General features: G+C 41.9%; 2 protein-coding genes and 2 long non-coding RNA genes across 11 annotated transcripts; 2 read left to right on the top strand and 2 right to left on the bottom strand.

Annotated features, from left to right (window-relative positions):
• The first annotated feature begins 55,171 nt into the window (after nucleotides 1–55,171).
• CD2AP (CD2 associated protein) lies at nucleotides 55,172–210,764 on the top strand. 4 transcript variants are annotated; one of them, XM_073004553.2, is made up of 18 exons: nucleotides 55,172–60,511; nucleotides 82,296–82,460; nucleotides 119,136–119,285; nucleotides 123,744–123,844; nucleotides 127,340–127,460; nucleotides 135,906–136,099; nucleotides 136,502–136,577; nucleotides 138,011–138,105; nucleotides 139,509–139,613; nucleotides 144,831–144,867; nucleotides 147,001–147,060; nucleotides 153,323–153,479; nucleotides 157,318–157,460; nucleotides 180,396–180,511; nucleotides 187,353–187,442; nucleotides 192,213–192,400; nucleotides 192,860–192,923; nucleotides 207,235–210,764. In XM_073004553.2, exons 1-18 carry the CDS (start codon nucleotides 60,508–60,510, stop codon nucleotides 207,274–207,276), a joined length of 1,908 nt encoding a protein of 635 aa, XP_072860654.2. In that variant the 5' UTR covers nucleotides 55,172–60,507; the 3' UTR covers nucleotides 207,277–210,764. The 4 variants fall into 4 exon arrangements, with proteins under 4 accessions (XP_072860654.2, XP_072860652.2, XP_072860648.2 ...); XM_073004551.2 differs by lacking the exon at nucleotides 55,172–60,511 and adding an exon at nucleotides 64,945–65,088; XM_073004547.2 differs by lacking the exon at nucleotides 55,172–60,511 and having other exon boundaries at nucleotides 75,864–82,460.
• LOC140708496 (uncharacterized) lies at nucleotides 60,933–65,791 on the bottom strand. Of its 3 annotated transcripts, none has more exons than XR_012080236.2 (2): nucleotides 65,440–65,791; nucleotides 60,933–63,879 (listed from the first exon to the last, which is right to left on the bottom strand). It is a non-coding gene; the product is annotated as an uncharacterized LOC140708496 (long non-coding RNA). The 3 variants fall into 3 exon arrangements; XR_012088712.2 differs by lacking the exon at nucleotides 65,440–65,791 and adding an exon at nucleotides 64,394–64,515; XR_012080235.2 differs by lacking the exon at nucleotides 65,440–65,791 and adding an exon at nucleotides 64,358–64,490.
• On the bottom strand, nucleotides 193,657–206,104 carry LOC144583716 (uncharacterized). The gene is made up of 2 exons (XR_013537636.1): nucleotides 202,324–206,104; nucleotides 193,657–199,985 (listed from the first exon to the last, which is right to left on the bottom strand). It is a non-coding gene; the product is annotated as an uncharacterized LOC144583716 (long non-coding RNA).
• Nucleotides 210,765–244,040: 33,276 nt separating the features above from the next.
• OPN5 (opsin 5) lies at nucleotides 244,041–282,873 on the top strand. Of its 3 annotated transcripts, XM_020796739.3 has the most exons (8): nucleotides 244,041–244,311; nucleotides 253,363–253,515; nucleotides 254,419–254,607; nucleotides 271,406–271,525; nucleotides 272,500–272,670; nucleotides 276,837–277,171; nucleotides 281,262–281,497; nucleotides 282,545–282,873. In XM_020796739.3, the coding sequence occupies exons 2-8, from the start codon at nucleotides 253,377–253,379 to the stop codon at nucleotides 282,609–282,611; spliced, it is 1,257 nt and encodes a 418-aa protein (XP_020652398.2). In that variant the 5' UTR covers nucleotides 244,041–244,311; nucleotides 253,363–253,376; the 3' UTR covers nucleotides 282,612–282,873. The 3 variants fall into 3 exon arrangements, with proteins under 3 accessions (XP_020652398.2, XP_020652399.1, XP_072832791.1); XM_020796740.3 differs by lacking the exon at nucleotides 254,419–254,607 and having other exon boundaries at nucleotides 244,049–244,311; XM_072976690.2 differs by lacking the exons at nucleotides 253,363–253,515; nucleotides 254,419–254,607 and having other exon boundaries at nucleotides 244,050–244,311.
• Nucleotides 282,874–288,358: the final 5,485 nt, after the last annotated feature.

The following is a 288,358-nucleotide window of genomic DNA, read 5'->3' on the forward strand; positions in this document are numbered from 1 at the left end:
GTCTGCACTTATGACCATAATCTGTTCCAGAAGATGGACGTAACTCGAAATGGTGGTAAATCGAAGCATCATTTCCCATAGGAATGCATTGAAATGCAATTAATCCGTTCCGGCCAAAGGAAAAAAAAATCACCAAAAAAACAAATCACTGCAAGACTCATTGGAAACGCAATTAATCCATTCCGGCTGAAGGGTGAGAAAGAAAAGCAATCAAGCGTGCAAGACCCATTGGAAATGCACAGAAAACAAACAGAGCAGATCGGAAATGCACAGAGAACAAAGGAGGCAGGTCGGAAATGCAAAGAAAACAAAGGAAAAAGCAAGGGAAGCATGCAGGACCCATCGGAAATGGGGGAAACCCCCAAAAAGCAACCACCCCCAAGACCCATCGGAAATGAGGGGGGAACCAAAAAACAAATCCCCAAGACCCATTGGAAATGGGGAAAAACACTCCAAAAAGCAACAAAAACCCCCAAGACCCATCAGAAATTGGGGGGGACAAAGAAAAAAAACAAACAAACCCCACAAGACCCATCACAGCACAGAAACATAACCCCCCAGCCCAAAACCATGCTGCAAAAATACCCAGAACAGTTTTTAAAAAGCAGGAAACAGCACCTTACCTTATAAGGCAGCCTGAAGCCTCCCTGCAAATGCACACACATGCTCTCAGAAGCAGAAAGAGGCAGTCCCAAGCGTCCAAGGACAAAGCACACTCTAACTGCTGGGGTGAAAGATTTACAAAGAAGCAGCCTCGTTGCCACCTACAGTTAATAATTTGAATTCCCCGCCTTTCCCCCCTGCCTTTTCCTGTTTGTAAGTGGAAGCTCCAGTGGCAGCAGAAGCAAAATTTTGCGGCCAGAGCTGTTTGTAACTTGAAATGTTTGTAAATAGGGATGTTTGTAAGTCGAGGCACCACTGTATGCCCGTTTTTACAACAACAAAAAATAATTTTTGAATTCAAGGATGGGAAATACTTTTACTGAGTTTTTTAAATGTTATGAAGAAGATTATAATTTTCAAGTCTTCTGGGCCTCTTCATCAATCTGGGCATAACAAAGCTGTTTAGGGGAGAAACAAAGTCCAAAAATCATGTTGGGCACCTGGCAATGGAGCCAGAGGTTGGGAGTTTGATTCCCCACTGAACCTCCTTGTAGAACAGCCAGGCTGTGTAGCCATGGGCAATCTGCACATTTCCAGAGTGCCCCCCAAAAGGAGGGTCTGCTGTGACTACCGTATTTTTCCATGTATAAAATGACATTTTTTCCTTTAAAAATTTGAGGAAAAAATGAGGGTCATTTAATACACGGAAGGCAGCTCTTTACTGCTGCCTTTTGCAAAGGCATGGGGCTTAGCAAAAAGGAAGGGGAGGCATTGCTCCCTTCCTTTTTGCTAAGCTTGGTGCCTTCTCAAAAGGCAAGGAAAAAGGGCAGTCACTTTGACAGCTGCTTTCCTTGCTTTTTGCCAAGGCACAGGGCTTAGCAAAAAGGGAGCCCTTTGATCCCTGTTTTTTTTAATTTGGGGTTAGAAAAGGGGGGTTGTCTTATACATTGGGCCGTCTTATAAATGGAAAAATACGGTACATTGTGTCTAGAAAACCCTGGGAAGGGTTGCCATAAGTCAAAATCAGCTTGATGGCATAAAACTTTTATTGCTGTTTCTGAAGCTCACCTTCGGATATTCACAAACTTAGTCTGATCTATCTCACAGTATAGTTGCAAAGATAAAGTGGGGAGGATAAAAACCAGATAAGTTTGCTCTGAGCTCATGGGAGGAACCGTGGCACAAAAATCTAATAAATAAATAAATGTTCGAAAAGGGAGACTCCAAACTTGAGAAATCAGTTTTAGGTGTGATACATTATCAGGTTTTACATCAAGAGATGTAGAATGAATTGTCCTCCTCCATCTCTGTAGTCAAAGGGTAGCTAACTACAAATGCTCCACTACTTTCAGTTGAAGTACATGGTGCTTTTACTGCCTGGAAGAAGCAGCACCCAGAAATATGTCAATCGCTGTATAAGAAAGGCTGGATATTAAATTTAGGTGAACCACTAGGCAGAAACAGCCAGTTAAAAGTCAAATTGTGAGTATTACCTAGCAACTGAAGGAAGATGGAATTATTTAGGTGTGTAGTACAGTACACTTTATCTTGAATACAGATCTCCTTGCTGCCCTCTTATAAATCTTAATAGTAAATGACAGCAGTTTAAAGAAACTTGGGCAAAACTCATTTCTGTATAACACCTTGAACTTCCATTTGCTTCTCCAACCTTCCTACCTCATTGGATAACTCAAAACCGGCTCAAATATTCCTGATTTAAGAAATGACTCACTATGGGAACTCTGCTGGCAAGGAATAGAAGAAGAAAAAACTGGCTTGGGGGAGGGTTAGGAGTTTAGATCAGAATTGTGCTGAATATCAAGGGCCTGAGATTCCCTTGACTTTACTAGCCCATGTGTTTTTGTGTTTTTACTTGTTAAAAGTCTTGTTGGTATGTCAACCACTCAAAGTCTATTGTTCATTGTTCAGAGTTTATTGTTTAATCAGAGCTGAGGAATTGTTTGCCCAGACAAGATGTTCTTGTTTACTAAGGAGAGGCCATTCTAGGTGGCATTTCTGAGTTGCCACTGATTAGATTGGTTGCTTATTTAAACTGTAGAATTGTGAGTTAATTTAAAGAACGGTAGATGTCAACACTGTGTATATAACTTGCTAAAAATATTGTAAAAACAAAGTACATATAGGATATCTTTTTTAGTTTTCTGTTAAACATTCGTGAAAGTAAATTAAATTACATAAGCAACCTCCCCCTCCTCCTCTCCCTCTTCTTCTTCTTCTTCTTCTTCTTCTTCTTCTTCTTCTTCTTCTTCTTCTTCTTCTTCTTCTTCTTCTTCTTCTTCTTCTATAAAAGGTACTTCTATAAAAGTAGTACCTTCATATCTGGTTTTCTGTCCACCTTCCTGGAATATTGCTTTCTGCTTAACAATATATATTCCATGTCTGGGTACTCTGCAAAGGTTCTTCAGATATCATATAGGAAGTTTCCAGCAGCTAGGGGCCAGGTAACACCACATTATTTATTTTACTTTATTTTGCCTCTGCAGGTAGGATATATATTATTGTATATACCACCAAGTCATAACTGACTTATGACAACATTAAAAGGATTTTCATAGTAGTGTATGTGAGATATTCACTGGTGCCATCCCACCAGTGAGTGTGGAACAGAGGCTAAGTGGTGGACTTTACATCAGTATATCCCACCTTTGAGAGCAAGTGTGGTGTAACGGATAGAGCATTGGACTAGAACCCAAACACACTTTGAATCTCTGCTTGGCCAATATATATTGATGGTAAATTTACCACTTTACCCCCAGTACCACATTCAGTGTCATTAAGGACTTAGCATGCTTAGCCACGATTATCTGCAGATTATTTTCAACAGCAGCTGAAGGTCTGCTCTGTGTGACAGAACATGTTAAAGTCAAATAATTTATTGCAAAGCATGGATGTCCTATTGTTTCGGGGGTGGGTAACCATAATGCCTGAGTTGCTTATATGCCTAAATGTAAGTTATTTTTATTGATTGATTGATTGATTGATTGATTGATTGATTGATTGATTGATTGATTGATTGATTGATTGATTGTATTTATACCCCGCCTAGCTAGTCATTTCGACCACTCTAGGCGGCTTACAACATAAGGATAACAAGTTCTAAAAAAAATTATAACAATTAATTAATTAAATGATTCTATAAGATGGGAAAAATAAAAGTAAATCAAATAAAGAGAAAAAAAAGGAAAGAGGACAGGAATTAACTGGAAGGGAAGGCCTGCCTATACATCCATGTTTTTAGTTGGTTCTTAAAAGTACCCAGCGAGGGTGCAGTTGGAATCTCTGGAGGTAGGTTATTCCAGAGACGAGGAGCCACCGCCGAGAAAGCCCGGTTTCTAGTTCTTTCTTTCCAGGCCTCCCTAAGCGTCAGGCTCCTCAGCCTCACCTCCTGGCTTGCGCGGGTGACACGGGTAGAACTAATTAGCATGTGAGACAGATAGGGGTGTGGACAGAAAAATTGCAGACTCGTAATGTTAGTTTCTTTCTTATCACATAACAGCCAATTTAATGATCTGGATGTAATGGGATAAAGAATTAGCTACAGTAATAATACAGACAATATACTGTACTGACTATTCTCCCTTCCCCGAGAAACTGTATTATTTTTATCAAAACATCTTGAAATCCTGTGAGGCTGAGAGTAACCTCAAGGATACTCTACAGCAGCGGTCCCCAACCGTTTTGGAGCTGTGGACCGGCTGGGGGGAGTGAGCTGCATGCGTGGGGAGGAGTGAACTCCAGGCGGGGGGGTCACACTCGTGCGATGGGCATGTTGCACTCGCAGGGGTGTTGCGCATGAGTGTGACACGCCCCCACGCATGCGTGTCATGCCCACCACAGTGCGACACTCTCACCGTCTGTGCGGGGGCAGAGATCCGTATCCGCAGCCCAGTTCTGACAAGCCTACAGACTGGCACCAGATCGTAGACCAGGGGTTGATGACCCCTGCTGTACAGAGTGCACCATCCGTCTCCCATCAGAAAGACAGAGGATGAGAGGGAAGCTATTGAAAAAGGGGTTAAAGCAACTGAAGATACAGATACACCAGAGGGCGCCAATTGGGTGGGAAAAGAGGAGGATATAAAAGGGAGTGAGAAAAAGGAAAAAGGGGGTTCGGAGAAGAAAGAAGCTTGTTTGGCACAGGAGGAGACATTGATACCTGAAGAGGAGTTAGTGGAGATAGTTCAAGAAGATCCTTGGACAGGAGAATGGGTAGAGTTTAGAGTCCCTAAAGAGTATACAGAGAGAGAGTGGAGGAGACAAGTATATAGAAAGCTGCCCTATTGGATGGGGGGGGGGGAGAGACAGTAGAAAGGAGACAACGGAAAGAATAAAAAGCTTGGCAGCAAAGAGAGGAACAGAGGAGGGAACAGAGGAGATGTACAGAGAATCCTTGGAGATCCCATGGGACCAGCCCTTTCTAAGCCCAAGTGAGGCAGAACAAGGGCAAGAAGTTTTGGGAGCCACAGATGGACTGGGTTTACCACTCTCAGCCATGATGTTAATGGACAATACACCCGATGGATCGGGCATCATACCAAAGTGGACCCACTGAGTTGCAAGTTCTTCCCCTTCATCATTCCAAGGAGATTTGCCATGTTTTACTAAGGTTAAGACTTATGACTTGTTGTTGAAACCAGAAACCGAAAGTATGAACATAAATGAAGCAGCTGACTTGTTATTAGAATACTTTGTTGTACCGCCTTCTTTGAAGAAAAACACAGTAAAGGAGGTAAGAGACACAAGACGGGATCACAAATCCTCTCAGAATTCACCAACAAATTCTCCAAGTTAAGAGTTTTCAGATAAAGCAAATTTTTTATGGAAACACGGAATGATTGCTTTGGTTTCCTTCTCGCAGCATGGGTGCAAATGGATGTTGTTCTAATGATGCCCCACTTTGGCATGCTCCTCTGTCAGGGCTAAATCATCAAGAAATCTGCCATTACATATCCAGCATATCCATTACGGCGAAGAGATTTATTGTCTGAGGAGGTGAGTTTGGCATTCACAAAAGCTTACACTAAAACCAATCTGTTAGTTTAACATGGAAGAATACTTTGGCTTGTGGTATTATCTTCAGCGGTTTTAATGTGCTGAAAGAAACTAACATGACTACCTCTTTTTAAAAACTTACATTTCCAAAATTTCTGGCTCCAAAACTCTCAGCATTATCAGAAGGTCCCAGCCATAAAAATATATTTGTGGTGGGAAAGACTGACTGCTGTGACACAGTGATTCAGCTCATCTGTTTCCCCAGAAACTATGTGTAAATTGTGCTAATCCTTTAAGCAGTTAGAATCACAAAATTGAGGGGAATGCCAGAGGAGCGGATCTGCTGGAGAAAATGATACAAAAGTCTTCCCATACAAAACACACTACATGAAGAGCTGGAAGAGGAGATTTATTTATTTATTTATTTATTTATTTATTTATTTATTTACTTATTTACTTATTTACTTATTTACTTACTTACTTAGTTACTTACTTAGTTACTTACCTGTTGTTTGTTTGTTTGTTTGTTTATATCCCACCTATCTAGTCGAATGACCACTCTAGGCGGCTTCCAACATACATAACATAGCATATAAAATATAACAAAAAGATGGTTTCAGGTCCTTCTGGCATGGCTCTGTAGCATTCACCCTAAGTTATGCAATAAGTTATGTATTATTCATGAGTTATATGTTAATGTGGTTAAGAGGTGGGGTCACAAGAGATGTTAAAAGGCGGAGCCTGAGAGAGGAGGGGGGAGACTGAGTGGACTCTGTGTTAGGAATCAGAGAGAGAAGGATAGTTTGGGGTCTGAGGAGTGCTTAGTCTGAGTATAAACTGTGATAATTGCTATAGAAGGTTAATATTGAGGCTTGATGAAACTTGAAGAATGTGCTTATGGATTGTTCCAGAAACCAACTGTAATCAATAAACCTGTTTGTGACAACCCCAGACCTACTGGAGTATGCCACCCTATAGTTATGCTGCCACCAACCATTCCCTATAAGGAGTCACACAGACCAGGAATGGATTTTAATAAACAAAAGAACAAGGTTTATTGAAATAACAAACAGGGTACATAAAAGAATCAGGTAAATAGGATAATGTAACGTGGCATAACCCCAATCACACACATACAACAGCTTGGTTCCCACTGAACCCTTTAAGGTAACGCACAGACCCTGAACCTATCAGTTCTGGCTACCTAGAAAGAAACCTGAACCTATCAGGTATGTACTAACTGACCAACAGTTGTACCCAGTCTGACACACAGACTCCAACTCCCTCTCTCCACATCAGCTCCAAATATATATACAGTACAGCTCCTCCCCCCTGATGTCCCGCCTTCCACTCCCCATAGGATGGAACTTTCCCTCCAAACCCATGACAGACAGGTACCATCAGTGCTGTATGTGACACTGTTCAATTAAAAAGTCAGCACTGAATGGACCTTTGTCTTTTCTAAGTAAAGTACAGTGGTGCCTCGCATAGCGAGGTTAATCTGTTCCGGATTAACCTTCGCTATAGCGAAACATCGCTAAACGGAATTTAAAAAGCCATAGAAATGCATTGAACTTCATTCAATGCGTTCCTATGGCTTTAAAACTCACCGTTAAGCAATGTTCCTCCATAGCGCCGCCATTTTCGCGCCCTCGGTAAGCGAGGGCAGGGCGCGAAAATGCGGCGCGGACCTTCCGGCGGCCATTTTGGAACCGCCGATCAGCTGTTCTCCCCCGCTTCGTTATGCGATATTCGCTAAGCGAATCACTTAGCAAATATCGCAAAGTGAAAAACCGCCATAGGGGCCATCGCTGAGCCAATGCTCCAGCGATGGCCCAGAGCCCTTCGTTAAGCTATTTCATCGCTCAGCGAGGCGCTCGTTAAGCGAGGCACCACTGTAAATTGATAAGGAGATCAACTGGTGGCAGCATGTCAAGAGGTGTTTTGGTTTGCCTTTGTGAGCTCTGTGTTTAGTGAGACAAACAGGGGCCATGAGGGCAAACACCACAGGCTCTATAGCAAGTAAGAGGCACCATTAACACCCTGACCCAATCTGCCCAGATATGAAGAGGTGCAGTGCTTGGTTTCCATTGCACACGCAGGGAGACAACTTGCATTTTGTTATGACAAGGAGAAAGTGACAAGGACAAGTCCTGCGGCTCCTTTCTTGGACAAAGTGGGTTGGAAGGTGTGCTTCTTTCCTGTCATGAGTTCAGCCAAAGAAGATCTGGAATCTGAGGGGTTAATTACAGTTGAGGAAAATGCTGGGCAATCAGAATCGCAGACAGCTGAATCACCACCAGATTCTCCTCCCCCAGTAGCCAGAGTGAGGGATAAGCTTCGGCAAGGACTCATGACATGAAGATCAGAGGCTCGCATGAATGCTTCCCACAAGAACATCAGGTCAACGAGCCCTGAGTTTTAGCAGGATGAAGTGTTTAGATCAGTGGTCCCCAACCTTGGGCCTCCAGATGTTCTTGGACTTCAAATTCCAGAAATCCTGGCCAGCAGAGATGGTGGTGAAGGCTTCTGGGAGTTGTAGTCCAAGAACATCTGGAGGCCCAAGGTTGGGGACCACTGGTTTAGATAACTACTGCTGCTATAAAATCTGCACCCAGAGGCTTGGAAGTTTGTGGAAGCAACAAGTCAACACTCTGATTTGCATCCACGCTCCTGCTTGTCTTGGACCTTGTTCTCTGGACCCTTGGCCTTAGACTCTGACTTCTGACTATGGTTTGTGTTTTGGCTTTGGCATTTTGGTATCTGCTTTGCATTTTCTGGACTTCTCATATTGGACTGGCTTATTGGACTTTTTGCCCATTGAAACCCCCTGGGAATGTGACACTTCCATGTCAAATACTTTTTACATCATTGTTTCACTTTTAAAAAAATTTTCAGTCTCTCTCAACCTATTGGAAGGGCCAGCAAGTGTGTATCTCCAAGTGTTGTGTCCTATAATTCACCTCAACACTAATATCACTAATTGTGAAAACATCTGGAGGAGCACAGCTGCCGACTGATTGATTTTGAATCCACAGCCCTAGACTTGGCACACCAGAAAGTACAAAGCATCATTGTGCTATACGGTACAGAAGACATCTACTGATTTGTACATTACTAATTTAATCTAGGCACCTAACCCCTGGTATCAGATACCTTAAAACTGATAATTTCTCTTCCCTCCTAACACTGGCTAGGTATAGAAGGAGCCTCCTGAAATGATGGAAAAGCATTGTGAGTACACTTGAGCATTCCCTGGGCAATGGTGTGCAGCTGGCTAATCTTTCACTTCCAGAAATATTGTATAATTGCTGATGAGCAAAATGATCCAACAGTCCCTTTTAGGACCACAACTAACAATAATTTCTAACATTTTAATTTGTTTTTAATCTTATATTTCATATACATCCATAATTTTAAATTGTGCAAAGCTCTGATACGAATAAAAGAAGAAAGAACAGAAGAGCAAGAAATGTTAATATGTGCCCTAGAAAGCAGACCAAAAGGACTGAACCAGAGACCTTGGAAACTGGATCTTCCATTGCTATATATTCATATAAAAACAAAGAAACAAAATATAGGACTTTCGTCCATACACAACCACAGTGCCAGAGGAAGGAAGGTTTAATACATCCTCCCTCTCCTGAAGTAAATTGCTGCAAATGCCTTTCTTTTACTCAAGTGTAAATTGCTTCCCACAATTTGAAAGTCATAGACTTCAGACATAAGTATATAACATGGACCAGAGCATGCATACATGGCAGTAGATCTCCTGAGCTCAGTAGAATATTTTCCACATGTATGACTCCAGTTATAGACTTTGTTTACAAAAAGAGGAAATAAGGTGCATAAACTGTTTTGAATTATTTTTAAAACTAAAAGGTTGATATCTGGTTCAGTGCTTTTTTCTTTTCATATTGAAAAGCACAGTCCTTCTGTACACCAAGTTAAGGTAGTGGGATTGTGTTGAACAAAGCCAGCTTCAGTGCTTAGATTAGCATGGCTATGCCCATCAGCTCTGAAGCTGCTTGCCATAGCATCTTTGAAAAATTTGTAAATTAGCAGCATTGCTAACAGTAATACATGGGCCTTAGAAAGCACAGCTAACAACAAGGCCAGTGGAGGTGATGGCATTCCAGTTGAACTACCGTATTTGCTGGCATATAAGACAACTTTTTGCCCTGAAAAACACGCCTCCAAGTGGGGGGGTCATCTTATACGCTGGGTGCACTTCAACCCCAACAGCCCAGAGCGGGTATATTCGCGTTCCCCCGACAGGCAGCCCGCACAGGCATGGAACTCCCCCCCCCCCGCTCTCAGCCAAGGACTCCCCAGCGCAGATGGGAAAGGCAAGGCTGCCAGGGCCTCCGGCTACTGTCTTCGGGATTCCCCCTGCACACACTGAGAGAAGACGGCTGGAGGTGCGTAGGCTGGCCTGCTAACGCAGGCCATGTCGTCCGGGAAGGGTGTCCCTGATGCTACTACCCACCACTGGGCCTACCGCTGGAACCAACAGAAGCTTCCTTGGGTTGCTCAGGTGCAGCCACCCCGGCAGGTGTGCCCCGCCACCGCGGCGTCCACCCCTCCCAGCTTCCAAGCCCTCATCAGGTGAATCTCCAGCTGCTGTGACTGAGGGTGGAGGATCTTATGAAAAGCGGGCTCGCCCTGTCGGTCTGCCCTTCCGCCACCTATCTGCATCCTTTAAGACCTTCCCCCCACCTCAGGTAAGCCCTACCATCGCTTGGGCCCCAATCCGCGGCACGCCTCACTATGGGGGGAGGGGGGTAAAAGGCAGAGGGAGGGGTAGTCTTATATGGCGAGTGTATAACAAACTCTAGATTTTGAGTTGAAATGCTGGGGTCATCTTATATGCCGAGTCGTCTTATATGCTGGCAAATACAGTATTTAAAAATCTTAAAAGATGCTGCTGCTAAGGTGCTACACTCAATATGCCAGCAAGTTTGAAAAACTCAGCAGTGGACAGCGGATTGGAAAAGATTAGTCTACATCCCAATCCCAAAGAAGGGCAGTGCCAAAGAATGCTCCAGCTACCGTACAATTGCACTCATTTCACACACTAGCAAAGTTATGCTCACATTCTTACAAGGCAGGCTTCAGCAGTATGTGAACTGAGAACTCCCAGAAGTACAAGCTGGATTTCGAAGGGGCAGAGGAACTAGAGACCAAATTGCTAGCATGCACTGGATTATGGAGAAAGCCAGAGAATTCCAGAAAAACATCAATTTCTGCTTCATTGACTACTCAAAAGCCTTTGTGTGGACCACAGCAAACTATGGCAAGTCTTTATATATCTTCTGAGAAATATTTATTTATTTATTTATTTATTTATTTATTTATTTAGTATCCCACTCCTGTTAGTATCACAGCTCTACTCTGGGCGGATAACATCTCATAAAACAGAAAACAGAAATAAAAACAGAAACATTAAAAAACAATTGCAATAACTCTTTTAAAAAACCAATAACAATCAGGCAGGACACCCGAAGCAGAAACAGTCCACGCTCCTGCTTCAGGTGTTTTGTTTCCCCTGGGTTGCTCCATTGAACAGCATCCGCAAACATAGGTGACCCTGAGAGAACTTCTCATTCCTCCGGTGAAGTCCGTTCCGATGCTTGTAGGCCCGTGGTCATCTCGGCTCCTGCAGATGATCACAGCAAGTGCAGAGGTCGGGAAACAGGGGTAAATTACCCCAAATGGGATAAAAATGAAAATTCTGGAGTTAATGAGCAGAGCGCTACCCCCCTCACTCCCACCCCCGGCAGCTGAACATCAAACTGGAAGCCACCTCGCCCTCCTTCCTTGTAAATCCTCCGTTCTTTTAGAGATTGGAGATAAGGTGGCTTGATTGGTTACATCTGTAGAACAGCCCCGGGCAGTCAATCCAGCTTGTGAATGACTGCTGCTGCATGAGGTGACTGCAAGCAGCAGGAGGGAAAGCTCCAGTTCAGGAGGGAAGGAAGGTGCGAGAGAGTGACGGGTGGCTTCATCAGCTTGTTTAAATGCATGTAGAAAATTGAGGGAGGGAGGGAGGATGGATGTGTGTGTGTGTATGAGAAAAAGAGAGACTGACTCAAAACTATGAAAAAGGAACAGGCAAGGAGGACGGAAGGCTTGAATTAAGGGAGGAAAAGGGTGGCCTCATCAAGCTTGTTTAAATGTAATGAGAGAAAAAGGACATACTGAACTGAAGCAACTAATTGTTGAAAATTGAGGGAGGGAGGGTTTGTATGTGTGCACGTGTGTGTGTGTGAGAGAGGGAGAGAGACTTTTTCATAAAACCATGAAAAAAGAACCTTCTAAAATTTAATCTCCACTGCATTTAGCTCTGCAGTTTCTGCTGAGAACAACAGAAGTCTGAAGTGTGTAGCAATCATGTTTCTCTATTTCTCATCTCCAAAGCAGACAAGAGTATCATAGTTTATTCCCAAAATCTGAATCCCAGTCTTTTTGCTCCTGGTCCTACTTTGACTGCAGCACCGAACAAGACTGGATTTCTTTATTGTCAATCCATCTCATGTGCAGTCTTCCTCTTTTCCTACTGCATTGCACTTTTCCTGCATTGCTGCCTTTTCCAGTGAGCTTGTCTTCTTATGATGCCACTGTAGTACAGTACCCTTTGTTTGGTTATTTTAGCTTCTGGTGAAAGCTCACATTTAATTTGCTTTACTTATCTTTCTGACAAGTCATAATAGGCTTGTCATCACTTTCCTCCCAAGAAGCAGGAATCTTTTAATTTTGTGGCTGCTGTCCCCATCTGCAGTGATCAAGGAGCCCAAGAAAATAAAATCTGTCACTGCCTCCATAACTTCCCCTTCTATTTGCCAGGAGGTGATGGGACCAGTGGCCATGATCTTAGGTTTTTTTTTTATGCTGAGCTTCAAACCATTTTTGCACTCTCCTCTTTCACCCTTATTAAGAAGTTCTTTAATTGTTCCTCACTTTCTGCTATCAGAGTAGTATCATCTGCATATCTGAGGTCATTGATATTTCTTCCGGCAATCTTAATTCCGGTTTGGGATTCCTCCAGTCCAGCCTTTTGCATGATGTATTCTGCATTGTCGTGCTCCTCTCCCAATTTTGAACCAATCAGTTGTTCCATAATCAGTTCTAAATGTTGCTTCCTCTCCCACGTATAGATTTCTCAGGAGATATATAAGGTGGTCAGGCATTCCCATTTCTTTAAAGACTTGCCGTGGTTTGCTGTGGTCCACACAGTTCAAAGGCTTCTGCATAGTCAATGAAGCAAAAGTAGATGTTTTTCTGGAACTCTCTGGCTTTCTCTATAATCCAGCGCATGTTAGCAATTTGGTCTCTAGTTCCTCTGCCCCTTCGGAATCCAGCTTGTACTTCTGGGAGTTCTTGGTCCACATATTGCTGAAGCCTACCTTTTACAATTTTGAGCATAACCTTGCTAGCATATGAAATGAGTGCAATTGTATGGTAGTTGGAGAATTCTTTGGCACTGCCCTTCTTTGGGATTGGGATGTAGACAAATCTTTACCAGTCCTCTGGCCACTGCTGAGTTTTCCATTGATGATAATTTAAAAAAAGCACACTGGTCCTTTGATGTTGGGCTGCGGCACCAGGGTGGGTGACATGACCTTTATCCTGGTTTGTTCCTTCTTGCACACCACACACAGAATGATTAAAATGGTAGGAAAAGCCCCGCCCCCAACTCTGCGTTGGCTGTTTCTAGCAAGCATATCATTGCTAGCACCACTCTGGCAGCCATCAATGATGATTAAATCCTCTGAGAGCTAGCAAAATTTTAATGCAACTTGCTAGGCACGTTGGACACCTTACTGCTCCGTATACCACCCCATGGCTGGAGTGCAATGTGTTCCAACAAAAATAGTGCACATCTGTAGCGGAATCCAAAAAGGTGATGTCATTCCTGCCTGTCCATCACAGCAGAAAAGGGGGAAGAGCCAAGGATAGAGCAGGTGGGGCGGAGTTAGAGTGACAGTTAGGGGGAGTTGAGGAGACAGTTAGAGGGAGTTGGAGAGAGGTAGCGGTAGAAAGAGTCAAGGACCAGAAGATGTACAGAGAGTGTTAGGGTTAGGAATAGATTAAAGGGGTTTAGGAGAGAAAATTGAAAGCAAAACACATATAACAAGCAGGAATGAACATATAAGCATAACAAGAGATATATAAAATTGATAGTAAAGTGATTGAGTGCATGATCTTAAAAGTATTAATACCTGAGTGAACTCATATATGATTTTCCTGTTGTTTTGGTTAATAATAAAAGAATACTTGATCATAAACCCTGCTTCCTAAAGTATATGACCTTTTTGGGTGGCAGCTCCTGTGTGGGACTTGAAGTGGTATCAGAGAATACCTGGTGGCAGTGAAAAGCGCATGTGTTCCTTTGTGAGGCCCAAAGAAATAGGGGCAATAAAGGGTTGATCGCCACAACATCTTTATTAAATTTGGTGCAACCTGCTAGTTCAGTGCACAGCCTGTGTAGATTCAATAATATTTTGAATTCAAATGATGTATGATTTCCTTCATTTCAAATTAAGGGGGTAATGTCGGTGTATATAATTTTTTTGGGGGGGGGGTAAATGGTAAAAAATTTCCCTGACCCCTGCTCTAAGCATAAGGGCAAAAGAAGGGCTACCCCGCCTCCTGGCTGCCGGCGCATCCTGTCAGGAGTATATGCACTTCACTGAAACAGAATCACAGCTACAACCTTTAGGCATCTCCCCTTTTTATTTATTAAGCAAAGGCACATATTCTTTCATGTATTTGCAAACTACATATAAGTCTTTTAGGCGAAGAGTTTTTTACACACAGGAATTAAGGAAGTTCCTAGTAATCCATGGATAGCATATGCCTCCTGCAGACAGATGTGAGAGACATTCACAATTTCTGCCAACCTTTCCCATAAGTTTAATTGCAAACGGGCATGCAAATTCTCTCTAACCTCTGCAACACCTACTGGAACAGTTCTAAGAATGAGAACACAACACAACAGTGTTACCGAGTTGGCATTCAGCTATGAGATAATGGCTGCTAGAAAGGTTTCAGGAGTTTCCAGGATCTGTTGAGGATTTAGAGTTCTTTTTGGATCAGCACTCAGCGTCTTTATCATCCCCCAGGTAACTGCGCTGAGTGCCTTTAGGTCAGGCTGGGTGCTTCTGGTGATGCGCAGTCATCTGGTCCCGCTCCAGGGCCATCGCTGGATTGAATTCTAGAATCAGGTTTTGCAGGTTGTGATGCCAATTCATTTTTCCCATGATGTGGCCTCACACACCAAGCCGGGATCCACAAGGGACCTTTGGGAATAAGCACAGCAGCATAGCCACATCCCCATGTTAGTAAAGGGGCTGGACCCTCCCACTGAGGGTGGGGAGGTTGCTTATAAGTCACCAGCAGCTGTTCCATGAGGATTTCTTTACAAATGTGTTTCTCTACTGGTGACAATTTATGCTGACCTGCAGATACAGTTAAATGATTTAATGTGAATAATGCAATTCATACTACATATGGAACATCTTGGGGCTTAATCCCTCTGTTTTTAATTTGTTTTGAAAGGAGAAATCTTGTCATACTCCTTTCCCAATTTTGAACCAATCAGTTGTTCCATATCTAATTCTAACTGTTGCTTCCTGTCCCATGTATAGATTTCTCAGAAGAAGGCCCGCTAGACCGGTTCAAACAAAATTGGGAGGATTATAAGGAAATTGACCCTCTGTAATTGAGTATTTGGATGAATTAATGAATACTTTACAGAAATCTTTAGAACTAACAGGGGAGAACTTGAAGTAGGACAAACACAAACAAAAAAGCTGGTATAATCGTAAAGCCAGAGAGAGAGACTGTTTAATACTGGAGAGGAAGTGTTAATGCTGAGACCCATCAAAGGGTACAAGCTTCAGTTAGCTTGGGAAGGTCCCTACATGGTAGTATCCAAGATGAGTTCAGTTAATTATGTACTCCAGAGGGAGGATGAACCTCGAAAAGTGGTCCATGTTAATATGATCAAGCCCTATATCCGAAAACCTGGTTTTATTTTCTATCACCGAAAACCAAGAAGAAAGACAAAAACTACTATGCTGGGAAGGCAGAGGGGAGACTAAAAACAACCCCCAGGATGTAGTCCTTAGCTCTGCGCTTTCCCCAGAACAGAAAGAAGAGGCGCCCGCCCTTCTTCTGAATTATATATCTGTATTTTCATCAAAACCAGGTGTAGCAAAGCGCGTTGAGCACAGCATAGACACCGGAGATGCTAGACCCATAGCTGTTATTCCCTAACTGGACCCTACATAGACAAAATATGCACAGAATTAAATGAAATGCTGAAAGCTAATGTCATCACCCCATCTATGAGCCCTTCGGCGGCACCTATAGTCCTGGTGGATAAGTCTGATGGGAGTGTCAGATACTGGTAGATTATAGGAAATTGAACCATGTCACCAAGGTGGATGCCTATCCTATGCCATGATTAGATGACATAAGAGACTATAGGCAAATGTCCCTTTATTTCAAGTTTAGATTTAACCAAGGGTTTTTGGCAAATGCCAATGAACCCCAAAAAATCAAGAGAAAACTGCATTCTGTAGTCCCCTAGGATTATATGAATTTAGAATCATGGGGTTTGGGTTGAAGAATGCCCCGGCTACGGTGGACAGAACTTTGCACGGCTTAAGGGGATTTACAATGGCCTATATGGATGACATAGCAATTTTCCATCAGACCTGAGTAGAACATGTGTCACACCTAGAGATAGTGCTGCAAAGAATACTGCAGGCAGGATTAACTATAAAAGCTGCCAAATGCCAGATTGTTAGTTGGGAAATAAAGTACCTGGAGCATTTAGTTGGAGGAAAGATGAAGCCTCTAGAGGATAAAATAGAGGCAATTGACAAATGGCCTATCCCTAAGTCCAAAAAGAAAATCTGTTCCTTCCTTGGACTAGCTGGCGGACACCCTGCCTTCCCACGTATGTAATGGCATTAGTCTGCACCAATGGGAGTTGTTGGAAGGCAGAGCCAGCTATATAGAAGGGGGGCTGTATCAGAGTGTGAGGAGATAAGGAAGAAATAGAGAAGAGAGAGGTTGGAAGAGAAGGTTTGGGGTTTGAGGAAGAGCGAAAGTTTAAAGATTGAATAGGGAGGGGGTTATCGGTATTAGTTAAGATAGAAATAGTTAAAGAAAAATACTGAATGCTTTATGGATCTTTAAGAATGTGCTTAAGAATTATTCGTGAAACAACTTGTAATCAATAAACCTGTTTTATTTCAAAGTTAAGTACTGAATGGACCTCTGTCTTTCATGGAAATATTGTTGGTAAAGAGATCAAATGGTGGCAGAGTGGTAAAGGGCATGCTGAGATATTCAGTGAGCTCATTGTTTGGTGAAACAAGCAGGGGCCACATGGGTAAATGCCACAGTGACCTATCCAGAATTGGCCACGATTGGCCTCCATCTAGCATTTCTTGTGACTAATTTGCAGCATTTTAAAAATCAAATGTGGAGGCCATCTGCTGTGATCTTGCACCCTATTTGAAAACAGTGGATCAAGCTGAGACATCCAGTGCAGCACCTTGTCCATTGAGAATTAGTTTCAACCTGTGACGTCCGCAGAGGTGGACAAGGTCCTTGATCACTGCTGAGCCACCACCTCCTCCCTTGACCCTTGCCCGGCCTGGGTAATCAAAGCTGCCAGGCCGGTCATAACTGAATGGGCCACTGAAATAATAAATAGGTCTGTTCTTTAAGGAAATGCTCATCTGGGCCATTAGAAAGAAACCAAGCATGGCGGTGGACAACATTGGCAATTATAGGCCCATCACCAATCTCTTTTCTCAGCAAGGTAGTTGAGAGGGTGGTGGCTGACCAGCTTCAGGCTCTCTTGGATGAAACCGATGCCCTGGATCCATTTCAGTCAGGCTTCAGGCCACGCCACGGCTAGGAAATGGCATTGGATGCCCTGCTGGATGACCTACTTAGGGAGGCCAACATGGGCAAAATGTTCTTGCTTGTCCTCCTTGATATCTCACTTGCCTATGACACTGTTGACCATGGTCTCCTCCTGGGGAGGCTCTCTGAGTTGGGGATTGGTGGCCTTGCTCTCGCATGGCCACCAATCCCCAACTCGTCCTTCTTGGAGGACCGTCCCCAGAGAGTTCTGCTTGGGGAGAATGTATCAGCCCTGTAGTCCCTCAGTTGTGGGGTCCCGCAGGGTTCAATCATCTCCCCAGTGCTGTTTAACATCTATATGAGGCCGTGGGGGGTCATCTGGGGATGTGGAGCTTCATGTCACCAATATGCTGATGACACCCAACTCTACATCTCCTTTTTCCATCTGCAGTGGGTGCCGTTCCATCCTTTGGGCGCTGCCTGGAGGCCGTTCTGCAATGGACTAAGTCGAATGGACTAAGGTTGAACCCGGACAAGACGGAGGTCCTGTGGATGGGTGGCCACGATGTCAGTTGTTTGGGGAACTCCCACTCTTTTGGGAGGGGGAGTGACCCTCACCACAAAGAATTCGGTACGCGGTCTGGGGATCCATCTTGACCTGGCGTTTACCATGGAGACCCAGGTAGCATCTGTGGTTTGGTCTGCCCACTTACATCTTTGGTGGATCGCCCAGCAGCGTCTCTATCTAGACACGGGGACACTCACCACTCTGGTCCATGCACTCGTAGTCTCAAGGATAGACTACTGTAATGCTCTCTACGTGGGGCATCCTTTGAGACTGATACAGAAGCTTCATTGGTGGATCGCCCACAGCGTCTCTATCTAGACACGGGGACACTCACCACTCTGGTCCATGCACTCATAGTCTCAAGGATAGACTACTGTAATGCTCTCTACGTGGGGCATCTTTTGAGACTGATACAGAAGCTTCAGATGGTCCAGAACACAGTGGCCAGGCTATTAACATGGGTGAAAAGGTTTCACCATATTGCCCCCACCTTGGCTGCCTTACATTGACTACCTATCAGCTTCTACATTTTCAAAGTGCTAACCATTACATATACATATCTTAATGATTTAGGACCTTGATACAGTGGTGCCCCGCAAGACAGGTGCTCCGTTTAATGACGAAACCTCTTGACATCGATGTTTTTGCGATCTCAAAACCGGTTGCAAAACGATGTTCCCTATGGGGGAATTTCACTTTGCAATGATCAGTTCCCTGCTTCGGGAACCGATTCTCGCAAAGCGATGATTTTAAACAGCTGATTGGCGGTTTCAAAATGGCCGCCGGGTAAACAAAATGGCCACCCGCTATTTTCTGGGATGGATTCCTTGCTGCACAGGCAGCGAAAATGGCTGCGCTATGGAGGATCTTCGCTGGACTGTGAGTTTCCAGCCCATAGAAACGCATTAACCGGGTTTTAATGCATTTCTATGGGCTTTTAAAAATCGCTTTACGTTTTTGTTCTACAGCGATTTCGCTGGAACGAATTAACGTCGTAATGTGAGGCACCACTGTACTTGGCAGAGCGCCTTCTTCTGCCCAGTTCTACCCGTATCACCCACTCCTGTCAGACTGGGCAGCTGTGAGGCCTAATGCCAAGAGAGGCCCAGTGGGGGGGAGGAAACAGAAATCAGGCCTTCTTGGCAGTGGCCTCTCGTCTTTGGAACAACTTACCTGTAGAGATCTGCCTGACTCTGTCATTGAGGGCATTCAAGGCTAACCTGAAGACATGGCTATACAGGCAGGCCTTCCCTACAGCCATACCTAGCCTATCTCCCCTTTTCTTTTCCTCTCCTTCTTTTTTTCCTTTTTTCTTTCCAATCTTGGACTAATCTGGATGTTAATTTATTTTTATATTATATGTAAACTGCCCAGAGTAGACACGTTCTAGATGGGCGGCATATAAATCAAATAAATAAATAAATGAACGAATGAATAAGTAAGTAAGTATTGGGAACTTCAGATCAGAAATGGGCATCATTCTTCACATTTAGAAATGCTTTATCTGCCTTTCTTTGGGAAAATCCTTGCCTTCTCACTGTTGATGTTCAAAACAACTTAACCTTTCAATTGTTCTTGTACCATTGTGAACCAAAAGTATGGCTTAATTCATTTTAGAACACTAAAGCTCCTCTCATTAGAGGCCACAGTTGCTGGTGTGAGGAATTAGAAAGCATATGGGACTTGTAGTCATCTAAAGATGGAGTTTGTTAAGTTTTCTGTATAGTTTGGATTTAAGCCACTGAATGTTCTCATGGGATTGTTGTTCCGAGTTTACTCTGGATTTGTGCCAAGATAGGTAACAAAGTTTGAGAAGGTCAAGAGAAGAACAGAGGAAGAACAATCACCACATTCCTCCTAATGGGGAACGAGATAAACACCTGCAGGTCTCACGTGAAACTGGGGCAGTGAACTTTGTTACACCCTCATAATCCTAATTGGTTAACAACTTGAACATGTAAGAAAGAAAGCGGTCTGGAGACGAATAGAAAATTTTTTGTTTTCATGTATGTAAAAAGAAGAGAGCGGTTTGTCTTTTGAGAGAAAAGTGGGGAGGAAGCTTCGCCCAGTTGCCCTAGTGAGCTGTTGTGTAGAATGCTTGTCATGATGATAACTTAGCATAGTTTTAGCTGTTGTTATCTTAACCAAAGAATAATAAGCTTATTTGAATTGTAGTACCTGTTTGGTTATGTTTATGCTTTTAAAGTTACAACTGCATTCGAATGGAACTATCTTATTTACTTAATAAAACAATTATAATTGTAACACAGGACTTACATATCTCTTGAATGGCAGGGTTGCACCTAAATCCAATGTGGATAAGAAAGGTCATTAATTGCTACTATAACAGAGATCCTACCTAGTGTGTCTGTAGTGTTGTCTAAGGAAGCACATAGTCAATGCTTTATTGGTTTGTAAGTAAGCAAGAAGTCTATTTTAGGTTGAGCTTGTTCATAGGGCAAGGACTACACACTTCTGAGGCTAAAGGACCTGTCTCAGTTAAAAAAGTGGTGGTCGCTTGCGCCTACAGAGACTCCTTGCCCAAGACACTATCTCCTTAGGGAGAAGTGGTTCTGACAGCTGGTAATGACAGAAAAATGCACAGTGCAATTACAATATTTGGAAAAACATTGCCTAATGTCAAGTTCAATATCTAACCAAAAATTTTTTTTCAATGACATAACACTGATTTGCAATTCACATCAAAAAATTTTTTAAGAAGAAGACCATGTAAACAGAAAACATGCTGGAGATATAATTGAGCGGTTTCACGAGCTGTGGGAGGTTTGGAACATGGGACAAAATGAGCCATCTTGGTAAACAGATCTACAATCACTAGGATACAGGTATACCCTTGTGACTGCGGGAGATCTGTGATGAAGTCCAAGGAGACTGTGTCCCAAGGGCCGGCTGGTACGGGTAAAGGTTGCAACAGACCTGCAGGTTTAGCTGGTACGTCCTTGGCTCGACGGCAAACCTCACAGGATCCAACATACCGGGCGACGTCAGCTCGAACCTGGGGCCACCAGAACTCTTGTGTGAGCAAGTGCAGGGTTTTATGTTGACCAAAATGTCCTGCAGGAGGGGAATCATGGGTCAGATAGAGGACCTGAGCTCAGAGGGGTCCCGGAGGGATATATACGCGACCACGATGTAGTAGGAGGCCCTGGCGGTTGGTAAAGTCACTATCCGAGCCCTCTTGAAGTTCCTGCAGGCGTTGCTTGGCCCAGGAATCTTGAGCTTGGCTAGCTCGAATCTCGTCAGCCAGGGAGCGAGTGGTTATGGCGGCAAAGACCGGGGGAGGCAGGATCGGTGAAATCGGGGTTTCTTCAGAAGCCGAAACAGCGTATTCTGGTTTGCGGAACAAGGCGTCAGCTTTCCGATTCTGGGTATGCGGGGCATAAGTGATACGGAAGTCGAACTGGGAGAAAAAGAGACTCCATCGGATTTGGCGTTGGTTGAGGCGTTGGGCTGTCTGTAAGTGTTCCAGGTTTCGATGATCCGTCAAAACCTGGACTGGGTGACGGGCCCCTTCGAGGTAATGCCTCCAAACCTCGAACGCCGTTTTGATGGCCAAAAGTTTTCGCTCCCAAATGGTGTAGTTATGCTCCGGGGGCGTGAACTGCCGGGAGTAGAATGCACAGGGTCGTAGTGGCTGTGAAGGGTCCTCCCGCTGGGACAGTATTGCCCCCAGGGCAACACTAGAGGCATCAGTTTCCACTGTAAATGGAAGCCGGGGATCCGGATAACGTAGGATGGGCTCAGTAGTAAAGCGGGTCTTTAGGGTGGCAAACGCATGATCTGCCTCCGGAGTCCACAGGAACGGCTCCTTGGGCCGGAGGAGACGGGACAATGGCGTGGTTACATCCGCATAACCTGGTATAAACTGACAATAGTAATTTGCAAAGCCAAGAAACCGTTGCACATCTTTACGGTTCCGAGGTCGCTGCCAGTTTAATACCGTCTCGATCTTCTTTGGGTCCATCTGGACTCCTTGGGGAGACACAATGTGACCCAGGAACTCGACTTCATGCAGGTTAAACTCACATTTCTCCAACTTAGCACAGAGCCGATGTTCACGTAATCGCTGTAAAACCTGGCGAACATGTCCCTTATGCCGAGCGGGGTCTCTGGAATAAATCAAAATGTCGTCCAGGTAAACAATTACAAAGCGATCAAGCAAGTCCCGAAAGGTGACATTCATAAATCGTTGGAACACCGCTGGCGCATTAGTTAATCTGAAAGGCATGACTAGATATTCATATTGACCATAACATGTTCCAAAAGCCGTCTTCCACTCGTCACCATCACAAATTCGTACCAAATTATAGGCGCCACGAAGATCCAACTTTGTATAGACTTGGGCCCCTTTAAGACGATCCAGAAGCTCACCGATCAAGGGTAGAGGGTAGCGATCTCTGACAGTTATCTTATTCAAAGCCCTGTAGTCATTGCAGGGGCGAAGCTCCCCACCTTTCTTTTTGACAAAGATGACAGGAGCAGACAGAGGTGACGTGGATGGCCAGATGAACCCCCTTTTCAGGTTTTTATCCAGAAAGGCCCTCAAAGCTACGAGTTCAGGTTCTGACATGGGATAGATCCATGCCACAGGAAGGGGTGCCCCTGACACCAAATTAATAGCACAGTCAAAGGGTCGGTGCGGAGATAGCTGGTCAGCCGCCTTCTCTTCAAAGACATCAGCAAAGTCCTCATACTCCGGGGGTATTGCGGACTTATCTGCTGATCCTGCTGCGGCCAAGGTAGCTGGTAGATCCAGATGCGGACACGGATTCCTGAAACTTAACTCCCCTTGTGTCCAGTCCATTAGGGGATTATGGGTTCTGAGCCAAGAAAGTCCCAAAATAAGTGGAAAACGGGGCATACGGGCAATGTTAAATTGTAGCTGTTCCTGATGTTGCTGAACCCGGAGGGTGACCGGTTGGGTTTCTTGGGTCACAGGACCAGAACGGAGGAGACGTCCATCTGTGGATTCGACTAGGGTCGGAGTTTTTTTATCCTGTACAGAGATCCGGTGCTGTTTTACAAAAGCAATGTCGATAAAACAGCGATCCGCTCCAGAGTCGACCATGGCGTGAACGAACAACCAACGTCCATCCGGCAGGCAAAGTTTAACGGGTACAAGGAATGGTCCTGGGATGTTAGGATAGGGTTCAGGGGACCCAGCTAAGTGCCCCACATCTGAGGGTCCATTCAGACGTGCGGCAATTCTTTTAACGGCCTCACAGAGTCGAGGTTACGCCGCTTAGCCATGTAGCCTGAAGCATAGTGTCCTGCTTCCCCACAATACAGACAAAGATTCTGGGAGCGGCGTCGTGTCTTTTCCTCAGGGCTGAGGCGGGGCCGAGCTGCTCCCAATTGCATAGGTTCAGAGTCCTCTGGTTTATTATTGGGAGCTGGCAAGGGTGGCTGCAGGAAACAGGGACCACTTTGTGCTAAGCGTTGGCTCTCCAGGCGGCCATCAATGCATAAGCAGAGGGTGATGAGCTCTTGCAACGTGTTGGGTCGATCTACATGTGCTAGTGGGCTCAGCCAGGCAAGACGCTCATGGCTACACAGCGGTGATTTTATCTTTATTTTATGTAATTTTATACGGTTTTTATAGCTTTTGTTTAGTTGAAGTTCCTATTCTACTTCTTGGCTGAAGGCATGATTTTAACCTTGGTAAAAGTAAACACAGAGATAATGACCACTGGAGCTGCCGAGAGATATTAGAAATACCTCTGTTCGACAAAATTACACAACTGCAGCCTTGGGAAGAAAACAGAAGAAAATAACACCGCTATTGCGGACAGTAAGCACCTGCTTGAATCAAGTCTGCAAGAAAAACATTTACTTTGTTTAAGAAAAGCCATCTGCCTTTGGGGGTTGTTTGGCATACAGCAGGGGCTGATCCGCTGACTCCGTCAATCTACAATTGACTCACAGTGAGTAAAAGTCCTCCAAGGAACGGGTGGAACAACCTGCCCTTTAATGGTTTATGTTTGAGTGTTTACCGGAGCTAAGAAGTGTTTTTATACAGCTACTACTGACCGTAACTGTGAAACCCACATTCTTCTCCCTTTGAGTGGTAGATTGCACCTGCAGAAGTAGAAGGGGACACTAAATAAGCTTAATTTGTGGAGTATAACTATGGTCACCACTAGGACCAAAAAAACCTATGGCAAGTTAAAAAAGGCTCCCAAAAAGCAAAATCAGAAATCTATAGCAGACTTCTGTGTGGTCTCAGATCAACGTGAACATGTACCCTCCTATAATCAAAGGCCGCTAAGGGAATTTACATCAAGTACCCCACTTACTACGGACAATGTAGGCATAAGAAATGGAGAGACATACCAGGGGGCTGCAGTCGTAACTCCGCACTCCGGAGGAGAAATCGGCAATTGGTCTCTGGACCCAGAACTCCTAGAGAAGGCTCTCTCTGCCTCTATGGAATCATTCTATAAATACTTAAATTTATCAACACCTGGGCCTAAGGAGAACCATATGGAAGGAACAGTAGGCCCCCAAGATGCTCAAGGGCCCGAGTGTGAACAAACTAGGATTATTTACACCCAACTACGTGATCAGTGTCTCCTCTCAGCTAAATCCAACCAGACAATTTTCAATAATCTGCATGATCTAAAGAAAGAAATCGCTGATACTAAAGCAATACTACAATGCATTGCTGACATGATAAAGTTGGGGATTTTAAAAGCAGCACCCCCCTCAAACCCTCAGAATACTGAACAGAGAGGACTTCAGGCAAAAAAGGAGCTGGGTACAAAAGATCAAACACACAAAGATAACTCCCTAGCCTTTAAAGGTCAGAGTTACCCACAGTTATCAGAAAAAGCAACTCAGGACCGAATGCCCATCTCTGGGAAGACCCCAAAGGCCCGGGCTGATCCATATGAGCGAAATGAGGACACAGAGGACACAGAGGGACCTGACCTAACATCCTCTAATCTAGAGCTAATAACCATAGACGAATGGTGGGGAAACACCCCAGAAGAACCCTATCCCCAGCATCCACTTGCTGTGACAACATGCAAGGAAAATATACAGATTAAAAAACCCCAATGGTCAGCAACCTCAGACAGTGAAGGGTCCACCCCTGCTGAAAGCCCATCACTCAAGCCTGTGAACCACATCACCATCTACAACTGGCCACTAAGAAAACCAAATGGCACCTGGGCCTCCAACTCAGAAGTATTGTGGACAATAACAGAAATTCTGGGCAAGGATTGGGATGCTCAAATGAACACAAAATGTTACTGCATCTATCCCAGCAAGCCCGGGCAACTAAGAGGCAGGGTGCACTTGATCTTCGCCAATAGTGAACAGGCCCATCATTTTTGGAGCCTGTTGTACAAGTTTGAAAAAATAGCAGTATCTTTCAAATGGGGAATACATACAACTTACTCAAATATCAACCTAAGACCGATCACAAAATTGGACACCTACAAACTAACAAATACATCCAGAGAAATTCAGGTTCCAGAACAAAGAGATGGCCCCACAGCCGCTTCCATAAGGAGGATAACAGCCGAAAACCCTAGCTATGACCTGTACAGAGATAGGGCTGAAGCTTCCACCATTTACAACAGATCACCTTCCAAAACCAAATCAGATGGCAGAGGAAAGGAAACGCAGAGCAATGTTGCAACCTTCCCAAACAATATCCCAATTAACAAGCCTCGTGATCTTACAAGCAAAATCAAAAACCAGAGTAATCAGGTGAAAATGCTCTCAAGGCCAAGGCATCTTTCAAAAGGTATTACATCCTCCAGAAAAAATAGAATATACCATCCATACAAAGAGAAGTTACATCCAGCCTGCTCGATGGGAACTATTTCCGACTCCACCTCTGAGTGGCATATGGGCAATAGATATGCCCCTTTAGTAGCTTATCCCCAGAACTGACTATTGGAAGGCAAAAAATATAAACATCTTAAGAAGCCTTTGTCCAGGAATATTGCATGGGGGGAAAACAAACAAAAAGTCCAACTCCACAAAGATACCACAGTTCCAAACACAACAACGACTACCTACCTGGGTAGAGCTGAAAGATATCCCTTTAGCAGAGAGACACAAAGAAATCAAAACAACAAAGACTGGGCCTGTAAAGATTATCCTTTTCCCACACCAGTTGCTCCCCTCACCTACAGAGGATGTCAGTTATCAGATGTATCCCTGCCTGCTCTGGAGAAGCTAACGTTATACAAGGAAGGGAACCCCATTAAAATGCTCTCTGCCACAAGAGGGGAAATGACCCCAAAGGCAGAACAACTGAACATTCAGGAGCGAAATGAGGCACCAGACACTCAAGAATCACGGTGTGCTCCAGAAAGCAACCAAACATCTGCATCTAAAATTGAACTTTTATCATGGAATGTGGCAGGTTGGACCAGATGTATCTCCCAAACCCATGATACTCCTTTCTTTCGTAGCAAATATGACATCATTCTTTTGCAAGAAACTTGGTCTGACAAAGATATAATTCTAGATGGTTTCAACTCTTTCATGGTAAAGGCAATCCCAGGGCGCGGACCGGGGAGACTGAAGGGGGGACTCAGCATCCTGGTATCAACGGCTCTGAAAGTGAAATCTACGATGAAACCCCCCCTGAGACAGCTGGCCATGGCAGTAGTACTTACAGGAAGTATGAAAACCCTATTGATTATTAACATATACTTACCTCCCACATCCAGAAAAGCTGAAACAGAAGGAAACTGGACAGACCTTGAAAACTATGTAAGAGAGCTTATCATGGAACATCCGGATGCTCTGGTCCTGACTGGTGGGGATCTAAACGCCCGTATGGGACCAGATGATGACTATCTGGGAACCAAATTTAAGATGATAGCCAACATAAGAAATGATAATGTGGGGACCCTGAATCAGGAGAGGGCATCTAAGGACCAACATGCAAATTATGCCGGGGCCTGTCTGTACAAATTTGCCTACAGACTGGGCCTCTCAGTTTTAAATGGCACAATCACAGGTGATACTCCAGGAAAATATACATTTATGGCAGCAACTAAAGCTAGTACAATTGACTACATCCTGGTGTGCAGGGGGCTCCTTTCCATGGTCAAAACTCTCCAAGTACTTCCTTACATGGAGGGGGATCATTTCCCCCTACATCTAAGTTTCCACCTAAACGTCAGAAATTTAGACACAGAACCAAGATATTATACTGAAATTACAGCACTAGAAAGAGTGGGTTGCCGAGTAAGATGGTCACCTAAACTGGCACAAAATTTAAAACAACTTTTAACTTCGAAAAATCTGATTGATGCCCTTAATCCAGTAGGAAGCCAGACAGTCCACTGGAATCCCATAGATAAATATGAAATTCTCCTACAACAATTACAGCCGCATCTCGTCCATTCATATAGCAGAAACCTTCAGAATTCATATAACCGATCCAAACCTTGGTTCAACCAAAGCTGTAAGGCAGCAAAACAATTAGTTAATCAGACATATCAGGAATACCTGAGAGCAGAAGACCATGTCAAAAAAGAGGCCCTCCTAAAACTACTGGTACATAAGAAAGAATACAAACAGCAGATACATCACAGTAAAAGAGAACACACGAGAGAACTATGGAGGAAGGTGATTGAAGCAGCAAAAGCCAAAAATCCATCCCTTTTCTGGAAACTAATCTCAGGCAGACTATCAGAGCCCAAACACCCATTATCCTCTTGTATTCCACCAGATAAATGGGTATCCCACTTTACAAGTATGTATGAGGATGTCATTGTACCCCCTTCTCCAGTAATGCTTGGAAGCACTCCCAAATGGCCCCCGGTGACCCCAGGTGAAATAATAGCTCATATAGATCAGTTAAAAAATGGAAAAGCCCCAGGCCTTGATGGCATCCCACCAGAACTCCTAAAAGAAAACAAGACATGGTGGGGCTCCTTTCTAGCACCCCTCTTCACCCATATTAATGACACAGGCCAAATCCCAATATCATGGAAAACGGCCACAGTGGTCCCATTTTATAAGAAAGGGAAAAGGGAAGATCCAGCCAACTACAGGCCAATAAGTTTGCTGAATATTATAAGCAAACTATATGCAAGGCACCTCCTAGACAAACTCCTGGAGTGGCTTGAAGTAGAAAATATCATTGGGGCAGAACAAGCAGGCTTTCAGCCAGGGAGATCCACAATAGAACAATGCCTAATTATACAGCATCTTATAGAGAAATACTCAGGCAAAGGAGTAACATCACTCTATGCCGCCTTTGTGGACTTTAAATCAGCATTCGATTCTATATCGAGAACACACCTCTGGGACAATCTATCAAACTCATCTATAGACAAAAGACTTCTATATCTAATCAGGGCCCTACATGAAGAAACATACCTGAGAGTCAGGTGCAGCAGACAGGGACACCTCACGGAATCTGTGCAAACGCACAGAGGTGTTAGGCAAGGCTGCCTACTGGCACCAGCATTATTCATATTTTACATAAACGACTTATCAAGCTGGCTTAACACGGCCGATCTCCATTCACCTAAACTTACAGATAGAACAGTGCCAGCCTTACTCTATGCTGATGATACAGTAATTCTATCCAGAACCCCCATAGAGCTGAGGAGGGCACTTAAGAAGCTTGCCTCATACTGTGAATATAAATCATTAACGATTAACTATCAGAAGACCAAGATAGTCGCCTTTGGACAGAGACCCAAGAGTAGGTCATGGCAAATAAATGGACACAGTATCGAGCAGGTGAACAGCTTCAAATATCTGGGGGTAGTATTACAGGCCTCAGGATCTAGGCTTCAGCATAGTAAATTTGTGGCTGATCAGGGAGAAAGATCGGCAAATAGTATAGTAAAATTCCATCTCTCCCAAGGAGGGTCCTTCATACCAGCAGCCCTCAAATTGTATAGAGCAAAGGCATTAGCCCAGCTGCTGTACGGCTCATTCATGGGGCCACCCAGTTCTCACTTCGCACCACAAGAAATAGTCCAATCCAAATTCTTAAGAACTATACTCCAGGTCCCAAGATGCGTGTCAAATGCAAGGATAAGGCTAGAAACAGGATGCCTTAAAGTAGAAGCCTGGATTAGAATTCAATCTATATATATGTGGCTAAAGGGACAGTCAAATCCAAAAGGCCTATTTTCCTTACTATTTAAAGATAACTATCAATCTAAGTGGGTTAAATCGGTCCAGGGCTACTTGGGGAAAATTGGCCTCTCACCTCAGGCGCTTATATCCTCTGAAATAGAGCAGGCAAAACAAATAGTTAAACAAGGAATAGAGGACAATGAATACCAAACAGACCTTTCTAGCATCCAAAATATGGCAGCAAGGACTTACATCAAAAATTGTATGGTACCGGCCAAATACTTAACATCTTTGGAAATTAAAGGAATTAGAAGAGCCTTTACTCTGGCAAGGTGTTTGGCCCTCCCCTCTGCTGTACTAGAAGGGAAGTATAAAAATACCCCTTTTGCTGAAAGGTTATGCTCCTGCCACCTGAGGGAGATCGAGACCATACAGCACATGTTCTTCACCTGCCCATTGTATGAAGCAGTGCGAAAAGAGACTATAACCCCCTTAATAGATAGATTGCCAGGACGTTCGGAGGGAAATAGGCTAGAGTTCCTTCTCTCAGATGTTGATGTCCAGATCACCTGTCGGGTTGCGAGGTTCTGTGTAGCAATTCTTCGATTGCGGAAGTTAAATACCAATTAGATTGCCGTTCCCAGTTGTATGTATGCCAACATGTTCTAATGGAATATTGAAAGTTAGAAATTTTATGGTTTTATAAGGTTTTATACTTATGTGACTGGTCTAAGGACTGTAAATAAACTATTGATACATGTGCTAGTTCATCCAGGATTCTATCAGCTAACCCCTCCATATATTGGTTTATAAGGGCTGCCTCATTCCAGAGTAAGTCTTGAGCCAGGAGTCTGAACTCAGTAGAATACTGAGAAACTGAAGCCTTTCCCTGTTTCAGAGCCCGAATCTTTCTATTAGCTGTGGCAGCTTGCAAGGGGTTAGCAAACACGGCTGAGATATATCCCAGAAAACCCTGGTAATTAGTTAACAGGGGTGAAGGGGCAAGAAGCAGGGGAGTCGCCCATTTAGCAGCCTGACCCTTGAGTAAGCTGATTATAAAGCATACCTTGGTTTTGTCTGTGGGAAAGTCTCTGGCGCGCAGCTCAATGTACAGCTTGCTTTGTGCCAAGAATGCTGGAAACTCCTCCACATTGCCTTCAAATTTTTCAGGAGGGAGGACAGGGCAGTTCGCTTGAGCAGCGGCAACAGTTTGTTGTTGTTGGAGCTGGCTGACTGCCTGAGTTAGGAACTGCACCTGAGCAAGCACAGCATTCAACGGACCTGAGTCTTCGTTTGCTTTTCCCTCCGTGTTGGGAAAAGTATGGGGGTGGAAGCAATCTGTCACGTTCCCGGGGGTTACAATAGCCGAAGTCCAATAAACCAGTCCAAGGTCAGGGATACCAAGAATGCAAACCAGAGTTCCGAAACAAACTTACAGAGTGCAGTCCAAAGTCAAAGTCCAGGGTCAGATACGCAGTCAGAGTCCAGAGTTCAGAGTTCGTAGTCCAGGGCCAAGGTCCAAAGTTCAATACCAGCACAGGTCCAGGGTCAAGGTCCAGAGTTCAGGAACAAGAGACGTGGATGCCAGCCAAGATGTTGACTCCTTGCTTCCACGAAGTTTCTGGCTTCGCTGAAGCTTGTTTTATCCTAAAGCAGCTCCTTGAGCTGTTGGAAAGCTCTCTATTCTGCTAGTACTCAGGGCTAGGTGAACGCAGGTCCCTGTGGAAAGCCTTAGAGTGATCCTCTGCTCTTCTTGCCCTGAGTCTTTTCTGAAGCCTGCCCCGAAGCCTGTCTGCTGTGGAGGGAGAACCTGGAGGCTGCTCAGCTGTTTCCGATCTCTCCACATTCTCCTCAGCCACAGTTAACCCTTCTGGGTCTCCGGAAGCACTCATGACAGTGATTCTGAGAGCCTGAGAAAGAACTCGGAGTGATTAGATAGATGGGAATTGTTGTGACTCTTTGCTAAACCACAGTAACCCAAATAACATCTGGTGTGTATGGGAACGAAGTCATGTGGTGCAACAGGACTGTTTGCCTAGTAACAGACTCTGATTGGATGACATTGTGGGAAGGTACGATAAGCCCTTGCTGGTTACTCTTGAAAAAGGAACTTTTTGCCTATGGACATTGTCATTCGTGACTCTTCAGTCTTTCATGACCAACCCTGAAGTCTATCGTGACCAATCTTTACATGGACTGATCCTTATACTATACTGGATTACCCTTGGACCTATGGGCTTTTTCCTAAGGACTATTTCCTATGAATTATTTCTCTATGGGCTCTTACTTTTGGAATACTTCATATGGACTATGCTCTTGTAATTTTCTAAGGACAATGGAACATTTACTGGATTTTTCTTTTCTAAGGACAATGGGACATTTACTGGATTTTTCGTTTTGGTACAGGATTTTTATTCTACAGGATCACTGAGGACTATAGCCTTTTTATAACATGTTTGGATTATTTTGTTTTTCCTGATGAATTACTTGACTGGAACTGTTGTTATTCTTTTTAATGGCTTTTTGTATTCTTGTAAGGTTTTTGAACACTTTTCTATTTTTCATGTTTTCTTTGCCTCACTACAGAGTTGTAAATAACTAACACAATGCTTATTTACTTGCCTTGGCTTAGTTTGGATTTAATACCTAGAAACATGCTTATTTTTTAATAAAATAATGATTATAAAAATCAATTGGTTTCCTGAACAGTATACTTGTCTTAGGGTCATCTGAGAGTGCTGCCTCGACCTAGGAGTCCTGCCTGTGGTGCTAGTTAAGTCTAAGGACTACAAAGCCCACATGTTTTTCTTTCAGTAATATTTGAGAGTACAAGGGTGTTCTTATGTGGGCAGACTTGTAAGAAGGAGGCTTGTAGCTCGGCTCGCTGAGTTCCCGGACTCACTCAGCTATTTTAGCGTGTGCAAACTCCTGATTACTCTCTGTCCAGGCATTCACGTGTGCTTTCGAGCCCCGTGTTTGCTCGCACACGGCTCCTCAGAGAAGCCATTCCACAAGGGGAAGGAGCCAAACTGTAGTTCCCAACTTTTACCACCTTTTAATCCTAGATTGGGTGAGACCTAGGAGGTGCATGAGTGGGCAACTAAGGGCAATTTTCTGTTCCTAGATTTTTAATTAGTCCCTTGTATGAGCTTAAAACTCTTCAACTGTGTACTTTGAACCCTGCACACCAGTCTGACCAAGTAGGACACAAAATACTGTAACAAAATAGCAAATGTAGCCCTTGTGGCTAAAGGCACTTTATTTAGGCACTCTCACCCTTGGCTCCAAGAATCACACTTGAGTAGAATATAAAAGATTTATTTTAAAAAGAGTAAACAGTTATAGAACAAAAGAGATACAAGTTGTACTGGCTTAATGCCAAGCATTTGAGTACTGTATTATGTAAGCTTCTGTAAGACTTTCCCATCAAACAATAAAATGATTAACTAGCTATTGTTTTTACTACTTAATGAGTAAGCTGTTCTAAGTCATCATGGCTAAGTCTCCCAATCAATCAACAAAGACTGTAAACCTGTCATCCATCTTCTCTCCTCCTTCTCCAGCTTACACACTGTGAGCCAGCTACAGCTAGCTGGTAGGAAGGAGCTAAGTGCCAGCGTGGGCAGCCCCCCCCCCTTCATCAACAGCAGAAGGACTGTTATTGTTCAGGAAAACACCTGAGGCAAGGGAGAGTGGAGGCCCAACCCCAGGGAAACAGCTGTAGCCTTGGCAGAAGTAGAAATAGAGGGTAGTGAACAGGGAGGGAGGGAGGCTTTGGAATTGGACATCTGGGAAGATGTTTGGGAATTCCTACCGCCTTTGTCTGAAAGTGGGAGACACCAAAACAAGCTTCCAGGAGGCTAATTTCCTCAGAAAACCATCCGATTGGGTGAAGACCAGTATCTGCACAGGGGAAGGCAGGTTAGAGGCTAAGGGAAGGAAAACTCCCAAGGACAGCTGGGACTGCCTGGCCTCCCCCCCCCCCCCCCATTGCAGGCTTCAATTTTAATGGCTTAAGATCCTAAGCCAGGGACTGGAAGGGTGAGGACTGTTTGCTAGCCGGGACTTTTCCTATCAGTTATTTATTTATTTATTCATTTTATTTATTTGATTTATATCCTGCCCATCTGGTATATTTATGCTGGGCTTCCTCAGGAGTGCTGTAACTCCTGAGGAACTGAGGGGCAGAGACTGGATGTTCCCTCGGCCCTAAAAAAAGACTGAATTTGCCAAGGACTACCATTCCCAACTTTGCTAGGTGAGTCCTCATCCTGCAAAGGACTATAGAAGCCTGTATTTCCTTCTTCTTTTTTCTTTGTATGCTGAGTCCAATAAAGTTAAGTAGCCACCTGAACTGGCTGTTTCACTACAGAGACAGTGGCTGGGCCCACTAACACACGCACGCACACACACACTTTAACCCCCCCTTTCTATAACTTAAATCCAAGTCTCTGTTTTGTGATGGTATCCAATCAGCATACAGTCCTTTGTCCAAAAGTCCACACCCATCCTGTAACTTTCCATAGCTCCTTCTCTCATTCCCAGGCTGGTAGGCTGTTAGCAAAGAATATTATGTTTATCAGTCTTGTGATGTGGCCTTGATGCCCTTCCACAACAACAGCTAGGTTTCTCGCCGAGACGAACTACCTGCAAGTCCTGAGAAACAAGCACTACAAAACCCATATCTCCACGTTCTTTCAGTATCTCCCACTGTTGGGGACTTGAACTGAAGGTACTGAACATTTTCCGCATGATTCCAAAGAATGTTACATCTTCACTGCAGGCTTCAGCACAATCCATATGAATGAGATTCAGAGTATGATTGGGGGAAATGTCGTTGTCACTTTTCTTCTTTAAGATATCCTGCACACCATTGTACTTTCCTGCCCTATTGTAGCCATTGCCATATGCTTGACTCACAGTTTTGAAAGTTCAGATTGAGACTTGTAAAAAAATTACTATTGTAAAAAGACTAGTAAAAACATTAGTATTTTCTTGGCAGTTTTTTCACCCATCTCTTTTGAAAACTCATGGAGTGCAAGAAAGTGTTCTTCAGTTGTAAAACTGGTTTCTTTTCTCTTCACACACCTGATAATAAGTGATAGCTGTTCTTTATGAGAACAGTCAACACCAACCGCAAAATACTTTACAGCTTTTTAAAAAAAACTCTTCAACAATGCTCTTTTTCATATTTCAGTGAACTCATTTTGTATTGTATTTGAAAGATAGTGTAGTTGGAGCAGTGTGTTGTTTTCCTGTACATTCTATACATGTGCAATATGATCGGCCGGTACTGAATCACATTTGATCAGAAGCTCAGCAAGACCCCCAAATTTTCCATTATGGCTATCACCAATTTGTTCATAAGAATCACACAAAGTGAGCCCCCTCTCTAACAAAAATATGATGACATCAAGAATGCGAAGAAGAGTTTTATTCCATTTATCACTTTCAATCTTGAGCTGGTCAACAACAGAAAAGAACCACTCATTGCTACTTTACTTGTTTCTTTCCATGCAATATAATTTTCCTTATGGAGGATGGAATGTTCATAGCTTAGAATGTGATCCTTTAATTTTCTCTACTCTTTCTGAATATTCCATCCTCGATGACTGGTCAAAACATTCACATTAAAAGAGACATCTCCCTTAGTAAACAAAAAAAAGTGCACAATACAATGATTGCTTCAACTAACTGCAGTATGGCCAGTATCATTTATTTCTTCCTCATGGTTTCCGTGAATGCACACAAAATGGGTTAATCTTCTGCACCTGCACCATCTTTGGAACCTTCTAGAGCTGAAAAACCATTCAAGCCCCTGCCCTCCCACATTGTCTGTTCATGCCTCTAATGGTCCTCCCTCAGTTCCTTTTTGCTGACACTTCGGACACATATAAGAACTTTATACAGTACACATAAAGACACATATAAGAACTTCGGACACATAAAGACCCACTCTTGGGTCATTTCTTCACCTTTTCTCATGTTTCCACTTACCTTCTCAAGATCTTTGAACTGTGAGTCTTTCTCCCTGTAAAATAATCCAGACTGATACCTTTTCAGCCAGCTTCTCCCATTCTGTCAGGTAGGACTTCTCACCCCACTCCCCATCCCACCACTTTAATGGCCTCAAGGGGCCCCTTTAAAAAGTGCCACCATTGCAGCAACAAGTTGCCCCTGACAGATGGACGCTGCCTTTTCTGTCTTGGAGAATGGCAGGAGCCTCAGTCTTGCCAGCACGGCCATGAGTTCACTAAAGCTGCCCTTCGGCACCGATTGGATTGTCTGAAAGTTCATCTCTGGGAAGCTTCCCTTCAAGCGCCCAGTCCTATGGATTCATCTTGGGACTACGGGCTACGACCCCTCAACCCACTCCATCCCTGTTCATTTCCAAACCTTCTAGTTCAAAGCCTCTGAAATCAAAGGATTCAGCTCTGAAGTCTTTGATACCGAAAACCACGACCCAATCATCAAAGTTGTAAAAAAATAAAATAAAATAAAAAGTACAAGTGTGTGATTGACTCCGAACTGTTGCCACTGAAGCCTACGCCTCCTGGGATAGAGTCCAGTCATATACTACTCAATCTCAGGCTGTTATAGAGACTATTTCTCTGCCATTCAAGGACGACATTCCTCCACCTGGAGTCCACCCTTCTTCCTCTGCATTCAGTGGATCCCCATATTGGACACAAGACCCCTCGCTGACCCAGGTTCAGCTACCTCCTTCCCTGTCCTCTCATCACTTGGTTGCCCATCAACTCACACCAACCATTTCATACCCTGAGGCCCCACCGGCATAGGCTTCAGTGTTGGCTCTGTATCTGACCCATTGGTACTGAGGTTACTTGCTGGGAGAGACCATTTGAGACCTGGACTGGTCTGAGCCTGAGGTGTCTACAGTGTACTATTATCTTCATAAATTGCTGAGCCCTGTGGGGTGTGTCAGGGAACACTGTGGAGCTCCCCCAGGAAGTACCATACTTCCATTCCTGAGTCAGTTGACTGATCTCAGACTACCTCGTGAGGCTGTTATACTATGACCACCCTGTTTTTTTCAGATGCTCTACCTCAGCACCGGGAAGAACAGCTATCATGACCGTCCTACAAGCTACCACCATGTCTCAGTACCCTGTCGCTCACCATCAATCTCTGACATGGCTGTTGCATGTACCTAGATTATGTACCCAATTTCAGGCACCCACCATGTCCTTTACTACACTGCCACCAGTTGATCTCTTTACTATCTATGTTTACAGTGAAAGACTGAGGTCCATTCAGTACTTAACTTTGAAGTAATGTTACCTGACACTTTTGGGTCTCAGTTATTCTGACGAGGGATTCAGGCTAAGATGCACGGCAGCTGATCCATAAGACAATTTTATTAGAATAAAAGCAAAAAGGAACAGCCGGCGCCTCTCTTAAAAGCAGAGAAGATCCCGAGGAGGTGCATGTACATATCGTACATTTTATAATGATACAAGCAAAGAGTAATAAAGTACTACATTTCTATTGGTCATCTGTACCCCAACTTTGGATCTGATGTCTGATTGGACAAGAAATGCCAACTAGGCCAATCTATTGGTCAAAGGAAATATACATTTCTATGCCCCCTGCTCCCTTGACTTCGTACCCAGGATGCACCTGAAAGTCTGGAAACAAGGTTTCAATTCTCTTTATTTTATTGATATGTTTATGTGTTTTTCTATGTTTTCTTCCTGGGCTTCAATGGATGTCCTTCAGTCTGGATGATCCACAAGTAGTTGTGATTATAGCTGTCTTCCTCCCATCGACATTCCTTATGGGCCATCTGGGTCATTAGTTACCTTTTGGATGGCAACTTGGGTAGAATGAAAAGCCCCTTTTGTTATTCTAGATGGGCCATAAATGCTATCCACTAGTGCTGTCAGGTGGGAATAAATGTGAGTGTTTATCAAGTATCCAAAGTTGAGGCCTGAGACGAGATGTCTGGTTTTTGTAAAATACATTGACATTAGAAAAAATATGAGAGAAATACCAGAGATATATGTGAAAGTATAGTAAAGGCAACATTTAAAATATAGTTTCATCCTCCTCCTGTATCAATAAGAACAGGTTTCTTGGTTACACATTGTTCCGTGAATAGTTCTTAAGCACATTCTTAAAGTGACACGAAACGTCCAGTATCTTCCTTTAACCTTTTCTATACTTAACTAATCCAGATAACACTCTGACTGTTCACCCAAGGGGGAGGTCCCTAACAATTTTTTCCGTTCCTTTGGATATACGTACGACTACATTTAAACCAACAAAACAAGAGGAACAAGTATCCTAAACAAACAGTTGAAAGTAAAGAAGCTAGAAGGGATTATGGAGGGTGGAGAGAATTCAGTTGTGGCTACCTACAAAGTTTGTGCTATGTTTGTCTTTGTTCCTGAGTGCAAAATGCTGTATACATGTAACAAGTATAAACTTGTGGCAGTGTTAGAAGAGAAAGTCACAGACCTGGAGTAGCGAGTAGCCACACTCAAGGCTATAAGGGAAGATGAACCCTACATTGATAGAACTCTTGAGCAGCAGCAGCTGTCAGAGGGGGCACTGCTGATGGAAGAAAACCGAAATATTACAGTGGAGGAAAATGCTGTAGATGGAGAAGATGGAGAAGACACTCTTTCCTGGTGGAACTACAAAACCGCTTTCAGTTACTTGAAAAAGAGTCTGTTGGATAGCATGCGGACGAGACCCCACAGGAGGACATGATTAGGGCTGAAGCACAGCAGAATACAGTTGCTGAACCCACACCCTACAAAAAGAAAAGGAGAGTAGTTGTACTAGGGGACTTCCTACTACGTAGAATTGAGACCGAATTATGCTGGGAGGATCCATGGACTCGCCAGGTATGCTGTCTCCCTGAAGGACAGATAAGGGATGTGATGGAAGGATTGCCATCACTCATAAAACCTACAGATACAGTGGTGCCTTGCTTGACGACGTTAATTCGTTCCAGCGAAATCGCTGTAGAGCGAAAACATCATCAAACGAAATTTTAAAAAACCACTGAAACCCATTAAAAACCGGTCAATGCGTTCCAATGGGCGAAATACCTGCTCGTCCAGCGAAGATCATACGGCAGCCATTTTCGGGTGCCTGTCTTGCGAAAAATGCCTCCTAAAAACAGCGGGGAGCCATTTTGAGCAGCCATCAGCCATTTTGAAAACTGTTTTGATTGTCGTAATGCAAAGAATCGGTTCCCGAAGCAGGGAACTGATCATCGCAAAGCGAAAAACCCCATTAAAAAATTGTCGTGAAGCAGATTTGTCATTATACGGGGTAATTGTTACGCGGGGCACGACTGTACATATCCCTTTCTCTTGTCCACATGGGAAGAAATGACACAGCCAAGAGGAGCTACTGAGAAATCACGTTTGACTCTGAAGCTCTGGGAAGGAAACTCAAGGACTTTGGGGCCCAGATAGTTTTTTATCCATCCTACTGGTGCTCAGAAAATAAATTGAAAGAGAAAGGAAGATTCTCTGGGTGAATGACTGGCTAGAAAGAATTGAAAAAAGAATTTAAAGGAAGAATAGAGAGTGCAATGAAATACTTAGGAGTTTTTATTACATGGAATTTACATTTAAATGGCTGCGCATTCAGGTGCTTCAGCTCAGTGCTCTTCGACTTGGCGTTCTTTATGGATGTTTTTGTGTGTATTATCTGGTGTTGTGAATACCTCCGGCGGAGTGAATATACTCTACAGCAATTGTGAACTTATGAGGATTGGATTGCAATGTAAACAGGAGATAACAGCTAAGTTTATTTGGAAACATGGCATACCATCAGAGATTGCAAGGTCCCCCGGCTCTCTGTGGACTGTAATTCCAGCAAAAGCGAGAGTGAGAAGGAAAAGGAAACGTAAGGAGAGGAAGAAGAAAAGGGGCTGCAGGGCTGGTGTTTTGTATAGGCTGCAAAAACAGACAAAGCGACTACCACTCCCAAGTCTCTTTCTGACTAATGCCAGATCAGTGGCAAACAAGATGGATGACTTAAGGTTACAGGTCTCCTCAAGTAAGTTTGTGAAAAACTGTTGCGTGCTGTTAATCACTGAAACCTGGCTGAACCCCACTATTCCAAACACTGTTATTGATATGGAAGGTTTTTTATTACATCGTTTGGACAGAGACAGGAATGTGGGGAAGTGCAGAGGAGGAGGATTGTGCATGTTTGTCAGAGAGAGCTGGTGCACAAACTCAGAGATTATAACACGTCATAGCTCTTTGGAGCTGGAATATCTGTCTGTTAAATGCAGACCTTTTTACCTTCCACGGGAATTCAGCGTTGTTATTATTCTTGTTGTTTATATTCCGCCGGATGCAAATGCGGATTTGGCGCTGGGTCATCTGGGCGATGAAATTGGCAACTTGCAAAGGAAATTTCCGGATGCTGTATACATTATTGCAGGAGACTTCAATCATGTAGATCTACGTGCAGTCCTCCCCAAATTCCATCAACATGTAAGGTGTGCTACTAGGGGGCTGAACACCTTAGATAAGGTCTACACGAATATTGCAAATGGATACAGGATATTACAATTGCCACACTTGGGCCAGTCTGACCATATGTCCCTGTTTTTAGCTCCGGAGTATATTCCTCTGAGAAAACAGTCAGGGCCAGTAGTCAAGACAGTGAAAAGCTGGCCGGAGGGAGCAATGGAGCAGTTAAAGGACTGTTTTGAACAAACAAATTGGGAAGTTTTTGACCATCCTGATCTGGAAGAACATACAGCTGCAGCGTTAGGGTATATGGCACACTGTATTGACACGGTCACAGTGGATAAACGTATCCGGGTTTATCCCAATCAAAAACCTTGGATGACCGGGAAGGTTAGACGCCTGTTGTATGCTAGAAATAAGGCTTTTAAGTCTGGGGATGATCTAGACTACAGTGCAGCAAGAACGAATTTGAGGAGAGGCATTAAGCAAGCTAAGGCCGAATACCAGAAGAGAATTGAAGACTGCTTTCTCAGCAATAACACGAGGCAAGTTTGGCAGGGGGTTCAACAACTAACAAACTACAAAGCAAAAAAGGTTTCCTCGGGCGGAGGCGTGGAGGTGGCTGAGGAGTTGAACAACTTTTTTGCTCGATTCGAGATCGATCAAACTGAAACTGTTCGTTTGCTATCATTTACTCAGCAGAGTCCCCCCTTCATTGTGAATGAGCAGGATGTGAGACAGACTATGAAAGTGGTTAACTCCAGAAAAGCAGCTGGACCCGACTTAATTCCTGGTCGGGTGGTAAAAGACTGTGCTGATCAGCTAGCCGGGATATGGACCATAATTTTTAATCGATCCCTGACACTATGCGCAGTTCCCGTCTGTCTCAAGGCTTCCGTCATCGTTCCACTGCCTAAAAAGTTGCCTACAAACAGTCCGAATGACTACAGGCCGGTGGCACTAACTTCAATCTTAATGAAGTGCTTTGAGCAGTTAGTTCGGAAATATATTATCTCCTGCCTTCCTGATCCCTTTGATGGGCTTCAGTTTGCTTATAAAGAAAATAGATCAACCGAGGATGCGATCAATACTGTGCTTTATATGGCTTTATCCCACTTGGAAACACAAGGGAATTATGTAAGAATGCTGTTCGCGGACTTTAGCTCTGCTTTTAACACCATTATACCCCACAGATTAATAGACAAACTTAAAGATCTTGATTTTCCAGATTCTATCTGTCTGTGGATTTTGGATTTTTTAACAAATCGTCCACAAAGGGTTAAACTGAATGACTACATCTCTACTGACAAGATACTCAGCACTGGCACTCCACAAGGCTGTGTCCTTAGTCCACTACTCTTCACCATTTATTCATCGGATTGCACCAATAACCATCCCAGTAATAGGATTATCAAATTTGCAGACGATACTACACTAGTAGGACTTATCTCTGGGGATGATGAGTCTGCGTATCGGGACGAGGTATTACAGCTATCCCGCTGGTGCAAAAAAACCAATCTTTTATTTAACATCCAAAAAACCAAGGAATTCATAGTGGACTATAGGAAAAAAAGAGCAGACATTCAGCCACTGTATATAGATGGAGCTTGTGTGGAACAGGTGGTTGAATGTAAGTTTCTTGGGACTATCATAACAAATGACCTGACTTGGAGTGCAAACACCGCTGCGTTAATCAGGAAGGCACAACAACGGTTGTATTTCCTAAGGACTCTTAGAAAGCAAAAATTGACTGAGAGTTTGTTAACCACCTTCTATCGGAGTTCGATTGAGAGCATATTATCCTACTGTCTCTGTGTATGGTTCACGAGCTGCACAGTGGCAGAGAAAAAGGCAATTCAAAGGGTGATTAAGACGGCCCAAAACATCATTGGCTGTTCACTCCCCTCTTTGGAAGAATTGTATAAGAACAGATGTAAGAGGAAGATATCTAACATACTGAAAGACTCCTCTCATCCGGGATATCAGCTCTTTAAACTATTACCATCAGGAAGGAGATTCAGGGTATTGAAAGCAAGGACAAGCAGATTCAAGAACAGTTTTTACCCAAGTGCAGTATTGAGTTTAAATGCGGGGCCATAGGTTTTTGGTGGATTTTAATTGCTGAGAGAAAACGGGGTATCTATATTTGGATGGTGAAAGTTGTGTATATTTTAACTTTTTTTTGTAGTGTTGTCCAGTTTTACCTTGGGGAAGAGCACCTCATTTCGTTGCACCCACTTGTGAGCGCAATGACAAATAAATTTCTTATGTCTTATGTCTTATGTCTTATAATTAAATTAAATATGGATAATTTGAAGAAAGAAATTAATGAACAGATAAACCAATATAAAATATTAAATTTGTCTTGGTTTGGTGTAATAATGTTATATAAAATTAAGATTATCATGGAAATAAGCGAACAAGGATTAATAAGAGGTTATGGTATATTCCACAAAAAAAGGAGGGCTTGGATAATACCTAACATTGCAAATCAATTTAGGAATATACCAGATATAGTACACAATAGAAACTTAGTATGGAAGTAACTGGAAGTGGTAGAATATCGTGAGAGAATGGAGGGCTCCTTTTTTAAAGAAAAAATTGTATAAGAGATCAAGTGAATAACCAACCCCTTTCTGATGAATATGGCAGAGTGCTGGAAAAATTACAGACATATATCGAGTACACCTATTTCACCATTATCACAAGTAGCGGAGGACCAGAGTTTCCCCAAAACTCTTAAAAATAAACTTAAAGAAGTATTAATAAATAAAAGTTTAAACACAATAAAGAGTTGGATGAAAAAGATAAAAGATAAAAAAATATAAAGGAAATTTTGGGGGAAGAAGAGAGAATATCGTAGTTAAACATACCCCAAATGGAAAGGGACCACAACTAGAGAGTGAATAAAAAAAGGAGAGACTAGAAAATTGACAAAATTTGAGGAGATTATTGAACAAAGATAAGATCAAGAAGTAAAAGAAAGGAAATAGTATAATTTATAAAATTTTAGTACATTTAGAATTCAATGAAACAATGATGAAAAACTAGTGGCAGGAGGATTTTGAGGAAGAGATTAAAGGAGAGGATTGGAATAAGATATGGTCACAAAGAATAATGAAGATTATGTCTATAAGGGTAAAAGAAAATTGTTATAAGCTAGAATTGAGATGGTATTTAACTCCATTAAAATTGAATATAATAAATAAAAATATTCCATCTCAATGGTGAAAAGGAAAAAGGAGCCTGTATGCATATGTGGTGGACGTGTGAAATAAGAAAAATGGGAACTGGGTTTTAAAGAAATTAGAAAAATTATTAGATGTGATATTCAGATACCACTGGGGGGCCCCCTCCCCAAGATTGTTAAGCTGTTATCTATTGTAGTGAAGAGCACACTTTCCTAGTGGATACAGCTGCTTCTGAGGGAAAAACGGCTACCCATTCTTCCTCTTTCTCATAGAGATAGAGAGCTAACTTCAAAGCCTTTCTTTGACCAATCTAATTGGCATTATGTAACCACTGTGAGCTTGTTAAAGTAGTAAAAGGGAGTCCTCCTGGGGGCATTGCCCAGAGTAGTAGGCATGGAGGACTCTGCTGGCAGACATCTATGTGTGTGACTGACTTCTTTAACTCCTCTCTCTAAGACTAATGATCATTTGAAAAAAGATCAGAAAGAGTTACTGGTTGTAATGTTTACAATAGCAAGATTAATATTTGCAAAGAATTGGAAAAGTGACAAATTAATCTTGAAGATGAGTATAAAAATGTGGAGTTTAACAATTTATAAGTTAACATGTGAAATGAAAATAAGAATGGTAAAGTCTAATGATTTAGGATATGTACGGAATTTATACTTGGAATATGTCTTTTTGAAGGGGAAAGGCTATATGTCAACAGAAGAAGCAATGCACAATTGTAATTTTTTATCAGTTAAAAAAATGAGTTACAATTCTACAAAACTGTAGAATTTTATCTGCAAAATCATGGCAGCTGCTCAGGCAACTCACCACTGTCCCTAACCTCTGGTGTAACAACACGAAACATCCCATTGCAATTTTTCTATACAGTACTCCCTTTGTTTTCCATGAATTGTCACTTAAATTTTGCACAGTTGGTTTCTGTTATCTGTATTTATTTGTTTATATTTTATCTGTATTAATTTTGTTCAATTTATAATATTTAGTGCTAAAGGATGCCCTTTAGCTCTCTTGGAGTAGGCCCCATCAAAATCATAGATCCATGCCAACCAGCCCCACTGCCAACTGGCCCCACTGTGTACATATCAAGAACTAGATTCCCCCAACTGGAAATCTGGTAGCAAGTTGAGGAAAGAACTTGAACATAGTCTTGATAAAGAAGAATGCTTCAGAAAGAAGAGGGGTGGGGGAAATGACATTCTATGTATATATAATATCCTGGTTAAATTTTTTATTAATAATGGTTAATAAAAGCAAAATAATTGTATGGTAAACATATTAAGTGATTATTTTGAAGTGGCAGAGGAACTAGAGACCAAATTGCTAACATGTGCTGGATTATGGAGAAAGCCAGAGAGTTCCAGAGAAACATCTACTTCTGCTTCCTTGACTAAGCAAAAGCCTTTGACTGTGTGGACCACAGCAAACTATGGCAAGTCCTTAAAGAAAGGGGAGTGCCCGACCACCTTATCTATCTCCTGAGACACCTATACGTGGGACAGGAAGCAAGAGTTAGAACTGAATATGGAACAACTCCTTGGTTCAAAATTGGGAAAGGAGTACGACAAGGCTGTATATTGTCCCCCGGCTTATATAATTTATATGCAGAATACATCAAAGGCTGGACTGGAAGAATCCCAAACCGGAATTAAGATTGCCGGAAGAAATGCCAACAACCTCCGATATGCAGATGATACCACTCCGATGGCAGAAAGTGAGGAGGAATTAAGGAACCTCTTAATGAGGGTGAAAGAGGAGAGTGCAAAAAACAGTCTGAAGCTCAACATAAAAAAACCTAAGATCATGGCCACTGGTCCCATCACCTCCTGGTAAATAGAAGGGGAAGATATGGAGGCAGTGACAGATTTTACTTTCTTGGGCTCCATGATCACTGCAGATGGTGACAGCAGCCACGAAAATAAAAGACGCCTGCTACTTGGGAGGAAAGCAATGACAAATCTCGACAGCATCTTATAAAGCAGAGACATCACCTTGCCAACAGAAGTCCACATTATCAAAGCTATGGTTTTTCCTGTGGTGATGTATGGAAGTGAGAGCTGGACCATAAAAAAAAGCTGACCACCGAAGAATTGATGCTTTTGAATTGTGTTGCTGGAGGAGACTCTTGAGAGTCCGCTGGACTGCAAGGAGAACAAACCTATCCATTTTGAAGGAAATCAACCCTTAGTGCTCACTGGAAGGACAGATCCTGAAGCTGAGGCTCCAATACTCTGCCCATCTCATGAGAAGACTCCCTGGAAAATATGCTGATGTTAGGAAAGTGTGAAGGCAGGAGGAGAAGGGGACGACAGAGGATGAAATGACTGGACAATGTCATCGAAGCTACCAACATGAATTTGACCCAACTCCTGGAGGCAGTGGAAGACAGGAGGGCCTGGCGTGCTCTGGTCCATGAGGTCAGGAAGAGTCGGACACAACTAAACGACTAAACAACAACAAATGTGGTTGAGAATTTAAATAAGCATATAGATATGTTATACAGATATAAAGTGATTTTATTAAACAAGGAAAAAATGTGAAGACGGAAAAGATAATGTAATGTAATGCAAATAATATTCAATGTAATATATATTATAAATAGGAAATTGTGTAATATAACACATGTGAATTCTTAATTGTAAAATGTGGGTAAGTATAGGTAAAAGTGCGAGAGAACCATAAAAGTCAACAAGTATGTGTAAAGTGCTGTGTATGTATTGTTGAAAGGTTTGTAATATGTACATCATATATGCGATTTATAATGCTATTATTTTGATTTCCTTTCCTGAAGATAGAGAACTGTATTAAGCTGTCCACCCCAGCAAATGAAAATAAGGGGGTAGGTTTGTGAAGGGCAGCCTCTCTCAGTGTCAGCAAGGAAAGGCCGATTTGCCAAGGCGGAGCCAATAAGGACTTGCCAGGTGGGTTGAAGGGAAGGAAAAAGGAGTCTGAGAGGAAGAGTTTTCAGTTCAGAGGGAGTTAACAGTCAGAGAGAGCTGGAGGGAGGCGGATAGTAGCATAGATTTCCAAAAGAGACTTGTCTATCATAGTTACACTGTTAAGAAAGAACTTGTGACAGTTAGAAGGCTGGTTCTTTAAAACCCAAGAAACTGTATGAGATAATTGTTTCAGGTAACTATTACATTTCATAAATTGTTTCTTTTACAATTGAATCAGTTTGGCACTTATGTTTCGGGCTTTAGAATAGGCCAACAAAGAGAGTAGAGAGTTGGAAAAATGATTAACCCAGTTGCCTGGTCACACACCCCAATTTCCCCCTTTTTGTCTTTTTCATTATTCAGGGTCCTTGGGACTTGGGAGTTGCTGTGAGAGTTTCTTGGAAGCATTCCAAGATTTGCCAAACTTTACTACCCACCAACCCCCATTTTTACTCCCTTTTTCTAATATTTATTCCTACTGCAGCTTTGCCATCTTCTTATTTTTCTTAATCAAGCTGGTGCAGAAGATATGTAAGAGTTCAACGAATTACCACTATGTCTATGCCAGGCCTTTTTCTTAAAGTGAGTTTCAAAAAAAGTCAAGGAGAGTTAGGTTTAAATTTTCAGTTCCACTTCTGGCAGCATTGACTGAATGCACCATACAGAAGGCTGCCAGCCACTCAGCATTACCTATTTCCACTACCTTATATCAATATTTTCCTATTTCAGATGGGGGTTTGGGGTGACACAGAAATGCAGAAATCATCCCATCAGAGAGTAAGGATAAAATTTAGTGTACCTACTAGGCAAGCCAGGATATTCTTTTAAATCAGTTAAGTAAATAAATAACATGTAATTGTCAAAGAACTGGCAAATTATGTAGAATTGTACTGGAAACTACTAAAGAATCTGAATAACTCTTACTTTGGACTGCACCGCTAGGAGGCAATGCTGCTCCAGAAATCGTTTGTATTCCTACAAACAGACTTCATTTTATCTTGCTAATCTTCATTAATAACATCAGCAAAATCCTCCCTGGAAGGATTTGAAAGCTGCTCCTGGACTACTATAGTTTAAAGCACTGAAATTACATTCATTCGGGCCTTCTACTTTCTAAATCTCTCTTATATCTTCTAGCTACGACAAAGACCATCAGCTAATAGGTGAGAACATCAAGACCTTTTTTATTTTGCTTTTAATGGAACGCAGGTTGATAGTTCCCCTCACTGCAAACAATGGTGAGCTCTTCTCTTTAGTGATGAACACCCACCTTTTTGGTGACGTGTAAGTGGGTACACTACGACCCAGTGAATTTCCCTTGTTCAGCTAGAAAAGTAAAGTTTTTATTGGTAAACATATCTAATCAGCTTTCTTTTTCATTATTTAAGTAATATGATTTTTGAGGGGAGAGGGAGGAATCATTTAATAAGAAAACATGCCAACCATGGAATTAGTGATGCATGGCAGAAAGAATATGGGATAATATCTGGGTTCTGAATGAAGTTCAGATTGTGAGGTCAGTCCCAGGACTGGACATTCATGGTTCAGACTATTTATCTGAAATAATCTGTTGTTGTCTAACTAGATATTTAAACAAAACCACAGTGACCTTTGTGTATGTGGTGCCCTGGGCCCCATAAGGAGCGCCTAGCACTCGGTCAGAGAGTTTGACATGCCACTTACCTACCACCTTTGCGCTGGGGCAAGTCCCAAGACTTCAGCAGTGCGTATAAGCCCTTTGAACAAGTCTGACCTTAAAAGAACACTTTACTCTTACTTTGTACTCTGCAAGTACAGATACATGGGCTTTGTGATTCCTTAGAACTCACTAAAGCTCAGTTAGGTAGGACTCTTAAATTATAGCTAGTTTGTGGCCCTCTCCACTTCCTGGATTCATCCAGACCCTGCTGGGGAAGGTTGAGGGCAGCAAGAGAAGAAAGGAACAGAGGAAGACTGTAGCGTTCCCCTTTATTATGTCAATGGTTCATGTTTGTTATGTTAATTGTTCATGCATATTCATGTTGCTGAGAGGTGGAGCCGAGAGAGAGGTGATAAGAGGCAGAGCCTGAGAGAGGGTCAGAGAGAGAGTCAGAGGGAGTGGAGAAGGAGATAGAGTGTGGAGTTTGGGGAAATCTGAGAGGTAATTAGTTAGGAGTGTATTATCGAATAGAAGATTGTTGTTAATAATAAATTTACCTATAGAAGATATTTGTGAATCACTATCAATTTCTGTAATCAGTAAATAAAAGTTATATTTAAAAGACTTTGAAGTGTGGAACTGAATCTTCATCTTCCTGAAGTAATGGTGATTTAGTGATCACCTGGTGGCAGCAGTGTAAAAGAGGGGATTGTTTGCCTTCGTGTGCTCTGAGTCTTGACGGTTAAGCAAGGGACCCCGAGGATGAACGCCACAAAGATCAATTACGAGATGGTCTGACTCCCTAAAGGAACCACGGGCTTCATTTTACAAGAATTGAGCAGAGCTGTTGAGGATAGGACATTTTGAAGCTCGTTTATTTATAGGGTAACCATGAGTTGGAGAAGTCTTGATGGCACATAACAAGTACAGACGGGTCCCCCTTTTCCTGATTTTTAGTCAAGTGATACCATAGAATGACGATTTAGGGCACAAACGTAAGTTGTTGAACATCATGGACTCTTGACATCAGACAAGCAGTACTGCATGCTGAGGAAAGCATCCACCAGGTAAAATCAATCAGTCAGTCAATCAATCAGTCAGTCAGTCAGTCAGTCAGTCTATAATATTGCTATTCCACCTTTCTTCCCAAAATAACCCATGGAGGCGTACATCATTAAAAAGACAATATGTAGAAGCTTAAAACAGTAGGTATATAATTTTTTTTTAATTTAAACATGTATTATTGCATTAAAAACACTAACAAAATCAATAAAAAAACACACTTAAACCAACAGAGCAGAACCATTCATTTGAAAACCTCTCTCAGACTACCAGTTATTAAGGGAAAGCCTGCCTGAAGAGAAAGGTTCTGGCCTGCTTGTGGAAGGACAGCAATGATGGAGCCAGCCCACTTTCCTGTGGGAGGGAGTTCCAGAGTCTGGGAGCAGCGACAGAGAAGGCCCTGTCCCATATCCCCACGAAATGCAGCTGTGAGGGTGGTGGGACTGAAAGAAAAGCCTCCCCTGATTATCTTCATGCCTGAGTATGCTCAAAGAGAGAGAGATACAATCTTTTAGATAGCTTGGACCCAAGCTGCTTAGGGCTCTGTAGGTTAAAACCAGCACTTTGATTTGTGTCCGGAAATGATGGGCAGCCAGTGGAGCTGTTGTAACAAGGGTGTTGCATGTTCCCTGTAGCCAGTCCCAGTGAACAATTTGGCAGTGGCATTTTGGACCCTTTTAAGTTTCTGAACACTTTCCAAAGGCAGACCCACATAGAGCACATTACAGTAATCCAACCAAGAGGTAATTAGGGTGTGTGTCTCCGTGGCTAGATCAGACCTCTCAAGAAACAGGTGCAGCCGGCACACTACTTTTGACTGTGCAAAGGCACTCCTGGCCACCACTGAAACCTGGGCACTCAGGCTCAGAGATTAATTCAGGAGCACCTCCAAGCTGCACAGTTGTGTTTCCAGAGGGAGTATAACTTTATCCAGCACAGGCTGCAGCCCTGTTCCATGATCAGCTGATCAGTTGTCTGTCTTGTCTAGATTAAGTTTCAATTTATTTGCCAGTCCATTAGCAGGCTGTTGACCACGCAGAAGAGTTCCGCTGGGCTACTCTGTGTAGATGGTGGTGGCAAAGAATGACTTATTTCCTGCCACCATTGCCATGGAATAGGCCAAGAGTCTCCAAACATTTCACATGGAGGGCCACATAAAATATTTTTGATATTTTCGAGTACACACATATGCACACGAGTGCTCCTGCCCATGTGCATGCACTCCCGCCTACCCTCCCATGCCCCCCACACCTCCACCTGCATGCACACTTCCCCCCCACACTCTTGCCTGCCCACCTGCCCGGGCCAGATAAAAAGGTCAGGCAGGCCAGATATGGCCCACTGGCCACATTTAGAGACCCCTGGTTAGGCCTTCCAACAAACTCTACCCCGTGTTTGGTCAATTTCACTCTGAGTTTTCTGCCATCATCATTCTTTTCTTTGTCCCATTCATTTCATCACCACCAGCTGACCAATAAACCAAGGGGACAGTTTGGCTCTACTTTGAGGGATTTGATTTTAATTTAGCTGAAATTGGCTGTTCCTGTCTTAGTTAAACCTTTAATCCCACCCACCTCTGATGGAGCCTTGCCATGCTTCTCATTATCCTGTTTTCCCTAGCCAAACAAACTCTTTGGGTTTCAGAAGAAAGTGGAAGGGGAAAAGGAAAGTCAGAATGCTTGGCCGCCTTCTGTTTACAGAGATGGGTGATAAATTTCAATCTACTGGCTGAAGAGGAGACTGAAGCCACACCCTCCCACCACAGGTATTTTACAGACTTCAGACTACAGCTATTTCCATCTAAGCAGCTACACTTGGCCCCCAACAGCAGCCATGAGACTTTGGGACTTTACTAAAAACATATAATTTTGGAGAACTTGGTGCATAGCCTGAGGAAGATGAATTATAATTGAAAGCTTGATTTTTTTTTAAAGAATCAAAGCATCATAGAATAATGAAGTTGGAAGCGGCCTATAAGCCTAAGGCATCCCCCATCTTGTAACTGTGTGTTTGCTTTCTTATTCCTATTGATTATCAGCACACTAGTGGTAAAGGTAAAGATTCCTCTTGACATTTAGTCTAGTCGTGTCCGACTTTAGGGCGTGGTGCTCATCCTCATCTCCAAGCTGTAGAGCCAGCATTTGTCCATAGACAGTTTCTGTGGTCACGTGGCCAGCGCGACTAGACACGGAACACCATTACCACACTGGTGGTACCAGACCACAAAATTCTGGACAGTCTCTTTAAGGATTTTCATGTATATGTGAAATAGCATGGAGGAATCATGGAACCCTGAGACACTCCACAGGATGATGGTCAAGGTGTTGAACAGGAGTCCCTCCAGCACCACTACCATTCAAAAAGTGACACCATACAAGAAGAAATCCCAGAAGCGGACTCCTTTTTTCATCAGTTCACCACTTCTCACTCAAACACAAAGTTGTCAGGGCTGTTTTTCAACAAGTGTGAATGGTAGTGAGCAGAAGAGGGTGTCCTGTTGTTAATATTCCAGTTGGTCTCTGCTATGCAAAGCTTGGCCTCCTTTTCTCTGCTGGCAACGCAGGGACGATATTTGAATTGTGGGTACAGATGCACAACATCCCACATTCATAAAGCAGAGGTTTTTGTGAAGAATTGAATTCCCTGCTTTTTAACATGGGAGATTAAATATACATACGCTACCCACAAATTCAATCAGAAATTTCCCTCATATAGAATTAACCAGTGGTAGAGGATTCCAGAAGATGAGCATATGATCTGTACTATGATTCCCAGAGAAAACAGAAGTGGGAACGGCTTGGATGTGCCTATAGTCTCTGTGTGCCAAAATAATGTGAAGGGCTGTTTAGGACTTAATGAAATAGTGAAGCAAAGATGTACAACACATACAATGGAGAAACATATACATGCTTTAACCTCTCATTTAAACCAGTGTTGCCACACCCACTCTGTCAAATGCAGACTGGAAAGCTAACTTCCATTTTCATATCCCTTTCTTTGAGTTAGCCGGACTGAGAAGGAAAAGGTGTATTGGACCAAAACCTCTATGGACACATTGTGTGCATGTTTTCCAAAAGATGTTCCTTTGCTTTTTGAAAGAAAAAAAGGGGAAGAGATTGGAGTTATCAAAGAATGTCACTGGAAACCAAGGTCAAAATCATCCATGCTATGTGAAAGGAAGATAGCAAAGAAAGGTAGGGGCAAAAATCATGTCATTTAAAATGTGGTGTTAGTACAGATACATAATACAGCTAGAAAAGTGGGTGCCTGAACTCTCACTCTAGCAAAAACGAGTAACCTGAGCCTATAGTACCAGGCACATACCTTGGTGTAGCATTCAACCTTATTATGTTAAGTAGTCATGCATATTCATGTTGCAGGCTAATGTTGATGAGAGGCGGAGCCGAGAGATATGTAAAAAGAGGCGGAGTCAGACAGTGAGTCAGTCAGAGTCAAGAGGGAGATGAGAGTGGAGAGTGAGACAGAGTATTTGGGAGATCTGAGGTGTGATTAGTCAGAAGAGTGAATAGTAACTGTAAGATCACATAGAAGATTGTTATTGCTGATTGAGAAACCTGAAGAAGATACTTATGAATGATAATCAAAACATCTGTAATCAATAAAATTGTTTTATTTAAAAGACAGTGATGTTTGGACCTTCATCTTCATCCTTCCATAAGTAAAGTATGTTGATTTAGTGTTCAACTGGTGGCAGCGTGTGAAAAGGAGTATTGGTTTGCCTTCGTGTACTCTGTGTTTGGGGAGTCAGGCAGGGGCCACAAGATGCGAACACCACTCTTGGAAATACAGAAGTGACCAGAATAGACTCTACAACTTGAGAAAGTGCAGTGGGGCAGAAGGAAGAGGAAGATCTAACATGAGATGGGTCGACTCAGTAAAGGAAGCCACAGATGTTAGTTTGAAAGATCTGAGCAGAACGTAATGGAAAAGACAATATTACTATGAAGGGATAGGAGCAGCAGGAGGAGAGGAGAGCTTAATGTGAGATGCTGATGGTTTGCAAGATCTGACCAGAGCTCTTAACGATTAGACATTTTGGAAGCCAGTGAGTTAACCTTCATCCCTTCTCTCCTCATGCTGCAGCTGTCCTTGACTACTGTTGCTGCTGTCTCCTTACTTGCAAGTAAATGGGGCAAAATTTGGTTTGAGATCATCACCGGTCACAAAGCAAAAACAACAACAACACAAAAACCAGGAGTTCATTTATTTATTTAATTATTTATTTAAAATATATTTAACCCACCATTTTCCTTTAAAAAGACCCAAGGCGGCTTACAACAATTAAAAGGCAGTATTTAAAATTATTTAAAAAATAAGTGTGTGATGTTAAAAGTATCAATGAACACAGTACCAAAAAATATAAACAGCCTGATTGTGGAAGGACAGGAAAAATGGGGCCAGTCTAGCCTCCTGTGGCTTCCAGAATCTGGGGTAGGCAGTAGAGGGACCAGCAACTTAACTGATTAATTAGCTTCCTACGACATGACTTTACTGACTACATAGCCAACAGACTGAAAAAAGAGCACAAAAAGAACCTTTAAGTAGAGAGGCATGGCTCTCTTTAAAACCTGAGGCAGAGAGAGAACAGTTAGTTGCTGCTGGACTGATTGACAGTCACGTCAGTCCAGAAAGGTCCCTCCCAGCCAAAACCTCTTGAACGGAGCATAGAAAGGTTAAATTCCAACAGGAACTGGACAGGACAAGTGTGTCTTTTATCTGTGAGCTGGAGGATAAAAACTTAGAGAAGAGAGTGAGCCGTCCCCTCACACGTCTATAGAGGAGGGTAGTGATAGAGAGATAGAGAAGGTAACAAGAGGGAGTGAAAGGAGTGAAGGTGGAAGAAAAAGGGGAGGAATGAGAGAAGCAGAGGAAGAGGGTGGATGTATTCTTGACAGTGGAAGAGGAAGGGAAAGTCAGGAGAGATGAGGAAGGTGGTTGTTTGGGAAGACGAGTGGCAAGACGAAGAAAGGGGACTGCGAGATTTTAAAATACCACAGAAGAAAGAGATAAAGGATGAGGTATGTGAGACCATAGAAAGAGGAAAGAAAGAGGGAGACATAAAGATACCCTTAGAAGATTTAGGACCAGAAGAATGGACTGCGCCGGTATATCCTTGAGGCCGAGGTCCTTGGAGGACGGTGGTCCAGCCGGGACCTCTCCAGCCGACTCAGAAGCCACCTGAGGGAGACTGGTCTCATCACCCTTGTTGAGGAACCATATGTGTGGCAAAAAGTGGATGTTTGCGAAATCCAACTGATCAGGAGAGATTCGGACCCTCTCCCCGTTGAGGAAAGAAAACTCTGGAGGAAGCTTACTGTTGTTATGGACAGATTTTCCTGTATACCTTGGTCATGTTGACCCTACAAAAGTTATTATTGAGAAACCTAAGAATCTTGTTAATAGTTTGTTGTTAAAGGAACGTCTCCTCTGTCTTTTCCAGCCAAAACTGAGGAATTCTCAGGTATTGTCAACGAACCCTGACACATGATCACAGCATATTTCTGTGAGGCACTGTTTTACCTCTCTTCTTTTTCACCATCCTATTTAACATATTCAAGAAACCCCTGGGAGAGTTTGTACACAGTTTGGGAGTTCAGTGCCACCAGTATGCAGGTGAAACCCTCTAGCTCTCCATCTGAAGAAGCTATTTCAGTTCTAAATCAGGGTTTAGTGTTTGTAATGGAATTCATGAATGAATAAACTAAACTGCTGTATAACTGCATAGCTCAGTGTCTGATGGTATCAAAAACTGCTGAGAGGTCCAGCAGAACCAACAGGAACACACTCCCCTTTTTCAGTTCCCGGCACAAGTCATCCACCAAGATGACCAGAGCGGTCTCCATCCCATAAACAAGCTAGATTGAAATGGGTCAAGATAATCTGCTTCCTCCAGGAATCCCTGGAGCTGAGAAACTACCAAACATTCCAAGCACTTTGCCCAGAAATGGAATATTTGAGACTGGCCAACAGTTGTCCAATAAAATGGGATAAAGGAAAGGCTTCTTCAATACTGGTCTTATTACTACCTTTTTAAAGCATACTGGGATCCTACTCTGCTGCAAGCAGGCATTTATTACTTCATGTAGCCACCTGACTATTTCCCCTCTTGCTGATTTTATGAGCTGGAAAGGCAAGGGTGTAGCATACATGTGGTGGCATTCACCTCTCCACATCATCAGGCTCCACCAACTGAAAAGTATCCATTAAAATGGGACAAGCAGGAGCCGAGTTCCATCCACAGGAACTGTATTAATTACAGCATCCAGGTCAGAGCAGATCCAAGTATCCTGCAATTCCTCACAGTGGGTTGCTGAGTGGTCAACCTGTTGTTTTTGTGGACCATGTATTAAACCCCAGACCACCTGAAACAACTCTGTTGGACAACTTTGTGCAGACACAACGGTAGCAGTGAAGAACCCTTTCTTTACTACACCCACTACCATGGAATACTCCTTCAGATGAGCTCTAGCCCATGTTTGGTTGGATTCACTCTGGGTTTTCCACTATCATTGCTCTTGTCTCTGTCGCACTTTTTTTTATTTATTTATTTATTTAATTTATATGCCGCCCACTCTACCCAAAGGTCTCTGGGCGGCTTACTTGTTTCATCACTGCCAGCTCCCAAACTCAGGGCTTGCTTGGCTCGACCCTGTTTGAGGGGATGCTTGAGAGATCTTGTCCACGGCCCTGGCCATTTCCCCATTCCAGAGATAATCCAAGGCTTCAACAGGATCACCTGCCGAATCAACAAGAAATTCCCCAAGAGCCATCAGAAAACCAGTTGGATTCATCAGTCTCCTAGAGTGGACCAACCTAATTGGTCATCCACTCCTGCGGCCAGATCAGCATAATTCTGCCCAGTATAGAATATAGTCCAGAGTGTGCTCTGCAACATGTGTGGGGCCAGATACCACTTGGCATAGACCCAGGGCTGTTATGGAGGACATGAAGTCCCGAGCTAATAAGTTGGTCTCAGCATGGATATTGAGGTCCCCAGTACTACAAAGCCTAGAGGAGTTCAACATCACCTCTGATACCAACTTTCAGTTCAGGAAGGGAGAGTGGTGAGCAGCAGGGTGGATGGTACACCAAGATAATCCCTATTCTGTACCAGGGACCCACTTTCAGGTATACACACTAAACCCCTGCAAATTGTGGAATAGGACACCTAGTGAGGGGGACAGACTCACTACTGCAACTCCACCTCCCCAACCCCATGTCTGGCCTACTGTTGCACAGAGAACCCAAGTGAGCAGAGCTGAGAAAGACTAACTCCCCCAGCTTCCTCCAACCAAGTTTCTGCAATATATACCAGGACAGCGTGTTCATCCAGGATCAGGTCCTGGGTGGCTGATGTTTCCCCTTTCACTAAGCCGGCATTCAGCAGCAGCATTTTTAGCCCAGGGAGACCACTATCAAGGCTATCCAGCCTGGCTGAACTGGAAGACAATTTGGGGGTTACCAGGATCCTATTCCATGCCCTTTTATAATAATGAAATTGCCTCCTCTCTCCATATGTCCCTCTGCCAGGCACAGTACCAATGTCACTCCTTGCTCCCCCTCATCACTCTCTCTATTTGAAAAACCACATCCTTCCCATACCAGTGACCTGTAGCAGTAAAAAAAAATTATCCTTACAGCACACAGAAAAGAAATGGGTAAATAAAAATGAATCCCTATCTGCAGAGAGTGTGGCTCCCTTCTCACCCCAGCAACCCAACCTTCAGGGCAGAACCTCTGCTTTTAAAAACTCCTTCTCCCACCCCACAGGTGGCAGATGTTAATGAGGGAGGTGAATGCAGCAGTTGCAACAAGGCTCCATTCCTGTAAGAAGGCAGAAGTCTATGGCCAGAGTCCACAGGGAGAGCAGTCAACAAGCAGCAGACACTGTATGTCACCCAATGCTCCTGTGGGTCAGCAGATGTCTGGGGACTCTTCCTTTACTGAGTATATCTATTATTTATTGCCTATATTTATATTTCACTTTTCCTCCAATAAGCTCAAAATAGCATATGTGACTTTCCTCTTCCCCACTGGATCTTCCTCCACTGGATCAGGCTGAAAGACTATGGCTCAAATCCTGTTGGTTAGCATAGCACATTGCACTAAAGAATGACCATTAAATCAACGGGGATTTTGTGAGTCAACTCAATTCCACTGATTTAAAAGTGCTTACTAGAGATGGGGGTATTTGTATATGAATACGAATACCCCCGCAGAGGTGGACATAATGAGGGGGCCCTACCGTTCACTTCCACATCCGCCGCTGCTGCCAGCTCCGCACTCCCTACCAATCGCTCCGGATGCTCATGGTTGACTAGCCACTCGTCATTCTATCAGGGAAGCTCCCCTCCTTCTCCCATGAGAGGCTAGTCGACCGCGAGCTCCCTTATTATGTCCACCTATGTGAGGATATTCATATACGAATACCCCCATCTGTAGTGCTTACTCTGTGATTTACAGTTAAAAAGACATTAAAAGTTAGAGTAGGCCCACTTGAATTAATGGAATTTACAGAATTGATTAACAAAACCCCTATCAATTCAATGGGCCTCCTCTAAAGCAATTTACTATGTTAAACAACAGGATTTTGTCTAGTGACTGGTAACCTGTCAGATGGGGTTGCTCTTCTGCTGAAAATCCAGGTTTGCTTGGGTATGCACCTGGATTCATTGTGAGCCTCAATTCCCAGACCACTGCGGTGGTCAGAGGTATGTTTGCACAGAAAAAAATAGTGCTCAAGTTGTACCCACTCCTTGAAAGATGTGATCCGGCCACAGTGAAACATGTTTTGAATTACCGAAATGTGCTGTACATGAGGCTAAAAGAGCACATTCTCCCATATAAGCCTGTCCATGTTTTATGATCTTTTAGAAATATCCTATTTCTCATCCCAGAGAGTGTTTGTCAGGAATGAGACTTGAGATTGCAAATCTGGTCAACATCTTCTCCCAAGCTCTGAAATTCCTTGCCAAGACATGCTGGATAGCAGATTCTGTTTTCCTTCCATTAGCAGGCTAAAACATTTGACAGATACAGTAAAACAATAGAAAAGTGTTATATAATTACTATTTTTAAATGTTTAGGTTAATAGACAATAAATGTGTCTTTTTAAAAAATATATATAACATTTTACTGTGATTTTCAATTTAATTGTGTTCTAAAATTTATGTTATTTTTTAATGTTACAGTTCCCATCAATTATACTATAAGCTTTTGGATCCCAAGCTAGGACCAAAGAGAATGTAAATCAACAAAAATAAAATAAAGGTAAAGAGAATTGGAGAGATATTGGAGCCTGTGTTTGCACACTTGTTTCTTTTGTTCTGCTATTATGTCTGGGCAAACACGTTTCACAGGTTTTTGGTGTACTAAAACAATTCACTAAACCTGTTCCTTTTAACAGATGATGGCGAGACAGATAAACATGGATATGCACACCTGAGGTAATTATGGCTCTAACATCCTACTTTCGGTCTCCTTTTGTCTCCAAGGAAGAAGACTGAAGAATGTTTAGTGTGCATGCAAATAGTTTTCTCTGCTTGAAACAAAACTGGCAAAAATCCACATTATTCCTTCCAACAAGGAATCACATTGGACTACTTCTTTAGTACAACATCAGCACTACAAGTATTCTAAACAAAGACTGATGAAATCCCAAGTCTTAATTTAAGGAAGGAATTGCTGAAATAATCCAATCACTTCCTTACACAGTTACCTTTTAAAGCAGTGATGGTGAGCCTTTTTGAGCCCGAGTGCCCAAATTGCAACACAAAACCGACTTATTTATTTCAAAGTGCCAACACTGCAATTAAACCTGAAAACTGAGTTTTTAGTTTAGAAAAAACAACTGCCCCTGCACTGCAATGTTTAAACACTTGGGGGTTTTCCCTAAGGATGGTATTAACAGAGAAATACTTACCAGTCCTCCAATTCCCCCACCTGGCTAGACTGGTAATGGCCACCATTGCACCTCCCTGCTGGACCACTGCGCCTGCAGAGGGGAGTGCCAAAATCCAGGATTGGAGGATGGGTAAGTATTTCTCAATGGCTGTGGCACACGTGCCATAGGTTCGCCATCACTGTTTTAAAGCAAGAGCAGAGAAAATGTAGCCAAATAGCACAGGGTCTTTTTACCTTTCTAAATCATAATTTGGTCTTTCAACCAATGTACTTCTATTTTTGAACAGATTTAAGGAAATCCCATTTTGGTGAATACTAGCTTTCTGCATTTTTAATATTAACCAGTCCAAAGAGAGGCTGGTATCTGGCAATTCCTGCAGCACAGCTATGAAGCAACACTTTCCTTTCCATTGTCTTCTTGCTGAGGCAGTCACATTTTCAACCCTCTAATAAGAAGGCTCTGTAATTGTGGCTTGGAAATATTTTATACCCACAAACTAGTCATTTATTTTTTAAAAACTAGAAAATTGTTTTTAAGTTCAAATATTTCATAATTCTTCAAGGCACCATACTGTTGTGTTCCCCTGAAAATAAGACAGGGTCTTATATTAATTTTTGCTCCAAAAAAAATGCATTAGAGCTTTTTTTCAGGGGCTGTTTTATTTTTTCCATGCACAACAATCTACATTTATTCAAATACAGTCATGTCATCTTCTTCTGGTTGCTCATAATGGTGAAAGGTGGGGTTTCACTTAACCGGGGCTTATTTTTGGGGTAGGGTTTATATCAGGAGCGTCCTGAAAAATCATACTAGGGCTTATTTTCAGGTTAGGTCTTATTTTCAGGGAAACAGGGTATTACTAATATATATTTAATTTCTATTTCAGTGTATCCTGAGTATGTATTATGTTTGGACAAATGACTGCAGTTTTAAGTGCTTAAACATAAAACAATTAAAAAATTCAAGGACAGATGCAATGAATTGAAATAAAAAGGGCCAGTCTGGAGATTCTTCCTGACAGTTTTCAGTTTTCATTCATGTTAGGTAACAATTCTGAGCTTGGCAGCAAGCTTTGTATTTGTTAGTAAAATGTTCTTTTCTTTGCCTTTGACATTATTAATTTATGGATTTATTTATTCATTCCATTTCCTTACCATGGAAGATTGCCTTGGAGATTCTTCCTTCCATTTGATTGCAGGGCGGTGGTTAGAAAAAGGTGGCACTGAACCAACTGTAATTTATGGTTCAGAACTTCAAGGCCAGCTTGCAGAAGAATGCCAAATTGACTTTTTCCCTGTTTGCTTCCTGTCTTGCATGTTTCTGCTCTGGAATCTTGGCTGCTCTAGATCCAGATTTTCACAGTGTTTGTCTCCTGTCTTGTGAGCTGCTGCTCTCAAGTCTGAACTGTTATGAATCCAATGTCCTCCACTCTGCCTACCATTTTGTGATCTCAGCTGATTGTGTTCTGTTGGAACAATTGTGAAGTCTGCAGATATTTTGAAATTGATTTTCTGCTACCTGGTGATTAAAGATGCAGCATAGGTTCCAGATAGGTTTAAATGGATTAAAATTGATTTCACTTCTTCAAAAAGAAAACCTGGAGTATACGTTCACAGGGTCTTTTTAATAACACTGCGAATTCTCGGCTGTCTAGGTTTTCCAGACCCACAGGTAAGGCAGGGATGGGCAGACTTAATATATTTCACTATTACTAGCAGAAGTACCCAGGTTTGGAACTGGCAGATAACCCCCTTTCCCTGCTATACACCAATGTGCTTTTTCTCTCCCCTCAAACTCAGGGTGTGACTATATAGCTAGTAAAACTGTTGGAGTTATATTTTACAAAGAGCATTTCTGCTCAGTAAAGTTACAAAAGGGAAAGACAGGCAGGAGAGATTAATGAGTTTAATTGACCTTGAGAAACGATGAGTACTTCTGAGTAAGATCAGTATAAAAGAAGCAGTAGCTGCAAGAGAAAGCAATAAAAAGGGCCAGCAGAAGGAAGGAGGAAAGAAGCAGGAGCAGCAGCAACAGATGAAGGAGCAGTGGAACAAAGCAACAGAATGAAGATACACTGCCAGATGAAGTGAGAGGAGTCAGCATGGATGTTTCCTTATGGGTGAGAAAAAACTGAAAAAAAACTGTCAAAGGATTGATGAGCCCTGAAATTACAGATGCTACAAGCAATTACTGTATTTTTCTGTGTATAAGACGCCCCCATGTATAATATGCCCCTCACTTTTCTAACCCAAATCTAGGTGGGGCTTAGCAAGTATAGGGGGAAAGGGATCAAAGCCCTGCAGGATCACTTTGATCCCTGCTTTCCATCCACTTGTTTTTCTCTCTCTTCAGCGTACTCCCGTGTATAAGATGACCCACAATTTTTAGTCTAAAGATATTAGACAAAAGTATAGTCTTATACATGGAAAAATACAGTAATTTAAAAGCAACTAGAACAAGTAATAAGCAATGAAAAGCTGTCATATCTTTTGGAATATGTAAAAAAAATTTAACTCACATAAATTAAATGTGAATCATGCTTTTGTAAAATACATTCCTTTAACTTTATTCAAGTTAAGACTCTCTGCTGTGCCATTCTGCACATAAACACATATACAAAGGGGACCCCATTAAAAACACAGTTTGATCTGCTGTGATTGTTTATCAAATTGAATTTCTGCAACTGAAATCAATGTAACTGTTCAGACTCCTACAGGAGTCTGCAGAGGAAGAAAGCTTGGTTTGCACAGATCTGAAACTGCAGAAGTTGCCTGAACAAGGTGGTCACTAACAAAATCTACATCTTTTAAAAAATTATTTTTCATAAGTGACCTGGTGATAATCTGTTCCACTACTGCCTTGAAAAGCATTTTTTTGAGAAAAAACAAACTGTGGATAAAAGCAAAATCCATTCTGGAGTGAAGCAAAACAAACCACAGCACTTTGAAACATTTGCAGATTCTAAAAGGAGTGAGGAAAAGCAAGGGAACATGCCTCCAACAAGGTGCTATCAGCAGTAAAGGAGGTTGGCCTGACAGCTCAAACATGTTTTTTTTGCATAGTTTAAAAGGTTTAAACAAACAAGCAGATTAAAACAATATTAAAACAATTATTAAAATACAGTGGTGCCTTGCTTGACGATTACCTCGTTAGACAAGGAAATCGCTTGACGATTAGATTTTTGCAATAACTATTGCGATCACTAAACGACGACTGAATGGGCTTTTTTTGCTTAATGTTATCGGTTCCCTGCTTCGGGAACCGATTTTTCGCTTAACGATGATCAAAACCAGCTGATCGTCGGATTTCAAAGTGGCCGCCCACTGTGCAAAATGGCTCCGTGCTGTGCTTTAGGATGGATTCCTCGCATTACAGGCACTGGAAAATGGCCGCCCTATGGAGGATCTTCGCTGGACGTTGAGGTATTTCGCCCATTGGAATGTATTGAACCAGTTTTCAATGCATTTCAATGGGCTTTTTCATTTCACTTGACGAGGATTTTGCTTAACAGCGATTTGAATGGAACAAATTATCCTTGTCAAGCAAGGCACCACTGTACAGTGACCACCACTGTTGAAAGCTTCCACTCTTTGGAGACTGATTCATGTTTTTGTAACATAGAAAGATAATCAATTTTGTTTTTCTCAATTTTGTCCAGGTTTTATACTAATAAACAATGTTGAAAACAAACAGCAATAGAAATGTGAATAAAGTACAAAATTATAGTTAAAACATCAGAAAATATTAATCAAAACATACCAGTGAGTATGAAATTAACAGAACTCAGCATATAAAAACTTAATTCATCAAAGTTCTTCTTGTTTTTCTTCTTCTATCAGAGGCTGGCTTTCTAATTTCAGTTCAGCAGCTTTGGATACTGATGCTGTGTTGCATCCCCAAGGGTCTTCAGCCAAGTTCTTCTCCTTGTACTTCGTTCCTCATTTATTTTAATGATCAGCTGTAAGAATCTGTACTTTTCCCCTTCATTATGTGACCAAAGCATTTTTGCTTTCTTCAATTTCTGTGTTATATACAGTCGTGCCCCGCTTTACAATTACCCCGTTTAATGACGAATCTGCTTGACAGTGAGGTTTTTGCGATCGCAAAACAATGGTTTGAATGGGGTTTTTCCGCTTTGCGATGATCGGTTCCCGATTTTTGCTTTATGATGATCAAACAGCTGATTGTCAGGTTTCAAAATCGCCGCGGGCTGAAGAAAATGCCCCCCCCTGTGCTTAGGGATGGATTCCTTGCTGCACAGGCACCAAAAATGGCCGCCCCTATGGAGGATCTTCTCTGGACAGTGAGTTTTCAGCCCACTGGAACGTATTGAACAGGTTTCAATGCATTTCAATGGGCTTTTTAAAATTTCGCTTTTCACTGGAACGAATTAACATTGTAAAGCAAGGCACCACTGTATTAATTTTGTTGTATATCCATTTACTTATCACTTCTTTGTTGGCTATCCTCCAGATTGGAGAAATTGCTAACAGTCCTGGTTTACAGGGGATTCTTTTAGCTACGCACAGTTCGTGAGGCCATTGGCAGGCTACTGAATATATTTATCCATGGTGGAGTCTGAAATATATATAATCCATTTTTCTTCTATGAGTCTATTAGTTATAAATCTGTTGAATCCATTAATAAATATGAGAGTGATATTTAAAATAGTTTCCTGTGTGAAGATTCTAAGAAGTTCCACTTTCTTCCCTATAGATCAGTGGTCGTCAACCCCCAGTCTGCGGTCTGGTGCCGGTCTGTGGGCTTGCTGGAACTGATCCGTGGATACGGATCTCCACCCCCCCTGCACACACGCCCAGTGGGCATGTCACGCTTCTGATACGCCTACCGTGAGAGCGCGGGGATGCCCCCACCCCCACACATGCAGCTCGCTCCCCCCAGCCAGTCCACGGCCCCAAAACAGCTGGGGACCACTGCTATAGATGGCAGTACATTAGAAGTTTCATTTTCTCATATGCTTCTGGCAGACTTCTTTACACTGATGTGGACAAGATACATCTCACTGAATCAAGCTAGAATATTTATACAGTACAGTAGTTCATTTTTTTTCCTACACGTGGTTAGCTCCCCATCCACACTGATATATGCAAGTTTTTCCACTTGTTAAAATTATACTTCAGAAACATTCTGACATGAGTGTAGACAAAAGTAGTTTCGCTGGCTAGTGCCAGCAAACAAATGGCATGCTGTTTCTGAAATTTGGGGAGGAAATAGACTACAGAAACAGTGTGTGTAAGAAGAAAGGAAGCCACTGAGATAAATTTACCCTGTACTCCAGCCTGTTCTCATTTCTGGGTGGTTTACAGGTTAAAGAAAAAGCTCACAAGACCCCTACATAACAACACACATTTTTACCTGGAAAGTCTATTCAGGAGAGAAAGGGTGCTTCCAGATAGAGGTTTCATGCTTCTCACAATTAAGAGGCATTGGGGAACTATTCCATCTGTTTTTCTTAATGGATTTTCTCTGGCAAAAAAAGAGAAAAAGATGGAGAAGCTTCAAAGCTGCAATGCTTATAAACCTCAGTAGGAAGACTGTGTAAATACACTGTAAAAGCCTTATGTGAATGAACCCAAAGATGGAATAGTTGGCACAGTATCTTCTAAGGGCTAGCATGAGGAGTCCTCCATCTAGAGATCCCTGTTCCAGAGGAAAGGAGGGGGAGAAACAGGCCGGCCTTTCCCCCTTTGCCTTCAGTGGGTTCTTTCCCCCTTCTTGCCTTCAGAAAGGCCTCCCATCGTTCCCGAGGAAAAGTCCTTTGCTTTGCTTTACGACAACCTCTCCTGCTTTGTTGCCGGCAACACAAGGAGAAGGCGCTCCCCTTCAAACTTGACGCGGGCGGGGCAGCGCCATGCGCCGGAAAAGCCTGGCCCGGGAGCACCGGAGGTGGAGGGTGGGGTGGGTGGGTGGGTAGGCGTCCTCCCCCCCCCCGGCCTCTCCTTACCTGGGGCCCAGCCGAGCCCCAGCCCCCTCCACTCACTCCGCCTGCCTTTTCCAAACGCCCGGATTATTGGAGGCGAAGGAATCCCTTCCTCCTCTCCCAGGCTCTCCTCCCCGCCTAGGCCGAGCCAGCCAAGAGGCCAAGACCGCCGCCGCCGCCGCCGGGAAAAGAGAGGGGGGGAGCAGGCGGTGGCAAAAGGGGGGGGAGGGAGAGAGAGAGAGAGAGAGAGAGAGAGAGAGAGAGAGAGAGAGAGAGAGGCAGGCGCTGGCAAAAGGCCGCCGCCCCGCTCTTGGCAGCGGAGGGGCAGGAAGGCCAGGAAGGTCTCGCGGGATTTGGCGGTTCCTCTCCTCCCTCCCCCGTTCACTGTGGCGGGCGGGACGTTAGGGAGACAAAGCTCGGGAGTTTTTTAAAAAAAGACCAGACAGGAGGGAAGGCGGTGGGCGGTGCTGGAGGCGTCGCTCCCCCTCGGCCCCGGCCCCAGCCCCACCACCTGGGAGCGGCTGGAGAAATCTCGGCCCCCGGTTGTCCTCCTTTTTCCCTCCGTCGGCCGAGAGGCGCTGCTTGCCCTGCCCCGCCGATGGGAGCAGCGCCGGCGCCACGTCCGGCCTGAGCTTGGCGTCCCCCCCCCCCCCCCCGGTTGAATTGGGCTGGAAGGCGAGCAGAGAAGGAGGGAGGCGGCGGCGGCGGCGGGGGGGGTCTTTCGGCCGCAGCCCAGCCGGGCTCCCACAGCATGGGTAAGGAAGGGCAAGGGGAGGACCGGGAGCGGGAGAGACCAGCTGGCCCCCTCCGCCGCCTTTTTCGTTCCTCTCGTGTAGGGCGCCGCCGAGGAACTCCTCCGTGGGCCGTTGCCTCTTGCTTTTACGTTTTATGCTGGGTATTTTTTCCCCCAAGGCAGAATTAAAAATTCCACAGCAAACAACAACAATCCCTCTGTCCCCCCACCCCACCCCCCGGCGCTGCACAGCTTACGCGGGAAAGAGTCGGCTTATCCCCCCGCCCCCTTTCCTTCCTTCCTTCCTTCCTTCCTTCCTTCCTTCCTTCCTTCCTTCCTTCCTTCCTTCCTTCCTTCATCTCGGGGGCCGCACCTGCTCGGCGCTTTCTCTTTCCCTATTTATTCCTCCGGCGCTCTCTCGGGTGGGACCCGCAACTTCGCGCTCTTTTCATCATCCCACCACGGAAAGACGGGCTGGAAAGTGACGGCTTTGGAGCCCGTCCCTGCACCGGCGCGGAGGTTTGAAGAAGGGCTTTGGACCGGCCTGTGGTAGCCTGGCTGCCCCTCGGGACCGTCTCCTTGGGGGCGTGTGTGTGCGCGCGAGAAGGTGTTTTTCGTTTCTCTCGAGTAGTCACTGCGCGTGTTGTAAAGTCGCCAGGTAGGATACTGGAGCCCTGGAAACAGATGGTTGACTTCCTGACTTTACTGGATCTTTCCGTTTTTGTTTCTACACTTTTGGAGTTAGTTACACAGTACTTTTGTCCCTCGGGCGGGGACTAGAAAGCTCGGTGGCTTCGTGCTTCCTTTCCTTCTGCCAGCGGTGTTGAGGTGGGTGTAAGTAGTACATCAAGTGTGTTTGCTATCGTTGTGAATCTGTTTTCATGTACGGTCATCTTGTTTTGGAGCGTGTTTGGAATAGTGGAAGTTTGTTGCTATCCTGCAAGAATGAAGCTGAATGTTCTTTTTAAAAGAACTCTTATCAGCATCTTTGCTGGATTCATGGGAGTGCTATAAACTTGTCCTGCTTCTGGGCTCACTGGAGGTATGCTTATGTTCAGGTGTACTGTGCAGCAAAGGGATGATTTGTTTTTGGTTATTGAATACTTTGGCAAGAATGTGCTTCGTCAGTTGTATTAAAAAAGAATTAAAATTATGAGGCTGTTGGAGCCTTCAGACAGAACATGTACAGTACAGCTTAGTTCTACACATATTTATTTAGAACTACTGTACATTCCCAGCTACATCATGAATGTACTGTATTTAAAAAGGAGAAGAAGCAAAGGAGATAGTATTGCTAGATAAAAGAGCTGCAAAGTAACAAATAATAGATTTGTAACAAATAATAGCATGGCATGAAGTGGTATATACAGCCCACTTTGTGAAAGAAAGGGGTTATATCGTACATTTGACTGAGGATGGGATAGTACATAGGTTGACCATGGGGTAATGCTTTATATGTTTTTAATGTATTTTAATCAGTTCTATAGTTTTATTGTTTTTAATGTATAATTTATTGTGTTTCTGATTCTATTCTTTTTAATATTGTGAGCTGCTGTGAGTCTCCTTATCAGAAGAAGTGTGATTAATTAAATAATAAATAAATAAATGGCATGCAATATTAATAGTAAAGTGAGAATAAACTTAAATGCAGAATTATTAGTGGTGACAGTTGCATTAACAAAAGCATCCAGGCACTAGGTGTTATCTGATGCTGTAGCAGCCTAGCAGAGCAGTTATCATACTGCTTACATTTTGACTTTGCCTCCAGTTAAAAAGAAATTTAAAGTTTTCAAACTGAACGTTGTCTCTGAAATGCCTGAGTGCAGAGATAACTTGTCACAGAACGCCCCTAAAAACATATAGAAAACCATTAATACACTGAGCAGTCTATTAATACATATCATCCAAGATCGTATTAGTTATGCTTACCAGCATAAGAAATTCAGCATAAATCTCAGTGCCAAATTACTGCAAGTTAAGTTAGCATAGGTACTTCTTGTTGCACAGTGAGCTATGTGACTCAAGGCCTGAGGCAGATGTTCCCTAGTTATACCTCAGTTAGATTGTTGTACAAATTTCTGGCTACACGATGCACTGTCATTATCAAATCATTGTCCTGGCCAGTGGTGTAACTTATTTGTTTCCCCCTTGCTGAGAGGGTTATGTTATTTTGTTCCAATGACGCATCGGAACATTCCTTACCAATATTGCATATGTAAATGTCAATCCGGGTGGGGGAAACACAGATGGGAGAACAGCCAGGACCAAGACATGGCCAAGAAGTATGCCCACCCTGCAGGGCTTGGTTGGTACACCTGGCCTTTGCTGGTGGGGGGGATGAAAGCATGTGTTAGGATAGTCATGGTGAACTTTTTTGAGCCCGAATGCCCAAACTACAAAACCGACTTATTTATTTCAAAGTGCCTACACTAGGCTTAATGGGCAGAATCTTACCCAACTGTAGGGCACAGATAAGAGCACTGGATGGGAAGTGCAGACAAAACATAGTTCGGACTCCCATATGACAATAAGTGTGCGATATGGCCAATCACACATGTGACAACAAAACTGGGAATCCATTATGTAGAATAGGATGAGAACCTTCTTGCCCTTCAGTCCCTATCCTATAGCACAATTGGCCAAGTTATAATGCAGCAAAGTTGCCCAGCCATTTAAGAGGAGATCTGGACAGAAAGCTGAGTCTATCTGCCTGTAACACCCTGACTAGAGTACTCAACGGTTGATAAGAAACTATTCAAAGTGGAAAGACATTGAATTGGGCAGCAGGACCTGAAAGGGGATTGAGAGAGCAGGTGGGTGGGCACCTCTGTGTGTAGCCGTCATCCTAAGATAACCAAAGAGCAACCACATCAATGTAGAAAGATTGAGAAAGGGAAGAAGTGAGAAGATGCTATGAAAAACGCACAGCAAACGAAGGAGGACATGGTATGTATAAAATGACAGACAGCGAAAAAACATTGAATGGTGAAGAAAGATGGGGAGGCTGGCAAAAGAAAGGCCATGGGTCTGAAGGAATGGAGTGATGGGAATCTCCCCCAGAGGGCACAGAGGGGGTGGTTGGATGAGGAGAGGGGGCTGTGCCCAGCTGCTATTTTCTCCCTCCCTCAGACGCATTCTCTGCCCCTCCATTCCTTCAGACCCCTCCTCTCTCTACTCAATTCCCCCCCCCCCTTTTGAGAGGAGGGGAGTCAGGAGCCCTACATCTGTGAAGGGAGAAGGTGCTCCCCTCCAAACAGGATCCCCTCATCTAGGGCAATAGGCACTGCTGCCCTCCTCTCAGCCACTATTGAGGCCTCAGACCACAACATAGCAGTTCCAACCGTCCCACCCTCTGCCCTCCTCCCTTAAAGAAACAGCCCCCACATTCCACTCAGGGCTTGCCGCTCTCACTACCTTCCCTTATGCTTGCCTCTCACTTATTCCCTATGCTGGTTGAGGAGCGGAAGTGATGTCCTCAGTGGACCCTGCCTACTCTGAGGGTCACGTGAGAGCTCCCACAGAACTGCATGAGCAGCCCAGAGGAGGGGTTTCTCTGTAGGCGTTGCTATGGCGTCTCCTTGTTCAAGGAGGTAGTATTCTTTGCTTTTTGCTCTAGCCGTACGACTTGCATGCCCACAGCGAGGGCTCTGCACGTGTGCCATAGGTTCACCATCTCTGGGTTAGGGGCGTTATCTTTTTTTAGTCTAAGGAAAAATAAAGTAATGGGCTGCAATGCCCCAGGAGATGAAAGAAAATATATCAGTTCAATGGTGCAGCCAGCCATAATGTTTCAAATAGGAAGAAGTGAATCGGTAATATTAAACCGAATGGGAATGTTAATCCAGGTATATATACCATGTGACCACAATTCAGTACAACAGAGGTATGATTAGAAGTGAAGAACATTTGTCTTGTGCGATTAGGCCCTCAGTTTGAAACAGCAAGTGTCTATGCTGATTTCATAACTTGTGGCAACTTGATAACAAGATTTGCACCAACTGCATGACACTGGTGTGAAAACACAATAGAATTTTGTCCAGTGTGTGCTTTCTTTATTTGTGTCAGAAGCTCTACAGCTCAGTCTTCTCTTGGGGTCAATGATTTCAACCATCCAGCCTGTGATGATCAAATACCATAGTTTTCCATGTATAAGATGCTACTTTTTCCTAAAACCGTTAGACTGAAAATTGAGGGTTATCTCATATATGGAAGTAAGGTGAGGAGAGAAGAAAACGGCCCATACCTTGCCTCTGCAAACAGGCTTCCTTCAATCAGGAGGCTTAGCTGCCTCCAATCATGACGTCAGCTGATGCTGAACAAACCAGTTGCAACAGGGACTCCTAATGTCTGAGCGTTCTGAGCCCAGAGGCTGAATTAAGTTAAAGTATGATGCATAATATGACAGTAAAGGTTCCCCTGGGCATTTAGTCCAGTCGTGTCCGACTCTAGGGCGTGGTGCTCATCCCCGTTTCGAAGCCATAGAGCCAGTGTTTGTCCAAAGGCAGTTTCCGTGATCATGTGGCCAGCACGACTAGACACGGAACACCGTTACTTCCCACCATGGTGGTACCTATTTATCTACTTGCATTTTACATGCTTTCAAACTGGTAGTTTGGCAGGAGCTGGGACAAGCGAGGGGAACCTTTGGGAATACATGGAGCTCACTCCATTGCGTGGATTCGCTCTTATTACTGCTGGTCTTCTGACCTTGCAGCACAGAGGCTTCTGCGGTTTAACCCGCAGTGCCACCACATCCCCTATAACAGTACTGGTATGTAAATGTTACCCAATTACTAAATAAAAATGTGTTCTGTTTTATGTTTAAAATATTTATTTCTTAATTTGGGGTTAGAAAAGTCTTATACATAGGAAAATACTGTAGGTTGGGCACATCTCACTGGAAGAAGGCATTCTCCTAGGTATGAAGGTCCCAAACAAAGCACTTAAATGTCAGCTTTATCACCTTGAAGCTGGCACAGAAACAAACAGGTAGCCAATGCAAGGTGGCCAGAGTGGGGGAAGATACTGTGGTATTTATTTACTCCATTCAATAATCTGGCTGCCGTATTCTGGACCTATTGATGTTTCTGTAGCAGCCTCATGGGCAGCCCCACATAAAGAGCATTGTGACGTGTGCCATGACGTCACCTGCCTGTCTTGGCTAAGGCTGGAGTTTCCTGGCCTATGGCAGGGCAGGAGGTGGGTCTTATAGGGGTGGAGCTTGTGTATATAAGGGGGGTGTACAAGGAGGGAGGAGGTGGTTGTTGTTGGGGAATTAGAGAGTGAGAGGGTTAGGTATAGGTTAGGTAACTGTGTGTTAAGTAACAAAGAACTGTGCAGGGTTAAGGTCTGATAAATATAGTATAACAAGTGATTCTTTTATTCATTGATTTACATTTTATGTTTGTAATCAATAAAACATCATTTTTATTTTTAAAATCCATACATAGTCTGAAGTGTCAGGTTTATGTATGGTTGGTGGCAGCGAAGTACTGTGTGTGTGTGAAGGATCGTGACCTGTCATCTCTTGTGGTGACGTAGGAGGAGGTGGCAGTCGCGACAAAACTGGTGGCAGCGTGTGGGATACGAGTTGTCCAGTTGCCCAGTTGCCCAGAAAAGCCTTGGCTAGTGTGACCAGAGCAAAAGGATTTCAGTTAGGTGCACCTGAAGTGGGGTGTGGGTAACTCTCTAGGATTTGTCTCCAGGGGGGAGCAGATCTAGTAGAGAGGCACCTAAACTTCAGAGTGAGGGAACTGACTTATGAGCTCTAGGAGGTCCATTTTGTGAGGGAGATTGGCCCAAAGTAGGAGGCTGTTGTGACTTGGCCTGAGAGTCCAGAGTTGGGAGAACTCGGAAGGGACAGACAGACCAAGGGCAGCGAAGATTTGGGACTTCTCTAGTGAACTACAGAACCTGAGAGAAGGTGAAGCTGTGGTGGATTTGGAAGTAGAGCCAAGGGCAGAAAATTAAAGTAGCTCTAAATCTGGCAAGAGGCCCGGTGAAGAGGCAGAAGCCATTAGAGACTACAGTAACAAGCCTAGCCATATCTGTGGGTATACCCTGTTGAAGAGTGTCAGACCTTAGCACAGGAAAGGAAAAAGTGATGTTTTAAACAGAGGCTTGAAAATAGAAAAGAGCCTTCTGTGTGATTAAAATGCCTCTCACGCGCAGTCAAATGGCAGAAGTGAGTGAACAAAGAGACCAAGCAATGTCAGACTGGTCTGGGGATGAGTCAAATGGTGAGGGAAGAGTTGCCTCAGTGCAGGAAGAAGCTAATGGTGAACAGTTATCAGAACTGAGGAAAATTCAGTTAGCCCAGGCACATGAAGTTCAAATGAGGCAGTTAGAAATAGAAAGGGAAAGGATTGCCCTAGAAAAGGAGGAAAGAATGAGACAAATGGAGATGGAAAGAGAGGAAAGAGAAAAAGAGAGACAAAGACAGTTTGAACTGGAGAGAGAGAGGATGGCGTTTGAGTTAAGAAAATTGGAAATGATGAACCAGAACAATAATAATAATAGGGAAAATGAGGAGAGCCAATTATCAAAAGCAGATTTAAAGAAATTTCCATCCTATAAACAAGGGGATTCGGTTGAAGCGTTCCTTACAAGTTTTGAGAGAGCAGCCTCAGATTTTTCCCTCAGAGAAGCAGAGAAAATGGTAGTTTTAAGGTCTCTGATTAGTGGGAAAATGGCAGAAATATATGCTGATATGCCAGTTGAGCTCAGTAAAGATTATTCAGAGTTCAAAAAAATGGTTTACAATCGATTTGGCATTAATTCAGAACATCTTAGGCAGAAGTTCAGAAAACTTACTAAAAGATCAGATGAATCTTATACCCAACTTGGTTTTAACTTAGAAAAGTGTTTAGATCGGTGGCTTGAACAGGAGAATGTAAAAACTTTTCAGGAGCTGAAAAATGTTGTGGGCCTGGAGCAGTTTTATTCCTTACTCCATGGGGAACTTAAATTTTTAGTTCAAGAACGGAAACCAACTGACGTTAGAAACGCTGCACAAATAGCTGATTTTATTTCTCAAATAAGGGGTCCTAGTTGTTATGAGGGGAGAGGTGTGAGGAAAACATGGGACCCAAAGTTCTCTAAGGAACAAGCACAGAGACAGACTAAAGTTGGCGGCCATTTTAGTGAAAAGCCCTCAGAACAGGGCCAGCACAGTAAACAAGTTTTGGAGGGAAAAGAGAAACTTGAAAGATTTGATGGGAAAAGCTCATGGGGGGAGAGAATCTGCTTCATTTGCAAAAAGAAAGGCCACATTGCTGCACAATGTTTTAATACAAGGCAAATAAAGAAGTTCCACCTCAGAAAGTTAATGTAAAAGAAGCAAAGGCTGTATTTTGTGTTCAGAATAAACCTCAAGCTTCTTCCATTGAGAGTTCTGTTGCCATGGAAACCCAGGCAGAGGCAGTTAGGAGCTCTGAATTGGATACAATGAAGGAGCTACCTCTAGCTGAAGTTGTCCACTGTTATTACATACAGACAAATAGTGCTTTATTGGAATCTGCTGGGGACAGGATAAAAGTTTTTGAAAATGACTATACTGCTTTGAGAGATTCTTGTTCTCAAATTTCCATTTGCCACTCAGACATAGTACCACAAAGTTGTATGATTGCTGACCAGACTCTAACTGTGAAAGGGATTGGGTCAGAACTAGTTTTATTACCTGTAGCTGATTTGAAAATTGAATACCAAGGTTGGAAGGGATTGTGGAGAGTGGGGGTGTCTTCTGAGATTCCTACCCCTTTTCTTATTGGTAATGACTTAACAAAGCATGTCAAGAGTGCCCTGGTGGTAACACGTTCACAATCAGTACAAAATGAAGCCAGTAATAAGACTGACTCTCAAGAGCCAGAGAAATTTGTACCACAACCTGAGGCATTCTCAGTTGAAATACCTCAGAAAAGCCTCTTTGTCAAGGAACAAACAGCAGACCCCACCTTAAAAGACTGTTTTGGAAAGGTGACTGATAAAGATTTATCTCCTGAGTGCCCTGAACGTTTTATTATTAAGGGTGGTTTACTTTATAGGGAAAAACTGAATAATATTTCAAAAGGGGGGCCTGAAGTTAAGAGACAGTTGGTGGTGCCTGAGAAATATCGCCCTATGATTCTGGAGAAGGGACATGCAGACATTTTCTCAGCTCATATGGGGATCAACAAGACCAAACAAAGAATAGCCCAAAACTTTTACTGGCCTGATATGGGTAAACATATTAAGAGTTTCTGTCAAAGATGCCATATTTGTCAGAGACAGGGCTCTAACTGTGATAAAACTAGAGCAAAGCTATGCCCATTACCAGTGATTTCAACTCCTTTTACACGTCTAGGGGTGGATATCATAGGTCCATTGCCCAACGCCACTAAGCGGGGGAACAGATTTATTTTAACTATAGAAACCCAGACTGTAGCAGAAGCCTTAGTAAATTACATGAGTAGGATGGGTTGTCCTTCTGAGATAATCACAGATTTAGGAACCTCTCATACATCCAAACTTATGAAAAGGTTAGGCAGGGGGGTCATTCACATAAATGCCCTGAAGCCTTATTACAGAGAGACCAACCTTGTGCAGTTGGCAATAAAAGCGGCTGATAAGGAGGAACATGGGTTGCCCTTCGGGGAAGGGAGGGGCCCACAAGAGTTCAATCCACAAGAGGTGCAGATCAGCCCTGCTCTATCCAGAGAACAGCAGAATAGTTGTAGAGCGCTGGTTACAAAACCTCAAGAAGTGTTCTCAAACAAACCTGGTGTTGACAAGGGAGTGCTGCCCAGGAATGACACAGGGAATCCTTCTCAGTCTGTAACACCATATAGAGTAAGAGGTTATTACTTTGACAATATTCGCAGAACGCTAGACGAAATGCTAAACGATCAAATTATTGTACACTCATCTAGTGCTTGGTTAGCCCCTGTAGTTTTAATAGACAAGCCGGATGGCAGTGTCAGGTTCTGTGTGTACTACAGCAAGTTATATGCAGTAACTAAACCTGATGCTTATCCTAGGCTTAGGCTTGATGACCTAAGTAAGACGATTGGAGGTTGCAGAGTCGTATCCTTTTTAGGTCTAACCAAAGAGTGTTTGCAAGGAAGAAGTGATCCTAAGGCCCAAGAGAAAACCGCAGTTTGCAGTCCATTTGGCCTGTTTGAGTTCCAGGTCCTCAGTTTTGGCCTGAGAAACTCACCAGCAACATTTCAATGGCTCATGGACCATACTCTGAAAGGGCTTAGTGACTTCACAGTAGCTTATATCGATGACATAGGGGTCTTTAGCAACACCTGGCAAGATCACCTACATCATCTCGAGTTAGTGCTACAAAGATTGAAAGATGCTGGCTTAACCGTTAAAGCTAGTAAGTGTCAGCTAGGTAACTCAGAGATGAAGTACCTAGGTCACATAGTGGGAGGAGGCCTAATCAAACCTTTAGAGGCCAGGGTAGAAGCAATCCTGAAGTGGCCCAGACCTACCACTAAAAAGAAAGTGAGGTCCTTTCTAGGTCTGGCAGGGTATTACAGAAGGTTTATACCCGGTTTCAGTGAGATTGCTGCACCTTTATCAGACCTGACAAAGAAGCAGAGCAGCAACAGCGTTTCCTGGTCAGAAGAGTGTGAGATGGCGTTTGGACGGCTGAAAGATGCTCTAACCAACCATCCAGTGCTGCATGCTCCTGACTTCAACAGAGAGTTCATCATCTACACAGATGCGTCTAATGCCGGTGTGGGAGCGGTACTGTGCCAACAGGATGACAGCGGAGACCAACATCCAGTGGCGTACCTGAGCAAGAAGTTGCTTCCCAGGGAGAAGAATCTTTCTACCATCGAGAAAGAGTGTTTGGCGATCATCTTCGCGATCCGGAAGCTGAAGGCTTACGTCTGGGGTCGACATTTTACCTTGTGCACTGATCACTCACCTCTATCGTGGTTGCGGACTATGAAATCACAGAACAGTAAACTGATGAGGTGGGCGCTTCTTTTGCAGGACTATGATTTCGAGGTTAAGGTGGTCAGAGGGACTATAAACTGTGTGGCTGACGCCTTATCCAGAAGACTGGAAGACAACACCTAAAGGACTTATGGACTCTGTGTATGGTATATGGCAATGTAAAGTGTTTGGAAAGTTATGTATGGTGTAATGATAAATGTTTTGCATTGCATGTTTTTATTTACCTGTGTGGAGGAAGTGTAAGTATATTTGTAGTTGTGTTAAACTGTGATGATAAATGATGTTTGTTGCAGTTGTTTTGGGGAAAAAGCGCCTTAGCTTTCCCCCACAAAACAACTTATTAAAGGGGGAAGGTATGTGACGTGTGCCATGACGTCACCTGCCTGTCTTGGCTAAGGCTGGAGTTTCCTGGCCTATGGCAGGGCAGGAGGTGGGTCTTATAGGGGTGGAGCTTGTGTATATAAGGGGGGTGTACAAGGAGGGAGGAGGTGGTTGTTGTTGGGGAATTAGAGAGTGAGAGGGTTAGGTATAGGTTAGGTAACTGTGTGTTAAGTAACAAAGAACTGTGCAGGGTTAAGGTCTGATAAATATAGTATAACAAGTGATTCTTTTATTCATTGATTTACATTTTATGTTTGTAATCAATAAAACATCATTTTTATTTTTAAAATCCATACATAGTCTGAAGTGTCAGGTTTATGTGTGGTTGGTGGCAGCGAAGTACTGTGTGTGTGTGAAGGATCGTGACCTGTCATCTCTTGTGGTGATGTAGGAGGAGGTGGCAGTCGCGACAAGCATACTATGAAGGTACCTGTTCTTTGCACTTGCAATCAACTATGTCAGTGCAAAACCCTCATGTTCTTAGGTTCACTTTGATTCTGTCAAGACCAGCCCATATCTTGATAAGAGGTTTCCAAGTAACCCAGTGCTGCTTGTGAGCAGGGACTAGATTTTCCTGGGGTTCCATGCATTTTAAGAGGCGGTTCTTTCTTTCTACATTATAGTCCTGGCATTCTCTGCCGTTTCTTCAAGATTCAGTTGTTAAAAAATATTCCTTGATTTTAATCTGGATGGGATAGTTGCCAAAGAGTGGATGTGCATGTAATTTGGATGCTTTCAGTCTCTCAGTATTAGCTGCTACCTCTCTCCATATGTCACTGGGCAGAATTCCTGCTAGATAATTGATTTTATCTATCTGGACTAGCTTCAGGCATCCTGTAAAGATTCTAAAGCTTTCATTCAGAGTTATGTTTACTTATTTTACATGGGATGAACTGTACTGCATCGAGATAGGCCAAGGGTGTTTGTTTGCCTCAGTTGGCTCCTGATAGCTTTCAGAGAATACTGTTCCTTGCAGAAAACTTGCTTTGTATTTTGGCACTGTTTCTTATAATTCAGCATACAGTAACACCTAGGTATTTGGGGGCAAAACAGTGATCTAGTTCAGTGGTTCCCAACCTTGGATAACCCATGTGTTCCTGGACTGCAACTCCCCAAAAGCCTGGCCAGCACACTTGGTGGTGAAGGCTTCTGGGAACTGAAGTCCATGAATACCTGGGTTATCCAAGGTTGGGAACCTCTAATCTCTCTGAAGACCTTTGTGTGGGGTATACATCTCAATACATATACATACATACATACATACATACATACATACATACATACATACATACATACATACTCACTCACTCACTCACTCACTCACTCACTCACTCACTCACTCACTCACTCACTCACTCTTCCAGGCAAACTGAATTTTCTGAGATACTTATTTTTCAATTTAAAGGAATATATTTTAGTCTTAGTGAAGTTGGGTTTCTGTTGGTTGGTTTCTATTAACGGTACATGCAGAGTTCTTCTCATGCACCCTACTATTCCAATTGCATTAGTAGGATGCATGAGAAGCTGCACTGGACTAGTAAAGTAACTGTGGCTGTCACACACCTCACCCCCCCCCCCCGCTCCTCTGTTTGTTTTCCCTAACAGATTTGCTTTCGGGTATGACCATTTTCTCCCTAATTATGCTGCCACCAGAGGATTACTTCCTCAATTACCAATTATGAACACAGAATCACTGATGTCAAATATAACAATGTTTATTTAAAGATTAACAGGTGAAACACACAAAGAAAATCATAGTTACAATTCATTAAAATTCTTTTGCTTTATACATATGTTGGTTCATTTATATTTGTTTTCAAGCACGGTGTAACAGTTTATTTAATTCTTACAACTTTCACGTATTTTATTTATTTATTTTATTAGATTTATACCTCACCCATCTAGACAGATAGTCTACTCTGGGCGGCATAACAAAGTTTAAAAACAATAAAACCAATAACATACGAAAATCCAAGATGTAAAAATATAGATATTAAAATACAGCAGGAGGGAAAGCACGCCTAAATAGCCATGTTTTTAATTTACTTCTAAACTACTTTACTTCTTTCAGTTCTCTCATACATTAACTTTCCAAGTGTTCTCTTTTAAATCCTATCTTCCTTGTCTATCTATCTCTCTATATATCTCTATTCTTCTTCTCTAACTCTTCCCTTGTCCTAACTTTTCCTAACTATCCACCCTAACTGATTCCAACTGTCCTCCTTTTTTTCCCTCTCCCCCCCCTTGGTTCTGCCCACATCAGGTTTCTAACATGATGGACAGGCGTGACATCTGGACTGTCCATCACAGTGGCCTTCTGTTTAATTCAATTTCTGCCACACTACTAGCAATGTGCTACAACATGGGTGATGTGATCAGTAGAATTGTGCTGTAGTATTTACTTGGAATGAAAGTTAAGGTACAAAAAGGATGCCTTAATGTTACTGTTTTCTAAATGAGGATGGAAAAAGCTGATATGTGGTTTGAATCTTCTTCCACATGAGGGTATGGCTTCATTTGTAACTTTTTTCTTTTTGCTGGAGGTTTTTCCTCTTTGGGAAATTGTTATGTATACTGTGCTTCTTTTGCTACATTACCTAGACATTTATATGATATGTTCTTGCGGTTCCAATACTTACCAGGTTGCAAGCAGAGTTATAACAAAACAAAGTGGTAAATCATGTACATTTCCTAATGGTAAGAAAAATCCTAGTATAATGTAGCATTGAAATACAGTACATACATTTTTATTCTCCACAAAATAAGTCCACAGCTGCTGAGCTGTGTTTAGAGAAACTACTAATTAGTAATCAAAACAGGATTTAGGCTTTACATATCCACAGAACACTTCCTCCAATTATGGCATTGTTAATACTTTTTATGTGGTAATAAATCAGGAACTTTATTTTCAAAAATAGTACTCCGGTTTTCTTTGCAATGTATCCTCTTGACATTTGCTCTACAATTACTATCTCCCAAGACTACTTGACATTAGTTTCTCCATACTTTGACCTTGCAATTCTCTATAGCCCAGTGAAGAACTTCTGAAATCCACTCTCTGTCAATAGATACTTAAGAACAATCCTGACACTGTAATTAAAGAAGCCAACAGAGGAGGAGACCTCTTTAAAAAATCCTGCCACTGAACTAGGTATTTCATCATTTTTTCCAGAGTTTAATTTTCCATTGACATTTTATCTTGTGGATTTTGGCATACTTTTGGCAATCTGTTGTTCTCCCATGTTATTCAGTATGTTATTATGTTATTTTATTTTTATGTTAAGGGGTGAAAGTATTTGTTGTGGATTTAATTCTCTTGTGTACACCACCCAGAGTAGTGAATTTTCACTCAGTTGGCTGGTATGTGTAAACAAAAAACAAACTTTTTCTCATGAAAAACTTAGATTATGTACAGGAGATTAAGAGGCAGCTCTCCAGTGCCACCAAGAAATGCCATATGATACTTGAATGCCAGAAGGTGCTACCTGTCCTGATGAAGGAATTCTTCATGAATGAACAAGGCCAAAACCAGAAGGACCCACCACGAATGCTTCAGTCAGGCACCTTCCATTTAATTGTCAAATACGCAGACTGGTTGACCGTGGACACCTCATTTTCTTGGGCATTTGAACTATAATAGTGGTACTGTCTAGAAACAGGACTCAATTTTCAGGTCACATGCCATCAGTATTCCAGACTAAGGGGCACCACAAACTTCCAGAAAAAAACTACAATTCATGTAGCAGGTTCCAGGGAAAACAATTTTAGTTGCTGTGAATGGCTTTCTGTTCTAACATCTCTGTCTGCACTATCATCCCATACAAGTCACCAGGAATGCTGATCCTAATGAGGCTATATGATCTCCAACATCTTGTCGCTCTGTACTTAGCCAGTCACTTCAGCTTTGTGAAGGACAAATACCTTCAGATCCAGAGGCGATCTTATCATTAGTCAGAGAGAGGTGGTGTTTGTCTCAGATGGCAGGACATGAGGGACAAAAAACTGCAAAACTTGTCTTTCCTCATATCACCACTGCCATACTTCCCTCAATGTACCCTGCACCTAAGCATTGTGTGGTAAGCAGTGCTACCTTTCCTCACCTTCTGCAGAGCTTCCTTCCTTCCTTACCTGCCCTGAGACACTATGGTTACCCAATGCTTTCCATGACTGGCCATTCATTATCTCCTAATCCAGAGCAATTGATTTTAAGGAGGAAGTGTTCTCTTTTAAGACAGTAGAAGAATGGAGCTCACTGTATATGATTACCTGCTGTAGAAATTTGGAAATGCGCATCATTGTGCCCATGTTTTGAATCAGGATGGGTGAGATTGAGTTATTGTCTGAATGTCCTTGCTTTTGGAGAAATAGTTGCAACAATAGTTATCAGTTTTGATTTATACTGAAGGGAGTGTTTTTAGTTGGGAAGTAGGTCTCCCAGGTTTTTGAAACTTATAAACACATAATTATAGACGTTGGGAAGAAAAATCTTTCCTTCCTAAACAATGTAAAATCAACTTTTTCCAACCTGTTATCTGAATCTCTAGTGAAACCACACCTAGTCATAAAAGAGAGGGAGCGTCCATTTAAGTCTGTATTTTAAAAAGTCAATTCCTGCACACAACAAAGCGTTATAAATGTGCCAATTCTTAGACCTTCCCCCCCCAGACATATTTCAAGATCATTATTGTTCCTCCTAAAGTTAATCTTTAACAGGAAAGAATCAGGATTAGAAAAAAACATATTTGCAGTTCTGCATTGTTTCCTTGGATAAAAGGCACAGCTTTCAGAAGGTGATAGGACTGAGAGCTAGAACTGCAGCTCTGAATAACAGTTGTAAGTAATGAAAAGGCAGTAAGATAGGAGTGAAGCACAGTCGTCACCATTGCTTTCATGCAGGCACAAACTTGAAAACTTGTCTTCAACCTTAACTGTATCATGACATTTTGGATCCTAGTGCTGCCTCCTGTTGCTGATATCAGCACTGATTGTAGGTAACAGCTTTGGAGGTATCTGCAGGTGTGCTGGGGGGAGGAGATAGGGCAGTCTCCCCTCATTCCCACTGGCAGATGCCTTCTCTGCCAATGAATGGATGCCTCTAGTTCACCTGCCCATTCAATCACAACAACAGGTGGGTGTCGAGCACATAATCCATTCTCAAAGATACACACCCTGTTTCCCCAAAAATAAGACCTAACCTGAAAATAAGCCCTAGTATGATTTTTCAGAATGCTCAAAATAAGCCCCAGTTAAGTGAAACCCTGCTCTTCACCATTGTGCAGCATTGTGCCACAACCAGAAGAATATGACAGGAGTATAAAAAAATTCTGTGAAAATAAGCCCTAATGTGTTTTTGGAGCAAAAATTAATATAAGACCCTGTCTTATTTTCATGGAAACACGGTAAGACTGTAAGAAGGGCCCTGCTGGATCAGGCCAAGGGCCCATCTAATCCAGCTGCCTGTATCTCACAGTGGCTCCACCAGATGCCTCTGGGAGCACACGAGACAGCTAGATGCCTATATCCTGATACCCCTCCCCTGCATCTGGCATTTTGAAGTACCTTCCTTTTAAGCCTGGAGATTTTACATCCCCATCATGGCTTGTAACCGGCGATGGACTTTTCCTCCAGGAATTTGTCCAATCCCCTTTTAAAGGCATCTAGGGCAAGTGACATCACCACATTCTGTGGCAAGGAGTTCCACAGACTAATAGCACACTGGGTAAATAAATACTTTCTTTTGTCTGTTCTCACTCTCCCAACACTCAGTTGGAGTGGATGTCACTTGGTTCTGGTATTGTGTGAGAGCTTTCCTGTCGCCAACATAAAGAGGATTGTGAGAAGAAAGGGCATATAGGGTTGCCAGTGCATCAATCCAGAAAGGTTTTTGTGCCTTGCACAGTGGCTCAGCAGATTGTAGCGGAGTCATCACTTAAATGATAAATCTTTGCTCTTGCCTCCACCACAGTGGAGTGAAGGGGAAATTGCAATCAGTACAGTGGTGCCTTGACTTACGAACGTCTTGACTTGTGACCATTTCGAGTTACGACCAGCTCTGCCTGCAAAATTTTGCTTTGACTTGCGACCAGAGCTTTGAGTTACAACCAGAAAAAAGGCAGGCAATTTGAACTGCTAACAGTTGGTCATCGAAGAGGCTGCTTCTTTGTAGCTCTTTCGCCCCAGTGGTTATAGTGTGTGTTTTTGGAGGAGGCATCAGACTGCCTGGTACTGCTTTCTGCTTTTTAAAATGCCTGTTCTGAGTGAGTACAGGGTTTTGCAGTGTGGGTTCCGGCTGGAGGGGGGTGTCTTTGTTTGCTTTCTGGTTTTTTTCCAGCTAGAACGGATCAGTCGTATTTCCAGTGGGTCTTGCAGTCTTTGTTTGCTTTTCTCTGTGTTGTTCCCCCTGGCCTGAATGGATCAATAGCGTTTCCAATGGGTCTTGCAATAGTTTTTTTGTTTTTCAGTGGGGTTTCCCCCTCATCTGGAATGGATTAATCGCGTTTCAATGTATTCCTATGGGAAATGGTGCTTTGTGTTCTGTTTATACCGTGTTTCCCCAAAAATAAGACAGGGTCTTATATTATTTTTTGCTCCAAAATGCATTATGGGTTTTTTTCAGGGGATGTTTTATTTTTTTTCATGTACAACAATCTACATTTATTCAATTACAGTCATGTCATCATCTTCTAGTTGTTGCACAATGCTACACAATGGTGGAGGGTAGGGTTTCATTTAACTGGGGCTTATTTTTGGGATAGGTCTTTTTTGGGGGGGGAAAGGGTAGTTTAAAAAGAAAGAAAGAGAGAGAGAGAAAGAAAGACAAACAAAGAAAGAAAAAGTATATGACCTGTATTTCTACATATTTGAAGGGTATACTGACCAGTTTTCCCTCTATCCTAGTTGAATATGTCGTGGAGTATGATTATGATGCTGTGCATGACGATGAACTAACCATTCGAGTTGGTGAAATCATAAGGAATGTGAAAAAACTAGAAGAGGAAGGATGGCTAGAGGGAGAGCTAAATGGGAGAAGGGGCATGTTCCCTGACAACTTTGTTAAGGCAAGTATTTTATGTTCATCTCCATTCTTTCTCATAGGTATTATTTAACTTGAACTGTTAGATTGAACCTGAACTACTTGAAATTTAGCTTCAAGACCAGAAATTATTTAAACCACCATAAAACGGAAATTCTAGAATGGTGTATTGGAAACTATTGTCTAATGTTGTAAATTTAATTTTTTAAAAAACTAATTAGCACTGTCAGTTTGCTTATTCTTTGTAGTTTATCACATTCCTTTTGTTAAAGATCTCTCATCAAAGTTGACTTGCAAAGCTTACAAATTGGAACTTAATTTTTTCTGTACTTCAGTTTCATTTGAACTCTGTCCTGCAACTGAAATTACAATTGTGCAAGAAAAGAATTAACTAGTTTATACATGTCCCAATTTAGACATTGTAGTGAATGTTTGGCTGTTGAATGCAGCCTCCATACATCAAACTACCTGTCTCCTTACCATAATGCCTGGTTTAATTTGTATAATACCATGATATCAACATGGCATCAATGTATTAGATGTTGTAGAATTGGAAGGGTAGATGGAATAGTGTACAGTGTATAAATACCTTTTCGTTTGGCATTTGTCTGTTGGTTTTGTTCCTCAAAAAGGACTTCGATTTTTGCCTTTTCCCTGCATAATTAGTTGTTTAGCCCTCATACCTGGAAATCAAATTGTACAGAATGGATTAGAACTAGAGTGCTGAAAACATGTCTATGTCGTGAAAATGGCTGTGTTAGATTATATGTGTGAGGGATTCTCATATGTGAGCTAAAGCTATCTGGATTAGTTAGTGTATTTGTAGCGTTCACCCTGCTTATGAATATATATATATGTATTTTATACATATATATAAATAATTGTATTTTATTGTGGTGTTAGGTTTATGTTGTTTAGGTTGGGTGTTTGTTTAATTATATATATATAATTACATACTACACCAGTGTCATCTTCACCCTCAGGGCTAGCATTAATAATATTTTTATCATTTATTCAATCAATTTTCTCTCCAACAATTCATTGTTTTTCCCCTTGACATATACCCCTTCCCTCTCCTTGCAAACGACTACATCATTTTGGTGCTGTACCATTTCCCCAAAGGTTTAAGACTGCCTGCGTTTGTTCAGCTCTCAATCTAGTATGCTTTAACTCTGATCTCATCTGTCGGCTATCTGCTTTGATATTACTGGGTGGTAGTCCTGGGAGGAGGAATATTGAGGGATGTGATAAAAAAATATTGTTAGCAAATAATATCCCATTGCCACCATTCTTCATGCAGAAAAGATTAAAATTCTGGCCTTACACTGCATGGGTTTTCTGATATTAAGTCCCACTAGGTTTGGCCACCTGCATCACAGAGTATAATGAGTGAGGAACAGAAGTAAAAACAAGTGCACACAAGCAGGGAAAGCCTAGAAGCTCATGAGCCCCCTTGAAATGAAATAGGAATAAACCTTCATGCAGTCTTGGCTACTTCTTTCCACTTTTGCAACTGCTCATATGCTGCAGCTCTGTTCTGGTAAAAGGTAGAAAGGTCAACATTCTTCTCAGGGCGACATAAACTGATGGTTTCAGTATAGCACTTAATGGCTTGCTCATATTTCCCAGCTTTAAAATACTTGTTGCCTTTGTTCTTTGCTGCTTGGGCTCCATCAAGAGGACTCATCTCCCCTCTGGGGCCATTGGGCTGCCCTTCCTCGGGAAGATTGGAGGGTCCTGGGCTGGCCCCTCCTTCTGGGATCTTCCTTTTGCTTGCGCCTTTGCCGCCGCCACTTGGCATTGCTCACCGCCACCAGCCCCACAGGTAAAGCGCTCCGACACCAATCAGCAGCGGTGCCCCCACTACCTGAGCCCATCCTGCCCCCACCAGCAGAAGCCTCCATGGGCTTGGAGGCACCACCAGCAGCGGATTTTCCAACCCAGGAGAGCCCACCTACTCCCCCTGTTTTTTGTAATGCTTGCCGCTCATGTCCCCCGCAGCCCGGCTGTTGTGTCCTCACGGACCACTGCTGGTCCACGGACCAGGGGTTGAGGACCCCTGCTCTGAGTTGTGCGATTGGATGCGACTCTGCCCCCCTCTGCACAGGGTTCCTCCTCCTCCATGCACTTTGGTTCTGGTCATGATGAAACCCTGGGGGGGGGTTCATGAGAGAGATGCAGAGCCCCTCCCAGAAGGGCTGAAAATTAGAGGGAATTTTATTTACAGTATTTATTTATTTATTTACTTGATTTCTGTACCGCCCATCTGGCAACCCAGGACACTCTGGGCGGTTTACATAGTATAACAAAACAGAGTATAAAACAAAACAATACCACAACAGGACAAAGTATAAATTAATCAATGCAATATTAAACAAATAAAAATAATAGCAGTAAACATAAAAATGAAAAAAAGGAAAACTGCCCAGTCTGGGAATGTCTTGATTAGCTGTATTCATGTGTTCAGAAAAAGGTTGGGAGAGGATGCTAGCCCACAACTAGCCTGTTGCTCTCTTTGCATGAAGAAGAGGAAACAGCACGAAGAGAAAACTGCTGCAATTGGAGTCTCCCCATGCAATTGGTAGCCTTGGTTTTCCATAGCCCCAATTATGTCAGAGAGACTCCATGTGTAGTCGGCGGTTTGCTCTTCAAACCGGCTCTTTCTTATGGCGACATCAACAGGCAGGAGGTGACACTAGAACACTGTGCCTACTCATGTGGTAAAGTTAACTCTTTTCTGAATGAATTAATGCCTGAATGAGACTAAACAAACTCCCTAAAATGTCAGTTGAAGTAGAGATTTTAAAAAGAAGAGTTGGAGCCTTTATTTGGAAGGAAAATAATATTCAGTTCTTGGTTGGCAGCTCACAGAAGTTTTCACCACTAGCTGTGCTGGCCAAGGTTTCTGGGAACTGCAGTCATGTTACCCAAGGTTGGGAACCACTGGTTTAAAGGCTAGCTTCTTATGCTCACTACCATTCACAAAGTGGCATCATGCAAGGAAAAATCCCTCCTTTGATTTCTCAATGAAAACCTGTCTTCTGACTGTTTATGTGACCTTTAATTGCCCTCCAGACATCTCCTTTCTGGCTCACAAAGCTACAACAATGCTCTTGTTGGTAAGCCTGTCCCACATATGTTCGGTCTTACAACAAAGTGGTCGATTTTTCCCTTTGGAAGGGCCTTTTTTGAGGATCGGTATTTCAGCTCTTGCAGCCTGGATTCTTTCCAGATTTTTTTTAAAATGGTCTTTTAAATTTGTATGAACTATTTTAAATCGGGATATTTAGGTTTGGTTGTTTCCACAGAGGGGCAAGGAAACAGTTTTACATTTTAAAAAATTATGACTTTAATATTCTTTGCCCAAACGTCCCCAAACTTAACATTGAGCTAGAGCAGACTGTATGCTAAATCTGTGCCAAAATTGGTGCTAATTCAATTTCAAAGTTAAAACATTTTGTTTGAGCTGCCTCCATTTTTAGAATTGCCTTGTAGGATGTTGTTTTCCTCTGCTGCACAATAATTCAGCTGCTCAACAGACTTAAACAGAGACCGTTCTCTCCTGTCTGAGTATATTGGAATTATAATTAATTGCTGTGGCCAGAATCCAGTTGTAGAAATGCAGAGTACAAAGGCAGTTACTCAAGTTGTTCCCCCCACCCAGTAGGCTGTGAACAGTCATTGTAGTGAGCATGCAACTACAGTGGGCCCTCGAGTTACGAACGGCCCTAGTTGCGAACATTTTGGGTTACGAACCCCATCTCATCGCGAGTAGTAGACCTACTTGAGAACACGGATCGAGTTATGAACCCAAAAGGCAGGGAGAAAGGGTGGGAAATTTGAATTTCCTGCCCTTCCTCCCTGCCTTTGGAGCTTTCGAAGGGCTTCCTCCGATGTCGGGGGGAAGCCCTTTGAGAGCTCCGAAGCCGCCGATTGCGGCGGGGGGGACCCCCAGGGAGGTCTCCCAGGGCTTGCCCGCCACCATGGGAGACCTCCCTGGGGGTCCCCGCTGCTGCGATCAGTGCCTTCAGAGGTTTCAAAGGGCTTTCCCTGACATCGGAGGAAGCCCTTTGAAAGCTCCAAAGGCAGGGAGGAAGGGCAGGAAATTTGAATTTCCTGCCCTTTCTCCCTGCCTTTTTGGCTTCGGAGCCACTGAAGCTCACCTAGTGCTGGGAGGCTAGAGCTGGCCGGGTGCTTGGCTGCTCACCCCCGGCCGCGCGGAGGCAGTGGAGCACCGGCAGGCTTCAGACTGGTAAGTCCTTTTTATAAAAAAAACTTCTGTGTGAGTTTTGGAGGGTGGGTTTGGACTGGGGGGATTATGTTTCTGGTTTTGTGTGTGTGTGTTTTTGCAGTCCCAATGTGCTCTTTTTATTTTTATTTTGGTATTTTTTTGAAATGCTGGAACGGATTAATTCCGTTCCCATGCATTTCAATGGGAAATGGTACTTCGACTTACGAACTTTTCAAGGTACAAACGTCCTTCCAGAACGGATTAAGTTCTTAAGTCGAGGGCCCACTGTAGTTGCACAAAGGGCAGCTTGCTGGAGAGAGAAAACTGCTGCATCTGTTCTCAGTCATCCCCGAGTGCAGGACACGTTCAAGTTAAAAGGGGCCATCAGAAAAAACTTAGATCCGCAAGACAGTGGAACCATTTACCTTGAAAGGTGGTGAGTGTGACAAACCCAGACCTACTGGGATATGCCACACTTTCACTAAGCTGCCACCAACCGTTCCCTATAAGAAGTCACACAGACCAGGGATGGATTTTTAACAAATAAAGGAATAAGGTTTATTTAAACAACACACAGGGAAAATAAAATGATCAGGTGAATAAGATACAGTAACGTGGCTTAGTCTCAATCATACATACACACAGTTTGGTTCACACAGAACACTTAACTTGAAGCACAGACCCTGAACCTATCAGTTCTGGCTAACCATACAGACACCTGAACCTATCAGGTTGGTACTGACTGACACACAGTAGTACCCTGTCTGACACACAGACTCCCACTCAAGCTTCTTCTCTCAGCTCTTCTCTCCCACATATATATATACAGTACAGCCCCTCCTCCTGATGTCCCGCCTTCCACTCCCCATAGGATGGAACTTTCCCTCCAAACCCATGACAGACAGGTAACATCAGTGCTGTATGTAACACCTCCCCTCTTTATAAGTTGTTTTGTAGGGGGAAAGCTAAGGTGCTTTTCACCAAAAAACAACCTGGACCCAAAACAAACAAAAACAGTCATATAATAACATACATTACCATACTTACTTATACTTACACTCTATTAGGCATTTAAACATTTACCATTAACAATACATCAAGTTACCTTTATTCATACAAACCAACATGTTTAATAAACAGACACATTTGACTTTTTGTCATCAAAATATATACATAGTCCATGTTTCTTTCGCCGTCTTCATTCTTCAGGTCTTCTTGACAAGGCGTCAGCAACACAGTTCACTGACCCTCTGACCACCTACACTTCAAAGTCATAGTCTTGCAGGTTTAAAGCCCACCTCATAAGTTTACTATTGTGGGTTTTCATTGTCTTTAACCATTGCAGTGGTGAATGGTCAGTGCACAGAATAAAATGTCTTCCCCAGATGTAAGGCTTGGCCTTCTGGATCGCGTAGACTATGGCCAGGCACTCCTTTTCCACGGTTGCCAAATGTCTCTCACCTTTCTGGAGTTTCCTACTCAGGTAGGACACTGGATGCTGGTCACCATTCTCATCCTCCTGGCAAAGAACTGCTCCTACCCCGCTGTTAGACGCATCGGTGTAGATGATAAACTCCCGGTCGAAGTCTGGAGCACGCAGCACTGGATAGTTGATGAGCGCCTGCTTCAACCTCTGGAACGCCTCCTCACAGTCGCTGGTCCACGGGATGCGGTCATCAGCCTTCTTCCTCGTCAGATCGGTCAGCGGAGCCGCAATCTCGCTAAACCTCGGGATGAACTTTCTGTAGTAGCCCACCAACCCAAGAAATGATTTGACTTTTTTCTTGGTGTTGGGTCTGGGCCAATCACGAACTGCTTCTATCTTGGCCTCGAGGGGTTTTATCACTCCTCCCCCTACTATGTGACCCAAGTATTTTATTTCTGGGCTACCCAGCTGCAGTTTGTTCTCTTTGCAGAGCCTAGGCCAAAGCACTTCCTCCCCTGGGTCAAAGTGCCTCTCCCTGCCTTCCTGGTCATCCCAAGTTTTCTTTCTGACCTTTTGAGCTTGCAGGGTCTCTGCTGCTAGCTCTAGGTTTCTCTTTAAGTCATTCCTTAAAGTGCCTATATATGTCACAACGTCTTGTGGGTCATCCTGGGTGATCTGCTCCCAATTTTGTTTGATCAAATCAAGGGGCCCTTTCACCCTTCTCCCAAATAAAAGTTCAAACGGACTGAACCCGGTACTGGCTTGTGGCACTGATCGATAAGCAAACAAAAGGGATTGCAGCTTCTGGTCCCAATTGTTTGGATTCTCTGCCAAGTAAGCCCTAATCATGCGCATTAGAGTCCCATTGAACTTCTCAGTTAACCCATTACTTTCAGGGTGATAGGCAGTGGTTTCCTTGTGCTTAATTCCACAGATTTGCCATAACCGTTTCATGAGCTTCGATGTGAACGATGCGCCCAAATCTGTGATTATTTTTGAGGCAAATCCCATCCTGGACATATACCCCACCAAGGCATCTGCCACTGTGTTAGTTTCAATGTTAGTCAAGGGAATGGCTTCAGGGTACCTCGTGGCATGGTCCACAATGGTGAGAATGAACCTGTTCCCCCTCTTTGTGGCCTTGGGCAAAGGTCCCACAATATCCACCCCTATGCATTTGAACGGAGTGTCAATCACAGGCAAAGGGCACAACTTTGCTTTGGTCCTGTCGCGGCTATTCCCCTGCCTTTGACACACATCACATTGTTTACAGAACTCCCTGATCTGCTTCCCTATGTCAGGCCAGTAAAAATTCTGTGTGATTCTCTGCTGTGTTTTGTTCACCCCTAAGTGCGCAGCAAACATGTCAGAGTGCCCCCTTTGTAAGATCATGGGGCGATACTTTTCAGGTACCACTAGCTGACTTCGGATCCCATCTCCCCCTTTTGAGATATTCCTCAGGGTCTCTCTATACAAAATCCCCTTTTTCTCTAGAAATCTCACTGGGGTTTCAGGTGTTAGCTGGGCGTCAGTCACCTGTTCAAAACACTTTTGGAGAGTGGCGTCTGCCTTTTGCTCTTGGCCAAATCGGCTGTCTGTAGTTAAGGTTTCCACCACCGCTTCTGAACTCCCCTCTGCTTCCGTCTCTGGCTCATCAGTACCCCCCTGAACTGTCCCCGTGGTGGCTTGTGAACGTGTAATCACTAGCACCCGTTTCACATGTTCAGCCAGGTCATTTCCCACGAGCACGGCTGCTGGCAGAGTCGATGAAATCGCTAGCCGCCAAACTCCCCTCCAGCCTTGAAAGTTCACAGGTACCTCCGCTACTGGCAGTGAGATCACCTGCCCCTCAATCCCTGCCACCTTCATGCTCTCATTTGGGATTATATACTCCCTAGGAATAATGTCTGGATGGCACAGGGTCACCTGGGAACAAGTATCCCTTAGCCCCCTATACTGATGGTCAAGTATTCCTACGTCCACCCCTGCGGTCTCAAACAACTGCGAATCTGTCCTCACTAGTAAGCAGCGCTTGACCTCCACAAGAGGACCATTTTCCCCAGCCTGATCAGCAGATGTAACTGTTCCAGATTGAGTAGCCATGGCAACAGGCTCCCTCAGTGACAAGGAGCTTTGCTCTTTCTGGACACAGAACACAGCTTTTGGCTTGGTTCCACTCGAATCCTGAGGCACAATTCCTTTTAGCTGCTTTAATTTCTCACACTCTGAGATTAGATGGCCCTTTCCCTGACAGAAATAACATTTTCTGCTATATTTTGAGTCTTTCTCATCTTGTTTTGGTTTTCCCTCCAAAATCTGAGGTCTTGGTTTCATGTCTGAGGGCTTCCCTTCACCATGGGCCCCTCCCCCTTGCTGGCATTTTCCTGGTCCCTGAGAGTACTTGCTGTAGGTTTCTTTGGGTTTATCTACAGATTTCCACTCAGCACCTAAGGGCTTCCTTATTTGATAAATAAAATCTGCGATCTCTGCTGCTTCGGCCACAGATCTAGGTTTCCTTTCCCTCACCTGGAATTTCAGTTCCCCATGCAGGACTGAATAGAACTGTTCCAGCGCTATCAAGTCTTTGAGCTGCTGAAAGGTCTCTGTCCCCTCCTGAGATAGCCATTTCTCTAGCAGCCTCACCAATTGGGCCCCCACTTGGGTAAAAGTCTGCTCTGGTTTCTTGGTGATTGACCTGAACCTTTGCCTCAGCTGTTCCGCATTTATCCCATGTCTGGCAAACACCAGTTTTTTAAACTCTGCAAAATCTTTCATCAGTTCCTCTGGCATCTCTGCATAGACTTCTGCAAGGCTGCCACTGATTAAAGATCGCATGATGGTCATCTTCTCAGTTTCCCTTACTGAGAAGTCCACAAACGCTCTTTCCACTAGGGAAAAGAACACCTCAGGACAATCTCCCTTGTGGTACACAGGGAATTTCTTCAGGTCAGCTTTAGACAATTGGCCTCCCTCAGAATCCCTATTGTTATTATTGTTCTGATTCATCAGTTCCAATTTTCTCAACTCAAACGCCATCCTTTCTTTTTCCAGAGCAATTTTCTCTCTCTCCCATTCAAATTGTCGTTGTTTCTCCCTTTCCCTTTGCTCCATCTCCCTCACCCTCAGTTCATGCTGTTGGGCTATGAGCATTTTCCTGAGTTCTGGGTTCTGCTCTCCCGTGCTGTCATCCTGCACTGAGACAAATTCATCCTCAGAACCTTGGTCAACCTGGGGGTCTTTCACTTCACCCATTTCTGCCATTTGGCTTCGAGTCAAGGGCATAATTCCCCCCCCCCCAGAACAGGCTGCTTTCAAAAGTCAAGCCTCAAAATAAAGCGACCACTTTTTTTTTCTCTTTTGCCTCAGAACCAGCTTTCTATAGATTACTGCTGTTCTTCAGCACTAACTTGCAACAGTTGCGAGCCAGAGTCTACCCCCCTCTGCTAGGCCTCTCAGCAGACAGGCTAGATCACTGTTACTTTACAGTTTTGCCTCAGCTTTTTTCCCGCCAAAACAGGCTGCCTCAGAGCTCCCTAATCTAGTCCCCAATCTGAGGTTACACGTTCTTCTACTAGCGCACCTCCCCGTGAGGTACACCTAGAAGATTACCTACGTGCTCTCAGATTGTCCCTGACTAGACCCCCCTTGCTCTGGGCACACTTGCCAAGGCTTTGCTGGACCACTGGACAACTGGACCAGTCGTATCCCACACGCTGGACACCAATCAATGTGACAAACCCAGACCTACTGGGATATGCCACAGTTTCACTAAGCTGCCACCAACCATTCCCTATAAGAAGTCACACAGACCAGGGATGGATTTTTAACAAATAAAGGAATAAGGTTTATTTAAACAACACACAGGGAAAATAAAATGATCAGGTGAATAAGATACAGTAACGTGGCTTAGTCTCAATCATACATACACACAGTTTGGTTCACACAGAACACTTAACTTGAAGCACAGACCCTGAACCTATCAGTTCTGGCTAACCATACAGACACCTGAACCTATCAGGTTGGTACTGACTGACACACAGTAGTACCCTGTCTGACACACAGACTCCCACTCAAGCTTCTTCTCTCAGCTCTTCTCCCCCACATATATATATACAGTACAGCCCCTCCTCCTGATGTCCCGCCTTCCACTCCCCATAGGATGGAACTTTCCCTCCAAACCCATGACAGACAGGTAACATCAGTGCTGTATGTAACACCTCCCCTCTTTATAAGTTGTTTTGTAGGGGGAAAGCTAAGGTGCTTTTCACCAAAAAACAACCTGGACCCAAAACAAACAAAAACAGTCATATAATAACATACATTACCATACTTACTTATACTTACACTCTATTAGGCATTTAAACATTTACCATTAACAATACATCAAGTTACCTTTATTCATACAAACCAACATGTTTAATAAACAGACACATTTGACTTTTTGTCATCAAAATATATACATAGTCCATGTTTCTTTCGCCGTCTTCATTCTTCAGGTCTTCTTGACAAGGCGTCAGCAACACAGTTCACTGACCCTCTGACCACCTACACTTCAAAGTCATAGTCTTGCAGGTTTAAAGCCCACCTCATAAGTTTACTATTGTGGGTTTTCATTGTCTTTAACCATTGCAGTGGTGAATGGTCAGTGCACAGAATAAAATGTCTTCCCCAGATGTAAGGCTTGGCCTTCTGGATCGCGTAGACTATGGCCAGGCACTCCTTTTCCACGGTTGCCAAATGTCTCTCACCTTTCTGGAGTTTCCTACTCAGGTAGGACACTGGATGCTGGTCACCATTCTCATCCTCCTGGCAAAGAACTGCTCCTACCCCGCTGTTAGACGCATCGGTGTAGATGATAAACTCCCGGTCGAAGTCTGGAGCACGCAGCACTGGATAGTTGATGAGCGCCTGCTTCAACCTCTGGAACGCCTCCTCACAGTCGCTGGTCCACGGGATGCGGTCATCAGCCTTCTTCCTCGTCAGATCGGTCAGCGGAGCCGCAATCTCGCTAAACCTCGGGATGAACTTTCTGTAGTAGCCCACCAACCCAAGAAATGATTTGACTTTTTTTCTTGGTGTTGGGTCTGGGCCAATCACGAACTGCTTCTATCTTGGCCTCGAGGGGTTTTATCACTCCTCCCCCTACTATGTGACCCAAGTATTTTATTTCTGGGCTACCCAGCTGCAGTTTGTTCTCTTTGCAGAGCCTAGGCCAAAGCACTTCCTCCCCTGGGTCAAAGTGCCTCTCCCTGCCTTCCTGGTCATCCCAAGTTTTCTTTCTGACCTTTTGAGCTTGCAGGGTCTCTGCTGCTAGCTCTAGGTTTCTCTTTAAGTCATTCCTTAAAGTGCCTATATATGTCACAACGTCTTGTGGGTCATCCTGGGTGATCTGCTCCCAATTTTGTTTGATCAAATCAAGGGGCCCTTTCACCCTTCTCCCAAATAAAAGTTCAAACGGACTGAACCCGGTACTGGCTTGTGGCACTGATCGATAAGCAAACAAAAGGGATTGCAGCTTCTGGTCCCAATTGTTTGGATTCTCTGCCAAGTAAGCCCTAATCATGCGCATTAGAGTCCCATTGAACTTCTCAGTTAACCCATTACTTTCAGGGTGATAGGCAGTGGTTTCCTTGTGCTTAATTCCACAGATTTGCCATAACCGTTTCATGAGCTTCGATGTGAACGATGCGCCCAAATCTGTGATTATTTTTGAGGCAAATCCCATCCTGGACATATACCCCACCAAGGCATCTGCCACTGTGTTAGTTTCAATGTTAGTCAAGGGAATGGCTTCAGGGTACCTCGTGGCATGGTCCACAATGGTGAGAATGAACCTGTTCCCCCTCTTTGTGGCCTTGGGCAAAGGTCCCACAATATCCACCCCTATGCATTTGAACGGAGTGTCAATCACAGGCAAAGGGCACAACTTTGCTTTGGTCCTGTCGCGGCTATTCCCCTGCCTTTGACACACATCACATTGTTTACAGAACTCCCTGATCTGCTTCCCTATGTCAGGCCAGTAAAAATTCTGTGTGATTCTCTGCTGTGTTTTGTTCACCCCTAAGTGCGCAGCAAACATGTCAGAGTGCCCCCTTTGTAAGATCATGGGGCGATACTTTTCAGGTACCACTAGCTGACTTCGGATCCCATCTCCCCCTTTTGAGATATTCCTCAGGGTCTCTCTATACAAAATCCCCTTTTTCTCTAGAAATCTCACTGGGGTTTCAGGTGTTAGCTGGGCGTCAGTCACCTGTTCAAAACACTTTTGGAGAGTGGCGTCTGCCTTTTGCTCTTGGCCAAATCGGCTGTCTGTAGTTAAGGTTTCCACCACCGCTTCTGAACTCCCCTCTGCTTCCGTCTCTGGCTCATCAGTACCCCCCTGAACTGTCCCCGTGGTGGCTTGTGAACGTGTAATCACTAGCACCCGTTTCACATGTTCAGCCAGGTCATTTCCCACGAGCACGGCTGCTGGCAGAGTCGATGAAATCGCTAGCCGCCAAACTCCCCTCCAGCCTTGAAAGTTCACAGGTACCTCCGCTACTGGCAGTGAGATCACCTGCCCCTCAATCCCTGCCACCTTCATGCTCTCATTTGGGATTATATACTCCCTAGGAATAATGTCTGGATGGCACAGGGTCACCTGGGAACAAGTATCCCTTAGCCCCCTATACTGATGGTCAAGTATTCCTACGTCCACCCCTGCGGTCTCAAACAACTGCGAATCTGTCCTCACTAGTAAGCAGCGCTTGACCTCCACAAGAGGACCATTTTCCCCAGCCTGATCAGCAGATGTAACTGTTCCAGATTGAGTAGCCATGGCAACAGGCTCCCTCAGTGACAAGGAGCTTTGCTCTTTCTGGACACAGAACACAGCTTTTGGCTTGGTTCCACTCGAATCCTGAGGCACAATTCCTTTTAGCTGCTTTAATTTCTCACACTCTGAGATTAGATGGCCCTTTCCCTGACAGAAATAACATTTTCTGCTATATTTTGAGTCTTTCTCATCTTGTTTTGGTTTTCCCTCCAAAATCTGAGGTCTTGGTTTCATGTCTGAGGGCTTCCCTTCACCATGGGCCCCTCCCCCTTGCTGGCTTTTTCCTGGTCCCTGAGAGTACTTGCTGTAGGTTTCTTTGGGTTTATCTACAGATTTCCACTCAGCACCTAAGGGCTTCCTTATTTGATAAATAAAATCTGCGATCTCTGCTGCTTCGGCCACAGATCTAGGTTTCCTTTCCCTCACCTGGAATTTCAGTTCCCCATGCAGGACTGAATAGAACTGTTCCAGCGCTATCAAGTCTTTGAGCTGCTGAAAGGTCTCTGTCCCCTCCTGAGATAGCCATTTCTCTAGCAGCCTCACCAATTGGGCCCCCACTTGGGTAAAAGTCTGCTCTGGTTTCTTGGTGATTGACCTGAACCTTTGCCTCAGCTGTTCCGCATTTATCCCATGTCTGGCAAACACCAGTTTTTTAAACTCTGCAAAATCTTTCATCAGTTCCTCTGGCATCTCTGCATAGACTTCTGCAAGGCTGCCACTGATTAAAGATCGCATGATGGTCATCTTCTCAGTTTCCCTTACTGAGAAGTCCACAAACGCTCTTTCCACTAGGGAAAAGAACACCTCAGGACAATCTCCCTTGTGGTACACAGGGAATTTCTTCAGGTCAGCTTTAGACAATTGGCCTCCCTCAGAATCCCTATTGTTATTATTGTTCTGATTCATCAGTTCCAATTTTCTCAACTCAAACGCCATCCTTTCTTTTTCCAGAGCAATTTTCTCTCTCTCCCATTCAAATTGTCGTTGTTTCTCCCTTTCCCTTTGCTCCATCTCCCTCACCCTCAGTTCATGCTGTTGGGCTATGAGCATTTTCCTGAGTTCTGGGTTCTGCTCTCCCGTGCTGTCATCCTGCACTGAGACAAATTCATCCTCAGAACCTTGGTCAACCTGGGGGTCTTTCACTTCACCCATTTCTGCCATTTGGCTTCGAGTCAAGGGCATAATTCCCCCCCCCCAGAACAGGCTGCTTTCAAAAGTCAAGCCTCAAAATAAAGCGACCACTTTTTTTTTCTCTTTTGCCTCAGAACCAGCTTTCTATAGATTACTGCTGTTCTTCAGCACTAACTTGCAACAGTTGCGAGCCAGAGTCTACCCCCCTCTGCTAGGCCTCTCAGCAGACAGGCTAGATCACTGTTACTTTACAGTTTTGCCTCAGCTTTTTTCCCGCCAAAACAGGCTGCCTCAGAGCTCCCTAATCTAGTCCCCAATCTGAGGTTACACGTTCTTCTACTAGCGCACCTCCCCGTGAGGTACACCTAGAAGATTACCTACGTGCTCTCAGATTGTCCCTGACTAGACCCCCCTTGCTCTGGGCACACTTGCCAAGGCTTTGCTGGACCACTGGACAACTGGACCAGTCGTATCCCACACGCTGGACACCAATCAATGTGACAAACCCAGACCTACTGGGATATGCCACACTTTCACTAAGCTGCCACCAACCGTTCCCTATAAGAAGTCACACAGACCAGGGATGGATTTTTAACAAATAAAGGAATAAGGTTTATTTAAACAACACACAGGGAAAATAAAATGATCAGGTGAATAAGATACAGTAACGTGGCTTAGTCTCAATCATACATACACACAGTTTGGTTCACACAGAACACTTAACTTGAAGCACAGACCCTGAACCTATCAGTTCTGGCTAACCATACAGACACCTGAACCTATCAGGTTGGTACTGACTGACACACAGTAGTACCCTGTCTGACACACAGACTCCCACTCAAGCTTCTTCTCTCAGCTCTTCTCCCCCACATATATATATACAGTACAGCCCCTCCTCCTGATGTCCCGCCTTCCACTCCCCATAGGATGGAACTTTCCCTCCAAACCCATGACAGACAGGTAACATCAGTGCTGTATGTAACACCTCCCCTCTTTATAAGTTGTTTTGTAGGGGGAAAGCTAAGGTGCTTTTCACCAAAAAACAACCTGGACCCAAAACAAACAAAAACAGTCATATAATAACATACATTACCATACTTACTTATACTTACACTCTATTAGGCATTTAAACATTTACCATTAACAATACATCAAGTTACCTTTATTCATACAAACCAACATGTTTAATAAACAGACACATTTGACTTTTTGTCATCAAAATATATACATAGTCCATGTTTCTTTCGCCGTCTTCATTCTTCAGGTCTTCTTGACAAGGCGTCAGCAACACAGTTCACTGACCCTCTGACCACCTACACTTCAAAGTCATAGTCTTGCAGGTTTAAAGCCCACCTCATAAGTTTACTATTGTGGGTTTTCATTGTCTTTAACCATTGCAGTGGTGAATGGTCAGTGCACAGAATAAAATGTCTTCCCCAGATGTAAGGCTTGGCCTTCTGGATCGCGTAGACTATGGCCAGGCACTCCTTTTCCACGGTTGCCAAATGTCTCTCACCTTTCTGGAGTTTCCTACTCAGGTAGGACACTGGATGCTGGTCACCATTCTCATCCTCCTGGCAAAGAACTGCTCCTACCCCGCTGTTAGACGCATCGGTGTAGATGATAAACTCCCGGTCGAAGTCTGGAGCACGCAGCACTGGATAGTTGATGAGCGCCTGCTTCAACCTCTGGAACGCCTCCTCACAGTCGCTGGTCCACGGGATGCGGTCATCAGCCTTCTTCCTCGTCAGATCGGTCAGCGGAGCCGCAATCTCGCTAAACCTCGGGATGAACTTTCTGTAGTAGCCCACCAACCCAAGAAATGATTTGACTTTTTTCTTGGTGTTGGGTCTGGGCCAATCACGAACTGCTTCTATCTTGGCCTCGAGGGGTTTTATCACTCCTCCCCCTACTATGTGACCCAAGTATTTTATTTCTGGGCTACCCAGCTGCAGTTTGTTCTCTTTGCAGAGCCTAGGCCAAAGCACTTCCTCCCCTGGGTCAAAGTGCCTCTCCCTGCCTTCCTGGTCATCCCAAGTTTTCTTTCTGACCTTTTGAGCTTGCAGGGTCTCTGCTGCTAGCTCTAGGTTTCTCTTTAAGTCATTCCTTAAAGTGCCTATATATGTCACAACGTCTTGTGGGTCATCCTGGGTGATCTGCTCCCAATTTTGTTTGATCAAATCAAGGGGCCCTTTCACCCTTCTCCCAAATAAAAGTTCAAACGGACTGAACCCGGTACTGGCTTGTGGCACTGATCGATAAGCAAACAAAAGGGATTGCAGCTTCTGGTCCCAATTGTTTGGATTCTCTGCCAAGTAAGCCCTAATCATGCGCATTAGAGTCCCATTGAACTTCTCAGTTAACCCATTACTTTCAGGGTGATAGGCAGTGGTTTCCTTGTGCTTAATTCCACAGATTTGCCATAACCGTTTCATGAGCTTCGATGTGAACGATGCGCCCAAATCTGTGATTATTTTTGAGGCAAATCCCATCCTGGACATATACCCCACCAAGGCATCTGCCACTGTGTTAGTTTCAATGTTAGTCAAGGGAATGGCTTCAGGGTACCTCGTGGCATGGTCCACAATGGTGAGAATGAACCTGTTCCCCCTCTTTGTGGCCTTGGGCAAAGGTCCCACAATATCCACCCCTATGCATTTGAACGGAGTGTCAATCACAGGCAAAGGGCACAACTTTGCTTTGGTCCTGTCGCGGCTATTCCCCTGCCTTTGACACACATCACATTGTTTACAGAACTCCCTGATCTGCTTCCCTATGTCAGGCCAGTAAAAATTCTGTGTGATTCTCTGCTGTGTTTTGTTCACCCCTAAGTGCGCAGCAAACATGTCAGAGTGCCCCCTTTGTAAGATCATGGGGCGATACTTTTCAGGTACCACTAGCTGACTTCGGATCCCATCTCCCCCTTTTGAGATATTCCTCAGGGTCTCTCTATACAAAATCCCCTTTTTCTCTAGAAATCTCACTGGGGTTTCAGGTGTTAGCTGGGCGTCAGTCACCTGTTCAAAACACTTTTGGAGAGTGGCGTCTGCCTTTTGCTCTTGGCCAAATCGGCTGTCTGTAGTTAAGGTTTCCACCACCGCTTCTGAACTCCCCTCTGCTTCCGTCTCTGGCTCATCAGTACCCCCCTGAACTGTCCCCGTGGTGGCTTGTGAACGTGTAATCACTAGCACCCGTTTCACATGTTCAGCCAGGTCATTTCCCACGAGCACGGCTGCTGGCAGAGTCGATGAAATCGCTAGCCGCCAAACTCCCCTCCAGCCTTGAAAGTTCACAGGTACCTCCGCTACTGGCAGTGAGATCACCTGCCCCTCAATCCCTGCCACCTTCATGCTCTCATTTGGGATTATATACTCCCTAGGAATAATGTCTGGATGGCACAGGGTCACCTGGGAACAAGTATCCCTTAGCCCCCTATACTGATGGTCAAGTATTCCTACGTCCACCCCTGCGGTCTCAAACAACTGCGAATCTGTCCTCACTAGTAAGCAGCGCTTGACCTCCACAAGAGGACCATTTTCCCCAGCCTGATCAGCAGATGTAACTGTTCCAGATTGAGTAGCCATGGCAACAGGCTCCCTCAGTGACAAGGAGCTTTGCTCTTTCTGGACACAGAACACAGCTTTTGGCTTGGTTCCACTCGAATCCTGAGGCACAATTCCTTTTAGCTGCTTTAATTTCTCACACTCTGAGATTAGATGGCCCTTTCCCTGACAGAAATAACATTTTCTGCTATATTTTGAGTCTTTCTCATCTTGTTTTGGTTTTCCCTCCAAAATCTGAGGTCTTGGTTTCATGTCTGAGGGCTTCCCTTCACCATGGGCCCCTCCCCCTTGCTGGCATTTTCCTGGTCCCTGAGAGTACTTGCTGTAGGTTTCTTTGGGTTTATCTACAGATTTCCACTCAGCACCTAAGGGCTTCCTTATTTGATAAATAAAATCTGCGATCTCTGCTGCTTCGGCCACAGATCTAGGTTTCCTTTCCCTCACCTGGAATTTCAGTTCCCCATGCAGGACTGAATAGAACTGTTCCAGCGCTATCAAGTCTTTGAGCTGCTGAAAGGTCTCTGTCCCCTCCTGAGATAGCCATTTCTCTAGCAGCCTCACCAATTGGGCCCCCACTTGGGTAAAAGTCTGCTCTGGTTTCTTGGTGATTGACCTGAACCTTTGCCTCAGCTGTTCCGCATTTATCCCATGTCTGGCAAACACCAGTTTTTTAAACTCTGCAAAATCTTTCATCAGTTCCTCTGGCATCTCTGCATAGACTTCTGCAAGGCTGCCACTGATTAAAGATCGCATGATGGTCATCTTCTCAGTTTCCCTTACTGAGAAGTCCACAAACGCTCTTTCCACTAGGGAAAAGAACACCTCAGGACAATCTCCCTTGTGGTACACAGGGAATTTCTTCAGGTCAGCTTTAGACAATTGGCCTCCCTCAGAATCCCTATTGTTATTATTGTTCTGATTCATCAGTTCCAATTTTCTCAACTCAAACGCCATCCTTTCTTTTTCCAGAGCAATTTTCTCTCTCTCCCATTCAAATTGTCGTTGTTTCTCCCTTTCCCTTTGCTCCATCTCCCTCACCCTCAGTTCATGCTGTTGGGCTATGAGCATTTTCCTGAGTTCTGGGTTCTGCTCTCCCGTGCTGTCATCCTGCACTGAGACAAATTCATCCTCAGAACCTTGGTCAACCTGGGGGTCTTTCACTTCACCCATTTCTGCCATTTGGCTTCGAGTCAAGGGCATAATTCCCCCCCCCCAGAACAGGCTGCTTTCAAAAGTCAAGCCTCAAAATAAAGCGACCACTTTTTTTTTCTCTTTTGCCTCAGAACCAGCTTTCTATAGATTACTGCTGTTCTTCAGCACTAACTTGCAACAGTTGCGAGCCAGAGTCTACCCCCCTCTGCTAGGCCTCTCAGCAGACAGGCTAGATCACTGTTACTTTACAGTTTTGCCTCAGCTTTTTTCCCGCCAAAACAGGCTGCCTCAGAGCTCCCTAATCTAGTCCCCAATCTGAGGTTACACGTTCTTCTACTAGCGCACCTCCCCGTGAGGTACACCTAGAAGATTACCTACGTGCTCTCAGATTGTCCCTGACTAGACCCCCCTTGCTCTGGGCACACTTGCCAAGGCTTTGCTGGACCACTGGACAACTGGACCAGTCGTATCCCACACGCTGGACACCAATCAATGTGACAAACCCAGACCTACTGGGATATGCCACACTTTCACTAAGCTGCCACCAACCGTTCCCTATAAGAAGTCACACAGACCAGGGATGGATTTTTAACAAATAAAGGAATAAGGTTTATTTAAACAACACACAGGGAAAATAAAATGATCAGGTGAATAAGATACAGTAACGTGGCTTAGTCTCAATCATACATACACACAGTTTGGTTCACACAGAACACTTAACTTGAAGCACAGACCCTGAACCTATCAGTTCTGGCTAACCATACAGACACCTGAACCTATCAGGTTGGTACTGACTGACACACAGTAGTACCCTGTCTGACACACAGACTCCCACTCAAGCTTCTTCTCTCAGCTCTTCTCCCCCACATATATATATACAGTACAGCCCCTCCTCCTGATGTCCCGCCTTCCACTCCCCATAGGATGGAACTTTCCCTCCAAACCCATGACAGACAGGTAACATCAGTGCTGTATGTAACAGTGAGTGCTCCAACACTGAAGGCATTCAAGAGAAATTTAGACAACTACTTGGCCGATATCCTTTGATTGGTACTCCTGCATCAAGCAGGGGTTTGGACTTGATGGCTTTGAACTTCACTATTTTATGATCCTATTATATTTGCTCCTATGGTAGTGTGGGTAGCTTTTGCAACAGGATTAGGTGGTGTTTCTAACTGACAATCACTATTTCCCTGGCAATAATATCTGAATTTCTTGATTTAGTTCGAAGTATTTACATTTGAAATAAATATTTCTTCTTTTGTGAAGACAAAATATAACTTTTGTCAAATGGTGTTCTACTTATACTCTGATATTAGTTTGTGATTCTGATGAACTGTTTATGAATTTGAAAACAAATGCAGACACATAGCTAAGGAATTCCCTTTTCATTCTAAAATTGCAGAGTATTTGTTGAATGCAGTTTTCTGTTTCTCCAGTTTGGAATGTGACACTTGTTTCACCAGCTGTAGGAGATAAAGCTACAATGGGTTGCCACTTTCTGGAAAGTAAGGGAAATGGGAATTGGTCAGGTAAATTGGTCTGAAGTCAGGGAAATTGTGATTAAAATATATTCAAGCAGTGGACCTGCTGCTGCAAGAGTAGGATCTGTTCTTGTGGAAACTGGAATAAAGAAGTAGCAGAATACAAGTAAAACTTGATGCCTGTGAAGGAGGAATAGGACAGAAGGAAATTGATGAGAGTGCACCGTCTTCTCAAGTAAAAGATTCATTAAAAGAAGGATTGAGAGAGGAGCAGAAGGGGTGATTATAAAAAGAGGAGAGGAGAAAGGACTAAAAGTGGAGGTTTGTTTGGTAGAAAAAGGAAAGGGAAAGGAAGAGGAGGAATTAATATTATTGGTATGGGAAGAGAACAAAAGGGAGGAGGAAGGGGTGAGAGAGTTCAGAGTGCCGCAGGAAGCTACCAAAGAGGGACGAGAGAAAGAATATTAAAAGGAGTGCAATTTACTGGAGGATTTTCCAAACCTGAAAGTAGGCAGATTATTGCCTGACCCAGATCTGAAAGAGAAAAAGGTTACCGTCACAGAGACTCTGGAATGGACTGTAGTAGTTTTCCCGAGAGGGCAAGGTCACGGGAGGAGAATGATCTGGCCGGACACTGCCTTCAATCAACCATTGATCGAGGGAGACTGGGCACACCATCCATGTTGTGGTACGATCTGCACTGTGAGGAGGGCCCCATTGAGAAACCCTACGGACAGAGAACGATTTGGACCAACTCTGCAGTGATACTGGACAGTTCTACATTTTAAATGTTACCTAATGCGTATGGACAGTTGCCTGAGTTAAAACTGTTTTGAGCCAGTTGAAGTAATTGTTGAGTCTCCTGATGTTAAGTTTAATAAATTTGTTAACGTTTCAAATGACTCATCATGGTTATTTCCTGCCCAAAGAGAGGAACTGCCACCCCTTTCAACCATACGTAATCACAATGCCCTTTCCCACCTCCACCTTTTTCTCATCTCCACCCCCAGCAACCAGCCTAATTTGTCTGTTGAGCTCTGTCCCTGCATGTTTTCCAAGGTCTGCCTGTATAATTTGCAAGGCTAGTTTAAACATTTAGCAATATACAAACTTTAAATATCTGTTTTCATCCCTACCTGCTAGTACTACATTTAATTTACATATAAAGATAAGTCTGTTTTCAGGTCATGCTTGTGTATGGAATGGACGTTTTGTCTCCTGCTAAATCCAGCACAGAGTTGCAAATGAATTTTGCTGTTGTTGGATTTCAAAATCAATTAGCAATTTCTAATTTGTACCATGCAAAGTAAATTTTTCAAATATGATTGCTTGTTCCTGCTGGAGTTTACAGAGTACCAGCTCTCTCACCCTCTTCCCTGACTTCTCCCATGCATAAAGGTTGCAAATGAGGGTTGTCTGCTTCTCTAGATTGCGGAAATGATCTGCAAGCATTTAAACTCCACCTCCTTTCTTGCTCCTGATCTGCTCATTACACTTCTAGAACCAGAAACTGAAAGTGAAACTTTCTCAGCTTTGGAAAGTTTCTACTTGCCAGAAAAAAAATCTGCTCACATCTTGGTGTCAGGCAGATAGTTCTTGTTGAGCTTTCTCTGAAACCACATTTTGAAGATGGCTTCTAAGACAACAGTTTTTATTAGGCAGTGGCTGGAGTTGAAACTTCATCCTGACTTTGTTCCATGGCTATCACCAATTGCTTGAGACAAATGCAAAGGTTATTGTAAAGTGCACTACAAAACCTTTGAATTAAGTACTGTAATGTGGGAATTAGAGCTGTGGAGTCTCATGCACAAGGACCATGACATCAGAAGAACCTGAAAATTAAATCAACAGTCCATTGCAATATGTTTAGGTTCAAAGGCAAGTGCAAGTTAAGAAAGTAAAACTAGGGAGGGTGAAGAGATAGCCCCTGTGAAAACTGGAAAACATGGTCAGAGTGATGAAAATGGCAAAGAATCACCCACCACAGAAACTAGTACAGTGGTGCCTCACTTTATGATTGCCCCGCATTACAACGAATCCGCTTTACGATGATCTTTTTGCGATCGCAATTGCGATCACAAAACAATGGTCTAAATGGGGGAATTTTGCTTTGCTATGATCAGTTCCCTGCTTCAAGAACCGATTCTTCGCAAAATAATGTTTTTTAAACAGCTGATCGGTGGTTTCAAAATGGCCGCCGGGTAAATAAAATGGCTCCCTGCTGTGTTTAGGGACGGATTCCTCGCTATGCAGGCAGCAAAAATGGCCGCCGTATGGAGGATCTTTGCTGGACGGTGAGTTTTAAGCCCATTGGAACGCATTGAAAGGTTTTCAGTGTGTTTCAATGGTCTTTTTATTTTCGCTTCATGATGTTTTTGCTTAACAGCGATTTTCCTGGAACGGATTATCGCCGTTAAGCGAGGCACCACTGTATGGCTGCCTATGTTACTCCTGAAGCTTGGTGTCTTAGCTAATTCTATCAACCCAAGTCCCAAGCAATAATAATAAGCAGACAGTCTCTTGGAGGAAAGGGCAACAGGTTTATTCTGGTAAAAAAAGTGAACAATTGGGTGCCCAGTAGGGTGGGGACCCCAAGATCAATATGGTTCAAGTTTTTATACAGTTCTAAAAAAAGAACAAAAGCATGCAGCAGTTGATTGGTCCTTGAGGAATATATGCATTAGTTACAATTTCTTGCATTTCAGCAAAGCAGTTACCCATACACAGAGCAGATTATTTCTAAGAAATGTTGAGTTTTGCTTCCTCCTTGCACCTATGTAACCAAGGACTGTGTTAGGACAGCAGATTGCCTGTGGGCTTTGCAACTGTGATGAAGGTGTCATTTAACTCTTGTAACACCGTAAGTGAGTTATTCAAGTGAATGTTCTCAGATAGCCAGATAGCTCAACAGTTCCATCTTGGAAAAACAAAAGCAATGTGTGTTGTTGCTTTTGGCTTGGCACCATATTTCTCTGATCTTTTACTGAAACAGCTGAAACAATGCCAAACATTTGTTATCTGTTTGGGTGAAGCTTTGAATAAGGTGCTTCAGATGGATTTAGTTCGTTTTTGGGTTGATTGCTGTCACAAAGTTTCCACACAATATCTAACAAGTTTTTTTCTTCAAACCACTACTGCTGAAGACCTTCTTCAGAAGTTTCAAGAAGGCATGTTTTCTTTATCAGTTGCAAAACTACTACAAGTATCTATGGATGGGCCAAATGTAGATCACTTTTTTTCTGAAAAAACTAAAAGAAGAAACTAAAACCAACCTTGACAATAAAGGAGAACGAAAATAATTAATTGACTTTTGAACTTTTATTGTTCATGTGGTACCTGGGTTTTTTAAAGCAGGATGGCAAGTGGTGAAATGGGACCTGAATTCAGTCTTGTGCAACATACTGTATATCATCTGTTCACAGATTCCCCAGCTAGGAGGGCAAATACACTGCTAAGACTTTGGAAGCACAATATTTTCCCTTAAATTTTGTTCCACTAGGCGGTTGGAGAATGTTAAGTGCCTTGATAGAGCTATGGCTGTTTTTGTCGACATCCAGAAGTATGTTGAAGAAGCAAAACTCCCCCACAGTAAACCTAGAATTTGTATAAAAGTTGCAATGCAAGATCTACTCATGAAGTGTAAAATTGTTTTTATAAAAACGATTGCTGGAGATCGGGAGCCATTTCTACAGAGGTTTCAAAACCAAAAACCACTGATACCTTTTTTGTATAAAGAACTTTGTAAGCTAATCAAGAACCTAATAAGTCGTCGCATAAAATCAGAAAAGCTGCAAAACGTATATTCTGGTTCCCAGTTGTTCACATGAAATTGTCTGAGAACTTGCTTGACAGAAACAAGGTGTACCAAAGAAGCTGCTGAAAGGAACTAAACTGAGTGAACGTCAGGTGGCCGAGTTTTGTCTAGAGTGTCGAAACATGCGATTAGCTGTGGTTGAAATGTTGATTGAGAGAGGTTCTTTGAAATTCAAGATGGTGCATGGCCTGTCAGCATTAGATCCTACTATCATTTTATACAAGCCAAATCTTGGAATCGTTAGAATAGGGGCTGTTCTTGAAGTTCTGCATGCAACAAATCAGATGAATGATATAGTAGTGGAAAAATCAAAGCAACAGTACACTATTTTAACCACAGCTACCCACAATGAGTTCAAGACTCAATTTCAAGCATATGTTGCAAAACAAAATGATGAAGTTGGACTGGATATATTTTACAGTGGTATTTTGATGTCCAACGAAAGCTTCTCAGACCTGTGGTAATGCTTCTGTTGAAAGTGGATTTTCAGTTAATAAGTCAATCTTAATTGAGAACTTGCATGAAGAACCTGTTGCCTGTTAACATCAGATTTACGATGCTGTCTTGAACTGGGGTGGACTTGCATCTGTTGTAGTCAGTCAGGTATGGTCATGCATGCTACACAGAGCACTTGGAGGTTAAACACCATAAGCAGCAAGAAGAAATTCAGAAGAAAGAAGAAACTTGAGGGACAAATTAAACATCTTGAAAATGCTTAAAACGAGACAGAGAGAAGAAGCCAAAATGGAAGAGGAAACAATTGATGAGAAACTAAAAGAGTTACAAAATAAAAAGAGAAAACTGTAGAAGTGATAGTTTTATATCTTAAATCCTTATTCTTTAAAAACAGATTACTTGTATTCTAATTTCTAACTTGAATATTACTGCAGGTTCAAAACTATACATTTCGTAATGTGGTTTCAGAGAAACTATTTTAGATAGAACGTTTATATATTTTAGTGTACCTTTAAAACGATCACAAACATGTTATGTCATTTGTTAGCATTCAGAGTTTACTTGAATTGAAGTTTGTATCGGTGTAATTTTTGGTGCAATTGCAAAACAGATGTTGCAGTTAATGTTGAAAGAAGCTGATATTAAACCTTTTACTTTGACAAATATTTTTGCAGTTGAGACTCCTGTAGTTGTGGAGTGGAACATTTCATTAAGACTTCCATTAATGCAACACGATCTATTCATTTTTTAACTTGTGGTTATATTTATTTATTTATTTATTGAATTTATATGCCGCCCACTCTACCCAGAGGTCTCTGGGTGGTTTACAATAATTAAAATTCAATACAATAAAAATAAAATGATTAAAATACAATTAAAATACAATTAAATAATCAGGGCCCACAGTTGAATGGTGGTCAGGGAAATTGACAAATGTTGGTAAGGAAAAGTCAGGGAAATGAAAAATAAAATTTCAGTAGCAACCCTGATGTGCTGATGATTACCTTAAAAGGTAAAGGTTCCCCTTGACAATTTTTGTCCAGTCGTGTTCGACTCTAGGGGGCGGTGCTCATCCCCGTTTCCAAGCCATAGAGCTAGCGTTTTGTCTGAAGACAATCTTCCGTGGTCACATGGCCAGTGCGACTTAGACACGGAATGTCGTTACCTTTCCACTGAGGTGGTCCCTATTGATCTACTTGCATGTTTACATGCTTTCGAACCGCTAGGTTGACGGGAGCTGGGACAAGCGACGGGCGCTCACTCTGTCGTGTGGATTCGATCTTACGACTGCTTGATTTTCTGACCTTGCCACTTCTGCGGTTTAGCCCGCAGCGCCACCACATCCACTGATGATTACCTTACTTTTTTGTAAATAGCTACTTCAATTTTGGTTTTAGAGGTGTTAGAGTAGCTTCATTTAAGAGGGATCTGTCTAAAAATCACATTGTATTACCAATACGTATTATAACTAAAAGTATTTGTTCATCATATCTTTGTCCTTTTAATAGTTTTCATAGCTAGAGAAAGATGAAGGAGGAACACTCCTGCCAGTGTAGAAGATTTGCGGTTTTGAGCCCAGTAGGGTTCAGTTGAGCACTCAGTTGGAAAACCATTTTTTGAGTCTCAAATCCAGTTGAGACACACAAGTTTCTGCAAAGCTCTTCCAACAAATCCAGCTTGATTTAACAGTTTTACAGATTATTCTGATTATGAGACAGACTAGACTTTTTACTAGAAACATTAAAGAAACTCATGTCACTTTTTAAAATAGTTCTGTGCTACATGTAAGTGTCAGGTAAAAGAAAAGGAAAATATTAGCGGAGGTAGTATAGCGGGTCTCCTTGACAGGTTTTAAATTTAGGTTTGGATTTTCTTGTACTGCATGAAAGAAATCTATTTCCATTTCTATTCTTTATTATACTCTCTCTCTCTCTCTCTCTCTTTGTGTGGGTGTGTGGGTGTGTGTGTGTGAAATTGCAACTCTTGAAAAAGAAATTCCATAAGGGGTGTCCATTTGGAAGTTCTCAAGTCCAAAGGCTTGTACAATAAGGTTACTGCTGCTTCTGATCTCACTGGAGAACAAATGGATAGTACACTAATGGAAAGAAGAATGCTGTACTGTAGTAATTTGCCTGCACATGTATGTGCAGCTGCACAACCAGGAAGCCTTCTGAGTTAATACTTGAACTTTGCTCAGTGTGCTAATCTGGTTTAAAACTTCCTTCAACACAAACGCGCATGCATAGGTACTTGGGTGTGTTGAAGCAAATATGTCTTTAGAACAAGTAAGTTCATTTTGTTCCTTGCTAAAAATCTTGATAATTGTAATTTTTTGTTTTTAACTGCTTAAATCATTGTTCTTGTTCCACTCTACTTTAATTTTTAAAAATGATTTAGCTGAATGTTTAATTTCATGGCATAGTCAGATACGGTGTTTGTAAATCATGTGAAATTTCCTAGTCTTGAACAGCTTTTTATTTTTAAATCAATTTGATTCCATGTTTAAATTGAGATTCTGCTTTTGAAATACTTTTGCTGTCTTGTATGAATACAGTACTGTGCAATTCATGCAGGTAAGCTCATTTAAATGTAGGCACAGGGAGTGGCATTTCTTGTAGCGAAGTATGGTTCTTGGCTCTGTTCAGGAAGTTTGTGTTGTGTATACATTTTCTTGTTCAGGCTTCTAAAATGAGAAAAATATGCACTAGTTTCTTTCTGCTGATGATGAGGATAATCAGTGCTGTAGGAAATACTTTCCCACCCTGCCTTCACCACAAAGGTGAATAAACATGGTTCTGAATGTAATGTTTGAAATGTAGGGAAACAAATCTCTTTATCTTTTTTTCTTGATGTAGATTCTCTCCTAAGTTCTTTACATCAAAGCCAATAACAGATGATCACAAACTTCTGATATAATCAGACATTGAAAAAAGATTGCATCTGATCTCACCAGAAAGAATTGTTTTGCTGGGAATGAACTCCCTTAAAGTGTTTCATCCATGTGGGAATCACTCCAGTCTGTTCTGAAAAAGACGTGCCCCTGTTGCTGGACCAAAAGAGTCCTGTTTGGGCATGGATTGGAGTTGCATTGGATTGCTATTGCCTATATGTCATTTGATTGCTGGGAACTAGCTTGCACTGGACAGCACAGTAAGCCATCCAAAATGTGAGCTATTTCTCCATATGATCATATCCTTTAAAGTGGTCCCCAACCTTGGGCCTCCAGATGTTCTTGGACTTCAGCTCCCAGAAATCCTGGCAAGCAGAGTTGGTGTTGAAGGCTTCTGGGAGTTGTAGTCCAAGAATATCTGGAGGCCCAAGGTTGGGGACCACTGCAGGTTTAAATTGTGGTGTTTGTAGTTCAAAAGACTTTTTTTGGTTCATTTATATTGAGAACATAATTTAAGTGAACCATCCGTTTTAAAAAGAGAACCAGTGTGGTGTGGTAGATATTCAGGAGGCCTGGTTTTCAAATCCCCACTTAATCATGGAAACTGAGTAGACAATGGTAAATCATTGCTTGATCAGCTCACATACCTTGAAAACCCTATTGGGGTGTCATAAGTCAGAAGTCACTTGATGGCACAATATTTTAAAAACAATGATGTGGTCCAACAAATACTGGAACAGAAATAAGAGTTTGCATCCACCTTCTCTCCTCCAGCTTTGTTTCTCCCTGCTGTCTAAATCTCAATTTCCTTATGCCATCCAAATTTAAGTACTCCCTACAAAGTATGATGAGTTTGATCTTGTACTGAATGCTTCCTCACTTTGCCTTGTTATTTCATTGAGAAGCCTTTTTGTTTGCTATGTTGGGGCATCTAATACATTTTCCTTCTTTTTTATTATCCTTATGTGGTTGCAAGGTCCAATGACCTTTTTGTTTCTCCTAATTCTGATAAATGTGCTTATTTACCATTCCCACCTCACTGTGGCTGTCCCTTTTGCTCCCTTGTGGCAATAGATTTCAAAATGCAGCATGGTTGATTAAATGTGCTAGCTGCAAATCAGAATGTCCCCAGTCCAAATCTCTCCTTAGTTGTCACTGTGCTCCATGGCCTTAGGAGAGATACTGTTCTAAACCTGGTAACCCATTCACTGGTTACAGTAATTCGGACTTACTTTTAGAGATTGTTGTAAGGATTTCTGAAAGTATGTGAATTTGCTTCAGTGCTTAAAAACAGTATTTAGATAAGTATTTCCATTCCTCTTTGGGACCTCAGTTCTTTTCTGTTGTATACAACTTCATCTTGTAACCTTTGGATATGTTGTTCCCTATACCTGGAAGTGCTCTGTCACCAAGCTGCAACTCCTCACTCCCTGTGTGCCCCTTTAAAACTCAGTGCCTAAGGGATATCATTTGTATGCTTCAAAAAGAAAGGGATATAACTCAATTGTAAAACCCAGAGTTTCTTTTTTTATATTGTTACCTCACAAAGTAAGAAATCAAGTTAGAAATAGTATTTGTGAATAACATGTCTATATAGAGTGGTGCCTTGACTTACGAACGCCCCTACTTACGAACATTTCAACTTACAAACAGCTCCCGTCGCAGCATTTTGCTTTGGCTTGCAAACGGAGCTTCCACTTACAAACAGAAAAAAGGCAGGGAAAAAAGGCCGAAAATTCAATTTTCTAACTGTAGGTGGTGACGAGGCTGCTTTGTACTGTAGCTCTTTCACTTTCAGCAGTTAGAGGGTGTGTCATCGTGTCGGACGCTTGGGAGACCCTCCTTCTGCTTCAGTGTGTGTGTGTGTGTGTGTGTGTGTGTCTGTCTGTCTGTCTGTCTGTCTGTCTGCAGGGAGGCAAGCTGCTGTTTTCTCCTTTTAAAAAACTGTTCTGGGTGGATTTTGGCTGCAGCGAGTATGTTTCTGTGTTGGTGGCTTTGCTATTTGTTTTTGGAGTTCTTTTTTTCCTTAAAGTCCCAGCGCCTTCTGACCGGGTTTGCTGTGTTTATTTTTTTGGTGATTTTTTTCCTCCAGCCAGAATGGATTAATCGGTTTTCAATGCATTCCTATGGGAAATGGTGCTTCAACTTACGAACGTTTCGACTTATGAACACCATTCCAAAACGGATTAAGTTTGTAAGTCGAGGCACCACTGTATTGGCACAACTTAAAAGAAACACATTCTTCCAGGTAATGCTAACAAGGGTGACAGCCCAAACAAAAAGTTCTAATGTAAAAAGTGGAAGTCAGATCAGCATCATATTTCATACAGTGGGAAAAGATAGTCTGCTCCTGCTCTGTGCCAAATTTTGGGAAATTTGAGCAAAGGGATTTCAATTTATAATTTTTTAAAAAGTAACATTGTTTTTACTCCATGCTGAAAATAAGATCAGATATGTACAGCCATTTAAAAAGAAATAAAATACACTGTCAAGAAAAACATTGCATACCCTTGCAGCTTCTTTTTTATTTAAATAAATTAGCACATTCTTGTCTCTAATAACCCTTTCATAATTAGTGCTTTTTAAGGTACCATCTTGGTGGGAAGGTAAAACGGTTTTCCCTAGTCACGCTGGCCACGTGACAAGGGAAACTGTCTTCGGACAGGCGCTGGCTCTATGTCTTGAAAAGCAGGATGAGCGCTGCCCCCTAGAGTCGGACACGACTGGACTAAAAATGTCAAGGGGAATCTTTACCTTTACCTTAAATCAGATTAAGTGAACCTTTGACCCTGCCTCTCTGAACAGACTCCAAAAGAAAGCTGTTAACTTTCCTGGCCAACCATTCATTTTAGAAGAAGAAGAATATTGAGCAGGTCACTCACTGAAGCTGTCAAATTACTGGGGGCGAGGGGGGCAGGGGCTTCCTGCTTTGTGCCTGGGAATTTTCTCAAAACAAGTTTTACCAGTTTATTTGTGAGTAAGGAGACAGCAGCAACAGCAACCAAGGACAGCTGCAGCATGGTGTGTTTGTGTGTGTGTGTGTAAATTGCAGTGATGGTTGTGGGGACAGAAGGGATGGAAAACCACCTTTCCCCGATACCTTTCTCACTGTAAATGATTGACTGACTTCCAAAATATTAAGAGCTCTTCTTAGATCTTGCAAACCAACAGCATCCTATGGTAGGTTCTCTCTTCCTGCTTTTTACAGATCCACATGATTTCCTATGAGTTTTAGATGTTATCCTCCCTAAACCACTGTCAGTTCATAGATCCTATTTACATCCACAGTCTACACCATAGAAATCATGGGTCCCCCAGCACATGGTTTTGCACTGGTGCAAAAGCATGGATCTGATGCATGGATCCTCATGGATTCACATGATTTTCAACTAGAATAATCCCCAAACCACTGTCCAGCCATAGGCCCTGTTTGTGCTCATAGGCTGAAATGTCCAGACCACAGCCTCTTTCAGGTTTTTCATACATATGTGAAATAGTATGGGGGGATCATGGAACCCTGAGACGATCCACAGGCTATTGGTCAAGATGTTGAACAGGAGTCCCTCCAGCACCACTACCATTCACAAAGTGACACCACACAAGGGAAAATCCCAGAAGCTGACTCCTTTTTTCGTCAGTTCACCACTTCTCACCCAAACACAAAGCAGTTGTCAGGGCTGTTTTTTTTTAACAAATGTGAATGGTAGTGAGCAGGACAGAGTATCCTGTAGACCAGGGATAGAGTACCCTGTAGACCTGGTGTCAGTCCGTGGACATGGCAGGACTGGGCTGCGGAGACAGATTTCTTGCCTCCCTGCATGCATCCACCCACAGCCCACCACCTGCACGCACAGGTGGCCTGCCTACCCCCGCGAACGGACTCCCCTCAACCGGTCCATGACTCAGAAAAGGTTGGGGACCACTGCTATAGACCATCTTGACCACTGCCTTTGGTGTTGTCAACATTCAGGCTGATATGTAAAGCTTGGCATACTTTTCCCTGCTGGCAATACAGGCATGATACTGTATTATACAATATTTGTCCGTTGCCTGGCTTTTTGAATCATGAGTACAGAAGCACAATATCCCACATTTGTAAACCATAGTTTGTTTTTCAAAAGAACTGAATAAGTAGTTTTATTGTGCAGCCCATAAACTGTATGAATTTTTCCATTTGACTTTCACAGTCAGCGTAGAAGCATTTATTTTGCATGTATTCTTTTCCTGCTCTCTTTAATGGTGTTCCAAACAAAGATAGCTGGGATAAAATAATGCTTACAATGCCTATAAGACTTTTCCACTTATTTCCTGCTTGAGCATCTTGAGAGCAGAGTGCCATCTCATGGTCCAGTTGCTCAATGTTCACTTTGTGGTATGTTTGGCTGAGCGGTAAAAATTAAAGAAGAAAAAGGGGAGACCAAGTGGTTTATAAAATTATAGAGACTGAATTGGAGTAGCCACGGGATATGGGGAGATAAAGGGGCAAAGTAGCAACTTGAAGGCACAGAACAAACCAGTTCGAAGTGAAGGAGTAGGAGAAAACAGGATGATCTGAGTGTCTGCAGGTGGCAGAGAGGAAAGCTAAAAAAACTAGAGCAGAAATGAGAAATGGGGAAGGGGAAGGCAGAGAGAGAGAGAGAGAGAGGTGTAGATGTTTGTGCACATGCACTCCCTTTCTCTTCATAGAAAGATAAAAATCAGATCCAATTGAGCTGGAACATGTTTAATTTTTATACTGGATCTGTCACATTGTCCAATCATTAATAATTCCTCTTCCTCAGTAATGTTCTTTCATGTGATGCTCAGTTCTTGGCATATGTGCTTGAAAGTGCAATAATTTTGAAGAAATTCAAGTATAAGATTTTAGTAGAAACCTATAGAGACCTATACTGTATTGTATGTTTATGTTTTGAAAATAGCAAGTGGGCATATAAGCCAGCATCCTATTCAGTTCTTACATGTATGATTTTCCAGCCATATGATGATGTGCCAGTTTCATGCCTGGTCATACAAACAGGTGTGTGCCTGTGTACAGCTGGCAGATAGTCAGATCACCACAGTAGCTTCTGCAATTGGATCTCCATATGTGTTAATATTGAACAGGATACTAGCCTTAAGAATTTCAGTTTTACAGTCAACCCTTGAGTTACAAATGGCCCTAGTTACGAACATTCTGACTTATGAACCGCTCTGATAGGAAAATATTGCCTCGACTTGCAAACTTTGCCTCGAGTTACGAATGGAAGAGCGAGGAGGGTGCTTGTCTCCTGAACAAACACCACATACTTTCCTCTCTCTTTCAATTTTTTTCCTTTTTCCTCCCCTCCTCCTGCCGATTTTACAGAGAGCCGAGGGGGCAAGCAACGAGAGACGAGGAGGACAGCTTTAATTAATTAAATTAAAAGACCTATCTGAATCACGATCCTCAATTTCCAAGCTGGTTGTTCTGGCGTCAGAGCTCCTGGGACCCTCCCTCTCTGCAATGGTAGGCTCCCAAGGCAGGGCGGATTGTCAACCGGTGGCGTGAATCCCGGGAGGATTGGGGCAGATGGAGGGTATAGAGCAGCAGCAGCAGCTCCCTCCCCCGCCTGTGGCTGCTTGGCCCGTCACCTTCTGCCCTGAGCTCTGTGGAGCATGGTGGGAATCCCGGGAGGATCAGGGTGGATGGAGGGGGGTGCGCGGAGGAGCAGCAGCAGCTCCCTCCTCCGCCTGGCTGGTGAACTCCCACGGCTGCCAAAGTCAACCTCTCTCTCCCTGGATCGCTTAGCTGCTTGATTGCTGGCTGGCATGCACGCCCACCCGCTCGGAGGATTCCGCGTGTGCCTCAGAGCTGGCGCATTGGCGGCAGCGCGGCATTCATGTCCCCCTTGGGTTGCAAGAAACCAGCTCAAAGGTAGGCAAGACACCTGGACAGGGAAGCCGCTCCTCACCTGCGGAGGGAAGAGGAGCTCCTTGGGCTCCTTGATTCCTGCCAATTTTACAGAGAACGGGGGGGGGGGGGGCGTACTGAATGCAGGAGAGACTGGCACGGGGGAGTGGGGAGGAAGGACTGAGACCGGGAGGACTTTTCTAGGCAGAGCTGAAAAATATGAGATTCACATTCTCAGTGGGTTCAGCCCTAAACCTGCAAGGGCCATTCTGCCTTTTTGTTTTTATGGTACCCAGCTTTGAGTGGTGGGTGAGAGCACAGTTAAACCCTTTACACCAACTCTGCCATTCCTGGAGATGTGTCACATTCCCAGGGGGTTTCAACAGGCAAAAGTCCAGTGAGCCAGTCCAATATCAGAAGTCCAGAAGATACAAATCAGATACCAAAATGCCAAAGCAGAAGTTAAAGTCCAAAGCCAAGGGTCCAGAGAACAAGGTCCAAGATAAGCAGGAGTGTGGATGCAAGTCAGAGTGTCAACTTGTTGCTTCCAAGCCTTCTAAGTGCAGATTATATAGCAAAAATAGTAATCAAACTCCTAGAAGCCTTCCATCCTGTTAAAACTCAGGTTGACCTGATGTTCCTGTGGGAAGCATTCATGCAAACCTCTGATCTTCGTGTCATGAGTCCTTGCAGAAGCTTAACCCTCACTCTGGCTAGTGGGGGGGGGGGGGAGAATCTGGTGATGATTCAGCTGTCTGTGCTTCTAATTGCCCAGCATTTTCCTCACCTGTAATTAACCCCTCAGATTCCAGATCTTCTTTGGCTGAATTCATGACAGATGTTTAATTTGTCATGGGGAGACATATCTTCATTGCTACCCTTTGTCTTACTGTTATATTCTGTATGTGAGTTTGTGGTTAAGAAGTAGTCAGAAACTTCAGCTGCACCAAAATGCTATACCCATATTGTTGCTAGGGTTCATTATAAGCAGCACATGATTCCTGTATTATGAGATCTTTAGTAGCTACTACTCTCTACAACAACTTGGGTTAATGTTATTTGAAGAGATATGAGTTTTCCCAAATGCTGATATCATTGGAGCGGCCCATCTTTCAGCTCCACCATCTGTGGCAAGTCTAGTATGAATGCAAGCAAGGGCTTTCTTAGTAGGCAGTGGGATTTTTTTTAAATTCCTTTTTCACTATAACTACCACAATTCACTTGGAATTCCTCCAGCCAGAATTCTGGCACAAATAAAGTCTTCAGAGGAGTTTCAGAACACATACTTGTGGCCCAGCATGTTGTTCTCTGCATCATTATAAAGGGAGAAAGTGAGTGAGACTTGCTCAACTCCATAGAAGTTACAATTGTGAAATTGGCAGGTTTTTAACTGCAGAGAGTCTGTCAGTGAAGCTTATATGTGTCTGCTTGAAATTTCTCTGAGGACTTACCTTGAGTCTCATCTATGAAAAAAGGCAGAATATAATCAAATCAGTATAATACAATATAGTTGTTGTTATTATAAAACACCAGGCATAGTCAATTGAAATTATAAAGAAAACATTGACTGGTATATATCAGACACAATTTTTAATCAAAAACCTAAGTAGCTGTTAAATATTGGCACAGTATGTATCCTGTTCCTAATACAGTATTGCTGTTTTTTGTAGCGCTAATGGTGTTGTTTATGAGATCTGCAACTGCTTATAATATTGTGTGAAATATCTTGATATTGTTCCCAAAGCTCCAATGACTATGACTAGGGAGACCACTGAAGGGTGTTTCATCCACAAGCAAGATATTTCAGTTACCAGATCTCATTATTTGGTTACTTTTTCTAATTCTTTATCTTCAGCTCTGGCATTCCCTGGAATTGCAATATCAGTGATCCAGACATTTCTTCGTTCTATCACTACTATGTCTGGTGTATTATATTCAAGGTGTCTGTCGGTTTGGATTTGGAAATACCACAGGATCTTGGCATTGTCATTTTCTGACACCTTCTGTACCTCATCTTCCCATGGGTTTCTGGAGGCTGGCAAGTTATATTTTTTGCATAATGACTAGCCCATTTGTCTTCAGATGCCTAGGGGCTATAGCATCTGACACGGTCCTTGTTGACCCGGGCGATGACTGATCTAGTATGGACTTCTGTTTATTTCTTCTCATAATTAATGTTTGGTGGACACAGTTAGTCTGGCTTCTCAGCTGAGATCTGTCTGGCTTGAGAGACCATTAAGCATAACTCTCAACCTCACTGAAGCACGCAAGCCCCTCTGCCTCAACAAAGTCTGTACCCATGGAGCGGATGGTGATGATGATGACAATGATTAAATATCACATCAGTGAAATGGGTGAACCAGTCTGCAGTTGTAGGCATACATTTCCTTGAGGTGAGACACATTGAAATACAACAGATCCTTGAACTTACTGTTTTAATTTGAAACAGAGGAATCAGGTTTTTTTTAGAAGAATATCTCCAAAGTGTTTAAAAAATGTTTGTTGGGTAAATAAAACAGTAGATATTTAGCAACATTGTTATTGTCAAATTCCTGTTTGATCCTCCCATCTAATCATTGTTTATACTAAATATGTAAAACATTATTTGTTTTTTTTTACTTCTTCTGTTTATTCATGCAAGCGGTGATTTAATTAAGGTTTCCATATTTTATGGCTAACAGAGATCCATATTTTCACTTTTTTTCAAGTTTTCTATTACTTCTTGTCATGTCTCCTTATGTGTTAATAATAACCTATCAGTATTCTGCTTTTATCAGTTACTCCTGAAGATGACATAAGGTTTTTGTCTTTTGTCTTTTTTATTATTTTTTCCCTTGGGTTTTTCCTGATATGCTTGCACAGACTACACAGCTACTTGTTCTAAAACTGCTTTTATCATGATTTCAAAGCTTAAGCTAAAATGGACAGAAAGGTGACCAAGTAGCTCCTTGTCTTCTGTCTCCAAAAAGATATGTACAGTTCAGTTCCTGGGGACACTAATAAGATTCTAGAATGCCTTTGGATAGCATTACAGTAAAAGTGGGGGTGGGGGGTTAAGTTACTTAGAGTGTTTTGATTTCAAGTTATATTGCCCACATTCAACAGTCATGTGAAAAAGAAAGTATAGTCGTGCCCCACACAGCGACGTTAATCCGTTCCGGATAAATCATCGCTATCCGGAAACGTCGCTATGCGGGGGGGGGGGAACCTCATAGGAACGCATTAAACTCAGTTCAGTGTGTTCCTATGGGGACAAAACTCACAGTTATGCGAAGATTCCCTATTCGGACGCCATTTTCGCCGCCTCGGTAAGCGAGGGCATGGTGCGAAAATGGAGTGGGCGGCCATTTTCTTCTTCCGGCGGCCATTTTGGAACCGCCGGTCAGCTGTTGGGGAAACATCGCAATGCGATGTTTTGCCACCTAAAACATCGCAATGTGATCGCAATAGCGATCGCAAAAAACGCGTCGCTATGCGGATTCGTCGTTAAACGGTGTGCTCATTAAGCGAGGCACCACTATACATATTCCTTGAATGTTACCGTTTTTAGGTATCAGGACATAATAAAAATAATCTGGTCATTAGCAGGTCTGAAAATTAGGTAAATACACCTCAGATGAACAACATGGCATATTACATTGTATCATGATTTATTTTACAAAAATAAAACCAAAGTGGCGAAGCCATGTGTGAAAAACTAAGTACATCTTTACTGCTTCCATAGGAATTAAGGAAATACAGAAATTAAGATTAAGATAATTATTATGTCCTGATATATAAAACAATATAATTCAAAAAGAGTGTACTTTTTTTTTCACATGACATACTTAAAGCTCAAATATAACTATCTCCCCTGTTTTATCTTACCAGGAAGTTAAGAAAGAGACTGAGTCAAAAGAGGATGCTTCACCAATCAAGAGGGAAAGGCATGGAAATGTGGCCAATCTTGTTCAACGTATGAGCACTTACGGGCTTCCAGCAGGAGCATTCCAGCCTCAATCCCAGTCTAAAGGCTTCAGAAGGAGTATGTTGTATTCTTTTGCTGTTATTGTTTCTTGTTGGGCTACCAAGGAATTAAAGGATATCTTATAGGACCTCTGGCAGTGGTGGAAAATGTACTATCATATATTTTAATTGATTTGTGCAGTCATAAGTGTAAAACATAGTGAAGAAAAGTTGTGAAGCTCAGGAACCTAACAAGACATCAGTTATTGTAGAAAAGACCACTTTCAGAGTTTGTGCATAGCTGGCAGTACTGCAAATGCATTCAGATATGCCTTTGAGGAATAAGTCACAAAGGAATAAATCATGGAAAGGAAAAATACATTAACAGAAAAGACATAAATCTCTTGAAACTTAATTGATTATAGACATATATTTAATTGATATCCTGGTGTTAAGCCGGTTTGGCAATTGAAACTAAATTGCATGTTAAACATTGAGCATGTTAAATTGGCAGATAGTATTTTTAACTGTTTCTAACCTGTAAGACCAGATTGTATGTTGGATAAGAACTGGTCAGAATTAACAAGAAAATATACTGCCATTCTAAGTGCTTTTCCATCTTTGAATTCATTGTGGTGTAACATTGTAAAATGTCTAAGAACAGGCAAGTAGGCAGCAAATACATTACTGGTTGGAATTCAGGAAAACTATATTTGAGTTCAGATCAAATGGTCCAATCCTATAGCTTAATTAAATTTAAAATATATTTCTAAAAATGAAATACACTGTGCAGATTCATAGATTGTCAATTCAGTTGTCCCCTTGAATGTTTCGTTCCATCCAAATTCCATATGATTTGTAAATATATAGAAATGTGTATATTTAAATACAGTGGTGCCTCGCATAGCAATGTTAATTGGTTAAAAAAAAAACATCGCTATGTGAAACCATCGTTATGCGAAACACCATTTCCCATAGGAATGCATTGGAAACCGGTTAATCCGTTCCAATTGGAACGGATTGCCGTTGTTAAGTGAAAAAACCCATAGGAAACATCGCTAAGCGAAACAATGTTTCCTCCATTGGAATGTATTGAAGCTGACTCAATACATTTCAATGGCTTTGCGAAGTCAATTTTTGCAAAATTAAGTGTGTCATAAAAGGGTCAAAAATGGTTTTAAGTGCTTGGATTAGCTTCTGCACCCTCTAAAACGGATGCAAAAGTTAATTTGGCTTTGATCTGACTTTTCGTTAATTTTTTCTGAATTTTTCCCCCCCAACTTTTGACAGCTGTCAAAATCTGACAGCTCCATTATTTCCTATGGGGGAAGAAAAAATTCACAAAAAATTAACGAAGACTCAGCAACTGTTCTAAATGCTTGGGTTCGTTAGAGGACCCCCTAAGTCGTGTGCAAACCTGATTTGGCTTTGATCTGAACTTTCGTTAATTTATGGTGAATTGTTTTCTCCCCCATAGGAAAGCATGGAGCTGTCAGATTTTGACAGGTCCATTGGTTCCTATGGGCCAAAAAAAAAATTCACAAAAAATTAACGAAAAGTCAGATCAAAGCCAAATCAGGTTTGCACATGACTTAAGGGGTTCTCTAACGAATCCAAGCATTTAGAACCGTTTTTGACCCTTCTAAGACACTTTTTTAATTGAAAAAAGAAACATCGTTAAGTGAAGCAGGGGACCTAAAATCGCATTCGTTATGCGAAGCATGGTCCCAAACTTCGCTAAGCGAAAATCGCCCATAGGAAACATCGTTATACGGTGCATATTATTTTCTAAAAAACCACATCGTTATGCAAATTCATCGCTAAACGAGGCAATCGTTAAGCGAGGCACCACTGTATATAGAAATGATTTTGCACATTTTCAAATGTAGACATTGTTATATGCATACTTCTGTTATCTAAAATGTATTTTCACATATTTTAGAACCAGAAAGTTTTCTTTGTGCCTTCTTTAAATGTGTGTGTATTGCGGAAGGAATTACTATCTTTTGTGGAAGACATCCCAAGCTTGGAAATACTATTTCCAGTTTTTGAACTGCTAATATTATAATTTCCAGTTTTTGAACTGCTAATATTATAATCAGAGCTTGAAAAATGCACTCGTCCACTCATCTGTGACAAGTGACAAAATGCTGCTTGACAGGCCACAGCTCCCTCCCTCCTTGCCTCCTTACCCTCCACCCGTCTTCTCAATGATCCTGCAGTCCTCCCTTCCTCCCTCCCATTGCAAAAGTAAAACAGTCCTCGTGACAAGAGAATTCGAGTGGCACATAGATATATAGCTATGCAGGAGAATGTAGATTTGTCCCATGCTGCAGAATATGGAGATTCCCTGCTTTCAGTTTCAACCCAGTGACATATCCTGGGGTGGGAGGGAACCGTGGCTCCTTAAGAGGCTGGGCACTTTTGCTTTCAGTTTTATTTTTGCTAGAGACTTTCAAGAGAAAGGCATTCAAAATGACCCCACAGAAGCAGGTAATAAAGCAACCCAAATCTGAGAGTATATTTATTTTGGGTTTGTATGCATTGTTACATAGAAATACAGTGGTGCCCCGCATAGCGACGATAATCCATGCAGCAAAAATCATCACTATGCGGATTCGTCACTATGTGAAATTAAAAAGCCCATAGGAATGCATTGAAACCCCTTCAGTGTGTTCCTATGGGCTTAAAACTTAGCTTTTAAGTGAAAATCCTCCATACGGTGGCCATTTTAGCTGCCCGGTAAGCGAGGAATCCGTCTCTGTTTTACCCGGCAGCCATTTTGGAACCGCCGATCAGCTGGGGAAAAATCGCTATGCGAAAATCGGTAAGCGAAACAGCTTACCGATCATCGCAAAGCGATTTTCCCCCATAGGAAACATCGTTATGCGATTGCAAAAGCAATTGCAAAAACATCGGCACTATGCGGATTAGTCATTAAACAGGGCGCCAGTTATGTGAGGCACCACTGTAAAACTGAACAAGGGCCTAGTTTAAATTTGTTCAGATAATTTGCAAGGCTACAGTCCAGTCATGCTGACTGGTGAAATTTTTGACTGACTGGTGAGACATTCTAAAAATTTTCAAGCCCTGATTATATTTGCTTCCCAAAATTATAAACTGGATAAGTCCATCAAAATAAAAAATTAAGAATAACATGATGATGATGATAGTAACTGGCATAAATTTCTGAGTTACCCTAATTCTTTTGATGTCACAGCTATATTGAAAAATACTGTCCTATAATTTTTGAAAAAAGAAGAACCTGTAGAACAATTTCCAGTGAGCAAGAAACTATTGTTACCTGGTTGCAGCAAGAACAACGAAATGTAGTCCTTTCAGCCTGGTTCAGTTATAATGCTAAACTTAGAGCACGGTTACACTATGAAAATGAAATGCTAGCTAGACTGGGTTTTTTGAAATCAGGTTAAATTTGCATGGCAGTCTCATGGTATCTGGGTCAGTATGTTTGTCCTCTTTGGAAAACTTCTAATCCATTTTAAGCTGTGTTGTATCTCAGTTGAAGGGGCTACATGGGTTTTTTAAACTGTTGCAAGGATGTGACTTGTGCCAGCATATGTGTGCCCTCATGCTGGCCACTTGTTGCCACCGCTGCTTTGATGTGTGTTTTTGAGAAAAATATATTTTATATTTTTATGTACTGTACATATTTCAAACTGGCATGGCTCTTTGCAAGACATAGAGAGACACACAGGAGAGTGAGGGAACAGCAATCAGTGATGGCAAGAGGGAAACACAAGAAGAATTAACCAAAGCCCGGCAGCTTTCCCCCACCCATGGCTGGCTGGCTGGTTTCAAACTGGCAGAGACTCCTCCCTGGACGCACACTCAGAGACAGAAAGGAAAGCAAGGCTTGCAGCCTTGGGCTGATGGCTTTTCATTATTGTTATTTCTTTCAACTGATATATTGCTATATAAGCAGGCAGAAAGGTCTGTGAAGTTGTGGAAGGAGTGAGGGGGAGGGTCTGCTTGCAAAACTGCTTGTCCCTTTGGAAAGTTTGGGTACTTCTGTCCCTTTAAGAATACTCCAGCTGTTGTCTGGGAGGCAGAGAGTCACTATAGAGGCGTTCAGATATGCCAAAGCAATTCAAAATAAATTGATTGCATAGTTGAGTTAAAATAAACAACTCTCTTGCTGCCAAATAAAACACTTCATTTTCTGATTTTAAAAAAATGCTTCCCAAGGAGAAAAATCTGCACTTCCATGTGTGCTTTGTAGTCGCCTTTTTAAAAATCAATTTAAAACATGCTAAACCAGTTCAAATAAGGGCTTTTCTCCTTAATGTCACCATGCGCAAGGAACAAGAAGAAATTTGGAAGCATCTTCTATTTATTTTACCCAATTGTGTTTTGTCATTTGATTTTGATAGGACATTTTGTTGTTTAAAATATTACTTGTTGAAACAAGCTAGGATAAGATTGTGATGTATGATTCTGGGTTACTTCAGCAAAAGCTTCTGTTAGCACAAATCAGAAAGTAGATTGCTTTGTGCTTACATATGTTTGTTTTCAACAGGATCAAAAAAGCGTCAGTGTAAAGTTTTGTTTGAGTATAATCCACAGAATGAGGATGAGCTGGAGCTGAAGCTAGGAGATGTTATAGACATTAATGAAGAGGTGAGTCTAAGTTTAAGCAGATAAAATGAAACGTGTGTGGGGGGAAAACAGGTCTGAAAAACAAAAATGTTCTGGTAGTTTAAAATCTTGGATTAGTTATAATATAGAACTCAGAATTATTTAGCTGGAAAGGGGTTTTCTTTATAATTTCTGGCAATTTCTGAATAATTAAATTGTGGAAGTTAGGGGTCATGGTTTCATTACATTATTTTATACAGAGGTTAAAGAGGTAAGGACCTAAACCCTGATTCTTGTACTGTAGCAACATGTGTCATAGTTGTTTATTTCTGTGTAGCTTTTCCTGTGAATGGATTATATAGAAGAGGAGAATGAATTCTTCTTGTGGCTGCAATACCCATGATGTTGTAAAACATCATAGCACGTAATGCTATGTAGATAAGATGGCTGAAGGCTGCTTGTGGCAACTCTAACACAGCTAGGGCTGTGCCAATCCCAAACCGTCCCATTTAGGTCTTTCTGCCAGCATAGTGTTTGCAAGTTTGGGCTGAGAGAAAGTAGAATCTCTCATAACATAACTCTTCCCCCACTCCATCAACCTCTCCTCTCCATTTCCCCATTGTTGGCCCTTTTGATAGCTGATCTCTGCCAGCATAGCAGTTATGCTAGCAGATTCAGTTGTGCCAGTACAAGAGACTTTTGCCAATTCCAAATGCCTTGCAGTAGTCAGTGTATCTTTCTGTTTGGATTGCAAAGTACATTGGATATTTAGAGTGAAACTGTACAGAGCTAAAGAACCCTCTCCATCAGAAGCAGCCTCATCCTTGATCAGATACGCCTGCTCCTGGACCTGTATCTGAGCACCACTTACTTCACCTACAGAGGTGACTTTTACAGACAGAAACATGGCTGTGTCATGGGTTCCCCCCAGTGTAGCCCATTGTTGCCAACGTATACATGGAAGAAGTGGAAAATAAGGCACTAAACACTTTCCAGAGGACGGCTGCGACCTATTGGTTTAGATATGTGGGTGATACTTGGGTGACGATCAGGATTCAGGAAGTAAAGGCATTCACAGACAACAAAAATACAGTGGACCCAAATATCAAGTTCACCAGGAAGACACCAGACAACTGGCTGGCTTTCCTGAACTGTGCAGTCATCACATGATCCAATGACAGCTTAGGAATAGAAATCTACAGAAACCCCCCCCCCCACACACACACACTGATCAATACCTGTGGTCTGACTCTCATCACCCATTGCAACAGAAATTAGGGATCATCAAGACGTTAAACCACAGAGCAAGAAACATACCCACCTCCACAGAAGCCAAGAAGAAGGAAGACGGATATCTGAAGACATGTCTTAAGGTCTGTGGATATCCAAAATGGACCTTTAACAAGGCAATGTCCCAACCCAGCAGGACAATGGACTATGGAAGAGTCTGACACCCAGAGCCAACAAGAACCTGGCCATTCCTTACATGGAGGGTGTGTCTGAAAAGCTCAAAAGGATTTTTGGTAAACACCACATACCCATGCACTTCAAACCCACAAACAGACTAAGGCAGAGACTCGTCCACCCAAAAGACTGGACACCATAGCACAACAGGAGCAATACAGTGGGGTCTTGACTTGCGAACGGCCCAAGGTACGAACTTTTTGAGTTATGTACTTCTCTGTCCGCAAAAATCCATTTTGACTTGCGGATGGAGAATAGAGGTACGTACCAAAAAGTTTTTTTTTAAAGCGGGAAAGCACCTGGAGCCGGGTGGTGGCGACGCGGCAAGAGGCAGCGGTGCTGCTCCTGCTCCAGGATTGGGGCGCCTCGGGGCGTTCCGCCCGCCAGAATTCCAGCCCGGCCAGGGCCTCCACCTGTCCTGGGTGGGCCCCAGTGAGCCGAGCGGCGGCAGTGACAAAAGGCAGCGGCGAGGACAGCGGAGGAGCCTCCGAACGCCCCAGTGAGCCTGTGCGGGAGGGCGGGATCGAGTTTGCGGGGGTGGCACTGGCGCTGGGAGGGCTCCATGCCGGGGAACTAGGCGGGCGGCGGGTGATGGGAACAGGAAGGAGAGTGAGGAGGGCTGGGATCCGACTGGCGCTGGAAATGGGGGCCGGGTGGGGAGGGAGGGAGCGCCGCGGGGGCCGCGGGGAGCCTTGATGGCCGGGCACCGTGTGCTGCTGCTGCTCCCATCTCCACCCGGCCCATTCCCCCGGATCTCGGAGGAAATGGCTGGGCTGCCTGTTTCGCCTTCCTGGGATTACAAAATTTCCCCCTCTAGTGGCAGAAGGCGGAATAGCAGCTTCCCATTACTTTCTATGGACGGTACAGAGCAGATACGGATTACAATGGTTTTCAATGCATTCCTATGGGAATGCAGATTTTGACCTGCGAACTTTTTGACCTGCAAACCGTCTTCCAATACGGATCAAGTTCGCAAGTCAAGACCCCACTGTATAGTGTATGCGGTCCAATGCAAAGAGAAGTGTTCAGAGCTCTACAATGGAGAAACCGAACAGGTGCTCCTTCCCAAGCGCCCGCTGGTCAGCTGGGTGAAAATGCCGGCCGGCGCTTCGGAAGGAGCGCAGGGGAGCCGTCCCCCACGCTGCTTCCCAAGCACCCGCTGGCTTTTCGGCCAGTTGACCAGCGGATTTTTTCGGCCAGCTGACCAGCTGACCCATAACATCGCAATGCAATCGCTTTTGTGATCACAAAATCCGCATCGCTATGCGGATTCGTTGTTAAACGGGGCACCCGTTAAGCGAGGCACCACTGTACTCATTTTGGACCGAGAAGATAGGTAGTTTGAGAGAGAGAACAGAGAGGCCATACATGTGCATATAGAAGATCCTCCACTCAGCAGGATTAGAGGCCATAGATACAGTCTCTTATTTATCAAGCTGCCCTTTCATCCATCCCCAGAAAGATCAGGACCACATCCACCAGAAAGACCATGGTTAGCGACTGTTAATGACCCCATAACAAAGGCTGGAGGAGGACTGCAGAAGTGGGATTTTCATTCATTCACTCCCCCCCCCCCAATTGTCCATCTCATGAGCCTATTCGGACCAGGGGGAAGTGAAACCAATGTGGAGGATATATCATGGGTCTCCTACCAACTCTCTTCAGACTGAAGAAGCTAATTGGATGAGTAGTGAAACATGTTTATAGTTTTAAATGTTTTTTAATGATGTAAGGGCCTTGGGTTCTTTTCAAGGAGAAAGAAATGATCATCTCTGTGGCATTATTTTAGATACTTGAAGATAGCTATCAATTTTAATCATCTCTACTCAAGGCAAAACATATCCACCTTAGTCAGGCTTTCCTTTCATGAGTAGATTTCCAGGCCCATCACCATTTTTGATGGTTTAGTTGGTCAGCCTCCTTCTTAAACTGTAGCATTTGGCGAAACGTTAGGAAGAACAACCTTTAGAACACGGCCAAAGAGCCTGAAAAACCCACAACAACCAATATTGCTAAACTTATGGGAAACTTTCCTTACATATTTTCAATAATATAAAATCATCTTGTCCACAGGTGGAAGAAGGCTGGTGGAGCGGAACTCTAAATGGCAAATCAGGTCTATTTCCTTCTAACTTTGTAAAAGAGTTAGAGGTAACAGATGATGGAGAAGCCCAAGAAGGCCTGGATGATGCAGGTAGCTTTTACAAGCAATTGATGGTTGGAATATGGAATAGACATTCAGTACTCCATTTAAGTACTGAGTGCAATTAAATACAGTGGACCTGCTACTTGCAGAATTAATCCGTATTGGAACGGTGGCTGCAGGTCGAAAAGTCTGTAGGCAGAGTTTCCATTGACCTACAATGCATTGAAAACCGATTAATCCCGTAACTGGCCGTTTTTGTTCCATTTTTGTTCCATTTTGGTTTTTTTTCTAGTCTGTAGGTCGATTCTCAGGCTGCAAGTCGAACCTAAATTTTGCGGCCAGAGAAGTCTGTAACTTGAAAAGTCTGTAAGTCGAGGGTCCACTGTATTAGCCAGCAATCTAACCATATAAAATGCTTCACATGCTTTGTATATGTATAAGGTTGTTAGAATCAGAGTGATAATTTGCAGATAGGCAAGAATATGTGCATATGTATGGAAGATTAAGACCTAATTTATGGTTACTTGATGTTATTTATTTATAATGCATATTATTTATGCTCAGAGTGCTAACAATAATAAAGTACATGTTAAAAACAAGATTGCAATTAAATCATTACAAAAACAAACGTTTTAAAAACACAACAATAAGGAACATAGTCAGCAAGCAACTGGTTAGAGCCCCTTGAAAAACAGACCAGCAATTTTATTTAGTTCTGCCTGAATGCAAACGGTTTTGATTCTCAGGAGCAGGACCACAGAAACGGAGCAGGAGTTCTAGGAGTGGCCATTGAGAAAGCCTCTCTTTCATCCTTAGCAGATTTGCCACCAGTGTCAGGAGAACCAAGAAAAGGATTTCTCCTGAAGTTCTTACAACAAATTCAGGCAGACTTAAATGAATGTGGTTGTATTCTGCTCCCAAGTCCCATAGGATTTTGTTAGGTTATAACTAGCACGTCAAATTATACCCAGAACACAGACCAGAAACTAGTAAGTCAGTTGTAACTAGCCCTAGTCAAACACCTAGTTGTAGTATTCTGGCTTGGCTAAACATTTTGAAAAGCATTCCTACTGGTCACCCGAAGAGGATGTAACTGAAGCATATATTTATCTCCATGGACAGATCCCCATGGAGATGGCACAAGTAGGACATATTCCTCAACTATGAAAGCACGTACTTAGCCATCACCAAAATCTGGGTCTCCAGTTTCAGTGCTAAATCCATGAGTACACCCAGATTGCAAATCTGAGTCATCGAGATAAGTATAAAAATACCGCACAAGTTGAATTCCTAATCTCTATTTACCTTTTGACTAACTAGAAATGGATTACATTTCAGTTTGTTGCCCTCATCTAGACCAAATGACAGTTATTTAGAACAAAATCAGCTTCCCTGAGTCCAGTGTACCGGTAGCACCAAACCCCAAATTTTCAAACAATCTTTGGGGAAAGTTCATGTGGAAGAGTGGGGTAGGTTTGGCATTTCATTTTGCTTCGGCAAAACGGGACCCTTGAACTGGGTCATGAAACGAATCGCAAACCCAACCCAGTTTCATCAGGGTTTTTTGTTCACAGTTCATTTCATGCCCATCTTTACTCAGAAACATGACATGGTTGATGGTACAGAACAGGGTGGGCAAAGCATGGCTTATGGGCTGCCCTGCCCAAAGGCCCCTGTTTTTTAAACAAATCTGCATTTGAAAGAAGGGCACCTTTGGGTCTAAAACCAGCTTGGCACGAGGCGTGAGAAAATAGACATGGGAGACTTTTTTCAGGAGTGTATGTGCCCTGCCTCTTCCGGACTTCCTTTATCATTCTGTCCCCTTTGTCTGGGAATTGCCAGAACTTTAGAAGGTGGTTGCCCCAGTACAGAATGACAGATGAAGTCCCGAAAAAACTGGGCACATAAACCTCCTGAATATTTTATGGTGTAAACTATACATAAAGATGATCTGTTCCATAACCAAGCCTCAAACCAAATTGAAATGCATCTGAATATTTGGACACATATGCCAATATTGTGCTTAATTATTGCCTTGGATATGTATTAATAATTATTCAATATTACTACATTAAAATGTTTAAGTCAGGAATGGGGAACCCCCAGTTTTTGGGCCAAATGACAGCTCAGTTCAAATCTTTAATAATAATAATATATTTTTTTATTTATTGTCATTGTAAGTATATACACAGTATACCCATATAATGAAATTCACAGACACCCAGAGACCACACACATGCACACACATAAAATTCCCCAAACACTCCCCACCCACTAAAAAATCCCCCAACACTCCCCACCCACTAAAAGTCCCCACTAAAAATACAAACATCTACACCGCAGGCCAAGTAACACAGTCCAACTAACTATTCACTACTGGTGGTCTTTAAGCTCATTATTAAGTGCAATTATAGCTCTGGGATAAAAACTATTCAGAAAACGTGTGGTCCGAGTCTTAATTGTTCTATATCTTCTGTCAGACGGCAACAGTTCAAAAAAGTTATAAGCAGGATGGGAAGAGTCTCTCAGGATGCTGTGTGACTTCCTCAGACAGCGGGATGTGAAGATGTCATCCAGGGTTGGTAGCTGGAGCCCGATGATATTCTGGGCAATTTTAATGGTTCTCTGTAGAGCTTTTTTGTCCGCTACAGAGCTACTCCCAAACCATGCCAGAATGCCATAGGTTAGGACACTCTCAATGGTGCTACGATAGTATGACAGAAGTAAATGCTGAGATAAATTTAACTTGCCGAGCATTCTCGGGAAATACAGCCTCTTCTGTGCCTTCTTCACTAGCATGTTGGCATTTATATTCCATGAGAGGTCCTCTGAGATGTAAGTGCCCAGAAATTTAAAACTACCAACTCTCTCCACTTCCTCGCCATTTATGTACAGTGGTAAATGTACATTTCTCTTCCTCCTAAAATCAATTATGAGTTCTTTAGTTTTTTTGATGTTAAGTGTGAGATGATTTTCTTTACATCAAAGTATCAACCCCGGTACTTCTTCTCTATAAGCAGACTCATTGTTCTTATTTATGAGCCCCACCACTGTTGTATCATCTGCAAATTTAATAATTGCGTTGGTGTTATACAGTGGGATGCAATCATGTGTGTACAGGGAATACAGGAAGGGACTTAGCACGCAGCCCTGGGGAGCTCCTGTACTTAGTACCAGGGTTGAAGAATGGTGAGATCCCATCCTTACTGACTGTGGCCTATCTGTCAGAAAGTCCTTTATCCACACGCAGATCTTCTGAGGTAATCCCAGGTTGATCATTTAAAAAAACAACCTATTTGGTAGAATGGTATTAAAAGCAGAGCTATAATCCACAAACAACAGCCTCACATAAGTTCCCTGTTGTTCTAAGTGGCTCAATACAGTATGGAGTACAATAGACACAGCATCATCAGTAGATCTATTTCTCCTGTATGCAAATTGTCATGGGTCCAAAGAAGGTGGAAGACTAGCCTTAATGTAATCCAGCACCAATCTCTCAAAACATTTCATAATAACAGATGTTAAAGCTACTGGTCTATAGTCATTGAGAGATACCACAGCTGACTGCTTGGGGACTGGCATTATAATAGATGTCTTCAGGCAAGTGGGGAGAGAACACTGCAACAAGGATATATTGAAAATATCCATAAAAACTCCAGCTAATTCTGCAGTGCAGCCCCTAACAACTCGTCCCGTGATTCCATCTGGTCCAGCTGCCTTTCGAACGTTAATATTCTGAAAAGCGCGTCTCACATCTGAAATCTACAGTACTAGTGGTTGTCTGTCGATGGTAGATTCTAGTGATGTATTATAGACAGTAGGTGCTGGAATAATGGTTGTTCCTGTTTCCACCTCAAAACAGCTGAAAAATTGATTTAACTGCTCAGCTAAAAAATCACTGCTGCTACACAAACTGTTTTTGTTACTCTGCCCCGTGATTTGTCGTAGGCCATGCCATACCCGACGAGTGTCAGAGCTCTCAAGATATTGCTCAATTCTCTGGCTGTACATAGCTTTGGCATCCCTAATGCCCCTTTTCAGTTTAGCTCTGGCCTCTCTATACTGTAGTTCATCACCAGAGTGAAAAGCAGCATTTCTGGCCTTTAGTAAAAGGCACACTTCTCTATTTAGCCAAGGCTTGTTATTAGAAAACACTCGTAGTTGTCTGGTGGTAGTAACAACATCGATGCAGCTTTTGATATAAAACAGTACTGTCGAGGCATAAGTATGAACATTGTCCTTCTCAAACAGTGCCCAATCAGTGCTCCTAAAGCAATCTTGAAGTTGCTCAGATGCACCCACTGGCCACATTTGTATTTCTCTAGTTGATGGCCTGATTCTGTTAACAAGAGGTCTGTATGATGGAATCAAAAACAGAGATATATGATCTGACTGTCCCAAACTAGGCAATGGCTTCATCTTATATCCATGCATGATGTTACTATATACCTGATACAAGGTATTTTCCCCTCTCGTGGGACGGTCCACATACTGATAAAACTTAGGGAGGACAGTCTTTAAATTGGCTTGATTGAAATCACCTGCTACCACCAGCACTCCATCTGGGTAGGCCTGCTGTTGTTTGCTGATAGCAGTTAACAAACAACTCATAGCTGTGGTTGTATTAGCATCAGGAGGTATATATATTGCTATTATTATAACAACATTAAACTCACGAGGCCCCATTTACCCCAGGTAAAAGGGGGGGCATTTCACTGCCAAATACAGTGGTGCCCCGCATAGCGACAATAATCCGTTCTGAAAAAATCGTCGCTATACGGATTCGTTGCTATGTGGGACTAAAAACCCCATAGAAATGCATTAAAACACGTTCAATGCGTTCCTATGGGGGAAAAACTCACCTTTGAGCGAAAATCCGCCATCTGGCCGGTGCCTCTAAAGGAGGCAACACAGCGGGCACCCATTTTGGAACCACCGATCAGCTGTGTTTCGGCCGCTCTCTCTCTCTCTCTCTCTCTCTCTCTCTCTCTCTCTCTCCACCCCTTGCAGGTCCAGCCTGGGCAGAGAGACCGAGGCACCCCGCCGCCATGGCCAGGGTGACTGAGTCTCCCTGCCCAGGCTGGAGTTGCGAGGGGAGAGAGAGAGAGAGAGCGGGGTTTGCGAAGCTGGCTTCCCCGCCATCTTTGCAAACCCCCCCCCGCCCATCAGCTGTGCTTCGGGCTGGCTCTCTCTCCCCTCCGAGAGCGCAAGCCCGAAGCACAGCTTATGGGCAGGGCTTTTGCAAAGATCCCCGCTGCTGCTCGCTCTCCACCCCTTGCAGGTCCAGCCTGGGCAGGGAGACCGAGGCACCGCGCCGCTACGGCCAGGGTGGCGGCGAGGTGCCTCAGTCTCCCTGCCCAGGCTGGAGTTGCGAGGGGAGAGCGAGAGCGAGAGAGAGAGCGCCGTGAAGTACAGCTGGTCGGCGGGGTTTTGTAAAGCTGGCTTCCTGCAATCTTCGCAAACTCCCGTCCATCAGCTGTGTTTCAGGGCTCTCTCTCTCCACCCCGCAACACAGCTGATCAGCGGGGCCTTTGGGATGATCGTGGGGAAGCGCTTCCCCACGATCATCATCGCAATGCGATGTTTAGCCTATTTAAACATCGCAATGCGATCGGTTTTTTCATCGCAAAATCCGCATCGGTATGCGGATTCATCGTTAAATGGGGCACTCGTTAAGCGAGGCACCACTGTACTCCAAATCAGGAGAACAGTGAATGTCCATTATTTTAACATCCGTGCTCCAGTTATTGTTTGTGTAAACACAAACCCCTCCACCTCTGCTCTTCCCAGATTCAATAGACCTGTCTGCTCGATGTACTCTGCGTCCTTGTAGTTCAATTACCTCCCCTGGGATGGAAGAGTCAAGCCACGTCTCTGTAAAGATCATAACGCAACAGTCCCGAATATTTTTTTTGCAGGGAGATAGTAAGTTCCAACTCCTCAATCTTGTTGGGTAGAGATCTAACGTTTGAAACAAAAAGACTTGGCAATGCAGGCTTGTGAGGATTTTTGCCTAACCTCACTCGTAGACCGGCCCTGCAACCTCTTTTCTGCTTGCGTTTTCTCCGTGTTCTTTTCTTCCTGACAGGGAGAGCAGGGGGAGTAACCCACGGATATGCAGGCCATCTAAAAAGCTCAGCTGGTATGTTGTAAGTTGAGACCCTCGGTTCAAAGTTGCAACCTTCTCTGCCAATAGATAATAATTCTTGTGGACTGTAAATTACTTGTGCCTGAGCATGCAGAGTCCATAATAAGGAGTACACAATCAAAATAGTTAAAAGATATTGATCTCTGGAGTGCCTAGCTGCTGCAAATGTTTGTGCTGCCATCTTGACCAGCTGTCAATAATAATAATAATAATAATAATAATAATAATAATAATAATAATAATAATAATAATAATAATAATAATAATAATAATAATAATAATAATAAACAACTCTTATTGGCATATAAAATAAATATAGTCAGGCTAGTTTGTTAGATTTCTGGATTCCCAAGGAGTGTGAAAAAAATACATTAGTTCGAGATCAGGGCTTTGCCTCCCAACAGTTGACCCAAGGAAAACCGCTACAGAGTGCTGTCCTCTGAAGATGCCGGCCACAGAGACTGGTGAAACGTTAGGCAGAACAACCTTCAGAACACGGCCAAAGAGCCCGAAAAACCCACAACAACCAAAACAGCTACTTGTTCCATAATGTCGACCACCTCCACTGATAACATAAAATGGACCTTGTCCAGATCGGATTTCCCCTCCAGCTCTAATAATATTAAGCTGACATACTTTTGGGGACAGTCCTAATGAAGGAGACAGCGCAAAAGCAGGTGTGTGAGGGTTTCCAAAGCCCCTTGCTCACATGGACAATATCTTTCAAGATAAGTGGTTCCGTTATACCTACCATGCGATACAGCACCAGGCATGACATTACATCTGGCCAGAGATAAGGCCCTATGGTTTTGTGGACATTTAAGCAGCGTGAGGAAAGCAGCTGGTTGTCCCATTTTAAAGGGGAAGTGATGAGACAACGGGGAACAAGACTTACCTGCTGCACTCCATAATTCCTGAAACTCAGTGTCCATTAATTGTCTCTTAACTGTTTGAAATGCTAGCTCTAGACTTAGCGAACTTAAAGAGCTAATGTCTAGGCCAATCAATTTCAGTTTTTTAAAAAGGGCAGTAGACCCAAAAGAAGGGTCAGAATCTTGCAGAAGCTGATATAATAAGCCGTCTTGGTCTGAGTTATAAAACAGTTTTAGCCTGGAATGAAACATTCTCTGCCATGCCATCGTTTCCAGTGTGGATAGTCTGGTCTCAAGACAGAGCACTGAGTAGGGAACACACCTCAGTAGGCCTAATACCTTATGTAAATTTTTGTACTCGTCCCAGGCCTCATCCCTAACCAGACCTAACCAGTTTTTTCATGTGATTCATTCTGTCCTACCTTTGTGTTATTCCTGCAAAACTGATAGAGATGAACTAGCATGAGCTGAGGAAGAAGAACACATGGCATAAAAATAAGGAAAGCTGCATACTTACAGAAACTCAATACAGTATTATCATTAGTGCTGTAAGGCAACCATACAATCCCACTTCAGACACTGATTTCAGAAAAGACATACCAACAATTGAACTAATTTGGGGAAGAAAAGGTACAGTTTTCTTCCCTCACATCCTTGTTATATGAGAAGTGAAGTAAACATGGTAGGTTTTTCTGTTGATGCTTCCTGACAACCTGCTGATACTAATGGCAAAATTACTTATGGCCATAATCCTATTGCACAGTTACCACTGGAGGAAGGGAAATGGCATAACTCGCAATGGCAAATTGTGGCTAATTATCCAGTCCCCATTTGGGTTTCTTTATGTGTATCAAGTCACCTGATACACTGTAAAATAGTACAGTAAAAAGGGAAACTAAAACTTTCTACCTACAAATTCCTGATTTAGTAATAGAATTAGTATAGAAAGCTCACAAGTGGGTCTCTTACACACATCAAGATAGAGTGTTGTATTAATAAAACAAAATCCATAGGCGGGCAGTATCTTTATTAGGACTGGGTACAATTCTACAGCCGTGTACGTGCTTTAGAAATCTCCAGACTTCTTCTTCAGGAGCAGAGAGGGAAGGGGGAAGATGCTTGGAAGTATACAAATGTGGTAGTATGTTTTAGATATGAAGTCTCATTCAGTCCTGCAGTGGAGAAGGCATTCTTTGAGTCACTAGTTGCTATACAGATATCACATTCATACACAGCAGTGTCTGCTGTGATGGAGAGAAAATGGTGCTCCTCCACCTCTAAAAATATAAGGCTGGTTTGCCAACTCATAGATCTGTCCCTTGACTTGTACTGATATTAAATACAGTTAACAAGTCATAGATGCAGGTTTTAACATCAAATACGTTTGTCTCAAACAGTGCATCTTAAATGTTAATCCTTGGAAAATTCAGTCTAACAATGCAAGTCAAAAACTGTTTTCTTATGACTTTCCAGAATCAGTTTTTACTGGCCAACTCTCACCTGGAACTTCACCAGGAAATGAGTCTAGTAATGAGTCTGGACCTACCCTGATAGCACAACCAAAGAAAATCAGAGGTGTTGGGTTTGGAGATATTTTCAAAGAAGGCACAGTGAAGCTTAAAACAAGATTATCCAGTAATGATTTAGAAGAGAAGAAACAAGATAAGGTAAGTAAGAAAAAAATTCAAGGGGAGGTTGTAACTTTGTCAAGATTAGAATTTACCCCCTGCCTTGTCATTACACTTCTGAAGGACCCCATTGATAGACACCTTGGGGTACCTTCTTCAAACTTTATGGCCATGTGGGGAAAGGAGTAGCTTATTCCCATTTACTGATGAGAGCAGAGGACAGCAGAAAGGCCAAATGAGGGCCTTTTATGGATTGTATTTGGTCCAAGGGTGGGAGGTTCCCCATTCTTGTACGTATATGGTATTGCTACCATATGGATTTCATTAGCTTTCTTGTTCTGATTCTGTCATTACTTTAATAGAGAAACAGGTGCCCTAATCAGGTCTGAAAATATTCCTCCTTTCAATTTTTTTATTTTCACCCTCATATCTTTTATATAGCCATTACCTTCCCATTCGTCTGGACCAAAAGTAACTCCATTTCCTGGTGTAACAGAAACTGAAAACAAACAGAAAGGTATGATTCTTATGTCAAATGCCTCATTCCATTTTTTAAATCTCCAGTATAAAACTAAACAAAATGTAGATCTTGGTTTGATTTTTAAAGATACTGTAGTGGGTCCCCCCCCCCCCCCCAAATGTTCCCATAGGTTCTAATAGTGTTGACTGCTTTTCTGGTTTAAAATTAAGCTGCATCAGTTAGTGTCCTTCTGTCTCCTTGACACTAAAAATTGACTGTCCTCCCCAGCCCTGTGTGAGCTTCCAGCCTTTCATGTCCCTATACTTGGATGCAGTTTCTCTCAATGTCCCATTCCTTTGTCCTTTTTTAAAAAGCACTCTGAGTTTTTTGGCTTTTCTTCCCATACAACTCTGCTTTTAGGCCCGCTGACATAAGAATCTTAGAAGTGCAGAGCTGGAAGGGACCCTGTGGATCATCGTGTCCAACCTCTGTCAGGGAGGCAGTGAGAGGTCAAACTGCCAACCTCTGCAACGTATTAGTCCCCCATCTTGTAGCAGCTCTTTTTCTTATCCTTCTCCTTCATATTCCACATATCTTCTCTCTGTTCATTCATTCATTTTTTAAATTTTATTTTTGCCACTTTATTCATCATTTTTAAAAAATTATCAACTACATTCATTTGTTCATTCATTTAGAGACGATAGAACTGCCTGTAAATACAGTGGTAATAGAAAAACTGAACAATATAACCCCATGGCCAGGATTCTGGCTTTTGTGTTTACTTCCCCCCAAACAACATATATGTTCTCCTGTATGCAGGCATTTGTCCCAGATGAAATAATCTTTCATTTCTTATTACAGTCTGCCATTGTGTTGCTGGTACCTTTTCACTTGACAGTTTGTAAACATGGCATTGGCATCACAGTACTGCCATCAAATCAATAGTGGTAGAGGAAAGCTTACAGATGTTACCTTATGTACTTTTTTTTTTAAACATACAGCCTTTCTAACTTATAAGAACTCCCAAAATTAGCCTTTTAGCTGTTAAATAAAATTATTTAGTAGTAATACTATACATTCCCGTGATACTGCTTTGTATCCCCGACACAACTCTGTCTTTTTCTCCACCATCTCATGTTTCTTTTCTCCTGTATTCTTATGAATATAAAATATCAAAAAAGCCTCTGAACTTAACTTACTGGACTCCGTTGCCTCATGTGAACTGCTGATAAATCTTTGTTTTCTTCCCACCTTGCTGTTTTGCATTTCCAATTAAAGTCCTGTTAATATCGTGTTAAATAACCTAGCATGTAAAGTCTTGTGCAATTACAGGCTGAACTTTCAAAAATATGTTAAATTAATGAAAATTAATCATATGTTGTTAACTGTTCTCTCATTTAAATCATTTATTGGTGAACTTTAAATACGACTTTTCATATAACATTTAGAAATATCTGAGCAGACTTAACTCATATCTGTCTTCTTTTCAGCTAAGGAATATTGCAAAACTTTGTACATCTATGAAGGTACAAATGAAGATGAACTTAGTTTTAAAGAAGGTGATATTATCCAAATAATAAGTAAGGTAAGCAATCAGTATTTTTCCTCTTAAATCTAGGCTTGCCTAAGTGAAGCATAGCATAAGTAAAACTGAAAGGATATTAAGTTACAATAGATTTAGAATGCTTAAACTGAACGGAAATAAGCATTTTCACTGTTGAGCAGTATTGTGTATCTTTGCTCATAGGTTTTTTCAGAGTGGGAATGGGGAGGGACTTTAATTGAGACTAAGGAAGTCTATAAGGGAAATTCCTTACATTTAACTCTTTAGAATATATCCTGAATTATTCAGAAGCAGAAATACCTTTGTTCAACTGTTTGCCTTGGCCTTATCTTGTGAATGCCTGCAAGTGTCTGTACTACTTCTGTTGTATAAATAACTAGTGACATAACCTATATCCATATAGTAAAACTCATTAGAGAAAGGTTTTGTTCACCTCACTACACCATTAATTGAGAAGAAATGGCTATTATGAAAAGTAGCTAACAGAGTAAAGTGACAGCATGGATTAGACGCTCCATCATGGCATCAACACCTTTAATGTATCAACTATCCAATGAGTGTTATGGCAGGCCAGCATGCTAATATAAATGTTCAGAATGAAGGTATAATTCCTGATGAGATATGTAGCATTCCTTCTCATCCCCCAACAACTTGATTTTTTCTGTTGCATCAGTTATCTTGAATGACTCATACTTAATATTTGTAAATCAGTTACAGCCAGAATCCCAACAGGAGAATTTTATTAGTGGAGCAGGAAATTCCAGAAAAATAAGTGGGTAAATTATTTATTTATTTATGTGGGACATGGTGGCGCTGTGGTTTAAACCGCAGAAGCCTCTGTGCTGCAAGGTCAAAAGACCAGCAGTCGTAAGATCATGAGAGAACTCCTGTCGCTTGTCCCAGCTCCTGCCAACCTAGCATTTCAAAAGCATGTAAAAATGCAAGTAGATAGGTACCACCACAATGGGAAAGTAATGGCATTCCGTGTCTAGTCACGCTGGCCACATGATCACGGAAACTGTCTACTGGCAAACGCTGGTTCTACGACCTGCTAGTGTCGGACACGACTGGACTAAATATCAAGGGGAACCTTTACCTTTACCTTAAATAATTTATTCTCTCTGCCACAGCCCTTGTGCCCCCCCCCAAAAAACTTGCTTCATGGCTAGGAATTCTCTGGGGCTGTTTTTTAGGTGCCATGGAGAGAGGGAGAGGGAGAGGGAGGGAGGAGGAAGAATATTCCATTGTACTGATGGCCCAAGTTCCTAAACAACTGAGGATCTAGGCCTGTATTGTACTGCTTTAACATACACTTGTTCTTTGGAACATGAACGCTAAATATGTTGTTCTCTGAAATGAGTGTTCATACAACAACTGTGCTGCACTTTTGTTTTTAGTTTTTTTAAAAACCCTTTTTGTTATAGGACACTGGAGAACCAGGGTGGTGGAGAGGTGAGCTTAATGGTAAAGAAGGAGTTTTTCCAGACAACTTTGCACTTCAGATTCATGAGTCAGATAAAGATTTTCCTGTAAGTTCTCATGTGTTTTAGTTTTAAAAAAATAAAATAATCCTTACCTAAAGGCAGATAAAAGGGACATCTCCTAAAGTGAGTCAGAGAGATCTTGCACAAGGGGAAGAGTATGTGCAGTGTGCTGGTGTATGTATTCTTAAATTTGATACAGGAGGAAACGTACTTTTAGAATCAATAGGACTGTGATATCCAGTAGGATTTCATTGTCCCTTGTTTGTTAAGCAGCAGTCTGAGCCTTAAATCATACAAAAGAAAAGTGATCTTTGTCAGGAAAGCTGCTGCTCTAATGATGGGGTTCAACCAATAATGCCTTACAGTGGTGCCTCGCTAGACAGTGATAATCCGTTCCACTGAAATCGCTGTTTAGCGAAATCATTGTCTAGCGAAAAGCATTTCCCCATTGGAATGCATTGAAACTTGTTTAATGCATTCCAATGGGGAAGAATCGTCGTTGTCTAGCGAAGATCGGCCATAGGAAAGCTGCTTTGCGAACCACCGATCAGCTGTTTAAATCGCTGTCTTGTGAAGCTTAGGTCCCAAAAACACCTGTTTGCGAGCACAGAGGGAGCTGTCAAAATCATCATCTAGTGAAAATTGGTTTGCGAAGCAGGGACCAAATACTGTCCAGCGAAATTCCCCCATAGGAATCACTGTTTTGTGAATCGCTACAGCGATTGCAAAAAGCCAATGTCTAGCGAAAAAACTGTCATGCGGGGTAACTGTCTAGCAAGGCACCACTTTATTTACATCTAAATGGGAAAACTGTAAGATGCTCGGCATGGGGCTGTCTCTAAAGATTACTTAGATTTCGACAGGAAATTGGACACAACTTTTCTCTTTCTTTCTTTCTTTCTTTCTTTCTTTCTTTCTTTCTTTCTTTCTTTCTTTCTTTCTTTCTTTCTTTCTTTCTTTCTTTCTTTCTTTCTTTCTTTCTTTCTTTCTTTCTTTCTTTCTTTCTTTCTTTCTTTCTTTCTTTCTATGCCAGCTTCATTGAAAGCCTTTCTGTTTCAGAATAATTCCAACCACAATAGAGGAGCAAACTTTGCGAGGTGAGCCCAGGCAGCCTCCAGAGCTGAGGCAACTGAAGCAGGAGGAGGAGGAGGAACCACCTCTCGGCGCTGAGTTGGCCGCTGGCCGGGCTGGTGCTGGGACTGCCGAGAGAGAAAGAGAGTCAGAGAGCCACTTCCCTGGAAGAGGCGGCTTGGAGGCGCTGTTTGAGGATGGGCCGGGAGTGAGCTCTGCTCTCAGGCATCACTCAGTGGCGGCTTGGGCACTCGGGGAAAAGGGGCGGCAGTGCACCTTGCTCGCCAACTCTCCTCCAAGACAGTGCCTCTTGCACCCTCCATCCAGAAGTGCAGCTGGCAGATAGGCAGGCTGGCTGGCTGGCAGGCTGTAGTTCCAGACAGAGGGTGTCTTGGGAGAGAGCCAGCAAGGCAAGGCTTTTTTTTTTGAGTATTCATGGGTGCTTCAGGGGGGCAGGCAAGGCAGGGGCCACAAACTATTATCTGGCAGGCTGCAAATGGCCCTGGGCCGCATGTTTGAGACCCCTGCTGTAGACCATCTTGACTGCTGCCATTGGTGTTGTCAGCATTTAGGTTAACCTTTGCTATGTAAAGTTTGGCATCTGTTTTCCTGCTGGCAGTGCAGGCACAATACTGTGCAGCAATACAGTATTGGGCTACAGCGGCAAGAGGAGTAAACTCCCCCCCCCCCGGTATGGAGGGTGTTGAAGGAAGTCCATAGCCTAATTACTTATATATCTCAGTTACCCAGCTACGACAAACTAGGAAGAAAATGGTGGCAAGAACAGACCCAGCCTCATGTAAAACAGCCCGGAAATGTTACTTGTAACTGCTTCAAGCAGCATATACAGTGGGGTCTCGACTTACGAACGACCCGACTTGCGAACAATTTGAGTTGCGAACCTGCCCTATAGGGAAAGTAAGGACTCAACATGCGAACTTCCCTCGAGTTACGAACAGGGAAAAAAGTCCCCCCTCCCTCCCCTTAGAGGCTTCTGGAGGGGGGGAAAGGGTCAGAAACTTAAAAATAAATACTGTACTGTTAAATAAAGTCACTTACCAGGCCTTGGTAGCCCCCAAACCACAGGAAAAAGAGCAGGAAAGAGCTAAAAGCCGACACCCAGAAAGAGCCTGGCAGCCATTTTGTGGTTTTCCCCGCTCCTCTCCCCGCCTAACAGCTGATCGGCTGGCTCTGAGCAGGCTTCTGGAGGCTTGCTCAGCACCTAAAAAGCCTGCCTGAGTGCCTTTGTGCTGAAAAAATCAGCACAACATGCTTTAAAACATTATTTAAAATTGGCTTCGTTTTAAAAAAAAGTTCAAAAGTGCTGCCTTTAGTATTCCCTGCCTTCCCTGAACCTAAGGGGAAAAAAGAAAGAAAATATCCCCCTCTAGTGGCAGAAGGCAGAATAGCAGCTTCCCATTAGTTTCTACGGACAGAAAAGAGCAGATACGGATTAAATGGTTTTCAATGCATTCCTATGGGAAATGCAGATTCGACTTAAGAACTTTTCGACTTGAGAACCACCTTCCAATACGGATTAAGTTCTTAAGTCGAGACCCCACTGTAAACTGACATGCCAAAATTCACACCTCTAATCAGTGGCAGCTTGTTTTACAATGGCAAGACATCCATCATGGAATCATAAAATCATGAAGTTGAAATGGGCCTGTAAGGCCATCAAGTCCAACCTCCTGTTCAGTTCAGGAATACAAACCAAAGGATGGTGATGTCTAGCCCATCAGTTATGATAGTGAAAATTAAGCCCTAGGTATTTAAATAGCTTTCCCATGGATTATTCAAGATTGAGATTTCCAGCTCTTACTCAATATGTTTATTTTAAATTTGCCATAATTAAGAATCAGTTTGTTACAGGAAAGATAGTTAACACATTTTTCAATTAGCCATCTAATGCCAATCTTAATATGTGATAGTAGTACCATATCGTTGGCATATAACAGGATAGGAACTGCTTTGGAACTCAGTCTAGGACAGTGACTAACAACTTCCAGATTGTTGATGTACAGGTTAAACAGGGTAGGGGAAAGGACACACCCCTGTTTAACACCCCTATTAATGGAGACTTATTCAGAGAGGATGCCGTGGCTGGATGAATGAATGTGGCATGTGTTGTCCGTATGCAGTCTCTGGATCAGTAGTAGCAATCGCCTGTCTAGACAGGCATCTTGTAAATTTTCCCAAAGAAGTTTTCTGTCAACCAAATCAAAAGTGGCTTTAAGATTTAAGAAAGCAACATACAGATGCAACTTTGCATGGGCCATCTGATTGGCTATAAAAGTGGACAGTACCAAACAGTGATCTATAGTAGATTTGCCCTCCTGAATACCCACCTGTTCAGGGCCCAGTATGTTGTTATCAGCTGTCCAGATGATAAGCCAATTCAGCAGGTGATTGGCATAAACCTTGCCCATTGCTGACAGCAAGCTAATTGATCTATAGTTGTCCAGAGATTTCCTGTCACCCTTTTTATATATGGGAAAGATTGTGGTCTGGGTATCAGCCCAGACCTTTTCACAGCTATAAAAAGCTCAGCCAGGATTGGTGTCTACCAATCCACTCTCTCTTTGAGTATATCAGGGGGCAGCAAATCGGGGCCAGATGCCTTCCCGGATTTTATATTAGCTAATATTTGCTTTATTTTTGCAATAGAAATGGGGGGGGGCTAATTGGGTACTCCTGTGAGCATATCCTTATCAAACTGGGGTTCATTTTTCTAATCATGGTAGAGTGACAGGAAGTAAAGTGATGCCTCGCAAGACGAATGCCTAGCACAATGAAAAACTTGCAAGACGAAAGCGTTTTGTGATTTTTTTTGGTGACTCGCAAGACAAATTTTTTTATGGCCATGCTTTGCAAGACGAATAGGAACACATTAATTAAATTTCAATGCATTCCTATGGGAAACTGAGCTCCAGCAGCAAGCAGCACCACGCCCTGCATTGGGCTGGCATGGGGAGCAGCATCGGCATGGCTCACTTGCTCTCCTGCGGCGCCGGAGTTGCAGTCAATGGGCAGCAGCGATTTCACGCCAAAGGGCGGCCGGGAGCAACTTCTCCTTCGCCTCTACCTCCTCCTCCTGCTGTTGCTGTCACTGCCTGATCACAACCTCCAGTGCCACTCGTAGGCTCCCTTCGGGCGGGGAACAAGACGGTGGGGTGAGCTCGAGCTGAGCCCTGGCAGCAAACCGTGCCGCACTCTGCACCAGGCTGGCATGGGCATCAGTATTGGCATGGCTCGGGTGCCCACAGAGAGGGCTCTGTGCCAGCTGTGGCACGTGGGTTCAGCTTACTTTTGTGTATAGATGACCGTCAATTTTTACTCTAACTATTTTAGGAAAAAGTAGTGTCTTATACACGGGAAATATGGTGCTTTCCAGAATTGTTTGGGGTTCCTCATTTTAATAGAGTTTGATAAAATTTCCGAGTGGGCTGAGGTATGATGTTTTAGGTTAAATTTGATCACTGTTGCTAATTGGCACCTAATGCTAAAGTACCTGGAAGGAAAATTGGTACAGTTTGATTCCAAAAGTAATTATAAATTTGGCGCAGCTCTTGCTCAAGATGAAGTCTAACCAGTGCCGAATAGAGGGGAACTAGTACTTCATGGGATTTGGAGACTATACTTCTGTTAGTGCAGACTAAGGTAGCATTTGCCTTTTTTGTAGCCACACTGTTGGATCATATGTAATCTATAATGACTTCTGTGAGGCAGTCAGCATGGACCCTGTACAAGATGGTATTTTCAACATGTAATGCTTTTTCTTCTGGCCTATTCAGCATGCTGCTACAGAACTCTGCCAGAGTGCCAGAATCTGTTCATATAAAAGTCAGTATAGCATCTGAACTCCTTTTGACTTAAACAAGAGCTACTGTTGCTTTGTAGTGCTTAGTACCTTATTCTTTTTCTTTTCTTTTGTCAGTCAGTCAGGGCAGCAGAGATTATACCTTCCAAGGGACTTTCAGAAACACAGATGTACACACACACACACACACACACGGAGGGAGGGGGAGAGAGAGAGAACCACTTGTAATCCTACTACAAGTAATCTGCAGCAAAGGACATTAGGTTGCTGGTACTACCAAGGATAGGAATCAGTTGTTTTTAGTGTTTGATGTCTAATTTAGCATGTGATTCTGGGAACTGGCCTAGTCATTATAATGTCCTTTTTTGCAGAAGCCAAAGAAACCGCCTCCTCCAGCAAAAGGTCCAGGTATGTAATGCTGGATTTTATCAGATTTTAACACCAAAAATGGAAGAGTGAACTTGAAGGCTTGTTCGTGTATTATAATACAGTTGTGCCCCGCTAGACGTTTACCCTGGCAAATGACGAAATCGCTTGACGATGACTTTTTTACGACCGCTATTGCGATCGCAAAACAATGGTTCCTATGGGGGAAATCCACTTTACGTTGATTAGGTCCTTGCTTTGCAAACAGTTTGTTCGCCAGACGATGATTTTTCCGGCTCCGCAAAATGGTTTCCCTTCGCTAAATGGCTTCCCTCCCTTCACAAAATGGCTGTTTTCCTGACAGAAGCTTCGGAAGACAGCGATTTTAAACAGCTAACCGGCGGTTCTCTATGGGTGATTTTCGCTGGACGATGAGGAATCTCCCCACTGGAACGCATTAACTGGTTTTCAATGCATTCCAATGGTTTTTTTTTTTTGCATGACGATGATTTCGCTATACAGCGATTTTAACGGAACAGATTATCGTCCTCATGCGGGGCACCACTGTATTCCAAGGCAGATTTGTTTCAGAGATAATTGACTCCTGTTTTTAAGGATGAAAATAGCCCTTTAATTATGCCCAAGATTAAACACAAGTTAACATTTTTAAAGATCAGAGAAAAAAAATGTGGTGGAAATGTGAGAAGTATCTGCTCATGCTGTGTGTTATCTTGAACTCATGAATTTGCTTGTGCTTGTCTCAGGCGGGAGCCAGAGTAACACCTTTTCCAATTGATTAAGGCAGTCCAGACAAACTGGGGCACCTCTGATTTCTCTAAGTAATATCAGGTAGAGCTTAGAATGCTACTTTTTTCTCTTGTTACCAGTAGTCTGTCAAAAAGAGAAACTTGTTATGTTGAATATTTTTTATTTGATTTGATTTAAATTATTTACTGTATATGCTGCCTTTCTCCCCATAGGTGACCCAAGGCAACTCACAACAGATAAATAAGAAAATTAAAAACATTATATAAATATCACATTAAAAACAATTAAACATGCATTAGGATTTAAAAAATCAAGTATAAAAACAATTGAAAAACATTTATAATCTTCATCTCAGTGTGTTATATTTTTATTACTGGCACGCCAGAAATTCTTTCTAGTGGCCAGGTTTCGTCTTCCACCCTGAAAATACAAAAAGAAAATACAGAAAAACATTAACCCTGCCATTTTCTTTCCAGATACATAGGACTTCAGTCCTCATACAGTACAGCTGCTAGCTGGGGAAGGATTTTATAGTTCAGCACATTAGGAAACTGCCATGTCGATTTACTGTTGGTTATTTTGATTTCTCTGATGTGTACAGCACAACCTCTCATATGCATGCCTACTTGTCTGAAGTTTGATCAGCATACTGCTCTCTCAGGCATAATGGGGTCTTCTGTTTGTAAATGCTACTCAGTTTTAACAAACAAGAACGTTTTAACTTTGGTTATCACTATGAGTGTTGGCAAAATTCTATTTATTTATTTATTTATTTATTTATTTATTTATTTATTTATTTATTTATTTATTTATTTATTTATTTATTTATTTATTTATTGCATTTATATGCCGCCCACCTAGACATAGTCTACTCTGGGCAGCTCACAACTTAGAAGATAAAAACAATTTAAAATATACAGTTTTACATTAAAAAACAAAATGATATAAAATATAATATAAATTTACGATTTTAACAGTTAATTTAAAGCAAAAAGTCCCAAGATGGCAAGAATAAAAGAAGAAAAAAAAGAATGACTTAATTGACTGAAGAATGAAGAACTGAGATACCGTAATTTTTCTAATGCCCGGAATCACAGGGTTTAGTGGGGCATACATATCATAATAATGCTTAAACCACCTCTCAGGACTTCACCAAATCAATGAAGGATTCCTTCCACAACAGGCTTGAATCAGTAATTTTCAATAAAGATGTGAAAAATACATGTGCACTTTTCGTGTGTGGGTGGGTCATTGTATCAATTGCCAGCACTTTTTAATTGGCTGTAACTCTAGTCACATTTATCTAATTGATTTGACATTTGCCTTGTTTTATAGATGGATAGAGCATACAATTCTTCTTTAAAACAGCAGTTTAAATCATGAATTATTTATTGGCTTTCCATTCAGGTTCAAAGCCAGAACTTCCATCTTTAGAGAAAAAAACTCTTCCCAAAAATGAAGAAAAAGGTAAATCTGCCTTTATACAATGAGATATAACATGATCCCCCTTCCCAGGTTTGGTTTATGATCCTTAAGGGTCATTAGAGTTAAAAGCCACCCCTTGTAGCCTGGAAACAAAAAAAATTACATGTTTGGCCATTTGAGGGCACAAGAGAGCTTTTTAGTAAAAAATTGTTTATCTTTTTTAAAGCCATTTTTCATTTAACAGAAATCCATTGTAGCAGCCTTTATAGCAGATAGCCACTGATTTAAAATTTAACAACAACAATAAGCAAACTAGCCCTCGTGGAATGCAACTTTCGGGTTCTGGTAAATCTGACAAAGGAACTGATATCACCCATCCCAGCATATAGTTGAAGGACTTATGTTTTCATTACCACAGGATTTGTGGAGGATTCAGAAAAGTCCAAGTCCTTGTATCCTCACAAGGTTACACTCAAATCAGTAAGTATAGATTTAGGACAGAATTGGCATAGAATAGGACTGACTTCTGCAAGAGATTGGTTGCTTTTGATTAACCCTTCTGAACTTGTACAAGGAGAGTACATTGAATTTTGTGATAAGCTTTAGAAGTGGTACTTTTCTGATTTTCATTTTTGTTTAGATGTGCACAGAATTTAACTCTGCAGGGAAAAGGTGAATGGCAATGGCAGATTAAACTGACAGTTTTTCTTAGTGGTTTCTGTGACTCACACAAATGAGCCTTGTGACGTAACATATATATGCTTGGAATCTTCTAAAGTTAGGTGGTACTTATAGAGCCCCTTCAATCCTGTTGCCTGTACCGGAGCACGCCTTAGTTTGAGCCTCTCAGTTCCTTTTGTGTGCTGCTGAGAAACAGAATTCAGACTGCAAATGTGAAGACAATTTTAAATAAATATTCAAAAGCTTATGCAGCAATGTTTAACAGAACCTTGGCCTGAATAGGAACCTGCAGTATAGTAAATAATATCAATCTATAAATATGTAATTAATATAAATCTGTATATCAATACAGGCTAATTTTGCAATCCCAAAGAAGGGCAGTGCCAAAGAATTCTCCAACTACCATACAATTGCACTCATTTCCCACGCTAGCAAGGTTATGCTCAAAATCGTAAAAGGTAGGCTTCAGCAATATGTGGACCAAGAACTCCCTGAAGTACAAGCTGGATTTTGAAGGGGCAGAGGAACTAGAGACCAAATTGCTAACATGTGCTGGATTATGGAGAAAGCCAGAGTGTTCCAGAAAAACATCTACTTCTGCTTCATTGACTACGCAAAAGCCTTTGACTGTGTGGACAACAAACTATGGCAAGTTCTTAAAGAAATGGGAGTGCCTGACCACCTCATCGATTTCCTGAGAAATCTACGTGGGACAGGAAGCAACAGTTAGAACTGGATATGGAACAGTTGATTGGTTCAAAATTGGGAAAGGAGTACGACAAGACTGTATATTGTCTCCCTGCTTATTTAACTTATATGCAGAATACATCATGCAGAAGGCTGGACTGGAGGAATCCCAAGCCAGAATTAAGATTGCCAGAAGAAATATCAACAACCTCTAATATGCAGATGATAGCACTCTGATTGCAGAAAGTGAGGAGGAATTAAAGAACCTCTTAATGAAGGTGAAAGAGGAGAGCGCAAAAAACAGTCTGAAGCTCAACATCAAAAAAACTAAGATCATGGCCACTGGTCCCATCACCTCCTGGCAAATCGAAGGGGGAAGCTATGGAGGAGGCAGTGAGAGATTTTACTTTCTTGGATTCCGTGATCACTTCAGATGGTGACTGCAGCCACAAAATTAAAAGACATCTGCTTCTTGGGAGGAAAGCAATGACAAACCTAGACAGCATCTTAAAAAGCAGACACATTACCTTGCTGACAAAGGTCTACATAGTCAAAGCTATGGTTTTTCCAGTAGCGATGTGTGGAAGTGAGAGCTGGACCATAAAGAAGGCTGCCGGCTAAAGAATTGATGTTTTTAGATTGTGGTGCTGGAGGAGACTCTTGAGAGTCCCCTGGACTGCAAGGAGAACAAACCTATCCATTTTGAAGGAAATCAGTCCTGAGTGCTCACTGGAAGGACAGATCCTGAAGCTGAGGCTCCAATACTTTGGCCACCTGATGAGAAGAGAAGACTCTCTGGAAAAGACCCTGATGTTGGGAAAGTGCGAAGGCAAGAGGAGAAGGGGACGACAGAGGAGAAGATGGTTGTACAGTGTCATTGAAGCTACCAACATGAATGTGACCGAACTCCGGGAGGCAGTGGAAGACAGGAGTGCCTGGTGTGCTCTGGTCCATGGGGTCACGAAGATTCGGACACGATTTAACAACTAAACAAAAAAAAACAACAAGTCAGGGTCAAAAAATGTTCTGACAATATGTTCTCTCCACCAACCTGCAATAAAATGAGTTCAGATCTTCAGGAACAGATGAACTGCATACAAGTGTATTGATAGAAATGGCTGAAGAAGTCTCAGAACCATTGTCCATTATTTTCTTGAAATCATGAGAAATGGGTGAAATGCCAGATGATTGGAGGAGGGTTAATATTTTCATGTCTTTAAAAAGGATAAAAAAGAGGAACCAGGGAATTATAGACTAGTCAACATGGCATCAATCTCAAGGGAAATTCTGGAGCAGTTTGTACTGCACCTTGAAAACAATGCAGTAATAACTAGAAACCAACCTGGATTTGTCAAGAACAAATCCTGCCAAACTAATCTTATCTCATTTTTGGGTTGGAAAATCCCCCTAGTATATACTGTGAATGCTACAGTAGTATATCTTGACTTCAGCAAAGTAGTCATACTCTGACTTCAGCAAAGCCTTTAATAAAGTGCCCCATAATTAGCAAGCTAACTAGTTGTGGGCTGGATAGAACATGGATCTCCAAAGTATGGCCTGTGGGCCTCATCTGGCCCACCTTGCCTTTTTATTTGGCTTGTGCATGAGCGTGGTTGTACACGCGCGTTCCTTCATCCCTCAAAATGTGGAAAATATATTATGTGGCCCTCATGGTGAAAGGTTTGGAGACCTCTGGGATAGAACAACTGGCAGGTGGACACACAATTGGTTACAAATTTGTCATCAGAGACTGCTTATCAATGGCTCCTTCTCAAAGTGGGAGGAGGTAACAAGGGAGGGTACCCCAAGGCTCAGTCCTGGCCTGGTGCTCTTCAACATTTGAATTCAACTGGATGAGGAAGTGCAGGGAATACTTATCAAATTTGCAGTTAACACAAAATTGGGTGGAATAGCTGATACATTGGAAGACAGGAACAAAATTCAAAAAGATAGGCTTGATCACTGGACTAGAAACAACAGAATGAAATTGAAACCAAATGCACTGTTATAATATGGAGAATACTTGGCTCAGTAATAATACAGCTTAGAAAGATACTGGAATTGTTGCAAATCAAATGCTGAATATGAGCCATTTATATAATAAATCCCATTGTTCAGTTGCCCTTTTGTATTGGACAGTCTTTTCAACACTTCTGATAAGATACCATTTCTGCTGCTTCCCATATCTTCTCAATGAGTTCCTCTTGGTTTGGTATGTCCAATTTCTTCCAATTCTTAGCATAAAGAATTCTGGTTGCAGTAACTCTATATATGACTAAGTTTTTTACCTTATCTATATTGTCTGGTATAATGCTCAGTAAAAACAGTTCTGGGGTTAGCGGAACATTACAAAGCAGTATTTTTTCTAACAGATTTTATACTGCTATCCAATACTGTTCTGCTACTCTGCAAGTCCACCAGATATGTTAAAAGCTTCCCTCATGTGCTTCACACTTCCAACAAACATTTGACACCTCTGTATAAATCTTTGACCATTTTTCCCAGAGTCATATGTCACCTATAAAACATCTTGTATATGCAGAAATTCGATTTGATATTGCAACATGAATAGATTGGATGTCAGTACATTTTGTGTTCTCCTCCTCCTCCTTTTCCCCCCTATATCTCCCTTTACCTTCTGTACCCCTTACCTTATCTCAATTAGTAATTTTTTAAAAAGCTGAATCTGAGCTATAAGGATGATTGGGAGACTAGAAACCAAGCCCTGTGGGGGAAAACTGAAACAACCAGGCATGTTTAGCCTTGAGAAAAGAAGATTGAGAGGAGATAAGATAGTAATTTTCAATGAAAGATAGTCATACAGAGTTGCAGCAGGATCTGTACTCAATCATCCCATGGTGCAGGACACGTAATAATGGGCTCAGGCTGCAGAAAGTCAGATTTACACTGAATATCAGGAAAAACATTGTAACTGTTAGAGCAGTACAACAATGGAACCAATTACCTTAGCACGTGGTGAGTCCAACACTGGAGGCATTCAAGAGAAAATTAAACAATTGTCAGATCTACTTTGATTTGGATTCCTGAACTGGGCAGGGGGCTTGACTCCATGATCTCCACCTCTGTGAGTCTGTGATTCTGTTTATTTGTTAAAGTACATAAACTATTATAAATTTGTACATTCTCAAATATGTACAGTGGTGCCTCGACTTACGACCATAATCCGTTCCAGAAGATGTACGTAACTCGAAATAGTCATGTTGAAGCACCATGTCCCATAGGAATGCATTGAAGTGCAATTAATCTGTTCTGGCTGAAGAAGAAAATCACACACAAAAAAACACTGCAAGACTAATTGGAAACATAATTAATCCCTTCCGGCCTAAGCATGCAAGACCCATTGGAAATGCACAGAAAACAAATGGAGCAGATTGGAACTGCACAGAGAACAAAGGGAGCAGGTTGGAAATGCAAAGAAAACAGAAAAAAGCAAGTGAAGCATGCAAGACCCGTCGGAAATGGAGACCCCCCCAAAAGCAACCAAACCCCCCAAGGCCCATCAGAAATGGGGGGAGTCAAAAAACAAAAAAAGTCCCAAGACCTATCAGAAATGGGGAAAAACTCCCCAAAAAGCAACCAAACCCTCCAAGACCCATCAGAAATGGGGGAAAAAAACAAAAAACAAACTCTGCAAGACCCATCACAGCACAGAAGCATACTCCCCAGCTCAAAGCCACACTGCAAAAACACCCAGAACAGTTTTTTAAAAGCAGAAAGCAGCACCTTAACCTTACCAGGCAGCCCAAAGCCTCCCTGCAAACACGCACACACTCACTCAGAAGCTAAAGGAGGCAGTCCCAAGCCTCCTCCGACACATGCTCTCTAACTGCTGGGGCAAAAGAGCTACAAAGAAGCAGCCGCATCGCCTCTTACAGTTAGATACAGTATTTGAACTTCCCACCTTTTTTCCATGCCTTTTTCTGTTTGTAAGTGGAAGCTCTGGTCGCAAGTAGAAGCAAAATTTTGCGGTCGGAGCTGGTCGTAACTCCAGATGGTCGTAAGTCAAGGCACCGCTGTAGTAAGGGGCAGAATCTTGCTGATATATGTTTACATAATGTAAATTCTGCAAGTCTTGATGACAAATTGTTGCTCATTAACAAGGTGTCTGTTACATTCCTTGCACCCAGCATCTTGTTAGTGGATGACAATTTGTCACCAAGACTTATAGTGTAAATTGGCCATAGGATTCTAGCCATTGAATGTAAATAGAAATGCCCACAGCCTTTTGTTTACAAGTCCTGGGCATTATTGATGGAGCCTTTGAGATGTAGTTAATTCATAGTTTTGCCATAACTACACAAGCAGAAACATAAAATGCTTCACAATATAATAGTCATATATTGAGTTGGCTGCTTCAGTATGAAGAGAAGGCTCCTGCTGACGAGGCCAAATATCCTGGAAAATGTTGGAGTTTAATCATGTTAATGTAGCGGTAGCAGTATTTTGCTTGTGTATTGTCCAGATAATGTGATGAACTTAGAATCAAATTTAGTTCTTATAGGAAGAGTGAGAAGGGAAACTAGATGACAAAAGCTTATTCCTTAAGGTTTTGCTCTTGTTTTGTCTTTCTCTACTGCCTCAAACATAGACAACACTTGGGCCTTGTGTTCAGAACAATCTACGTCTACAGAAAAACCTCACTAAAGCAAAGCAAAGTGTGCTGCTTATATACCGCCCCATAGCACTTCAAGCACTCTCTGGGCAGTTTACAATTTAATTATGCAGGCTACACATTGCCCACCCCCACAAGCTGGGTACTCATTTTACCGACCTCGGAAGGATAGAAAGCTGAGTCAACCTTGAGCTAGCTACCTAATTGCATGTGCACAATTTACATGATATCTGGACAGGAAGTAATTTTAAAGTACCACCATTTTAATAGCACTCACAAATATTTCTCTATTTGATTTGTCAGATGAAAAGGCTGCATTGGATCAGAAAGCATCTAAGCCATTAGCTCCTCAGGTACCACCCAAAAAACCTATCCCTCCAAGTAAATCCAATAGCATAAGAAGTGGGATTTTGCATCAAAAATGGCCAGACAAACCCATTTTGCAACCATCAATATCTAAGTAAGTATATCTTTTTTCCACCTGCATTAAATTGTTCAGGCACTATGTCTTGTTTGAAAGCCTGCAGCAGCAGAGTGCTGGTATGTTTTCATAGCACTCACATGTGCAAATATTTGCAGATGAATGTGCTGCAAAAACATACCAGTGCACTGCTGCTGCAAGCTTTCAAACAGGATGTGGGGCCTGAACAATTTAACTACCTCTTAAATTGTGAAATTTTGGAAATTTTAATTGTTACATGAATAACATGTAACATATATTGACAGTATAGCGGAGGTGCACATAGCTTGTATTTTTCATCAGCAGGAGGGGGAGCACTCTTCTCTGGCTTTTGGGTTACATTGGGAATGAAATTTAACAGGGATAAGCACAAAGTTCTACATCTGGGGGCAGAATCAAACACACGGTTACAAGATGGAGAATACTTGGCTCTATAATATTATGAGCAAGAAGATTCTTAGAATTGTTGTAGATCACAAGGTGATCTACAACCATGCAAGGCAGTTGGAAAAAAGGCAGATGCTGTTTTAGGTTGCATTGACAGAAGTATAGTCTCCAGATCCCTTGAAGTACTAGTTCCCTTCTATTCAGCACTGGTTAGACTTCATCTTGAATACTGTGTCAGGTTCTGGACACCACACGTCAAAGAGGATGCTAACAAACTGGAACACGTTTAGAAGAGGGTAACAAGGATAAAGAGGGGAGTGGAATCCAAGCCTTATGAAGAAAGACTGAAAGAACTGGGCTTGTTTAGCCTTGAGAAAAGAAGACTGAGGGGAGATATGATAGCACTTTTTAAATATTTAAAAGATTGTCATAGAACAGGGGTCCCCAACCTTTTTCACCCCGTGGACCGGCTGGGGCAGAGGTAATTAACCCCCGGTCTGTGGCCCAGTGCAGGGGCCTGGGGGCAGAGAGAAGCCTTCTCTTGATGTGTGCGCAGAGCGTATTCTCCCTAGAAAGTGCCCCCCATCACGTCCAGGTGGCTAATCAGTGACATGAGGGTTCGGAGTGCTCTCTGTTCTGCTGCGGGAGAGGGTCTGGGATCGGCATTTTCACATCCCAGGTGTCTTGCCTAGAAAACGGACGCCTCCCTCTCTTTGGGGGCACCGATGTGAACAAAGTATTTCTGTAAAGCCGATGGGGGTTGCACCCTTGGTGTGGGTTGGTAGGTCTCCTGCAAGAGGTCAGGGCAGGGTAGAAAGCACCTGATAACTGATCTCCCCATGTCCCAAAGCAGCAGAAGGAGTCAGGGGAAGGGAGGGCAGGACTGGGCTGGACTCCGCTGTGCTGCACCCTCCATCTTGGGCACCCAGGTGAACGCCTTGCCCTGGGCCCGATTCCTGTGATGGCGAGCCGGCTTAGAGAGGTGAGAGCCCTACCCCCGCCACCTGTGCTTCGTCCTTGCTTCCCTCGGGCCCCAGGGCCAACTGGCCAGCTGATGCCTACTTGATGGCCAGCAAGCTTGCGCGGTGTCGGGTGTTGCATCCTGACCAGGAGAGGCCAGGAGAGAAGGTTCCGCCGCAGCCACTGAGGGCCCTGGGGCTCTTCCCTCTGCAGGGCCTGGAGAGCCACTGGCACCTGGATTCCGTGGTCCGGGTCCCCCCCGCCTCTCCAGGCAGCATTGTGGGGCTGGTCATGACGGCGCAGGATGTAACTCCTGGAGGCGGTTGCCTAGCAACCGTCTGGCCGATGCAGAGGTGAACGATGGAGCTGGGGAGGGTGAGTCAGGAAGCCCCCGGTTTGCACCAAGGAAGCGTTGCCAGGTGGAAGGGCCCGGGGGAGCCCCCAGGCTGGGCTGGGTTAAATGAAGAGTCTGCGGCGGGGGGAGGAGCAAACCTGGGATTTCCCCCTTGTTCCCCTGCCAGGTGCGGAAAGGGCAAGGAGTGGCATAGCCAGAGGGATTGAGGAGGAGGAGAAAGATGTCACTGTGGCTGCCTTTCTTGGTGGTTCCATCTAGCAGCTGGCATGGGGGGGGGAGAAAGAGGAGGCTGTGGAGGGGGCTGGACGGGAGGGGCCGAAGAGTGGCGTCATGGATCGACTCAGGAGCCAGCGTAGAGGGGCGGCAGTGCAGGGGCCCAGCTCCTGATGGGGCTCAGAATCCTGGAAGGGCTACTTGGCAGCAACCCACCCAACTCACAAGTTCCACAGGTGATTGCCTGAATTTAGGCACAACAAGCAGCATGTTTGTTTAGGGTTCAAGCCGGAGAAGGTTTGCACGGGGGTATATGCTATCTTTCAGTTGCCCATGTAGCTAGATGTTTCTGTGCTTCCTGGGCTCCTGCCTGGAGGAGCTGGCCCGCAAAGACTATCACTGCCTGAGGGACTCCGAGGTCAAAGCCAGAGGGTTGAGGAGGTCCAGCAGCCCCACAGCGAACTCCAGCCACTGAGCCGAGCCCAGCGTCAGTTGAACAACTCATAGATGACTTCACGGGCAGTGCAGCATGGGAGATTGTGGCGTGCCGCTACTACCACGACCACCCCGAGAAGGGACCACCGTCCCTGGCCCGGCCTCACTTCAGCGTGGGTGGCTGGCCACGCTGCTGCCTTCCCTCAGGGCAACTCCTCCAGCCACTCCCCCCCCAGCACTGGCCAGCTGCAGCAGCGCTGCTGCTGCCAGTGTTGCTGCTGCTTCTCCCACTGTTGCTGCCGCCTCTCCTCTCCCGTGTGCTCCAAGTTTGTTTATTTGGTGCTCCTAGGATCAGAGCACCACGAAGCGGTGGGACATTTGCACTGCCTCCTCTAGAGAGGCATGTCACGCTCGCGGGTGTGACACGCCCACCCGCCAGCGTGACACGCCCCTCTGCAAGCACAACATACCCACCTGTGAGCATGGGGGTGCTCCTGCCCCCCAACTGGTCTGTGCACGGAGCCCACACACCCCAACCAGTCTGCGGTCTGAAAAAGGTTGGGGACTGCTGGGCTGGGGAAGGTGGGGCACCCCCACGTGCATGCACATGTGCATACATGAACAAGCATGCTGGTGCATGTGCAAACGGTGGTGCGGTGCTCGCACAGGCATTTTGGAGCACAAATGCAGGTGCAAACAGTCTGTGCAGGGATGAGTGCATGCAGGAGGGCCCTGGGAGGTCTGTCTTTGTGGCACGGCGCGGCGCGGCTCAGGACACGGACTGGCACCAGGCCATGGACCGGGGCTTGGGGTCCTCTGTCATAGAGAGAAGGGTAGAATCTGTTCTTGATCACCTCAGAGTATACGACACATAATAATGGGCTCAAGTTACAGGAAGCCAGATTTCAGATAGGAAAAACATCCTAGCTGTTAGAGCAGTATTACAATTCCCACATTAAGCAGGGGGATGGACCTGTTGGCCCCTTCCAATTCTATTATTATGTAACTCTGTGGTTTATTGGTTCCTAGTAGTGGCAAAATATACGTATAGCTATCTTAGTAGATAATTTTGTAGGAAGGGTAGGCATTGTTTATGTATATGTATGTGAGTCCCTTCCCTATACCTCACCCAATGTCTGATATGGACCCATGACCTAATGGTACATATTTCTGTAAAACAGGATTTACAAATCTCATATTTTATATCATGGGTTCTGAGCATTGGAAGCATGCTGTAGGCTCTCATGCTGCATATTATTTCTCCTGTCCCATGGATGAGTTCCTTCCTCCACTTGTTTGCTTTTGATTGAAATTATGACTTGGAGTTTGAAAACTGTAGTTACTAGACAGTGTTTTACCATAGTTTTCTGGCCTGCTTATCATGTAGAATACTTTTAAGCAGAGATTTACTTTATGTACTTGCCTTGTCTCTGTTTCTAATATGTAAATTAAATTGTGTTCATTTGGGTTTTTTTTTTCCAAACACAGGGCGAATGGGGAAGTTGCTTCCTGGCGACCAAAATCTGAAATTGAACCTTTGGCCAAACCAAATTTAGATCCTGAACAGTTACCACTGAGACCTAAATCGGTGGAGGTAGATTCTGCTGTAATAAAGAACATGAAAGAATCAGGTATGCTATTTTTAAAAGTTATATAAGTTGAAAAATCTTTTTTACTATGAAATATTGAAATAAGGCATTTTGTAATATCTCAAAAGACTTAACAAATTTATTATGGCATATGCTTTTCTGGCCTAGAGCCCATTATTTTTCTTCTTCTTTTTGTAACTTGAGTACCGTGTTTCCCCAAAACTAAGACAGGGTCTTATATTAAGTTTTGCTCCGAAAATGCATTAGGGCTTATTTTCAGGGGATGTTTTATTTTTTTTCATGTACAACAATCTACATTTATTCAGTTACAGTCATGTCATCATCTTCTAGTTGTTGCACAATGCTACACAATGGTGGAGGGTAGGGTTTCACTTAACTGGGGTTTATTTTTGGGGTAGGGCTTATATTACGAGCATCCTGACAAATCTTATTTATTTATTTATTTATTTATTTATTTATTTATTTATTTATTTATTTATGTATGTATGTATGTATGTATGTATGTATGTATGTATGTATGTATGTATGTATGTATGTATGTATGTAATTTATATCCCGCCTATCTAGTCTTGTTAGGACCACTCTAGGCTTATTTTCAAGTTAGGGTTTCTTTTCAGAGAAACAGAGTAGCTATCCCTGTGAAAGTACTGGAATAAAAATCTTCAGTGTGCTTCCCCCATCTGTAATCCATCAGGTTTTTTTTAAAGTACTCCAATATTTGGATCTCTAAAAAGATCCATACTACTGAGGACACACATGCTTATTTAAACATTGGTATTAAACAACAAGCAAATGATATAATATTGGAAAAATGAAGACATGTATAATAAAACAAATTGAGCATGAAATCCCAGACAGAAAAAATATTTTGTCTTGTAAGTAGAACCATCCTCCTGATACATTTTCCTGTAACAAACAAAATTTCAACCACTAAATAGAGATGGGGATATTTGTATATGAATACGAATTCTTATATGAATACGAATTCGTATATGAATATGAATATACCCCCACAGGTGGAGCTAACAAGAGTCCACTCACGATTGCACCGCTGTCACAACCGCCGCGGAACCTTCCAATGGCTCCAGAGATCGTGTTTGGTGAGCTACTCTTCGACCTAGCAGAGAGGCTTGTCGTCCTACCTCCTGCCAGGAGTGGCGAGCCAAACACAATCTCTGGAGCCATTGTAAGGCTCCGTGGCAGTCGCAACAGCAGCGCAATCATGAGTGGACCATCTGCCCCTATGGGGCTGGACCCTCATTATCTCCACCTGTGGGGTGGGGTACCACTGACTTTTCATAAACATTTTAAAAGTTGAGGGGTTAAGGCATAGATAGAAGGATATGCTCAATTTTTCTGTTTGAAAAACAGAAAAATTGAGGATATACTTCTATGCCTTAACCCCTCAATTTTTAAAATGTTCAACGAAAGTCGGTGGTCAAAATTTTGTTTGCATAACTTTTTGCAGTGTAAGAGTGATGGTATCATCAGCTCATACCAGTAAAAATTATTTCAAGTTAATTAAGTACTTCCTGTCTCTATTTGTGGTTTGGAGGCTCCCTATAACTTCCTTTTCACCTGGGGAAGCCTTATGGAGCCTTGAGATGGGACAGAGAGCCTTTAATTGCCAGAAATTGCTGGCCTTTGAACCTCAAATGGGGAAGGGGGAATAGGAAGCATTTAATTAACTTAAAATAAATTTTACCAGCACTGCGCAAAGTTACACTAACAGGATTTGGGCCACACTTTTAAGGTGGTTTTCATTTACAGTTGCTTGAATTATGTGGGGATTGTGAATCATGAAATTTGTCAACATTTGAATTTGACTCATGCAAGAAGTGCTTTCTTTAGCCTGATATTGAGCTAGCTGTAAAGCAGGTGCTATTTAATAGAGAAATGTTCACAAACCTTTGTTTCTTTTGTTTCTGTTCATATCTCCATCTTTGCTGAGTCCCCAGCCCCACAAAGTACATTGTATATAAACCATTTCGTTCTGTATGTCTGATTGTGAAGGAGTTTGGAATTTATGGAAGTCAGTCGTTAAGGTGCCACAGTACTTCTATTTTTCCTTTTCTATTTTCTTTTTCCCCCCTCATACATCTGTCTGTTTGGTTCAAATCACTATTGAAATTCATTGCCCTTCATTGTGTTACACTGTCACTTCCCTACCCAAAATATGCTGCCCTCTTATAACCAAGGCCCTGTGTGAATCTATCCCTTCTGAAGCAATTCTACCTCTTCCCTTGTCCTTGCTTTCTTCATCAGTTGGTCTGACTCTCAAACCTTGCCAACCCTCAGCCTTCCTGACAATTTCTTTACAGTTTTTATGAATAAAAATATTATTTTCACTAACAGTTATGTTCAACTCCTTAATAAGCTGGACTTTAATCACACTGTTTTTATTTGCATCACAACATTTTGTGCAGAAATGCTCATTCAAAGACCCTTTGAAAAGTAAGCTTGATTTTTCTTCTCTTTTACTGCCCTTCCAACAAAAGCTTTCTGGGAAGAAAAATATAGAAATGCTTCAGCCTATTATGATTTGCCTTTTTACACAAAATGTATGCTGATTTACATCAAAAAACATTCTGCACAAATAAGATAGCTAAATAAATAAATATCTTGTTACGGAGACTGGGACTTTGCTGAGAATGACAAGAGAGAACATTAGCAAAACAAAGAATATAAATATTGCACTCAAGCCCACTGATTTGTTTCTTGGTTGATATTTAAGGTTTGGAACTTCCCTTTTGAATTTTATGTTCTTACAGATAAAATAGAATATTTCTCAGTGTGATGATTGTTTAACAGGAATTCGCCATGCTGAATTTTGTTTTCTACATAAGTAAATCACACGTTATTTAAAAGAGTTATTAACGGGATGTTTTAAATTTTAAAGTATATTATAAAAATAAATTAACTGAAATTATGGTGACTAGCAGAAAGACCAGGCTTAAACTTGACTTACTTACACATTATTGAATGGATTCTCGCCATAGTAGATTGTTTGTTTGTTTTGATTTTTTAATGTTTCTGACTCCACTGTCAGTTGCCAGGGACAGTGTAAAACTGATAAATTCTCTAGTACTTCATTTTACGTTTTCCATTATAAATTGATTTTAAGCCTGGTAGACCATAATACTAAGCTGTAATTTATTACCTTCTTTTAAATTGGGCAGAGCTCAAAAATGAAAGCTTGCTCTCATGTGCCCAGAATATTAACAAAGCAGTGAGAAACTTGTGGTTCTCCAGATACCGTGGGACCTCATTTCCCATCTGGTCTAGGTTTTGTGGCCAGTGATCAAGGATGGTGGCAATTCTAGTCCTGCATAGATCACCCCATTCTCATTTAACATTTCTGCTTACAAATCACTCTGGTTGCTGTTATGAACCCTGCTTCATGTCCACATTTTAAACCAAAGAGGGCAAGACCCCAGTTTTGGAGAGTACTATCATACAACTTTCAAATTGGTAAATTTAAATGCAATATTTCTTTTGATACTGGTTTATTTGATTTTTTAAACATTGGCAGTGCTTTTAAGAACTTATTTTCTCCATATATAATAAAATTGACACTTCTGAAATAAATAAATAATTTATTTATTTATTTATTTATTTATTTATTTATTTATTTAATTTATACCCCGCCTATCTGGCCCACCGGACCACTCTAGGCGGCTTCCAAATATAAAATCAAATAATAAAACATAGACAAATACATAATAATCAAACAAGAACAGCAGTAAAGATAAAAAGGAAAAGTAAGAAAAAATCAAGAGTTGGCTGGAGGGAAGGCCTGAATAAACAGCCATGTTTTTAATTGGGTTTTAAAGGTGCCCAGCGTGGGGGCTGCGCGAATCGCCGGAGGGAGATTGTTCCAGAGGCAAGGAGCCACCGCCGAGAAAGCCCGGTTTCGTGTCTTCTCCTTCCGGGCCTCTCTCGGCGTCAGACTCCTCAGCCTCACCTCCTGACTTGCGCGGGTGATCCGGGTAGACCTTGGTGGGAGGAGGCGTTCCGCCAAATATCGAGGTCCTAAACCGTTTAGGGCCTTATAAGTAAGCGTTAAAACTTTGAAGTTGACACGGAAACAGATGGGCAGCCAATGCAATGCGGCCAGCGTTGGAGAGATTTGTTGATATTTTCTCACTCCTGTAAGGAGCCTGGCCGCCACATTCTGCACCACCTGAAGTTTCCGTGTCAGCCTCAAAGGCAGCCCCACGTAGAGCGCGTTACAGTGATCTAATCTTGAGATTACGAGCGCATGCACCAAGGTAGTGAGCGCCCCCATGTCGAGATAGGGTCGCAGCCGGGCAATCCGCCAAAGATGGAAAAATGCTGTGCGGACTACCGACGCCACCTGAGTTTCCATGGTGAGCGTCGGGTCCAAATATATGCCGAGGCTGCGGACCCCACTCTTCACGGCCAAGGTGGTCCCCCCAAATGTGAGAGAGCCACCCAAGCCACCTACCACGGGGGCACCCACCCTCAGAACTTCCATCTTATCCGGATTCAGCCTCAGTCCGTTCTCCTGCATCCATTGCAGTATGGCCCCCAGGCAATGCTGAAGGGAAAGGACAGCATCACCTGCAGTTGGTGAAAAGGAGATGTAGAGCTGGGTGTCATCGGCATATTGATGACACGAAGCCCCACATCCCCTAATGACCCCACCCAGCGGCCTCATATAGATGTTAAACAGCATTGGGGAGATAATCGACCCCTGTGGAACCCCACAATTGAGACTCCATGGGGCCAAGACGCTCTCCCCAAGCTGAACTCTCTGGGGACGGTCCCCCAAGAAGGAACGGAGCCAGGCAAGTGCCAAGCCACCAATTCCCAACTCAAAGAGCCTCCCCAGGAGGATACCGTGGTCGACGGTATCAAAGGCTGCCGAGATGTCGAGGAGGACCAGCAGGGAGATTTTACCCCTGTCGGCCTCCCTCAGCAGGTCATTGTACAGGGTGACCAATGCCGTCTCAGTATCGTGGCGCAGCCTGAAGCCCGACTGATGGATCCAGGGCATCCGTTTCGTCCAGGTGAGCCTGGAGCTGATCGGCCACCACCCTCTCAACCACTTTGCTCATGAAAGAAACATTGGCGACAGGCCTATAATTGCCAATTTCGTCCGCCGCCAAACTAGGTTTCTTTCTTATAATCCAGTTCACTGTATTTCTACCGTGTTTCCCTGAAAATAAGACAGGGTCTTATATTAATTTTTGCTCCAAAAATGCGTTAGGGCTTATTTTCAGGGGATGTTTTATTTTATAGTCATGTCATCTTCTGGCTGCTGCACAATGGTGGAGGGCGGGCTTTCACTTGACTAGGACTTATTTTGGGGGTAGGGCTTATATTACGAGCATCCTGAAAAATTATACTAGAGCTTATTTTCAGGTTAGGTCTTATTTTTGGGGAAACAGGGTAGTTTGATCTTTTCAATTAGGACGTGTTTACACTAACTTTTTGCAAGGAACACCTCTTGTGGTTCAAAACATTTTGCTATATCAAAGGGCAAAAACTGGAATGCCTTTTATCCCGCGTGCTGCACCTGAACCTAACAAATGAGAGTCACATCTCTTACTTCTCCTAGTGAAACAGCAGTTCCCTGCAAGTTGATACAGGTCTACTCCATTCAAAAATATCTTATATTTCTCTTGCTGTACTGTATGTACTCGTGTAGTACCATTGCGCTTATAGCAGGAGTTCCTTAAAATTAATTCAACAGCAATCCTAACCATTTCTTCACTAAGCTTGGGCTGCCAATTTATAGGCCCTAATACTTTATTTATGGAGCCCAACTGTCTAAGAATGGACCATTTATTTATTTTAAAACAATTTTATGTTACTCTTCACCCAGGATGGTTTATAGAGTGACTTGTCTGTGATTAATAAAAACAAAAGTGTCCCTGGCAGTCAGCCAGTCTAAATGATACAAAACAAAGGAAATATGGGATCAGATGGAAGAAGTGCATTAAAGGGCATTGGTTATTAAAGTTAATTAATTGTTCCTATAATTACTGGTTAGGTAAGCATGAACATGCATATTTTTCTGGGGAGTATATTTTATTGAGATACTGTACTCACCCTGTAGTTATTTAAGGATTTTATTTAGTAGAATTAAAATGGCATTCATAAGTTCATTTTTTTATAAATCTGCTGCAGTGTCCCTCTGTTTCATCTAATATGTTTGAAAAAAGTATTGATGTAGTATAGTAATCTTTGATTTGTGTGCATAGTGATCTACCTTATTTAAGTACAAAGAACTAATGTGTTGTGGCGATATGGGAGAGTTAATCAATTACTGTATTAGCCCTTCCAAGTGAGTCTTTATTCTGGTCATGTCTTGATTTGCACCTCACTGGTTTCCTCAATATCTCTTCCTATCTAGACTAAGTTTCAGTCAGAGTATTTTGTGGTGCCCCTCTTCTGTTTGAACTGAGGTCAGACATAAATGTGTTGGCTTAGTTGTGTGTTTTCATACATTCGTTGTTTAAATATAAAGTGGTAGAAAGTATTCCCTCCTTTATAGGTGAAAGTCTCATCTCCTTTTTCTGTGTGATCCGGGTTTGACTACACCATTCTGCTGATTAATTTAATTCTGCTAGATTTCAGAGTGGTGTGCAATCTAATGTCTGTTGGTTTTTTGTATCCTGTCTTTCTTCTTGAGCTGTCACTGTTGATTCAACACATGATTCAAAGATGTGCACATAAAGGCACAATAATGTGTCATGTTTAAAGGTAATTAAACAGTAGGAAAGCACTTCAGTTAAAGCAAAGTAAAAATTTAACATTACAAAGTGCAGCATACCTGTAAAAAGCACTAACAGCCAGTCAGTTCCCTGTTTTAATAGAAGAATATTTTCATTGAGGTAGAAGGGCGGCCTTAGAAGGCAGAGGAAACAAGGTGCTTGGTTCAATAAAATGCATGGTAAAAGTAAGAGAACAAACATTTAAACAAACAGTAGCTCAGACAGTTTGGAAGGGCATTTCTAAGTGAATAGGCTACCCTCATCACATCTACCTTATCCTAGAGTATTTAGTGAGTCATGTGGCTTTCCATTTTATTTTTTCCAGTTGTCTGACTGGAAAAAATAGTTCTTTCTGTTGTTTTCTCATTGTATGTTGCAATTTTGCTAAGTCTGTAATTAAATAAATTATTTTCAGGTAAAATTTACTGTTGGTTGTTGTAGGTTTTTCGGGCTGTTTGGCTGTGTTCTGAGGGCTTTCCTTCCTAACGTTTCACCAGTCTCTGTAGCCGGCATCTTCAGAGGACAGGAGTCGGAACGCTGTGCTCTGGTGCAGTTTGTGCAATAGTTGAGTATTTATAGCTGTGGGATCAGCTTTTGTCCTTTTCAGGAGGTGAACTGCTCTGGTGCAATTTGTGCTATAGTTGAGTATTTATAGCTTTTGTTCTTTTCAGGAGGTGAACTCCTGAAAAGGACAAAAGCTGATCTCACAGATATAAATACTCAACTATCCCACAAACTGCACCAGAGCACAGACAGAGTTCTGACTCCTGTCCTCTGAAGATGCCCGCTACAGAGACTGGCGAAATGTTAGGAAGAAAAGCCCTCAGGACATGGCCAAACAGCTGAAAAACCCACAACAGCCATTAGATCCCAGCCATGAAAGCTTTCGAGAATAAAAAATTTACCGTCTTGCTTCACATGTCATGACAAGCCAGGGTTTTGCTGAACCTCTGGCTTGATGTTCACAAACAGCAAGCTGATGCATGCTTGCTGATCAGTCCCATTTGCACTGCAAGTGTATAAATAAGTCAAGAGCCTACATTCCTAGTGTCCAAACTGGGAGGTACCAGCTCTTTGGATTGTTTCTCTGCCAACAACCCAAATAAATTAACCTAGAACAAACCTTAGATTCTTCTTCTGGCTTGATGAGAGAGAAATATGCCAGAGCTCCAACTCTTGCTGAGTTTACACATTGCAGTATCAAAATGACAGACAAAAAAGATCCATTATTTGTTTATATCTGCTCTCACTGCAAATGGGAGTGTTTGGCAATGGACCAGCACACTGACTGGCTTGATCATAATATCTGAATACCCTTATATACCTACTTTACTATGTAATGTATAGTGTTATGTTGCATCCTTTTAATGAATATCACTATATCTTTTGTTGCTAGTTTTAATCTCAGCTGTTCTTTCTTGGTTGATTTCATAAGCTGTGATTGACCTGCAGACTGGCTTTTGCTTTATAGTCATTACACTTGTTCTAGTTATGCCCAAATTTACAAAATTGGTATCATGAATGTGCAATATGAGGGCTTTATTTACCTCAGAGTTCCCATATATATAAATACAAGGTTTTGGGAGACACATGTAGAAAGTATCTAAATAGAAATTAAGATGCTTGGCCATTGGCCATTATTCAGGAGAACCTTTGTGTTAAGCTGAATTTCCGTACCACTGAAAGAAAGACTGTGGATTTAGTCCGTAGTTTTGATTAGCAGTCACAATTGTATTTCACCATTCCCTTTGGTTGACATTGAATGAACATAGCTGAGTCAATGCATTGTCCTGGTTATATACTGAAGATAATACTACCATGGTGAATGTAATTTTAAAACTCCTAACATGTACTTCTCCTGCAAGAATTTTTTTGTTCAGAATCTTTTTTAGATATTCCTCTCCTTGACTTTTCTTTCCAGATTTTGTTTCCTTTCCTGTTTGACATGTTTCCTTTCTTACATGTCAGGAACTTACCCTTCCCTTCTCCATTTTGGTAAGATAACTTTCTATATGGCACACCAAATTCTTTGTTCCATGCATTGGTTCTTGCAACTAGGCTTCTGTTCTTGCCCATTGTAGATTTAACTTTCATTTAAAGATATGTGTGCATAATATTTGTTTTGAAACCATTCCAAGATATTCTATGTTTCCAACTATTTGTTCCCAATACTACCTAACAAAATAGCATCTTTGGATGGTTTTGCTGCACTATTGTATTAAAATTTGAATTTTGTCCCAGTAGATTCTCTTTTACTTTTCTTGCTGATTTCCCCCTTCCCACCCACTTTTAGATTATATTGGTCATCCACCCAAGTTGTGTGCTTTGCATCTTGCATGTAGGGTTTGGACAAAAAGAGACCCATGAGCCTCTTTTCTCCAGCCTTTATCTCTGATTTCTAAATCTGGGGATCATTATGGTTGTAAAACAGGTAGGCAAGCTGGCACACAAATCTTCTGTCTTGCTGTTGCCCTTGTGTTGATGTTCTTTATGTTAGTACCAATTTATTTATTTATTTATTTATTTATTTATTTATTTATTTATTTATTTATTTATTTATTTATTTATTTATTTATTTATTTATTTATTTATTTATTTATTTATTTATTTATTTATTTATTTATTTCCTGCCAATCTGGTATATTCTACCACTCTTGGCGGCTACCAACAGTCATATATTCATTAAACAACACAAAGCATTGACATAATCAGTAACAAGAACAGTGCAAAAAATAAATAAAATAAATAGCAAAAAGAAAAGGAGTTAAGTGCTGTCAGGGGGGAAGGCTTGGGTGTACAGCCAAGTTTTTAGTTGGGTTTTAAATGTACCCAGCGTAGGGGCCACGCGAATCTCCGGAGGAAAGTTATTCCAGAGGCAAGGAGCCACTGCCGAGAAGGCCCGGTTTCATGTCTTTTCCCTCCGGGCCTCCCTCGGCATCAGGCTCCTCAACCTTACCTCCTGGCTCGCGCGGGTGATCCAGGTAGATCTTGGTGGGAGCAGGCATTCCGCCAGGTATCGAGGTCCCAAACCGTTTAGGGCCTTATAGGTAAGCATTAAAACTTTGAAGTCAATGCAGAAACGGATGGGCAGCCAGTGCAGCATGGCCAGAATAGGAGAAATGTGCTGGTGTTTTCTCACTCCAGTAAGGAGTCTGGCAGCTGCATTCTGCACCACCTGAAGTTTCCGCATCAGCCTCAAAGGCAGCCCCACGTAGAGCGTGTTACAGTGGTCTAATCTTGAGATTACCTAGAGCAGAGGCAATGTGAATACCAGGGACAGGAGGTTTCTCCAAACCTTTACTGTAATCAGGTGCAACTAGGACCTCTTCTCTGCCACTTTATGGGTCCAGGTTTGCACCTGCTGCATATAACTGCCATTCATTCTTCCATGGCTGCTGAAGGTTTGCCACTTACTCTTCCACAATGTGCTGTGCTAATAGCAATCTAATAAGTTGTGTGTGTGTGTGTGTGTGGTTGTGTGTTTTTTGTTTGTTTTTAGTCAAACTAACATTATGGAATATGTTACACACCTTTTCATGAAAAATCAGGAAAAGGCCATTAAAAATCAGGAAAATTCCAAACAATACAAATGCAGGAACTGGCAATATCTTTATTGGACCACTAAAACACACACACACACACACACACACAAGCTTTCGATGATAATTTATCTTCCTCAGGCTATGTACTATGTTCTCGTGGGTAGCTCCAAATTTACTTCTTAGATGGAAATAGCTGTAATCTACAATCTGTAAAGGGCCTGTGATGGAAGTGTGTGGCTTCAGTCCCCTCTTCAGACAGTGGTTTGGACTTTGTCACCCCTCTCTCTGACCCTCCCTCCTTTCTCCATTCTGCCGCCTTTTGAAACTCAAAGGCTAGGGAAAACAGGATAACCAGAAGAATGGCAAGACTCCATCAGAGTTGGGATTAATAATAATAATAATAATAATAATAATAATAATAATAATAATAATAATAATAATAATAATAATAATAATAATAATAATAATAATAATAATAATAATAATAATAATAATAATAATAATAATAATAATACAGTGGGGTCTCTACTTAAGAACTTAATCCGTTTTGGAAGGTGGTTCTCAAGTTGAAAAGTTCTTATGTTGAATCTGCATTTCCCATAGGAATGCATTGAAAACCATTTAATCCGTATCTGCTCTTTTCCGTCCATAGAAACTACAGTGGAACCTCTACTTCAGAACTTAATCCGTTTTGGAATGGTGTTCTTAAGTTGAAACGTTCTTAAGTTGAAGCAAAATTTCCCATAGGAATGGATTGAAAACCAATTAATCCGTTCTGGCTGTTTTTTTTGTTATGTAGAGGTGTGTTCGTACATTGAAGCATTAGTTCCCATTGGAACTAATGCAAAGCTGGTTAATACGTACTCTACCACTAGGGGGAGAATTTTTTTTAACCTAAGATGACCTAAGGTTAAAAAAAGAGCAGGAAAGTTTTTTTTCCCTGTTCTTATCTTGGATTTCTGTTCTCAAGTAGAAGCAAAATTTAGCAAATGGAGCTGTTCTTAAGTTGGATTGTTCTTAAGTAGGGACGTTCTTAAGTAGAGACCCCACTGTAATAAGAATAAGAATAAGAATAAGAATAATTTATTGTCATTGTAAGTATATACACAGTATACCCATACAACGAAATTCACAGACATCCAGAGACCAGACACATGCGCACACATAAAATTCCCCAAACACTCCCCACCCACTAAAAGTTCCCCAGTAAAAATACAAACATCTACACCGCAGTAACACAGTCCAACTAATTATTCACTACTGGTGGTCTTTAAGCTCATTATTAATTGCAATTATAGCTCTGGGATTAAAACTATTTAGAAAACTTGTGGTCCGAGTCTTAATTGTTCTGTATCTTCTGCCAGACGGTAACAGTTCAAAAAAGTTATAAGCAGGATGGGAAGAGTCTCTCAGGATGCTGTGTGACTTCCTCAGACAGCGGGATGTGAAGATGTCATCCAGGGTTGGTAGCTGGAGCCCGATGATATTCTGGGCAATTTTAATGGTTCTCTGTAGAGCCTTTTTGTCCGCTACAGAGCTACTCCCAAACCATGCCAGAATGCCATAGGTTAGGACACTCTCAATGGTGCTACGATAGTATGACAGAAGTAAATGCTGAGATAAATTTAACTTGCCGAGCATTCTCAGGAAATGCAGCCTCTTCTGTGCCGTCTTCGTTAGCATGTTGGCATTTATATTCCATGAGAGGTCCTCTGAGATGTAATTACCCAGAAATTTAAAACTACCAACTCTCTCCACTTCCTCACCGTTTATGTAAAGTGGTAAATGGAGGGAGGGTCAGAGAGAGGGGTGACAAAGTCCAAACCACTACCTGAAGAGGGGACTGAAGCCACACACTTCCATCAAAGGCCCTTTACAGATTGTAAATCAATTATGAGTTCTTTCGTTTTTTGATGTTAAGTGTGAGATGATTTTCTTTACACCAAGGTATTAACCTTTGTACTTCCTTTCTATAAGCAGACTCATTGTGATGTATTATAGACAGTAGGTGCTGGAATAATGGTTGTTCCTGTTTCCACCTCAAAACGGCTGAAAAATTGATTTAACTGCTCAGCCAAAAAATCACTGTTGCTACACAGACTGTTTTTGTTACTCTGCCCCGTGATTTGTCGTAGGCCATGCCATACTCGACGAGTGTCAGAACTCTCAAGATATGTTGTTCAATTCTCTGGCTGTACATAGCTTTGGCATCCCTAATGCCCCTTTTCAGTTTAGCTCTGGCCTCTCTATACTGTAGTACATCACCAGAATGAAAAGCAGCATTTCTGGCTTTTAATAAAAGGCGCACTTCTCTATTTAGCCAAGCCTTGTTATTAGAAAATACTCGTACTTGTCTGGTGGTGGTAACAACATCGATGCAGCTTTTGATATTAAACAGTACTGTCGAGGCATAAGTATCAACATTGTCCTCCTCAAACAGTGCCCAATCAGTGCTCCTAAAGCAATCTTGAAGTTGCTCAGATGCATCCACTGGCCACACTTGTAAATGATTAAGCATTTAATTATTTATTTAATTATTTATTGGACTTATATACCGCCCAATAGCGCTATAAGCACCGGAATAGTCAATTTCAGCCAAATTAAAACCAAATCAGGAGTTTTAGTTGGTGGATGCTTTCCTCAGCATGCAACACTGCTTGTCTGGTTTCAAGAGTTCAAAGTGTTCAACAACTTACACTAGTGCCATGACCAGCCGTTCTGTGGTATCTTACACAGTTCATTAAAAGTTAAGAAAAGGCTGTATGGTCTCCAAACAATACAAATACAGGAACTAGAGCTAGAAAGGCCTGAAAAAAAATTGGAGGAAAACGGGGGGGGGGGGGTTTGCCTTCCCCCCCCCAAGCCATTTTTCCCCTTGGAAATACTGGGGGGAAAATAGAGTGTGGAATATATTCTTTTACAATGATAAATAATATGTCTCTGACAGGGTATTCAAACTATATAGCATGAAGACCTTCTGAGACTTTATGTATTTAAGTTATCTGAGAGGAATAGGTGATACCTTTATTGCACCACTAAAAAAGTAACAAAACAAAAATCAAACAGCAAGCTTTTGATGGTAATTCATATTCCTCTTGCTATGCACCATGTTCTCATGGGTAGCTCCAAAATTCTCATGGCCTCTGTTGGCAGCCAAGTGTAGCTTCTTAGATGTAGATAGCTATAGTCTGCAAGAGGCCTGTGGGTGGTGGTGCTGGTTTAGTCCCCTCTTTAGATAGTGGGTTGGACTTTGTCACTCATCTCTTTGAACAAAAGGCAGATAAGCATCCTGACCCCCTCCTTTTCACCTTCTTTTGAAATCTCATTATGCTGAAAGAAATATGCTATGTTAATATGCTATGCCAGCCATCAAGGATAAGAGGAAAGCTCTAGCAGCATACAAAGCCTGTTGTAGTGAATACAACATGCAGGCTCTTTGAGCTGCTCGTAGCAAAGTCCAGCAGGCTGCCAGGAGATGTTCTAACGATTATTGGCTTCAACTTTGCTCTCAGATACAGATAGCAGCAGACACAGGTAACATAAAAGTGGTCTTTTGGACCAGATGGGTGGGATATAAATCAAATAAACAAATAAAATAAATAAATAAATAAAAGGAATGTATGACGGTATCAAGCAGGCTTTAGGTCCAATACAGAAGAAATCTGCTCCCTTGAAGTCTGCTACAGGCATGATCATCCAGGACCAAGCACAGCAGATGGAACACTGGGTGCAGCACTACTCTGAGCTATTTTCCAGAGAGAATGTAGTAACCAAAGAGGCATTAAATAAAATTGAGTGCCTGCTTGTCTTGGAAGAGTTGGACAGTGAACCAACTTTAGCAGAAATAAACGTGGCCTTGGATTCCCTCACATCTGACAAGGCACCTGGGAAGGATAACATCCTTGTTGAAGTGCTGAACTGCTGTAAACAGATCATCACAACCAAACTGTATGAAGTCTTTTGTCTTTACTGGAGGTAAGGTGGAGTACCACAGGACATGAAGGAAGCAAACATTGTCACATTGTATAAGAAAAAAGGAGATGGGGTGACTGCAATAACTACCATGGCATCTCTCTTCTCAGTGTTATAGGGAAGCTGCTTGCCTGTGTTATACTGAAGAGACTCCAGGAGCTTGCAGACAGAGTCTATCCAGAATCACAGTGTCGATTTTGAGCTCATAGATCCACCACTGACATAGTATTCTCCCTCAGACAGTTGCAGGAGAAACATAGGCAACAACAACAGCCACTCTCTGTGGCTTATATAGATTGCACAGAGGCCTTTGATTTGGTTAGCAGGGATGACCTTTTTAAAATACTTTCCAAAATTGGATGTCCACCTCGACTTCTTAACATAATCAGGTCCTTTCATGAGGAAACGAAGGGCACTGTAGTTTTTGATGGCTCAACATCAGATCCCTTTGACATCCGAAGCGGAGTGAAGCAGGGCTGTGTCCTCATACCGTCTCTGTTTGGGATCTTTTTTGCTGTCATGCTGAAGTACACCTTTGGAACTGCAGCATAAAGTATCTATCTCCGGACTAGATCAGAATGAAAGCTTTTAATCTCTCTAGATTGAGAGCAAAGACCAAAGTCCAGCTGAAATGCATGTGGGACTTCCTATTTGCCGGTGGTGCAGCCATTGTTGCCCACTCTGCTGAAGACCTCCAACAACTCATGAATAGTTTTAGCAAGGCCTGCCAAGACTTTGGAATAACAATCAGTGTGGACTCACCTCCCTTTATTACCATCTCCACACAAGAATTGGAGGTTGTTCATGACTTGTTCATGGATCAACGATCTCTGACACTCTCTCCATAGATGTCGAGCTGGATAAACGCATTGTCAAAGCAGCTACCATGTTCTCTAGACCAGTGGTCCCCAACCTTGGGCCTTCAGATGTTCTTGGACTTCAACTCTCAGAAATCCTGGCCAGCAGAGGTGGTGGTGAGGGCTTGTGGGAGCTGTAGTCCAAGAACATCTGGAGGCCCAAGGTTGGGGACCACTGCTCTAGACTCACAAAGAGAGTATGGCTCAATAAGAAGGTGATGGCATATACCAAGATCCAGGTCTGTAGGGCCTTTGTCCTGAGCACACTCTTGTACTCCATTGAGTCATGGACCCTTTGTGCATGGCAGGAGAGGAAGCTGAACACATTCCATATGTGTTGTCTCCCATGCATTTTTGGTATCACCTGGCAGGACAAAATTCCAAATAGAGTTGTCTTAGAACGAGCTGGAAATTTTAGCATGTATACATTACTGAAACAGCAACGTCTATGTTGGCTTGAGCATGTTGTGAGAATGGCTGATGGTCAGATTCCAAAAGATCTCCTGTATGGAGAGTGAGTGCAGGGAAATCATCCCAGAGGGAGACCACAGTTGCGATACAAGGACATCTGCAAGCGGAATCTGAAGGCCTTAGGAATGGACCTCAACAGATGGGAAACCTTGACATCTGAGTGTTCAGCCTGGAGACAGGCAGTGCATCATGGCCTCTCCCAATTTGAAGAGACCCTTGTCCAGCTGGCCGAGGCAAAGAGGCAGTCCCGAAAGCAGCAAAATCAGGGAGCTGGACAGGGGACAGATTGCATTGTCTTCAGTTTGGAAGGGATTGTCACTCTCGAATTAGCCTTCTCAGCCACACTAGACACTGTTCCAAGTCCTGCATACAGAGCACGCTACCGTAGTATCTCAAGACTGAAGGATGCTTAATCTAATGCTATATTAATAATCATAATAATTGTGTGCCATCAAGTTGATTTTGACTTACAGCAACTGTGACAATCGCCCCACATCACTCATGCCATTTTTATTTATGAGCTGATTGGCATGAGCCTATGAGAGGACTGGAGAGGCGGCGTCAGCAGCTATATGAGGCTTGGCAGGAGGAGGAGGAGGAGTCAGATAGAGATAGAAATTGGGATGAGATCCAGATAGAGATAAGGGACTGGTTAGTCAGAGAGGGATCAGATATTGAGTGATAAGGCTGGTTAAGAAAATAGGTAGAGAAGGTGGTAATGATTTTGAAAGAGAAAAGTATGTACAGTCAACCCTCGACTTCCCAACGTCTCTAGATACGAACTTCTCGATTTATGAACGGCTCCATTGGCAAAAATTGGCATCGACGTGCGAACGGAGCTCGACCTACAAATGACGTCGAGGATCCGTTCGCAAGTCAATGCCATTTTTTTGCCAACTGAGCAGTTTGTAAATGGCTCCCTGCAAAAAGGCAGGGAGAAAGGGCTGGAAATTCAAATTTTCAGCCCTTTCCCCCTGCTTTTTTGCCTTTTGAAATGCTGGAACAGATTAATTCCGTTCCCATGCATTTCAATGGGAAATGGTACTTCGACTTACAAACTTTTCGACATACAAACATTGCTCCAATACGGATTAAGTTTGTAAGTCAAGGTACCACTGTACTGAGAGAACTGTTAATGATTTGCTTGTGTACAATGTTTATCTGAAGAACTTCTGTTATTATTAAATCTGCTTCCCTTCAATAAATGAGTTCTGTTTGTATTCACAAAACATGTGTTCTGACAAACATCATTTGTATTGTGGATTGAGGTAATCCACTGGTGGCAGCGAGAGGAAAACATGACATGAGCCTTGTGAGGGTAAAACATGCAGGTGCCACAAGGGTGAATGCCACAGCAACCCTTTCCAGATTTTCCAGGTAGAGAGTACTTAGGTTTATCATTACCTTCTAGGACTGCCCTGGGACTCCACAGTTTGCCCATGCTGACTTTTCTGCCAGAAGGCACAGTGCAGAATTTAATACACTGTATTAAATGTTTGTGTTCATTTTTCATCTTTCCACGGCAGTGTTACTAACATTATATATACAGTGGTGCTTTGATTTGCAACCATAATCCCTTCCAGAAGATGGGCGTAACTTGAAATGGTCGTAGGTCGAAGCACCATTTCCCATAGGAATACATCGAAAACCCATTAATCCGTTCCAGCCAGAAAAAAATAATAAAACACACACACACACAAACACACACACACACACACACACACACACACACACACACAGAGTAAGCCCCATCGGAATGTGATGGGGCTGAAAAATAATCACCAAAAAAACACCCTCACCACACAGCCAGCCCCATTGGAACGCGATGGGGCTGAAAGAGAATCACAAAAAACACCCCCACACACAGCCAGCACCATTGGAATGCAATGGGGCTGGAAAAAAAATCAAAAACCAAAGAAACAAACAGAGCAAGCCCCATTGGAACATGATGGAGCTGGAAAAAAAAATTATAGCACAGAAACATAACCCCCCCAATCCAAACCTACTCTGCAAAGCAAAGTAAATGTACTGTACAGTGGTGCCCCGCATAGCGACGATAATCTGTTCTGAAAAAATCGTCGCTATGTGGATTCGTCGCTATGCGGGACAAAAAAGCCCATAGGAACGCATTAAAACACATTTAATGCGTTCCTATGGGCAAAAAACTCACCGTTCTGAGAAAATCCTCCATACGGCCGCCATTTTTGCTGCCCGGTAAGCGAGGAAAGGGTGCGAAAACAGTGCAGGCGGCCATTTTCTTCACCCAGTGGCCATTTTGGAACCGCCGATCAGCTGTTAAAAAAACATCGCTATGCGAAAATCAGTAAGCGAAATGCTTACCGGTCATCGCAAAGCAATTTTTGGCCATTAGGAACATCGCAATGTGATCGCTTTTGTGATCGCAAATAACACGTCACTATGTGGATTCATCCTTAACCAAGGTGCTCATTAAGCAAGGCACCACTGTACTTAGGAGCAGAAAGCACCAGGCAGTCGCAAGCCTCTTCCAATGCACACTCTCTAACCGTTGGGGTGAAAGAGCTACAAAGAAGCTCTTCGCCGACCAACAGTTAGTACCTACATTTGAATTCCCTGCCTTTTCCCCTTCCTCTTTTCTGTTTACAACTCGAAGCTCTGGCTGCAAGTCGAAGCAAAATTTGCGGCTGGAGCTGGTCGTAACTCGAAATGGTATAATTAGATCCCAAGATGTCTAATAATTGCTTATTAGTCTCAAAAATCAGACTGTCTCTTGATTGAGGTGGTTTTAGCAGATTCTGTTGGCTTTTCAGACTTAGGCTTTGTTTTGCTGATGAGAAATATTTTCATTGATACTATAAACCACTATATTATGTCATAGCAGCATTGTGATTTGAAAACTGCAGACATAGAGGTAAGGTGGGAGAAGGGCTTACAACACCTTGGCCTGGAACGGTAGTTTGTTAACATATTTTAACATTAATATAAAGCTGCAAGGAGAAATTATCCAAGGACTTGAGGTCTAGTATTTAGTATCATTAGTATTCTAGGGAATTCTCTATTTTTTGTTTAGTTTATGAGGTAGGTGAAGTATTGAATTTGGCCTGGGCAAGAGCCACTAAGTTGAAGCTTGTTCCCAAGAAGTTCTATGGTTTTGAGGTTTATCAAGAAAATTGTTATCCTGAAGTGGATGAAGGTGCACTCCGCCTTGGTGGCTGTGTTTCCTTCATGCATGCTCCTTCATAGCTTGGTTTAGCATGGAATTATCTTTACTTCTGAAGGCAGTTAATGCAACTGTGGTGTTTCCTAGGAAGGAATGACTAGGTTACAGTTATTCATGTCAAAGATACAACTGCATTTGAAGATAGTTTGAGAACCAGCATTACTTCAGAACGTACAGTCATGGCCAAAAATATTGGCACCCTTGCAATTCTGTCAGAAAATGCAATCCTCTCTCAGAAAATTGTTGCAGTTGCAAATGTTTTGATACTCACATATTCATTTCTTTGGTTAGCGTTGGAACAACATCAAAAAAGAAAAACAAGAAAAGTCAAATGTGATACAATCCCACCCAGAAACCCCAAAATGCACTGGCCAAAATTATTGACACCCTATCTAAATTGTAAGCATGTGATGCTCATTTAATTTGTATTTAGACACACCTATCACAAGTAAGAAGTGTGGGCAATATAGTAATAACACTTGCAACCAGTTAAGATGGAGAAAAGTTGACTCAACCTTTGTGTTGTATGTGTAAAGAGTTGGCTGGATTTGAGAGAAAAAATTGTGGAAAAACATTGACAATCTCAAGGCTAGAAGTTCATCTCCAGAGATCCTAATGTTCCTGTGTCCACTGTGCGCAATATCATCAAAAAGTTTACAACGCATGGCACTGTAGCTAACCTATCTGGATGTGGACAGAAGAGCAAAATTATTGAAAAATTACAGCGAAGGGCTGTTTTGAATGGTGGATACAAAACCCTGATTAACTTCCAAACAAATCCAAGCTGATTTGCAGACTCAGGGTACAACAGTATCAGATTGTACTATCCGCCGTCATCTGAATGAAAAGTTATACTATGGAAGAAGACCCAGGAGGACACCACTGCTGACACAAAGGCATAAAAAAGCAAGACTGGAGTATGCCAAAACTTATGTGACAAAACCACAATCCTTCTGGGAGAACATATTGGGACAGATGAGTCAAAAGTAGAGCTTTTTGGTCAAGGACATCATGGTGCTGTTTACAGAAATAGAAATGAGGCATTCAAATAAAAGAGCACAGTCCCTACAGTCAAACATGGTGGAGATTCAAAGATGTGTTGGGGGTTGCTTTGCTGCTTCTGGCATTGGATGCTGTAATGATATGTGTTTTTGAAGCTATTGTGTGTTTCTTAGAATGGTTTATGTAGTCATATAATTGTCTTAATGGCATCCATTTAGAATCAATGTCTGTGAAAAAAATTTCACATGCTGTTTTCGACTGCCTAGCTCTCAGTCTTTATCTGGTTGCTAGGATGGCGTGATGGCAAGAGGAGAAGGGGACGACCGAGGATGAGATGGCTGGACAGTGTCTGCGAAGCAACCAACATGAATTTGACACAACTCTGGGAGGCAGTGGAAGATAGGAGGGCCTGGCGTGCTCTGGTCCATGGGGTCACGAAGAGTCGGACACGACTAAACGACTAAACACACACAGGATGGCCGAAGAGCTGAACTTCTTGTAGTCATAACAATTCTACCACTAACATAATAACACCTGCGAAGTCTCATGAGAATCTGGGGCGGGACAAGACACTTTATGCTTGTTCCTAATTGGTCATCCTGGAGAGGAAGAAGAAGGGGGGTAATGGAGTCGTAAGTTGTAAAATGGAATGTTGCTGAGACAGAGAAGAGCCTTTTTTCCAACATGGATTCTAATTCCTGAAATGGAGCTTTTTCCTAACATGGACCTGATGGATTATAATGGACTTTACAGTTCCTGATGGACTATGGAATACCTGGATACGTAAGGATGTAGTTTTCTTTAAGAAAAGGATGGCTAAGCCTGACCTTTATTCTAGCTTAGTATTCATTTTCTTATTTTATTTTTCTTAGCTGGAGTTTGTGGAATAATCTGATGTCTTGGTTGGAAATGTTACTAAATGCCTTATTTTGCAATAAACTGAATTCTGAGTAGAACTATATTTCTTAATAAAAACAGTAATGCATAAGATCTCATGTTTTGGTCTCTTGAACAGAATAGCCTGAATAATTGGCCACATATTTTTCTACCACAGAGCCCATATTTCACCTGAGTTCTAACTCATGTTTCGTGTTATGTTTCTTTCTTTTCTTAACAAAGGGGGTAGTCTTGAGGAAGGAGATTCAGGGCAGTATCCTGGCTGAGTTTGGGCTCACCTTAGCCACATAGGGACTGACTAATCTCCAGAATCTCTCTATTCCCGGCTCGTCTGATCTCCCTGGAGACGGATGAAGCTTACAGATGCCTTGACTGTGTGAACAATATCATGGAATCTGATGATTACCAAAGAATTTTGGGGTGCAACATAGTGCCCAGTGTCAGAAAGCTGTGTCTCCACCAGAGGTCATGGGTCTTCCAGCAGGACAAGACCCGAAACACACTTCAAAAAGCACTCAGAAATGGTTACAAACAAAGCACTGGAGAGTTCTGAAATGGCCAGCAATGAGTCCAGATCTGAATCCCATGGAACACCTGTGGGGAGATCTCAAAGCAGCACTTGGGAGAAGGCATCCTTCAAATCTGAAGGCCCTGGAGCAGTTTGCAAAAGAAGAGTGGTCCAAAATTGCAGTAGAGAGGGGTAAGAAACTCATCCATGGTTACAGGAAGCGATTGATTTCAGTTATTTTTTTCCAAAGGGGGTGCTACCAAATATTAAGGGTGCCAATAATTTTGGCTAGTGCATTTTTGGGTTTCTGTGTGGGATCATATCAGATTTTGACTTTTCTTCTCTGTTTTTTTTTGTGTGTGTGTTATTCCAATGCAAACCAAAGAAATGAACATGTGAGTACCAAAACATTAGCAACAATTTTATGAGAGAACGGTTGCATTTTCTGACACAATTGCAAGGGTGCCAATATTTTTGGCTATGACTGTAAGTGCAAAAAAAAATCACTAGAATATCTTGCTGGTAAATTTCTTGCTAGTATTAAGACAATACTATGAGACATTTCTGCCAGTTTGTTTTCAAACCCAATTCAGGGCTCTGATATTGACTTGTAAGGCTCTAAATGGTCTGGATCTTGTATTACTGTACTTTAGAAAGATCTTCAGATTATATAACTCTTGTAGGCAAAGCAGATGGTGTCAAGTGAGAAGATGATGTGGGTTCGGGAGGAAAGAGATGAGTCTGAGCAACATTATGTGGAAGGTGAGAATTTAAGGCCCACTGGCTGAGTGCAGCTGTGTAGTCTGTGTAATGGGTGCTTCAGCTGCTTAGAATATATAAGAATAAATATAGCAGGTAATGGTATGAAGAGATATAAAGAACATATTTTTTGAAATCTAATGTTAGAACAGTAAGGCTGAGTGAGTTTTGCATAAGACATGTGTCTCAGAGGCTGTTTTATGAGTAGGATAAGTGTACATAACTAGAGGGGAAGAGAGGAGCATGATGTAGGAAGAATAATCCCCAAACTGCAATTTTTTTTTTGTAAATCCATGTATTATCTACCATTAAGTATAATTCTTTAATCTATACTTCAAGGAGCTCAGTTTTAAGAACTGAATGCTTTACAACCCATCACTGCTATTGGGCAAGTTTCCATATTCCACGTAAATATACTAGCCAAACTCTTACTGGAATTTTCCTGCAAAGTAAGTTAAATCACATAAATTATAGGGGCAAATCACAGCTACAGTAATTCACAAGGTGCAGGTCGCATGATTGCCATATAACTAGGCATGTGACCAGCATCTTGTTAATTAGCTGCAATTTGCTGCTGCTTACACAGTTTCACTTACTCAAGGGTAAAATTCCAGTACAATTCTAGCCTTTGAATTCTTGAGTAATTTGTAGCTATCTCTAGGTCATACAAGAAATAGATCAGCTATATCTACTTTAGTTGTATGCTTTGCTTCAGTGTTTAATTGTAAACTCACTCTGGTAGAGATCAACATATTATACATTCAGCTCTACATTTGCATTGAAAATGTAGCTTAAGTTGCTCCTAGTTTCTTTTGTCTGCTTAAAAATTCAATATCATTTTTAGCTCATTAACAGTCACTCTAGTTCTTGTTTCTAAAGAAATATGGAAGATAACATCATATTGTTGGCTTCTTAATTAACATAACGTCCAAGCAGAGTCTAAACTGTTACCTTCTGAAACTTCTCAACATTTTAATTGTGCCTTCTCCTTTCAATTTTCTTCTAGACCTTTTAAGTTTTGATGATATTAAATCTACCTCAGATAATTTATCACATCCCACAGCAAATAGGCCGAAGATGCTTGGCAGGAGGCTTCCTGCTCGCTTCAATGGCAATAATTCTGTGAGTACATTCATAATAAGGAGTATGTGCATGTATTGGTCTGCCCAGGACTGGTTGCCCCAATGACATGATGGCATACCTATTAAGGGAACCGTGCAAGTTAGTTTGGTTTTAAAATTCATGTTTGTTTTTTAAGATACATTAATTAGTTGTAATCGGTATAAATGTAGCTTGCAATGCCATGTTGAGTCACTAAACATGAGATAATAGGTTCCTCAGAGGCTAGAGGCAACATTCCCTCTAAGCTGCATGGGGTGCTCAGTGCTGTATTGGTGCCACACATTGGTGCTCATTTGGTTCTGGTTGCAGTTGGAAGTTTGCACATGTGGGGTGATGTTTCTGCTTAGTGCTGGTGGAAAACTAGAGGGAACATTGGTTAGAGGGCTTCTCAGTGTCTGGTGGCTCCTCAACTGTAGGAAGCCTGGTATGTGGTCAAGTTGTTTTCAATTTGTTTTCAATGGGACTCTAGAAAATCAGGCTATTTAAATCTTCATTTCTGCCCTTTGCTGGAATCCAGCAACACAAGCTCTGCCTTGTAAGCTCTCTCTCTCTCTCTCTCTCTCTCTCTCTCTCTCTCTCTCTCTCTCTCTCTCTCTCTCTCTCTCTCTCTCTGTGTGTGTGTGTGTGTGTGTGTGTGTATGCGCTCATGCACATATGTATGTATGGGAAGAGGAGAGTAAGAACAGAAAATGCTGAATGAATGCTGGTGTAATGGGAAGATGACAAAAGAGGGAAATCAGTAAAAAGCTGGAAGAGTAGAATATAAGGTTGCCATCTTGTCTGGGTTTTCCTTTCTTGAGAAAGGTACACCAGCTACATTTTTGCATTCCCTGTGACAAGAGCCCTTTGAGAAAAGGGGATCTTTGGGGTATACAAAATGGTGGGGGCTAGAGATCAGGCACACTAATATTATAAACAAAAACTCCAGTCTTCTGTTTCATAATGCAAATGAACTGAAAGGAGTGATCCTGAGTGGAATATTAGTCTGATGGTGATAATGGGACAGGATTTAATTATGTGCTTCTATTGGATCCCACTTCTTTCACCAGTGTTCTGCTTCAAGCATCTTCTCTTCAATTGATCTTAGTTCATGAGATGTAAGGGGAGTGCTGTGGCTCCTTAAGGTGACCTGGATTGATTGACAACATTTTCTGCTGCATGGATTAAAATCAATGCTTTCAACTTGGCACAGAAACAGATTGGCAGCTAGTGGAGATGACAAAGCTCAAGGCATACATAAAATACTGATAGCCGTATGTTCTTTGTGGTGTCTGTGAATGCACACTAGTTAAATCTGCGCAGAAGTCTCCAGAATATTCTAGAGCTTTATGCTAATCTAGGCAGGAACCCCCCCTCCACAAGGTCCACCCGCCCTCCAGAGTACCTCAGTTCTTTTTTACCGCCGCTGCATGAAGTCTCCTCTTCGAGCTGCTCCCCTTTGCTGTTGTGATTTCTAAAGAAAGAACAGATTGCTTATTACTTTTTCACTTCAGTTGAATCCGTCATTATTTCTAATTGTAAGAGACTTTCTTCACACCGCTCCGCCTTCCCCTAACATCAATCGTCTAGAATCCATCATAATCCACCAGCACTAACTCTATCTCTATCTAAATCTCACCATACTGCACCAATTTCAATGCCACCATTCAATGGTCCATCTTTTCTTGCTCCTTCATCACATTCTACTTCCACACATTCCTCTCTCTCTGTTCCGGACCAAAGATCTATTCCCAGCCTACCAACACCTGACTCTAACAGTAATTGTAATGACCCACCGTCACCTTCAGATGATTTTCATCATACTCACAACTGATTTTACAAAGTATATGAGGACATTAACAACAAACTCTTCTTCCAAGCTTGAGTTTCATACCATCTTTCCTAAACTTGACCAAACAAACTTGGTCTAAACCATTGTCTATCCCACAAATGCCACGTAAAGTAGAAACCTTTTACAGAACTCATGGAAATGACACCACATTCCTCTATAAACACCCACCACCTAATTCATTGATAGTTGCCACTACTCAAAACAGAGCGTGCAACTGCTCTTCCACCACGCCTAACAATAAAGAGGGAAGAAAGTTGGATGTTGCAGCCCGCAGAGTGTACTCTCTTGCATTGTTGAACCTTCGTGTTGCTAATTATATTGCAGCAATGGGAGCATACCACCGCTACTTATGGACCAAAACCCTCACATCTCTCCAGTCTGCCTGAGGTGAATACAAGACACAAGGACTAGCCTTCCACCAGGAGGCTATGGCCCTGGAACACCAGGCAAGAATAACAACCAGGCACATCATTGATGCTTCCTCTAGACAAATGGTCGCAGCAATAGCCCTCTGCAGATACGCATGGCTGAGATCCGCCCAGATACCAGATGATGGCAGAATGACAATTGAGGACCTATCCTTTAACGGTTCCAGCCTCTTTGATGATAAAACCAACGACATTCTGGAAAACCTGCAAAAATTAAAGAAAACTGCACGATCATACAATACTCAACAATGCTACAGACCATACCGACCACAATAGCGTCACCTTTACCAATACTAACAGTCACGATCATACTACGATAAAAACAAATATTCATCACAATCTACCACCCGTTTCCAACCAAAAAATACAGTTCAGCAACAGAGACCAAAACAATCATTTCTCTGCCCTGACAAGAAACAAAAGCAGGGCCTTTGACTTTGTTATGAACCAGATCCGTCACACCTACCTTCCCGTACATCCACCACCCGGTTGTCACCACATCTTCCAGTCTGGACTTCCATCACATCAGACAACTAGGTACTTACCATCATCACCACTGGCTACGCCATAGAATTTGCAGGCTCACCACCTCACAACTTCGTCATGACCCCACCATCCGATATCCTTCAACAAGAGGTCCAGTCCCTCCTCTCAAAGGACGCCATTTCACCCACTACTATCACAGAAAACCATCCAGGGTTTTTTCTCGTTGCTTCACTATTCTGAAAAAAGACGGAGGACTAAGACCTATTCTCGATCTACGGGATCTCAGTTATCACATCATCTCAAAACGGTTTCGGATGGTAATGCTAGAATGAATTTTGCTTATACAGGCTTAACGAGGAAATCGCTGTACGATTAGGTTTTTGCGATCGCAAAACGATGGTTTAAATGGGGTTTTTCTGCTTTGCGATGATCGGTTCCCTGATTTGGGAACTGATTTTCGCTTTACGACGATCAGCAAAGAGCTGATCGTTGGGTTTCAAAATGGCCGCCAGCTGAAGAAAATGGCCCCCCACTGTTTTCTAGGATGGCTTCCTCGCTTTACAGGCACCGAAAATGGCCGCCATATGGAGGATCTTCGCTGGACGAGCAGGTATTCAGCCCATTGGAACACATTGAATGGTTTTCAATGCATTTCAATGTTTTTTTCATTTCATTTGACGACGTTTTCGCTCTACAGCGATTTCGCTGGAACGAATTAACGTCATCAAGCGAGGCACCACTGTACTTCAACAAGGCGATTGGTTTGCCGTAATAGATCTAAGCGATGAATACTTTCATATCAACATACGTCAACAGCATCACAAATTCCTCCAGTTCGCTGTAGGATGCCATGCCTTCCAGTTCAAGGCCCTCCCCTTTGGCCTCTCCACAGCACTGAGAGTATTTGCAAAGTGTATGGCACCCGTGGCAGCCCACCTATGTACGTACCTTGGGAGTTACAGTCTTCCCATACATAGATGACTGGCTTGTGGTTACTCCATCCCACACATGAGCTCTGAAAGATATCCAAATAACACTCTCCCTCCTGGCAGATCTGGACCTAAAAGTCAACAAACAAAAGTCAATTCTCACGCGTACCCAGCACATTATATCAACACCCTATTGGCCTCCACAAGGGCGAGAGTTTTTCTCCTTCAAGAAAGAATCACCAAGCATCACACCCTAATAAGCCAATTCTGCCCACACGCTTACATTACCGCCCATACTGCTCAACGTCTTCTAGGCCTTATGGCCTCAACAATGTCAACAATTCTTCACACCAAGCTAAAACTCCTATCCCTCCAGGCCTGGTTTCTCACCCCCTTCAATCCCATGACAGACCCTCAATCAAAACTTCTCAGGGTAACACCAGAACACTCTTCCCAGCTTCATTGGTGGGACAACCCATCCAATCTACTCATGGGTCGCTCTTTCTCCCCTCTGCAACCCACAATACAAATTACAACAGATGCAAGCATCACTGGATAGGGTGCACACTGCAACAATCTATGAATCCATGACACGTGGTCACACACAGAAAAGACTCTTCACACAAACAATCTAGAATTTTTGGCTATTTTCAAAGCACTCAAAGCCTTCGAACCACTTGTAACTGACAGTATGTGCAAATCGCAACAGACAACACAACCGCATTGTTTTACCTAAACAAACAGGGAGGCACCCACTCCCTTCCAATTCTTTACCTGACAGTTCGAATCTGGGAATAGTGTCTGGAACATCATATCTTTCCCATGGTAGTCTATATTGCCACACACAACAATACAGTGGCAGATGAACTCAGCTGTTTACAGACCAAAATGCATGAGTGCTCACTAGACCACACAGTCTATCACAATCTTTGCAACCACTGGGGGTCTCCTGACATCGATATGTTTGCCACCCACAGCAATACCAAATGTGACACGTTCTATTCAAGAGCCAGAATAGGACGCGGATCTCAGGAGATGCCCTAATGGCTGACTAGTCCAGAAGCCTTATATACATGTTCCTTCCCATCCCAGTTCTCCTCCGAACCATATCCAAGATCAGACTAGACCACACCAATGCAATCCTCATCGTTCCATGGTGACCGAGACAACCTTGGTTGACACTGCTAAAATCCATGAGTAGTGACTATCTTCACCTCCCTCTAATCCCACACCTGCTGTCGCAACACCAGGGGCAAACCCATCACCCAGATGTATGAATTTACAGCCTGGAGAATCTTGCCTCAGTGAATGAAATTTTAGCTCATGCTCACAAGCCTTCCATGACCAAACTATATTCATATAAATGGTCTACTTTCACCAGATGTGCTAATCAACATAATTTACCAGTTTACTCAACAAATTTACAAACTGTCTTGCAATTTCTCTTCTACTTATTTCACAAACAACTGTCCCTTTCCACATTGAAAGTCTACCTGTCCACGATCATAGCTCGTCAACCACAAGATACAGAAGCTACCATGTTTTTTTGACACCCAAAACTCAAACGTTTTTTGAAAGGTGTCGCCAACATGTGACTTTCAGCTCCTTCACCACCTCCACAGTGGTCTCTCTCTCTGGTCCTGCACTTCCTTTCCCATCCTCCCTTCGAATTACTTGCTAATACGTCTGAATACCTTCTGTCACTCAAAATGTTGGTTCTTGTTGCCATTACCTCTGCTCGCATAGCCTCTGAGCTTGCAGCCCTGAGAATTGATCCTCCATTTCTACAATTCCATCCCGACAAGGATACCTTATTCCCAGATGTGTCATTCCTACTTAAGGTCATTTGAGTGTTTCATCTATCACAACCTGTTATCCTCCCTACGTTTTTTCCGTCCCCTACAACGGACCTGGAATGCTTGCTACACTTACTTGTTGTCAAGAGAGCTCTCGCCTTCAATCTATCCAGAATGTCTTCTTTCAGAAAATCTAAAAGACTATTTCACCACATCCCCCTCATAGGGGCTCCCATGTATCCTTGCAAACAATTTCCAGGTGGCTGGTTTCAACTATTAAAGTAGCCTATCAACTCGCTAAGCAACCATTGCCTGCTGGAATCAAAACTCACTCGACCAGAGCTACTGCTATGTCTGCAGATTTTCTTCATGGAGTCTCCCTCCCAGACATTTGCAAAGCTGCTACATGGTCCACACCATCTACATTCGCTGCCCACTACAGACTGGACCTGAGGGCCAAGGCTGATGCATCCTTTGGATGGGCATCGGAGGGGCATGATTTCTTCAATCATGTTGTGACGTCCCTCCACCAATGAGGTAAGCTGGTCAGTCACCCATTAGTGTGCATTCACAGAGACCATGAAGAAGAAAGAGAGGTTACTTACCTGTAACTCTGATTCTTCGAGTGGTATTCTGTGGATTCACACTTCCCACCCGTCCTCCCCTCTGTCCGTCACTCCTGTATCCTTTGATGCAACGGCAGACTATAGAACTGAGTTACTTTGGAGGGAGGGCAGACCTCGTGGATGGGGGAGGGCGGTCCTGCCTAAATTAGCACAAAGCTCTAGAATATTCCAGAGATCTCTGCGCTGGCACAGATTTAGCCCATTAGTGTGAATTCACAGAGTACCACTCGAAGAACCAGAGTTACAGGTAAGTAACCTCTCTTTTTGGACAAGTTAAAATGGAGAATATTCCAATGATCTTGAAGCAAAATGAATAATGGGAAAATATACATAAAAATGTGGCTATTTTAAGACCTCTTTAAGTTACCAAACTTACCAACACTGAGAGAGAATAGGGCTGAAATTATTTAGGGAATACCACAGACATGGTTTAGTTTGGCTCATGTGGTGAGATATAAGAACTAATAGCTTAAACTTTTGAAAAATGTAATGAACATGGGATCCATTCTAGATTTCTTGACCAATATTGAAATCTTTCTCTGCTTAGTAATATATTTAATAATTTTTTCACTTCTGTGCTTTCAGTCTGCTGTGTGAAAGATAAATGTATCTTACAAACAAGCAGAAGGGAGAAAGAGCATCACAAATAAAACATTTTGAACATGCAGATTAGATGATATGTAGTTGCAAATATACCTCTGAAAGACTACTGCTTTCTATTTTATGTTTCTTTTTTCCCCTCCAGGCTCAAACCATAGAGAAAAGTGTGAAGGTGCATAAAGAGGAGGACAAGGAGGTGGAAAGTGCCAAACCAAAGCCATCTGAAGTAAAAAAGGTAGAGTGCTGACATTGCTTATGTTATGTCCAACATTATGTTTAATAATTATCAACTCAGGATAACTATATGCTGATAAGTGGATATCATGCTAGACTTTTTATCTTGAGTAGTTCAGTGCTATTTAGCGGAGGCGAATGCTCTTCCAGCATTCTGAGCAATTCCATCTCCACCCCCTTCCAAACTCTTCTCCTCTCCCTTTCCATCTCCACCCCCTTCCAAACTCTTCTCCTCTCCCTTTCCATCTCCACCCCCTTCCAAACTCTTCTCCTCTCCCTTTCCATCTCCACCCCCTTCCAAACTCTTCTCCTCTCCCTTTCCATCTCCACCCCCTTCCAAACTCCTCTCCTCCCTTTTCCATCTTCACCCCTTCAAAACTCATCTCCTCCCCTTTCCATCTTCACCCCTTCCAAATTACTCTCATATCCTTTCCATCTCCATCCCTTCCAAACTCCTCTCCTCCCCTTTCCATCTTCATCCCTTCCAAACTCCTCTCTTCCCCCTTCCATCTCTACCCCTTCCAAACTCCTCCCCTTTCCATCTCCACCACTTCTAAACTGCTTTCTGCCCCCCTTCCTTTTCCACCCCTTTTATACTCCTTTTCATGCCTGAAAAGCATGGTAATCTATGCACCCTAGTACGTGGGGCTCATTAGCCTTTGAAGGCAGCCAATCTAGGAGAAGGAAAACTCAAATTTCAAACCTCCACTGCCTTGTGGCTATATCCACCGATGGAAAAGGCTTCAGGAGTTTACCTCGAGGCAAAATCTGGAGCTGGAGTCCCGGAGGCAGTTCATGCCATTCTGGCAACTCCTGCAACTTCAGTGGAACCAGTTGTATTGGCTCTTGCTTTTCCATTGAACTTCAGTAACGTGGAGAAGGGGGGATTTTATGCTTGGGTAACAGTCCATATTATTTTACCCGGGCTTCGTGCTCTGGAGAGGACACTGCAGCTTTGCATAGAGCATCAAAATAACATGGGAAGTAGCAGTTACCGGTTATAAGTCTTTGCTAAGTTGGCGTAGAGCATGACGCCAGGAGCTACTTCCAATGGTGGGACAAATCATTGCACTTCACTAGGTAGCTACCGCCTGCCTTAAGCTGGGCAGCCCCCAGCCAGTAAGGTGCTGCCTCACCACGGTCTGTTAGACTCACGGGGTGTGTGGAGTTTAGGGAGAAAGCTGATAAGCAGATCGATAACCCTGCAGCATGCAATAATCATAAGAAAACTTCTGCCCTAAAGCTGGGCACCTTGAATGTTCGGACCATGACCCCTGACTTTTCTGATGACCTGCAGGCAATAGGCAACACACGCAAAACAACTGTCATTGACATGGAACTAAGTAGGCTGCAACCTGACATTGCAAGAGATGAGATTGCCAGACTCGGACTCTGTCACAGAAAAAAAATTCTCATTCTTCTGGCAGGGAAAACCATTGAATGAGGCCAGGGAATATGGTGTTGGCTTTGCGGTGAGAAATATTTTGCTGAAATCCATTGTTCCACCTACAGTGGGGAGTGAAAGAATCCTGTCTCTGCAACTCCACTCATCAGCAGGACCGGTCACCCTCATCAGTGCATATGCACCAATACTGTCGTCCACAACAGGAGACAGACAAATTCTATGACGATCTGGCAGCTACTATCAAAAAAGTCCCTGAGAGAGAGACACTGTTCATTCTCGGAGACATTAACACTAGAGTTGGTGCTGATCACAGTTCTTGGCCCACTTGTCTAGGCTGTTTTGGCATTGGGAAGATGAATGAAAATGGCCAACACTTGCTGGAGTTTTGCTGTTACTATGGTGTTTGTGTCAGCAACACGTTCTTTAATACAAATCTGTCTCTTGGAGATATCCAAGATCGAAACATTTGTATCAACTTGATTTGATCTTTACTAGACGCTCTAGCATTCCTAGTATTACGATCACACACAGTTATTAGGGTGCTGATTGAAATACTCATCACTCCCTGGTGAGTAGCAGAGTAAAACTGTGAATAAAGAGATTGTATCACAAGAAAAGGAAGGAAGACCATGTATTGACATCAGCAAGACTTGCTATCAGAGAAAAGTGGAGGAATTTGCCAAAGCGCTTGATGAAGCTTTTCCAGGCCTGGCTGTTGCAAATGCACCTGAACGTTGGGAACATTTCAAGAACACTGTTTATAACACTGCCTTGTCCACATCTGGCAAGAAGACCAAAAAGTCGGCAGATTGGTTTGAAGCCCAATCGGAGGAGTTGATGCCACCCATCAAGGAAAAGAGGAGAGCTCTAGCAGCATACAAAGCCTGTCGTAGTGAGTACAATTTGCAGTTTCTTCGAGTTGCTCATAGCAAAGTCCAACAGACTGCCAGGAGATGTTCTGACAATTGTTGGCTTCAAGTTTGCTCTCAGATACAGAAAGCAGCGTATACAGGTAACATCAAAGGAATTTATGACAGTTTCAAGCAGGCTTTAGGTCCAATACAGAAGAAATCTGCTCCCTTGAAGTCTGCTACAGGTGTGATCATCCAGGACCAAGCACAGCAGATGGAACACTGGGTGCAGCACTACTTGAGCTATATTCTAGAGAGAATGTAGTAACCGAAGAGGCATTAAATAACATTGAGTGCCTGCCTGTCTTGGAAGTGTTGGACAGCGAAGCAACTTTAGCAGAAATAAAAGTGGGCTTGGATTCCCTCGCCTCCGGCAAGGCACCTAGGAAGGATAACATCCCTGTTGAAGTGCTGTAAAGAGACCATCATGACTGAGCTGTATGAAATCTTCTGTCTTTGCTGGAGGGAAGGTGGAGTACCATAGGACATGAAGGATGCAGACATCATCACATTGCACAAGAACAAAAGCGAAAGCAATAACTACTGTGGCATCTCTCTTCTCAGCGTTGTAGGGAAGCTGCTTGCCCGTGTTGTGCTGAAGAGGCTCCAGGTGCTTGCAGACAGAGTCTATCCAGAATCACAGTGTGGATTCTGAGCTCATAGATCCACCACTGACATAGTATTCTCCCTCAGACAGTTGCAGGAGAAATGTAGGGAACAACGACAACCACTCTTTGTGGCCTTCATAGATCTCACAAAGGCCTTTGATTTGGTTAGCAGGGATGGCCTTTTTAAAATACTTCCCAATATTGGATGTCCACCTCGACTCCTTAACATCATCAGGTCCTTTCATGAGGAAATGAAGGGCACTCATTTCAGATGCTCAACATCAGATGCCTTTGACATCCTAAGCGGAGTGAAACAGTGCTGTGTCCTCATACCGTCTCTGTTTGGGATCTTTTTTGCTGTCATGCTGAAGCATGTTTTTGGAACTGCACCAGAAGTTGTCTATCTCCAGACTAGATCAGATGGAAAGCTCTTTAATCTTTCTAGATTGAGAGCAAAGACCAAAGTCCAGCTGAAATGCATGCGGGTCTTCCTCTTCACTGATGATGCCTCTGTTGTTACCCATTCTGCTGGAAGAGCTCCAACAACTTATGAACCATTTTATTAAGTCCTGCCAAGACTTTGGACTAACAATCAGCCTGAAGAAAACACAAGTCATGGGCCAGGGCATGGACTCACCTCCCTCTATTACCATCTCTACACAAGAATTGGAGTTTGTTCATGATTTCGTGTACCTTGGCTCAATGATCTCTTAACACTCTCTCTAGATGTCTAGCTGGATAAACACATTGGCAAAGCAGCTACCATGTTCTCTAGACTCACAAAGAGAGTATGGCTTAATAAGAAGCTGATGGCATATACCAAGATCTAGGTGTATAGAGCCTGAGTTCTAAGTACACTCCTGAACTGCAGTGAGTCCTTGACCCTTTGTGCATGGCAGGAGAGGATGTTGAAAACATTCCATATGCGTTGTCTCCGATGAATTTTTTTTGTATCACCTGGCAGGAGAAAGTTCCAAATATAGTAGTCCTAGAACGAGCTGGAATTTTTAGCATGTATACATTATTGAAACAGCGATGTTTATGTTGGCTTGTGCATGTAATGAGAATGGCTGCTGGTCGGATTCCAAAAGATCTGTGTCGAGATTTATTGCAGGGAAATCGCCCCAGAGGGAGACCACAGCTGCGATACAAAGATATCTGCAAGCAGGATCTGAAGGCCTTAGAAATGGACCTCAACAGATGGGAAACCTTGACATCTGAGTGTTCAGCCTGGAGACAGGCAGTGCATCATGGCCTCTCCCAATTTGAAGAGACCCTTGTCCAGCTGGCCGAGGCAAAGAGGCAGTCCCGAAAGCAGCAAAATCAGGGAGCTGGACAGGGGACAGATTGTATTTGCCTTCAGTGTGGAAGGGATTGTCACTCTCAAATTGGCCTTCCCAGCCACACTAGACGCTGTTCCAAGACCTCTATTCAGAGCACGTTACCATAGTCTCTCGAGACTGAAGGATGCCTACACATTCTGAGCAACAACAAAAAAGACCTCACAGAATAATACCACAAATCTTGTTACCAAAATAATGTTTTGTTTGATTGTTTATAGAAAAAATGTTGTAGGTCATACTTGTATTGATTTTTGCAGAGAAAAGAGAGGAGTGATTGTCATATGGATAAACAGTGTTAGTGAACTTTGATCTACTGCTCTATGAGTAGTAAAAGGAATCTATTCTGAATCATAATAGAGTGCCAGTTCAACTACTACATATCTATGTGGAACAAAGTGTTTTATGCTTCCATTTCATTGAGAAATTAATTGTCTAAATCTTTGTGTCCATCAAAGCCAGTATGATGAAGCCCTTCCTATTTATATTTTTATCTTCCTATTTCAGCCAACTGTATTCACCTCACCATTTCTATCTTCATCACCAAGACCAAGTTCTGTTGTACTCAATTCTACTGCTGTGGAAACAAAACTTAAACAGGAAGCCGATGAAAGGGAAAAGCCTTCTTTGGAAGAGCTCAAGCTTCAGATCTTTGAGTTGCTAACTGTTGTGGAAACACTGAAAAAGGAGCATGGGTAAGAGCTGTTCACAACTTTTCATCTAAATTTGGGTCTACATTTCACCTTCATTTCTTAGTTTTTTATGTCTTTCTTCAGTATTGCATACTTCTATGGTTCCTACTAAAATGATTGTGACCTTCACTGGTAATGTTTGTGTATATGAATGATCACAGCTATTTACTTGAACAGAGAAAGTGCTGTGGGGAGAGGTTTAAGCTGGTTTCATCTCACTGGATCCTGGAGATCCTACATCTGAATGAATTAGGGATCTTTCTGGCTCACTGAAGAGGACAGGGTGAGAACAGAGGTTCCAGGGTCAGCACCCTGTTCCCAAATTAGTTCAGTTGAGCAACTCCCCTTTGTGCACTCTTGTCCAAGTGAAGCCTGTAAACTATGAATTATTTTTGTTAGGCCACCTGGCCTAACAAAATGTGTGAACATCAAAGTTAATGAAGTGTATCTTTAATTTTAAAGGAAAGAACTGGAAAAATTGAAAAAAGAGTTGGAGGAAGAGAAGCAGATGCGGAGCAACCTAGAGGTATAGTGTTTGAGTAAGACAGCAGGAAGAGTAGGAGTTCTTATTTTTTCAGATTTCTTTATTTTCATTTATGTGGGGACTGCAGTAAGACAGCCATTCCTTAATGTTGAACACTTTTCCTTTATTATTATTATTATTATTATTATTATTATTATTATTATTATTATTATTATTATTATTATTATTATTATTATTATTATTATTATTATTATTATTATTATTATTATTATTATTATTATTATTATTATTATTATTATTATTATTATTATTACCAAAGACACTTCCACAAATTCCTGTACTCTTTTCCTAAATACTAGGAAGAAGCACTGAGTTGGATGCAGTTACCTGCATGAAGTTTGACTTACAGAAATGGTTTTCCTAGTACCTGCTAATGGAAGCATGCAACACTTTAATGCCCCCTTTCTCATTAGTTACAAATGGCACAGTCTCTAAGCCCTCCTGTGCAGTCCAGAATCTTAGAGAGTTGTGCCTGCCCCATCCTTTTTTCAATATATTTTTAAAAATCTAGTTTGAAATACCTGGAAGGGAGATAATAGTCCACTCTACAGCCCCCTGCCTTATGGACCTGTACAGGACTAAAAACATGCCCTCCATTTAAAAGTGACACATAATGGCTTTAGAGCAGTGGTTCTTAACAGAGTTCTAACTCCTGTCCTCTGAAGATGCCGACCACAGAGACTGGCGAACAACCATAATTCATAGTGTTTAGACATTTGTTTTTTGTCATACATGTTCTTGGCTTATTGACAGACATATTTTTATCTAGTAAATTGCTAGTTCTTTCATTGTAACACTATGTTTGTAAGCCCTATCCGACCCTATCAAATCCTGTTAGTTACATCTTTAACCCTGTCAGTCCTATCTGATTATTAAATATTTTAGTTGCTGTCACTTATAGACCCTATCACCATCTGTGTCTGCTACATGTTTGTTCCTGTCTGACGGACTTCTGACACCTGCCTTAAATAGTTGTATGGATGATTCCAGACACATTCTGATTTGTCAGAATGTTAAGTTATACATATACAATATCCTGGTCTTTTCTAGCAAACACATTTAAATGTACAGATACACATATGCATACTGTGTTGTGTAATTAATTATATATACCAGCATTAACCTTCTCAACACAGAATGCACCCCAAAATTCTCATTTTAATTCATAGACTTTGAAAACAGTCTTTGGAAAGTGGTTTCATTGAAATGTCTGCTGTCTTTTTAGTAGTGGACAATAAACTATTTTAATTGTACTTTTTTCTGTTAGGTCATAACTCAAATATACAAATGTAACCCACCAACTGAGAATATAAATTCATCAACATGTTTTCATCTTAATTTATATCATGTGTCCCATCTCTTTCTGAAAATATAATAGTTCTTGTGTTGGGATATAACCTTTATGTTTTGTAAATATATTCTATATGAGGGTTGCAGATCCCATTAAAACTATTTTCTTTCAATAATCTTTTTCTAACTTTCAATTCACAAGTTAATTTATCATTAATATCTATATTCCACATCTCATTATACCATTCTTCCAACATCAATTATTTTTCCAGTTCCTTGCAAAATCAGTCTAGCTGCTGTTAACATAATAACAGTTTATTGGATTTCCCCCCTACCTAATTGACAGTTTCCAAATGTATTTAACAATTCTAACATTGGACATCTTTGTATATCTGTCCTTATAATTTATTTAATCTCATTAAATATAATCATGCATTCCATCTGTCTCTTCACATGCCCACCACTTACGATAATATGCTCCTCTTTCTTTTTTACATCTCCAACGTATAGGTGATAGCTCTTTATTCAATGAATTCATTTTCATTGGTGTTAAATACCATCTCCATATTACTCTATAACTTTACCCTAACTGATGTATTTTTCATTGTACATTTTCCCCAGATCCTTTTCCATACTTCTTCACTGATTTCTTTATTTAAATCTCCTTGCCATATCTCTTTCAAAGTTATTGTTTTATTTTCATTCTCTATTAACATCTTACATATTACGCTTAATATCCCTTTCTTTTAATATCATCAGCCATCTCTTTCCTCTTTTCAATAAATTCTTCAAATGTAGTCATCCCTCTACACTTTCCTTCCTTATTTTCTCCATTCCTTGGTCCCATTATCTAACTGTCATATTCAAGTAATTCCTTTTCCTCCTAGTATATCTTTTATTCTCTCTATATTATACATCTTCTTATTCCATTCTTTAATTTTTACAACTTTCTGTTCTAACAAAATCTTATTTAATTTCTTCTTCAGATTATCTGGAAAACTGTAATTCCACCACATGTGTCTGTGGGGAAATATTTAGATTCAATTTTCTCTTATACTTATTCCAACATTGCAATTTAAGATTTAAAAATGGGTTATCTATTTTTGTATGTTATTTTCCTTCTTTTTTATTTTTTACAAAATTAGAACTAAAATACAAATTCAGTAGTAACTGCACACAATATACATTGGTTGTTGTGGTTTTTTCGGGCTCTTTGGCTGTGTTCTGAAGGTTGTTCTTCCTAACGTATCGGTAGTCTCTGTGGCCGGCATCTTTAGAGGACAGGAGTAGCACTCTGTGCTCTGGTACAGTTTGTTTGTGAGTTGAGTATTTATAGCTGTTGGATCAGCTTTGTCCTTTTCAGGAGATGGTGATCACGCATCTCCTGAAAAGGACAAAACTGATCCAACAACTATAAATACTCAACTCCCAAACAAACTGCACGAGAGCACAGAGTGCTACTCCTGTCCTCTGAAGATGCCGGCCACAGAGACTGACAAAACGTTAGGAAGAACAACCTTCAGAACACAGCCAAAGAGCCCGAAAAAACCACAACAACCATTAGATCCCAGCTGCGAAAACCTTTGCAAATGCAATATACATTGAACTTTCCACACCCATGCCACTTTCACCCTTGGGACTTAGGTGACTAGTAATTTCAATTTATGTTCCTTTTCACCCCATACCTCTCCAAAAATACATTGATTCTTTTGCTGGCATATAGCCTTTCCCTTTCAAAAAGACATGCTCCAAGTAGGAATTCCATATATCTCTGAAATCATTAGACTTTATCATTCCTCTTCTTATTTTCATTTCACATGTTAAATTATCATTAATTGCTAAGATCCACATTTCTTTATACCAATGTTCAAGATTAATTTGTTTGTTGCTTTTCCAATTATTTGCAAATATTAGTCTTGCTACTGGAACCATTATAACAACTAACTCTTTCTGATCTTTTTTTAGATGATCATTCTTAATTATATTTAGGAGGGTAATAATAGGTGATATCTGAATATCATATCCAATGATTTTTCTAATTTCCTTAAAAACCAGCGCCCATTCTTAGTTTCTCATTTCACATGGCCACCACATATGCATATAGGTCCCTTTTTCCTTTTTGCATCTCCAGCATTGAGATGGTATATTTTTATTTATTATATTCAGTCTTACTGGAGTAAAGTACCATCTCCGTGCTATCTTATAACAATTTTCTTTTACCCTTATAGACATATTCTTCATTACTCTTTGTGACCATATGTTGTTCCAATCCTCTTTTTTAATCTCTTCCTCAAAGTCCTCCTGCCACTGGTTTTTCATAATCACTTGTCCGAATCTGGAATGTACTAAAATCTTATAAATTATACTAACTGTTCCCTTTCTTTTGTTTCCTTCTTCTTGATCTTGTCTTTGTTCAATAATATCCTCAAATTTTGTCAATTTTTGAATCTCTCCTTTTCTAGTCCATTCTCTTGTCCAACTTTCCATTTGGAATATATTTAACCAGGATATTCCCTCTTCTTCCCCCAAAATATCCTTTATAGTCTTTTTATCTTTAATCTTTTTCATCCAACTCTTTATTGTATTTAACCCTTTCTCTATTAATACTTAGTTAAGTTTAATTTAAAGAGTTTTGGGGAAACTCTGAACCTACACTGCTTGTTGCAAGGGCGAAATAGGTGGACTTAATAGATATATAATTACTCCAACACTCTACCATATTTGTCAGAAAGGGATTAGTTATTGTCTTAATTCCTTCTACAATGTTTTCTTCAAAAAAAGAAGCCTCCATTCTATCAAGAGTATTCTGACATTTACATTTCCCTCCATATTAGGTTTCTATTGTGTACTATAATATTTGGTATATGGCTAAGCTGATTTGCAATGTAATATTATTTAATATTAGTAGTCCAAGCCCTCCTTCTTTTTGTGGACTATACCATAGCCTTTTATTGATCCTTGTTCGCTTTTTTCAGCTCCTTCCTATCGAAATGATTTAATAAAATACATTCGGATTTCTTCCTATTCACTTTCAAACCAGTTATTTCTTCAAATAAATTTAAATGTCTTTTGATTTTCTGTGATGTATCTTTTGGGTTTTAATTATTAATAATGTATCATCAAGAGATTTATTTTATCCTCTTTGGTATCTACACCTTTAATTGAACTATTTGTTTCTAATTACTTGTGCCAGGACTTCTATTACCATTGTAAATAGAATTGGAGATAAGGGAGAGACTTGTCTCATTCCTCAGTCTAGGAATATTAATTCAGTCATACCATCGTTTATTATTTTTATAGAGTTCTGTGAATATAGTTGTATTATTTGTCTAAATTGGGTGCCAAATCCTATCTGTAAAAATCAAGATTTTTAATGCATCCCATTCAACTGAATCAATGGCTTTAAAAATGTATAGGGATACCACTCCCGCCTTACATTTTGATTATTTTGCCAGGTGCATTAGATTAAGCACCTTTCTCATTGTGTCTGACATCTGTCTACCTTGTATGAATCCATTTTGATCTTTCTTAATATGTTTCCCAATGAAATCGTTTAATCTTGCTGTCAGAATTGCCATGCATATTTTAGCATCTTTATTTATCAGTGTAATTGGCCTATAAGATTCCATATTTATAGGGTTTTCCCCCAGTTTTAAAATTAAAATTATTAATGATTCCTTCCAGGACTGGGGAATTTCTTCTCCATTTAATATACATTGCATAAATCCTTTAATTTTGGGATAAGAATTTTTTCTGAAAGTTACTCTGGGCCTAATCCATCTGTGCCAGATATCTTCCCAACCTTTAACTTGTTTATAATAACTTTTATCTCTTCCTCTTTAATTGTTCTCTCCATTGTTTCCCTATCCTCATCTGTTAATACTTTCTTAAAATTCTTTTTCATATATTCTTCAGTCTTTCCTATAGAAGAATTCATGCTTTTATAAAATTTTTGAAAAGCTTCTAGTTCTTTCATTTTATTACATCTATCCCCATTCTGGTTTTTTATAACTCCTGTATTGCTCTTACCTTTGTGGCGGGGATGCTTTAGCCAGAAGCTTCAAAGTTTTATTGCTAAATTCAAAATAATCCATATTTAAATATATTAAATCCCTCTGAACCTTTTCCATATGAATTCCTTCTAATTCCTTCCTTTCAGCTTGTAGTTACACCATTATCTTTTCTCTAGTTATTATAGCTTCTTTTTCAAACTTCTTAATATTATCTTCTAGTTCCTGAATTCTTTTCTTTTGACGAGTCTTAATAATATGTTACTCTTCTAAGTACTCTTCTAAACGAAGATAACTTCAACTTTGGATATTCTTTAATTTGTTCCTTAATTTGCTTTTTCACTTTTTCCAACTTCATTTTAACAGTTTCTTGCAAGTTCCAAGTAATATTTATCCCTAAATATCTAATAACTATTTTTAACTTACTCTCAAATTTCAATTTACTTCTTTCTTCATTATCATAATTTGCTAACATAAATTCTATTTTACTCCAGTTTACCCTTAGTCCTGTTACTTCTTCAAAGACATTTAAATGTAATCTAATCTTTTCCATAGAATTCCTTGGGTCTTCAATTGTTAATAACTTGTCATCTGCAAATAAGTTTGATTTTATCTTTATTCCCTAAATCCTTTTATTTTGGTATCTTCTCTAATTGTATTTGCTCATAATTCTAGTGTCAAGGTAAATAGTATTGGAAATAGGGGGCATCCTTATTTTGTTCCCTGGCCTAATGTTGTGTTTATTTTTGTCTGATGCATCTTTCTCTTTTACCTTTAATAAAATCAGTTTGCATTGGTATTGCAACTTCACATGCATCTTTAAGACTTAAACTATTTCACGATGCAATTATGTTTTGTTTTTGACTTAGCAAATATAAACCGTCTACATATTTTCAATTTCTATACTTAAATAGCATGTTACACTACTCAAATCTTTAATTGCTACTTCTGAACTAGCTTTTCTTACTGTGTATATATTCTCACTCATTGCTTGTAACAACTAATAAATCACCAACAAATGTAAAGATATGCACAAAATGTCCAATTTTTTACTGAAGAAACATCGATCAACATGTTGAAATTCTTCTTAAATCAGCATCCCTAATTGAACCCTATCACTGTCTGTGTCTTACTTGTTTGTACCTGTCTAACAGACTTCTAACTGACACCTGCCTTATAGAGCTGCATGGCTGACTCCAGACACATTCTGACTGGTCTTTCCTAGCAAACACATTTAAATATACAGCTATACATATCATATCATATTTTGTTTTATAATTATATTGGTTTCCTCACAAATAGATGAATGCAAGAGTAGGCAATATCTTTCTTCAAGCACTAAAATAAAAAGATCTGGTCTTGAAAAAGCTTCTGACTAACATTTGTATTGGGCTGAGACATTTCCACAGAAGTCATTCTTGCAATAATGCCGCACAGTCCACAATGCTGTGAGATTTCAGAACAGCTGACATGCACCCACAGCTGCACAGACATTTTAAAAAATAGAATGAAGAATTTTAAATTTCCTCAAAGATTGTACTCTTCTTTGTGATCTCTGTCAATAAACACTGTAGGGTTTATTCTGTGCTTGCGCAGAGGTTTCCAGAAATTTCTAGAGCTTTAGCACACATTTACCAGGACTGCCCCCTCCAGTACACATGGCGATTGCCTCAGTTCCTTTTTGCTGTCTCTGAGGTTTCATCTAGACAAGCAGAGCTCCGTTTGCCTCCTTTTCTTCTCAATTCTGCAAATACATACAAAGGGGAAGAAGAGCAGGAAAGTTGCTGCAATTAATCCTCTCTTTTCTCCCCTGCTATTTTATGGCCCCAACAGGGCCTTTCAAACAGTGTGACTCATGCCCCAATAAGACTCCCCTCTCCTACGGACACAACCCGTGCCTCTTCTGTCCTGGGAAATCCCACCAGCCTTCATCATGCCAGGCCTGCAAGAATCTCACAAAACAAGCACATAAATGTAGGCAACAGAGCTTCCAGTCCTTTCTTTGGAAGCACTCCCTTCGACCCCAACTGTCTATGATGGAAGTCACATTGATGTCTCAGTCCCATGGCACAGAAATGCCATCAGCTTTCCCAGTATCAAGGCCAGCTCAAGCTAAATCAAAATCCAAGTCAATCTCGAAGCTAAAGCCCTCGGGATTGACGTTGAATTTGGTACCAACTTCGAAACCGCCCTCTACCTCCAATCATTCTAAATCAACAAATGATTTAGTCTTCTCTCAATTCTCCCACTACTAAATCCAGTTATATCTCTTCTGACAAAGCTGCATCTCCACCCTCCATCCCAGACTAACAGATTGTCTGCCTTGACTCCTCTTCTGCAGATGACAACTCCAATCTCCCACCATCGGGACATCCATCATCCCCTTCTCAGTCGCCTGACTGGGGAAATACCTTGGGTGAGGTTACAGCAATCACCCAGTCAGTTTACTCAAGCGCCAAACATTCTGTCTCCACTTTCAAGTTGGATTCAGCATCTACTTTAGCTGATCCATTACCACCTCACAAACAGTCTTGAAAGACCCACCATACACTAGAGACCTGCCAATCCGATGCTGAGCATTCATAAGCTTCCCCAGCTAAGGGTTTCATAACATCGCATGATGCTCAGGCTCGTTAGTGCTACCCTGAGCTGGTCACTTTATATGAGCCTTCAACTGCCTATGAGCCTCGGCCTAAGCAACACCGAGAACAATCTTGCTGATCTGACAACTCAATCCTGCATTCTGTACCAAACCTAAACATCATTGGTATGCATACCACTATCCTTCCAACTCCTCGGAATTGCCCTCTCCTCCTCAGTATCATCCAAGGACTCAGCCATTCTGTGAAACATCTTCTGAGGATGATCTACCTCATCATCCCCCATTACCAAATCCAAATAAGTCTCACCGTAAGCATCCTTTTGCTACAGAGCCACACTCCATCCAACCAGCAGCAGTACCGAAGCACCCTCAGACCTCGATGTCGACCCAGTTGCATACTGCAGAGACAACTACACTTTCTCAAGTCTCTGTTCATCTTCATTTCCAGTCAATATATATTGTCAATTATATCATTTCCAGTCAATATATATTGTCAGTTATACCGCCACCTGCCCCTATCGACACTAAACATTCTTGTCCACCTAAGAGGTCCACACCACATCCATCCCCACAGACTATACCTTCAAAGTTATATGGTACTGGCAAGACCAAATACTATATCCCTTCACCTCCACTCCAAGACGAAGTGGCCCATGCCTCTACATCTCCATAATGACACTGCTCTCCACCAGCACAGTACCATTCTTTACATTCCACTCAGCTCTCTTCTGACATTTATACCTCGGACTCTTCACCACCATGCAAGTCCCCGTCCAGCGTACCCATGTCTGACTCTGATTTCGATGATTCCAATCCCGTCACCATCAGAAGACTTCTCTTATTCCCAACTCATCCTCTGTAAAGCAAAAGTCATGGACCTCGGTGTCCAACTACCAATACCAAATAAATCTTATAAGGTCCATGAAGACATCAACCAGGATCAGACACCCCCCCAATCCGTATGGGGTTCATTCTTTTTCTCCTTAAGCTGGTCAAAGGATTGTGGTAAAAACCCTCCTTGGTACCACAAATCTCAAGACACATTGAGAACTTCTATAAAACACACGGAAACAATACGACTTTCTTGTCTAAACATCCTCCACCACCCCAATTCGGTGATAGTGGATGCCACACAAAATAACCGTGAAGGCAGAAAGCTTGACATCATTGATCATAGAGTCTATTGCTTAGCTTCTTTCACTTTCCGTACTGCCAGCTATCTTGCAGCCATGGGAACCTATCATCGCTACCTCTGGAATAAAGCTCTACCAACCCTTCAGTCTGCATCTGACGAATACAAAGCTTGAGGCCTTACTTTCCATCAAGAGGCCATGGCCTTTGCCTGCCAAGAGCGAATCACAGCTTGTCATGTGATTGAAGCTGCCTCCAAACATATGGCCACAGCGATTGCACTCCACAGACATGCATGGCTTAGGTCTGCTCATATATCAAGATTCATGCCTGCGGATTGAAGACTTACCATTTGATGGTGTTGGCCTCTTTGATGACAGAATGGATGAAATCCTAGATAACCTACAGAAAATGAGAAAAATAGCACTTATAGTGCTTATAGTACACAACCTTATTTCCGCCCCAACAATGCCAGTGGCATTGTAGCTACTTTTACTAATAGTACTGTCTACTAGTCGATAGGCAAAGATACTTACCATCATCTTGGTTGTCTTTTCCGCCTAGACAAACTACGCAACAGCACCCTTGACAATCCTTGTCAGGTGCTCCAACAAGAAAACCAGAATCTTTGACTCTCCCCTCACCCATATTGGCCCACATTCCACCCTACGGTCTCTCAACACCACCCGTCTTGCAGCCCATTTTCCAGCTTGGTCCTCCATCACTACCGATTCTTGGGTACTCTCCATTGTCGCCGTGGAGTCTACGACTGAATTTTCTCTTCTCCCACCCTGAAGAACAGCAAAAATAACAACTCCATCACCTATATTGGAAGACGTTTGATCCCTACTTTTAAAAGATGCCATCGTTCCCGCTGTTCCACCAGACAGTGACCCAGGATTTTACTCCTGTTACTTCACAGTTCCCAATAGAGACAGCGGTCTTCAACCCATCCTCGACCTACTTGACCTCAACTCATACATTGCCCCAACACATTTCTGTACACTAGAATGCATACTACAGTGGTGCCTCGCATAACGAGTGCACCGTTTAACGATGAATCCGCATAGTGATCTAATTTTTTAGATCGCTAATGCGATCGCATTGCGATGTTTTAATGGGTAAAACATCGCATTGCGATGATCGGTAAGCGTTTCGCTTACCAATCTTCACATTGCGATGTTTTTTAAACAGCTGATCGGTGGTTCCAAAATGGCCGCTGGGTGCCTAAAATGGCCACTGCAAGTGTTTTCGCGCCCTGCCCTCACTTACCAAGGGCGCGAAAATGGCGGCGCTATGGAGGAACTTCGCTCAACGGTGAGTTTGGGAGCCATAGGAGCGCATTAAACGAAGTTTAATGCGTTCCTATGGCTTTTTCCGTTCCGTTTAGCGATGTTTCTGCATAGTGACGATTAATCCGGAACAGATTAACGTCGCTATGCGGGGCACCACTGTACCTTTCCTTCAGAAAGACTACTGGTTTGCTGTTATAGATTTAAGCAATGCTTTCACATAACCTTCCAATCAGATAATTGCAAATTCCCCAGATTTTCCCTTGGAGACTCTGTCTGTGAATTCAAGGCCCTCCCATTCGGCCTCTCCACTGTCCCCATGTCTTCACAAAGTGCATGGCCCAAGGAGCTGCACATCTCTGTCTACAGAGAGTCACGGTTTTTCCATACATTGATGATTGGTTGCCCCTCCTCATTCCAAGGTCCTGCATGACATAGATATCACTCTTTCCCTCCTGGTGGATCTGGACCTCAAAGTCAACATGGACAAATCCATCCTACGACCCTCCCAAACGGTGACTTACATAGGAGCAGTCCTGGATTCACGATGGGCTCATGCCTTCCTCCCACAGGAATGGGCAGCAAAGCTACACTCACTTCCAGTCTCGCACTGCTGTTACAGCCCATCAAATAACCCAATGCTTCCTTGGACTAATTGCCTTTACAGCCTTGGTCATATAAGATACCCAACTAAAAATGCAATCACTCCAGACTTGATACCTGTCTCTATTCAACCCACTCTGATCCATTCACCAAACTTCTCAAAGTCACACCAGAGCTCGCCGCTCAGTTAGTTTGATGGGATACGCCAGCCAGCCTCTTCATAGGCAGGCCCTTCATGCCCCTTCAACTTACCATTCAAGTCACTAATGATGTCAGCCCCATCAGATGGGGAGCACATTGCAGTGGCCTTCAGATACATGCTTCATGTCACATACAGAACGACAACTTCACATCAACTTTCTCAAACTTCTAGCTATCATTAAAACTTCCCGTTCTTTAGAATCCATCATTGCTGGAAGAGGCGTACAAGTCACCACAGACAATACTGCCACTTCATTCTACATCAATAAGCAAAGAGGTACCCCCACTCCCTTCTCCCTTCTCTACCTCACTGTCCAGCTATGGGAATGGTGCTACGAACATCACATCTATTCTGTAGCAGTTCACATCTCTCAGGATGACCTGGCTAAGCAAACTTCACACTCAAACACACAAGTGGACCCTCAACAACTCAGTGTTTCTCCACCTATGCAATATTCGGGGCTACCCCCACATAGACATATTTGTCGTCTCACACAATGCCTAATGCACCTGCTACTGTTCCAGAGCAGGAATCAACCCCAGGTCTCTCAGTGATGCCTTCATGATGACTTGGTTCACAAACCTCCTTTACTCTTTCCTCCAGTATCTCTTCTCCTGCGAACCATCATCAAGATCTGACACCCGTCTTTATGCCTATAAATGGACCATCTTCTCAAAATTTGCTCTACAACATAACCTATCGACTGTGCCAACAACTCTTGATGCACTCTTAGCGTTTCTCCTACATCTTTTCCATCATTACCTTTCATTGTCCATCCTCAAGGTTATTTGCCATAATCTCACATCAACCGAGAGACTGTTCTGTCATCCCACTCTCAAACAATTCCTCAAAGGTCTCACCAGCATGGACCATCACGTCCACTGTTGCCCCCGCAGTGGTCACTGCATACCGTTCTACGCTTCTCACTTTACCTCCTTTAGAACTACTAGCAACGACTGCTGAGTGACTACTCTCACTTAAAACCATATTTTTCATCACCATTACCTACCCCCGAAGGGCTCATGAACTTGCTGTGCTTCACGTAGACCCACCTTACCTCCAGTTCCAGCCTGACAAGGTCACTTGTCCAGATGTTTCATTCTTGCCAAAAGTCGTCTCTGAATTTCATATCAAGCAACTTATCATATTACCTACCTTCTTCCTGTCACCGTCCACTGATCTCGAACAGTCCTTACATTCCCTGGATGTTTGTCTGGCTCTAGCATTCTGTGTATCCAAAACCTCTTCCTTCCTCAAATCTAAAAGACTCCCCATCTACCTAACAGAGGATCCCCATCTCCTCCCAGATGGTTTCCCGTTGGATTGTGACAATCATACACCTAGCTTACAACCTTGCTCAGAAGCATAGACCATCCCAACCCACTGGACACTCCACTAGAACTGTCATTGCTTCCACATCTGCAGAGCTGCCATGTGGTCAGCCCTGTCTACCTTTGCCACTCACTACCTTGATGTAACAGCTAAGACCAATGCAGCCTTTGGCAAACTGTGTTGTCATCAGTACTTCCGTGACGTCCCTCCTCTGGTAAGTGAGATTGTTAATCACTCATTTGTGTGCATTCATAGAGACCATGAAGAAAGATAGGTTATTTACCTGTAACTCTGGTTCTTTGAGTGGTCATCTATGAATTCACACTTCCTTCCCATCCTCCCCTCTGTCACGTCTGTCTCATGCTTTGTACAGTGGTGGACTGTTCTTAGGAACTGAGGCAATCGCCAGGACCATGTACAGTGGACCCTTGACTTACAGACGGCTTGACTTACAGACTTTTTGAGTTACAGATTTCTCTGGCCGCAAAATTTAGGTTTGACTTGCAGCCTGAGAATTGACTTACAGACCAGAAAAAAACCAAAATGGAACAAAAACGGCCTGTTACGGGATTAATCGGTTTTCAATGCACTGTAGGTCAATGGAGACTTGACCTACAAACTTTTTGACTTGAGAACCGCCTTCCAATACGGATTAAGTTCTCAAGTCAAGACCCCACTGTATACTGGGGGGGGGGGCAGTCCTGGTGAACAGGTGCTAAAGCTCTAGAAATTTCCATTAACCTCTGCACAAGCACAGGATTAAACCCTATAGTGTGACTTCACAGATGATCACTTGAAGAACTAGAGTTACAGGTAAGCAATCTTTCTATTTTGTATAAATTGGCAGTGCTCTTAATAATGTCCTGATAGGCAAGAAATTTGGGTACCCAGTGTGGTGTAGTAGCTAGAGTAATGGACTAGACTAAGCGCAGTGGCAGCAAAACGTTTTGGGCTCGCATACCCAAACTGGAGGGAAAAAACCAGCAGACAGCGTACCACTGTGGCAGTGGAACCAGAAGTGGTGGTGACAGAATCAAAAGTGGCAGCGGAAGGGGGAATCCCAGGCACAGAGGTGCCTCGAGACTGCACTCTGGATCCACCACCAGCGCCAGCTGCTCTGGATCTGTCTGTCGAAGTGCTAGCACTGTGGCTACAGCCGCCTTCTGAGGTTTGGCTGCGTGCGGGGGGGGTAGCAATCTGGCAACTTATGACTTGCATGCCCACAGAAAGGGCTCTGCATGCCAGCTGTGACACGTGTGCCATAGGTTCACCATTGCTGGACTAGGGGAATTGAACTCAGGAGACTTGGGTTTGATTCCCAGTTTTGCCATGGAAATTCACTGAGGGTGTGGAACTGGTAAAACCACTCTTTAAATAATACACTTACCTTGAAAAACCTATTAGTCGCTATGAGATCTCCCTCATTCCAACTTTGAAACATAACCATGTATATTTGGATTTGGTAATTATATAAAGATAGCCAATGTAATCTCCCCAGAGAATTGTGGGTAGACCACCATTTACTGAAAGGCATAAGAGCATGTCCCTTCTCTCTCTTCTAGCAAAGGTATGTTAAAAACAATAAAAATACTTAGGCCCCTTCCTGAAGGAAGGATCAAAGTGAAATTTCTGGAAAAGAAATTCTGTATGGGGCTGTGCTTTGTCTCTTTGTGTTGGCAGGAGATGGACTGTGTAAGCATACCAGTATTTCTCAGTATTGGTTAAAATGTAGGTTGTGTACATTGTAATACTGAATCTTAGAACACATTTCAAGGACTGAAGATTCATATATTTATTGGATTGTTAATGTCTCAATGTTTGTTTTCCACAGGTGGAAATAGAAAAGCTCAAGAAAGCTGTCATAAGTGCATGAAAGAGCCATAAACTGTGGGTCCATGTTGTGCCAGGATTTCAGAGTCAAAGAAACCAATGAAGTCATGTGTTATAGTTGTCATTTTTTTTACTTCAAACCAATTAATTGTAGCATTCCATTTTTTAAAAATGAATATATGAGTCTTATATTCAGTGAGCTAAGTGAAGAAAATGGACACTTTTTTGTTTTTTGCTAATATAGGAGAGGCCTTATTTCTTACTGTGCTGGAAGGGCAAACCTTTACTTTGTTTGCTTGGAAATACTACTGAATCTGTATGTGTGTGCATATGTGTGTATCTATCTATCTATATATATATATATAAAGAGAGGAGGGTCTTAATAGATTTTTATTGAATATCTATAGTCTAATTTTAAGACACCTGTACTATAAATGAGGCAATATATATCTTGGTGAAGTAATCTGTAAAATAGTGTATAGAAAGGCACATGGTGTAACTTTGTAGTCATTACAAACACTGCTTTTCCCACCATGCTAAAAGGAATATGATGTTTGTATATTTTTTATAATTTTTTACATTCCTGTCTGCAGTTACACTGTTGTGCCTGCCTACAGTTGAGAGTATTACTAATATACTGTTTTATAGTACAGGATAATACCAAGTATGTTCTCCCTATGAAATAGATAAGTCAGCAGTCCCATGCAGGACTGCATACAATGTATCTTCAGTGGAGAAGAGTATAATTGTCATTTGCAGTGTAGGATTCATAAAAGACATCTATAGAAAAAAGCATTCCAAGATGAATGCTTAAAACCACAAGAAATCTGTATGTAAGTCTGAAATAACTTTATAAATTTAACCTTTTGTGCCTAAACATTGCAGACTTGTGGCATGGTAAACATACTCCAAGTGTTAAGTTCTCTGTGCTTCCACAAATATATCTTGCAATTTTGAAGTCTTTCAGCACAAATTACAATATTGTTAAAAATTTTAAATGAAAATGAAATGTTATATGGCAATGCTATTGACTAAATGTCTTAAAATGACCTATGTCATCCACAGTGCGGTTAGAGTATTCAGTAAATTCCAAACTGATTAATAGAAAAATACTTGACTATGCACGTACTTCAGCAGTCTCTAGAAGCAGAAATATGTAATTTGGGGGAGTGTGTGTGTATGTGTTAAAGAATGGATTTCTTTTTGTGTTGCTGGGTTTTTTCTTCTCCATGACAGAGAAAACTAAACATTTACAGTACTATGCATTGCATTTGTGTCATGACTAAAAATACAAGCTCATTTTCTCTCTTGTTCCTCCTTCAGTACTATCTTAAAACTTTATGAAAAGAGGAAATAATTTCAGACTGACTTTTAAATCATCTAAAGTCATCTGTTGCTCCCCTTTAACTAGCCAGAATATGGGTACTTTGGTTGAGCTTAAAATATATGTATCATGTTAGATGTGTAGTTATTATTATGCACAAGTAATTGTATGTGGATGACTAGAGTTCCATCTTCTCCCATCCACGTCCTGTCTCCTCCTCTGCAATTTGCTGCCCCTCCTATACACAGGTGTTTGCTGTTATTATTTTTAAAGGGGAAAAATCACTTTTAGGGTGGTTTTTTGTGGTGGTTTTTTATTTTATTTTTTAATATTTTTTATTTTTATTTGTTATTATATTATTATTTTGCTTTTTACCTCTTGACAGGTTTGGAGGGGAAACAGGACATGGAGAAAGTTTAAGCCTTCCCTATATATGCACAGTGAGCGTGTTCTTAGTCAAGCATTCCTGCGCTTACTTATGAGCACTCTCCACGCATGCATGTAAGCTGCAAGCTATGTATTTAATATAGCATGTATATAACCCACAATTTGATTTTTAAAAATTCAACTGGTTCTTCTTCACAAGTAATAGTCTTGCTGATAAATGAATTTTAAATAACTAGTTTAAAATGTGGAGATGAAAATTGGGGTGTATGAAGCTTGTTTGCTTACTGCATAACTAATGGCAAAACTCTAATGGATTAGTTGCTTAATGATTGACTTTGTTGCCAATTTATGTTTTTATCAGTTTAAATAACAACTAATGTATCTCAGATTAACTTGCTGCTAAAAAGTATAACTCCTCTGAACTAAACACTTACTAATTCATAATTATCAGTGACACATACGTTTTGACTTACTAGCCAAACCTATTAATTGTGTTTGTACCAACATCACCAGGCCATGAATCCCAAGGCATGTGTAAAAATGTTATGAAAAGGAAGTTTATTTGCCTTTGGGCTGATCAAAGAGGAGACATAGAAAATGTACCTGCTTCCTGCTTTGTAGATGTGGGGAGAGAAAGAAGAGATGACTTACATCCCACACAGTATTGTTACTACTACATGCTGCAACAACCAAATGGACAGGGAAACCACCTACTTCCTCACCCCCATGCGGTGGAAGTAGTAGGGTACTCCTTGTGTTTCTTGCAAAAGCACAGTGTAGGATAGAAGCAACTCCTGTTTTCTTCTCCATGGTCCATAGAAGAAAGAAGAGATGGTGCTGAACCTTTGCAGGAAACATCAGACTTGCTTTCATTCTGCCTTCTTATGGACCCCACCCCACCCCCCGAAAACATTCTAATGAGAAAGAAACAGCTGGTTCTAATTTGGAGCTAATCCAACTTCTCTCCCTATTTGTGAGGAAGGAAAAGTTGCTCTTTATGCAATCCTACAGGTTGGGCTTTTGAAACATGTACCATCAACAGCACTTCTTTTCTGCCTCTGAACAGGAATTCCCTTGTTCTTTGGAGAACAAGACATGGCTTCTGGGTCCCTGGTTTTGTTTTTGCAAAACTGTTTTTCCTTTCTCCCCTGGAGACATGTTATCCCACAGCAAGGCTTTTGCTGGAAGCACAGATGCTCATTAGACAGGGAGAAACACTCACCCCATAAGCAGGAAAGCATGCGAATTTACTGTTTGTAGTTGTTCCCATGCACACCACATATTATAGATTGCCTCGATACATGCTGTCTTGAATAAATGGGCAGTGAAGGAACTCTTCGCTGGCATACACTCATTGAAATTCTGTTCTGATTATGCAAAACAAGAACTGAGCTCAGTAAAAGAATACTTATTTTATATGGTTTTCACTGTGATCCAGAAAGTGTACAGCAAAATGATATTACTGATAAATTGTATGCCAGTTCTGTCTGCCTTGAAGCTTGTAGCAGATAAATAGGACAAGACAATCAATTAAATCAGAAGTGTTAATTATTAAATGGCCTTTTTTGGAGCAATAAATTACAATGTGCAATGACAATTTAATTAAAAGAAATCTGAGTATTGCTGCTATGAGTGTTTTTAGCAATAGAAGTCTGTCTAATATGTCTGTCTTTAATTAATATTATGTAATGAAAAATGGAGGAAGGAGTGAAACATTCCAAAGAGTTACAAATTTCAAGCAGTATACGTCATTGACTTGTTTACAGGTGCTGTAAAATCATCCTATCAGAACTTCACAAATAAAATTAATATGCTATTAATATGTTTGTGCATTTTTTGTCAGAGTACCTCAATTACCTTAAGTGTGCTACAGTTTGGTCTGCCAAATGACAAAGTATAGTTACACTTTTGAAAGGCCCGCATTACAATGCAAAAATAATTCAACCAGATAAACATGGGAGAGTGATACAGATGTGGTGCCAAAGTCTCTTTAAGGAGCGCTTAGCACTCGGTCAGAGAGTTCGACAGGCCACTTACCCACCACCTTTGCACTGAGGCAAGTCCCAAGACTTCGGCAGTGCATAGCGTAAGCCCCTTGAACAAGTCTTACCTTATAAGAACAGTTTACTTTTACTCAGTACTTTGCAAGTACAGACACATGGGCTTTGTGATTCCTTAGAACTCACAACAGCTCAGGTAGGACTCTTAATGATAGCTTGTTTGTGGCCCTCCCCACCTTGCTGAATTTAGCCAGACCCTGCTGTTCAAGAGACCAGTCCTTTGTAAGGATTTTTATAATTAATTTTATTAGAAAAATAGTTTCATATAATCAGTTCATGTTGCTCAAGCTTTAGCATAAAGAACATATTCAAAGATTATTACAGTTAAATAAAATAACTACTCTCCATTAAAATAAAAAAAACACTAAGCTGGGCTAGGGTAGGCTAGCCCCACCTCCTTTCTCTTTACTCACATTCTCTCTCCTTCAAGCCACATGCTCAAACCATCAAGTTCTTTTTCTCTCATCATCATCATGGATTCAAACCTCTCCCACATAACCCATCATCCATTTTCTACATTCTTTAACCCCTCCCTTCTTCTTGACACTTCATGGCTGTTAACCAATTAGCCTCAAGGGGCTGTGATGCCTTCCTCCACCCTCAATTCCCATGAAAATCCAGGTGTTTTATCTCTTTTCCAATTAACTTGGAATGTTGAGTCTTTCACAGGCCTCTTTGTCTGACCTTCAGCTTTATCTCGAACAACGCTGTACCGTTCAGAAAAACACTTTCATAGCACTTAGAAAAATACATTCCAATGTCTCTCAAATCATCTTCACACAGAACCTATCTGACTCCATCTTACATTTCTCAAACTACATATCCCATATTGCTTCAACAGATAATGTCCTTTATCACTACCGATAGCTCTTTATTTACATGGTTGTCTATGACAGTAAAATCTGAATGGCCAAAATTCCATTGCTAGTCCCAACTAGAGTAGATCTATTGAATAATGTTTTGAATAGCAAGCCAAAACCTGTGTAAATCACAATGATTCAATGGATCTGCTCTAGATGGGACTGCTGATAGGATTTGAGCCAATATAAATGAGGTTGATGTAGTGCATCAAATAGATTCAGATGGCTTTGTATATTGATGTTATAGTACTTGAGAAACTAAAGACTGTCTTTGGAGAAGTTAAAGGAGATACTATAAAATGAGCCACACACAAAAATCTGAGTTTATGTTAATATTGACTCTGAAACCAAAGCAGGAATTAGGTATCTGGAGGGATGGAGGAATCAAATGCCTTGGAGCAATTTTCTCTAAAAATATTAATGAACCAATTTAGGAATATTCATGAACAGACAAGATTCCGCCTAACACTGTAGGGGGAGAAAAGGTTAACATATATGTTTGAAACAAGGAAGTTCCCCCAACTGACAGTATTATGACAATACTGTGAAAAAAGGATGGCACTTTAAATATATCTAATGGCAGTTGTGACTACTGTAACTCACTTTTGTGATGACAGCCTAATCATCTCATTTTGGAGAACTGCACAGCTCTAAATGTAGATTTACTTTTCAAATCTTTCCAGTTAGCTTTATACGGATGTCTCTTGGGTGGAGCTTATAATTCTTGTCATAGAATAATAATTGTGTGCTTTCAAGTTGATCATAAGGTTTTCTAGATTGGGGAGGTGGGCCTTTTCGTGGTGAAGCCGGCAGCTTCCGGAAGAGCTTCCGGGAAAAGCTGGAACCGCCCAGTTTGGGAGTCCTTCAGGAATGAGGGATTGAAAGGGAGACTAGGAGAAGTCTCCCTGAAGCACGGTGAGCAGCGGAGGTGAGGGAAGCTGGGCAGCAACCTGGTGTTTCTTCCCTCTGAAGAGATCACCTTAAGCACTGGTTCTTAACCTTTGTTACTCAGATGTTTTTGGACTGCAACTCCCAGAAGCCTTCACCATCAGCTCTGCTGGCTGAGGTTTCTGGGAGCTGCAGTTCAAAAACACCTGAGTAACAAAGGTTAAGAACCACTGACCTTAAGCACAGATCAGGCGGGAGCCATTTCGGGCATTCAGCTGTGACTAACCCACCCACTCTGGAGGAGAGGAGAACAAACAAATACCACGGTGAAAATACACAACAACAAAGTAAGTTGAAGCCTTTGATTTATGAACAGACCCATTAAGCCGAAAAAAGAAATCAGAGTGAAAGTATTTGGCCGAAAGAAGCCAAGGAACGGCAAGCTTGCTTATCAGTCTGCGTCCTCAAAAGCGAAACTGACTCTTAAACAGCAGCCTGTTTCAAGGTCGAAAGTCAGAGAGCAAGACAAAAAATCTTTTGTTTCTGGAAAAAATCCCAAAGTGAATAACAGTGGTTAGGGACGTAAAGCTTTTTGAAACAAGGAAATCAGATTGAGAAACAGAGACTGAAAACCTGTGATTGCTGTTTAGCTTGGATTTTCTCCCTATATTGTGTGGGACTCTGATAATAGAATTCTGATAGTTTTCTGGAGAAAAAGAAATGAGCTTTTGAAGCAAGGAAACCAGACTGGTAAACATAACATCGAGGTACAAGACTTCACAACAGCATAGATCTTGGGAGAGATAATGCTGGTTAAGGATTGACTGGAGCTAGAAAAACCAGGACTGGAGTTCTTGAATGAATCTTTGGATTAATGGAAGGAACATACAACGAACTATAAGGACACCTACTGGAGAGACTGAAAACCTTTGATTGCTATTGAGCTTGGATGTTTTCGCTGGACTGTGTGGGACTCTGATAATAGAACTTTGTTAGGTTTTTAGAGAAGAAGGAATATTTTTACCACAGTCGTATTTTAAACTGCTGGACGAAAAGTTGATGTACATACTATAACATCTGTGTAAAGATTGGAGGAAGATCCCAGGGGAGGTTTTTGATTGTGGCTTTGGGTTGTTGATAAAATAGTGGAAACTTCTGAAAGAGTAGGTGGTATATTTGAGGGCTGATCACTTTGGTGAGGGATATAGTATTATTTACACAAACCCCACTCATTGAAAAGATTGAAATGGCCTCCAAAAAACTAAAGCACCAAATGCTGGAGACCTTTCTTGCCCAGTCTCAAAGTTTGGTAAAATTAGTGACACAAGAATCAGACAAAGAATGGCAGATTACCATGCAAAATATAGTAACACCAGGATTTCAGCAAGTAAATGAACGTCTTAGCCAAATAGTAGATCAGATGAAAGATTACATCAGATGTCAAGATTACATCAGATGTCAAACAACAGTTAAATGAAACTCCACTAACCTCAGAATTGCTTTTATTGAGTATGTGTGACGTTTACCACGTGGCCCCTGCTTGTTTCCCCAAACAAAGGGCTCACAATATGTCATCCCACTAGAAGATATCAATTGTGACATTCTCTCTTTTCCTCACTGCCACCAGTGGATTTCCTTTATCCACAATATATAAAGAACTTTAGCCAGACACTTGTCTGGTTGCTGCCAACAGAACTCATTTATTGAAAGGTGTTAAATTTAATCAGAATCACAGATGTTCTTTATTCAATGCATACAATCAAATCATTAAAATGCCATATATCTTGCCACATAACTAATCACCACCTACTCTATCTATCTTGACCATCTTATCTCTATTAGTATCTGTTCTCACTATCCCCCTGACTATCTCTCTCTCTCTCTCTCTCTGCAAATTCTATATCTCCTCATCATCATCTCTTCTGCCAAACCCTCTTATATCGTCTGACTTCGCCCCTCCAGTCCTCTCATAGGCTCATGCAAATGAGATCCTGAATGAGTGACAGGAGTGATGTGGGGCAATCGTCACATACCTCCCCCCTAAGAAAAGTTTGTTTCATGGGGGAAACCTTATAGTTTACCCTTATAAACAACGAAATCTGCAGGGAACATTTCATCCAAAACATCATCACAATATGCTAAATATTAAATCATGTATCATATGTTACTATTTAACACAATATATTTATCATATACAGTAATAGAGTACCTATGCATATCTTCTAGTAGATGTCTCTCAATTACTATATTTAGCAGATCAAACATATTACTTTAAACATTTAAACCAATCAATACAATTATAACCATTTGCATTAATCATATTAATACAAATCACATTACTTTTACATTTATACCACTACTTACCATTATTTCAACAAGACATTGCAGTTTAATTACATCTCAAAACTAGTACACAAACAACATTTCTTACATTACACTTTTTTCCTCTCTGCAAATTCTATATCTCCTCATCTCTTCTGCCAAACCCTCTTATATCTGCTGACTCCGCCCCTCCACTCCCATCATAGGCTCATGCAAATGACCTCCTGAATATGAGTGACAGGAGTGACGTGGGGCAATCGTCACAGTATGATACCAGGCAATATAGATGAGATAAAGACTTACCCAGTGATCTATATAACTACCACGGTCAGAAAGCTTTACACTAAAAATTGGAAGAAAGCAGAGATACTGAAACAAGAGGAACTTATTGAGAAGATATGGGAAGCAGTAGAAATGGATGTTCTTTCAAACGTGTTGAAAGAGTGCCCAATTCAAAAGGAAACTGAACAATGGGATTTATTATATAAATGCCTTCAGTCTCCAGATAGTGTTGGAGTAACATAGATTTAAAACTAAGATGTAATTGTAAGTTGAAAGCTGGAGGGTAATCAAATTGTTAAAAAAAAGCGGAAAGTTGATTTGTTATCATAACATGAGTAGATTGGATGATGGTATACAGTGGTGCCTCGCTTAACGAGCGCACCGTACAACGAAGAATCCGTATAGCGATCCCTTTTTGGGGATCGCTATACGGAGCTGCCCCAATCGCTGCACTTGCTTTGCGACGATCGGGGCGTCCGGCGGCCATTTTGGAGCCGCCGATCAGCTGATCGGCGGCTCCAAAATGGCCGCCGGATGACCGGAAATGGCCCCCGTCAGTGTTTTCGCGCCCTCCCCTTGCTTACCGAGGTCGCGAAAATGCTGCGGGGGGCCATTTCGGGTCATGGCCGCCGGACCGCGAAAACATCGCTGGAGGGGTAAGTTTTGGCGCCTATTGGAACACATTAAACTAAGTTTAATGCGTTCCAATAGGCTTTTCCTGCCCCGTACAGCGATGTTTTTGCATAGCGAAGGTTAATCCGGAACGGATTAACCTCGCTATACGGGGCACCACTGTACTTTGTGTTCTCCTACCCCCCCAAACCTTTTCCCTTTCCCCTACTTTCCCCCTATATACCCTTTGTATTTCCCATTTGATTCTTAGTTGGAAAAAAATAAATAAATAAGAGACTGGCTTTAAAAATTGTCATTTTAATACCATATACAATCCAGTTCTGAAAATCACAATATCCTTTAGACAATTGGGTGGGGAGGGCGGCAAAGATTGTTAATGACAGCTGTGGATTGTTGACTTGACTTTAGTTTTTACCTGCATACATTTAAAGAAGGAAATTTAGGATTGTGGCCAGGGAATGCAAGGACTCTCCCTTGCCCTCTCCTGGCTGACATCCTATTATCTTCCTGTTGCTAACAAACTGGTAAACTTAAATGAGATGTTTAAGTAAGGAAGCCCATGCAGCAGGGCTGTGAATCAATCTGCCTTCCAAACTGTTAAGTACTTTGAAGATAAACACAACACTTTTGCTGAAATCCAGTAATATGTTGCACGTAGAATAGGCTCAATCAGTCACTTTGGATTTGCTGAGTCAACTGCTCCATAAGTTCCATTGATTCAAACGTGGCTATTCAGTTGTGACTCCTGGAATTTATATATATCTTTCTTTTTTAATTTAATGCTAAATTTAATAGTATATGTTTGAGCTGGGTGGATAGCTCAGTGGTTTAGGTATCTGGCTGTGGAGTTCAATTCTGCCTTCTCTGAGTAAAGCCAGGCTGGGTGGCCTTGGGTAGGCTGCACAGTCCCAGGGCGCTCCCAGAAGAAAGGAATGGGAAACCACTTCTTTCTGCCTAGAAACCCCTGAGAAGGGTTGACATTTCTCGGAAGTGACTTGATGGCACATTATTATTATCATTTACAGTTTGAAAAATTTTTAAAAAAAATACAACTTGAAGACAGAGGTAGAAAATTAGCACACACCTCCCATCTGTAATATTTGGCTGAAAATGGGGCATGCTTCTGAGATGCTCTAATGAAAAATACTCAGAAATGTATAATGCTGTGGCCGAGTCTAATGCTTAAATATATTTCATAGAGGAATGATTATAAAAGTGTTTTAAGGATCCAGTTTATCAATGTTCCAATTGATGTAGGAACTGAAAGTACTTGCTCAAAAACATCCAGAGTGTTATGCAAGAACAAGGAAAAATGCCAGTGTTTGGAGGTAACATCTAGCAAGTAATGATGTTAATCTATAACATGTTATTTTTGTGGGTAACAACAGCATCACTGTGTGGTTTTTTCCCCCATGTAACAACATGGTGGGCTAAGAAAAGCTTTCTTGGGGATTTTGAGGCTTCCTTTTCACCCATTTTTTACGACAAAAGTTTTTCCCAAAGGACAGTAAACGGCAATAGAAACAGAAAGGGTAAGGATAAGAGAATTAGCTATTACTTTTTTTGTAGCATTGACCATAATAAGTAATTTGTCAGGCTTTGTAATGCCACATATAATAACTTGCTTCTCAGCAATAACATTCAAAGGTATTTTCTGTGTCTTCTCACACACTATCTAATTGCCTTCTCTCTAGGCAGAGCAGCTGAGAAAGCTGCTGCATGGGTGTGTCATGAAAGTAGAATTCACTTAAAGTAAGACTGAGGTTATCCAAGAGGCAATGAACAAAAGAAGCACACCGGTTACTTACTCCATACCTTGGCAATAACTGACAATGGTATTTTTTCTTCCTTTTGTATTGCTAGGAGAAATTACTCCTGTTCAGGTTGTACTATAATGTACAGTATAAGGATGTGCTCAAGTATGCCCTTTGCTTGCTCACACTGTGCCTTCCAGAAAAAGAGAAGTCTTTGTGTAAACTACTGTACATGGATCTGCGTTTATAATTATTGTTCTTAGAATGACTTTTTAGTTAAAATATTGGCCTGTACCTGTGAGAACCTCTCAAAATGACAGAGCTGATCAGTTGTGAACATCGTACATTATAGCAATGTGTTACATTTGTTACCTCCATCGTACCTTTTTTAAAAAACGGGCGCATAGTTCTACTCACTACTGCAAGTGTGCTCAAAGGTGGTCAGATCATTTTTTCCTCCCAAGTCATTTTTCCCCCCAGTATTTTGCATTATAGAAAAATAACAACCTGAAAACTTTGGGGCAAAACAATCAGTTCTGCCCAAAGGTTGTCCGTTCCCTAAAGATAGCTTTTTATAAGAATACATATGAATGGCTGGCATTTTCTATGACTAGACCCCCATGCTCCGTCATTTACATCCAAGCCTAAAAGAGGTCTTAATCCACGCTGATAAGAGGGGCGAAGCTCCTTGGAAGTAAAGGGAGTGTTGGGTGGTGCCACGTGGTTCTTACATCTCTAAACCAACAGCCTATTTTCTACTTCTTTGACTGGGACTCCAAATGTTCTAAAAAGTTGAAATTATTAATCAGAGTTGTCATTAATTTGTTAGGCTATATTTAGTGTAGCAGTCACAGATTTGTTCTGGCTTTTTAAGGCTTAAATACAATTATCTTAATTTCTATGGATGTTAAGTAAATTGTCATGGCAGTGAGCTCTTTAATAAGTGCGTCTGCCTACTCTGAGGTGGTGTGTGAGAGTTCAACACAGTTTCCTCCAGATAAGCTTTAGGAGACTAATAGGAAAGGACCTCTCATCCTACAAACAATAGAAATAGGATTTGGCAAGTCTTGGCTGGAGCCGAGCCCTCTGCTGTAGCAGTCATGTGTGAGACGTAAAATCTGGATTTCCGTCCTGTTCTTCAGCCCTATTCTTACTCACTTTATGCACATTGCTTCTTAATTAAAACCATCACCCAAAATAAATCAGTCTGTTGTCCATTTTTAGAAATAGCACCTTTGATGTAAAACCCTCTTCACCAAACATTTTCACAATTTAAATCTGATTGAGAGTTGCCCTTTGGGATGGCAAGTAGAAATGTTGTGTTACTTGGTTATCTCTTTCATTTATGTAAAATGCTACCATGATGTAACTAGGCTGTGAAACTCCTAAGGCATCAATATTTCTGGCTGGCTAAGTATATAATATAAGAAGAAGCCTGATCTGTCTTAACTTTTCTGACAGTAAGAACGTTTTATTCCAATTAATGGCCTATAAATTACTTGGCAGTTACAAAATAGTGCACTTAATGCATAAATGTAACTATAATCCAGTGGTGTCTGTTTAATCTGAGATTCCAAAAATTGGGAACCCCCCCCCAAAAAAAGCATAGTTAAGCTCTGTGCCTCCACCTTTTTTTTCTGGTTAGCATAACATTTAAATAATTGTGTGATGTTTCCTACAACCTTTCAGTGCAGTAAGTTATAGCTGCCTGTCTGAATCCATTATTTCATGGAGCTGATTAATTTGGCCTGAAGCAGAATTTTGGAGATTTTATAATGATTTCTTCTAAATAGCTTGACTCTCTTTCATGCCAGCTAAGGCTGCAATTCAGTTAGGAAGCTTGTGTCACCAAAGAGCTGATGCATCCTAGGAACAACATCTGGACAATAATTACATCCTAATCCAAGCAGGACATATGGGTCCAAAGCAAATCACTGTTACCATATCAGGCTATTCAACTCAAGGGTCACGTAATGTCCTTCATTCAAGTGGCTACAATGAAAAGCATTGGCATTAGGAACATTCAAATCTACTGTATACTGAGTTCAGCCCTTTCTAGACCAGGTATTGTCCAGTCAGACTGGCAGCAATGGCTCTTGGGTGTTTCAGGTGGGATTCTTTCCTAGACCACCCTGGAGACCTGTAGCATTTTCTGATGTCTGTCATGGAAGTACTAATCAGGCTTGATCCTGTTTCACTTACTACATAGACAAGTTTGGATGTATTTCAGGGTAGTTGCCTATAGAACAAGTTGCTTACAGAAACTAAGACCATCAGCTATTAAGTTCCATTCTCATTTCATGTAGTGGTCACAAAATGAGAAGGCTGATAGTTTAGGTGATCACCAGATAATTAAGAAAGCAATTAGTCTTAGAGAAGTTAAAGAAGTCAGTCACACACAGATGTCTGCCAGCAGAGTCCTCCACACACCCCACTCCATACACCAACTCCGGGCAACACCCCCAGGAGGACTCCCTTGTATTAACCTTATAGATTGTTGATAGTATACAGATAGTTGACAGAATTCAGATAGGGGTACTGGTTGCATAATGCCAATTACTGTAGGATAGGCTTAAAAGAGCCTTTGAAGTTAGCTCTCTATGAGAAAGAGGAAGAATGAGTAGCCGCTCCTCCCTCAGAAGCAGCTGTGTCACATCCAGGAGAGTGTGCTCTACACTGAAGAACAGACAACAGCTTGGCAACCTTGGGGAGGGCCCCCTACAATTTCAGTTGAGTACTCAGTCCAACAGCTAACACTAACTGACAAGTTTGGGTCCATGAGCTTTGAAACAAAAAACATGGAAAGATTTTTCTTAAAAGCATCACCACCATCAGACCTGAACTGTATTCTGCTATTTACCTGAGGTGTACTAGGCAGACTGATATTTTGAGGCTTGGTCACAGTTTCCTGCTGCCACTTTTCCTCCCTCATTTGCCAGAGGAAATGAGAAAGCTGGTAAATTAGTAGATGGTAATGACTTCTCCCCCCTCCTCCCCAGAGAGTGAGGAGGAGCAGTGGGAGGAAGAGGAAGAACAGAAACCACAAAATGTGGCCCTGTAATTCCCCCTCAGGGTAATATTAAGACAGCTCCACTGTTCAAGAGACCAATTGATTTTTATAATTATTATTTTAGTAAGAAAAATATAGAAATTCACAAAATAAAGTCAGTTTAATGCATAAACCAGCATGCTATCATTTTCAAGGAATGATACAAAATATAAATGAAGCAGTAATTCTCTTTAAATACAAAAACACTAAAAATCCTAGAAAAATCTATAAAAAGCTCTATTAGGGTGGGCAAAAGGCTTAAAGCCCCCCTTTCCACCTAATCACCTACATCTCTGTCAGTCTGTTACCTGCACTGCACAGCAGGCAACAAGACCTAGCAAACTGTAGTCCAAAAAGGTCCAAAAATGAGAAATGTATGTATTTGAATTCACAACAGATTCCAGTGTCATCTCCATGTTCCTCACATTCTTTTATGGGAATATATATGCATGTGCAATAACTACAGTGGGGTCTTGACTTGAGAACTTAATCCGTATTGGAAGGCGGTTCTCAAGTCAAAAAGTTCTCAAGTCAAATCTGCATTTCCCATAGGAATGCATTGAAAACCATTTGATCCGTATCTGCTCTTTTCCGTCCATAGAAACTAATGGGAAGCTGCTATTCCGCCTTCGACCACTAGAGGGGGATATTTTGTTTCTTTTTTTTCCTTAGGTCAAGAAAGGTTCAGGGAAAATACAGTCCAGGCAGTACAGGTCCAGGCAGTCTGAAGACTGTCTCCCAATCCACTCTCTAAACGCTGGGAGGAGTGAGGAAGCAGACAGGCACCCTTTTCACTGGCCAACAGTTAACTGAAAGTTCACATTTTGCACTTTCCCTGCCTCCCACGTGGTTTTTTTTCAGTTCTTAACTCAAATCTAAGTACTTAAGTCAAGTCAATATTTTCCTATGAGTGCGGTTCTTAAGTCAAAATGTTCTTAACTCAAGTCGTTCTTAAGTCAAGACCCCACTGTAATCTTGTTGCTTAGTGTAGCAAGTCGCACTAGAATAGGCCCACTGAATCTAGCAGAATAGTTGACTCACCAAATCCCCATTGATTCAATGGGCCTACTCTAGTTCATCTTATATTAAGCAATAGGATTTCAGCCAGCGCTTCGAAGACTACAATATTTAATTTCGGCTAAAAATAGAATATATAGGCAAATAAGTGCTGTGGAAGATGAAGTGAGGCAGGTTTGAACCAAAAATCCCAGGATTTCAATAATCTCCTGATCGAAACTCCTTCTACACATGATGTAATTTATAATGCTTGCTTCAGAAACAATCTTGAAGTCACTTTACTGCAATAAATATAACACAATAACTTTCTATATCATCAAAAATATAAACAGCATCCTTATTTCCATTGCCAGACTTACTAAGGCAATACATCCGCTTGAGTCATGTGTCTGAGAAAGGAAATATAAACAAGGCACCACATTATTCTGGTGTGGCGAATCCAGTGCATGAACTGAAGATGGCATCAAGTGATGTGGAATAAGCTTGTCATTGTTCCCAGGAAGTGAAAATAATAACATGGATCAATGATGTGTCTTATGATATGACAGATATTTGAAAGTGCATTCTTTAGAAAATGCCTTCAGGCCTTCCCACAATAGGCACATGCCATCAATGATGTTTTAGTGTATCCTTAGGGTTTTGTTTATTCTGATCACCGTCATGTTACCCAGTAAACTCCCTATATTCCCTTTCTCCAGATTTCTGTTTAGATAAACCATGTCAGGAATGCACCACCTGACTGCAGCTACAGGAACAGATGGTGAAAGCATGAGGATTGAGCGAGTCTTCAAAATATGGTAAACCAGAGTTGAGGAGCACGGTACCCCACCAAATGTTGTTTGAATGCAAGTCACATCATCCTTGATCACTGAAAATTATATCTTTAGCAACACCAAGTTGCTGTTCCTCAACTGAATCTAAACCCCATGCAGGAAATCCAGAGGTAGGGTGCCCTGCATGAATATCTCTGCCCAGCCTCTGCTTCAAGATCAGGAATAAGAGAGCGCCCACCACTCCTCTAACTACTTGGATCCTTTGTCAAACAGCTGTTTCCACCAAGACATTTCTCCTGATGTTCAAGCAAACCTCCTGCCTAGATCCATTAGATCTCGTTTTGTGTTCTGCAACAGCAGCAGAGGACAACACTCCGCCGCCTTTTGTGTGACAACCTATCATATTTTCAAAGCCTGCGAGCTTCAATTTTCTCCCCTCCCAGAGGAAACGTACCCAGTTCTTTCAACCTTCCTTCACATGAATTATTTTCTTTACCTCTTTTTATTGTCTCTCCCTGAGGAGCCCCAATAATAGAAGAAGACAGCATCAGTGGGAGGAAACATCCTGCCAAGTTGGTTCCAGAGTCTTGCACCAGATGGAACGTGAATCAGTCAGTCTGTCTCTTTTTTACCCACAGGGTCCTCAAAGTTCAGGCTTAGACTCAGGTCTTGAAGTTCAGGTCTGGGCTTTGGTTCTGAACTCTCAAGAAGTGGATACTGCAGAATGGGCAAATTTGTTCGGGGCTTCATCCTGACATACTACATATTACCCAGAGATCTACCAGTATATCTAAATTTATTCTAGTCTCACATCTTTGAGTAATTTCACTTGCCTCCCACAATGTATTGTAACCATCAGATCTCTTGTAAGACATGCACTGTACAAAACAAGCCATAAGTAGCACTACTTCCTTGGACTTGAAACAGCTCACTTTGTCTCTGCCTTGTCTGTCACACACACTTTCTTTTTGTAATAGTTGTTGAAAGCTCTTCCCCCTCTGACATCAAAGGACATCTCTGACATATTGGGCAATGGAACACTTCTTGGCCTAGTACAATGATTCTCAAACTTGGGTCCCCAGATGTTCTTCGACTACAACTCCCAGCAATCCTGGCCAGCACAGCAAGTGGTGAAGCCTTCTGGGAATTGCAATCCAAGAACATCTGGGGACCCCAGTTTGAGAACCATTAGTCTAGTACAGTGGTTCTTAACCTTTGTTACTCGGATGTTTTTGAACTGCAACTCCCAGAAACCCCAGTCAGCACAGCTGGTGGTGAAGGCTTCTGGGAGTTGCAGTCCAAAACTCCTGAGTAACCCAAGGTTAAGAACCAGTGGTCTAGTAAACAACCATCAATCCAATGCAAAGCACAGTCCTGTCTGTTTAGAAATTTTTGCAGTCACTTGTGATGCCTTATGATTATAAAATTTCTGTATCTGAAATTTAGAAAGATTTGTGTTGCCTGTAGGGATACCACTGTCAAAGGAAGAAATGAGCTTTGCCTTAATATATGCCCTGACACATCATGATAAGATACATTCATTGTGTGATCATCTATACTGCTTCCAGATTTCTCCGTATCCTTTTATTATGGATTCGGCCATCTGCATCTTTGGTTTTATGATCAAAAAGTATGTTAAAACCATAGCATGTTTTTTATGCATTAGTTAACATAAGAGTACAGTTGCAAAAAGTTACATGTAGAGTCTAGAAAGGTAACATTTCTCCAGAAAGTTAAAAGTGTCTGTGTAGTTTGCCATAAACTTTATTTCACATAAGCCTGCTCTTAAGAAATATTTTGGACAAACACAATCCCTTCTAATTTTATACAGTATATAAATAATTTATAGGCACCTTCTTTATATATATAAAGAAATTGGATTGTCTGTTTATCTCATAGTTATATATGAAGAAGGTGTATATAAATTTAATTCTGCTTAGTTAAAAGTTTGAGCCACTCTGTGACCTTGATCAGACACTTTTCACATACACAAAGTCAGCACTCCCTGCATTCACACATTGCTGTTTTATTCCAGACAGCCACTGAAGGTGCAAATGTAATGCAAACTGTCATTTCACTGTAATGTACTTTTTCTCCTCATGTCTGTATTCAATGGCCCTGGGGGATTTGAAAACTGACTTCAGAGGTCTCCATGTGAAGCACATTTTGTTCTAACAGGCAAGAAGTAATACTGAAGTTAATTGCTTTGTAAGTGATGCTTTCTGTTCAGGAACAACTAGATAAGCAGACAGTCCAATTTCTTTACTTATTGTGTATTGTTGTTTTTCAAAGTAGCTGATATGCCCTTGTAATTATTTTTGCATTTCTTGCAGTAAGAGGAATTTGAGGTATTTTTATTCTGATCTTATTTCAAGTATCTCATTTCACATAGTGTGAAAAAATGAACTAAGAAACATAGGTTGTTGTTTGTTACTGAATGCATACTTAACCTTATTTCAGAACCTACAGAACCTACTTAACCTACAGAATCATACTCAGAGGGTGATGATTAATGGGTCCTTCTCTAACTGGGAGGAGGTAACAAGTGGGGAACCCCAAGGTTCAGTCCTGGGCCCGGTGCTCCTGAATATTTTTATTAATGACTTGGATGAGGGAGTGCAGGGAATGCTTCTCAGATTTGCAGGTGATACCAAATTGGGCAGAATAGCTAATACCCTAGAAGACAGAAACAAAATTCAAAATGACCTTGATAGGATGAAACACTGGGCCGAAAGCAACAGAATGAAGTTCAGCAGGGATAAGTGCAAAGTTCTGAACTTTGGAAAAAGAAACCATTTGCACAGTTACAAGATGGGGGGATACCATGCTCAGCAAAACTACGAGTGAGAAGGATCTTGAAATTCTCGTAGATCACAAGCTAAGTACCTAGTCCTGAGAAAATAAGACAGAGGTGTGATATGTTAACATTTTCCAAATATCTGAAAGGCTGTTATACAGAGGAGGGGCAGTATCTCCAGAACTAATGAAGTGGTTGGGCCAAAGCTGAAGGATGCTCAGCTGTGGACATGCCTGAAATTGAAAGGAAAGTCCAATGCTGTCCAGAAAAATACTGCACAGGAACCTGGAATGTAAGATCTATGAACCTTGGGAAGCTGGATGTGGTCAAACAGGAGTTGGCAAGAATAACATTGACATCCTGGATGTCAGTGAAATAAATGGACAGGAATGGGCAAATTCAAGTAAGACGATTATCATATCTACTATTGTGGGCAAGAATCCTGTAGAAGAAATGGAGTAGTCCTCATAGTCAACAAAAGAGTGGGAAAAGCTGTAATGAGATGCAATCTCAAAGATGATAGAATGATTTCAATGCAAATCCAAGGCAGACCTTTCAACATCACAGTAATCCATGTTTATGCACCAACCACCAATGCTGAAGAGGCTGAAATTGACCAATTCTATGAAGACTTATAACACCTTCCAGAACTGACACCAAAGAAAGATGTTCATCTCACTATAGGGGATTGGAATGCTAAGGGAGTCAAGAGATAAACAGAACAACAGGTAAGTTTGGCCTTGGAGTTCAAAACGAAGCAGGGCAAAGGCTAATAGAGTTTTGTCAAGAGAACAAGCTGATCATCACAAACACTTTTTTCCAACAACACAAGAGGCAACTCTACACATGGACATCACCAGATGGGCAATACCGAAATCAGATTGATTATATTCTCTGCAGTCAAATATGGGGAAGTTCAGCAAAAACAAGACCTGGAGCAGATTGTGGCTCTGATCATCAACTTCTTATAGCAAAATTCAAGCTTAAACTGAAGAGAGTAGGAAAAACCACTGGGCTAGTCAGGTATAATCTAAACCACATCCCTTATGAATACACAGTGGAAGTGAAGAACAGATTTAAGGGACTCGATTTGGTGGACAGAGTACCTGAAGAACTTTGGATAGAGGCTCGTAACATTGTACAGGAGGCAGCAACAAAAACCATCCCAAAGAAAAGGAAATGCAAGGAAGCAAAGTGGCTGTCCAACGAGGCCTTAGAAATAGCAGAGAGGAGAAGAGAAGAGAAACAAAATGCAAGGGAGATAGGGAAAGTTAAAGAAAATGGAATGCAGACTTCCAAAGAATAGCAAGGAGAGACAAGAAGGCCTTCTTAAATGAACAGTGCAAAGAAATAGAGGAAAATAATAGAAAGGGAAAAACCCGAGATCTGTTCAAGAAAATTGGAGATATTAAAGGAACATTTTGTGCAAAGATGGACATGATAAAAGAAAAAAAATGATAGGGACCTTACAGAAGCAGAAGACATCAAGAAGAGGTGGCAAGAATACACAGCGGAATTATACCAGAAAGATCTGGATGTCCCGGACAACTGAGATAGTGTGGTTGCTGACCTTGAGCCAGACATCCTGGAGAGTGAAGTCCAGTGGGCCTTAGAAAGCATGGCTAACAACAAGGCCAGCGGAGGTGATGGCATTCCACTTGAACTATTTAAAATCTTAAAAGATTGTGTGCTGTTAAGGTGCTACACTCAATATGCCAGCAAGTTTGAAAAACTCAGCAGTGGCCAGAGGATTGGAAAAGATCAGTCTACATCCCAATCCCAAAGAAGGGCAGTGCCAAAGAATGCTCCAACTATTGTACAATTGCACTCATTTCACACGCTAGCTAGGTTATGCTCAAAATCCTCCAAGGCAGGCTTCAGCAGCATGTAGACCGAGATCTCCCAGAAGTACAAGCTGGATTTTGAAGGGGCAGAGGAATTAGAGACCAAATTGCTGGATTATGGAGAAAGCCAGAGAGTTCCAGAAAAACATCTACTTCTGCTTCATTGACTATGCAAAAGCCTTTAACTGTGTGGACCACAGCAAACTATGGCAAGTTCTTAAAGAAATGGAAGTTTCTGACCACCTTATCTGTCTCCTGAGAAATCTATATGTGGGACAGGAAGCAACAGTTAGAACTGGTCATGGAACAACTGATTGGTTCAGAATTGGGAAAGTAGTACGACAAGGCTGTATATTATCCCCCTGCTTATTTAACTTATATGCAGAATACATCATGCGAAAGGCCAGACTGGAGGAATCCCAAAACGGAATTAAGATTGCCGGAAGAAATATCAAAAATGGTTGTTGTGGGTTTTTCGGGCTCTTTGGCCATGTTCTGAAGGTTGTTCTTCCTAATGTTTCGCCAGCCTCTGTGACCGGCATCTTCAGAGGACAGCACTCTGTGCTCTGGGCACAGAGCCTCAGATATGCAGATGATATCACTCTGAAGGCAGAAAGAGGAGGAATTAAAGAACCTCGTAATGAGGGTGAAAGGGGGAGTGACCCTGGCCGCAAAGAATGGGGTTCGCAGTCTGGGGATCCATCTGGACCCAGTGCTCACAATGGAAACGCAAGTGGTGCCGGTGGTCCGCACTGCCTTCTTCCACCTTTGGTGGATAGCCTGGCTGCGACCCTTTCTCGATGTGGTGCATGCGCTACCTTGGTGCATGCGCTCATAATCTCAAGATTAGATCACTGTAATGCGCTCTACGTGGGGCTCCTTTGAGGCTGATGCGGAAACTCCAAGTGGTGCAGAATGCGGCGGCCAGACTCCTCAGTGGAGTGAGAAAACACCAACATATTTCTCCTGGCTGCCCATTCGGTTCCGCATTGACTTCAAAGTATTAATGCTGACTTATAAAGTCCTAAATGGTTTAGGACCTCGATATTTGGTGGAACGCCTACTCCCACCAAGGTCTACCCGTATCACCCGCACGAATCAGGAGGTGAGGCTGAGGAGCCTGATGCTGAGAGAGGCCCGTAAGGAAAGAACTAGAAACCGGGCCTTCTTGGCGGTGGCTCCTCGCCTCTGGAACAATCTCCCTCTGGTGATTCATGCGGCCCCTTCACTGGGTATTTTCAAAATCCAACTAAAAACATGGATGTTCGTCCAGGCCTTCCCTCCAGTTAATCCTTGATTACTTCTTCCTTCTTTTTTCTTGCCATCTTGAATAATTTATTAATTAAGTAGCTCATATTATAATTTTTGTATATATTTGTATGTTTTTATCTATGTATCTGGAAGCCGCCTAGAGTGGTCGTAAGACCAGATGGGCAGGGTATAAATAAAATAAATAAGAAAGAAAGAAAGAAAGAAAGAAAGAAAGAAAGAAAGAAAGAAAGAAAGAAAGAAAGAAAGAAAGAAAGGAGAGCACCAAAAATGGTCTGAAGCTCAACATAAAAAAAAAACTAAGATCACGGGCACTGGTCCCATCACCTCCTGGCCAATAGAAGGGGAAGATATGGAGGCAGTGACAGATTTTACTTTCTTGGGCTCCATGATCACTGCAGATGCGGACAGCAGCCACGAAATTAAAAGATACCTGCTTCTTGGGAGGAAAGCGATGAGAAACCTAGACAGCATCTTAAAAAGCAGAGACATCACCTTGCCGACAAAAAAGGTCCGCATAGTCAAAGCTATGGTTTTTCCAACAGCAATGTATGGAAGTGAGAGCTGGACCATAAAGAAGGCTGACTGCCGAAGAATTGATGCTTTTGAATTGTGGTGCTGGAGGAGGCTCTTGAGAGTCCCCTGGACTGCAAGGAGAACAAACCTATCCATTCTGAAGGAAATCAGCCCTGAGTGCTCTCTGGAAGGACAGATTCTGAAGCTGAGGCTCCAATACTTTGGCCATCTCATGAGAAGAGAAGACTCCTTGGAAAAGCCCCTGATGTTTGGAAAATGTGAAGGCAAGAGGAGAAGGGGACGACAGAAGATGAGATGGTTGGACAGTGTCATCGAAGCTACCAGCATTAATTTGACCAAACTCAGGGAGGCAGTGGAGGACAGGAGGGCCTGGTGTGCTCTGGTCCATGGGATCACAAAGAGTCGGACACGACTTGACGACTAAATGACAACGAAGTTTTCCTATTAACTTTTGGCTACAATGAGGAAATGCTAAGTGGGTATGTTATATGCCCGCAGTTTCTTTCTTTATTAGGAGGTTACAGACCCAAATTAAAACAAAACAAACAAAATAGTAAGTAATCATTAAAAGATACACAAATTTGGGGAAAGCAGTAATTTAATACAATCTTTTTACAAGATCTTATAAAACAAAAACTTAGCTACAGATATTGTAATTACAGTGGTGCCTCGCTTAACGATTGCCTCGTTTAGCGATGAATTCGCATAACGATGTGTTTTTTTAGAAAATAATATGCATCGCATAACGATGTTTCCTATGGGCGATTTTCGCTTAGCGAAGTTTGGGACCATGCTTCGCATAACGAATGCGATTTTAGGTCCCCTGCTTCACTTAACGATGTTTTTTTTCAATTAAAAAAGTGTCTTAGAAGGGTCAAAAACGGTTCTAAATGCTTGGATTCGTTAGAGGACCCCTTAAGTCATGTGCAAACCTGATTTGGCTTTGATCTGACTTTTCGTTAATTTTTTGTGAATTTTTTTTTTTTGGCCCATAGGAACCAATGGACCTGTCAAAATCTGACAGCTCCATGCTTTCCTATGGGGAAGAAAACAATTTACAAAAAATTAACGAAAGTTCGGATCAAAGCCAAATCAGGTTTGCACACAACTTAGGGGGTCCTCTAACGAACCCAAGAATTTAGAACAGTTGCTGAGTCTTCATTAATTTTTTGTGAATTTTTTCTTCCCCCATAGGAAATAATGGAGCTGTCAGATTTTGACAGCTGTCAAAAGTTGGGGGGAAAAATTCACCATAAATTAATGAAAAGTCAGATCAAAGCCAAATTAACTTTTGCATCCGTTTTAGAGGGTGCAGAAGCTAATCCAAGCATTTAAAACCATTTTGACCCTTGTATGACACATACGTTTGTCTTCGGACAAACGCTGGCTCTATGGCTTGAAGAGTGGGATGAGCGCCGCCCCCTAGAGTCGGACACGACTGGACAAAAATTGTCAAGGGGAACCTTTACCTTTACCTTTATGACACATTTAAAATTGCAAAAATTGACTTCGCAAAGCCATTAAAATGTATTGAATCAGCTTCAATACATTCCAATGGAGGATACATTGTTTCACTTAGCGATGTTTCCTATGGGTTTTTTCGCTTAACGACGGCAATCCGTTCCAATTGGAACGGATTAACCGGTTTCCAATGCATTCCTATGGGAAATGGTGTTTCGCATAGCGATGGTTTCACATAGCGATGTTTTTTTTGGAACCAATTAACATCGCTATGCGAGGCACCACTGTATTTGGGTTATTCCTGCCAACAGATACTCCAGATACTATGTGAATGGCCTTCCAGGACATTTTCTCATAATGGGCAGAGAAATTTGTTACATTCTTCTCTGTGGAGGCTACATTCAAACAAAACATGGGCCAATGACTCAAGTACTTCATCTCCACTGGCATATAGCCAGTCTTCATAAGGGAAGCTACAGTACTGCCCTTCCAGTATTGCTGAAAGGAAACAGTTGAATATAACCCTAGAGAAAGCATGCCGATATTTGGTGATAGTAAATAACCAGCATGCTTGGAAATCTCAAAGGTTAGGAAAATATGTTAGTGAGCAAGATCAGTGGGCATTTGGTAGAGATTATTGTAAATCCATGTCTTTGATTCTTTGTTCTAAGATGGGTTTAATAGTAAGATGATCCTGGGGGGAGAGAAAAACTATAGAAAAACCTAATAAGGATAATTTAGTTATAAATTCCTTAAAAGAAGAGCTTATGAAAACGTTTTCTCAAGCAATAAAGGTGACTGATGGATGGGTCAGCATTACACAACTTTTAACCAATACCAAAAGGCAAGAGACAAATGTCTACTCTCTACAGATATGAGGCCAGCCTCTAATCATAGTCTTGCAGAGGAAACACACCTGAACAAAGAATGAGTGCAACAAGTTTGAGAGTATACTTTCAACAGCTCAATTAAAATCTTGAATGCATATTGCAATACCATATAACAGCTGAAACAGGATTTTGACCTTAGCATGCAATTTATGTCCCACCATGTGCACAAAAGACAATCTTGCAAAAAGCTGAGACAACACTATTGAAGTAGCTCACTTCTGATCAAAAATATTCTAATTATCTTAACATTTTAATTTGTTTTACCTATATTTCATATATGTCCATAATTTTACATTGTGCAAATGCTCTGATGTGAATAAAGAAAGACAGACTGAAAAGCATCAGGTTGCCATTTCATTGTGCATATAGGCAATTTCTGACAGGGTATATAAAGCATCCTGGTCCTGCATTGTTCCATGCTTCCATCAAAATAGGAATACAAGTGTGTACTTCAGCTCACATAGTAAAGTGTAAATTAAATGTACTCGCAAAGGCTTTCACGTCCGGGATCTAATGCTTGTTGTGGGTTTTTCAGGCTCTTTGGCCGTGTTCAGAAATTATATCTTTAGAGTAAATGGTAAATTTCACTGTGCTAAGATTTGTTTGGCATGTGAAAATCAGAGGCAAGAGCCGGAGGAACCTATGTAGTGTCATAGAATCATAGAAAAATAGAAGGGGCCAATAAAGTGATTGAGTCCAACTCCCTGTTCAATGCAGGAATACAAATCACGGTATATCTGACTGACAGTTGTCTAATTTTCTCTTGAATGCCTCCAGGGTTGGAGCGCTTACCACCTCCCTTCGTCGTTGGCTCCATTGTTGTACTGCTCTAACAGTTAAGAAGTTTTTTCTGATATTCAACTGAAATCTGGCTTGAGCCCATTATTCCATCTCCTGCACTCTGGGCTGATCAAGAACAGATCCTGCCCTTCCTCTCTATGATTCCCTTTGAAGAGTACTTGAAAAGTGTTTTTATATCACCCCTCAATTTTCTTTTCTCAAGACTAAGCATACCCAGTTCTTTCAGTCTTTCCTTATAGGGCTTGGTTGCCAGTCCCCTGATAATCCTTTTTGACTTTCTTTGAACTTCTTCCAGTTTGTTGGCATCCTTCTTTTGAAGTGTGGTGTCAAGAAATGGACACAGTACTGGAGGTGAGGCCTAACCAATGCCGGATAGAAGGGAAATAGTATCTTGTGGGATTTGGAAACTATACTTTTGTTAATACCTAAAAACCTAAAATAGCACTTGCATTTTTTGTAACCACATCACACTGTTGGCTCATATTAAACTTGTGATCTACGACAATCCCAAGACCCTTCTCACTTTTAGTATTGCTGAGCCAGGAATCTTGTAATTCTGTATTTGGTTTCTTTTTCTGAGGTGCAGTACATTTTATTTATTCCTTTTGAATTCCATTCTGTTGTTTTCAGCCCACTGCTCCAGCCTATCCAGATCATTTTGAATTTTGTTTCTGTCTTCCAGCGTATTAACTATTCCACCCAATTTTATGACATCTGCAAATTTCATTAGCATCCCCTGATCCAGGTCATTAATAAAATTGTTGAAGAGCACTGGGCCCAGGACTGAGCACTGGGGTACCCCACTTGTTACCTCCTCCTGGTTTGAGAACGAGCCTTTGATAAGCACTCTCTGAGTATGATTCTGTAGCCAATTGTACATCCACTTGAAACTTGTTCTATTCAGCCCACAGCTTAGTTAGCTTGGTGATCAGAATACAGTGGTGCCCCGCATAGCGACGTTAATCCGTTCCGGATTAATCGTCGCTATCCGGAAACATCGCTAAACGGAACTAAAAACCCCATAGGAACGCATTAAACTCCGTTTAATGCGTTCCTATGGGGTGAAAACTCACCATGCAGCGAAGATCCTCCATAGCGCCGCCATTTTCGCTGCCTCGGTAAGCGAGGAAACTGCGCAAAAATGCTTGCGGCGGCCATTTTGGGCACCCAGTGGCCATTTTGGAACCGCCGATCAGCTGTTCTAAAAACATCGCAATGCGATCGCATTAGCGATCGCAAAAAATAGATCGCTATGCGTATTCGTCGTTAAACGGTGTGCTCATTATGCGAGGCACCACTGTATCATGGAGCCCTTTGTCAAAAGCTTTGCTGAAGTCACAATATAGTACAGTACATCTAAAGTATTCTCATCATCCACCAGGAAGGTTAGCCAATTAAAAAAATAAGATTAGTCTGGCTGGATTTTTTTCTTGATAAATGTATGTTAGCTGTAACTCTCTGTACATGAGATGTATTAAGTCTATTAAGCATTTTCATGTTCCCGCCTGTCCCTTGATTGTTTCACCAAACACAGGGCACAAGCTACGTGTCTTTCAGCTGCCACCAGTTGATTACCTCAACATTATGTATTATCAATAATAGAGGTCCAGGCCAGGTGTCATTTCAAATAGAACCAAATGGAAGTTGTTTATTAATACAGGTGATGAAGATACAATCAATGTCTTTAACTCTTAACCAAACATCCCACTTCATCCACCTCTCTCTCTCCACCCGCAAACTTCCAAACTCCAATCTACTCTCCCCCTCCTCCTGCAGAGAATCTTATCTCTCATGACTCCACCCCTCCAGCACACTCTGGTCCATGCAGATAGCATATGAATATTCATGACCTGGGCAGATGCCACAAGTATATACTGATCTTCTTCTGAAACTCTTTGGTGTGCTCCAGTAGCCACCGGATATCTGAAATGTGATCTCAAGTACCTCTTCCTTTTAAGAATGCAGCTTGAACATCTTGTATTTTTATTGCTCCATATACGGTAGAACCCTTTGTTGAAATCACCCTGAGCAATGGCTGTTTAGTTCCTGGACTTCTTAGCATCTCCTTTCTTGGGAACTGGAATGTATATTGAGTATTTCCAATCTGTTGCCCAATATTTTGTTTTCTATATTTGTTGGGATATTCATATTAGGATTTGATAAATGCATTCTCTATGGAGTGAAATAGTTATATTAGTATCCTGTCTACCCCATCTGGGGTAAAAATATTTTAAATAAATAAATAAATTATTTTCCCCAGTGCTTTCAGCAGCTTTTATTTCCGTTTCTATAATTGTAGGTTCCTTCATCATAGGATTCCTCTTCAAAATAGTCTGTCACCCTTTCATCTCTTCTGTATAGGTCTTCCATATACTGTTTTCCCCTTCTCTTCATTTTCTCCTGGTCAGATGGTGTGCTTTTCTGTTGGTCACTCAGCATTCCTAGTCTAGGCTTGAATTTCCCTTTGATTTCTTGGATCTTCTGGAAGAGATCCCTTGTTTTCTCCTTTTGTTGTTCTTTAATTTTGCAGTGTTTATTATTATAGTTCTCTTTGTCTCTATGTGACAGTCACTGAAAAACTACATTCAGGATTCTGAGCCTATTCCTGTCATTTTTTATTTTTTCTTCTCATCTGTCCTTTATGATTTAAAATGTTTCTTCATGATCCATCTAGGTTTTTCTTTTCTTTTTGCTACAGGAATTGTCTTTTTGTATTCCTCCCTCATAATATCTCTGGTAATTTGAAAACCTAGTACATACATTTTTGCTGTAGTTTGTGGAGTGCTGGCCTTTGACTCAGAAATCATTTCTGTCGCCAAGATTATATACTATTAAAAATGATCGCTGATTTTAGGTTTTAAGGAACCTGTGAAAGAGTCTCACAAGCTGATGGCTCTTTATACAGATGTGTTGGTGGATTATTCCCTTAGTGACTTTTCTCTTTCTCACTATTCGAGTAAATAGGTTATAACATTACTAATGCATTTAGCATTTCTATAGAGAATTAGGCATTTTGATCCAAATGCTAAAATGTGTGGCATGCACTATGGGCTGTGGGGCCAAATGAAAGAGAAAGCAGTAAATGCAACAACAACAACCCCTTTCCTCCACCCAAGCAAAAACTCTGACAAACAAAAAGGGAACTTGCCTGAGGTCAAAATACACATGGTGTAGTTTGCATGTATCCTCTGATATAAACAAAATATAAAGAAAAGTCACCAGGTTAACAAGTCAGAAGGAGGGTCCTATGGTGTACTGTTTGGAGTTTAACAGCTTCCTCCAAGAGTTCACCACAGCCCTGATTAATCCCCCTTTCTGAAGCAACTGCTTGACATTTAAGGGAAGCTCTCATTCATCCCAGTGATTGCTTTCTTCTCACATCAACTATCAACTGTAGGGGAAGGAAACCAGAAACCCCTTAGAGCATAACTAGGGGAATTTCAGTCTGGCATCCCAGGCCACCCCAGCTGGGCCACTCTCCCTCCCTAAAACTCCCTCTCTTTCAAAAGGGAAGAGCAACTATATGGTTGCTTCAAAGAACACCTCGTCAGCCTACAGCTCACTTAGGCTGCGGTCACACCAGGGAAATGTCCTCCTCTGTTAACAATACTTTCCACCCCTTTCTTGTTATCTTTCATAGTCACATGGTACATATAAATGGTTTGGGACCTCAATATTTGGCAGATCTTTTTTATTTATTTATTTATTTATTTGATTTTTACCCCGCCCCTCTAGACCATGTCTACTCGTCTTCTCCCACCCAGATCTACCTGGATCACCCGTCATAGCCAGCAAGGATGGCTGAGGGGTCTGACGCCGAGAAAGGCTCGGAAGGAAAAAACTAGAAACCGGGCCTTCTCGGTGGTGGCCCCTCGGCTGTGGAACACCCTTCCAACAGAAATTCGGCTGGTACCCTCGCTGGGTGTTTTTAAAAGACAGTTAAAAACTTGGCTATTTAGGCAGGCCTTCCCTCCAGTCAATTAAGGTTTTTTTTTATTTCTTCTTTCCTTATCCTACCCCATCTTGGTAATCCTTTCTTAAATTAATTGTTTTAACTAATATAGTAATTGTATTTTTTATGATTATATATATTTTATATTGATATATTTTATGTTGTAAGCCGCCCCGAGTAGACATGGTCTAGAGGGGCGGGGTATAAATTAAATAAATAAATAAATAAATAAATAAATAAATAAATAAATAAATAAATAAATAAATAAATTAATTAATTAATTAATTAATTAATTAATTAATTAATTAATTAATTAATTAATTAATTAATTAATTAATTAATTAATTAATTAATATACCTGGATGAGCATCCCAATGTATTTTGGGGCTACCAATTCATTTCCTTCCATTTGAATCATTATGTCCACCTACACTATGGTGCCAATTTATTTTCTGTCTTGATTTATGGGGCCCTGAAGCCCTGTAACTTTTTAAAAACAGTTTTTAAAAGTTACAATATGTCAGGTATTGTTCCAAGATGGGTACCATGTTCTCTGTTGTGCCAGCACTTCTAGAAGCAATGCATTGCACTCAACAGACCAGGCACCCCTCCCTATCTAGGGCTGTGTTGCTTCCCTGACAATGCCATCCATGTTGAGAGTTTGTGTTTAAACCATTGACATACATTTACCAACACATTGACATAGTTTGGCTGCGGAAAAATAAAAATAAAAAAATTAATCAGGCAGCTGTGTGGCAGTAAAGGCAGTGGCTTTGGTTTGAAAAGCTTTCAGTAAGGTCATAGATACATGCCATACTGTAACTGAATACATCAAACTGCACTGGAACATAACTATTAGAAGCTTCCGGGTGAGTGGGAAATGAACCACAATTATGACACTGGCTGGGTAAATGATTTGCTAATGGCCATGCATCGTGTGACAGAAGGTACAATCTAACTACGGCATAGGTAGAGAACATTTTGCTGGTTTGACAAACAGCCTTAGTCTGCAGCTTTCTCCAGCTGTGGAAGAATGATGACTAACCTTTTTGTGGTGGAGAAAAAGAACATGAAGAACAGGGTAATCTAGGTAATCTAGGTAATCTGCATGTCAACACAGATTACCTAGAATGACAGGAGAAGGGAAGATAATTGGGTGCTGGCACCTGGATAAGTAGCTCCTCCAACCGCTAGAAGAATTGACTATTCCGCCAGGCCTCCCTGGTACACGTTTTAAGTGTGCAAGCAATGAAAACCTAGTACTGTAATGCCTTAGGGTTTAGAAGTGAGGGTGAGGTTCCCAATGTGTTAAGATTATTATTAAACAGTTATTAATCTCAACCAAAAGTGGGGTAATAGGTAGAAAGATAGCCAGCTATACCCAAGTATCTTCCCCTTTCTTGTCATCCTAAGCATATACATACTTGTAGATATGATTCTTAGGTTTTAATCCCCTTCTTCTCCAGAAATAGTAGCTCTTTGTGTTTTGTGTGTGTGTGTTTTCTAAGCATGCCTTCTGCATAATTACATGAGAACCAGCACAGGGAGCTTTTAAGCTAAAAGAGGATGTGTCTTCTGATCTATTCCTGCATGAATTTCCCAAAGCAATTAAGTGCAATTCTAATGTTCAGCTTTTAGAATATTTTATTTCAATAGGCACATTTTGTTAGGCAAATGCAACACCAAACCTGTACTCTGACACTATAAATGCTCAATATTTACCATTGTCACTGCCCTGTGGGTTTTCATGGCAAAACTGGGATTTGAACCCAGGTCTGAGTCCTAGTCCAATAATATATTCATTACACCTCACTTGGTCTCAGAACATAGATTAGTGGAGGCTACATTTCCTTTAAAAACAAATAAAATCATAACAGTTCTTGAAAAGATAAAATATACCTGAATACAGCCCAAAAAAACTACAACAACCATAAAATATACAGTTGGGCAATGTGACAACCTAAATTCTAGAAACATCTTCATTGGGCTAGGTGGTTAAAAAATGTAGATAAAGGAAAAATAGGAAGTTTCAAAGTGAGATAAGATGTTATGGTAATTAGCTTGGGAAAACTTGAAAGACTGCATACGTGTGTGCTGTTTCAGTTGGTATTGATAATGGTAGTACCCGACTATGGGTTTTATTTCAGTTAAAATGTAATAATCATCATCTTCATCACTACCACTACCACCACCACCACCATCTTACAACTGCAGAGCTGAAAGGGACCCTATGGATCAAAGCCCTATGTGAAGAATAATAATAGCCACATGCTGTCAAGTCAATTCCAACGTGTGATGACCTTGCCTGGGGTTTTCTAGGTAGAGAATACTCAAAAGTGGTATAACATTCCCTTCTTCCTTGGGCATCCTGGGCTGTGCAGCAGTCAAATGTGGCATTTATCTACAATGTAAATAAGATTATAATATTGATCACCAAAGACAATGCTTTGTATTTCATTTATCCCTTTAGGGGTTTCTCGAGGACCACAGAGTTTAGACATTTCAGACCTTGGTGATCGTGCTCCCAATTTCAGGCCAATCTCCGATCTAGGACAACCAAGGCCAAGCTCACCTCAACAACCAAGGAAATCTATTTGGGAAGGAGGCCCATCAGACCTACTGATGGATCAATTCCACCAGTGGGGACTCATCCACTTTCTCCAGGGATAGAAATCCTCCACAACAGGCAGGTGGATCCTACATACAGAAGGATACCATATAGAATTTGCTCACCTCCAAAATGTGAGATTTTTATTTATTATAAATGTATTTTTTTATGCCACCTTTCTCCCAGTAAAGCTAATTTCTCAGTAAAGTGAAACAAAGCAAATGGAGAAAATGTGCATCTCATCACCGCTCCTGTCACAACCAAACATACTATAGCCCAACTGTAGTGGGCCCAGTCACGCTAACCCTTGTGGCCTGTCAATAGCAGAGGGAATTTCTTAAGGAATGACAGCAGCAGCTTTCCTCACCTCCCATAATTTGCCATTTGATAAATGTTTTGTGACTGTTGGGCAGCAGAATGTTCTTTGTTTACAAGTCTGATTTTTCCAGGGGTGTGTGGGGGGACTGCCTTCCCAAAATGCATCTTTTGAATACTAAGGTCATTTCAGCTCTCTTTGTTTACATGTCACATAAAGTCTGCCCCTTCACTTAGTCTGGGAGTAGGTGACTGGTCTGAGGATAGCCAAGGAACTTCCCACATTGCTCTATTCCATTCAGGTTTGATACTCTGTCCAGTATACTAGGCTGGCTCCCTGCTATTGGTTGCTCCCTTGCCCACATCTCCATGACTTTGCTCTGAAAATGAAGGAAATGTAGCAAATAAAGTACTGTTTTCTCTTTCTCTTGCATTTCGTTATTTGTTTACTGCATATATGTATATCCTGGCTTTCCATCAATGAGCTTGGGGCAGCACTTGTGGCTGTCCTTTTCCACACAATAGCCTTGTGATATCTCAGTCCAACATAGTTTGTGTGACTGGTTCAAACTCAACTTCGTGAGTTTCACAGTTGAGAGGGCATTTGAACTCTGATTTTTGAGTTCTATCTCAACACTAAACCACAATTGCTTCCTAGGAAGCAGCATCATTAAGCTGCGGGAGCTCATAGACTAGGATGGGGGCACACACATCCCTACCCCAGTCCATGTCATCAACTAAGGCTTTTCTTGTAACTGAAGTATTTGGATTTTCCACAATTTACTGCAAGCTGCTATTAAGGCAATACATCGGCCTTTTAAGTGTTCCATATTTTCAAATGAATTGGAACATGTTGTAATTCTGATGGGAACAAATGCTACTTCTGCCCTTCTCTGATACTGAATAAGAGTGTCAAGGAAGTATTGGAGTGCACTGGGCAAAGCAAGGGTACAACCAGCCTCCAAGGTCCTCACAGAGAAGAAAAACATAAGCCAACAGCTTCTTCCTTAAAGCTTATATTACATATGTACAGTCTTTACAAAATACTCCTGCAGCACGTCCTCTAGCAAGTCTCCAAACTCTCGACACTATATGTGTGTTCCTCCATACAACATATAGTGCATATGACCAATCAGGTAACATTGCCTCATCTAAGGTGATCTCATATTAATTACATCAGCCTTCTGCCTAGTCAGCATGACTCAGCTTTATGCACAGCTTTACAATATGGCTGATTAACAACTTCCTTTATACATTCAGTCTAAGATGTTAATTTCTCCTATTACAATCCTCGTAATTTCCTAATATCCCCTCCAAATATACATCTGTCCTGAATGTAGTCCCAATTGTTCCATGAATGCTCTGTGCTTCTGTATGCTCAGTGAATATATCCACTAAATTGTTTTCACTCTCACAATATTTTAACATAATTAATTTCTGCTTTACAGCTTCTCTTACATTACAAAATTTAATGTCAATGTTCTTTGTCCTGCACCTCATTCTCTCTGTTGCAGTCCTTCCAGTGAGCATTCAGGGTTGATTTCCTTCAAAATGGATAGGGTTGTTCTCCTTGTAGTCCAGGGGACTCTCAAGAGTCTCCTCTAGCACCACAACTCAAAAGCATCAATTCTTCGGTGGTTAGCCCTCTCACTTCCATACATTGCTACTGGGAAAACCATAGCTTTGACTATGCGGACTTTTGTTGGCAAGGTGGTCTCTCTGCTTTTTAAGATGCTATCTAGGTTTCTCATCACTTTCCTCCCAAGAAGCAGGTGAGTTTTAATTTCGTGGCTGCTGTCACCATCTGCAGTGATCATGGAGCCCAACAAAGTAAAGTCTGTCACTGCCTCCATATCTTCCCCTTCTATTTGCTAGGAGGTGATGGGACCAGTGGCCATGATCTTAGTTTTTTTGATGTTGAGCTTCAGACTATTTTTTTGCACTCTCCTCTTTCACCCTCATTAAGAGGATCCTTAATTCCTCCTCACTTTCTCTCATCAGAGTGGTATCATCTACGTATCGACGGTTGTTGATATTTCTTTCAGCAATCTTAATTCCAGATTGGGGTTCCTCCAGTCCTGCCTTTCACATGATGTAAATAATTACATTACCATTATTATACTCATATAGCATTATTATATGAGTAAATAATAACATTTGCATCCCTATATGACTTGATAGGGATTATTGAAAGTCAGTGGGATGACTCCTATGACTGGAATACAGCAATTGAAGTATATAAATTGTTCAAAAAGAACAGCAAGAATATAAAGGGAAATGGAGTTGCAGTATATGTCAAAAATATCCATCTCTGCACAGAAGTACAGGAGGAGGAGATTGGCTGTCCCATTGAGAGTGTCTGGATCTATCTAAGTGGGGCAAAACCAAAAGGAACATGGTATTTGGAGTTTATTGCTGACCACCCAATCAAGGAGAGGAGGCAGATGAAACTTTTGAAAAACAAATTGCAAGGATTTCAAAGAGACACAATGTAGAAGTAAAGGGAGATTTCAATTATCCGGATATGTATTGGGAGGCAAATTCTGCCAATTATGGCCCTTCCAAAAAATTCCTGGCTTGTGTGGCTGATAATTTGCTCCCACAAAAAGTGGAGAAAGAAACTAGAAGACTAGATATCCTTGACTTGTATTCCTCTACTGTATTCCTGCATTGAGCAGGGGATTGCACTTGATGGCCTTGTAAGCCACTTCCAACTTCACTTTTCTATTATTCTATGACTTGATTCTAACCAATAGAGAAGACTTTGTGGAGAAAATGGCAGTAAGGGGAAACTCTGTGTGAAAGCAAACATGCTTCATTAGAATTCTTGATTTCAAAGGAAACCAGACAGAGTGTAATACATATGTGCTGCGTTTTTAAAAAGCCAATTCTAATAAACTCAGAACAAAGATAAGTAAGGTTCCATGGCAGGAAATTCTAATGAGACAAGGACTCCAAGAAGGGTGGGAGTTTCTAAAAAAGGAAATTCTAAAGACAGAACTACAAACAATTCCAACAAGAAAAGGTGTGGGGCAGCAAAAAAAAAAAAGTCCTGTGTGGCTTCAGAAAGCTCAGAGAGGACCTGAAAATAAAAAAGGGTATGTATAGGAAATGAAAATTAGGCCAGGCAAAGAAGGAAGAGTATAGAAAAGTAGCAGGGGATTGCAAGGAGGGCATTAAGAAGGCAAAAAGCTGAGAATGAGCTGAGGTTAGCTAGAGATACTAAAAGCAACAACAACAAAAATACCATCATTCAGGTATGTGTGAATCAAAAGACAAAGAAAGTAAACAGTTATTCAGCTATTGACAAAGAAAAGGCAGAAATGTTCAATTCGTATTTTACCTCAGTCTTTTCCCAGAGGACAGACGATAACCTTCCAGACAAATGTGAAGTACAAATGGAGAGGATAAGATTGCAGCTGGAGATTGATTTAAAAAAAATAGTCGAGGAATACCTTATTATCTTGAATAAATTCAAATCTCCAGGTCTGTACTATGAGTCAAAGCTAGTACAACCAGTGTGGTGTAGTGGACAAAATAGGAGTCTGGAAACCCAGGTTTAAATCCCTGCTTTGCTGTGGAAGTGCACTTGGGCATGGTGTGCCTTAAGCTACTCCTTAAATATCTCTCATAGCTTGAAAGCCCTGTTAGGGTTGCTCTAAATTGAATGTGACTTGTTGACATATAACAAAAACAAAGCTAACAGGTGTGTTTCAAATATTTCTCTTTACCCTTTCTACTTGGATTTTTAAAGTGCAAAGAAATATAATTAGTTTTTATAGCACATGGAAAATACTTTTTTAAAAACCTCATTGAATCTTACAGGTGAAATTATACTTCCCTCACCTGTTTTTGTTATCAATCATCAATACATTGAAAATCTACTTGTTTGCCTCTACCGGAAACAAAGAGGAACATCGTTTCAGTGTGAAGTCAAGAAATACGTGTTTATTAGAGTCTTTGAGGGTTCAGTATCATGGGTTGTAGGGGTTTTAGTAGAATAGATTTGGATGTTTTTAATGTTTAAATGTTTTAATTTCATATTTTAAATTGTTTGATTTTATATTGTTTAAAAATCTTATTTACAGCCGTTTCATACAGTTTTGCAATCTGCCCTGACAGCCTGTGATACAGGGCAGACTATAAATATTTTAAATAAATAAGTAAATATGCTCTTCCTAATCAGCCCTGTTTGTAGATTTTGCATATTTTCTAAAAACCAGAGGAACCAACGCAAATTTTTAATTAAACCATATAGGAAAAATAAAACCACTTGCACGTCATATTAAATCACTGGTAGTTCTATCCCCTCGACTGGGTTGTGCGGCACCACAAATGCCTCCTTTACCTCCAGAAAACCTGTCCTTTCTACCTTGAGAGGACTGACTGACACAGGGCGAGGAACCAGCTCCTGCTTTTTCTTCAGGCACTCTTCAGGCACTCTTCCCCTATTCGGGACGAAAAATGGTTTCACTGCATTTCCAGAAGGACTAACGAACATGAGTTTCCAGATGGAGACTCCGGTCTCTGCAAAGGAACCAGATTCTAGTCCCGGCGAATAATTTTGAGAAGACCCTCCCCTTGGAAGCAGCTCGCTTCAAGACAGCTCTTGGAATCCCATTTCACTGGGGGGGGGGTGGGTTTTGGGGGGGGCACCGTGGATTTTAAACGTGGCTCGGTTTTTGTAGAAACGAACAGACTCGGGAGAGTCCCATCGAGAATTTTCCTTCCCACACACTCTATGAACTCTTCCAAGTCCAACCGGGATTCTTCAGGAGAGCGTGCCTTGCGGATAGAAGCCGAGAGAGGGCTCCGCGACTCAAGAAACGCCTGATCCTTTGGCGGGGGTGGGTGGGAGCATCTCTCTCTGTCTCTGCCCGACTCGCCGCTGCCTCTCAACTCCCAGACGGGGCTGTTGGTCTTGTCTGAAGGACTCCGGCTTGCGGGGGGTGGGGGTGGGGGTGGCGGCGTTGTCTCAAAGGGCTCCAGCTGTTAAACGCCGGGCTCGCCCCTGGCGGCAGGGAATTGGGGGGGGGCGGGGGGAGAGAGAAAGGCACGAAGCAGCGAAGCAACCGGGGAGCAGGAGGACGTCGCGCCGATCTCGGAGCCCGAGGAAGCCCAGCCACCAGTCCCGCGTGGCGCATCCCTCTCGCCGCGCTGTCAGCCGGACTGGAGAAGCCACAGAGGAAGAACTGCCTCTAATCTGGGCATCGCTTGGAAGGGAATGTCTGCCTCTGTACCACACAAGCCTTGAGGTAATTGCCCGGTTCTTCTACAACTTAACGGCATGCATAAAGTTTTTGTTTGTGTGATGTGTAGATTTCCAGTGGGCGAGGTCGTTTTGAGCTGCCGCTCTGCTATGTTCGAAAAGGAGCTCCTAACTTAAGGAGGAATGTTTTACAGAGCTGGTTTTTGCGCCGTTGACTGATTACACCCCTCACTGAGAATTGCAAATCTGAACTGAAAGGCTGCTGGAGATCTAAGGATCCTTGTTTTGTCCTGTTTGACTTTTTAAATTAAGATTCTCTTACAGCTTAGTGATGAATTGAGGGTTTCTCATCTGCCTGAATGTTTTTAGCGCACTGTTTGTCCAAGCACAATGGCAAGGCACGATCCAGTCCAAACTGAGTGCTATTGGTTTGAGTTGAAGAAAGTTGCACAATACCCACCACCTTTAGAAGAAGGTGGAGCTTTGTTTACTTGTAAACTGCTGGAATTGATTACTCTGTTTTAAATAAAGGTGGTGTAGTAACAAGGCCATTTGCTAGTTGGTTACAGGACTGGAGTCAGTAGGATCTGATCTACCGAGTAGGCAGGGCAGTGTCTCCATCTAACTTTAACAGCTCTCCTCTGATTTTTTTCCTCCCCCCCCAAAAAAGGGGGCTCTCTGAGTAACATTTACGAGGGTGCTGATGGAGTTTCTGAAGAAAGAACAGCCGAGGAAGTTTTACTCTGCCATCCCAGTTGCATACACTTTACAGCACAATTCTGTATGCATGTGTCATTGTTCTCGTTTAGCCATGTCCGACTCTTCGTGATCCCATGGACCAGAGCACACCAGGCCCTCCTGTCTTCCACTGCCTCCCGGAGTTGGGTCAAATTCATGTTGGTTGCTTCAGTGACACTGTTCAACCATCTCGTCCTCTGTCGTCCCCTTCTCCTCTTCCCTTCACACTTTCCCAACATCAAGGTCTTTTCCAAGGAGTCTTCTCTTCTCATGAGATGGCCAAAGTATTGGAGCCTCAGCTTCAGGATCTGCTCTTTCAGTGAGCACTCAGGGTTGATTTCCTTCAAAATAGATAGGTTTGTTCTCCTTGCAGTCCAGGGGACTCTCAAGAGTCTCCTCCAGCACCACAATTCAAAAGCATCAATTCTTTGGCAGTTAGCCTTCTTTGTGGTCCAGCTCTCAATTCCATACATTGCTATTGGAAAAACCATAGCTTTGACTATGCGGACCTTTTTTGTCAGCAAGGTGATGTCTCTGCTTTTTAAGATGCTGTCTAGGTTTCTCATCGCTTTCCTCCCAAGAAGCAGATGTCTTTTAATTTCGTGTGCCTTAAGCTACTTAATTTTAATATAGGTAAAACAAATTAAAATGTTAAGATAATTAGAATATTTTTGATCGGAAGTGAGCTACTTCAATAGTGTTGTCTCAGCTTATTGCAAGATTGTCTTTTGTGCACATGGTGGGACATAAATTGCATGCTAAGGTCAAAATCCTGTTTCAGCTGTTATATGGTATTGCAATATGCATTCAAGATTTTAATTGAGCTGTTGAAAGTATACTCTCAAACCTGTTGCACTCATTCTTTGCTCAGGTGCGTTTCATCTGCAAGACTATGATTAGAGGCTGGCCTCGTATCTGTAGAGAGTAGACCTTTGTCTCTTGCCTTTTGGTATTGGTTAAAAGTTCTGTAATGCGGACCCATCCATCAGTCACCTTTATTGCTTGAGAAAATATGTTTTCATAAGCTCTTATTTTAAATTATTCTTATTAGGTTTTTCTATAGTTTTTCTCTCCCCCCAGGATCATCTTACTATTAAACCCATCTTAGAACAATGAATCAAAGACATGGATTTACAATAATCTCGACCAAATGCCCACTGATCTTGCTCACTAACATATTTTCCTAAACTTTGAGTTTTCCAAGCATGCTGGTTATTTACTATCACCAAATATCGGCATGCTTTCTCTAGGGTTATATTCAACTGTTTCCTTTCAGCAATACTGGAAGGGCAGTACTGTAGCTTCCCTTATGAAGACTGGCTATATGCCAGTGGAGATGAAGTACAAATTTCTCTGCCCATTATGAGAAAATGTTCTGGAAGGCCATTCACATAGTATCTGGAGTATCTGTTGGCAGGAATAACCCAAATAATTACAATATCTGTAGCTACGTTCTTGTTTTATATTATAAGATCTTGTAAAAAGATGGTATTAAATGATTGCTTTCCCCCTAATTTGTGTATCTTTGAATGATTACTTACTATTTTGTTTGTATTGCTCTATTGTTTTAATTTGGGTCTGTAACTTCCTAATAAAGACACTGCGAGCATATAACATACCCACTTAGCATTTCCTCATTGTAGCCAAAAGTTAATAGGAAAACTTCGTTGTCATTTAGTCGTTAAGTCGTGTCCGACTCTTCGTGATCCCATGGACCAGAGCACACCAGGCCCTCCTGTCCTCCACTGCCTCCCAGAGTTGGGTCAAATTCATGCTGGTAGCTTCGATGACACTGTCCAACCATCTCATCTTCTGTCGTCCCCTTCTCCTCTTGCCTTCACATTTTCCAAACATCAGGGGCTTTTCCAAGGAGTCTTCTCTTCTCATGAGATGGCCAAAGTATTGGAGCCTCAGCTTCAGAATCTGTCCTTCCAGAGAGCACTCAGGGCTGATTTCCTTCAGAATGGATAGGTTTGTTCTCCTTGCAGTCCAGGGGACTCTCAAGAGCCTCCTCCAGCACCACAATTCAAAAGCATCAATTCTTCGGCAGTCAGCCTTCTTTATGGTCCAGCTCTCACTTCCATACATTGCTATTGGAAAAACCATAGCTTTGACTATGCGGATCTTTTTTGTCGGCAAGGTGATGTCTCTGCTTTTTAAGATGCTGTCTAGGTTTCTCATCGCTTTCCTCCCAAGAAGCAGGTATCTTTTAATTTTGTGGCCCCATCTGCAATGATCATGGAGCTCAAGGAAGTTAAATCTGTCACTGCCTCCATATTTTCCCCTTCCATTTGCCAGGAGGTGATGGGACCCGTGGCCATGATCTTAGTTTTTTTTGATGTTGAGCTGCAGACCGTTTTTCGCACTCTCCTCTTTCACCCTCATTAAGAGGTTCTTTAATTCCTCCTCACTTTTTGCCATCAGAGTGGTATCTGCATATTGGAAGTTGTTGATATTTCTTCCCCCAATTTTAATTCCGGCTTGGGATTCCTTCAGTCCAGCCTTTCACATGATATATTCTGCATATAAGTTAAATAAGCCGGGGGACAATATACAGCCTTGTCGTACTCCTTTCCCAATTTTGAACCAATCAGTTGTTCCATGACCAGTTCTAACTGTTGCTTCTTGTCCCACGTATAGTTTTCTCAGGAGATACGTAGATAAGGTGGTCAGGCACTCCCATTTCTTTAAGGACTTGCCATAGTTTGCTGTGGTCCACACAGTCAAAGGCTTTTGCGTAGTCAATGAAGCAGAAGTAGATATTTTTCTGGAACTCTCTGTTTTCTCCATAATCCAGCGCATGTTAGCAATTTGTGTGCATTTAGTCAGTAGTAAATCACAGTTCCAGACACAAGTAAGACAACAGGACTTATTCCCAGATAAGTGAATATAATATTGTAACCTTAAAATACCAAAACACATTTTGATCACACCAGCACTTCTCTGACCTTCTGGATATAAAATCCTTTTCATTAAAACAAAATATCCAAAAATTAAAAATAGCTGTGCATAACTCAGATGTCTCCAGCACAAAGAAAAGTGGAAAAAGTACACTATTTTTCTTAGTTTGTGTGTTTCTTTCTATTTACTGTGTTGATTTGTCAGAAATGTATGCGTATAATTTTTTAAAGTTGAAGACTCCAGCTCTAGACTTTGGCAGCAGGATGATCCGTGGCTCTGAACTGAGCTCCACAACAGCGTTGTCATATAAGCCTTATGAGGAAAGGCTGAAAGAATTGAGCATGATTAGCCTTGAGAAAAGAAGACAGAGGGGTGATATGATAACATTTTTCAAATATTTGAAAGGCTGTCATACGGAGGCGGGGCAGGATCTGTTCTCAATCATCCCTGCATGCAGGACAGGCAACAATGGGCTGAAGTTATAGGAAGCCTGATTTTGGTTGAATATCAGGAACATTTCTAGAGCAGTATAGCTGTGGAACCAATTACCTTGAAAGGTGGTGAGTGCTCCAACACTGGAGGCATTCAAGAGAAACTTAAGACAACCACATGGCAGATCTCTTTTGGTTTGTATCCCTGCATCAAGTAGACTCAACAGCATATGGCATACATAAGTGTATGAAAAGCTAGTTTGCCTTTGCTTTCCAAAGCCCTTGAATATTTATGGTCCCACAGTACTGTAAAGATGCTGTCCGATATAGTGGACACACTTTCTAGGACTCAGGAGATCTGGCGTCATATCTCTGCATGACCATGAAAACTCATAGGGGTTGCAATGGTAAACCATTCCTTGAAACTTTCACAAACCTTGAAAGCTCTATTAGGGTTGGCATAAGTTGAAAGCAACTTGATGGCACATAAGAGCATCAACAACAGTATTGTAAAATACTGCACCTGCACTTGTGAGTATGCCAATGCACTGACAGATGTGTTCCCACTATTGGGATGTGGTAATGCTTTCTAAATATTTAAATATCTGTCCTAAACCAAATAATGTTTTCCCCAGCTACTGGAGGCGAGGCAAAAACCCTCTCTAAGAAATGTCACCCATATTTGCTCTCAGGTGAAATAGGGTTCAAAAGAAGTCCCAAGCTTACAATGCTGCATGTCTTCCCCCAGACCATTTGTCTGCCTTGCTGCCTTCCCCTCTGTGGGGCCTAAAAGTGCCCCCTCCCCCCGTAGAAATATAGACTGTAAGCAGGAGGGCTGTTTTCGACTTATACTCTTCCACAAGGCAGCAACTAGAACCCCAAAGTACCTGCGGCTGCAGGACCACAAAATATAGTCAATAATCAGCCCATCTAAAAAAGTAAAATGGAATTTTTCCCCCAAGAAAAGATTTTACAAAAGGTCTACTTAATATGATACAAAATGGTTTAAAATTCTGAATACAATGAGGTGAAATGATCTTATGGAACCAGCCCTGCCCTTTTTACCTTCCTTTTTTATTTAAGATAATCACCTGCTCTCAATAAAACACACTTGATCAATATCAGTTAAGATTAACAATAACCTGATCCAGTAATGCTGTATTTTATCATGAATGTCAATTTATCTTGAATGTATTTTATCATGAATGTTAATTCTTTAAGACTGCTCACAGCCTCAAAGCAAGACTGATTAAGCTGATGAACATTTCCTTCTTTAGGTGTCTCTGCTGCATACAGCCTTTAATAAGACTATAGAAATACACTTACAATGTCACTCTAAATTTTAACCTAGATATAAACATTCAGTTAATCATCATCCATCATATTAGAACATCACAAGTGGGAGGGCCCTATGGATTAATGAGTCCAGTCTCTGTCAGGGACACACAGTGGGGAATTGGCTCCAGATACCTAAGCCATTGAGCTGTCCAGCAGTGAGGGGATCATATTGACCCCTGCACAAAATTTATTCAGTGAAAGCTTCTTGCTTTCTATTCCAAAAATGTATATCTCACAAATTCCAAAAACCTATCTTCTTCTAAAGTTTATTTGAGGTGATTCTCCCCCCCATAAAGCTTCTAACTATTACAGGAGCATGCTATTTATTTAACTTATCCAATTCTCTTGCTTCTGAAAGAATTCTCCAGTTTCCTAGATCTACACCTGAAGGGAGACATAATACCATGCATGCTATTATAGATACTTTCCATGCTTTGTAAGCTTGTTTATTCCTGGCGTGATATGATTCTGGTATTGTTCTGGAAGTATTATTCTAATCTAAATCCTTTTAATGTCAAACCACTAATATTTTTAACTTCTAGAACTGAGTATTGTTCATCTTGCTTGGAATACTCCTAATAGAAAAGACACACCTCTAGTGTAGAAAATGAATGATCTGTTATTGTGTAAGTGTTACCAACTGCAGACTGTTGAATTTTTGAAAAACGTTGTTGTTATTTTGTTCCATGAAAAGATTTCCACTTCATGGCGATCCTGGGAATTAATGATTATTAAAATAATATATTTTATAAAACATAAACATTTAGGGCTGAGTCAATAATTATACTCAAACTGCAAATGTATAAGGCAAGCACAATCCCTCTCAACACGGTGGTATCTCTGTTTGTTTGTCTTAATCCATTCCATGACCAACACAAGACACTAGTTTGAACTATGATTTTTTGTTGGATTTAGATGAGAGATACAGCTGGCTGTCATTGGCATGCTGGTGGCACTGAATCCCTTGGACTTCAGACAACCTTTCTGAATAATTTTGTGACTGAGTCAGATAGTGTCAAAATGGAACCCTTAGAGACCCCACGGGACAATGGCCATATCATGAAATAGAAGTTCCTCAATCTCACTTTACGAAAATAAAGACTTGAGCTATCATAAAGCAGTGTCCCTAGGTCCCATCCCAGCAAGATAGGCCAGAAGGGTATTGTGGCTGGTAGTGCAGGAAGCGATGAGGTCTCTAGATAAGCCAGCTGTGACGTTCACCTCTATGAAGCACCTACTTTTTGTGCCCTCATAAAGGTTCCAGTCTTTGTTCCATTCACTGCCACCAGTGGATTACCTCTATCCACAATATAAAAGACTTTTGTCCAAACACTTGTCTGGTAAATGCAAACAAAACTTATTTATTGAAGTGTAGCGAAGTTAATAATAATCACATAGGTTCTTCAGATGTACATACTATATTCTTGCCATATAAGTAATTTCCACCTTCTCTATTTATTTTAACCAGTCTCTAACTCAATCTCTTTCTCTTCTGACTCTATGACACTTGACTAACTCTCTCTCATCAACTCACTCTGACTGACTCCTCCTCTCAGAGTCCGCCTTTTAACCTCTCTCTTGGCTCCGCCTCTCCACCATATTTGCCTAGTAAATGAATAATACATGACTTATTTTGCACAACAAGGGGTATTTTGCACAATGCTGCTGATTGTCCTGCAGAGTAGAGATGGGCACAAACTGAACCATGAACCAGAAGCAGAACACAAACTGGGCTGGTTCATGGTTCAGTTCTGCCAAAATGGAGCCCTGGACATTTTTCCTCTTGATGCTTTGTTTTTCTTCAGCAAAATAGGGTTCCGGCTCCCCCCCTGCCCCCATCATCTTCTTACCTTGTTTTGAAGCTGCCACCAGCACCTCTGCCACTAGCAGGCCTGGCTCTTTGTATGGAAGCTGGGCCTGCTGCCTGTGCACATGTGCCTGCCACTCAGCTACCCTGGCATGACTGTGAATTGACTCATTTTTCAGGGGAGTTCATGATAGTTCATGGTTTGTGGTGTGTAGATAGCCATTGACCACGAACTGTCATGAACCACTTGTTTTCCAGTTCAGGCTCATCTCTATGTTAGTGTGGGGCCAATTCCAAAGGCTTGATATGGCGTATTGCCTCTCCTGAAGCTTGGAGTCGGATTCGGATAATGAAGCTTCCAAGAGCACTCTGTTAGGGAAAAACAAGTTACACAGAGCCTCTTATCTGGTAGCTTCAAATCCTCCCCTTAATTAGCAGAGTAAAGACACGGACATGTGAGAAAATATACATGGTGAGAGTTCTGATATGACTTATAATATTATATATTAGACTTGGTCAGACATATCTACATGGCAACATATACATTGGCATAGAATATCTCAGAGCAGCATGACATTCACATAAATAAAGTAACAACCACCAGACTCACAACTGAGTGGTGAAGTGCTGTTCTCACACTCTTGCTTAAATAGTGAGAGCAGCCTATCACTGTAGACATAGCAGCTGAACATGGTCAACAAGCATTACATCAGCTTGTCCCATCTGAATGCTATAAGTCATCCATTGACTTGATGTTGCAGGCATGGCTTTTCATTCTTACTACAATATTAAATTTAACCCCTTGTTCACTTAAAGGAACAAATCCTGACACTCTACTCTAGAGCAATCTCTGTACTGTATCTAGAATGGAAATGAGTATGAATAATTCACCTTTTACAAAAATTGCTTGAGCTAAGATGCTCCTGCACATTCCAAAACCTTACCCAAGACTGGAATGTTACTGGAGTGGCAAAGGTTCAAAGAGAGTGGTATCAGCATTCTCTTTATGGGAATGATGGGATGGTACCCTGTTGTAACTGCTATACTGGATCCCTTGACTTGATCCCACCCCTTCACAGAAGAATCCACTGCCACCTCTGCCCTGGCCAGTGCAGCCACCAAGGCTTTAATCATGGTGAATTGTCCACTGCTTTATTCCTCCCATTTATCATTTTCTAAGACTTTTATGTGCAGCATCTCCTCCTATCTTCATCCTTCTCTAAGTTAAATCTTAAACATGACATTGCTCACTAGGATTGTTCTGCCTGCTAATGAATTAGTTTAAAACAAATGAGTTGATTACATCAAGGTAAACAATTTCAGAACCTTTTATGCTCAAATGGCTTGTGGTCCAGGAGTGAGGGGATTCTCCTTGCTGTTCGGAGGTGAGGTAAGGTAAAGGTTCCCCTTGACATTTAGTCCAGTCATGTCCAACTCTAGGGCACCATGTTCATCCCCACCTCCAAGCTGTAGAGACAGCATTTGTCCGTGGCCAGCGCAACTAGACAGGGAACACTGTTACCTTCCCACTGTGGTGGTACCTATTTATCTACTCGCTTTTGCATGCTTTCAAACTGCTGGGTTGGCAGGAGCTGGGACAAGCGATGGGAGCTCACTCCGTTGTGTGGGTTTGATCTTACGACTACTGGTCTTCTGACCTTGCAGCACTGAGGCTTCTGTGGTTTCACCCGCAGCGCCACCATGTCCCACATTTGGAGGTGAGACACAACCCTAAATAGCCTCCAGGCTGCCCCTGCTTTCCTGACATTTAGGTAAGGAACTTGAGATGCTTCCCAGAATTTAGTTGAATTGCTTTTTTTTAAAAAAAAGATTTTGAACATTATGCCAGGGATGAGTCATTAAATGTTATTTTGCTTCTCAGATACTAATACTTATATGGCTGGAATGGACCCAGAACAAAATGTTTCATCCCAAGGTGAATATGTTCCTCACTACCAGCAAGATGAAGACCCTTTTGCATCAAAACTCGCAAAAGAAGCTGATATAGTAGCTGGAGTGTACTTGTTGATGATTGGTAAGATTCACAAATTCTTTCAATAAGCTTGTTGTGTAGTCTCTGGGTATTTACTACTTATACTCACATATGAAAAAAAATTAAACATGCAGGACTCTGGCAGGTGTCTTGTTTAAATATGGTCATGTTGACTGTGCCTGCATTGTGGGCATGGCTTGGGCTGTGCTGCTGTGCTCATTCTGCAGTCATAGCTGCTAAGGGCTTGGTTTAAATAAGATGCCAGCTGTGCAGTTATTTGACCCATCTGGTATCACCTCCCATATCCCCCATGTCTGAACACTGTTCCGTTCAGACAAAGGCACATGTTTATTTACTTACTTAGTATAAACATGTATCCCTTGCCATCCAAAAGAAACTTCCAATAAAATACAATGGATAAGCAATACATATAATAACACAGTACACAAAACATACAAAAGCTGATAAGAGAACCAAGGTCTCCATCACTAAAATCAAGCTTACTCTTCAAATGCTGCAACAATGAAAATTACTTTACCTGGCTAAAAAGGGACATTCAAGGAACCACCTTACTTGAGGGAGTTACTCCATACGCAGGATGCCTCCTGTGAGAAAGCCCATGCCTGGACTACAGCCTGCTGTAATGAAATTGAAAGGACAGGCCAGAATTCACTCATGTGGATGTAGGTAGGTAGTCTCAAAGGTACCTTGGCCACAAGCTGTTAAGGGCTTTGAAGATGTGTACCAGGACTATGATTTGAACTTGGAACCAAACTGGGAACCAGTAGTATTCATTCCCAGTGCCCAGTGAGTGTTCTTAGAGGTGTATTTTTCACCTTCTGCACTTTGTGAACCATAAAAATGAAAAGCAGCCTCACATGTCATGCATTACAGTAGTCAATTCTGGAGGTGATGGATAATTGAAGCCAGAATATCTCTGTCCAGGAAAGGTCAAAATTGGTGCAGCAACCGAAAATTGCGAAAGAGGCTTCTTGCCACGGAGGCAACACGCCTCCAGTGACAACGTGGGATCTAGGAGCAACCCCAAGCTGCAGACTTGTTCTTATAGGGGGAGTGCAACCCCTAACCAGAAGCAGTTGAGCATCAGGGTCCTGGACACTTCTACTATAAGGGGTGAGTAGTATATATATAAAATTTATTCCTTAAAAGGAAGAGATGGAGGGAAGTTTAATAAAGAATATATATGAATACTCTTTTATGTATACAGCTCTTATCTGAAAAATAAAAAAATTATGTTTTATACATCTGTAATAGCTATTACAAAATAATACATACGTCATCAAATGCTGATTCAGTATGCTAAAACAATAACTGGTTTTATTTCGTAGTTTAATAAAATCATAGACTCATAGAATTCTGATTCCATTTTCAGTTGGAAGGGATCTTTAAAGGTTATCAAGTCCTAGGCCTTGCTCAATGCAGGAATCTAAATTAAAGCAGATCTGACGGATGGTTGTCCAATTTTCTCTTGAATGCCTCCTGCGCTGGAGAGCACACTCCCTCCTGATGTAATTGATTCCTTTGTCAAACTACAGCTAGGAAGTTGTGTTTTTTTTGTTTTTGTTTTTTAATGATAGTCAAACAAAATCTGACTCTCTATAACTTGAGCCCATTATTACATGTCCTGCAGTCTGGAATGATCAAGAACAGGTCCTGCCCCTCCTCTGTATGACAACCTTTCAAATATTTGAAGAGTACTATCCTGTCTCCCCTCAGTCTTCTTTTCTCAAGGCTAAACATGTCCAGTCCTTTTAGCCTTTCTTCTTGGTTTTCAGTCCCATGAGTATCCTTCTTGTCCTCATCAGAACTTGTTCCAGTTTGTCATTATCCTCGTTAAAGTGAGGTGTCCATTACTGGGGACAGTACTCTAGATGAGACCTAAACAGTACCAAATAGAGGGGAACTAGGACTTCACAAAATTTGGAGACAATACTTCTGTTAATGAATTCTAAAATAGCATTTGCCTTTTTTGCAGCCACATTGCACTGTTGGCTCATATTTAGCTTGTGATTAGAACAATTCCATGATTGTTCTCGTTTGCAGTACTACTGAGCCTAGTATCTTCCATCTTTTATATGTGTATATATCATGACTATCTCTTTCGCTCAATCTAGCTGCCATCTTGTAAGCCATTGGTGTCAAACTAAATTTCATCTTGGGCCACATCGGCATTATGGTTGCTCTCATAGAGCCAGCTGTATCTGTAAGACTATATAAATGTATCTACTCTTTATCATATTAAATATAATCTTCCTCATTTGATTATTACTGGTTTTAGTAATAATGTAATAACTAGCTCTGAAAGGAAATGTCTAAATAAAATAATAATAAAATAAAGTATGATCGAAGTCTAGAAATAATGGCAAGCAAATATTCAAGTGTACAACTATTGTACAATTTATTGAAAAGTGAGTTTAAGTAACTGAAAGATAATTGCTGTGAACAAAAAAAGGTGAATGCGGAAGTCAATCTGCTGCGTCAAGTTGGGGTGTTAACCCCTTTTTTTATTCCGAAGTGCGAGGTATAGATACAAGCACTTTTGGGGTTGTCCCTTTTATCAGCCTGCAATCTGCAGGGGTGCAGTAAAGCACGCCCCCATAGACACTGTCTGGCAAGGGCATGGGCCCCGTTTGCCATCCACATGTCACTTGCGGCTGTGTAGAGCCAGTCACTGGGGAGTCTGCCATAGATGATCCACTTGCCAGGTGGAGCGCGGCTGGCCTGCAGGGTGCTGGGTGCTGCTGTGCTGGTTGGACTGAGCAGTGTGCACCCAGTGTAAGCATTAAATTCTGGTGTGTGTGTGTGTGTGTGTGCACGGGGGGTGTTGGCAGCACACATGTGTGTTTTGATCCAGAAGCAGAGGCTTCACTCATAGTTCCCAGGTCTCTAATGTGGATGAGCCGGTTTCAGAAACATGAGGTACACAAAAATGGCCACCATGAACATTCAAGACATCTACAGTGGTGCCTCGCTAGACAGTTACCCCGCATGATGATTTTCACTAGATGACGATTTTGACAGCTCCCTCTGCACTCGCAAAACAGGTGTTTTCGGGATCTAAGCTTCGCAAAACAGCTATTTAAACAGCTGATTGGCGGTTCGCAAAGTGGCTTTCCTATGGCCGATCTTCGCTAGACAACGACGATTCTTCCCCATTGGAACGCATTAAACAGGTTTCAATGCATTCCAATGGGGAAATGCTTTTCGCTAGACAATGATTTCGCTAAACAGCAATTTCAGTGGAACAGATTATCATCATCTAGCGAGGCACCACTGTATCTGCTAATGCTAGCAGTGGCATATTGTTGCCCATGGGTAAGCAAACCCAGCGTGCAGAGGACAGAGGAGAGAAATGTATACTGTGTACTGCACTGTAGCAGGGTGGCCCTCTGTCCTTGCAACACTACGAGGACCACATGCCACATGTGTTGTAAGCCCCACCCAGAGATAACAATCTGAGTATACTCTGCTGAAACTTTTTATGATGAAACACTTTTGACACTCATAGATGCAACTCAAAACATACTGACACACAATGTGTAGTGTAATTAACATCCCTTAGAACAGTGGTTCTTAACCTTGGGTTACTCAGGTGTTTTTGGACTGCAACTCCCAGAAGCCTTCACCACCAGCTGCACTGGCTGGAGTTTCTGGGAATTGCAGTTCAAAAACACCTGAGTAACCAAGGTTAAGAACCACTGCCTTAGAACACCAGCTCTTCACTCTTGTTTCCAGAACCCAAATGTACTTTTTTCCATGGTAAAGATAGCATTAAAAGCCTGAGTAGCTATAGGATGGCTTGATCGGTAACTGTAACTCCTCCAAAATAGCCAAAATGTCCCAATCATAGAAAGGGAAGAAGTTCATTACAGTAAATTGAGATTTTCTTCTTGTAATTATTTTCAAATGACCACTTTAAATTTGCTATCTAGTTCCATTGTAGCATTGTCTTTTATGAGTGGAGAACTGTCTTCTTCTTCTTCTTCTTCTTCTTCTTCTTCTTCTTCTTCTTCTTCTTCTTCTTCTTCTTCTTCTTCTTCTTCTTCTTCTTCTTCTTCTTCTTCTTCTTCTTCTTCTTCTTCTTCTTCAGCCACCAGCTGTGGTTTAAATTTGTTGCCACCAGTTTGACATAACTTTAATCTGCTTCCTGCCAGTGTGATCACTTCATCCAAAGCAAAGGACACTCGTTGAAATATCTGTTCTCCTCAAGCAAGTGCCCTTTGTCTCCAAAGTGTTCCTTTTCCTTTCTTTTCTGCTCTGCTCTGGAGCAGGCATTTTATTTATTTATTTTATTTATTTATTTAATTTATATGCCGCCCACTCTACCCAAAGGTCTCTGGGCAGCTTACAACAATTAAAATTCAACACAATAAAATATAAAATGATTAAAATACGATTAAAATACAAATTAAAATTTAAATTGCCATCATCAAGACCCACAGTTAATGTTATTTCAATTTTCTAGAGCAGTGGTCCCCAACCTTGGGCCTCCAGATGTTCTTGGATTACAACTCCCAGAAGCCTACACCACCACCTCTTCTGGCCAGGATTTCTGGGAGATGAAGTCCAAGAATATCTGGAGGCCCAAGGTTGGGGACCACTGTTCTAGAGCACTGAGGAGACCAATGAAAAGAGAGAGGGAGAGGTGGAAATTGCCAATCAGCACTTGTCAAGTCAGCTTCTGCTCTTGGGGCTGAATGCAAACGAAGCTCTCTGCTTCTGCTATCCCCTGAAGGTTTGGATAGCTACAGAAAATTCACCTGGGGAAACCTGATTTCTACATAGCCAAACCACAGGAGATCAATCTGTATTTTTCCTGCTGTGTAGTCAGACCCTAAATGACACAACCCTTTGCAAGTCCTGAAAAGAAAGGGAAATTAAAAGAAGTGCAAAAGTGGGATATCTTTTTCAGAGATGGAATAAAATTTATTTTTAAAAAAACAATTAGGTTAATTTATTAACTTTTAACCAATTACAGCTAAATACTATTAATGTGGTGATGGAATAAAATCATAATAAGCTTAACTCACTATGTTAATAGTGTTTGTTGATCTGTTTTGCCAGAGATGCAACTAGCCGTGAAGGCACAGAAAGAGTTTGAGCCTTTTCCAAGAGAAGGAGTGCTAATCCTGGTGGCAGCAGTAGCAGCAGCAGCAGCAGCTGGAGTGGACAGGGGCAGGGCTAAAGCTTGGAGTGGCACAGTGCCTCATGTGAATAGCCAAAAACAGAGTGGAGTGATCATACATAGGGGAGCTGTGTGGAGGTGTAAGAGGGGAGGCAGGGTCAGTGGCAAACAAAATGTGTCAACTGGAAGAATAAGGGTGGAGGGATTTACCGAAGATATCACTCAGCTTTTACAAGCAGGGCTGCATTAATCCAAGGGGTAAATGAGTATTTCTCTTTTGTTCTCTCTTCCTTTCTCTCTCTATGTGCCCCTGTGTAGTGGTGCTAGATTTCCATTTTTAACCATGCTTCTTGACTCTTAAGTGACACGGGTAGCAGAAGATGCAGCTTTGCAGTAGTGCAGAAAATCATTCTGCTGGTTGTGTGTGGGTGCATGTTGAGTGGTTCAGTAGAGCCCTGCAATCAGGCATACCTTGGCACCTCATAAGATTGCCACAGCAGCTTCTGCACTTTGAACTCTGCATGTTTAAATATTGAACATGATAATGGCATATATGTTCAACTTAGGCCAGAATCCTGTTTATGAGTCTGAATGCAGAAGGACAGTCACCTAAGTTTACCACCTCTTCAGCATGCTCTCCTGTGTGTGACATAGTTACACAAAAGATTGCATAAGAGTTAGCCTGCTGGCAAAGTAAACTACAGTACAACTACCTTTGTGTGCATGGCATTTGTTAACAGGCTTTTGAACAAAATGTGTATTTTAATGAATTTTTAAAAAACTCTACTCAGTTATTCTATAATCTAATCTCCAAAATAAGGAGGTCTTGGGGCTGTCAAACTAAATTTTTAATGAATTAAACTTGTTATGCTAAAATCCCAAGGTCTGACCAAGATGCTAAGAGGGCATTTATTGTATATATCTTATTATCACAGTAGATGGTGAATGTTATTAGTAATACCTTTGACTGGCAAAAATACTGCAGAAATTGAGCACAGGTAGGTACATTTCATCCTGAATAAGGTTGCGACTACACAATGTGAAAAATGTGAAAGGATCTGCTGTGAAGTTGCACCTGAGAAGTTAGGTTTCCCTTGGTTAATTTATTTCAACACATAGTTACAAGATGGGGGAATAACGTGGCTCAGTAATACTACAAACCAGAACAATCCTGGAATTGTTGTAGGTTTCAAGCTGAATATGAATATGCCAATAGTGCAATGTGGCTGCAACAAATGCAAATGCTATATTAGGTTGCATTAACAGAAGTGTAGCCTCCAAATCCTGTGAGATACCCATTCCTCTCTATTCAGCACTTGTTAGGTCTCATCTTGAGCACCGTGTCTGGTTCTGAACACCAGGCTTTAAAAAGGATGCCGACAAACGAACAAGTTCAGAGAAAGGCAAGAAAGATGATCAGGAGGCTGGAAACCAAGACTTACGAGGAAACACTAAAAGAACTGGGCTTATTATAAAATCCTGGGCAATAAAATCCTCCTGCAGCGGCAGAGGAAGTGGGGACAGAAGGCAGAGGGCAGCATGGGCGGCTTTGGAAGCCTGGGAAGCCAAAAGCCACCCCGACCTCCACGCCAGGTGCTGGTTTCCTGGGCTTTCAAAGCACTGGCAGCCGGTGCGGCGGTCAGGGAAGCTTTGGAAGCCTGGGAGGCTGAGCCTCCCTTTTCCTAATCATTGGGGCAAAGAAGCAGCCTCTTCGCCACCAACGGTTTATATTTCCCACCCTTTCCCCCTGCCTTTTTTCCTCCCTAACTTGAAGCTCTGGCCGCAAGTAGAAGCAAAATTTTGCGGCCGGAGCTTTTCATAACTCAAAATTTTCATAAGTAGGGATGTTCGTAAGTCGAGGCCCCACTATATTAGACCCTCAACTGCTGTACTGCAGTTGAAACTCTGCTCACAAACTGGGGTTCAATCCCAGCCTTCCATCCTTCTGAGGTTGGTAAAAGGATCACCCAGCTTGCTGGGGGCCCAATGTGTAGCCTGCCTAATTAACTTATAAACCACCTAGAGAACTCTTTATGCACTATGGGGCAGTATATAAGCAACACATCTTTTTTGCTTTTTGGTATGACGGCAGGTGGTGTGCACTCCAGCCCAGGAGGCATTCAATAGAAAATTAAAGACCAGTCTGTCAAGCGTACAGTACCTTGATTTGGATTCCAGAATTTTGCAGGGCATTGTATTCAATGGCCTGATACGCCCCTCCCAACGTTGTTATTCTGTTATTCTACAACTAGGCCTTCTAGGAGCTCAAATGAGAATTTCACATTGTGAGGCCCCCTCACTGAGAGGGAATAGGGGTAATTTTTTTAATGTAAGGAATAGTATGTAATTTCTTTGTATTTTTAGAATGCATAACAGAATTAATTTTATTTAGCTTTATGTTTAGGCTGAGGCAAGGCTCACCTATGAGGTGAGGCGTGGACCAAATAGCCCTGTTGACCTCCACTCTTCTAAGGTGTGACCATAAGACAAACATTTAAAAAGAAGCCTTTGTGATATAATTAATGACTGGAGTGTCAGAACAGGACTGAAGAACGCTGAGTTCAAATCTCTGCTTTGTCATGCACCCTTGAGGAATGGTGCCCAAATCATATTTCAACTTGGGGATAAATTATTGTTTAACCCTTTGGTAGTCCTAGTTGGTGGAGGCACAAAATTCTGTTCTTTCCTTGGTTTTTTTTTAACATGCCCTTGCTGTTTACCATCTGCATGACACTGCTGGAGGTGTGGTTTGAAGTCTGAAACTGACATAAAGCTGTGCCAATTCTGCATTAGTAGCATTAGCATGGAAATTAACTAGGCAAGAGTGAGCACAATTAGTCTCAATCTAAGATGGAGGTAGTTCTTTTCAGCTGTTCATCTACTATCTATCTTTGATGTGATTCTAATGGATAGAGACAGCTTAGTGGACGAAGTGGCAGTGAGGGGAACTCTAGGCAAGAGTGACCACGTTCTACTAGAATTCTTGATTTCAAAGGAAACCAAAGCAGACTGTAGCCACACATATGTGATGTATTTTTAAAAAGCCAATTTTAATAAACTCAGAACAAAAGTAGGGTCCCATGGCAGGAGATCCTAAGAAGAAAAGAAGTTCAAGAAGGATGGGAGTTTCTTAAAAAAAAGAAATTCTAAAAGAACAACTATAAACAAATCAAATACGAAAAAAGGTGGTAGAAAGAAAAAAGGCCAGTGTGGTTTCACAAAAAGCTCAGAGAGGACCTGAAAATAAAAAATAATAAAAAGGAGAAAGACATATAGGATATGGAAAGAATGCTAGGCTACAAAGGAGGAGTACAGACAAGTAGCAAGTTTCTTTCTCCACTTTTTGTTGCAAAAAATAATCAGCTGCACCAATGAATTTCTTGCAAGGGCTGTACTTGGCAGAATTTGCCTCCCAACATATATCCGGATAATTGAAATCTTCCATCTCTACTACATCATGTCACTTTGAAATCCTTGCAATTTGCTTTTCAAAATTTTCATCTGCATCTGCTCCTTGATCAGTCAGTTGGTAGTAGAATAAAAGTACCAAGTTCCTTTTGTTTTTTTGCCCCAACTATATTGATCCAGATGCTCTCAATGGGACAGCCACTCTCCTCCTCCTGTATTTCTATGCAGGAATATGTATTTTTGACATATAGTGCAACTCTGCCTCCCTTTCTATTGTTAATGTTCTTTCTAAACAATTCATAGCCTTGATTCGGTGTATTCCAGTCATGGGTATCATTCCACCAAGTATAAGTTATTCCTGTCAACTCATATTTTTACCCACCTAAGCTAAGATTTCCATTTTAAATGAAAATCTTAAAACCTGGGAAGGAGCGTAGAGTAATTCAAACAAGTCATACAGATCAAAACATTTAAACCCATTTAAATCTGGGTTAGGGAAAATTGTTTTTTGGATTAGCAAAATACCCAGGTAGCTTGGAGATTCTAGGGGTTTTATTTCAGAATAGTGACTTTTTCCAGTTATGATTTTCACGTGGTGTTAGTTTCTGAGTCACCTAAAGAACTTGGATAATATGATGGCTATATACAAACATTAGATGAATTAATGTTGTTCTTATAATACCTACTTGTAATATTTCAGATTTTTCAGTTTTTTAAAGTTTTCCCGGCACATTGGTCTACTATGAATTGTGGTTATTGGTTGATACGTTTTTTTATTTAGCTGTTCTGTTCCGGATTGTGCATTTGGAAACTGCTTAGAATCTTAAGGACAAAATGTTACTTCCTGCAAAAATTATTAGTGAACAGTATGTGGAATTTATTGTAAATCCATTTTTACAATTTTATGTTTGTTCACATGACCTTTTGAGTACATATAAGAGATTGATTTGTACTGACTGAAAACCACATCCGCCAAAGGTTCAAAAGGTTCTGTGAATGAACAAAAACATGGAGTTCTATGGATATCTTTTTGCCCTTCGCCTCTAGTAAACTGAATTTGGCCATGGAGGTAAAATTAGGTATTCAGGTCTGCTATGTAGTATTCACCATAGTTCTAAAAATATATTAGCAGAATAAGAAGTATGTGGGTGGTGTTTTTTTAAAAAATCATGCTTCGGTTCAGTATGAAAAATAGACAGCAAGATGTGCATGTTGCTGCAGCAATGTTTTGTTTTTGTTTTTCTAAACTTTAGGGAATTAGGATAACTGGTAGACTAAGTCCAAGTAAGTTCAAAAATTCTGTCTTTATGTAATTTCGCCCGTTTCTTCTGGTGGGAACTGTTTGTAATGAATGATTTTTTTTTCAGAGTAGTCTTACATAGCAGAAACAATGCATGATTCAAAATTGAAATTTCTCTTATGGCCTCTAATACGTTACTCTGAGTTATGTTTAGTTTTAGGGGTAGTTATTTTAGTGACTCTTTCAGTGGTATTATTGGCTTCCCTACATAGACCACAGTTTTGTTATGTGACCCAATTACCTGTGTGTTGTACAGTTCCTTTTTTTCATCCCTGATGCTGGAAATTTTTCTTATGTCCACATTTTTTAAAAAAAGCTGGGGGCTATATGAAAACATTAATTATAGCCTTGAAATGGTCTTAGATAAGATCAGGGATTTCTGTGGTTCTTACCACAGGTTCTGTTTGCTGTCTTCTCAGTTCCTTCACTTTTATTATCACGGTTTTAAATTGCTGCAAGCCACTCTGAGTAGAACATGGATAATAAAAGGATGAGACATAATGTTTGTATAAAGAGCAACCAAACAAATGGTTACAATGAATATCATGTAACTAAAATTTTACATCAATTTGAATGTTAAAAAGTTCAAAAAGATAAACAGGCTTTCTCTAGTGGTAGCATGGCTTTTTGCATGGGCTAGCTAATAGGGATAAACCAGATGAACATTTCCGGATGTCATTTGTTTTGGTTCTCTTGTGAGGCTATTCAAGAGAATTTGGGTGTGTGTGTGTTGCACTTGTCCTTTCATTATATACAAAAGGGAAAGTCTCTTCCAGGTATTCCATTTGGGTTTCCCCTTCTGTGCTTTCTGGCACTCCAAAAGCCAAAACCTTCACAAACTATTCCAACACTCAAAAGAATCCTTAAAAACTACTCCCAAAAATAAGAAGCAAAAAAGAGGGAATGAGTGTACTCCCAAAGCAGCCAAATGTACATGAGAAAGAAAAAATCATCATCAGATCTATGCAGTCACTATTTTATATGCATTGTCACATTTCTAATCATTGCCCCCTTTCCACCAAAGCAATCAAAACAGTCCCCAGAAAAAAGCTATCAAAATATATACTTGTAACATAATAAACACACAGTACATTTAGCCAAATAAAAAAACAAAAACACACCAGTCAAACGGGGAAAGCAATCCCCTCCCCACAAATGAATTTTTTAGTAAAGTTTAAAAAGGGCTCCTCTCCCAAAAACTAAAAAACAAACAAACAAAAACCACAAGCAAGCAAATAAAGATGAAAAGTATGATCTTCTTTGAGTCCAGCACGCTGCATCAAAAATAACCCAAGTAAAGAACCCTCTCCCCTGCAACAACAATAACAACAACAGCAAAGAGGGGGAAATTCTGAAAGACATCAGGAAGGAGGAGATGTTTCTGAAAAATCCCAGGATGGCACACGGGCACACGCAGGCCACCTGACAGCAAGAACAATAATCCAAATAAATTGGGTGTGGGTGTGGGGGAGCTGCTTGTAGGTCACTCTGCAGCAGCCATTTTATTTTGAGAGCTTGCGTTGCCTTCTGTGTTTGTGTATGTTTTGGGGTTAATTGTAATTGCAGTAGATCTGATTTTAAAAACAACAACAGGAAAAAGGGTATGTTCTATTTACACATACATATCGTGTATTACTGTATGAAAATTGGGGTTATGAAGAGTGAAAATAAAGATATAAAGAATGAAAATGGATTGGTTGCTTGACAGAAATACTTGATGTGGATGAAGTTTCCAAAGATATAAACAACCAAACAACTACCCAAGAATATGTGTTTTGCATTTAAGCTTGCCTTTTCAGTTAATGGGAATTTATTCCCTGTTGGGTTTTTAAGCTGTGAACACTTAACCTTTTATGCAAAATATGAATGAATCTATTGTAGAGCCAAGACGTTTAATGTCTCATGACATTATTAAAAGTTTTTCTGGGCATTGTGACCTGCCACTGTGTGTAAAGATGTACGGGTTCCCCCCCCCTCACAGCTGTTACATCCATAACTACAGGCAATTACACCCTTTAAAGACTTTTATACACTATAGAATCATAGAATCACAGAGTTGGAAGAGACCACAGGGGCCATCGAGTCCAACCCCTCAGTTCTAGAAGGATGTGGCAAAGGTTCTACCCCTCTTCTCAGTCACTCCAAAAGTATGTGTTCTGCACGTGTAATGAGAAGAGCCTGCTGGCTCTCCCCTCCCGACCATAGTCACTTTCATCACAGGAAAGCAGTGTTCTGGAGGAGGCCAGCTGTAGCATCCATGTAAGCTCTCCTTACATGGGAGATTTGCTCGTGTTCCGATTAATGTAGAGAGCCCACAGAGATTGGGCAGGCTCTTTTCATTGAGAGATTATTGCTTTCATGTGATGACGGCAAAGATGGAGGGGGCAGGGATAACATGTGGAGAACACAAGCTTTCAGAACAACTGACTCAGGCTCAACAGTTCTGAGCCACTTTACTTGTCTTGAAATCTGCTATCTTGTTTCCTTCATGTTTATGAAATCAGGCAATTTTTTCTTGAAATGGGAGTGGGGAATCAGTGTGGTGTTCAATACACAGTTTCTGTGCCTCATCATGAAACCATCACATTAAAGTGTCAGTTCTCTTGGACACCAGCATTTATTCCAGCACAAGAATAAACTGCAAACAACTTTGTGGTGGCAACTATCCACCAAGATGCTTTACAAATAAATAACCATGACTTTAGAAGGATGGATTGGAAGCATAGCTTTATCCCACTTAATCTGTAGTTTCAATTCATTTCCTCAGATTATCCCTGTTAGACAGACAGATAGGATGATGATAAGCTTGACAACTAGTTTAGATGGGTTTTTTAAAAAGTTGGAGGGAAATGTTTTAGTAGTCTGTCAATGTTTTATGTGTGTGATATGATAATTTAATGAAATTTTCCTGTTTAAAGGCAGTGTAGCTGAAAATAATAGATGATGGGGGAAGACGAGCAAAGCAACAAGAGTCGATTTCAGGAGAAAAAGTCCTCCTAACAAAAGTAGTTTTCTAGAGGTAGTGAGCAGAAGAGGGCATTCTGTAGACCAGTGGTCCCCAACCTTGGGCCTCCAGATGTTTTTGGACTTCAACTCCCAGAAATCCTGGCCAGCAGAGGTGATGGTGAAGGCTTCTGGGAGTTGTAGTCTAAGAACATCTGGAGGCCCAAGGTTGGTGACCATTGCTGTAGACCATCTCGACTGCTGCAATTGGTGTTTTCATCATTCCTTTGCTATATAAAGCTTGGCATGTTTTTCTTGCTGGCAACAAGGGCCCAATATTGTGCAGCAATATCAGGCCATTTCCTGATGTTTTGACTCATGAGTACAGGCACACAGTATCTCACATTCATAAACTAGAGGTTTTTTTTTTAAAGAACTGAATTATCTCACTTTTTAAAATGTAAGTTAAATACCGGATACATATACACAAAATTCCAGCAGAAACTTCCCTCAACAGAATCCTTTGCCAGTGCCAAAGGATTCCAGAAAATTAGCGCATAATTGGTACTATGGTTCCTAGGAGAAGACAGAAGCAAGAACACCTTGGATGTGGCTGTAGTCTTGTGATCCAAAATATTATGAAGACCTGTTTTGGACTTAATGAAATGGTGAAGCAAAAGAGTGAGTAAATGCAACACATACAGTGGAGAAACATACACACCCTTTAGCCCAGTGATGGCAAACCTATAGCACGCATGCCACAGGTGGCACACACAGCATGTGAGCCATAAGTCAGCAGATCACTACTCCCCCCACCCCAGGCAGCCAAACCTGAGAAGGGGAATGTGATCAAACATGACATGGCAAGAATCAACATTGACATCCTGAGCATCAATGAACTAAAATGGACGGGAATGGGCGAATTCAATTCAGACGCTTATCATATCTACTACTGTGGGCAAGAATCCCGTAGAAGAAATGGAGTAGACCTCATAGTCACTGAAAGAGTGGGAAAAGCTGTACTGGGATACAATCTCAAAAATGATAGAATGATTTCAATACGAATCCAAGGCAGACCTTTCAACATCACAGTAATCCAAGTTTATGCACCAACCACGAATGCTGAAGAGGCTGAAATTGGCAAATTCTATGAAGACTTACAACATCTTCTAGAACTGACACCAAAGAAAGATGTTCTCGTTATAGGGGACTGGAGTGCTAAAGTCGGGAGTCAAGAGATAAGAGGAACAACAGGTAAGTTTGGCCTTGGAGTTCCAAACGAAGCAGGGCAAAGGCTAATAGAGTTTTGTCAAGAGAATATATCATGTGAAAGGCTGGACTGGATGAATCCCAAGCCAGAATTTAGATTGCCAGAAGAAATATCAACAACCTCAGATATGCAGATGATACTGCTCTGATGACAGAAAGTGAGGAGGAATTAAAGAACCTCTAAATGAGGGTGAAAGAGGAGAGCGCAAAAAAATGGTCTGAAGCTCAACCTCAACAAACAAACCTGAGATCATGACCACTGGTCCCATCACCTCCTGGTAAATAGAAGGGGAAGATATGGAGGCAATGACAGATTTTACTCTCTTGGGCTCCATGATCACTGCAGATGGGGATAGCAGCCACAAAATTAAAAGACGCCTGTTTCTTGGGAGGAAAGTGATGAGAAACCTAGACAGCATCTTAAAAAACAGAGAGATCACCTTCTTGACAAAGGTCCACATAGTCAAAGCTATGGTTTTTCCAGTAGCAATATGAGAGCTGTACCATAAAGAAGGCTGACTGCCGAAGAATTGATGCTTCTGAATTGCGGTGCTGGAGGAGACTCTTGAGAGTCCCCTGGACTGCAAAGAGAACAAGCCTATCCATTTTGAAGTAAATCAACCCTGAGTGCTCACTGGAAGGACAGATCTTGAAGCTCAGACTCCAATACTTTGGCCATCTCACGAGAAGAGAAGACTCCCTGGAAAAGCCCTGATGTTGGGAAAGAGTGAAGGCAAGAGGAGAAGGGGACGACAGAAGATGAGATGATTGGACAGTGTCATCGAAGCTACCAGCATGAATTTGACCAAACTCTGGGAGGCAGTGGAAGACAGGAGGGCCTGGAGTGCTCTTGTCCATGGGGTCATGAAGAGTTGGATATGACTTAATGACTAAATAACAACAACAAGGCCTCATCTTCAGGTCTGTGTCCAATCCTGACAAATTTGAACAAGCTCAGATGAGGGCAACAATTATGATCATGGGGCTGGAAACCAAGCTCTGCAAGGAAAAACTGGAAGAACTAGGCATATTTAGTCTTGAGAAAAGAAAGTGAAATACCCCAACAGCACAGTAATTTCACAGCTTAAATAAATGAGCTTCTGATTATATGTTCTCTATGCTTTTCAAAATATATTTTAAAATGTTTTTGCAGTCAGATGCACAATATATTTGCCAGCACCAATGCCCTTTTAGCCAAGAAGATAATGTTTACTGAAAGCATTCAGGGCTGGGACAAACACAATAGCTCTGTGTTTTTGTGATGCAGAAATACTTTGAATATGCCCTGTATGCTAATTCACTTGAAGTACATGACAAAATGTCATTTTCTGGAGAACTATCAATCTATTACTTTCTTTAAAGCAAACCTATGGTGTTTTATTAAAAAAAAACTATTCAGATAAAACCTGTCTTTTGACTGTTTCTGTGCCCTTTCATTGTCCTTCAAACATTTTCCTTTCGGTCCCAAGAAGCTGGAACAATGTGTACTTTGCAAGGCTTGGGCTGGTAAGCCTGTTCCACTCCTCCTCTGTTTTGTAACAAGGTGATTCTTGAAAGGCCTTTTTTTGATTACCAGTATTTCAGCCCCCACAGACTGGATTCTTTCCAAATAAAAAAGCAAATGAGACCAACAGTTCTCTTTCAAGATAAACAAGATTGGTGTTTTCAATTTATATGAACTATTTTAAATCTGGGTATATTTAGGGTTGTTTGTTTCTGCACAGGGAGGTGGACTAAAACAGTTTTAATTTTAAAAAATCATAACTAAGCTTTGCCCATCCCTACCCCTAAATATGGGAGAGACCAAGAGCTGGCTTTCTGCTACATCAGTATCAAATTTGGTGCTGATCCAAAGTCCAGTTTCAAAATTATACGTTTTTCTTTGGGTGCCCCCATTTTTAGAATTTCCTTGTGGAATGTTGATTTGCTGTGCTGCACAATAAGATAAGCAGTGTTAAGCAGATGACGGTTTCATTTGCTTAACACTGACTCACCAATTGGAATTAAATATTTGGTCTGTGGAGTGTGTGCCACTCATTGGTTGCATCAGCTCTTAGATTACAGGAGCATTTCCACCATGTCTCGGAGTCAGTGATCAGTATAGGACATGGGTTCCCAGCCTGGGGGTCAATGTGTTTTCTGGGGGATGGGGTTGGCTGCAGCTGACTCAGGTTCACCCAGCCTCAAAAGAATACCAGTGTAGCAGTAACTGTTTGGAATAGGTGCACTTCTTCACCCAGCCCACTTAGTCCAGTCTGAGAGGTAAGCAGTCACCTTTATCTGAGGGGAAGGGAAGGGAGTAGAGTGGGGAAGGAAGAGCTACCTGATAGATGAGGCAAGAGAGAAAGCTTGAAGGTGGGGTGGAGGTGATGGCAGGACTCATGCTGCCATGTAGGGTGAGAGGATAAATGGGTCAATTGAGTGATACCCTCGGGTGCCACAGAGGACATCAGCTGTATTTATTCTAAGACTGTATAAACCTAATTTTCTCAGAAGGGAAGTTTGCCATTGAATCAGTTGTCCCAACCCATCTGGCCTCTTCAGACTCCTTTACTATCTTGCCAGAATTCCCAGTTTGGATCTTGATCTTTGGATTTCAGGCATGCTTCTGGATTGCCCACCAAATGTGTTACTGTAGCCTTGTCTGGACCTCCAAATGGTCAATAGTTTGGTAGTTTTAACTTGCCCAGCACTAAAAATGCTCAGCAATTAAATTGTTTTTATGGCTCGAGCAGCTTCCCTCTAGCCAGACACAGTTTGAATCCCTGATGTTGACTAATCTACCTCCAGCTTCACGATCTACTCCACCTCCATTGTTTATATGACAGTTGAGTGGTTAATGAAAGTAACTTTAAAACCATATTTTATATCTTATTGTCTTGTGTCGTGAACACGGAGGCTGAGTGAATGTTGAAGAAATACTATCACTTTGGAGAATGTCAAAAATAGCCGAGATTTGAGATTTCAGCCATTATGCTGCCAATATACTTTATGTTGTAAGTGGAGAAGTAGTTTGTGGCCTCTGAAGTGATCAGAACCCACAGCACCTCCCTGATGAGCTCATACATCTGTCCTCAGGTCTGCCTGCACAGAGCATATTGGCTATTAAAGGCTGAACAAATCAACTGAGCTGAAACAACTCCGATGAATTTTATTTCTTTTCGGGCCCCTATAGCTTTGTATGTGGGATACTCACTTACTTGTGAGTATATGTTATGGGAGCAGGAAAGGAAAGGAGAGAGAGAATTATTTATTTGATACATTTATGTTCACTGAGCTGAAGGTTTCATGCAATGGCTTTCCTTCTCCTCGTCACTTTATCCTTACAATAGTCCTGCGAGGCAGGTCAGACCAAGAGTGTGTGCCTTGCTCAAGACCACTCAGTTAGTTTCATGATTAAGTGGGGATATGAACTCTGGTCCTTATTCTAAAGGGTGTGTATGAATAGGTATAGGGATAGAGAGAGAGAACTGTGGTGTGGTTATGCCTGCTGCTGCCAGGCCCTCCTCCCTGTAGAAGTTTCACTACAAGGAAATGTGGCTCTCAGGCTGAAAAGTAGTCCTCACCAATGCTCCAACAATTAAACGTGGTCATCAGAGATGACCAGGTTTAATTGTTTTAAACCTGGTCATTTCTGTTTGGAATTTTGGGATGGAGTTTTCAGCTTTTTCCTTCCAATTTTTTTTCAAGAGGATTTTTTTGGTCTCATGTATAATTCCAAGGTGCACTTAAACAGTATTAGCCACAAGGGGAGGACAGAGAATATTTCCCTCAGGTATTGGTAAGGGTATTGGCAGTAGAGTAGTAATGTACTCTCACAATACAACCTGACTCTATTTTTGTTCTTTAATATATCTTTATTACAGGGATCATGTCCACTTTGGGGAATGGATATGTTATTTATATGTCTACCCAACGGAAAAAGAAGCTGAGACCTGCCGAGATAATGACTGTCAATTTAGCAGTGTGTGACCTGGGAATTTCAGGTAATTTAACTCCATATGGGCTAAAAATGAAAACATTAACTTCTGCAGGCAACAGTGGGGCTATGGATGGATGTGACTGTGATTGCCCCACGTCACTCCTGTCACTCACACCCAGGATTTTATTTGCATGAGCCTATGAGGGGAGTGGAGGGGCAGAGTCAGCAGATATAAGAAGGTTGGCAAAAGAGAGGCAGAGGGAAGCAGAGAACCTGCAGAGAGAGAGAGAGAGAGAGAGAGAGAGAGAGAGAGAGAGAGAGAGAATAACAATAGAGATAAGCTGGGCAAGATAGATAGGTGGTGAAGGTAGCAAGATACATGATATTTATTTTATTTATTTATTTATTTATTTCATTTATACCCCGCCTATCTAGTCAATTGTGACCACTCTAGGCGGCTTACAACATGCAGTTAAAAAAATAAACATATAACAAACCACATCACAAATAATAATTTACATAAATTAAAAGATAGAATAAATTTTTTTCCCAAAGATGGCGAGAAACGGGATATATTATAACAGAAAAAGAAGGTATTAGGTAGAAAGGGGGAAGGCCTGCCTAAACATCCATGTTTTCAGTTGTTTCTTGAAAATACCCAGCGAGGGAGCTGCGTACTGATATATGAATGATTTGATTGTATGCATTAAATAAAGAACATCGGTGATTCTGATTAAAGTTATTACACTTCAATAAATAAGTTCTGTTGGCAGCAACCTGACGAGTGTCTGACTAAAGTTCTTTATATATATTGTGGATAAAGGAAATCCACTGGTGGCAGTGAGAAAAAGGGGGGACGTCCCAATTGTTATCTGCTGGTGGGAAGACATAGTGTGAGCCCTTTGTTTGGGGAAACAATCAGGGGTTACGTGGTAAACATCACAATGGCGTATATATTGAAGTTTGAAATGTTGTTTTGATAGTATACTTCAGCCAGTTTATCTGATTAACTAATATGTTTACCCCTGTGTTTTCCAGTGGTAGGAAAACCATTCAGCATTATTGCTTTCTTCTCCCACCGTTGGATCTTTGGCTGGAGTGGCTGCCGTTGGTATGGCTGGGCTGGGTTCTTCTTTGGCATTGGGAGCCTTATTACGATGACAGCCGTCAGCCTGGATAGATATTTAAAAATCTGTCACTTATCCTACGGTAAGCTAAAAATGTAAAAGAATTATTTCTCTTCCTTCCTTGGAAACTCTGAAATCAGTTTCTGTTTCGATTAGTATTAATAGCAGATAATCCCATCTGGTGTCATCAAAAATGTATGACCAGGAATGATTTTTGCTTATTTTGTTAATTTTATTAATTTTAGAAACCAACACCTGCTGGCCTAGAAAAGATCTTGTATCCCTAATCCATCTGAACATGGATGGGGCTGAAGATATTATGTGTTGTGCTGGTTCTCAACCTAGGGAGAGATTTCTCTAATGCTTTGCTATGGCCTTGCTTTAAAAAAAAAAATCTCAAGCAAAGGACAAAAAGCTTAAGTCCCACTGGGCTAAAATGTCCCCTTAGTGGAGATTTCTTCTCAGCTGGACTTTAACTTGAGGGTTTCTAATGCTTGCATATATTTTAAAGACCAATAGATAATGACGATATTACACATACAGTGGTGCCTTGACTTACGAACTTAAATGGTTCCAGAACTCCGATTGTAACTCCAAATGATCGTAAGTCAAAGCACCATTTCCCATAGGAATGCATTGAAATGCAATTAATCCATTCCGGTTGAAGAAAAAAATCACCAAAAAACCCTGCAAGACCTATCAGAAATGCGATTAATCCATTCCGGCCAAAGCGGGGGGAGAAAAGCAAGCAAACCATGCAAGACCCATCTGGAATGCAAAAAAGCAAAGCAAAAAGCAAGCAAACCATGCAAGACCCTTCAGAAATGCCAAAAAGCAAAGCATAAAGCAAGCGAAGTGTGCAAGACATTTCGGAAATGCAAAAAAAGCAAAGCAAAAAGCAAGCAAACCCTGCAAGACCCATCAGAAATGGGGGAAACCCCCCCAAAAGCAAACAACCCTCCCAAGAACCATTGGAAATGTGGGAAAAACCCCCCAAAGCAAACAACCTCCCCAAGACCCATAGGAAATGGGAAAACCAAAAAGCAAACAACCCCCCCAAGACCCACTGGAAATGGGGGAAAAACCATCAACAAACAAGCAAACCCCACAAGACCCATCACAGCATAGAAACATAATCCCACCACCCAGCCCAAAACCACACTACAAAACCCACCCAGAACAGGTTTTTAAAAGCAGAAAGCAGCACCTTACCTTACGAGACAGTCCGAAGCCTCTTCCGATTGCACTCACTCTAACCATTGGGGCAAAAGAGCTACAAAGAAGCAGCTACTTTACCTACCAACGGTTAGCAATTTGAATTTCCCGCCTTTTTTCTGTAACTCGAAGCTCCAGCTGCAAGTCAAAGCAAATTTTTTTGGCCGGAGCTGGTTGTAACTTGAAATGGTCGTAAGTCGGGATGTTCGTAAATCAAGGCACCGCTGTATTTATATGTGCATGAATAACATCTGCAAAGTCTTGGTGGCAAATTATTACTAAGTAATAAAGTACTCTGGTCCATGGGGTCACAAAGAGTCAGACACGACTAAACGACTAAACAACAACAATAAAGTAGTGGTTATGCACACAATCGTACAAGAGGCATGAGATCGGAACTGTGACAGACATCTCATTAATTAGTGGCATTATGCCATTGTGACTTACACAATTTCACTTAAACGCATACCAGTTTATAGTAGAATTCTGTCCATTGAAGAGCTCGAAAGTACTTTCAGAAATGGGAGCTCACTGGTTTGACAGAAGCCAGTAAATGCTTGTCCACTAGAACTGCTTTCAGCTTCCCTATCTGCTTCCTGTCATCTTTCATATTAATAAGGGAAAGCATTAAACAACCATCTCACTGCAGTTCTGATCCTAACTCCTGTGGCTGCAGGTTGTTGCTTTTTTTAAAAGAGAATCTGACAATGCCATCTAGAAATGGAAGGGTTAAAATGCTCATGTTAGATTCTAAGAGGGGGTGCCCAATTGAGGCAGGAAATGGTTTGAGTACTCCATGTAGACCAGAACTGAGATTATTTATTTATTTATTTATTTGATTTCTATCCTGTCCGTCTAGACCAAAGGTCTATTCTGGGCGGTTTACACATTTAAAAACAATAAAACCAATAAGCATATATTATAACTCCAAAAATGGAAAAAAAATATAAGTTGTTCCAAAGGCGGGGGCCACTGCCGAGAAGGCTCGGTTCCTTGTTCTTTCTCGCTCGGCATTAGGCCCCTCAGCCACCTGGCCTGGCTGGAACCAGTGACTCTAGCAGAACTGGGTGGGAGAAGGCACTCTGCCAGATATTGAGGTCCTAAATTGTTTAGGGCTTTATATGTAATCACAAGAACTTTGAAATCAACATGGAAATGAATGGGCAGCCAATGCAAGGTGGCCAGATTGAGGGAAATATGGTGGTACCTTTTCACCCCAGTAAGAAGTCTGGCCACCACATTCTGCACCATCTGAAGTTTCCAAGTCAGTCTCAAAGTCAGCCCCATGTAGAGCACATTACAGTAGTCTAATCTCGAGACTACGAGCACATGGACCAAAGTGGTGAGTCCCCCCACACCAAGCTGGGCAATCCGTCAAAGGTGGAAATGTGCGGAATGGACCACTGACAACACCTGGGTCTCCATGGTGAGCGCCAGGTCCAGATGTACACCCAAACTGTGAACCTCACTCTTGGTGGTAAGAGTCACCCCCCCCCCCAAAAAAAAGAGATGGAGTTTCTCAAACCACTGATGTCTGGGACACCCATCCGAAGGACCTCCATTTCGCCCGGATTCAGCCGCAGTCCATTCTCCTACATCCATTGCTGAACAGCCTCCAGGCAGCGCTTAAGGGACAAAACAGCATCCAGTGTTGTTGGAAAAAAGATGTAGAGCTGAGTATCGTCAGCATACTGATGACACAAAGCCCCACATCCCCTGATCACCCCACCCAGCGGCCTCATATAGATATTAAATAGCATTGGAGAGATAATCGAGCCCTGCAGAACCCCAGAATTGAGGCTCCATGGGGCTGAGAAACTCTCTCCAATCTGCACTCTCTGGGGACAGTCCTCCAAGAAGGAACGGAGCCAGGCAAAAGCCAGGCCACCAATTCCCAACTCAGAGAGCCACCCCAGGAGGATACCGTGTCAATGATATCGAAGGTGACTGAGACATCGAGGAGGACTAGTAGAGAAATTTTGGCCCTGTTGGCATCCCTCGATAGGTCATCAAACAGGGCAGCCAACGCCATTTCCATGCCGTGGCACAGCCTGAAGCCCGACTGGAATGGATCTACGGCATTTGTTTCATCCAGAAAACCCTGCAACTGATCAGCCACCACCCTCTCAACTATCTTGCTAAGGAAAGAAACATTGGTGATGGCCATGTAATTACCAATATCGTCCGCTGCCAAGCTCGGTTTCTTCTTAATGGATCTAATGAGTGTCTCTCCCTGGAGAGACCCATTAATTATTGCTGAGTTTTGCTGATCATGCCATACATCTTAAAGTAAGCAGATGGAGAGAGGCCCCTCTATAGCAATTGGTCAGATGGGTCTTTGGTACAGAACGAGGACCTTGTTGTGGTGTATGCTGTTAACACCCCTGTGGCTTTGCAGCCTTCTCCCCAGGGTATAGAACATGCTCATGGAAAAATTGTCCTCATTTCAAAACGGACTTTTGTCCAAACGATTCTATAAGAATGCAGTGAAAAAAGTAGCCATTTTGAAACGTCTCTCCCTAGATATATGCCCCTGTTGGGCAAAACAGAAGACAGCAATGCTGCCCTTTCCTTGAAATACTTTGGCTTCTCTTTCCATGCTGTTTTCAGTTTTACTGCAAACCTCTCACCTTCCATTTAAACTGAGATTTATTCCACAATTCCTTGCTGTCTCCTATTTCTCCTTGAGAAGTCTTGAGGAGTTTATTGTTTAATTGTTGCTTTGCTTTTCTTTTTCAGTAAAAACCTAGTTTCTAGGAAGACCTCTGGTAGCTTTTTCATTGCTTTCTTTTGCATCAGATATGGATGTGGCACCCTCTCTCCTGATTTCATCATCCTGACTGTCCACCCTTGGCTCCTGTGCACACTGTGTATAAATGCTTATGTGTAGGTGTACTTCACAATAGGCATATGAATGGAAAGAAGCACACATAAGCCGATTCTTGAACATACAGTCTATCTACACACAAACATAGAGTGTTTTTGTATTTGTTTGTGTTCATTTGCACCTGAGACATACTTATTCTCTTCTAGGTACCTGGCTGAAGAGGCACCATGCTTTTATCTGCTTAGGAATAATCTGGTCATATGCTGCCTTTTGGGCAACAATCCCATTTGCTGGCTTGGGAAACTATGCTCCTGAACCATTTGGAACCTCATGCACCTTGGACTGGTGGCTTGCTCAAGCTTCCATAGCAGGACAGGCTTTTATTCTGAATATCCTTTTCTTCTGTCTTATATTCCCAACTGCTGTGATTGTGTTTTGCTATACTAAAATTATAGCAAAGGTCAAGTCCTCTACCAAAGAAGTAGCTCACTATGACACCAGGATTCAGAACACACACATCCTAGAAATGAAGTTAACTAAGGTAGGTATAGAAGGTCCAGAGGTTTTGGAAGGGTCCTGTTGGAAAAGTGGGAGGACGGTGAGTTAGCAATGTGAGGGAAATTGATATGTGAGTAAAGAAATGGGAGATTTGGGCAACAGATATAGAAAATAAAATTTGCAAAATGACAAAGGTCTGCTAGTAGAGTGACACTTAAAAAGAGCAAAAGGGTCACTACTGATAGGTATTCTTAGGGGAAAAATCATTCCCATTCTTGAATTCCTAATTAATTTATAATTTACACTGAATTAAATTCAAATGTCTGGTATTTCTTTGCTCTTCTTCAGTGGCTTCTACCTTTTCCCTAACCCTCTTCCCTTTATCACAGGCTGCTGAGTTTCACTTACCATCACAGGCAAATTCCATCCTGCTTCCTCTATCATTTGTTTGATGCTGCTAAGCCCACCAGGGTCGTTACACAGATAGAACTCTCACTATCATCTGTGTATAAGGTCTATCATGACTGTTTGGCTATGTTTGTGTAGTCCTGTGACTAATAATGACCAAATAGTAGTTGTGGTTTATAAACGAAAATGAAAGTTTTGATTATTTTAGAATGTAACTTAATGTTCAAGATGTTGTTTTATGATACATGACTCCTTGCCAGCTTCCAGCATATGAATATTTGGTTACAGAATATAAAAAGTAAAAAATTAATAATACTACAAACTTATATACAAACTATATCACATTCCATCCTTATGACTCTTAGGACAAAATGTACAGATAATAGCTAATGAAGGGGATGGGGAGTGTTATTCTATGATTCTAATAATATCTTTGTTTCCCCCCTCTGTTTTCCTTCTTCACATTCCTGCTAATACATTTCTGCCTAGGAGTTGGCACAGGATTTTGAGGGAGGTCCGAACAAAGCAGAACAGATACAGTAGGGACTCCTTATCCATGGGATTAGTATCTGCTAATTCAGTTATCCATGGTCTGAAAACCTTAAAAACCTTAAAAGAAACATCTTAAAAATATGTTTCTAAAGATGGAGTTACCAGAACTGCTCAGTAGTGGGAGCCAGAGACTATGCTAAATATGGTGTTCACTAAAGAAATACAGTGGTGCCTCGACTTACGAACTTAATCCGTCCCAGAAGATGTTCATAAATTGAAATGTTCATAAGTCAAAGCGCCATTTCCCATTGAAATGCATGGGAACGGGATTAATCTGTTCCAACATTTTTAAAAAATATCAAAATTAAAATAAAATACAAATAAAACTAAAACACTGCAAGCCCCATAGGAACATTCTGGGTCTGCAAAAAACAAAACAAATCCAAAAATAAACATTGGAGCAAGTCCCACGCTGGGACTGTAAAAAAAATCCCAAAAAACAAACAACAAAGCACAGAAACATAACTCACCCTGCAAAAGCCACCCAAAACAGTTTTTAAAAAGCAAAAAGCAGCAACTTACCTCACCAGTCCAAAGACTCCTCTGATCACACTCACTCCCCAGCCGGGCTCAGCCTCCAGGGCTGCCACTGCTGCTGCCACCACTGCCATCAGAAGGCAGGCCGCCAAACCATCCTGACCGGGCTCAGCCTCCCAGGCTTTCACCGCTACCATCACCACCGCTGGTGGAAGGCAAGCCACCGGACCATCCCAGCCATGCTCAATCTCCCAGGCTTTCACCGCCACCACCGCCACCCGGAGGCCTCCCGGGCTTCCACTGCCACCACGACCGCCAAGCTCAGCCTCCCAGGCTTTCATTGCCACTGCCTGGCCTGGGCTTCTGCTGCTGCTGTGACCGCCGCTGCCAGGAGGCCTCCCAGGCTTTCACTGCCATTGCCCGGCCTGGGCTCACCCTGCCACTGCAACTGCTGTCCTGGTGGCGGCGGAAGCCCGGGAAGCCTCCTGGGCTTCCACCACTTCCACCGCTTCCAGGAGGCCTCCCAGGCTGCTGCCACCGCCAGAGCAGCAGTTGCAGTGGCAGTGTAACCACAGGCTAGGCGATGGTGGTGAAAGCCAGGAGGCTGAGCATGGCCAGGATGGTTCAGTGGCTTGCCTCCTGGAAGCGGCGGTGGAAGCCTGGGAGGCTGAGCATGGCCAGGATGGTCTGGCGGCTCACCTCCCGTTGGCTGCGGTGGCGGTGGAAGCCCGGGAGGCTGAGTCTCCCTTTTCCTAACCATTGGGGCAAAAGAGCTACAAAGAAGCAGCCTCTTTGCCACCAACGGTTTGAATTTCCTGCCTTTCCCCCTGCCTTTTTCTGCTCATATGTCGAAGCTCCATTCACAAGTCGAAGCAAATTTTGCGACCGGAGCTGTTCATAAGTCGAAATGTTCGTAGGTAGGGGCATTCATAAGTCAAGGCACCACCGTATATTTCCACGATGTTGTTACCAGAGTTGACTAGTAGAGGGAGCCAGAGACCATATTAGTATAATGTTCACTATAATCTGTGTTTTTCAGCATCCATGAGTTAGTGGGTGACCTTGGAACCTACTGTACTAATACATTGTCTCGCTTAGTCTGGACTTAGTAATTGGATTCCTGCATTTAGCAGGGGGTTGAACACAATGGCCTTATAGGCCCCTTCCAACACAATGATTCTATGATCATCCAGACAGGAATTTTCAAAAATTAAACACTTCTCTCCCATCCTGTGGCCCCCAATAACTTACCCATAATGAAGGGGAGCCTAAGGGAGCATTGGGACCTAATGGAAGTGGATAGGATCAGAAAAATGTAATTTCCAAAAAACTGCCAAAGCTGATGGTGTCATCAGCCTTACAGTGCTGGATTTCAGCAAGTTATGCAGCTGGATTTCCACCAATCTGCATTGTAAGAATCACATCAACTGATGCACTAGTTCATTTCAATAGAAGAAGGCAGGGGCTAGTGGTTCCAATTGCTGAGGGGGGAGAAAACCCTCATTTGAACTCTGTTCTGCAGTGTCCAAGTTCAACATTTGTTTAGTTATTTTAGAAGAACTATAACTCTTTTTATGAAGCATACATAACTATAACTCTTTTTATGAAGCATACATAAAAGTGTCTGATATCATCCCCAAAATAATATTGAACCTTTTGGCATTTTTTACTAATTAGTTTTGCTCTCAACCTATTCCTGATAGACACATATCTTAGCATAATAATTTTTCCTATTGAAACAGTGCCCAGTCTTCCAGAGATGGCACTAGGCATCTTTCCATGCACAACTATGCCATGGTTTGGGCTCTTAATATGTACTAAGGACTCAGCACATGAACAGGATTGTCCTTTTCCCATTCCCTCCCAATGGAAAGAGTTTGTATAATTTATCAGATTTGTGTGGTTCATCCATTTGTGGAGCAGTAGCAGAAAGTAGTTCCTGTGTTGTTCTAGTAATTTTTAATTGGCTGTAAATTTTCATTAGACTGCACCTTCTCAAATCCCTGTCATAAAAGATTTGACTGCAATGCTATAAAATTATCCAGTAGTAAATCCCATTGAATCAATGGGCTTACCCCTGAGTAGACATGCATTGGATTGTAATGCTATTTCCCTATTAGTGGCATGACCTTAAAAATACATAGTATGTGTAATAAAAATAAATACAAAAGAATTTCAGCACTTTAAAGACCAGTGTGTGACACTATTGTATCTGAGAAAGTGGGTTGTGATCCATGACAGCTCACAATGAAATAGGTCTTTAGGTCTTTAAGGTGACACAAAAGTATTTTGCGTTTGTTGGATAGCTCAGAGATAGCTCAGTATCTGGCTGTGGAGCCAGAGGTTGGGAGTTTGTTTTCCCACTGTGCCTCTTTGATGGGGGCTGGACTCAATGATCCTTAGGGGCCTCTTCCAGCTTTGCAGTTCTAAGATAATGATTATGATGATATTTATTTTTGCTATACATGCTGAAACAGTTGACCACAGCCAACTCTTTGAAAAATATATGCTAATAGAAGTCATGGTTGTGCCATGTGGAAACAAGGCTGAAGAGAAATTTATTTAGTGCTGCTTGTCACTAAATTATTTTGTTTGATTATTTTGTTCCATGCTTTGTAGAGCTTTACAATACATGCTTTGTTGGTAGTATATAAAGCATAATGTGAAATAGATCTGATGTTCTTTCCTTTCACCAGGTGGCGATGTTGATCTGTGCAGGATTTCTAATCGCTTGGATTCCATATGCTGTAGTGTCAGTATGGTCAGCTTTTGGAAGACCAGATTCAGTTCCTATAAAAGTTTCAGTGATACCCACTTTGCTTGCAAAGTCAGCCGCCATGTATAACCCTGTTATTTACCAGGTCATTGACTGCAAATATGCGTGTTGCCAGCCAGGCAAACTTCAGAAGAACAGTTCCTTAAAGAAATCCAGGTATGTTCATCAGGAGTGCATAGTCATGCCATAGTATCTTTTAGACAAGTGTGACTTGTCTTGTGACAGACACCCATCCGTGAAGGTATATGAATATGTCATGGTTTTTGCATTGATTCTTACATAATGTAATCAATGGAAAATAATGTGAATCCACCCATCCCAGTCCTGCAGCATTTCATGCATTATTTGTCAACGTAGTCAAACCCTTAGTCAAGTGTAACCATCTCTTATCAACTGCATTCATTGGTGGTCAGCTCACATAGGTCTCTTAATATATTATTGGTGTCTGAATATATTATTGATTAGGTGCAGCTTTTTATTGATGGCACTCAGATTAGGATTCATATTAGAACTCACTACATATGAGAAAGGTGGGGAAGTATATCTGGACACACCACCTGCAAGGACAGTGTGCCTCAGCACGTCATCCCTTGGTGGACTACTAGGGGAACAGAATAATCCACTAGATGTGCCTCTGGTCTCATGCAGCAGGACTCCACTTATTTCTTATGTTTGTTTGAACCCCAGATTTGTCTGTTTGTCTGTCTGTTTGCTTGTACACTGCCCCATTGGTGCAATGCATTATTAATGAAGCAAACTATAACAAAAACACAATAATGCAAAACAATCAAAAAGAAGATAAACATTTAAAACTCAAAACCTGAAAGCACAGCTTTTTGTAATGGTGGGCAATGGTGAAAAAAAATCATACGAGGATATTATCAAATGCATCTCTGAAGAGCACTGTCCTCAGCAGCAGCCTCTTAAAGGCAGACAAGGATGGGTCCAGATACAGCTTGCCCAAGAATTGATTCCAAAGTGTGGCCACCCTGAGGAGCATTGCCTGGGCAACACCTGGTGGCATGGGTAGATGTTCTGGAAGAGAGGGACCCTGCCAAGTGACAGGAGCATTTAGGAAAAGAAACTCTGAACAGCACAATAGTAGAAGAGTTATAAATTAAATAGCATTACTTGGTACTAATCAGTATCTCAGTAATTTCCAAGAATGGTGATTTCACATTATGTGATTGTTTCTCCCCACAGATTATATACAATATCTGCTGACAAAAAGTCTGAAATAATTAATGAAACTCAACTGGACAGAGTTTGAAACCTTGTAAACTATCAATCAACCCATCAACTATTTTCTTCTCAACTGCTTCCTTTACATACACATGTACAATAATGGTATCTTCATGTTATTGTTTTTCTCCTTTTTTTGTGTGAAGAATGTGTTTTCCCCTTTCTGATAGGAACCTGGACACTTCAAAATGTCTCCATTCTTTTCATAATGTCTATGATATGTAAATATAAGCTCTTATGATTTTGAAAAACTGTCCACCACCTCATAAAGTTTCTTACGTTAATTATTATTATTGCCTTTATAATCAATAATGTTGACTCCTGGAGTGGCCAGCCTCCTTCTAGTAATTTAGATATTATCAGTCCCACAAACAGTAACCACATGGCATATAAATAGCAGCTTGCCTTGAGCCCATCACTGTAAGCACAGTACAAGCTAACAGTGTCATTGCCTATGGCACACTTTTATCATCTGTTTGAAAACTGTTGACTAGAACTGTAGAAGAGGTGTGTGTGTTTGTGTGTGTGTTCTTAATTTACTATGTTAGTACAGCATTTGATAAATCACTTATAAACCAATAATGACATTTCTAACACTGCAGCATACTTGCAAGAGAGGAGTAGGAGCAGCGATACAAAATGTTCAGTTGTCCACCTGACTGCTATTCATGTAGTCTTTGAAAACCAATAGCTGTACCCCAGCCTGATAGAGACAGTCCTCGTACATAGCAAAGTCACCTGATGCAATTTAATATGCTTCTTTTGTATCCACTGCACTTGGTTGGGTGTCTATCTTACAAGTGGCAATAAGTGCCCTAAAATATTCTCTCTTTTAAAAATAATTCAGAAGTGATATATCACTGTTTACCTGTCACTTCTGTTATTTGATGTGCAACGTAAGAAGAAGAGACCTCCTAGATGAGGCCAAAGGCCCATCTAGTTGAGCTCCCTGTATCTCACAGTGGCCCCACCAGATGTATCTGGGAGCAGAAGAGACCACTAGATATCGGTCTCCTGTTACCCCTCCCCTGCATCTGGCATTTTGAGGTACCTCCCATTTAAGCCTGGAGATTATACATCCACATCATGGCTTGTAACCTGCAATGGACTTTTCCTCCAGGAATCTGTCCAATCCCCTTTTAAAAGCATCTAGGCCAAGTGACATCACCACATCCTGTGGTAAGGAGTTTCAAAGACTATCAATACGCTGGGTAAGGAAATATTTTCTTTTGTCTGTTCTCACTCTCCCAACACTGAATTGGAGTGGATGTCCCCCCTGCATAATTTTATACATCTCAATCATGTTCCCCCTCCTCAGGCGCCTTTTCTCCAGACTAAAGAACCCCAAATGCTGTAGCCTTTCTTCATAAGGGAGGTGCCCCAGCCTAGTCATCATTTTAGTCGCTCTCTTCTGCACCTTTTCCAGTTCCATTATGTCTTTTTTGAGGTGCGACCACTAGAACTGTATGCAATACTCCAAACCTTACCAGCGTTTGGCATTATAATGTTGTCTGTTTTACTGCTGCTGCACATTAGGTTGACACTTTCATTGAGCTGTTCACCAGCACAACAAGATTTCTTTCCTGATCCATCACAGACTGCTCAGAACCCATTAACTGATAACTAAAGTTCTGATTTTTCACCCCAATGTGCATTACTTTACATTTTCCTATACTGAAACACATTTGCCATTTTGCCACCCATTCTCCCAGTTTGGAGAGATCCTTCTGTAGCTCTTCACAATCTCTTTTGGTTTTCATCACCCGAAAATGTTTTGTGGCATCTGCAGACTTGGCCACCTTCTTATCCCTGTCTCCAGGTCATTTATGAACAGGTTGTTAAGCATCGGCCCAAGGACAGATCCCTGGGGCACACCGCTTTTCACCTCTCTCCATTGTGAAAATTGCCCATTGACACCTACTCTCTGGTTCTCAACAAATTCTCAGTCCATAAGAGGACCTGCCCTCTTAACCCCTGACTGTGGAATTTTCTCAACAGCTTTTGGTGAGGGACCATGTCAAACACCTTCTGAAAATCCAGATAGACAATATCTACTGGTTCATCTGCATCCACGTGCCTGTTGATCTTTTCAAAGAATTCTAAAAGGTTTGTGAAGCAAGATTTACCCTTATAGAAGCCATGCTGATTTTCCCTCAGCAAAGCTTGTTCTTCTATGTGTTTTAAGATTTTTATCTTGGATGAGGCTGGGGGAAAAAGTCCTCTCCTTAACAACAACTCTAGATCGGACAGTAGAGGGTATTCTTTTCTGTAAGTGTGTGAATGCATTCTTTATTTTTATTTAAAATATTGTACTTCTCTTTTTAAAATGGACTTTTGTGTGTGAGTGTGTGTGGGCGCGGGCACATCATAGTTATAAATAGGTGAGTGCATATGCAAGGTAATGCTGTATATATGTTTGTATTCTAAAAGGGAAGGAATCAGACCATGAAGAGAACAAGCAATTTCCTGAAGTACAGATGTTGTTCATAATCCATTTTCTCAGTCCTGTAGACTTAAGGATTATTGGGCAGCTATAGATAGTCACAAGAGCAGTTTTGGTGGGAGCAATCAGTTAGGCAGTATTTCAGGAAATATACCTAATGTATTTCTGCATGTCTCTTGTTGTCATAGTATGCATATTATGTGATGTAGAAATTGATCCTGCTTTGAAACTTTAAGTTCTGTTTCTTTTGTTCACGAATGTCAGTAAATTTGAAAAGAAAAAAAGATGAAATCAAGTAGCAACATTTACTGTATAGCAGCTGTATTTAAAGGCTTAATGTTCTGTCCTCAAATACATGAACTTTTTTTGGTACATAAATCTTAAGGCAGTAGGGGCTAGCTCATAATTTCAGCACTTAGAAGCATCACATTTTTGTACTGCAAGTCTCAGGATTCCCCAGCCAGCAGGGCCACTGACTCTACTGACTTGGGGGATTCTAGGAATCACAGTCCAAAATGTTAATCTTTTCAAGCTCTAGCTACTGGCCAAGTTCTATCCATCAGATGAATGATGAGGTGCCCAAGTGACTGCAAGACGTGGCTTGATGCTACATCTTCCTCGGACCAACTGCTGACCCTTACCTGACTGGTCAGCCTTGGACCACCTAACCTGAATCCTCAACTGGCCATCTTGCACCAAAACATAATGCAATTGCAAGGCTATGAGAGAGGTATCCGTTCTGCCCATTGCCACTAACTCTTAGAGCACCGAAAAAGGCAATTAAAGCCACCGCTTTAAACAGTGGTCCCTACACAGTTTGGTCCATTGTTCTCCTAATTGTTCAAGGAGAGCTGGAGACATAGGTGTCCTTAAATTGTACACCCATCCCCTTTCCCTGCTTCAACCCTCTAACATTTTCCTAATCCTAAAATCACAGGAAAAATCCTTATACCCATTAATTTTTGCAATGAATGCCAGGGCTGACAGCTTGCCCTGTATGGTACCCGGCGCTAACCCTTTCCTATGTAAACTAACTATGAATTGTTGAAGATGCTCCACCGGAGCAGGCCAAACCTGTTCCAACTCCATTGTCCTCCAGAATTCCTGAAACTCTGCACTTGCTGCTAAATAACCCTTTCTAGTCCTGGGAGCTCTAAATGCTTCCTCACACCAATCTGCCAAACCTCCTCTGGAAGAATCTCTGGCAAATCTCTGGCCCCTGGGACAAGCTCCCTGAAGTGTTTGATCAGTTGACGTGAAAGAGCATCAGCTATACCATTGTCAATGCCGGGAACATGACGGGCATGCACCAAAACATTAAACTGCAGTGCCCTCAGGGTAAATGCCCTAACCAGATCCAATACTCGATTGGAATGAGAAGTTAGATTGTTAATGATGGAAACAGCCGATTGGTTGTCACACCAAAATCTGACAACCGCATTGGACCATTCTTCCGCCCAAAGCCACAAGGCCCCTACAATCGGGAAAAACCTCTAAAAATGTCAAATCCCTTGTGATGCCTGCGCGGTGCCAGGCCTTGGGCCATGTACCAGCACAGCATCTGCCCCAAAAGTAAATCCTGAAGCCTACTGCCCCTGAGGCATCGGAATTCACTTGGAAATCTGCCCACAAACTAATTTCTGATTTCCAAAAAGAAGTACCGTTGAATCTCTCAAGAAATTGCAACCACACCTTAAGGTCATCCTTCATACCTTTGGATAGCCTGGTCTTGTGTGTGGGGTCCTTAAGGCCGGACATGGCATTACAAAGCCACCTTAAAAAGGCACGGCACGGCACCATCACCCTACATGCAAAATTTAAATGCCCTACCACCTCTTGGAGCTCCTTGAGCGCCACCTTTTTTCTACCTAGCAGATTAGTCAGTCTATCTACGAGACCCCATAATTTATTCTGAGGCAACTTGGAAGTCTGTTGTTCTGTGTCTAACTGAATTCCTAAAAAGGTGAGGGACATGGCTGGTCCCTTCATTTTCTCCTCAGCAAGCGGCAAACCCAGCTCTTTTGCCATGGCTTGAAATTCCTCCAAAATCATCCTACATCTATCAGAATTTGCCCTACCACAAAAAAGAAAATCATTGAGGTAATGGGCTGTAGAATTACAGTGTGCCCTCTGCCTGATTTTCCATTATATAAAAGTGCTAAATTTTTCAAATGCGGCGCACAATATCGAGCAGCCCTGTCTATGTAATAAGATCCTTGAAACTGAAATCCTAATAAATTGAAATCTAGAGGGTGAACTGGCAAAATTCTAAAGGCAGATTTAATATTGCATTTTGCCAGCTCCACCCCCACCCCGCAGGCCTGGACCATATTAATAGCTTCATCAAATGATGTGTACCTCACAGTACACAGTTCCTGGGGGATGGCATCATTGATGGACACCCCTTCAGGAAATGACAAGTGATGAATCAACCTATACTCCCCCACGGCCTTCTTTGGCACTATACCTCGGAGGGAAATTCTCAAATTGCCTATAGATGGCTCTGAAAAAGGATGAAGTACACTGCCCTCCTTCACCTCTTTATCAATCTTTTTCTGTACAGTGGTCTGTAGACCCTTCACTGATCGCAGGTTTTTGGCAAAAAATGCTTTCCTCTCGCCTAAAGCTGAGATCCTAAATCCAAATCGGAAGCCTTGAAGTAACTATTCCGCATCTGCCCTCCAAGGGTAAGACAACAACCGTGACTCTAAGGTATCAATTTTGATTGGGGTGGGGCACCTTACCAAGGGCACTGCTGTTCCCGCTGGGTTTCTTACCACTGCTGGCTCCCTTGTTTTGATGTTGAACACCAGCTTTAAAACATGTGGAGTTGGGGTGCTTACCTCCACACCTGATACATTCGTGTTTGAATTTACACTGGTTTCTGGCACAATAACTCACGGAGTTATGCTCAAAACAATGCAAGCGGGGTTGAACCGCCTGCCCCGCTCCTGGGTGGGGTGTATTGTTGGTAACTGCCTTCTTGTTCAGATGGCCACTGTCAAATCTATCACCAGCAATGGACCTGGCCGGGGTCATATACTGCAACCACAACCCCAGCTCAGGCTCCTCCCAGAGCAAATTGGGCTGGATGGCACTCCTCATCCTAAAGGCTTGATCATACAAGAGCCAAGCCTGTCCCGCAAAATCTGTATAAGCCCTATAAATTATGTTGAAATACTGCAAGAGCGAGTAGGCGCTCCACGGTTGTGCTTTTACCAGCAAGCCGGCGTAAATAATGAAACCTGGAACCCAGTTAGCCCAGGTCCTGTCTGGCTTTTTCTCTCCTATGTTTTTCCTTTTCTTTTTCATCATCCTTATTAATATCCTTG

The sequence above is a fragment of the Pogona vitticeps genome, chromosome 1, assembly GCF_051106095.1.
Source record: "Pogona vitticeps strain Pit_001003342236 chromosome 1, PviZW2.1, whole genome shotgun sequence".
Lineage (NCBI taxonomy): Eukaryota > Metazoa > Chordata > Lepidosauria > Squamata > Agamidae > Pogona > Pogona vitticeps.

Excerpts from the sequence above, each read along its gene's own strand:
- CD2AP (XM_073004547.2), top strand. The coding sequence starts at position 82,238 with ATGACCTGTATTTCTACATATTTGAAGGGTATACTGACCAGTTTTCCC. Across the intron at positions 144,868-147,000 it reads TCCTCCAGCAAAAGGTCCAG|GTTCAAAGCCAGAACTTCCA; the intron begins GTATGTAATGCT and ends CTTTCCATTCAG. Across the intron at positions 192,401-192,859 it reads ACACTGAAAAAGGAGCATGG|GAAAGAACTGGAAAAATTGA; the intron begins GTAAGAGCTGTT and ends TTAATTTTAAAG.
- OPN5 (XM_020796739.3), top strand. The coding sequence starts at position 253,377 with ATGGCTGGAATGGACCCAGAACAAAATGTTTCATCCCAAGGTGAATAT. Across the intron at positions 272,671-276,836 it reads AATCTGTCACTTATCCTACG|GTACCTGGCTGAAGAGGCAC; the intron begins GTAAGCTAAAAA and ends ATTCTCTTCTAG. Across the intron at positions 277,172-281,261 it reads TAGAAATGAAGTTAACTAAG|GTGGCGATGTTGATCTGTGC; the intron begins GTAGGTATAGAA and ends TCCTTTCACCAG.